At 44.6% G+C, this 276,552-nt stretch overlaps 2 protein-coding genes, 2 long non-coding RNA genes and 1 pseudogene across 11 annotated transcripts; 2 read left to right on the top strand and 3 right to left on the bottom strand.

The window, feature by feature from the left end:
* Window positions 1–703: 703 nt before the first annotated feature.
* Window positions 704–5,325, bottom strand: LOC116269216. Its single transcript, XR_004176673.1, has 2 exons — window positions 1,853–5,325; window positions 704–1,143 (listed from the first exon to the last, which is right to left on the bottom strand). It is a non-coding gene; the product is annotated as an uncharacterized LOC116269216 (long non-coding RNA).
* Window positions 5,326–17,782: 12,457 nt separating this feature from the next.
* On the bottom strand, window positions 17,783–47,014 carry ACKR3 (atypical chemokine receptor 3). 5 transcript variants are annotated; one of them, XM_017947115.3, is made up of 4 exons: window positions 46,895–47,014; window positions 46,212–46,352; window positions 39,300–39,408; window positions 17,783–19,704 (listed from the first exon to the last, which is right to left on the bottom strand). In XM_017947115.3, exon 4 carries the CDS (start codon window positions 19,675–19,677, stop codon window positions 18,589–18,591), a length of 1,089 nt encoding a protein of 362 aa, XP_017802604.1. In that variant the 5' UTR covers window positions 19,678–19,704; window positions 39,300–39,408; window positions 46,212–46,352; window positions 46,895–47,014; the 3' UTR covers window positions 17,783–18,588. The 5 variants fall into 5 exon arrangements, with proteins under 5 accessions (XP_017802604.1, XP_009181663.1, XP_003908176.1 ...); XM_009183399.4 differs by lacking the exons at window positions 39,300–39,408; window positions 46,212–46,352; window positions 46,895–47,014 and adding an exon at window positions 32,178–32,284; XM_003908127.5 differs by lacking the exons at window positions 39,300–39,408; window positions 46,212–46,352; window positions 46,895–47,014 and adding an exon at window positions 32,193–32,248.
* A 45,379-nt stretch (window positions 47,015–92,393) lies between these two features.
* IQCA1 (IQ motif containing with AAA domain 1) lies at window positions 92,394–256,446 on the top strand. Of its 4 annotated transcripts, none has more exons than XM_009183394.3 (19): window positions 92,394–92,666; window positions 102,398–102,722; window positions 106,045–106,164; window positions 111,133–111,324; window positions 112,434–112,505; window positions 133,637–133,842; window positions 158,054–158,138; window positions 174,168–174,293; window positions 190,658–190,733; window positions 198,014–198,120; window positions 198,291–198,383; window positions 201,783–201,847; window positions 204,716–204,798; window positions 213,564–213,671; window positions 216,988–217,187; window positions 235,571–235,657; window positions 241,852–242,029; window positions 248,967–249,205; window positions 255,810–256,446. In XM_009183394.3, exons 1-19 carry the CDS (start codon window positions 92,656–92,658, stop codon window positions 255,936–255,938), a joined length of 2,502 nt encoding a protein of 833 aa, XP_009181658.1. In that variant the 5' UTR covers window positions 92,394–92,655; the 3' UTR covers window positions 255,939–256,446. The 4 variants fall into 4 exon arrangements, with proteins under 4 accessions (XP_009181658.1, XP_003908173.1, XP_021779871.1 ...); XM_003908124.4 differs by having other exon boundaries at window positions 201,780–201,847; XM_021924179.2 differs by lacking the exon at window positions 111,133–111,324 and having other exon boundaries at window positions 201,780–201,847.
* Window positions 181,382–183,937, top strand: LOC108581462 (annotated as a pseudogene).
* Window positions 223,726–245,142, bottom strand: LOC116269215. Its single transcript, XR_004176672.1, has 4 exons — window positions 245,054–245,142; window positions 242,345–242,451; window positions 228,607–228,811; window positions 223,726–225,639 (listed from the first exon to the last, which is right to left on the bottom strand). It is a non-coding gene; the product is annotated as an uncharacterized LOC116269215 (long non-coding RNA).
* Window positions 256,447–276,552: the final 20,106 nt, after the last annotated feature.

The following is a 276,552-nucleotide window of genomic DNA, read 5'->3' as shown; positions in this document are numbered from 1 at the left end:
TTGGTAATACTTCGTTCAGTTACGTATTGCTCTTTGGGGAGGCTGAGGCGGAAGTAGGATCACGAGGTCAGGAGATGAACCATCCTGGCTAACATGGTGGCTCCGTCTCTACTAAAAAATACAAAAAACTAGCCCGGTGGCCGGTGGCGAGCCTGTAGTCCCAGCTACTTTCGGGGAGGCTGAGGCAGGAGAATGGCGTGAACCCAGGAGGCGGAGCTTGCAGTGAGCTGAGATCAGCCACTGCACTCCAACCTGGGGCGGCCAGGCAGACTCCGTCTCAGAAAAAAAAAAAAAAGAATAGCAAAGAATTACAATCTAATGTGCTGCTGTGTGGATGAAGTTGAATCTGCCACATTTGCCAATGGTGAAATTGGGCTTATCAGTGGCTCATTTGATAACCATTCTCTTCCAGCCCTCCAGACATGTAGGGGCCTGTGAGGCACCAGTGCTCATCTGTGTCAAGCACCTGCTACGTTCTCAATCCTCCTTTTACCATAATGTCAAACCGGTAGAGCAAGGCTAAAAACAAAAAAGGCAGACCAGAAAGGAGCCAGGGTAACCCAAGTTAACAGGACAAGTACACCATGCAGTTTAGGAAGGGCTTATAGGACCATCTCCATGAATTTGCAGAGCACCCCTGGAGACAGGTACTTGTATGGGGTCCAAGTTCTAGCAGAGAGAATCAAGTCTCTGAGAAGCCGAGTCACTTGTGCAGAGCAAGAATTTTAATCTAGATATGTCTGGTTCCCAAACCCTGTCACCATCTCTGCACCAGAATGTGCTAGAGAGAGAAGCAGGCTGCAGTCAGCAGACAGAGGAGCTGGCTTCCTGGGGCCAGCAGTCCTTGCTTCCAGAACCAGTCGGTACACTGGGAAGTCAATTCCAGGGAAGTCCAGAATGAGAGTCTGGGCTGAGCGAGATCCTGGCAGTGCAGATCCAAGATGGCAGGATCCACTGAGGATGTGTCCTGAGGTCCACCCTGCAGCCGGGGACATCTGAGAAACAGCTCCCAAAATGGAATGACACACACTTCACTGGGAGCTCAAAGCCAGGACGGACCCCAGTGGTCCTTATCTTCTCAGGCGGGGCAGTTTCTTGGAACTGAATTAAAATCGAAATGGGTCCACTCTGTCTGTATGTTTCCTAATTAAGGGAGGTGTTAACAAAAACAGCCGTCATCTCCCTGCATCCACTCAATTGCTTATTAGATGAAAAAGCCTCATTAATCCTACTATGTTGAAGACATAGGCCCTGTGCTAAAACCTGGAGATACAGGGGGACTGAGGGTACCTCCCCAAGGAAGACTTTTCTTGGAATATAATGGAATGAGCCACCAACCATAGAGAACCCAACAAGACACTGCCGAGTATGCAAATATATGGGCATTTGCTGGATCAAGTAACCAAAAGTAGGTGCTAAATAAAACAGAAGAGCTTATTACAGAAATGACCGTCCTTTAAAGCAAAGCAGTGCTTTGAGATTACAACTACAGCAGGAAGCTCGGCCTCCCCAGTAAAGGATCTTCACAAAGTCCCTCTGGCCTCCCCTAAAAGCAGTACCTCGTTTCAGATATTTCAGGACTTAACACCAAAAACGAGCCACATGGTTTGGTTTTTCCAGCCTTTCTAGACGACTCTATCTTTATCCCAGGGATCCAGCTTCTAAGAATAATTTTCTACCCATAAGGCAATCCATACTATTTTTATGCACTGTCAGGAAAAAAGAATGAATTGCCAGTTTAACAACCTTACAGTAATCTTTTAAGACCAAATCTAGCTATCAGAAAGAAAGGAGGGGAAAAGTGAGTCTCAAAGTTGAAAAGCTGGTGTAATTTGCTCGATCTTAAACCTACCTTCTCATCTTTCCTTCATTTTGAGCGGAACACCAAAGGTTCTATTTCCTACTTTCAGATATCGCTCTTGGTATGCAATCTTATTTGGCCTTTGGATGACTTTTGGCTTTGGAGGATTCTGTAAAATAAATCGATATTTCATCAGGTGTATCTGCTCTTGAAACCAACAACTCAAGGACTGATGCCCAAACCTGTAACTTGAAAAAGGGGGAAGAAAGAAGAAAATTATTTAGTAAATTGGATTTGGATTTCTGGCAGGGCTATGTTTTACTCTTGGCAGCTGGGCTGACTGTCTCAGAATATCCACTGGTTTCCTGACGTGGAGTCTGCATAGACCACTTTCTTTATCTGGAGTCAGCCCGGATGGGGGCAGTGACTTCAGAACCAGCCAGTCTGAGGTTCACATAAGAGACTCCCAATCAGCTGTGTCCAGTGGACCAGTCTGGTGGCATTCCTGGAGCTTCAAAATACCCGGAGCTCAAGCCAAGACTGCCAGGAGCGCCTGCTTTTGTACCAAGAACATAGTCACCTTTTCTTTTTTTTTCTTTCCACTTTGTGGGTCTGATACTACTTTATAAGTAAAAGCCCATAGAGATAATCCTTTCTCTTTCACAGAAAAAAAAAGAAAAAGAAAAGGAAAATCCATACACTATTTACTAGCTCAGTTTTCAGGGCACTGAGCAGGAAACCATTTGACATCGTGGGAGGACTGAATCCAAGGATGTCTCCTGATGAGTGTAATAATTTCGGAATGTATATATCGATGATGGAGTGTGAGACAATTGTTTAATCAGTTTAAATCAATCATGTTTCACAGTGTTTGTTATCACTGCATTAACTCTAAAGGCAGCACAAGGCAATGCAAAGAGCTTAGGGCTTAGAGTTAGAAGCTCTGACTTTTGCTCATTCATTCATTGATTCATTCAACAACTATGCATTGAGTACTTGGCAAAGAGCCGGTGCGCTGCTGAAAACTGGGTGTAGAGGGACAATCTGGTTCCCAGTTCAGGCTCACTCCAGTTGGAGAGAGGTGTGGTAAAAGAAGGCAAGTCAAAGTGCTACACAGCCCAGAGAAACAAATAACTTCTAAGCATCTGCTGGTAAGAATTACCCTACCTTGAGTGCACAAGGTTACCAGGCACTGTGCCATATGCTTTACACACGCTATCTGATTTAATCCTCAAAAAGCCATCCCATGAAGAGGATACCTGACTATCCCCAAATTATTTCAGATATGGAAACCAAAGCTCTGACGTGTGAAATAACTTTTCCAAACTCACACAGGCGGGAGCCAGAACTAAAACCCAGGTTGAGTTGAACCCAAAGCTCGAGCTCTTCACCATTTTTTTGCACATTATTGGTTTCGCTTAAGACCTCCAAGACCGGAGCTTTCTCTCTGCCTCCTGCAGGTACCTTGGTAGTGGAGTGGACAGGTAAAAAATAATGCGCATATGCAAAGCATTCTTAGGAAATTCCTGAGTCTCCCATACAAGGAAATGCTCAGTGAACTAAGAAAGATTTTGAGACCTTTTGACAACCTTGCAACTTAACTTGAAGATGAGACATGATTACTTTAAAGGTAACTTATTCAACTGATTTTCGGATTCTTTTCTGTAGCCAACCTTAACCACCGCAAGATTCCTAAGACCTTAGGATGCCAACCTGGCTCAACTCCTGGGCATTTACGGCAGGGTCTACCTCTCCAGGGTGCTTGTTAGAAACCGTCTCTCGAAGATGCTGTTGACAGTCACTCATTGCAATCAGGCTCCACAAGTGTTGGACACCTCCATTTTTTGCAGGTCCCTCTGTCCTACATAATGGCTTCATCGCATGAGGTTGGAGGCAGCCGAGCTCCACAGTTCACATGGAATTTCCTCCTGCTCTGGCTCGCCTTTGTGGAGCCAGTTGTACAGGCCTAATTGCCTCTCCATTACAAAAAGGTACCTTGTGGATCAGCTGTAATCCATGACCTCAGGCTCTTCCTAAAGTGGTTTTAAATTGGTTCACACACATCTCATATGTCTCCTATGACTTAATTTTTCCATGTTATGTTGAACACATTTCTTGGGATGGGTGGACATGCACTATAATCATTTGCCTGGATACCACCCAAGCCAGGGATAAATACACATTCACAGAAGAAACCATTTCCTCCCCTCTACCCCTGCCACAAAAAAGACTCGCTTATTTAACAGTGCAGGTAAGGTGCCTCTGGAGCAAATGTTTTCTGTTGCACTCAATGCAAGCCACTGTTGTCATGCGACTTTCCCTACAGCCATCTTTCACAACCTTTGAAAGGCAGGCTCCATCAGGGCCTCTCTTGAGATCGTGTTTCCCAAGATGTTCACCCACAGGGTAAGCCTAAGATGGATTTGCACCATTACTGACCTCTCTATTTGGTTTGCCTCTGGGAAGCTCAGACTTAAAAAGAAAAACCAAACTCAACTCTGAGACTTTGTGGAACCTGAGTCCTCATTCTAACCTGAATGATAATCAGAGTCGCCTGGAAAATTTTAAAAAGTGTGCATTGTGGGACCCACCCCGGAGCTCCTACACCAAACTCTCCACGGGTAGACCCTGAGGAATCTCTTTTGTTTCAAAACCTTCCCAGTTGGGTCTCCTTGCTGCCTTGGAAACCCTGCCATTTTCAATATTAGCACAACAGAACGAGCTCTGTGGGCCAGTTGGAATGTTCTACAAGGAAAGGGCTCCATGGTCAAGGAAGCTAAAAGGCTTTATTCCAGGACTCCTCAGAGGTTGAGATGTGCCCACGGTGCATTGGGAATTTCCCACAATGCAATGCAGCATTTCTTACACGTATTTGTCTACAAAGCACTCTTTCTCAGGGAGTGCTGCTAGAAGTTTAACTCAGCCGAAACCCCTTACCCCAAGAACAATCCTAACACTATCACCAGCAGACTGCAAGCAAGTCACCTGCCCCTGCCTCATCTGTTTTTTCTCTGTAAAATAATGTTGACCTGGCTAGGTGTGTTATGCCTGCGCACAGCAAGCCAATCACTCTGGTGATAGGTTTTGCAAGAGAGAAAAGATTTTATTCACAAGGCTACCGTGCAAGGAGATGGGAGAATAAATCTCAAATCTGCCTCCAGGAAAATAGAGTTTAGGGATATTTATGGGATAGAAAGCAGGTGGTCTAAAGTGTGGGGAAAGGTGGCTGGCAGGTAGGAAAGGCGAGGCAATTGGGGCATCTGCACAAGTGGAAACGAGCCACGTGGTTCTTCATACCAGATGTGCAGAAAATGGCCACGGGCACATGATCTGAGGGTGGAGTTCTTGGCCCTCTGCTATCAAAAGGTCACTCTTCCAGCATCCTAGCAGGCCCAGCCGAAGGGCTGGTGGATTCAACTGGCTTGAACTGGACAAGAGCTGCCCCCTAGTTCCTGAAAAGCAACTTTAAACACCTGTTACTGGTCCGAGTGTGGTGGCTGATGCCTGTAATCCCAGCACTTTGGGAGGCCAAGGTGGGTGGATCACCTGAGGTCAGGAGTTCAAGACCAGCCTGGTCAACATGGCAGAACCCCGTCTCTATTAAAAATACAAAAATTAGCTGGGCGTGGTGGCACGCACCTGTAATCCCAGCTACTCAGGAGGGCTGAGGCAGGAGAATCACTTGAACCCGGGAGACGGAGGTTGCAGTGAGCCGAGATCACGTCACAGATGCTATGCCGGCTCTCAGCATCAGAGCCAGGACATCAGGACACAGCAGCACTCCACACATCACTGGCAAAAGTGCAGCAGTTAGCCTTGCAACTCAACAGTGTGTTACCTCCAAAAGGTTGAGTGTCGACTGCTTGACACACGTGTGTGCACATGCACATGCAAACACACACACTAAAAACATACTGAGCACACACACATACATATACACACGCCGTTATACTATCTGCCACCTCCATCTGCTCCTGCTCGCCTGCATCTTGTCACCTGACCTGATCTTGCTGCCGCCCGCCTGTTCTGCTCGCCGCGTCGTGCCTGACCATTCTCGAGACGTCCTGATCCTCCTGTTGCTCGCTTGCGTGCTGGTCATCGCGCCGCCTGGTCTGCCGCCACCGCTGTGCCGCCGCCTGGAATCGCCATGACCTGATGCGCCGCCTCGTCACCGCCTGTCGTCATCCACCAGTCTGCCAGTCATCGCCTGTCTGTCAGCACTTGCTCTTTGCCTCGATCTGCCACCTGACCGCCTCTGCCGATCCGCCCTGATCCGCCATTGACCGCCGCCTTCTTGTCCTGCGTGCATCGTTCGTGTCGTCATGGTCACGCCATCGATCGCCTTGCCGTTCGTGTCGCGCCGCCTGGTCTGCCATCTGCGCGATCCTTGCCCTGGTCAGCATTGATGCCGCCGCTGCGATGGCGGTAACGTCGTGTCAGTATGATGCCGCCAGTCTTGCTCTTATACCGGCGATGCCGCCTCCTTGCCTCGGGATCACCGTGCAGTCTTTCAGATTAACGCCGCCGCCGCAATGCGTGCTTGCCTGGTCTTGCGCCACCCTGACCGCCTGCCGCATTATCCCGTGCGGCAATGTCTTGGCGGTTGATCGTCACCTCCGCCGCCGCCTGCCTGTGTCAATGCCGTGATAACGTCCACCTGATAACCGCATCGGATTCACGCCGGATCACCCTAACCTATTTATACCACACTGTGAACCCCACACCCCATACACACACATATGCATACACCACACAACATACCACATACACATAACACAACACACACACGCACATGTACACACTCCACATGCAACATAACATACAATACACCACGCACACAGATACACAACCATAAGATCGCCCAATATGTCACGCTGTCCTCTCCGGAGCCTGGGTCATTTTTGCCATTGCGTAGTTGCTATTACTAAAGGAAGTGCTTCCTTATCCTTTCTCGCTTTCTCCACTGTGGGTCAGAAACATGATCTTTATGTTTAAAGATGTCACGTGTGCACTACTGGCCACACTCCGGGGTGTTGACTGAGGCTTAACAGCTCGCTTCACAAAGTCGACGAAGCATGAGAGGAGTGTTGACCTTGTGCCGGCTGGCAGGGCAGGGGCACACGGAAGCCATCAGTGCTGCACTTTCCGGAGAACTACTCCAGCCTCGTGTGGTGACTTGGATGGACAAGACGAGGTCGGAGACAAACTGACGAGGAGACATGAGGGGGACGGGATGAAGGCGGCAGCCCCGGTGGTCGATGACAAGGAGAACTGGCCTGCGTGGAGAAGGTGAACCCATGAGGAAATGGCTCCAGCTTCCTGGTAAACACAGACCGACTGCATTGCTTAGCTCCCATCCCCCCTCAGTCGGGGTCTACTCAGGAGACCCCCATTTGAGCAACGAAAGTTTCACACTCAGAATATGACCCTTAACAGCAAATAACCGGCTTCCCTTTCCAAAACCTCACGATCGCAGCAGCAGAGAAAATAACAATCAGCAACTAGAAATACATGTGCAGAGATGTGCGTGTATATTTGCCTTGTCCTCTCACCTTTTGCTTTCCATCATCTTCCAAAACCATAATGAAATCAGAAGGCCAGAGAGGGAGAAACCAACAAGAAACAAACCTATTTGTGCCACAAAACCCAAGATGTAAACACCTACCAACACCCCACTGGGTGAGATTAAAAGCGTTGTGATCTCAAAAACCCTGGTCGGATACGAGACCCTATATCCCATCCTCACTTCAAACAGTCAGAAGCTCGGCCCACCTGCCTGGGCAGAAGACCTAAGTTCAGCCCATGAGGAAAGCAGACTGGAGGCTCTGGGCTTCGGGACACCAGGCACAGGCGATGGGGGGCACACAGCAAAGCCTAAACATCGGGGAACTACGTGAGGGTTACACACTGGATGCTGCGGCTCCTCCAGGCCCCTTCTCAGAATGCCGCGAGTCAGGGTGACACTTCCAGGGACATTGAACGATTTTTCTCGGCAAAAATAGACCAACCTGAGAAGAAGGGCCCTCAGCCACTAACATCCAGGGAGACCCCAGGGGAACATCTGGAGACCTCAGTGAAATTCACTGGTCTCCAAGCTCAGCACAGAGCTTCCAGCCGGGCTTCTACTCCTCATTGTAAAATGTGACTCCATCGCCAAAGATCAGTAGCTATTTGAGAAAAGCCCTAATGTGAAATGCAGAAGCCAGAAGGAGGAAACAGGAAGAGAGAGGAAGAGGGAGAGCCGGGGTGGCCCCGCATGAAGGAAGGCCCTGCATGGGAGGAGGCAGGCTGACAGTGCACACACCTGTGTATGAGTCTGACAATGTGCACACCTGTGTGTAGGGCTGACAGTGCCCACACTTGTATGTAGGGCTGACAATGTGCACTCCTATGTGTAGGGCTGACAGCGCACACATCTACTTGTAGTGGTGACAGTGTGCACACCTATGTGTAGGGGTGACAGCATGCACACCTGTGTATAAGGCTGACAGCGTGCATACTTGTGTGTAGAGCTGACAGTGCACACACCTGTGTGTAGGGCTGACAACATGCACACCTGTGTGTAGGGCTGACAACATGCACACCTGTGTGTAGGGCTGACAATGCACATGCCTATGTGTAGGGTTGACAATGCACACACCTGTGTGTAGGGTTGACAATGCACACACCTGTGTGTAGGGTTGACAGTGCGCACACCTATGCGTCCACCTGGTAATGAACAGAAACGTCCCTGAAGTGGGTTGAATAGTGTCCCCCAAAACAATATGTCCCCTGGAACCTGTGCATGGGGCCTTCACTGGAAAGAGTCCTTGCAGATGTAATTAACTTAAGTATCTCGAGATGAGACCATCCTGGAATTAGGATGGGCCCTAAATCCAATGACAAGTGATCTTAGATGAGAAGAGGAGGTGAAATGAGACAGGCGGAGGCCAAGTGAAGACAGAGGCAGAGATGGGAGTGATGCATCTTCCAACTCAGGCTTGCCGGCCATACCAGAAGCTGGAGGAGGCAAGGAACCCACCACCCTGCAGACCTTCCAGAAGAATCAACCCTGACCACACCTTGACTTCTGGCCCCCAGAAGTGTGAGAGCATGAATCTCGGTTGTAATCCACCCAGTTTGTGGCAATTGGTCACGGCGGCTTTAGGAAGCTAATAGAGTCCTCACACTGTCTGAGCAGGAGGCAGGAGGCAGCAGGCAGCATGCCTGGGCACAGGCTCTAACCCTGACCGGTGGCACTCAGACGCCAGCTCTACTGCTCACAGGCCAGTGCCCTGTGGCCCCTCACCCCCACCCCTGCTTCCTTTCTAAAATGAGTGACCTCATCCTTTGCACTAGCACTGCTTACCTGACTGGGATGGGTTATGGTAGCACACAGTGGCTCTTTCTGTCTCTGGGTTGAATTTTAGGCTGTACGTGAGGGGCCAGGCACAGAGCAAGTGCTCAGTAAATGCTCCTATTTCATTCATTACTTTATCTCTGTAATGCTTGTGTCCCCGCAAAATCCATATGTTGAAGCCCTCACCCCCAGTGTGGCTATATTTGAAGTAGGGCCTCTATGGAAGTAATTAATGTCAATTGAGGACATAAGGATGGGGCCCTGACCCAATAGGATTCGTGTCCTTCTAAGAGAGACACCAGAGAACTCATTCTATCTCCCCCTGCACAAAGAGACCATGTGCATACACAGTGAGATGGCGGCCACCTCAAAGCCAAGACAGGAGGCCTCAGAATGAAACCTACGTCGCTGGCAGCTTGACCTTGGACTTCCCAGCCTCTGGAACGCTGACAGATTTCTGGTGTTTAGGCCTCCCCATCCTCAATATCTTGTTGCAGCAGCTGAGCTGACTGATACACCATCTGAGCTCTGTTCTCCTGGGGCCTCCTTTGACCCTAAGCTGAGGATTTGGGAGTAAGTGTCCCAACCAGGGAGTGGGTGAGGCAGGAGAGGGGAGGGGAGAAATCCAATGGAAGGTGTGATCAAGGGGAGACTCAGAGCACAACGTGCACCCTGAAGCTGGTCCTGCCTTGTGGCACAGGAGCTGGGCTCTTACACAGCCATACTGCCAGGCACTGACTGTGGGACTCCAAAGCATGTCCAACCCTCCTTATGATGAGGGGTCCTAGTACCCAAGTGCTCAGTGCACAGGCCATATGGGGAAGGGCCAGGCAGAGGGCAGAGGATAGAGAGCCCTGGACACCAGGCACCTCTGCCAGTGCCTGGATTGGGTTTTGCATGTAGAGATGACTCTAATTTCTTGGCTTAAAAAATTTGGTGTGGGGGAGGGGACAATACGATGGAGACACTGCGTCTCACTGGCCAGGTGAGACCGTGAGTGATGGAGACGCTGGGTCTGGGCTGGCCATGTAAGACCGTGAGTGATGGAGACACTGGGTCTCGCTGGCCAGGTGAGACTGTGAGCGATGGAGACACTGGGTCTCACTGGCCAGGTGAGACTGTGAGCAATGGAGACACTGCGTCTCGCTGGCCAGGTGAGACCGTGAGCCCAGTGTGAAAATGTGTGCTCCGTCTCCTCTGTGAACCGCCTCAGAGACCAGCACAGGCCACTGCAGTGTGTGCCACCAGGCAGGGACGAGGAGAGGAGCTCAGGCTTACAGAGTTGCCCCTTCCTTCTGGAAACACACGTCCAGTGGTACATTCTACAGCAGGGAAGAGCTGAGTGCCATGTTAGGCTTACAATTTTGCTTCCCCACAAGTTCTATTTACACTAATCCTGTGATTGTCTCAAGAGGCATCCCCGCCTTTGGTGCGGGGGTGGAAATTGCTTGCTGCCCCTGGCATCCGGGTCTCAGCCCAGGCTTGTGCTCGTGAACGGTGCTCCAGAGGGTCACCCACCAGCCATCACACACTCTATGGGCACCGCCTGCAGGGTCTGCCTGGGATCAACGGGTCTTCAAGAACAACCAGAGCTTTCGAAAACCTCCAGGGAAAAAGGGAAACCCATCTGACAGATGTCATTTTTGGCTAAGCAGGATTCCCAGATAGTCATGAACTTGGAGCTGCTTGTTTGGTTGTCAGAGCGGGGAAGACAAGGTCCCAGGCTGCACAGCAAAAGCAGAAGGAGGCTACAGCCATTGACCTGCAGAGCCCAGAGGCCTCTCTGTCCACTTTCCCGACTTCCTGGCCCCAGCCTTCTTTTCTGTCTTCACTGGGAGTGGCCGTGATGACCTTTGATTCCCGCCATCAATAGCTCTTACGGCACAATGATGACAACATCAGTGTTTGTCAACTTCTGAACACCTCTCAGACACCTCCACTTTTCCTTAAGGTGTCTACCCCCAAAAGTGACGGCATCCCAGGAACCGAGGCCTGCCATCCCATACCTCATCCCCGGGGCTTGCCCTCCCAGGTCCTGGCCATCCCTGGGCCAGGATAGGAGGACTCCTTCTTTTCAAGCCTTCCCAATTTCCCCAGTCTAAAGGATCTTTCCAGAATCCTTCTTACCATGTTGCCCCTTAAAGATTTCTCTACGTCTCATTCCCCCTCTCCCTTTCCAGGCTGGGAGCATTTTAGCAGGACAAAAATTACCCTCCAGCCATCTGTGACATTTTTAAGACAAGCACAGAGCAGGGCACACAGTGGTCGCACACTAAAGCTTGTCTATCAGTGAGTGAACGAACGTGTGGATGGATGAATAAATTAACAAGAACGAGTGTGGAATACATCGCAGGGAAAGACATTCACCGTCTGCACAGCTGGGCAACGGACGATTTTTCATTTACACTTTAGGCTCCGCACGAAATTCAAATTCTCATTACACTGTGGCACGAAACACAATTCACACTTTTAACAACGGCCCTGAGAAACGCAACGGTGGGGAAACCTTTAATGCGTTCGTCCTATTGATGAGCCCCTCGCAAAGGAATGAAAAGATTAGCTTCAAACACTTTCATGTGAAAAGCTAAAAGGAAGCAAATCCAGCATGGCACGGCGAAGCCCAAGGCCCTTTCAGACACGCCACTGCCACCGACAGGACATGTTTGCTGCTCGCCCCATGACATGTTGCCGTGCCAACATACATTCTGAGTCACCCAAGCAGATTTAATGCCATCGCCACAATGACTTTCTCTTTGCCTTTTCTTCTGAAAATTGTTAAAGGGAAGATGCCGACCTACCTAGGAAATGATTTTAATCAGTTTAGTTCCGGAAATAACTATGGAAATTCAGATTTTTTCATTCTGCTGCTTCTGAACATTACAGGGTAACAAATGACTGATGAAGCCACCACTTTTTTTCCCCTAACCCGTCAGGAGAAATGACATGATTGTCGGCCGTTCCGAATCCCACATGGAAAGGTCTGAGTGCATAAGCATATGAAAGGCCAACAAAAATGAAGCTTTTGAAAAGTAAGGAAAACTCCAGAATTGGGCATTCCTCTCCCCATGCCATCCAGATAACCACATCCCCCTTCACAGGGGTCCTGCCCCCAGGGCCGCTGATCTCAGAGCTGGAGAAGCCCAGCCCTGTGAAACCTACATAAAGGCCATGAGCACCGCGCCCTACAGCAATAGACAGGTGAACATGAACCCCTCGTAGACTTCAGACAAACCCGGAACGAATGAGGCACACTAGAGGCGTGATAGATTTCAATACTGTGACATAACCAGACAGCATGTGGATTAAGCATTGGGCAATATAAAAATGAATCACGCAGATAACAAAACCAAAAAAGGCTTAGAAAATGGTTAGGAACATTTGTGTGGCCCTATGCAGGTTTCAAACACTTCACTCATTCTTTTTTGCATTCACTCCACTGCCTTGATTCGCATATATGCTCTCTTTTGATCTCTACAACAATCCTTTAATGAAGGTGGAGCAGTAATTTTGAGGGTGAGGAAACTGAGAAGAAATATTTCTGACGCCATGGAGCTAATAAGAAGCAGAACCGAATCTATCACCCTGGTCTCATGCAGTCCTGTCCACAGCTCTGTCCCGCTAACCGTGTTCTTTCTGGAGCTTTTAAGGCAAAATACTTTAAATCTTAAACTAAAATTTAAAACCTCCCAAGGGTACTTAAAATGTCTACTAATGTTTAATTTGTGTGTTCCTATTTCAGGAGTACATCTTTTATGTAAATGGCAAATGCCCCAAATTCCTGTAGTTGAAGCATATTCGGGCACAGTGGAGATGCTGGCATGAATCCACATAGCATGATTGTCTGCGCCGCCCTGGCCTGTTAGGGTTCTGCTGAGTTGAGGGGCAGGAAATGGAGAAGCCACGGCTCTAAGGACTCAGATGTTTTCCCCAGGTGCTCTTTGTACCCTCAGTGAATTCCCCAGGCAGTGAATGGCATCCAGAAAGAAGGCTTGTGTCTTCATGACTGGTTTTATCCTAGGCCAGGGTCTCTCCACCTCCACTCAGTTGACATTTGGGACTCAGTAATTGTGTTAGTCTGTTTTCACACTGCAGATAAAGACGTACCTGAGACTGAGTAATTTATAAAGAAAAACAGGTTTCATGAACGCACAGCTCCACATGTCAGGGGAGGCCTCACAATCATGGTGGAAGGTGAAAGACAAGTCTTACATGGCAGCAGGCAAGAGAGAAGGAGAGCCAAGCGAAAAGGGAAACCCCGTATAAAGCCATCAGAGCTCATGAGACGTATTCACTACCACAAGAACAGTATGGTGGAAACTGCCACCATGATTGGGAGGAGGCTCCAGGAAACGCCATCAAGAAAGCCAAAGCTGCTTTTCTCCCAGCTGCCTCAAGTTGTTTTCCAGCAGGTCCCTCCTACAACACGTGGGAATTATGGGAACTACAGTTCAAGATAAGATTTGGGTGGGGACACAGCCAAGCTGTAGCAGTAAAATTTGGGTGGGGACACAGCCAAGCCATAGCAGTAATTCTCTGTTTGGGGACCATCCTGTGCACCACTGACTGTTCAGCAGCATTCTTGGCCTTGACTCACAAGATGACATGAGCATTCCCCACCCCAAGTTGGGACAGCTAAAATGTCTCTGGACATTGGCAAACGTCTCCTGAAGGTGCAAATTGCCCTGGTTAGAATGAGTGTGCGACAGATGTGCCTCATCTTTTCACTCACCACCCACGGGCAGATATTCTCTTGCCCCATTTCTCTGAAATGCATTGTTTCTTCTCAAGAAAAATGCAAATTATGCCCAGAGAATGTGGTCAGAATGGCTGTTGTTCTCCGATCATGCACTATGTGTGCCCCAGGCACCGTGACATGCATTTTGCAGAGACTGTGTGATCTGATCATCATGATTGCCCTATGAATCAAGTACTATCATCATGCAACATTATAAACAAGGAGGCTAAGTTTAGCAAAGCTAAAACCTGGCCCACATTTCCCAGGATAGAAAACAGTGATGGCTCTTCGGGCTGCACACTTGGCAGAGGCCTGCGACTTAGAGAAAGTGGATCTCGACCCTGTGGCCCAGGCTCTCGCTAGGATGGTCCTAAACACGCATGTGAAAACTGTGTCCAAGAGCACGTGTTGGTCACACAGATGGTAGCAAGTCCAGGTGTATGCACGGGTGTGTGTGCACATCAGAGACTGCATAAGTCGAGCAAACTCTGCTACTCTACCAGAAGAGTTTATGGAAGAGTCAGGCCATCCTCAGCCATCCTCAAGGCAAATGAACCACTGTAAATCTCAACTGCGTTCGAGTGATTTAACGTCCTATCAAACCTCATTCAAACTAATCTTGTTCCATATCAAATGTCAGTGATATCGAGATTGCGGGATCTTAGCAGGCCCTGCGTAAATGCAAACCACCAGGGAGCTTTTCTTGGGAAATCCAAGACTGAGAAACAGGAAGTGAGAAACGTTCTATAGTAGTGGGTCGATCTTTTAAAGCATTTAACCCACCTGAAACCACCACCCCTGAAGGACTAAAATCTCAGTGGCATAAACCCATGCAGAGGTAGCCCTGGCACTTAGGGGCGAAAACCCATACCTCCAGGAGGAAGCTCTGGGAACTCTCTCTGCTGTCTTCCTCAGCCATCCGTCCCATCAGGGCAGATCCACAGCACCCCACGTTTCCCCAGAGTTCTGAGATACCTGTGATGTGACAGATATCTCAGATGTGACATCTCCCAGATCCATTATGTATTTATAGCCAATGTCCTCAGAGTAGAAGTCCAGTAAGGCAGAATTTCCACATTCCTAGTAAAATAGACCATGCCCTGGAGCTGCTGCCTCCTGGAGAGGCCCCAGGAAGCATCCTGCTACAGAAGATTTAAAATGTATTGCTGCTCTGCCAGATCTGACCGCAGATATCACTCGGGTCCCATCCCAGGTTGCTGCGAGACTCTTGGAAGGACCAAAAGCCATCGGCCAGCAAATAGATTGTATTCCTGTGTGCCCAGATTATTTTCCATCTGGCCTTTTGAGCGGCATTATTTTTCTTCTTCACTTGCACGGAACCCAGGGTACAATCAAGGTTAGCAGCTCGTACATTGAACCAGATGGAAAGCATTTAACAATGACTCACCGATGACGGGCTGCCATCCGGGCTGCTGGGGGTGGCCTTCCGCTGCCCACCGCCTGCCATGCCTTGGGCATTTCAACCATGAAACAGGAGCAGAGTATTAGACAGGAATGGAGAAGAAAATGTTCCCCTCTCCCTGGGGTGGGAGAAGGATCCAGGAAGCACCGTCAAGAAAGTCAAAACTGCTTTTCTCCCAACTCTGAGGTCCCACTCTGCCTGGAGCTCCAGACTTCCTTCCTGGGGTCCAAGGTCATGGTGCTAACAGCTTTCTTACCACATCAGGAGGCGGGTGTCTTGGAAGATCTGTCCAGAGAAAAGGACACCAAAGAACGACCCTCCCACGGCAGCACTGCAGGCCCTCTAGTCCCTGGATTTGAGGAGAGCCAGGGGTCTCCTGTCCATCCCTCCTCCCCTCAAGGCCCACCCCATATCCAAACACGGCTCACTATTCTCTCTGCCTCCTCTGCACCACAGTCATAGGGTGGGGCTGAATTTCTTTTTTTCAGTATTAACTCGCCTCCCCTCAGGACACTCTACCCCTTGACCCAGCCTCTGTTATCCCTCCTGGCTCCAGGGAAGGACCCTGCAGTGGAAATCAAAGGAAAGAGATTTTGAGTCCAGATAACTGGGAATAAACCAGCAACTCTTCCAGCCCCAGGCAGGACAAAGAAGGGGATTTCTAGAAGGAAGAGAGAGAACACAGTCACTGGAGCATTTCCGAGATGGAGCCTGCCCCTGCAGACAGCAGACCCCAGGGACGTCGGAGGGTCTGGGACAGCAGGCCACGGTGCCCTGGGCCCTGTGGGAGACGGAAAATCCCCCCAAAGCAGAGGGTGCCGCCTGGTGAGTCCGGGTCTGGTTCAGTGTCACCCTCCCTCCCTGCCCCTCCACTGCAGTGTGGGAGGAGGCAGCTGGGAGAGCCCCGGGCTGCAGAGCAGCAGAAAAACAGAACAGGGCCAAACCAGTCTCACCGTCCAGCGAGGCAAAAACAGCAGCCAGAGCCACAGGAACAGGGGTGGCAGAGGAGCCCTGCAGAAGGCACAGGCAGTGGCCGTCTCAGACATCCAGGTCGACAGACAAGCCTGAAAGACCCCCACCCACCCCAGCACTGTTAGCCCCCGGGAGCCTACTGAAATTCCAGGGTAAGGGGGTGGGAGAGACCGCTGGATGGACTGCGATGGCAGTTCAGCACAGCAATTCAGTTGAATGCCTTTTTACAGTTCCATCTGTTGCACGGCTGAGCGTGTGGATTGCAGTCGATGCCCCCTCCCCCTCCCCACTTTGAATTTACTACTGGAGAAATGTATTTCTGCCTGAACTTGACGCCTAGAAGGCTCACAGCAAACATGTAATCCATTTTTATTGTCAAGGAACACATATTTAGGTCGAGAACTTTCCCAATTTCATGTTGCCATCCTACCTACTCTTATTTTCCCTTCTTCTTGGTATCTTTGCCTCTTTGTATGCTGTTATCCCACTACCTACATTATTGTTATCGAATCAGAATCCCACTGAAGACCACGTGTATGTGCACCTGAGGATGTACATGTGTATCAAGAACATATTTCCAGTAAGTTACAGCCCTAGTTTCAAAACTCTAAGCTGTGAAGCCCTTTGCAGGAAATAGGAGCCCCCTGCAGTGGACTCGGTCTGTGGGCCCCTGGGGACTGCAGAGCTGCCCACTGTGGGTCTGTGGGGCAAGGATTTGCACAGGGTGCTTTCCAACCTAGCAGCAGCCCCCAGGCTCACAGGTCAGATGAGCATCTGGGACTGCCTTTGTGTTGGCAAACAGCTCTCTATGCAGAGAGGTCTTGGCAGAGGTAGAGGTGGTGAGGGCGGTGCTGGGAGCCCAGCCCCTCTCTGAGCCCCTGCCCAGCTGACTCGTCTGTTGAAGTCTCCGCCATTCTTGTGGCTCCAGGTACAGTTAGAGAGGGCCCAGCAGGAACTGGCCATTCTGAGAGCACTCTTTCCAACCACTAGTAAGGACATGCATAAGCTGGGGATTCGCTCTTTGTGGGGCCTCAAGAGGGTAGCTGATTGGCACAGTTTAAATGAAGACTTTGAATAGGAAGTGTTGCCCCTGGAGGTGTTTACCTTAGCAGAGGAGATTTAAGGGGCTTTGCACAGGCCCTGGAAGCACACAGGTGGTGGAGATGAGGACACCAGGCCCGCAACCTGAAACTCTCCTGTCTGGACAGCAAGTGGCACCTTCTCTGTACCAGCCTTCTCTCCATGACCATCTCGCTGGACCCTAGCAATCATCCCCCGCTACCAAACACGTTATTGCGTGAAAATTTAAAAAAAAAAACAACTATGCAGTGTGCTCAAGTGTTTTTCTTTTTATATCATTTCAAACAAGTTAACCTGGTGGCTTTTGCTTTACGGTAGCACTCTTCTTCTAAAATCTTCATTCAGTTGGCCTGTGTGTGCCGCATATATTCATGTATTACTACCACGCATGCTACTCAAGTGCCAAAACACACTTTTAAGACTGAGACTTGATGCATTTTTAGGAAACAAAAATCTTTATTAAAAAAAATAACTTACAAATGGAGAGAACTCTCTGAAATGCGACTGTTCGTTGTGTGCACAGATTTGCAGTCCGGAACAGTTTTTTGTTTTTTTTAAATGTAACTTTACAATACTATTAACGTCACAAACTGCATTACAGAGCAGTTTTTGTTCCATATCCCGTGCCGGTACGAAACACCACACAGATATAAAACTATGGTAAATAAAACATTTCAGCCAAGACTGGCATATATTTATATATTTATATATATTTATATATATATATATAATTTCAAAACAGCTAACAATTAGTGTCATCCTTAGTCAAAACTGAAGTCAAGCTAACCTTAAAACTACAACACTCTGAATATATGTCAGCACTATGCCTCCCAAACAATATTTAAAATATATTTAACTTTCAAATACATTTATAAGGTACACCAATAGTGAGAAAATAAAGTCTGAAAATTTAAATACAAATCACCATATAAAAAATTCAGGAAACACAGAAAATCCTATCTTACAGAAGTCCAGGCAAGCCCGTCCTCAGCTGGCTCTGATGCACAGCACTGCTGTACGACACAGCTCTGCCTGTTGCAAAACTGTCAGCACGTACAGCCAAACGACAGCCGCGTCGTCAAGAGAAAGACAGAATGGATGCGGGGGGCACGTGCTCCCCTCTTCACGTTACTCAAGCATCAAGACCCGAAGCTACTTTGCTTTGCTCTAGAAAACCACAGGGCCCATCACCCTGTTCAAAAACAAGCAACCCCGTCCCAGAGCCTCTCCAGGGCGGATCATTTGGTGCTCTGCTCCAAGGCAGAGTACTCCGTTTCCGAGACTCTGGAGGCATCGATGAGCTTGGTGAGCCCGGTTTTGGCCGAGTATTTGAAGATGAAGGCCTTCATCAGCTCGTACCTGTAGTTGCGATTGATGAAGCTGTAGAGGACAGGGTTAACGCAGCAGTGCACCAGCGACAGGCACTGTGTGACGTGCAGGGCTGTGAAGAGGGCGTGCTCCAGCCGGCAGGTGAAAGGGATGTAGTGCAGGATCGAGAAGATGTCCAGCAGCACCGCCACGTGGTAGGGCAGCCAGCAGACGAGGAAGACCACCACGTAGGAGAAGATGATCTTCCGGCTGCTGTGCTTCTCCTGGTCACCTGATGCCGAGATGGCTCTGGCCAGCAGGAAGTAGAAGACAGCGATGACGGAAAAGGGAACAGCGAAGCCCAAGACCACAGAGACCAGCTCCATGCCGATCAGCCACTCCTTGATGCTGTGCTCAGGGTAGAAGGACCGGCAGTAGGTTTCATTGTTGGACGCAGACGTGACGGTCTTCAGGTAGTAGGTGTCTGGCAGAGACACGCAGAAGGCCAGCAGCCACACCAGGACGCAGACGACACGGCGTACCATCTTCTTCCTGCTGCTGGAGGTGTTGGTGAAGTAGGTGATGGAGAGGTAGCGGTCCACGCTCATGCACGTGAGGAAGAAGATGCTGCCGAAGAGGTTGATGGAGAAGATGAGGTGTGTGACCTTGCACGTGAGCTCCCCCATGGGCCACTGGTTGTGCTGCACGAGGCTGACCACCCAGACTGGGATGGTGAGGACAACCCACAGGTCGGCGATGGCCAGGTTCAGGATGTAGCAGTGCGTGTCGTAGCCTGTGGTCTTGGCCTGGATGTTCACCCAGACCACCACGGAGTTGGCAATCATGCCAATGACGAAGATGAAAATGTAAATGAAGGCGAGTGTGTAGAGCAGGACACTTTTGTTGGGCATGTTGGGGCACATCACCGTGTCCACCACGATGCAGTCGCTGCTGTTGCATGGCCAGCTGATGTCCGAGAAGTTCCCTGGCTCCGAGTAGTCAAAGACATGCAGATCCATCGTGCTGAGGGCGGGCAATCCAATGACCTACGAGAAAACCAAGCAAACAAAAAAGATGGAAGAGAAAAGTCACTTCATTAGGAAAAACTCCAGTTTCAGGCAAAATGCTTTTCCAAGGCCTTGATAGGCTCAGCGGTTTGGGTTTAGCTCTGTAATGTCTTTGCAACGAAGGGAGAAAAAAAAATCCATAATAAAACTCTCCAAAACAATATAAAACATACTCGGAATCTAAATCCACGGGGTTCTCCAAGACAGAAACTGTGTTTGCTTTCTCCATCTTTTCATGGCTATGTTCTCAAGACACCGCCAGTCTGGCTGTGCCCAGGGTGTGAAATCAACACAGTACAGGGGCCAAAGAAACGTCAGGCAGCTGAGCCCCAGCCACCGCGATGCTGATGGCCTGCTCGCTCTCAGCAGGGGACGGTGGAGCCATTTTATCTACGTCCCCAAAGAATGGCAGGGTTGTCTGCTCCTGGCACCGCTGTATTACAAGTGTCCTGCTTTGGTGTCTTAATGAAAGCATTTCAAATCCTCCTCCAAATTTGCATTTAAAATGTGACTCAGCACTCTTTACTTTTCTGCTAAATTCACATGTAAACCTGCGTCTCAGGCAGCCCCAGTGTGCAGTCATAAAGCCTCCGGAAACACAGTGAGCCTACACAAGGTGGCCCACAGCTTAACTGCGCCCCAAACCTGAAGACTCTGGGTTGACAGTGTGGTTTTCAATGAAGGGCAACCAACCAGCTGTCTCTAGCTCTGGGTCAGCACCTGTTTTTCCATTCCTTTATTTGTTCAACTGCTTCAAGAGCAAAGTGTGCCAAGACTCAAAGCACAAAAACCACCAACTGTTGCATTTCAGGAGGGCTGACAATTTTCCCAACTGTTTTCCCTGCTGACCTGAGGTGGGACCAACACTCCGTCACCATTTCACTGCCAGCCAGAATTCAGCCACAGGGTACCACTGTTATCTGGCAGTGATTTCTCCAGACAGACTGACAGCGGCTGTCTTCTACTGTCAGTCCGCCCATGGGAAGGCCCTGAAATCCCTCCAGGCCATGGTCCTGGGTCAGCAATTGGCCCTGCCTGAACCCCACTGTAAAATGAAAACCTCAGCCCAAGGATGCAGTTGACAGTGACATAGTCGGGTGGATGCCCTTCCCCCTCACTTGTCCCAGGTCATGACTGGCCTAGGGTCAAGTCATTATTTACCAAGTTCATTTAAAGTGGATTCCAGGTTACATTTGAGAATTCCCTGGGGGATCAAGGATAATGGTCAGGGATCAATGTCCAGGTAGCTACGCTAGCAGTATGCAAAGCCACAGCTGGGAAGCCGCCCACGCCGAGATCAGACATTCCTGGGTTGGAATTCTGGCTCCTCTATTCATTAGCATTTACCTTAAGAGTTAATCTGTCTGCATCTGCCTCCCCAGGACAGCAGCACCTATCTCACAGATACCCTAAGAAGAAAAGGCCTAATTCAGAGCTTGGCCCTAGCCGATGCTCAGTAAAACGATGCTCAGGAAAACGTCTCCCCCTTCTCCCTCCCTAGCCAAGAAGAAAGAACCCTGGGGATTCTCCCACCTAAGGGGAGCGGTTCTTCCCTTTAGCAAAAAGCAGAACCTGGTTTCATTCTCCTCCCCTTGAAAACTGGCTTTACTGGCTGAGTAATAAATATCCCCGGTGGAGGGAGACTCACAGGCTCACACAGAGACTGGGTTGTTTGATGGGTTTCTCCTTTGGGACAACATGAACAGAATCCCTGAAAAGTGAGAAATTGCGCGGCCTCGGCTCCACAGCCCCATCATTCACAGCAGAGGACCTCGCTTGAACCCCACTTAGCGGAGACTGCTGCAGGCTTCTGGGCACTTCCCTCTGCAGCATGTAAATCACCGTGGGGTCCCCTCCTGGTGACCTAACCTGACTTGGTGGCCTCCACGGCCGACAGAAAGCGCTGGGCCTCCCATGACAGCCGCATCCCCTCCCCACTCTGAAAGCCCTTCATGAAGGGAACCACGCTGGTCCTGCAGCGGGAGGCCTGGTTGTCCTCAGAGTCACCCACTAGGAGGAATCAAGCCCTGTGACCATTGACTTATGACAAGTCCTGATGCCCAAGCATGGGAGGGTGCCCGTGGAGGTGAGCAAGGTCAAGGTCAGGACAGAAACTCAAAGTAGGAGGCTTGGCACACCTGTCCTAAGACGCAGCTCTAGAACTCCAAAAGGACGTAGGCCCAGCAGGGAGCTGAGGAAACCCTGGCCTGCCAGACTGCCCCCAGGGCGGACAGCCAGCCCCAGGCTGTGCCTTGAAGCTACTATCTCCACCTTCCCTTGGCCACCACCCAGAGCTGACGTTCCACTCTCCACCCTGTGATTCCAAGAGACAAGGATGTCACCTTTGCTCTCCCACATGGCTCTACTGCAGCCACCTTTTCCTTTGTGCCATTTGCATCATGGCTTGGTTTCCAAAACACTTTCACCTGTGATCTCATCTGACCCCAGAGTCCCGGGGAGCAGAAGAGCTTGAATGGAGGACGGCCCCACAGCTGGGCAGCAGCAGGGACAGCAGCTGGGTCCAAAGGGCAGCTCGGCTGGTGCCTGGCTTAGGCTCCCTGCTCTGTCCCCACTGGCACAGCCACTCAGCAGAAGCTGCCATAAATCCTGGGGTTTGGGCCATTCACAGGGGCTAGAAAGAAATGACCCTCAGTCTTTGTTCACCAGAACTTGGATCCCGAATCCGCCCCACCTCTCTCCCCCACCATGGTGACAGTCCTCTGGCTCAGGTCTCACTCGGCCTCCAGTGTAGAAACATGTCAGGTGCCGGCTGGCCAGGTGCCTGGCCACTGCTCGGCATGGACGGCCCCTGCGGGAGGCCAGGTCACTCAGTGAGAAGACGCCTGGTTCCCACACCTCCAGTGTGTCCTTCCTTCCAGTTCCTCCATTCTTAGCACAAAACAGACACTCACCCGCTTTGAGCTACCAGCAGCCTTCAGTATTCTCAGAGCCCAGAGTGGGACTGAGAGGTGGAAAAGGGCTCAGAGACCCCCATCCAGTCCTTGGGTTTCTACCTCTGCCTCTTTGGGCAAAGAAAATTTGATTTAGGGGCCACTGGTCCTCTGAGTCAAAAATAGTATTTCTGAGATAGGCACTTCCCCGCTCGGCCGTCCTCCCCTTTCCTTGCTTCTCCCCTCCTGGGTGGCACAGCGGGAAACTTCCAAAGAGGGTGTGGCTGTTGCTACCCAAGGGCTGAATGAGAGAGCAGAAGCTGGAGCTCCTCACTGCCCCACCGATCACCGGCCACCCATCATCAGTCACCGATCCCCGATCACCAATCCTCAATCACTAACCAGCCCAAGGAACAGCAGCCCACACTGGGACTGGCCAGGAAACGAAGTCAGAGCCCCATACCCTGATCACCTGCTTTCCTCTAGGGGCCTGGACCAGCCTCTTCCTTCCCACCACCAAAGGCTCCAGTGGTCAGACAAAGGAAGGAAAGTATAGCGAAAAGGGAGATTAAGCAGACAGTGCAGTCATCAAGTCCTCTGCAAATTTAAATGGGAGCTAAAGAAAACAAACAACAACAACAACAACAAAAAAAAAGTGTCATACAATAGCTCAGCCTTTCGTCATTTCGGTATTTTTCATGCATTAGGTTTCAGAAACAAGGGCTGTCTCCAGAAAACAGATTATTATTTGACAAAGACAATCAATCCCCTTATTCAAAATAGGGAACTGCCACGTAACATGGAATGTGGTCTGCGACAAAGGCTCTGGCCGCCCCAGCCTGCGTGCAGGACGTTTAGGGTGGGCAGGGCCCACTTGCATTGAATACCATTCACTGATGGTGTGCGTCCACCATTGCAGCAAAGAATCTTCCTAAATTACCTGCTTAGACCTTAACAAGTGACACTCTCAGAATCCCTGATAGGAACAAAGGCTTCATAGGGCAAACTATGAAATGTGTACCCAGGGCCCCTGGTTCCCAAAGGCCTGGTGACAAAGCTCCCTGCAAAATCTGAAAGTGGAGAGAGGGAGGGAGGCCTCTAATGAACCCCCAGAGGGCCCTACACAGAAATCACAGGTCCCCTCAAGCAAAAGCAGGGGATTACCTCATCCCATACAGAAAGAGCTGATTGCATTCCGCACAGATCTGGATGGGCCAGCCCTTGGGTCCTTGTATACATTCTTAATGCCTCTCAGCCTGTGCCGGGTCTGCTGACGCTGGGAAGCTGGGACAGCCGATAGCCACAGGGTCTGAAGGAGACATTCCACTTAGACCAGTCACCCTCTGCTGGAATCAACCAGCAATTCCATTCCCGCTTGAGGCCAGGGTCTAAAAACCATTTCTGGGTGTGAATCAAACCTGCCCACTGACTGGGTTTCTATGGCCTCCGTGCCCACGCCGGGGCAGGCAGGGGAATGAGACCCACTTCTGACACTCAGGTTCTAAGGTTTCTGCATAAAAGATTCCAGGGGGAAGGAAGGGGAGGGAGTGCAGAACAAAAGACGTTTCTTTCCAGTTCTGTGATGATACAAATTCACACATTTCTCTCCTCAAAATATTCATGTGTCTCCAAATGTACACAAGATGTTTTTTAAAGCAGTATTTATTTACGAGCAAACACTGGAGACAACATAAATGTCTTTCAACAGAGGCATGACTCAGTAAAGCCTGGGTCTCCGCCATCTGGAATATAATACAGCTGTGAGAGGGAGGCCTCCCTTCATCCACAGGGAGAGTTACGGCATGCTGTTCAGTGAGAGACAATGCGCAGACGCGCACACACACAGCACAATCCCAGCTATGCAGAAAGACACAAAAATTACACTGATGTATTTTTAGATGTAAATACATGTGCACGAAGGCATAGAAAAAGACCTGCAGTAAGTATGAAACTTGGGGCCGGGAGGGTAGGAGGAGGGAACAAAAGGAGACGTGTAGTTTTTACTCTTTAAACTCCTGTGTTATTTGAAATTTGACATCAAGAATTATGTAAATTTTCTTAAAGGGAGGAATGGTCCGCAAACCATCGAGGTTCATGTTCCATTTTCCTGGACCACAGCGACCCAAGGGAGAACGAAAAGCAGTGAACGTCAGCTTTCATTCCCTTTTTCCCAGCGCCTGCTCTGTTTTATCTCATTCATTCCTTCGTACAGGGGTCACCTTTTTAGCGGCCCTGTCGCACGTTGCAGTGACAGGGAGAGAACTTCCCTGTGGCCGGCAGTGGCGAGCACCTGTCCAGCCCTGCATCCCTTCCAGCCTATGGCCGGCAAAGGGACTCCTCTGTCACTCACAGCCCAGATGGGGCTCCTCTTGTCAACTGCAGGACTTTTCCCGGAGATTCACCTCTCGTTTCTGGGATTTTTTATTCATCAACCAAGTATCCTTGACAACGACCGTGCTGCGGCAAGCAGCCTGGGGTATTCAGCTGCATCCAAATGGTCTCCCTGGGCTCACTCTGCAAGCTGAGGGTGAAGCCAGAATTAGAAGCACTCAGGTTTAGAGCCTCCATGGGTGGTGGCTAAGTATGCAATCAGCATGTCCTCACGCTGGTTAGTTCCTTCCAGAGAATGCCACGTGTTCAGGCACCCAGCCAGTGTTCCCCCAAACTCCCTTCCATATGTTTGCAGTCTCCAACCACAGACTCTTCCCCACTGATGCCCTCTGCCCTTCTGATTCTCCCACCTTCTCCTGGCCCCACACCGCACATCTCTATTCTGGAATGTCTTTCGTACCATGACGTTGTTCACGTGTCTTGGCCCCTCCACCTCATTCCTACCAAGCCCCGCAGCCCCCACCAAGTCTTCTGTAACTTTATGTAGCTACAGCTCTACAGCTATACAGCTACAGCTGTACACAGTAGATGCTCAATGAGCCAGCAGTTAATCATGGTCCACCGAGACCAGCGACTGTGGCCAGCAGCGGAGACGGGTGTCCAGGAGAGACTTTTCTGAAATCGTCACCGAGCTGGTGTTGGCGGACTGAGCCTCTTGTTCGAGGAGGCACTGCTCTGGGGCACGTGAGGACAACAGATCAGAAACGTCTCCCCGCAATCCCTGAGACCCTCCCTAGCTAACTGGGAAGGCGCGCAGGCCCATCACGCCCCTTCAGCAGGAAGATGAGGGGTTTCTACTCTGGTGGCTTATGGGGCCTTCAAGGAGGTAGCGGTGATCAAGGATGTTCCAGGAAGGCACAGCCACGGGTGGAGTCACCCAGCCTGGCTGAGGCAAGGACTCTCCACAGAGAGCAGATGGAGGTAAGGGTTGGGCCTTAAAGGGTGGGCAAGGAATGTGGCCTGGGCTTGTCCATGCAGGAACCAGGAAGGTCTAGAGCAAGGCCATGGCTTTGGGGCAGAGGAAGCTTTGAGAATGAAGGTGATACGAGCCTCACAGGCGGCTTTGCAGTGGGGTGCTCTGGTAGCTGGGTGCAGACCAGGCTGCTACACACACGTCACTCCTCTACAGTGGCACAGATAAGATAACCCAGGCCAGGCCTGGGGCCCCAGGACCAGCTCCCAAACGAGGGGCCCTCTGGCCCTCTGGGCCCTGCAGGACCTCTGCCTCCTTCACTGGCTTTCTGCAGTGTGAGACCCGTGTCCTACAAAGGAATTTCATGAAGAAACTCGGTATTGTCCCAGACAAGAGCTGGGACAGTGGCCCTCACTGTTTGCACACCTGGCAACTGAGGCCAGGCCAGGTGAAGAGACTGGGTTATGGCAGGCTTGTGGCTAAGAACAGAGTTCTCTTCCCCTTTCCAGCATCTCCAGGGACTCTCCAGCGGGAGTCATGCTACAAAAGCAAACGCTCTGGTCTCTTTGAGCAGATAACACCTCTTCCACCAGGCTAGCCCCGGCTTACGCTGAGCCTGGAAGTTAGATCAGGAGAATCCACACTACCTCTGAAGAACCATTAGGCAACTGCGCATCACTGAGTGGGGGGTGTGTGTGTGCATGTGTGTGTCTCTGTGTGTTTTTAACCAATGCTACATCACATCTATGGGGAAACCAACCAAGTAACCTAGGGGAGAAACCCACGGAAGCTTCGGCCCAGGCGGACTCTCTGTGACTATCCGCTAGGGCTGATAGCATAATGGAGAGCTGTCTGTCACCTCTGCTGCCAGCAATGGGAAACAGTCTCAACTGCACATTCACTAGTGACCGTGAGTGATCTTATTTTATGCAAGTACGTACCTGCTTTGAATTGCTTGAGAACTCAAAAAACAGTTAACTACAGAAAACTCTACACCCTGATTCAGATACAGTCCACCTCTTCTCAGGGTCCTTAGACATACTTCACATGAACACGTGGGGCATCCTCGTCCACTTTAAGGATTTGGTGGATCAAATAAATCCCACATCCAGAAACCTGATCTGGTCTATTGTGCTCAGCTGCCCGACAGGGAAGCAAAGCTATACCCACAAGAGCAGGTCCAGAGATTCCCACGTCACAAAGGCTGCCGTCTGGGCTGGCCCACTGTAATCAGAGCCCTGATTCCCACCCAGCTTAGGACAAGGACGAGGCAGTGGGAGGTCAGCCAGGCTAGGAGAGCCTCCTCACCCCCCGCCCTCAGCCAGACACAATGGGTTTTCCAGGAGGATGCTGTGCAAACTTAGGCTCTGCATATACAACTGAGGGAGGATGCCCACATATCTGTTATAGCAGGAAGAGCAAATTACGCTTACTATCTGGCTGACCCAGCCTTCAAAACGCAAAGTCCCCCACGCTGCCCTGGGCTTGTTATCTGTCCCTTTGCCGACAGCGGTTCAAGGCCACCTGAGATAGTCTCGGCCCCCCTCTGCTTTTTCAGTGCCTGGAACAAAACGCAGTCTGCTTCCAAAACTACCTGTGGCTCTTTAAAATTGTCACCATAAAATGGTGCAATTCCCTGATCACTTTAATATCGAAGCAATAATGCCTTTTTTTCCCACTTCCAAATTAGTAGATAAAAGCATCAAATATTCCCTGCAGGAAACCATCAAGTATTCAAAATCAAGAACAGCCCCTGCACCCCTCCTTGTCCTGATCTGTCTATTTCTGGCTTGCTCGCTTTTATTTCAACAGAAAATATGTGTCCTGGAGCTTTGTCTTTTCTTTCCTGGACTTTAATAACACTTGACATGACACAATCTTTAGTTTCTTTCTAAATTATACCTACACACATGCAATCCAATTGAAGGCATTTTAATACTGTTCTTGCTTCTAAGAGTAAAACTAAGTTCTTCGGTTGCCTGGTTTAAAGGTACAAATGCCTTCTGGCCCCAAATTCCCCTCATGTTGTACAAAATCACTGAGAAAAATCTAAAGTTTTGCAATCTTTGACGTCTTTTTCTTTCCCCTCGGTTACTCTTAAGGTTTATAGAGTGACTGCCCTTCAGCCTCAGGTTTGAGTAACTTCAACCAATTTCCCTCACATCGACTTGAAAACAGGAGCTCTCTCCTCAAATGATCACACAAAAAGCCACTGTTCCTGATTAAGTAGGGTTTTTTGTTTTGGGGTTTTTTTGTGTGTGTGTGTTTTTTTGTTTTGTTTTGTTTTTTTCATTCAGAAAGCCTATACTTGGCCTGTTCTGGGCCTGATTAAAAATCATAATACCTTCTCAACGCTTCATCGACTTGCAGTTAATACGGAGGAAACACCCCCCCCAAAGTCGTGTGTGTGCTGCACAGGCATGCTGCCTTGGTGATACTTTATGGAACTTTTTTAAAACGACGACTGCAACGTCTGCCCCTTAAAAGAAAAAGGCTGATAGGCAGCAAACTACAGCCATTTCTCCATTTTCCTTTGCTTTCCCACCCCCATCCTGGGCAGCTTCCCCCTCCCCCCAATCTCCTGGAGGTTGTGGCATTAAGCTCTGCAGTTGTATGCACATTCAAGTGTTTATGGCAGAGACTGGGGAAAAAAGAGCAAATTGTTTCCAAGCTAGAGCTCCCATGTGCAACTTTGCTTTAGAAAAAGGCTTTCCATCTGGGGAAAGCTCATATTCTGATGAAAGAAGGACGAGCAGTTTATTCATTTGAAATCTATGGAAAGTTAAAGCACAGAAACCAGCAGCCTCCACTTTCTTTGCTAGGAGTGCCTAGCTGATGTCTACATTTTTCCTGGAATAAATAAAGCGACACTAAAGGCAGCATCTGCCTTTAAAAAAGAAAAGAACAAAGTGACCATGTTGAGACGTTGCAGACTGAAATTTCAGGGGATGTCACTGCACCAAATACGTTCAAAGGGCTGTAAACCAGTTAAGGAAGCTCTCTCCCACTTTTGAAAAACTAAGTAATCCTGTTGTGAGCAAAAGGAAAGAAAGACAGAAAGAGGAAGAGAGAAAGAGAGACAGCCAGTCTGACTTTTACAACTTCTCATTCTCCCTGGAAGTTACAAGTCTTGGCTAACTACCCATTCCTGACCTCACTCCAAAGTTCCCTCAGCCACTCCTTGAATCTTTGCACATGCCAACAAAATTGAACAAAATCCACATTTTACCTGAAGAGTATATTTAAATTGCAAAATAGTAGACTTGTGTGTGTGCTTCCCTCCCCGCCCCCCAACAATTGAAGTTGGACTTAACACCTTCTAAGAGAACAGAACTCAAATTAGATTAGCAAGCGTGCCATCAAGAGAAGAGAAGACCGGGCTATATTTAACATTCACGTTTATAGCTTCCGGACTTACAGACTCTGGTAAATCCCCCAAAGTACTGAATTCAAATACATCTTGGACTCACAAAGATTCTCAGCAGTTTTCTGCTCCATTAAGGATGCCTCTTCATAAAGTGTTCATCGTTCTGGAATTACGTATTTACTGCCAATTTTATCTGTTTCCAAACTGATATACTAGAAGCAAAACAGGTAAACAGGGGGTGCCAAGCTAATCCCCATGCCAAATTGGTCAGGCAGAATGGATAGTCTGTGTTCTTGCAAAGTTCCCCTGCTTACTGGAGCTTAAATAGCCACACAGTAAATAAATACCAGATTCCTAAATACACAAGGAAATTTCCTTCTGCAAGTGAGTTAAGAAAATTGCCCTTTGCTTTCTGAAGCGAAAGGTGAAGCCCTCCGAATTAGCAAAAGCACTTTGCAATGCAGCTATGTACAGCCTGGGTTTTTAGAAACCAGACCCGCAGACTCAAAAGCACCCATCTCAGCGATTTGAAAGAAGTCCTTTGAAAAAGACTCCTTGGCTTAAGAGCAGAAGCCATGCCTTCTTTCCAAGCAGAGCTGCTGCCCCAGCACTGTTTCCTTACCTCTGGGCTGGCTCGGTTGGCTGAGCTCGCTGGCCTTCCTGGCTGTGCTGTGCGCTGGCTCCCTTAGTGCTGAGCAGTTTGCAACAACTGTGAGCTCTGCTGGCTGCAGACTTGCATTATATACACTGCAGAAAAGAGCCTCTCGCCTCTAGATGGCAGCTTTGTAACCCACATCTCTCTCTCCCCCGTGCCACCCCCATCCCACAGGCAGACACACACACACACACAGAACACACCCCTCTTGTAAACCTCACTAGTCTGTTGTTTCCTGCACAAGCGCACTCTTGGGAAACCCCAGCCTTCTTTCATTTGCAAAATCTGATGAAGCCACAAAGTCCGAACCCCACGGGGGAAAACGTCAGCCAAAGAAAAACTGTCAAGAAACTCTAGTGCTTGGCAAAATCATCAAATATTTATCTGGTCTCAGGTATATCTTGAATAATCCCATTAACACCGAGAGTTCCTGCGAATGCCTCTTCGTTCTAGGGAAGACTTTGTTCCCAAGACAAATTACTCTGAACTTCTGAACTTCAGTGTTGATTTGCTAAGCCTGGGTTTTCTTTGCTAATTCCTCCAAAACAGAAGTAACAGTTTTGGTATGACCAATGAGTTGATACCACACCGTATATCCCCAAAGCGGGGAAAAGAGTCTTTATAATAGATTATACCTGAATACTTTTATTTGTAAAGGACTTCAGGTACAAAATCCTTGAGACTCTAATCAAGATAGTATTCTACAGTGTCTGCCCAGTGCCAGACACGCATTAAGAAGATAATAAATGCCTTTCGATAATGTCTTTTTCTGAGATGAGTTTGGCAAACACTTTACTACAATTATTGAAATCTACATTCTTATTTGGAAGCGTATTCCTAAAGTTCCCCCCATGGGAGGAATTCAACCTAAAAATGTGATCTAGGCGATACTCATCTCTAATGCCCCATTTACAAAAATCACCCATATGACAGGGACCCAAAGGCCACCCGCCAGCCCGTCCTCATGTGCAATGCTCTGGCTTTCGTATTGCTTTCTCATCTCCTGGAGTTCTATAAGACCGGCTCAAGTGGAGTGTGTGAAGGCACCAGCTGTATTCACGCCTTCTCCAGAGCTAAAACTTTGAGATTCTTTTTATACTTCTACTAAAAATAACAGCAGACGCTCGGTCCCAGCGCTGAATCTGGGGGACTGGGAGGTCAAAGTCTCACGTGGCTAGAAAGTCTCAGTGTGGAGAAAGCCCTTAACAAAAGAAATATTTTGTTTAGATAAAAGCTTCACATTTTTCTCCCGAACTGGCTGCCCAGCGGGAGGCGAGGCGCACACCTGCTCTCCGGGGGCCTCTGGAGGGGTCGCCCTGGGGCCGGCCTTTCCCAGCCCGAGCGCAGCGTCCCGCCACCGCCTCTGCAGAGCGGCGCAATCACTCTTCGTGTCACATCGGCCCCGAGCACATCTCCAGGCTCCCCAGAGATGCTGGAAAGGAAAACTGCGAGCGGCTACGACTACCCACACCCAAGATCTAGGCAAGACCTCGACCCTCCACAGCATACGCGTCCTGACTTTTTCCGTCCTGTTTCCTTCTTGTGAGGGACCCTGTGTCTGAACCTGCTGGAAATGTACTGGGATCCCCTCTGGACAGAGGCTCGGTTTCCGCTTTCTGTGGCTGTGGCGGTGACTCCGGGGCCTGTCCTTCAGAGAACGCGCTCCGCATTGCAGAGCCGGCGCGCCCGGTGGAAACACAGAGTGGGTGTGAATCTGTTCTGAGCTAAGTGTGCTGTCGCTGGAAGAAAGGCCACATGGACGGGGGACCCCTGACAGGATGCAGTTGCTAACGTTCTCCATTTTCCTTTGCTTTCCCACCCCCATCCTGGGCAGCTTCCCCCTCCCCCCAATCTCCTGGAGGTTGTGGCATTAAGCTCTGCAGTTGTATGCACATTCAAGTGTTTATGGCAGAGACTGGGGAAAAAAGAGCAAATTGTTTCCAAGCTAGAGGAAGGAAAACGCAACGCAGTTTTTTTTGAAAAGGAGAACCCACTTCGTGCGTCCGGGGCCCGCCCTCGCTCCGGGGCAAGAATCCACAAGGCCGCCTTGCAGCAGCCTGCGCCCTGCCCCGCCAGCGCCGGCCCCGCGCCTACCCACGGTCTGAACCCAGCTCCGCACCCACGCACGGCCCCGTGCCCTCCTACAGCCCCACGCCCTGCCCCGCCAGCCCCGGCCCCGCGTCCACCCAGGGCCCGCACCCAGCCCCGCACCCACGCACGGCCCCGCGCCCATACTTGTTCCGCACTCACGCACGGCCGGGCACCCGATCCAGGAGCCTGAGAGGATTCGGGCCCCGGGGTCACCGCCCTCGCCCTTTGACGTTCCCCACCCGTCCCCTAGTTCCGCCGGGCGGGGCTGCGGGAGGCTTCCAGACGGGGAGGGGCGGACAAAGTGCCGGCAAGGAATGGGGCGGGGTGGGTCGGGAACCCTGGGCAGGCTCGCACCCTGGGAGGAGGAGCTGGGTGCTTGGGGCCTGAACTTTGCTGTCTCCTTGGGCCTCCCACTCTGTCCCAGAAAACAGTCCTGGGGGAAAACGAGAGGGTAAGCAAGCAGGGCTTTTTAAGAAAACGAGATTCAATTGCCCTAGGACCTAAAAGGTCTCTTTCAAAGTTTTGAAGAGTGTCCCTGTTTTGGAAGTTTGTGTTTTCAGTGTAAGGGCAGAACTCCACCTCCGTCCTCTAGGGGTCCCGGCTGGGTCCGAGAATTAAATTGACACAAGATAGATGAATAGGAGGAAAGCACACTGCAAGTTTCACGCGGCATGGGAGCCCTCATAAAGAAATGCAGACCCGGACAGGCGCGGTGGCTCACGCCTGTAATCCCAGCACTTTGGGAGGCCGAGGCGGGCGGATCGCGAGGTCACAGGAGTTCGAGACCAGCGGGGTCAACATGGTGAAACCCCATCTCTACTAAAATAAAAAAATTAGCGGGGCGCGGTAGCGCGCGCCTGTAATCCCACCTACTCGGGAGGCAGGAGAATCGCTTGAACCCGGGAGGCGGAGGTTGTAGTGAGCCGAGATTGCTCCATTGCACTCCAGCCTGGGCTACAGAGCGAGACTCTGTCAAAAGAAAAAAAAAGAAAAAAAGAGAGAAAGAAAAAGAAACGAGACTCCGTCAAAAAAGAAAGAAAGAAAGAAAGAAAGACCCGAGCAAAGAAAGAAAGAAAAAGAAAGAAAGAAATTGCACGCCCGAGCAAAGAAGGAAGGAAGGAAGAAAAGAAGGAAGGGAGGGAGGGAGGGCAGACCTGAGCAAGCAGTTGGCGTCCACTACTTAAATACTGGATTGAACAGATAAGAAAAAACTTTGAAAATGTGACTAAAAAGATTAGAGTGACTCTAACGAGGTCTGTGCAGTATTCTTTAGGTGGCAGCTTCTAGTCCGAAGGATAAGGATGCCGTCTTTCCTTCTGCTATGGGGAGAGTGATCTTCCACCTGCTGTTTTTCAAGTGCCTTTCGCTTAAACAGTTACCATGCCAGAATGCATATTTTAACCTTTTTAATAAGGTCCTACATAGTGGTTCCTTTGGGTAGGAATGTGTTTGGTGGCACCTAATAGAAAACTCAGAGAAGGCACGAACAGGACGCTGTCCCTACAGCTGTCCCAGCTGACCCAGAACTCAAAGTTCCTGGATGTTTTGCTACCCCTGAGTGCCTGTTGGAAAAGGGTCAGGAGGGGTTTTCAGCTAAGCTCCTTCCTCCCTCCCTGTCTGTTATCTGCACCTGGGGTTGTGCACCCCACAGGGCAGGCGGTCAGCTCTCTCTGCTCTGGGATCTGCTTTGCCTGTAGATGTGGGACCACCAAGCTTCTTCCTGAAACCGCACCTGACTTAAAAGTGCGAGGATCCTGGTGGGCCAGAGCGGCGGCAGGTAAGGTCTCTGCTGTGGGAGCCCCATTAGGGTAGAGACAGTGCAGTTATGGTGACTGTGATATGACCCCAGAGAGGCTCAACTGCGCCACTGGCCTGAGGACAAGGCGTTCCTCATTCTTGGAGTTGTGACCCTGGGAAGAAGCTTCATTATCTAGTAGCTGGGTATGGCAGGAGTCATTTCAGCTGGGACTGGACCTTCCCCCAGAATAAGAGCAACACCAAGCCCCTTCTGCAGGGCGAGGGCCTAAAAGCAAAGTCAGCCCCTCAACTCAAGGGAATTGGGTTCCTCTGTCCAGACAACCTGGCTTGGAGCCCTGATATATACACACTGTAGGGGTGGGAAGAGTCTACCTCCATCCTCTTAGGGTCCCGTCTGGGTCCAAGAATTTAATCCACATAAGATAGATGAAGAGAAGAAAAACTTAATACAAACTTCACGCAGCACAGGAGCCTCATAAAGAAATGAAGGCCCCAAAGAAGTAGCTGAAGTCAGTTACTTATGTAGTGGATTGGACAGAGAAGAGTTCGTTGTGAAGAAGCCACTAAAGTATGTGGAGAGGCTTAAAAGATGAGAGTTATTTTTAACAAGATCTGTACAGAATTCTCTCAGTTTCAACTTTGACTATATAAAAATGTTGCATCATCTAGGGAGGGCATCTTTCATATAGGAATTTCACCCTCTGCTTTTAAGAAACAGCAGGAAGGTCAAAGTCATCTTGTTGCACCTGCTGTTTTTAAAGTGTCGAACTTAAGTCAATATGCTGGAATCACATATTTTAACCTCTGCAACACCATGTCTCCTCAGATAACAGCCTCTTTGAGTGTTAGGTTCTTATCTTTAATAATTATAATAGAACCTCCTATTCTAACTGGGTGCTTGTCCGGATTAAATGAGAAGGTACACATGAATGGTACCTTGCAACTACCTAGAATGGCTATTTCTCTTCCTCCTCTCTCCTCTGTCCCCAGTCAAATTCCAGTGATACCATACATTTTTAAAGGAATGCAACAGATGTATATCCCAAGGCTTGACAACATTTTTTTGAACTCTCTGATGAAGTTTAGAAAGGTTTAATAGTCATAGGTAAATCTGAGTGTTCACTGTTTTCCCATCTTTCTGTTAAGTATGTTGCCTATCTTCTTTCATTTAATCTTCAGAGCAGCCATAAAGGTGGCACTGTCTTTGTCCCACTTTTGTAATTGAGGAAACTGAGACCCAGAGAGAGTAGGTGACCTTCCTAAGGGTGGCTATGACTGAATGGCAATTGGCATTCCAACCCAAGTGTGCCTGATGCTCTTACCTAGTACCACAGAAAAAAATATATCATTAAAAGAAAAAGAAAAACAATTGTAGAAACCTATAGCAGGGGTGTTAAGTCCTAAGACTGCAGACTTTTTTAAGTCTTAAAAGCAGACCCTAAGTTAAGAGTTCAGGGACAACTAATTTATTAAGGAAGTGCTTTCAGGAAAAAAAAAAAAAAAAAAAAAACTAGGAAGGAAAATAGAAAAGGACAACCAAGGGTATGATTTCTGGCTCAATCCCAGCCTCAGTGTGATCCCCATGGCTCTCTGAGCCTGAATGACACCCTGAGTTTGCCCCTGTTACCAGATAGAAGGTCTTGACTGAGTCATTCAGGTTCTTAGCACATTGAACAAATAATTGAAGAAAATGCACAAAGCAACAAAAGAATGAAGCAACAAAAGCACAAATGTATTAAGCGAAAGTACACTCCACAGAGTGGGAGCAGGATCCATCAGGCGGCTCAAAAGCCCCAGTTGCAATGTTCTTTAGGGTTTTTATTAAACTAGAAGGATTTGGTAACACCCCTAGGTACCGTTTAGAGGCCTCCAATAGAGGCCTCCAACTGGTTACACCTTCTGCGAATGAAGGATTGGCCTGTGACCAATCAGGCTGAAGTGAAGGCTTGGCCTCTGACCAATCAGAGGCATTTCCCGAGAGGGGGTTTTGTAGAGGGAGGGGCCTCTGGCCCCCTGTCACATGGGCATGGAGAGGTGGAGTTTTCCTTTAGGTCCAGTTCCAAGAAGTCAGAGGCTAGTGGGTCTTAGGTTGCCTGTCTCCAGACCCTATTCTTCTGCCTCACCCCAGCTGCTGTCACAGGGGCTGGGGTTTCATACCCCTACATCCTCCAACTACCAGATTAGGGCTGCTGGGTGGTAGGAGGGAGAGTGCAGCCCCTCAGGTACTTCCTGATCACAGCCTGTGTGGGCACAGTGGATCCAGTAACCCACCTACAGACAGTCTCTCGAGGGTTAGTTCCAGTCACAAGCCTGGGCAGTAAACCCACATTAACGGTGAAGGAGGGGCACATCAGAACCTAAGGGGATCCCTGCATCTGGGAGCAGCACCACCAGTATCCACCACACTAGGTGTCTATGGCGTCTATTGTGTCAATTTTCACCAAAGTAAAGGAGTGTTCTCTAATTAATCCTCAGACCACTTTGCTTCTACCTGAGGGCCTTTGCACCTGACATTCCTGCTTCCTGGAATTCTCTTTCTGGCCTGTTATATGGCCACCTGCTTCTCATTTTTTTGATGCAGGCTTAAATATAATGACTTTAGAAAACCTTCTTTCGCCGTGCTAACCAAAGAATGTTCCCATCCTAGTTACTCTCTTGTTATCCTATTTTTTCATGACACTTACTACCATCCAAAGGTATCAGCACACTATCTATCTTCTCCACAACTGGAGTATAAATCCCTAGTGGACAAGAACATTTCTATTCTATTCATTTCTGCATCCCTGTTTCCACACACTGTGCTTGGCGCGTGCCGGACGCTCATAAATATTGACTAAATGAATAAAGTCCGGTGAATGACACTTGTGAATCAGGTTTTTGTCCTCTCCATATTTTGCCCACCTGCTTCATCATGGAAATATGGGAGGAGGGCAGGGGAACAGTATCCAGGGTAAATGTTTTAGGAAAACTTAACACATATACGTTGAAAATTGGAAGTACTTCACACCTAGGAATATGCAGATACACATATGAAACCAATACATATATGAAAAGGCCGGCAACTTCCTTCGTCATTGGGGAAATACAAACTGTAGTCACAATGCCATCCAGCTGCACACCAACCAGAAGGGCTAACATGAAAATTACTGAATGTGAGCAAGGATGTGGAACCAACAGAATTCTCATGCACGAAGGCTTCTCCAGCGCTACATGGTGAGAGACCAGCCTTTCTTTCCTTTTAAATTTCCATTGCAGACCAAAACACATGGTCCCCATTGCATGTGAAGCTCCTCCCACACCCACCTCATAATGCAAGTGTGACAGCATCTAAACTGGTCAATGCACTGCTGGACGAGAAGAGCCTATGTCAAAGCAATATTTGACGTCAAAGCAACACCAAATTTCTATAAAAGTTTCTAAATGCTCACGCTTAATTTCTGGACTTATCTCATTGCAATCTAATAACAAATAGCTCACAGTCCACACTCTGAGGGGCACTGCTGTCCCTGAAGGTAGGAATGTGAATTGGCACATCCACTTTGGCAGTATTCACTAAAGTTGAACATGCTCATACCCTGTGACCCAGAAACTTCACTGCAAGGTACATGCCCAACTTCAGGCTGTATACATTGCACCAGAAGAAATACTCAAAAATGTTTACAGCAAGACTATTTATGAGAGACCCAAACTGAAAATAACTGAACATTACTAGAAAACATTATAGACCAATATCCTTCATAAAGATAGATATAAAAACCCTTTAAAAATAAAAAAGCAAAGCAAATCCAACAATATGTATGATATACTGTGACTAAGTGGAATTTATAACTAAAATGAAAAATAAGTTTAACATTTGAAAATAGTATAACTTGCTAAATTAATAAAATAAAGCATTTGACAAAATTCAAAATCGATTCTTGATAACAACTTGAAGTGCACTAAAAATAGAATGATTTTAATTTGACTTACTTCCCCAATTTGATATTCGATGTGTATGAATTTGACGTAGGCCTCCTATGAATACTTAGAGCCAAAATCATACTCAGTGGTTGAACACTTCACTTCTAAAATTGAGAACAAAGCAAGGATATTCATTTTAACCATTTCCCTTCAACAGTGTACTAGAAGCTCTAGCTAATGCAAAAGGAAGAAGAAAAGAAATAAAAGCCATATGGATTGGAAAGAATGATGTAAAACAACTTTTATTATCAGTTGACAGGATTATTTATGCAGAAAATCCTGATAAGTGTACAAAACAACTTCAAGAACTAATAAGTCAATTTAGAAAAGCCAAAGAATACAAACTCAGTATACAAATGTCAATTGTGTGGCCGGGTACAGTGCTTTGACATAGGCTCTTGTCGTCCAGCAGTGCATTGACCAGTTTAGATGCTGTCACACTTGCATTATGAGGTGGGTGTGGGAGGAGCTTCACATGCAATGGGGACCATGTGTTTTGGTCTGCAATGGAAATTTAAAAGGAAAGAAAGGCTGGTCTCTCACCATGTAGCGCTGGAGAAGCCTTCGTGCATGAGAATTCTGTTGGTTCCACATCCTTGCTCACATTCAGTAATTTTCATGTTAGCCCTTCTGGTTAGTGTGCAGCTGGATGGTATTATACCTGTAATCCCAGCACTTTGGGAGGCCGAGGTGGGTGGATCACCTGAGATCAGAAGTTCGAGACCAGCCTGGCCAACATGGTGAAACTCCATCTCTACTAAAAATACAAAAATTAGCCAGGCATGGTGGCACGCACCTGTAATCCCAGCTACTCAGGAGGCTGAGGCAGGAGAATTGCTTGAACCTAGGAGGTGGAGGTCGCGCCACTGCACTCCAGCCTGGGCGACAGAATGAGACTCCGTCTCAAGAAAAAAAAAAAAAAAAAGTCAATTGTGTTTGTGTATGTCACCTTGAAACACATAAAATTCATAGGAATAGATTTAACAAACGACAGTCATGGCCTCTACACTGAAAACAACAAAAATAGTCCTGAGGGAAATTACAGAAAAATAAAATAAATGGAGAAGGATCTTGTTCACGGATTGGGAGACTCACTTGTGTTGTTATCATTTTCTTTCCATATTCTTCTTTGTTTAGATTTTATTTTAATGTAATAACACTTAAAAGGAGATCTACTCTTTCAACAAATTTTTAAGTGTACAATACATTATTATTGACTAGACATAATGTTACACATTTATACATCAAAACTTTATGCTTACTGATTAGTAACTCCCATCCCCCAAACCCTCACCACTAATGACCATCGTTCCATTCTTTGATTCTATGAGATTCACTATTTTAGATACCCCATATAGATGGAATCATGGAGTATTTGTCTTTCTGTGACAGGCTTCTTTCACTTAGCAAAATGTCAAGTTTCATTCATGTTGTCACATGTATCAGAATTTCCTTCTTTATTAAGACGGGGTAATATTTTGTTGTATGTATATACCACATTTTCTTTATCCATTCATCTGACAAAGGACGTTTAGGCTGTTTCCTTACCTTGGATACTGTGAATAGTGCTGTAATGAACTGGGAAGTGTTTGTATCTCCTCAGGACCCCAGTTTCAAGTCTTTTGGATAAATACCCAGATCTGAAGCTGTAAAACTCCTAGAAGGAAACAAAAGGGAGAAGCTTCAGGACATTGATTTTGGCAATGACATCAGAAGCACAGGCAGCAAAAGACAAAATAAACAACTGAGATTATATCAAACTAAAAACCTGCGCAGCAAAGGAAACCATCAACGGAGTAAAAAGGCAACCTATGGAATGGGGGAAAATATTTGCAAACCATTTATCTGGTGAAGGGTTAATCTCTAAAATATATAAGAAACTCCTACAACTTGACAGGAAAAAAAAAATAGTCTCATTTTAAAATGGGCTAAGGACTTGAATAGACATTTCTCCAAAGAAGACATACCTACGTCCGATCAGTCTATGAAAAAAGATCATTGAACTCAAGACTAATGGCTGAATGTCCCTATTCATCAGGAAAATGTAAACCAAAATCACAGTGAAATATCACCTCACACCTATTAGGATGGTCTTTACAGAAAAAAAGGCAACAAGTGCTGCTGAGGACGTGGAGAAACTGGGACCCTTGCACACTGCTGGCAGGAGTGCAAAATGGTGCAGCCGCTATGGGAAACTGTATGGGGCTCCTCAAAAAAAATTAAAATAGAACTACCAGATGATCCAGCAATCCCACTTCTGGATATTTATTCAAAAGATTTGAAATAAATGTTGTTAATGTCAGTGCTCTCCCAAATTGCTCCATGGATTCAATGTAGTCTTAATCAAAACCCCAGAAGCTTCTTTTTATCAAAATTAGCAAGTTGATTTTAAATTTTATCAAAATGCAAGGGACCTAAAAATAGCTAACACTCTCTTGAAATGGAATGTGTTGAAAGACTCACAGTTTGAGATTTCATGACTTATTATAAAGCTACATTAATGGACCTAGTGTGGTATTGTCACTAGAACAAACAGAGCAAGGAAACAAAATAGAGTCCAAAAACAGACTCACACACTATGGTCAATTGATGTTTGACAAAGACATCATGTGACTATTGAAGGACAGTCGTATTAATCTGTGGTGCCAGAAATCAAATAGTCATCTCTAGAGGTGGGGATAGACTGGAAGGGAATTTTCTGGGGGTGCTGGAAATGTTTTGTGTTCCCACTGGAGGAGTGGTTATGTGGGTATACATATTTATCAAAGGACATCAACTGTACAGTTAAGATCCATGCTTTTCATTAAATTTTACCCCAATTAAAAAAAGCAAGTTGCAGAATGTTCATATAAAGTGACACTATTTCTGTACAGTTCTAAAGCACTCAAAGCAAAGCATGTATTGTTTGTAGAGCTATACAAAAAACCACAGATGGAAGAAAGGCTATGTATCAACTTGAGGACAGAGGTTACCCTGTGGTATAGGGAGAGAGAGGGAAATGAGATAGAGACAGATACATAGGAATATTTTCAACGTCTCTACAATATTTTTATTTTTTAGGCAAAAACATTCACATTTGTTAGACCTTATTGGTGGGTACATAGGTATACTTTATGTTACTTGCTGTTACCTATATTTGAAATTTTTCATTCTCAGCTTTCAGTTTTTAAGAAAAGAAAAAGCCCTGAATAGAAAGTTCTGAGTGAACCATTGCTTTCTCTACTTTCACTTCATTGTAAAGTTTGACACAGAAAAGAATTTTTCTGATCTCTGAGTAAGACCAGGAAACTTTTGCCATGAGAGTATATCAAAGCGCAGAGGGCCTAATGGGCTACTAAGCACATAGGGTCAAACCCAGGTCGCGTTTTTCTGAAAAGTTGGTAACATTCTGAAGTATTGTGATTTCACACTCCTCAAACGTCAATATATAGATTTTAGCTTCAAAACATAAAAATGATTCAGCTTAAAAACATCTAAGTCCTGAAGGGAATTAAAGAATAAATATCTCAGTATATCTACTACAATTATTTGGGTTGATCATGGTTTTAAGATTTACATTTTATATATGCTAATAGTTACATTTTTTTCATTTCCACTTACCTTTGAAAATACGCTAAAGAGCTTAAAACAACGTGAGACAAAATTATTAAGGGAGATCCTTCCTTCCTTTCTATTTTGAAATAACCATAAACTTAGAGAAAAATTTCAAGGTAAATTTTCAAGGTAAAAAGAATCTTTATTCCCTGAACCATTTGAGAGAAGGTTGCTGAACTCATGTCCTGTCACCCTCAAAATACTTAAGTGTGTATTTCCCACAAGTAGGGATATTCTTCCGCTTTATCCCAATGTAACCACAAAATCAGGAAGTTAGCATCCACACTTTCCTTCCTTCGAGTTCCCAGACTCCACTCAAGTTTGGCCAGCTGAGGTAGGAGGTCAGCAGGACTCGTCTCCCAGACCAGATCGAGAACGGGCCAAAACTAGAAAAAGACACAAAAAGCGCCTCTGGTTGTTCTCGCTGCCCATCACCATTAGCCATTCCCGCCAGCGCCATGACAGTTTACCAATGCCATGGCAGTAGCCGGAAGTTACCACCCATTTCCTGGCTATTTCTGAATGACCCGCCCCTTCATTAGCATGTCATTAAAAGTGGATGGAACTATGACTAGCAGCGGCCCATAGGCTACTACTGTCCACGCACTGCCTGTGGGGTAGCCCTGCTCCCCAAGGAGCAGGCACAGAGATGCATCACTGCCGGACTCAATAAAGCTGCCCTTTTCCACCACCAGCTGGCTGTTGAATTCTTTCCCGAGCGAAGCCAAGAACCTGCCCTGCATCACAACTATCCCAAGCTGTCTGTTCTAGAGAAAGACTCCTCAGAATCACGTGGTGCATTTAGTTGCTGGTCTCTTTAGTTTCCTTCAGTCTGGCCCAGTTTCTCAGTCTTCCCTTGACTTTCACAACCTGGACACATCTGAACACAACAGATTGATTATTTTGTAGAACATTCTTCCATTTGGGTCTGTCTGATGGGTCCTTATGATGAGATTCAGGTCTCAGGTTTCTGGCATGCATATCATAGAAGTGAGGGTGTGTTCTCATGGCAACCCATCCGGTGGTCACCAATGCCAATTTGTCCCATGACTGATGATGTTCACTGTGATTGGAACCGGCTGTCAGGCTGTTCCACTTTTTCTCTTTTCTCTAGTTCATTAGTAAGTATTTTGAAGGAAGATTCTTTGACTGTATGCAAATGTCTCATTTTCAAACGTTCAGTTTATTCATCTGTTTATTTCCATCTGTGTGAACTTGTGGTTTACTGTTCTATTTAGTGAGTTATAACCCATTACTCTCAGTATTTAGTTGACAGCTCAGATTATTCCTGATTTGGCCAGTGAGGGCTAGCCTCTGTGTCCTTTCAATATATGGTCATCATTCTTTGAATACTTCCTTGTTTTCTGGCACAAGAAGTCAGTGCAGGCTCATCTTGCACTTTCTTTAAGATTCCCTGGAATCTGCCTTTCCGAGGAGCCTTAGTGGAAAACCATATTTAGAAGCCAAGATCTGGTTGCAAAGTGTGCTCATTGCAACTGGTGTGTTACAACTCCCAGGCGGCTCTCTCAGTGGTGAAAGCCAAGACATCTGTATGTATGCGCGCACGCACACACACACACACACACAGACATACGTTCACATGAAAATATATATGCATATGTCTGTATTAACAGTAATTAGTTCCCACCAGCATCTCTAATTCCAATACATTATACAAAGTTCATTCAAGTTTTCTCCATTTCCATGTTTGTAACTCCCTTCCCCATAGTGAGAGACCTAGCTTCCATTGTCCTCGTTATAATTATTTATTTGCTCAGTCCCATTGGATGTAACTTGATTAGCTTCTTATTGCTGCTGAAACAAATTACCATAATTTTCGTGGCTTAAAACAAGACCAATGGCCAGGCGCAGTGGCTCATGTCTGCAATCTCGGCACTTTGGGAGGCTGAGGCAGGGGGATCACCTGAGGTCAGGAGTTCGAGACCAGCCTTGCCAACATGGCAAAACCCTGTCTCTACTAAAAATACAAAAGTTAGCCAGGGATGGTGGCGGGCACTATGATTCCAGTTACTTGGGAGGCTGAGGCAGGAGAATCGCTCGAACCTCGGGAGGCGGAGGTTGCAGTGAGCCAAGATCACGACATTGTACTCCAGCCTGGGCTACAGAGTGAGACTCTGTCTCAAAAAACAACAACAAAACAACAAATGTATTTTCTTACAATTCTAGACATCCTGGGCTAAAATTAGTGTGCCAGCAGGGCTGCCTTCCTTCTGGAGGCTTTGTGGCCACATCTGCTTTCTTGACATTTTTAGCTACCAGAGGCCACCTGCATTCTGTGGCTTGGGCCCCTCCTTGAATCACTCCAACCTCTGCTTCCATCCTCACACTTCCTACTACTGACTCCCTGCCTCTCTCATGTAAGGGCCCTTGTGAGTACAGTGGCCCCACCTAGATAATTCAGGATAATCTCCCATCTCAAGACCCTGAACTTAACCACACCCCCTTTGCCATATAAGGGAGGATTCACAGGTTCTGGAGCTCAACATGCGGACCTCTCTGGGTGCTCTTATTCAGCCTCCCACAGTAACAGACCTCCCATTTCCGTGGCAAGCCCCACCCTGGCTGCACACAAGCACCCTCTTCTTGCTCAGGCTCCATCTCCTCCATGTTCCTGGTCCCCTGGTGTGGATGTCCTCCTCACCCTGTCTGGGCCCTGATACCCCGACAGGGCGATCTTTCCATGAAAATGCTCCCGTCATCCCACATGGACTCTGACTCCTCACACAGGAGCCCCCACCCTGGACACCCTCCTCACCCCGCTCTGAGCCTCCGTGGCTCCCATGGCAGACTCCCCCCATCTGGCTGCTCTAGGACTGAATTGTTCAGAAAGGAAAGGGAAGACATGGGGAGGAGCAAGATCTTAGTTTCTAAATATGCTGTCCCTAAACATCCTTCACAACAAACTCCCAGTTCTAGCTAAAGTGACATTTGCTTCTACAGAAGCCCTGTGGCAAAGGAGTGAGCCAATGTTTCCAGCTTCTTCTTTTTTTTTTTTTCCTTTAAGGTAAGAAGGCCATGCAGGTTGATATTATTTGTTGGTAATTTCCAGAAACCCAGCTAGAACTGGTTTAAGCAAAAAAGGAGACATCTGCTGGCTCATGGAACCACACGGAGGCAGAGCGAGGGGCGGAGTTGGCCTCAGCAATGACAGGAACCAGGGGCTGTCATGGCATCAGGACATCTTTGTTTTTTTCTCTGCTTCTCTCTCCTCTCAGATGCATCCTCTCAAGCTGGAATCAGAGTTGAAGGCAGCTTTTAGGGCTCATTTCGTCTTAGTTTCATGACCAGGTGTGAAAAGAGACTTATCTTTCCTAGTCCCATTTCTGACACAGATCAGGAGTCACTCCCTAGATCAATCACCATGACCAGCAAAACGAGGTGAGTTATGGATGAAATGGCAAAATATGAAAGGGTCCAATGGTCCTGCTCCATTTTGCACTGTCAGAGTGCAGCTGGAGCAGGTTTTTGAGGGGAGACATTCCCCACCCCTGCAGAGCCCTAGACCTATAGCAGTGTACTCGTGCCCATGATTGGTATAGAGTGAAGATTCTGAATTGTCACAGAGGTACGATGTGTAGTTTACAAGAGACAAAGCAAAAGCAAAGAGAAAGCACAGCAGAAAAATGGCTCATGTATGTATTTGAAGAGCTGTCAGGTGAGACCTCGTTATTTCTAGAAGCAGCATGGCTTCAGTGTGAACAGGAACTTCCTGAGAATCTCAGACAGGAAGTAGAGGCCACCTGCCGCTGTGGATGCCTCAGCATGAGCTTGGCAACCACTTGATTGGCATGTGAGGATTTGAGATTCAAACCCTGAGGATGGGGGATGGAATATAGGACCATTAAAGCCCCTTCCAAACTTGACATTCAGCAAACCCCTACTCTGATGCTTATCGACTCACCGTCTTTTAGCTACAAACTTCCAATCTTGACATTCAGCGAACCCCTACTCTGATGCTTATCGACTCACTGCTTCTCAGCTACAAATGCACCCTTTTTGCCTGTTCCGTGAAAATAAGTGTGGGCCCCTTTAACTATTTCTACTTTGCCAGTTGGCATGATATTAAGCTTGACAGGAGAGGTGCCAGAGAGACACAGCAGGAGGAAGAGTTTGGTTTCATGGTTTGGTGTGTTAGCATCTAGGGCTCCTGCCCTGCTCACACCTTCTCTGATGCCCCGTTCTCCCAGCACATGGCGGCCAGACCCTTCCCTGCACCCCCTGCTATTTGTGGTGGGTGCCTCTAATGAGACACTTCCCCATGAGCAGCTTTCTTGGTGCCCAAGAGGACAGGATTCTGGCACCCAGGGAGTGCTGTAGTGCCCTCTCCAAAGTCTGGACCTCAGCCCTGGGGGCAGGGGCTTCTCCCTGGATGCCCTGTCTCAGCCCTAGGGGTCATGACTGCTCCTATGTCTGCTAATCCCACGTTCCTTAGAGTTCTCTTTACTTCCTTCTAGCCAATCCCTCCTTACTCCAGTCCTCTGTTATAATTAAAAATTCTTTGAATTAAACATTCCCTGTTCAAGTTACTATGGAGTTTCTTTCCCTGACACATCTGCCTTTAGTCTAAACATTTCTTTCTTCCTGAGGCCTTCCTGGATAGCTCTTATTTGGAATTCGTTACTCCCTCTGGATCCTTAGTGATGCTCCACGTTATACATATTTGTGTAAGATGCATGAAGAATTAATAACCCCTCAAAGTGAAGGGACTGTGTCTTACTCACTTATTTTCCCAGAAAGGAGGAAGGGAGAGGGGCGGATATCAGAGCCACCTGGGACTTTTTCCAGTGACACTTTCCTCCATGAGATTGAGCTCTGTGTCCACCCAGGACGCACCCTGAGGCTCACCGTCACTCCTGGTGTACTGTGTCCTTGCGAACCTCTGTCCAGGACCCTCTCCAACTGTGATGTAGACAGCAGGTGGGAAACGATTTTCTGAACAAAGCTCTACACAAACAGATTGTTAAATAACAATGCAAGATACGTTTCCTGAAATGACAGAAACAGAAACAAATAGAGATGAAATATTCAAAACATTATCAAAGAAAACATTTTCATTTTCTAAAGACGTCTGAGACACTCCACTCCCTTTACTGCAGCAGATGCTGACAAACCAAGGGCCTCGCTCCACAAGCCCAGCACTCGCAGTTCGCAGCTGCTCTGAACACGGGCTTGCTGGTGCCCCTCCCGCAGGGCAGGAAGTCCTCCTGAGTTTCAGGGGTTTCAGGGGCTGATCCACATGTGTGCCTTCAGCCATGGCTAGAGAATTGGGAGCTTCCTTTTTGGTTCTCAGACTTTAAGCAGGTGCTTTTGCATCTGTGACTTAACTCACTGACTTTGTGATCCTGTTCCAAGCAACCAGGCCATTTTCCAGCTCAGCCTATGTTCTCCTATGCTGGGAACCTTGGCGATGTGTTTTCCCTGCCTCTGGCCCTTCTTTATTAGTTTTTCCCTGTCCTGCTTTTTTCTGCCTCAAGCAAAATTAAAGCATTGCCTTAAGGGACTGTAAGCATATATCTGCCAAACGGCACCTGTGGTTTTCTTTAGGCGTTGGATATATGATGAGCCAAGATCTTCCATCTGCCCCTCCAGGTCCACTCTCTGCCTTCCTCCACCTGCCGTCTGCCTGGAAGGCTCCTGGGGCCTCTGGCTTCTGGGTGGGATTCACCCGTGGGGGCCTCAGCAGGAGGAGGAGGAGAGAGAGATCACCTGCTCTCCCACCCTCCCCCAGGGTGCACTGCAAAGCAGCCAACCACAGGCAACTCGATCTCCTCCACAACGGTGGAGCCAGGTGTTGCGCGGCCTGGAACGGACACAATTAGGGTGGTCCTGTAAGGAAAAGAACATCACATGATAAACAAAATGCCAGTGTCACTCCAACCACCAAGCATGGGCCAATGTGCAGAAGGAAATAAGAATGGGAAGAGAAATGGAATAACCGGATCCTGGCTAAAATGTGTGACTTCTGCAAATTTCTCACTTTGCTAACATGGACACATCCTGAGACATCTCCTAGCGCCTGGGAAGAGGCCCATACAAGTGACCAGCGTGACGTCTCCTTAACCTTCCTATGACCCTACTTCTCGGCTCTGGGGGCCCCTCCCTCCCTAGGTCCCTCCCTCCCTTGTCCTTTCAGTGGCTACATGCTCTATGTTATTACTCAACTCCAAGTTTCCTACACAGAGGGCATGTCTTTGTAAACATTGCTTTGTAAGCAAATACTTCTAAAATCACCCTGTTCCAACTGCGTCATCATAGGTCATCTGTATTTTCTACCTTTTTAACAATAACAAGCGTTTACCATTTTTTCCAAATAAAAGGATCTCTCTCCCCTCCTCCCACAAAGGAAAGTTGTTTTGAATCACTGCCATGATAGTGATCACCACTACGCCAGAATAAAAAGGAGGGGAGAAAGACTGGGAGGAGGGACACCAAAACCTGAGAAGTGACTTTCTTCAGGTGATGGGGACTTTCTTCAGGTGATGGGGACTGTTGGCAGTTTCCCTTGGTTCTGATTTTACTAATTTCCTCAGATTTTCACCATGTATAATAGAAAGTAATTGAATGACCTTCAGATGCATGATCAGCCCTTCTCTCCCCAGCGTCTGTCCCCTGCGACGCCCTCACATCCACCCGGAGAACACACGGAGAAGTCCTCGCCAGGGTGACTGAGCAGCAAGGTCTCCCTCCCTTTTCACTCTCCTTTCAGGGGCTCACAATGCACATTTCCATCTTAAAAGACCAGCACCATTTTGCTCTGGGAAATCCCCTGGGTCTTCCTTACAAAAATGTAAATACCCTGAATCAGCGTATTGGACGGGAAACTCAGGCAGAAAGTTCCACGGGGGTAGAGACCAGGTTTCAGTTACCCAAATGTTCATTAAATAAGAGAAGAAGCCAGGCCCGGGTGCACAGGAGGGCCCCCAGGCCACGAGGCGGGGAGGGACCAGCAGGCCGACCAGAGCTGAGCCTCTGAGCGGAGGCCGTGGCTACTAGATCTGCCGGGACCAGGGCAGCGCGCTCTCAGAGCCCGGTGGGCCCAGCCCCTCCTAGCCTTTTGTAAGGGGTCCCACATGCAAGGCTCAGAGAACTAAGGGCAAAGGGAGCCAAGCCCATCAAGGTCTTGGAGGTCTAGGCTGAAATATAAATCAGTGCTGGTTCACACTGAAAAGGAGAAGTACGACATTGTTTCCAAACAGTCCAAGGCACATTTTGTTATTTGCAAGTATTCCATTTTGCCTTTTAGAAGCCATTGTTCTACTAGACCTGAGGGGGGGAAGGGGAAGGAGTCTGGACACAGTCCATTTTTACATTGGAGTCAGTGAGTCTGCGAATCAGCTGGTGCCTGGACCCAGTTTTCCCAAAGAGACAATGCACGCTTGGAGATTCAGGTGACAGGATGGTCCCTGATGCCAGCTCACCCACAGCACTGCAGGACTGCTGTGCCCACCCAGTACCTCAGAGTTTCAAGGGGAAATGCTGTGTGAGTCCCTCCTGGGGGCCAGGAGCACACTTTCCTTCCTGCAGCCACAAGGCTGGCCTTAGGGGCAGCCACCTCCAGCTCAAAGCCACCAGTGGGGTCTCCTGAGGCTTGACAAGGGACTCAAATGGCTGCGTGGGAGGGGACATGGGACTTGGGGCATGAAGCCTGAGAACTGGACTTCCTGGCTGTGCCCACATGCGGAGTCCTGAGCACCAGGAAGCTGAGGGAGAAGGAGCACCAAGTTTCCACTTCTGGTGTTCGCCGGGTTCCTCCCAGCCCTGCCCTCAGGAAGTGTGAGATGCAGAGGCAGGGGCTGCAGCTAGTGGAAGAGCCCAGCAGGGCAGGTGTGCCTACAAGGCTGAGGAAGGCAGGGAAACTGAGGCAGAAACTTCCACCGGGAAGAAGGCACTCTCCCCTTAACAAGGACTTACAAACAAGGTGGAGGATTAGTAATATGAAACCAAAAGGAAGGGCCCGGGCTTTCCAGCTGTGGGAAGTAGAAAGGTAAGAGTCATTCTTGCAGCCACCCAGCCGGGGCAGCCGTGTGTGAATGCACATGACGTGGCAAGTGGTTTCATGAACAATAAACACAAGGACGGGATAAGACATGTGTATTGAGTAGCCGCTCTTTAATGGAGACTTTGACTTTGCATTGCTCTTTGAACCCTGGTGACAGCCCTGCAGAGAATTATTAAGACACCCATTTTACCGATGAGGGGCTGAGGCTTGGAGAGGTTTCATGCCTTGTCCAAAGCCTTGCTCAGCTACGAGGTGCCAGGTCAGTCCCCAGCTGACTGAGGGAGACTGGATTCACTTGCCCTCTGAGAGCCCGCATTGCCGGGAGCTAAGTCTCAGGCCTGCTCACCTCTAGCCTCACCCTTGGTGCAGACCACCTGCCTGAAACCAACCAGAGCAATCTCACAAGCCTGGATATCCTTCGAAGGTGCTGCCATCAATCAGCATGTATTTTACTGCCCGATGACGTGAAGAATGTTGACACACCAGCCCTAACTGCACCAATGGAAACTGAAAGGTTTTCTTTTGCCAAGGTGAGCAGCGTGCACACTGGCCTGGCAGATGTGTGTGCAGCCGGGTGCCCTGCCACCCCAACATCTGCCATGCGGACCTCGTCTTGCAAAGCCATCCTGCCACATTACATGCCCAGCGGACCCCAGGGGCAGGCACGAAGAAGGATGTTGTTGAATTCTCCTCACACTGCACCTTTACTGTACAGAATGGCCAGGAAGAGCCCCTCGCATGGCCTTAGGGGTGGAAACAGACTATGCACCAAGCAGGAATCCACACTGCTGTGGTATAGCTGTGGCAATAGGACTGGAGCTGTTGATGAACCTGCATTTAAAGAGCCCTTGTCAAAAGGGCCTGGGGTACCTGGGCAGACAGTACCCCACCCACAGCAGGCAGCCTTAGCATAGGCCCTCACAGTCGGGGATGTCAGAAACACCAGAGAGCTAGAAATTCTCTCTGTCACATTAGAGAAACTGATGACTTGCAAACACTGTTTACCCATCACTCCTCCAGAAATAAATGGATTGAGACATAGTTCACAGCCAATTTTCTTCCGCCAAACCCAAAACAGATAATGTCCACATTCAAAATGCACTTCCCAGGGATGTGCAGGGCTCCACCGTAGTTGCACCTGCCACAGCTATGGAGGGTATGTCCGTGTTGGCTTGTTCCCTTTCACCAATGGGTTGGGTGGACCGCGGACCACACACACGTCTTCCAGCATCAACTATGATCCTACTACCGTTCTCACACCCAGAAGTGCAGCCAAGGGAGGAGGGTGCTGCCCTAATTAACATCTTGCCTCCACTGTTATTTAGTTAAGAATTAAATCGCTTGAAAACCTACTGGCCACATACCTCCCAGGAGACCAGACACACCACTTAGTCAAGAGGCCTCACGGAGACTAATCTTTCAGAGAGACAGACATGCCACCTGGCTGTATGCAGGGACCCAGAGGATGTGAGCCTTCGGGTCATTAAGGAAGAATGCAGGATATCTAGGTTACCCTGCTGGCAGGGACCGGGAACCGATGGAGCCCTCAGCAGGGGTGACTATGCAGGGTTCCACAAAAGGATATGGGCAGGCTTGCAGAGGCCAAGGAGGGACTGTGGAGCAGGCTGGGGCCAGCAAAGGAGGAAGCCGCTCCCTTTCCGCACACTCTCCCCTTGGGTCTGCAGGGTTGGAGCTAGGGCTGGAGGAGAAGACACAGGGAGAGGGCAGGGGCAGAGAGACCTGGACCTGAAAAGTATCTCTGCTCAATTTTATTGGAAATGAGAAGATAAACATATCGGATAAACAAAGTTTACCATGAGTTCTTAGTAACACACTAAAGCAGTCTCAAGTTCCTTCCAAAGTGGACCTAAGGTAATTCAAGTTTTTCATTTAATTTATGCTAATTTTCGACTAAAAGATGCTCAAGTTAAAGTTGTAAGAATAGCTTTAAATATGTGCGCCCTTGTTGCTTGCCATCACGAATGACACTCCAAAATGGCAATATGACCTCTTTAGATGCATGTGCATGAGCTTTTAATAAGCTAGTTGGCAAGAAACTCATCCAGTAAGTATAAATCACAATTAAATAAATACTGAACTGTGCTAATGTGAGTTTTTATTGGCTGTTATGTCAGAGAAGGTCAACATCTGCAACTCTCTTCAAACAATGCTCCATAGTGTCTGCCATTAGAGAGTCACACGGAGCTCTCCTCCAAAGTTGAATGATAACTCTTGCCCGTAAGGTTTACAGTGTCCTCAGTCAGCTGACCTCTTTCTGAATTGGTTTGCTTATGAAAAATGGGGCTGGTGACAAAGCTGAGGAGTCAGATCAAAGACCTCCCTGCAAGATGCCACACCCTCCCGGGGAAGATTAATGGGGGAGATGGTGAAAATCTTACCATCTTAACCTAGGTTCTGGTGGGAGGGAGAAAAAATGTTCCCTGAGAATTCAAAATAACACACCAGACCTTACGTGGGTTTAGGGCCTGATTGCATAACATCTTTGTGGTCCAAAAGTATCTCGGCTAAGAATTCAGTTTAAAGTAGGCCTTCATGCAGTAGCCAGATTGAAACAAACACACATGCTGTCCGGGAGAAGAATTCTCAACCCAGGCCTCAAACCACTCCCTGAATACCACTGATCATGAGATCATAATTAAAAAAATTAAATCATAAAATACACGAAAAAAACAAGATACTATGAGCATTAAGCAGGAGCAACAAACAGCAGAATCAAACCTGCAAAACCACAGTTCTTAAAATTATCAGATACAGACTGCAAAATCAGAATATAGAAAAAAACATAGACATGGGAAATGGGAAGGAGACATGAAAACTAGGAAAGGCCAGTGGGAATGTGGAACATATGTCTAATTGCAATTCCAGAAGGAAAGACTTCAGAGAATGGGATGACACAATCATCTGGGAAAGTGGCTCCTCTGAGTTTTCCAGAATTTTCCAGATGAAAGACACAAATCCTCAGATTCAGGAAGCACAACAAGTCTCAGGCAGAAGGCATTGGAACAGCTAGCACCCAGATACACTGTAAAAAAAAATGCACTAAAGATAACAGGGAAGATCTTAAAAGAAGCCTGGAGAAAAGGCAGACTGCACAAAGAATGCGCAATTCGATTTAAATATTACTTTCAGCTGCAAAAATGGGAGTCAGAAGTCAGTGGATTCATATCTCTAACATGATGAAAGACAACAGCTGTCAACCTAGAATTGTAAGCCCAAGATAATTACCTATTAAGAATGAGTGCAAAAATTTAAAAGACATTTTAACTATCAAAAAATTGAGTTTTCTGCCAGCAAACCTTCCTCAAAGGAACTTCTCAAAAGGTTCCACTCCTTAAAATAGTAAAATGGTCTCAGAAAAAAATGGTCTGATACACAAGAAGGAAAAGTGAGCAAAGAAAATCATCCGCTTGTAGGTAAATCCAAACCAAATTATTCATATATTTATGGAGCCTATTCCTGGTGTATAAGGAATATACATTCTTTGGCAGATAAACCTAGAGATAAATTTGCCTCTCTAAAGAGCATTTCTCATTTAGGATCTGAGCTTCCGTTAAGTGTACTAACATTTTTATACTGTATGAGTTGAAATATGTTAAAAAGCAAGAAGATAAAAATAAGAATAATATTTGTAAACAGTCATTAGCTCTCTATAAAGAGGCTCTGGGCAATTTTTATTTCCTTCTTCACACTGTAATAGGTTTTCTGCAGTTTCTAGAATCATTATTGCTGAGGTCTCACAACCACCTGTCACCATGACAACGTGTGTTTATGGACAGGAGTGATGGATGCCAACTAAGACAGGCGGAATAAGAAGTCCTCACCAACCTCCAACTCTCCAACTCTGGAGCCAATGCCGCTGAAGCCCATCAAGAGAGGATGCACTGTTCAGGGGAAGACAAAAGTCACAGGGCCAATGCCGCATTGATTTACAGTGGGAACAACCACCTCCAAGGCCAGCCACTTTCTCTCCCTGTAGGCAGCTCTTAGACAGAAGTCAAAACACAGTAAGAACACGCTTTCACTGGGGTGGGTTCAGAGCAAAGGGAGTAGGCTAAGTGAGCCTCCTGCTAACTGTCACAGGAAACACAGCCTCCTCGTCCTTCCTGCCGATGGGCTAGATGGCCCAGTCCTCTGGATGAGGCTCCATGTCCCCAGGCACGGTCTGGATGGCACTGCCCACGTGTTTGCCTCTGGTGCTCCACGCACTCTCTGCTGCCCAGGTTCTCCAACCCTCTCTTCCTGTCGTGAGTAAACCTTCAGGCAGGAGGGTGGTCACCTCTGGCAGGCCTGAGCACTCTCTCCACGGTGACTGGATATCTGCTCATCTTGGATGTTACAATTTAAATCTCAGAGCACACTCTGATACCTGGAAATATAATTTATCATTATAACCACCAAAAACTGACAACAAATTTTATTAAATTTATAGTGGAACAATATCTATGTAGTAAAATCACAATGTAGACTAGCCCTGCCCTTGTTTAGAGAGATGAACTCAGAGAGATAGAGGGGGACCTTCACTGACCACTGAAGTCAAGAGGTGTGTGTCAGTGAGTCAGCCCTGAGAAGCCATCCTTCCTGGAGGAGGCCTCAAAGAGGTCCTTTTCCCCCGGGGGCACGCCTGTCATCAAAGTACCCATTTTGCCTACAACGAAGTAAAAAATCATCTTCCTATCACAAATTCAACAAACTTAACTAATTATCTAGCTTCTCCTGGGACCAAGAATTTTTAGAAGGAAAATTCTGGTACGGGAGCAAAACGTCGCGTTGTTGGTGCTTCACAACTCACAAAACGTGGGCCTGTATTTTCTCCAGGAATACATGTAATGAATCTCTGAAAAGGAAGCAAAACTCACTGTGGTGAAAAGATGGCCCCTCCTTTGTAGTCATGCTGAGAAACAGAGAACAGCTGTCCACAACTTCATTTCCTTTCTCGTAGACTTTAAACTTGGGGCTTTTCGCTTCTCATTACACCGTATGTTTTTGGTGTGAAATTCAACAATGATACACTAAACCAGGCAAATAATTTAATAAATAAACATGACTTCTTTTTCTAATAATATAAATTTATTTGGCTTGGAAAACACAGTGAGCTCTCGCCGTAAGAACTATAAAGTATATTCCCAGGGGTTTTATTTTACATCCCCAGATAGAAGAGATTCCGTGTCATATACCATGACGTCTTAGCGTTTCAGAACCAAGTTGTAAAGTGCAGCATTGAACGTTGATTTTGTCAGTCTGCCACAGTTTTATTGACGATTTGATACACTCATTCTTCCCTGGAGCCCTAATATTTTGTGCACCCTTCTTGCCATACCTTGAACGTCATCATCTAAACATTGATGATCTGCCTGTGGCTCGCTGGCTCCCAGACCATGGGGTGTAGCATGTGTCCTTCCCGCAGACATCTGCACAAATGAGGAAGAAACATCAAATAGAAACCTTGAGTTTCTATGTGATGTGGCTTTGAGACGATGAATGAAGCGGAAAGCCTGGGTGTCGTCTTCTTAGGCAGGGTGGCAGGAGGAGGGCTGTGGATCCCAGCAGAGGGGGCAGTTCAGACCTGTGAGTGACCCCACCAGGCACAAACTCTCAAACTCCCCTGGGCAACAGAGCCCCTGGACGTCAGGGCGTTTGTCTCACATCCTTCAGTTGCTAGAAACAGACGCCCTCCCAGCCACATGGAAGCTCCTAAAGACGAAGAAGGCACAGAAAGGACCCGGGGTGTTCCACAGAACGCAAGGACAGCAAAGGGGAACACCCTGAGTGACCATAGTGAACAAGGGTGCCCGGCAGCCCTGAGATATCAGGCTCCTTGGGGGCCACATGCCTTCCCCACCTCTGCTCTGCCCTGGTTGCCAGCCACCATCTGTGCACCAGAGTTCTCCTCTTTGGAGTTATATATATACGTGTGTGTGTATGTGTGTGTGTGTGTTATATAATAACATATACATATTATATAACTATATATTATATATAATAACATATATATAATATATATGTACATAAACCCTTCTCCCAGCAGAAAAAAATTGCACATATCTGTAACCACTATGTCATTGAACAAGCACAATTCAAATCGTGGATATAACAATACAGTAATTTTATTTTGGATCCCATCAACCCTTCAAATTGACACTGGAGGCTGAATCTTCTCCTGCCCTTGAATGAAATTTAGGTCACATTTCATCAGTATTCTGGTCACTTCCAGATAATACAAGTGCCCATCCAAGGTAGTAGTGAAATCATCCAGTGTAGCAACTCCATTAAAATATGCGATGTCACTTGCAGTTACCCGTCCTTGTGGGTCCACGCCTTCGGCAGGCTGGGCACCCACTCTGGAGGGTGAGGGCTTCATCTCTTTACCCATGGTGTATATTTATCCTCCACTCCCCTGGCGGTGGGATTGGGACTCACAACATATCAGTAACTCTCTCCAAAATCTTCTTTTTATCTCCAAACCCTTTTCTATACTCTCAGTGTGGGTAAAGGGTGAGGAGTAAGAAAGCTGCCTGTTTTCTTCACCACCTCCTGCAGAGTGGCCTCAAACTTTGCTTTGGAACATAGCAGTCATTTTCTTGGGGATCCTCTGAAACTGAACAAAATGATCCCACTTTTATATCCTGCTCCATATCATTTCCATGGGTCCACAAAACGTGAGCCCCATCCTCCCAGATGGGTGCCTGCCACTGATCCACATCCCCTGAGCCCAAGAGAGATCCCCAGAGGCAAGAGGGTCTCCTTCTCACCTTCACCTCTCTCTGTCCGAAGCAGCTTCATTTTCCTTGTCTGCTAGAATAACTCTCACGGCCGGGCGCGGTGGCTCAAGCCTGTAATCGCAGCACTTTGGGAGGCCGAGACGGGCGGATCACGAGGTCAGGAGATCGAGGCCATCCTGGCTAACACGGTGAAACCCCGTCTCTACTAAAAAATACAAAAAACTAGCTGGGCGAGGTGGCGGGCGCCTGTAGTCCCAGCCACTCGGGAGGCTGAGGCAGGAGAATGGCGTGAACCCGGGAGGCGGAGCTTGCAGTGAGCTGAGATCCGGCCACTGCACTCCAGCCTGGGCGACAGAGCAAGACTCCGAAAAAAAAAAAAAAAAAAAGAATAACTCTCACTCATTTGCTTTGAAAATATATGTCCAAGTAGCACCTCACCTGCAAAGACTCCCTGATTTCTTCTTAAGTTCGGTAAAGCACTGATTGCACCTAATTGTCATTGCTTTATTTCCCTGTCTTCCACAATGAATTTGTAGTCCCGGAGGGCAAGAGCCACATTTTTTGTAGCCTTGACATTTATCACAGAGCCCACATATAGAATGTATTGTACAAGTAGTAACTAATGGATAACTCAGTGGCCCCCAAACAGAATAGAAACGATGGCATGATGTACTACTACACAAGCTATGGAACACTCTGAGTTTCCCCAAGACACTCTCGGAATGAAGGGGGAACATCCCGTGTTAAGATTCTCACACGTGAGTGGCATCCCAGATTGATGCTACTTTCCTGTTTATAAGAAATGTCATATCCTTTTTCAGTTATATGTAAACTTAATTCAAACTGAAATGCAACTGCTCTTAAAAATACCACAATGCTGTTTAGAACAAATTCTGTACCACTCCTTCCTAACCCAAAACATGTGTAAATAGGATTATAAGTTTCGTGATGCCAATTTGGTTTGATGGTGTAAAAGACCCAAGAGATAGTTCACATGCTGTCAGATAATTACTGAGTCAAAGCTATTTGGAAAATTTTCCAACTTGTTTTTTTAGGCAGTGTGCCTCTACATAAAGAGGGGTAGTAATTTTGAAGACAGGGGGTCCCAGTCTCCTGCAATTGCTGGAGTAAACAAGTGACACAAAGGCAGACACAGATGGGGACATGCAGCCCAGGGCGCCAACCACTGGCCACGCCCTCTCCTAGAGGGACCTCTGGAGACTGCTCTGAGGTTGTTCTTAGCTGGATTCCATCATAATGCTCTACATGATATTGCACATTAATACAGTGTGCCCAGGCAAGTCTGTCTACAGCAAGGAGATGTCAGTCCCTAAAATGACTGCCTCAGTCAGGATGAGCCCTTCCTCATCCCACAGAGCAACAGCACATTATGAAAACTCAACTGCTACCTTGCCTCCCTACCAACAGAAAGGTCATGTCCAGTGATGCACTGGTGTTTAACAATCTGCTCCTTGAGGAGATAAAAGCTCTAATTTGTAGCTCATGCCAATGTCTATAGTGTAAATACTCCCATTTTGGCTGATTGGAAACTACCAACATGATGTCACTAAACACGGACTTGGGAAGAGACAGTGCAATCTGTCTCTTGTTAGGCCTTCAATTTTCATCACCAACAGGTCCATCACCAAGGTGGAGGCACATCTCCCTGCTGTAGACAGACTTGACTGAGCACACCGTATTAATTCGCAATAGCATACAGAGCATGGTGGAATCCAGCTGAATTTGTAGATTGTTTATTTGTTGTTTTAGTTCATTCTCATGCTGCTAATAATGACATACCCAAGACTGGGTAATTTATAAAGAAAAAAAAAGAGGTTTAATGGACTCACAGTTCCACATGGCTGGAGAGGCCTCACAATCATGGCAGAAGGTGAAAGAGAAGCAAAGGCACATCTTACAAGGTGGCAGACAAGAGAGCATGTGCAGGGGAACTCCCATTTATAAAACCATCAGATCCTATGAGACTTATTCACTACCATGAGAACAGTATGGGGTAAACTGCCCCCATGATTCAATTATCTCCACCAGGCCCCACACTTGACATGGGGATTATTACAATTCAAGGTGAGATTTGGGTGAGGACACAGCCAAACCATATCATTTTTATACCCACTCTACAGGTATTAAGCCCCTGCTGTGTACATGGTTCTGTGCTGAGTTAAACAAAACACAGAGCAGTAGATCTGTGCTAGCACACAGGCAACCTGTTACTCTCCATAAAGTACCAGATAAGAAGTACTGACCATTTTGAAATAGAGATTTTCTTTATAATTATATGACTCAATCATTTTGACTTAGATGCACATTTCTGAGAAGGAGAGAAAGAGGTGGAATCCCAGTTCTTAGACAGGGGAATTCTTTAGGAATTTGAACAAGGCTATGGGAATACGTCAGACGAGGGATGTTTCATGAACCACATGTTCTTTGGTATTTAAAAAAGGCTGAAACTGCTGGTATTAACACTTACCACTGGCATTTGTCTGTTGTGGTAACATTTTTGGAGCAAAAGTAGAAAAAGACTAAAAGTTAAGAAATTAGAAATGCAAAGTAAGCTTTATTTTTAAGAACTTTCAACAACTTATACTTTTATAATTTTATGAGGTTATTTCAGAGAGGAAGGGAAAATACATGTTTTCTACAGTGATATCAGATAAGGATAGCCAGTTAATGCTTTTATAGATCAGTCCAGAGACAGGATCAGAAACAGATCCAGGTCACTATAGGTACCAATGTAAAAATATAGAGATGCTAGCAAGGAGCTGTGCAGTAAGATGTCCCCAGTTGTCTTAGCTTGGATTCTGCCAGAAAGTGGAGTAATCTGTTATAGGTATTTGGGTACAAGTAATTTAAGTACTTACTGTAAAGTTACAATAATCATGACTGTGTGCTATTGTGTAAAGACAGACATATAAATTCGTGCAGCAGGATAGACCCTAGAAACAGGCACACACATACATGATCGATAAATTTCCCACAAAGACACCAATGCAATCAATGAGGAAAAGGTGGTCTCTTCAGTAAATGAAGGAAAAATGTGGATAACCATGTGGGGAAAAATGAACCTCAACCCTGACTTTGCACCACACACTAAAATTCATTCCAAATGGATTCTAGATGTAAGTGTAAAAGATTAAATTATACAACTTGTATAAGAAAATAAATGTTTTGTGACCTTGAGGCAGGAAGATTTCTTAGAACATGAAAAGCATTAAACATTAATGAAAAAATAACGACAAATTTGAGTTAATCAAAGTAAAACCCGCTGCTTTTCAAAAGACACCTATAAAAATGAAGATGCAAGTCAGAGACTGGAGAAAGATATCTGCAAAGGGCTGGTGTCCAGAATATAGAAAGAACCCATGTAACTCAATAAGAAGACACACAACCTAACAAAAAATCAGGCAAAAGACAAACACACAATTTATTTTGACACATGAATGGTCATTAAGCAAATGAAAAGATTTTCAACTGAATTATCATCAGAGAAACACAAATTAGAACCACAATTCTTAGACACTATTTTACAATTACTACAATAACTAAATAAAAGCACAGACAATGTCAAGTGTTGGCAAGAATGGGGAACAAGTGGAATACTCACATATCACTGGCCACCGTATAAAATGGTACAGCCATTTTGGAAAACTGTTTTGCAGTTTCCTGTAAAGTTAAACATACACTTACTATATGATACAGCTGGCTGTGTCCCCACCCAAATCTCACCTTGCATTGTAATAATCCTCCTGTGTCAAGGACGGGGCAAGGTGGAGATAGTTAACTCATAGAAGCAGTTTTCCTCATACTGTTCTCATTATAGTGAATAAGTCTCATGAGATCTGATGGTTTTATAAATGGGAGTTTCTGTGAACATGCTCTCTTGCCTGTCGCCATGTAAGACATCCCTTTGCTTCTCCTTTGCCTTCCTCCATGATTGTGAGGCTTCTCCAGCCATGTAGAACTGTGAGTCAGTTAAACCTCTTTCCTTTATAAATTACCCAGTCTCAGAAATGTCTTTATTAGCATCATGAGAGCAGACTAATACAACAGAAGATCCAGGAATTATACTATTAGGTATTTACCCAAGAAAAATGAAACAGGCTGGATGTAGTGGCTCACGCCTGTAATCCCAGCACTTTGGGAGGCCGAGACGGGCGAATCACAAGGTCAGGAGATCGAGACCATCCTGGCTAACCCGGTGAAACCCCGTCTCTACTAAAAAGTACAAAAAACCAGCCGGGCGAGGTGGCGGGCACCTGTAGTCCCAGCTACTCGGGAGGCTGAGGCAGGAGAATGGCGTAAACCCGGGAGGCGGAGCTTGTAGTGAGCTGAGATCTGGCCACTGCACTCCAACCTGGGCAACAGAGCGAGACTCCGTCTCAAAAAAAAAAAAAAAAGAAAAATGAAACAGTGGCTGGATGTAGTGGCTCACGCCTGTAATCCCAGCACTTTGGGAGGCCAAGGTGGGTGGATCACTTGAGGTCAGGAGTTCGAGACCAGCCAGGCCAACATGGTGAAACCCTATCTCTACTAAAAATACAAAAAATTAGCCAGGCATGGTAGTGAACACCTGTAATCCCAGCTACTAGGGAGGCTGAGGCAGGAGAATCACTTGAACCCAAGAGGCAGAGGTTCCAGTGAGCTGAGATCACACCACTGCACTCCGGCCCAGGTGACAGAACGAGACTCTGTCTAAGAAAAAAAAAAAAAGAAAGAAAAGAAAAAATGAAAATAATGTGTACACACACACACACACACACACACACAGAGACACACACACAAACTTGTTCATCAAAACTCATAAAAGTGTTATTCATAATAGACAAGAACTGGAAACAACCCAAAGCCCATCCAGACATGATAATAAACTGTAGTATTTTCTTACAGTAGAATACTACTCAATAATAAAAGGGAACAAGCGGCCGGGCGCGGTGGCTCAAGCCTGTAATCCCAGCACTTTGGGAGGCCGAGATGGGCGGATCACGAGGTCAGGAGATCGAGACCATCCTGGCTAACACGGTGAAACCCCGTCTCTACTAAGAAATACAAAAAATAGCCGGGCGAGGTGGCAGCGCCTGTAGTCCCAGCTACTCGGGAGGCTGAGGCCGGAGAATGGCGTGAACCCGGGAGGCGGAGCTTGCAGTGAGCTGAGATCCGGCCACTGCACTCCAGCCTGGGCGACAGCGCGAGACTCCGTCTCAAAAAAAAAAAAAAAAAAAAAAAAAAAAAAAGGGAACAAACTACAATAGAGGCAGCAACAGGGACGAATCTCAAAATAATATACCAGGTAAAAGAAGCAAGACACAAAAGAAGGCATACTGCATCATTCCAGCTACATGAAGTTCTAGAACCTGAGAGCACAATCTATAGCCCTGACCAGAAAGGTGAGCCAAAACAGTCTGTCCACGCCTACTTTGCCTTGAGCTAGAGTATCCAGGCTTAGCAAATAAAAATACAGGATGCTCAGCTAAGTTTCAATCTCAGGTAAACCGCTCATCATTTCTTAGGATAAGAATGTCCCATGAAATATTGGAAGCATGCATGGCACCTACCTGCATGGAACATACTTGTACTGAAAAACTATTCCTTGTCCATCTGAAATTCAAATTTAATTAGGCAGTCTATATTTTATCTGGCAACCCTGCCTACACTGTAGCTTGCTGTTGGCTTTTTAAGGGCAGGGCAGATATCTACTGATGAAGAGGCCCACTAGACTTGGTCTTACCCCCAGCCACTTCTCAGAAGACAGAAGGCAAGCTCTGCCCCAGACCACCTTAGAACTGCAGCCCCTTTCCATTCTTGGGGCCAGTTTTGCCCTTGATTTCTCCAAGGGACTCCTCAGTAGGAGGTAGGGGTTTCAAGTCTTACTGTCCCTCCAAGGTCAGGGTGGTGGGCTCTCAGATTCTAGAAGAGGGAGGGCACCTGGCTTCCCCTGTGGCCACAGACAGAGCCCAATCTCTGACTCGAATGGATTCTTTTGACCACATTTTTTGTATTTCAAATTGTGAAAATATATCATCACTGTGTTGCTCTTTCATTTTGGCAATTTGTGTCTGTTCTGTTTTTCTTTTCAAGAGACATCTAAAGCTCCTGTTACTTTGCAGAACACACTCAATCACAGTTAATCAAGTCAGGGATTACGGCCACACAAGGTTTTTAGCAAGTTTCCAAGAAGTCAAATACCAGGTGTGATATGTGCTAATATTAACCACCCTACACAAGGAAAGGATCTGGTTTATTTATATTGCTTTGCACACTAGAAAAAAAAAAAGAAAACAAAACGTCTTTGAATCAAGACCTGTTAAGAGTTGTTCTGGGAATTATTTTTAAAAGAACTATTCTTTTTGCAATACCTACTTTCAACATAAACACTTTCTTATTAGGTTATTTTTATTTTTCTAGCCTAGCAACTAAAAAAGGTGTAATCTGCAAGAGCTGATTGCCTAATAGAAGCAGATTTGCTTGCTTGAAAGAGTATGAATACGTATTAGTGAGAGAAAGAAAACTGAATTTGATAAGAACATTAAACCTTTTGGAGAAAATGCAGACAAAAGTAAAGGCCGTGGAAGACAGCACGTGGATGATGAAGCTGGGACACATTTTCTCTCCCTCCAGTTCTTCTCGGAAAATTCCTAATTCTAGCTCATAAATAATAGTAGCAAAAAGGTAAAAACATAAAATTCAAAGCAGCCACACAAAGAAGCAAAATTCTTGGAATTTAAGCCATTCAGAAGGACAGGTTGTCCAGGTCTCATTGTGTACAGAGACATCCAAGGGGCCCTGTACCACTTGCATTTATGCCGGAGTGGCCCAGTGGAGAACTGCCGTTCAAACTTTGGGGTCATGGATTATTGTGACACTAATAAAAATGATGAACCTGCTTCCTAGAGAAAAGCATATGCACCCGTGGGCCCGTACATATACAAGCCATTCAAGAGGTTGAGACACTGCCCCAAGCCTAATTCACGAAGCCTGGGTAACAATCCTTGTGCTAAGCAAAACCAGCCTCCTTACCAGCTTCTGCCTCCTCCTGGCTGCCCCTGGGCTTGATCTTGGCCTCCTCCATTCTCCCTGTAAGCAGGTGGCAGCCATCCCATTGCCGGTCTTCCTAGAATGCAATCAGGATTAGTAGACTACTTGCCACAGTGCTACACAGCCAGATGACACCGTGTTTAACCAAGCAGGCGTGAGAGATTTGGGGCAGGAAACAGGCTGAGCTTCTGCAATGCAGACAGGCAGTGTGGAGCCTCCCAGTACCACTTCCTACAGGGCCCAGCGCAAGGCCCTTGCTCTCTCTGAGTTTCTGTGTCCTCATCTGTAAACGGGAATAATAACAGCGATTGCCACAGGAGCTGCAAGGAGGATGAGATGATATTAAGCATATAAAAGTGCCAGACACTCACTAGGCACCCTAGAACCCTCAAGGGGCCAGCTGTCACAACCGCCAAAGAGTTCACATGCATCCGTGTTTCACTATTAGTTTCACTTCACACCCGCATAGGGATTTACACACCTCAAGGCATTTCCTTTGGAAATTTATTATTGTAATTCACTATTACCTCACAATACCCAGGAGATAGGAAATAAATTATTATTCCCATTTTACAGGTGAGAAGACTAAGTCTCAGATAGATAGGTTAAGTGAGTTGCTTTTCTTGACTCCCACACCTGGCCTTCCCCCAGAACCAGGTCATCTGGCAGAAACCCAAGAATTGAAGGTGACCAACGTTCCCTCCCCTAGATAGAAAGACACGGGTTACCCACAAGCTACCAACCAAGTTCATGAACATCGCAGAAGCCTTTCCTGTTCCCGTCACCACAGAGCCCTCTGCTTGAACTCAACCTCTTGGCTTCTCATCCCACCTTTTACTCCAGCCACTGTGGCAGCAACCAGCTTCCTGCAGGAGGTACCTGTGGGCTCCTTTCCTATGACACCCACATGGTGCGCACACAGCCTGGGAATGACTGTGTGGCGGCCCTGGACCGGGGGAAGGCATGCACTGGATGACGGCTCCTCCTTCTGTTCTCAGGCAGACCGCTCTGAGAGGCAGGTCCCCCCAACTCCTCAGTGCCCCATGAATGGGACCCTGCAGTCCACAGTGGCGCCAGCCTGAGGAGGCACTATGGAAGACCTTGCCCTCCTCCCCACTTCACTCTCTCCAGCCCTGCTCCTGTTCCCTGAGATGAGCTCCCCAAACAAACCCCATCATGCTAGGCCTAATACCTGGGAGGAACCCAGGCTCCAGCAGGAGCCCTTGCTCTTTTCTGTCTCCCTTTCCTCCCACTGCCCTCCCCGCCATCCTCTGCGCCCACCTCCTTCTGCTGGCCCAGCTAGGGGAGACTACGGGACACCAAGCAAAACCTGTGTTTATAAAAGCTGCTGTTACTCAGGACTTAGAAGGTCCCCTACCCCACTGGGGCCTATGGTGAGGTAGAGAATGGGAGGAGCGAGAGGATCAGGAAAAATAACTAATACGTACTAGGCTTAACACCTAGGTGATTAAATGATCTGTACCACAAACCCCCATGACACAAGTGTACCGATGTAACAAACCTGCACATGTACCCCTGAACTTAAAATAAAAGTTTAAAAAAAAGGACTCCCCTCCAAAGGGACTGGATCCCAACATCAAGGTTTCATGACTGATTGCCTGACATCAGCCCTCCCCTTCCTCTAGAAGGCTCCAGATTGAGACCCGGGCTTTCCTCCATCATGGCCAAGCCAACTCTGTGGGGACAGGAGCACTGCTCCTAAACCCCCACCCCAGGGCTTCCGCCTTTCCACCCAAGGGGAGAAGCCAGTGGCCTTCCCCAGCTTCCTTGGGATTCCTCCTTCCATGCATGACCTTGATGTGAGGCCCTGACACTTCAGCCAAGGTAGCCTGGTGCCAGTCTTGACTGGAGTCAGGCCCACAGGTAGTTGATTTACTGGAGACAGTGTCTTCTTAGCAAGTCTCCACTTTCGGTTGATTCTACACCCAGAGCCTCACACACACCCATGCCTGCCTCATCCTGGCCCACGGGTACAACACCAGGCTCGTATCTGCCATGTTTGCATCAAGCACACCACCAAGCTCAGCCTGTGAAACATTAGAAATACAAAGAGTAATTACCACAGCATTCCCTGGCCTGGTTCCAAAAACACTGCATTGCTCCAAATCTGCTCCATCCTAGACCCCCAACCCAATTTCCTGCTGAGGTTTCAACTCTCTTCCTGACCCCTTCAGTGAGTGAGAAAATATGTGAATATGGATCTACAGGACTGGAAACAAGCATCCGCATTTGCTAGAAAGTTTCCTCTTCAGAGCCGGCAGGGCCTGGAATCCTATGGAATTCAGAATAACCAGAAAGGGACAAAACTTCCACTCAAATGAATGAAATTCCCCAAATAATAATGATGGGAAATTGCTTGCCATTTCTCAACAAGCCTTAGTGGGTCCCAAGGAAGGAGGCCATGGGGATGGAACTTCTCAACCCCAACTGTCCCCTGTGAGAGCCCAGCCTGACTTCTTTTTAGTTAGAATCCCAGCTGCATCCCAAGAGGCTGCCCATGTCGTTGCCCACTTTCCGAGCTGGGAAAACTCTAAATTCTAGCCATAGCCCCATACTACATCTCAGTAGTACATCGGAGAATCCTATGCCAGGCCATGAGGGATGAAAGGGAGCCTCAGGAAGGTCACAGAAACACAGATTGTGAAAAAGCCTTTTCTTCACCATCAAATCCTTACATCTGTCTGTCCAACATTTTCCTCTAACCATTCAAGTCCCAGTAGTGGTAAGACCAAGACTCAAGTTCAAGAAGAGACCTCTTTTCCTCCTCTCCATCCGAACCAGTTGAAGAGAAATCCAGGAGAATTAGAACAGAGATGTCTCATTAAAAACAGTTCCAAGATGTTGCCTCAACTTGTTGAGTTGGAAAGGACTCAGCAACAATGTTCTCAGGCAAGTTGACTCCCAGGAAAATGAAGCAAATCATCCACATGAAAAGGTAGAACTCTTTGGAGGTGTTGCCTTTAAAGACCCAGGCCTTATAGTAATTCCACCCAAACACATTTGCCAAGAATTTCCTTCCCACCAGGCAACTCGTTCTCAGGGCTGGAGACATGAAGGGAAGGGACCCCGTGCTTTTCATGTAGGAGACCCACGTGTTTCCCTGAGATCCCAAGGCTGAGTCTTGTATGACAGTGGGACTGAGCAGGATAAAACCAAACACTTATGAACACCAGGGTCTGATGGGTAGCAATGCAAAGGCCCCAAACACCAGAGAGCAGAGCAAGGCCAGCGATTGCTGACACGTCAGCCATAGAAGTTGCAGAGCCAGGAGAGTCAGAGCTGGAGGAACCGAGGGCAGCAGGGGAGGACTGTGAGCCACATCTCCCCACCTGCTCCCTACTGTGGTCCTCCTGCTGTTCCCACACAAAGCCCATCAAAAAGAGGCCTGGCCAGGATGGTGAAGCAGATCGAACCCAGACATCCTTGGTCCAAGAAATGTAAACTTTAAGGTATACTTGGTTAGTGCTACTTTTATAAACTAGGCTATTTTTATACAATTTTTAGCAAATATACTACATAAAGGGGAAATTTTCCGTGATATTTTGGGGAAGGTAACCATCACTGTCCATTGTCATGTAATAAACTACGTTGTCACAAGGTCACTGTACGACTGTTCAGAATTTAGTGCCTTTAAATCTGATCCCCATGGACCACACACCGGAAGATTCCAGTTGGCAGAAGCATGTGATGCCATGAAGCCCAGCAGGACAGGGACAAGGCAGCTGCTTCCTGTAGGGCTGTGTGTCTCCACAGCAAGTGCTCGCCCAACTGGGCTGTCTCTGCTCTTCCACGAGTGGGATGAGATGCATTACAACCTGCAAATGCTCCAGATGGAAAGAGCCTTTGGGCTTCCTCCACCAGATCTTCTGGAAGGGGGGGTCTCAGCAGAAGCAGCTGACTGGGGACAATGATATTTCTTCTAAAAGAAATGGGACATTTTTGTGAATGAGTGTAGGGGTCACACAAAAGGAATTGTCTGATCAGTTAATAGATGTATAAAGTGTCATATGAGTTCCTAGTCAAGTCGTCCTCAGGTAAGACTGGCACTAGATGGAGTAAGTGGTGTTCATGCCCCAAACCTATCAATGGCTTCACTTCACTTAGGCAAAACCAGACCTCAACCTACCCACCATCTCCTCTTCACCTTTAAGGAACAATCAGCAAAGATGTGCTCATCCGTCTATCCACTCATCTATCCATGAATCCACTCATCCACCCACTCACTCATCCATCCACTCATCCATTTATCCATCCATTTATGCAACCTTGCATTTGCTTACCAGATAAGCATTGAGTACTATCTAGGCACAAATCTAGGTGATCACAATTAAGACCAGTCCGTACCATCACAGAACTTACATTACCAAAAGGAAGTAGGCATTAAACAAATCAGAAATATATATGACACAATTTCAGGTAATGAAGTTATAAGAAAGAAAAGTTAGCAAGAGTCGATGGCGGGCATGGGAGAACTATTAAGTAGGGGATAATTATCAGTCCCTGATTATTTGTAATGACTCTACCGCCATATATACAGAGCACACCAGTTCTGAATATCTTCTCTAAGCTGTATCAGACTATTTAAGGTTGACAGGAAGAGATATGCCCATATTACTTTTGTTAATGAGAATCATTCCTAAGTATGTATTGCCAAAATGCCTTTCAAACTTTATTCCAGTTTATAATCTGACCACAACATAGAACTGAGTGGGTCTCCAGATTCCTCACTGACTCCTGGGTGTTACCATTGTTTCCAATCCTTGCAATTTAAAGATCCAAAAAATAACATCTAAAGCAATTTTTTAAAATTTAATTTGCATTTCTTTTATGGCTTACCTATTCATGCCCTCTGCCAATCTCTTGTAGTGTTTTCCACACCCTCTTCTTCCAGCCTTACCCAGGTGCTCAATAAGCCACCCAAACACAGGGGCACCTGCTAGTCACCCATTGGTGTGCTGTGACAGACACCTGCCACTCCCAGACAGCTTTTGTCAGAGGTAGTGCCACAGGGAGCAGCCACAGCCAGCGCTGGGGGAGATGGAAGCTAAAGACTTCAGCTGCCTTGCTCTTTGGTTGGTATAACTCTGGCTCTCTCATCATCGCTCCTCAGTGGGAAGGAGCCCCAGAAGCCACAGTGGAAACCTGCCTGAACCTGCACCCTTTGTTGATTTTTTTTCTTTCCTGTCACATTTTCCCCACCCCCATAGCAGTGCTTTCTGGGAATGTCTCCCAAATACTCGACTTGCACTCAATTTCTTGCCTTAGAGTCTACTTCAGGAACCCAATCTGAGACAGTGTAATGAGGACATTTACTAGATTGGACTCAGGGCCCACAGTTCTTCAACAACCAAGAGAGAAGTGATAAAATACAGCAGCCCAGTTCAGGCACCAATCCCATGCACTGCCAATAAGGAGGGACCATGGACTAATGCCCAAAACGAAATCAGAGGTTGCCTTGTGGACCAACAGGCCAAATACATGGGCACTCTCACCTGCTGTGTGACCCTCTTCACAGGGCTGGCCTCACCCCAGGGTCTACCTTTGTGAAGCTGTATCTAACGCACAGCTGCAGATATCTGCTTACCTCAGATGCAATGCCTTTGGGCACCTGGCCTGTGAGTGACAGTGTAAGAGAGGACCATTTTCCAGGGGATCAAGGCAGTATTTACCTTGAGGTTTCCTAGCCTTTCATATGTAGTACTTAAGCTCCTTGGATCCCATTCGTTACTGTTACGTGGACATAACTTTGGAGGGTTTAGGAAAGTGGGGAGGTGGGAAGAAGAGCCTTTCGACTCCAAAGAAGGAAGACATGATAGTGAGGCAGCACCATAAGAAGCCACATGGGGTCTGAGCGTGCTGACAGGATGACTCCAGGATCTTAGCCTGGGAGGCAGCTGGCTTGTCTATTGCGAATGCTTCCCTAGGCCACCAGAGCTGTGGCACAGACACCTGCTCCCGCAGATGAAGGGAGCACCAAATTGTGCAGTGAGACCTTTTTTTTCATGGTTCTATTGTTTTAAAAAAGTTTGTATACTGGTGGGGAATACACAGGTGAATACAAATGTCAGGTAATTCCACACCCACCACAGCTCTCCCTGGATTTTCTGACAGTTGTGTCTCTCCTCTAAAACTTCCCATTGTCCCTTTCAGCTAGTATGCCCAGATCCATGTCATATTCAGAACCTGTGTAGAGAACTAGGGAAAGGCAAACCCAGTTTTACACAGGCTATTCTCTGACTTACATACATGGAAGATTTGGAGACGTTGTTACCATGTCTCAGAACCTGTTCAGCTCTGACTTTCTGATTGTTTTACTGTTGCTTGAAAATCTGATAGAAATATGTTCATGTTGCCAGTAATCTTCAAAATTAACATATCATGGCTGTATTAGGGCTGACACTACAATTTTTTTGACTGTTCTCCTAATTTTGAATGCCACTTCTTTACTGAAAATAAATTTGTGCAGATAAATGTTTTCTCTCGTGGTAGAAATTCCCAGAAGTAAGTAGAGGTCATAACATTCTAAATCATTTCCCTTGGGGTGAGCAGCAGAGGGTAATTATGTCCTCCGACTGCTGCTGGGAGTTAACATTTTCTCACTTATTTGTTCTAATTCTTGTGAAGATGTTTACTCATAATCTGCCTATTCACATGCTGACTACTTGATGTATTTCGTATCAATCTGTGTGGCTCTTGATGTAATATGAGTATCTTCTCTGGGCATTCTAATGTAACCTTTTCCTAGTTAAGCTATGAGTGCCAGGCCTGCCTGACTTTAGATCCTGAGAGCCATCTACGGATCCATCTCTATGCTGTGCACTACAGAAGAGCATCCTATGAAGCCCTGAAGCAAATCAAATTCATCATTTTTTGGAATGAGCTTAAATGTCTTTGTACGCGCAACAGAGAAATCTTGGAGACAGACCTCCTGGTACTGCTGTCTGTTCCACTATCTTCTTAGATGAGCATTCTGGAGCTTTCTAGAAAAGTTCATTATTGATTTATAGCCCAGTTTTTATTTGCTAATTATATTTTCTCTTATGGAAAAAGAAATAATGATCTACCCATGTTTAACTTGTGGGTTTAATAGTCAGTGTTGACGATCAGTAATTATTCTATATAATAGAAGTCCTATGCTGAAAAGATTCTATTACAAAAAATGAAAGCTAAAAAGTTTTGGGAAATAATAGATGGCAATGTATATATGAAATTTGGTATGAAACAGCATATAAAATAATTATTTCACCTTGTTTAGAAATGATTAGTAGTTTAAACTTGACATGTGACTATTTCGCCTTCATAGAGTCTTGTGTATTTCCTCAGTGAACAATATATTAGAACACATATGGTGTTTTACCTAGCATGTGTTTACTACCTATGAAAAGCAATGGATTGAGAGGTCCAGGGTTTGGCATTTGAAATCTGACAAAAAGCAGAGAGAGAAGGATGGGACAGCACTGAGCTGGGAAGCAGGACAGGACCAGCAGACCCACAGAGAGAGTGAGGTCGCTGGGGAGGCTGGCTCTTTCCGTTTCTGGCAGTGTTTCTGGAACCGTGGCCCTTATGAGGTCTAGCTGATTTTGGATTCTGGATATGTCCTTGAGTCTTCTTAACAAATCTTTTTTTGTGTAAACTCTTTTTGTAAAAAACTCTTTTTGTGTAAGTTAGTTGCATGGATTTCTTTTCCTTTTGCCAAGTGATTCCAGTGGTAACGCACTTTGCAAAACTCTCTCAAATTCTTTCTTGTTCTGAGAGGTTCTAGACTGTAAAAGTCTTGAGGTGAGTCCTGGCTCTGCTACACTAGCTGTGTGACCTTGAGAAAGTTATATGACTTTGTTTTCATATTTATACAATAATAATAAAGCTTGCCTCACTACTATAAAGTCTGAAGGAGAGACAGATATAGATACAGATATAGATATAGATATGAAAGGTGTTTTATAAACAAGAAAATGCTACTGATATGGTTTGGCTATTTCCCCACCCAAATCCCATCTCGAATTGTAATCCCCAAGTGTTGAGGGAGGGACCTGGTTGAGGGAGGGACCTGGTGGGAGGTAAATGGATCACAGGGGCAGCTCCCCCCCATGCCGTTATGATAGTGAGTTCTCATGAGATCTGATGGTTTAAAAGTGGCAGTTTCCCCTGTGCTCTCTCTCTCCTGCCGCCTTGTGAAGAAGGTGCCTGCTTCTCCTTCACCTTCCGCCATGACTGTAAGTTTCCTGAGGCCTCCCCAGCCATACAGAACTGTGAGTCAATTAAACCTCTTTCCTTTATAAATTACCAGTCTCAGGCAGTTCTTTACAGCAGTGTGAAAATGGACTAATACAGCTACATAGAGTCATTTGATGCTATTTTGTTCCCAGAACAACCCCTGCGTGGTTTGTAGGAAAAACGCCATCACAGCTGTTTTCTGGATGAGGACTCTGGAGTTACATGGGGCTGCGAAGCATGGAGATAAGGCCCAGCCAGAGCTGACTCCATTGCTTGGTAGCAGAGTCAGGACTGAAACCCAGGCCCATGAAGGCCCAGGACATTTCTTCTAAAGGGCCCCACTGGTGGGGTCAGAAAGGCAACGTAGACAATGATTATGTCTGAAGTCATTCAGGGCTTTTCTTTCCGGAGAAAACACAACTCAAACAGTAGGTTGTAAGCATGGTCCCAGATTCCCTCATCAGACCTCACCAAGTGGAGACACAAGGCATGCCGGGGCGTTTCAAGCCTTCCTCTCTGGCCAGAGCACCTAGGCGATTCACATTTAATGTAATTATTGATGTCGTGGGATTTGAGCCTGCCATCTTGCTTTTTTCTACTTTCTCTGCCTTCTCTTTGTTCTCACCCTCTCTTCTTAGAGAGGAGCGCAGGTCAAGAGCAGAGTAGGCTCCGAGGTGGAGGTGCCACAGGAAGGTGGCCCTACATCATGGTGGGGGACAGCAAAGGGCTGATGCTCCCTTGGGTTTTTAGGACTCAAAGGAAACGCAGAACCAATCCTTTGTCCTTTGCCACTCAAATGAAATTTGTTTGATAAAGATACATTTTTCACTTTAGTAACAAGAATGGTTTTACTTTTTCAAAAGAGAAATGCAGCAATAACTATAAAGTCAAACGTTTTCATTTGCCATAAGTAGTAAAAGAAAAAGTACCAATCGTCCATCAATTAGTATGGCTTTCAGTCGTTGATAACATAAATCACCAGCTCACTTCCAAGGGCCCAGAAAAACAGAAAAGATGTCCTAGTACTCAGATCTTCTAATTGCATGTGAGGCAAGATCTGTTTATTTATACACAAGAAAGAAAGAAAAAGGGGAGGGAGGGAAACAGCCAGATGAAAGTGATATAAGCCATGTAACTCTTTAAATGATCTGATATTGGCAAATACATGGCTGACTTGAGATAAGCTAGAGAAGTATCCTGTCTACATCGCCAGCCCGGGACAGTGAATCTGGTCCCAAAGAATGAGATTCTAGTATACGGGAAAAAGAGAGGGGGCCCCAGGTTCGGCTTTGCATGGAGGCAGTGTTAACGCTCAGTGTCTCAGGTTTGCAAGCCACTAAACATCTCTTCTTTCTAAGCGAATTTGAGTCAGTTTCTTCCTGCCATTTACAACCTAAAAAAGCAAACAATCCTGCAGGAGTTTAGATGAGGGAGAGCTGGCCATAGACAGGGCTGGTGGGAGAGAAGGGCCGTGGCAAATGTGCAACTCGTCTGGTCTTTGCAGGCCGCACAGGAATGAAGTAACTGAAGGAGTTGCTGTGCAGGAGAGGAGCTTGCTGTTCTCAGCCCCAGAGAGAGCTCACGTAGGCCGCTAGGCAGTAATGTGTGGTTTAGTGAAAGGTCTGAGCTCTGGAAGAGGAAACGGAACTAAATTTTTCTTCTCTAGGAAAAAGGCTCCCATATTGGGAAGGAAAACACGCGGTGGTTCTGGTGCATGTTTTGGTTAATCTTTCACCGAGAAGATAAGGAACAGCCCTCATCTGATAAACAGCTTAAGATTCCAAGTCCTCGACGTTGCTAGAATTCATGTTACAAGTTTAGTCTTAAGTACAGTGTCAAAAAAGCTAACCAAAGGGGAATTTTGAGTCTAAGCTGGGACATGGTTGACAATTGTTATTGAAAGCATGTCTGGTGTGTTTACATTTCAGTAAAAGGTAACCCTCTCTGAGCCTGGAGAATGAGAAAAGCTATCAATAATACCTCTTAACTTGTTACAAGTTCACACCAGGTCAATGTGCCACTAATAATTCCTTCAGCCAGAAGATTTATGTTGCCCCACCACTAGTATTTATTTTACACCATGAGCAATAGCCCTCTTGCCAGCTCTCAGTGAGCCCATGTAAGCAGCCTTGATTTGCTGATGGTACCTTTACCCCACACCCCTCTATTCTGTCAAGAGACTGATGCACCACCTGCAAGCTGGGTTTGCCTGCATTTGTGAAGCTGGCCACCAGGGTCTACTGCAAGTCGCCCTGAAGGCTACTGGTCACTACTGACAATGTTTAAAGCATGCGTGTGTTTAGCACTTTTTATATTTTATAATAAAGGAAAGCAATTCAAAGTAGTGTCTTGTGCCATTATGAAACAAGAACATCTCTAAAACAGGAGAAGCCCTGGAGAGTAGCGCCATTTAGATGATGTTTTCCTGGGCTGACTGCAGGCACTCAAGAGATGCTCAGTGAATGAATCAGGTGAAATCCGCTTACCAGGACCTCAGGACAGCAGCCGCCCCTCCCTACTGCGCCATGACTGTGCTCAGCCTTACGAGAGGTCAAGTCTAGAGTGGATTCGCTTCCTTTATTCATGACACAAAAGGGAATGCAAAAAATGATCAAGGTGCAAACTTTACAGTTGGAAAGTTTGTAAAATGGTGATAAATTGATACGAAGTCCAAAAGAAATTACAGTAGTCCCCCTTTATCCTCAGGGGATATGTTCCAAGACCCCAGAGGATGCCTGAAGCCTCAAATAGTATTGAACCTTATATATGCTGTGTTTTCTCCTGTACATACATACCTATGATAATGTTTATAAATTAGGCACAGTAAGAGACTAACAACAATAACTACTAATACAATAGAACAATTATAACAATATACTATGATACAAGTTATGTGACTGTGGTTTCTCTTTCTTTGTCTCGCTCTCGAATTGTCTTATTGTGCTGTACTCACCCTTCTGCTTCTTGTGATGGTCTGTCTTGATAAAATGCCCACGTGATGAGATGAAGTGAGGCAATGACCTAGGCATTGTGACATAGCATTCAGCTACTACTGACCTTCTGACGATGCAACAGGAGGACCATCTGCTTTGGGTGCCCCTGGATCATCAAGCCGTGACCATGTGGATGGTTGGATGTCAGGAGCAGATGATGTGGATAACTAATGGGTGGGTGGCATCTACGCTGCGGAGACGCTGGATGATTCATGCCACGGGTGGGTCAGCACAAGATTTCGTCATGCTACTCAGAGCAGCATGCAATTTAAGACATAAATTGTTCATTTCTGGAATTTTCCACTTAATATTTTCTGACCATGATTGGCCATGGGTAATTGAAATCACAGAAAGCAAAACCACAGATAAAAGGGGACAACAGTACATGAACAGGTGGGAGGTGTTAAGCACCTAGAGACAGCAAAGGTTCACGAGGAGCTGGCAAGGGGTGGGCTCACTCTGGATGGGGAGAGCCAAGAGGGAGGCAGCTGATGTGGTATACTTTGCTTCACACATATGCATGCACATGCATGTGCACACACACACGCACATACACATCCATGCGCATGAACGCACACACACAAATGCACAGATGCACACACACACACATTCTAATTCCCTTACACTTGCAGAGCAGGGTCCATTCTGCAGAGGCTTTTCACAGGCAGACCTAACCAGCCTTGCAACAACCCCACGTGGGAGAGAGGTTTCACAGAACATCTCCATTCAATAGAGACTGGCCAGCAGGAGACATCACTTCCAAATATATCTATTGTTTTCTTCATTAGCCAAAGTGTTTATTTTAAACCACCTGATTTAACGGCATGTGTCAGGCAGAATGCTAAGATGGTCACCCAGATTCCCACCCCTGTTAGATATGCCTTTAAGCCCTCTCCCCTCGAATGCGGGCAGGACTGTGATCGGCATGAAACACTCACTCCCTTGCTGAGACTTCATTGCAGGGGACTGGAAAGAGGCTCTCCAGCTGGCTTTGGAGGAATGAGCTGCCATGCTGGGAGAGGATCATGTGCCTGGGACCTGAGGGCAGCTTCCAGGAGTGCCACAACTTCAGGGAATTGAGTCCTACCAACAGCCAGAATAGCTTGCAAGAGGACCCAGAGCTCCAGGAGGGAACGTAGCCTGGTCAACACTCTAGTGCAGCCTTGAAAACCTCAGGCAGGGAACCCAGCTAAGTCATGTTCTGGCTTCTGGACAACAGAAACTGAGATACTAAATGGGTGCTGTTTTAAGTCAGTGAGTTTGTAGTAATCAGTCACAAAACAATGAAAAACTAATACAGAGCACATCTTCTATATGGTTTATCTATTTCTCCTTTTTTTTGCCTTCCCCCCTCACTCCCCACATCTGGCTATTTATTTTCTCCATGTGTCTCTGTCTGAATTCTGTATCCGTTACATTGTTTAATAATAATAGAACTTCCATGTCACAGAAAAGAGCAAAAGTGAGCCTCGTTAATCCTAGTTCAGCTCTTTTTTTTAACTCATCCAAGACCTTGAAAGAAGCAGAAATAAAAGTAATCTCGCTCTCACTTCTGGTTCTGTTGAAAACAGAGATTTATTCTTACCAGAGATCCCTGCATTTTTAACAAATAAACCGAAAAGTTTGATTTGGCACATGATTGTCCCAGATCAGCAGAATGGCCAGTGTGTGAGCACAGGGTCAAGACCTTCATGCTGGGATCAGACTGGGAGGACACCAGAACCTTTTTCAGAGTGTGAAGACATTCCGTCAACCATAAGCAGGGGAAACAGAGTCTCCTGATTTGTCTCAGCAATGTGGAGATACCAACAAACGTGCCAGCAGCCCAGGCCTCACCTGGCCAACCCACTCACCTGTCCTCTTCCTTGCATCTCCAGGTCTCTGGGCACTTTTCATTGACTCTTGTTCGTCCTAGTGCTTTTTCAGAGGAATGTGGACGAGGGCCCCATGCCCAGGAGTGGCCTTCTCCAAGAGGAGCCAAAGGTTGGAAGTCTGGATGCTCCAATGTCAAATCTTTCTATATAAGAGGACTAAAACCGAACTCACAGTTCAGGTCACTTCTAGATTTGAAGTAGATAACTGGAAGGTATATTCACAAACAACAACGATAATAAGTATATAGAACATTAAAAAGTTAAATGAAATTACAATTTGACTACATACCATTCGTTTAAATTCTAGACGATTGCAACGATTTCGTAGCATAGTATCTTATGATCCATGGCTTTTCTGAAATGATTTTTAAATTCAATCAGTTACAGTCACAGGAAAGCCATCAGTACTACAAACGGAGGTGCTGCCATTCTTATTAACTTTATGCTACAATTATTGTCTATGTCATTAAATCTAGATGTAGCAAAGACAAAGAAAAGAACAGATGTTTAAAAAATAGTCTGAAGCAGAAAGTGTAAAGAAAGAATTTTTGGCAGAGAAACAACAAGTCCTGTGGAGCCTAAAAGCTAAAAGCAATTACTTATTAAAATAATAATTCTTTCCAGCCCTGATGAATTAAGTGGTACTGGATCAGCCCTCCCATCATAAACAATGATAGAACTGGATCAAATTTGTGAATTGCCTGTTTTTCAGGCATTTTCAGACCTGAGGCAGTGCAGAATCAGAGGGAAGAGAAAAGTAACAGGGATGAGTTGTGGCTTCTGGGAGGAGGTTAAAGAAAGACCCTGGCTCTCCTCCTGTTCCTCCTCTCATGCTCTCTCTTGCCTGCCCACTCAGATGGAGTTCAGCTACCATTCTGTGAGCTGGAGAGGCCTGTGCAGAAAAGAACTAAGGAAAGCCAACGAAGAACTGGATTCCTCAGTCCAATAGCTCACGAGGAATTTAATTCTGCCAACAGCCACTCAGGTAAGCTTGGAAGTAGACGTTTCCCCAGCTGAGCCTTCAGATGACACCACGGCACCTGCTGTCTCCCTGACTGCAGCCTCATGAGGAGAATTCAAGGCAGAGGCACCCCACTAAGCTGTGCTTGGATTCCTGCCCCACAGAAACTCCGAGCTAATAAATGTGTGTTGTTTTAAGTCAGTGGGTTTGGGGATACAAAGTGTTACACAGCAATAGATAACTAATGTAGGAGATAAACAACAAAGAAAACTAATCAAAACAAAGATTGCCCCTTTGAAAGCATTGGTAAAAATGACAAACCCCTAGCAAGATCAATCAATGAAAAAAGAGAAAATATAAATTACCAATATCAGGAATGACAAAGGGAATATCACTATAGATCCTATAGATACTAAAAGAATAATGTGGAATATTATGAACAACTTCATAAGGTAAACCCCACAACTTATATGGAATAATAAAATTACTTGAAAGATATAACTTCTCAAAACTAGAAAGAAATGGAAAATTTGAATAGTGCTGTATCTATTAAAGACATTGAATTCTTAGCCAAAACTTCCCACAAAAAAAAAAAAAAAAAAAAAATTCAAGCCCAATGTTTCTATCAAACATTTAAGGAAGAAAATAACAATATAACAGAAACTCTCAAAAAATACAGGAAAAGGAGCACTTACTAATTTATTTTATGAGGTCCAGATAACCCTGATAACAAAACTTGACAAAGACATTAAAAGAAAGAAAATTACAAACTATAAATGTAGATGCAAAAATCTTCAACAATATCTTAGCATACAAAATTGAGCAGTGGATAATAAGTATAACCCACCAAATGCAGCTTACCCAGATGTGCATACAAAAATCAATGTACTTCACTCCATTAACAGAATAGAGAGAATCATATGATCCTTGCAAAGATGCAGAAAAGCATTCAACAAAATCCAGCAGCATATGGACACCTCACTAGTGACAAAGGTATCACTGCAGAGCAGTGGGGAAAGGATGGCCTGCCTGCCTGCCTGCCTGCCTGCCTTCCTTCCTTCCTTCCTTCCTCCCTCCCTCCCTCCCTTCCTCCCTTCCTTCCTTTCTTCCTTCCTTCCTCCCTTCCTTCCTTTCTCTCTTTCTCTCTTTCTTTCTCTCTCTCTCTCGGTCTCTCTCACTCTCTCCCTCTCTCCCTCCTCCATCCCTCTCTTTCTTTCTCTCTCTCTCTCTTTCATTCTTTCTCTGTCTCTCTCATTCTCTCCCTCCTCCCTCCATCTCTCTCTCTTTCTCTGTTTCTCTCTCTTTTCTTTCAGAAACAGGGTCACGCTCTGTTGCCCAGGCTGGAGTGCAGTAGTGCAATCACAGCTCACTGCAGCCACAACCTCCTAGGCTCAAGCAGTCCTCCTGCCTCAGCCTCCCGAGTAGATGGGACTACAGGTGGTCCAAGATGGTCTTTTTATAAATAGTGCTGGTTGATTTGAATTTTCATATAGAAAAGAGGGAAATTTAATCCATCTACTTCACACACACATTTTTCACAGAAAAATTAATTCTCAATAGATTATATATCTGAATGTGAAAGATAAAACAATGAAGCTTTTAGAACATAACATAGAAGAATTTTTTTTCCCCTTGAAGTAGGTAAAAAATTTCTTAAACAGGACATCAAATAAGCACTAATCTTAAAGAAAATGTTGATGTATTAGATTTCAGTAAAATTAGGAAAATCCATTCATTAGAAGACACCATTTAAAAAGACAAAAGGAAAACCACAGGGTGGGAGGAGATCTTTTCAATAAAAGCATTCAACATAGACTTGTGCCAGAATACATAAATATCTTCTACCAAACATAAGAAAAAGATAAAGGAAATTCAATAAAAGTGGGTCAAAAGATATCCACAGGCACTTCACAAAATATTCAGATGGTCAAAGAGGTATACAGAAAGATTCTCAGTACCATTCTTACCAGAGAAACGCAAATTAAAGCCCCTATGTCTGGATGCCCAACCCCCAGTACCGGTCCGTGACCTATTAGTAACTGGGCCATGAAGCAGGAGGTGAGTGGCAGGTGAGAAAGCAAAGCTGCTCCCCATGGCTCGCATTACCACCCGAGCCCCGCCTTCTGTCACGTCAGCAGCGGCATTAGATTCTCACAGAAGCGCGAATCCTACTGTGAACTGCACGTGAGAAGGAGCCAGGTTGTGTTCTCCTTATGAGAATCTAATGCCTGATGATCTGAGATGGCACAGTCTCATCCCACAACCATCCTCCCACCCCATGGTCCAAGGAAACATTGTTTTCCACGAAACCAGCAGTACCACAAAGGTTGGGGACGGCTGCCCTGTGAGAGAATGATACTACAACTGTAAAAATAAAGAAAAAGATAGAAAATACAAAGGGTTAGGAGGCCTTGGAACCAACCAGAACTCTTATTGGTAAAACTGAAGAAAACATTGGTAAGACAATGTTGGAAAACATTTTTGTCAGTGTCTTCTGAGGCTGAATACGTGTATACCCCATAGTCCAGCAAGGAGTATGTGTGTGCACTGAAAGATATGTATGTGAATGATCTCAGCAGCATTAATCCCAATAACCTAAGCCTGCATGCAACCCAACTGTCCCTCAATAGTGGAATGGATAAATAAGCTGTGATCTGTTCATATGTGGAATACTACACAGCAATGAAAACAAACTACATCTACATGCAAGAACATGAATAAACCTCATGATCAATCATAAGTAGGTTGAAAGGTGCTAGATACAAAAGAATAAAGTGGGCCCTTGAACAACGTGGGTTTTAACTGCATGGGTCCACTTATACGTGGATTTTCTTCCACCTGTACCACCTCTGAGACAGTAAAACCATCTCCTCCTCTTCCTCCTTCTCCTCAGCCTACTCAACATGAAGATGATGAGGATGAAGACTTTGATGAGGATTCCCTTCCATTTAATGAATAGTCAGTATATGTTCTCCTCATGATTTTCTTAATAACATTTTCTTTTTCTCCAGCTTACTTTATTGTAAGGATACATTATACAATACGTACAACAACCAAAATATGAGCTAGTGGACAGTTTGTTATCAGTAAAGCTTCGGGTTAATCGTAGGCTGGTAGCAGTTACATTTTTGCAGAGTCAAAAGTTGCATTCAGATTTCTCACTGCCTCGAGGGTTGGTGCCCTCTTAACCCCTGCATTGTTCAAGGGTCAACTGTACACTATATAATTCCATTCCGATAAAGCTTATATATGAAGTCTTTCTTTACAATGGAAAAATTAACCTTTGGTGTTAGGCAGCATTTGCCTTTGGGAAGGAGGGACAGAATGGGTTTGGAAGGCATCCTCTGGGAGCCTCTGGGATTCTGCTATTCTCACGAGTCTCAATCTGGGTATTTCGTACACGGGTGTTTTCGAATTGTGAAAATGCATTGAGCTGTATGCTAAAGAGTTGCCCATTTTCTGCACTCATACTTCTATAAAAAGTCTTTTTAAAGTTGTAGCTATTTAGTATTTTTACCTGCATTTCATGTCCCAGGACATCTACAAAGTCTGAAACCATTTTCATAGCATGAAAAGTGAAAGTAAACAACTCCCTGAGAATACACTAGGCAGACACATGCCCAGGATGGCTTTAATATGTAAACCTCCACAGCAGCAACAGACTGCACCGGGTCTAGACCAATGTGACGCCTTGGGGGAAGCTGACAGGCAAGGGTTAGCAGCGTTCTGCCTGCAGTGAGGGCTGCTGCTCCTACTACCCTGGGACAGAGCAATGCCTTATCCAAGGAAGTGCTGCACTTCTCAGTAGAAAGAGTGAGCAGGGCAGGGCATGGTGGCTCACGCCTATAATCTCAGCACTTTGGGAGGCCAAGGTGGGTGGATCACTTGAGGTCAGGAGTTCGAGACCTGACTAGCCAGCATGGCGAAACCCTGTCTCTACTAAAAATACAAAAATTAGCAGGGCATGGTGGTGGTTGCCTGTAATCCCAGCTAGTCAGGAGGCTGAGGCATAAGAATGGCTTCAACCTGGGAGGTGGAGGTTGCAGTGAGCCGAGGTTGTGCCACTGCACTCAAGCCTGGGTGACAGAATGAGACTCCACCTTAAAAAAAAGAGTGAGCAGAGGACAAGGAGACAGACATTTGGCAGACAGATGGAGGAAGAAACAAGCCTACAAGAATTCTTACCAGCCTCCTGCTTGATATTTTTTAAACCAAGATTATATTTCTATTAAGTCTGGTGGTATTCTATGATGAATCAGTAGATTAAGTAGACATTTTCTCTGCTCTTAAATTACATCTTGCTGATATAGTCAGAGCCATTGCCAATTCAAGACTTTAAGTATGTCTCATTAATGACTAAGTGTATCACATTTTTAAGAGATGGGGTCTCACTCTGTCACTCAGGTAGTGGCACTGTTATAGCTCACTGCAGCCTCAAACTCCTGGGCTCAAGCTAACTTCTCGCCTCAGCCTCCTGAGTATCTGGGGTTACAGGAGTGCACCACTGTGCCCTAGCTTCACTTTTGTTTTATGAACAACACAGCTGTTATTTGTAATTAGCTTTCTACTCTCGGTACCAAAAACTATTGTTTTGTTATAAGCACTGTGAAAATAAAATAGTAAGAGGCAGGATATGAGAGTCAAATAGCAAACACACACACACACACGCGCACACACACCAGAAATTGGACAGACATATTATTTATTCAAAAGTTTTATCAAAATAAAGGAAACCGTCACTTGAGGTAGGTTTCAGGCTGAATTTATCAATGGCTTGTGGAAATCATGTTCATTTTAATAGACAGCAGGTGTTAAAACAATTGAAAAGTGACCTTCTCTGCATCTGGGTTACAAAAGCTGCCTCAGTGTTTGTGAAAAAAACAGGATAATAATAATTTTAAAAAAAACCAACATCCTGCCTCCAGCTAGTTCCTTTTTCTTTTTTCTCACACTGGGCAGTTTTATTAATAGATAATAGCGGCAGCTCATAAGAAACACACACACACACACATTTACACTCATTTCCCAGTGGAAGTGATGTTTATTTGACGTAAAACGGCTTTGGTGTTTGTGAGATCTATTCTCTTTGGAACTCTATTCAGAAGGTAACATACACATTGCTCATATCCCTTTAAATTAGTTTACTAGCATATTCTCAACAAAATCTATCAACTCAGACTCATTTCCAGTGCAAACTATGCTTTGACATGTTATGGTAATAGACTGGACAGAAGCCAAGATTCACAATCAAACTGTTTGCTGTTTGGAAGGTTGGTGTCAGCTGTTGCAGGAGTTCGTAGTTATTACTGTTCTGAACGCAATGTGCATGTTATGGGCCCTCAATGGAACAACCTGTATGGAGCGGGTCTTTGCCACCTAGGATTTCTGTGAAGCCTAAACTGAGGAATACGGTTAACTGAGATGCTGATTTTGAGCAGCCCTCCAGACTCCCCCAATAGCTTACAGGACTACCGGCCACATAACAGCATGCTGGTTTAAATTTGTGCCAAGTGCGTTACATACATTGTTTATTTAATCCTTATGGCAATCCTCTGAGGGAAGTAGGCCTGTCCCCATTAAATTATAACATGCCATGGACCTTAGGGGTGGCTCAGAATAATTCAAAACTGTAAATGTTAGATCTTGAAGTATTAGGTCAAGGGTCTACCAATGCTTACTTTTAATGATTATGAATTAATGAAACACATTTGATTTAGTTCCAGGTATGTATTCAAATTGAACAAGCTTAGCATTTCATCCATTTCTTTTCATACAGACATAACATTAGACATGAAAAGTGGAATGTTACCGCAGACAGTTTAATATCTGACATTTTAAAATACACCTCTTATGTAGAATGACATTTTATACTTAGAAGCATAGAAAATGTTTCTTACATCTAAGTTTAGAGGAGAAGGCCTTCAAACTCAATGTGAACTTTACACCTTTTCACTTTCATCTCCGCTGACTTCACTCTCTGCAGTTCTGCAGGCCTACCTGAGGAACGTGTTGGAACTGAATCAAAGTCAACCAGAAACTTCCACTTCCCTTTCACTGTGCCTAGAAGTGCCCATCAAATCACGGTAGGATCACAGCAGTCGCTGTTCTCAAACTCCAGGACTCACACTAAGGGACAACTCAAACGACAGGCTTATCACTTATTAAACAGGGAGGTAAACCCACCTTTCAAAGACTCGATTCCTTCAATACAAATTCAGTGAGGACATGAGAAAAATTTCCAACAATGCTACAAACACTGAGTTTTCAGAAAAACACTTCGTGAACAAAATCTCTAGAATATAAAACCTGTGAGTCAAATGATCACCTGGCTACTAAGTACACAAGGTCACACCAGTTTTCTAGCAAAAGGCAACTTAAAAACCATTCAAGGAGTTCCATCACAATGCTTTGAGTGACACAGGGGGTATCACTTTGTAGAGAGAGAGATTTGGGTTCAGAAATGTTACTGGACTTTATTCAAGTCACACTGTTAGAAAACAGAAGAATCAGCCGGGCGCAGTGGCTCACACTTGTAATCCCAGCACTTTGAGAGGCCAAGGTGATGGATCACCTGAGGTCAGTAGTTTGAGACCAGACTAGCCAATATGGTGAAACCCTGTGTCTACTAAAAATACGAAAATTAGCCAGGCATGGTGGCAGGTGCCTGTAATCCCAGCTACTCGGGAGGCTGAGGCAGGAGAATTGGTTGAACCCAGGAGGCAGAGGTTGCAGTCAGCTGAGATGCTGCCATTGCACTCCAGCCTGGGAGACAAAAGGGAAACAGAAAGAAAAGAAAAGAGAAAGAAAGAGAAAGAAGAAAGGAAGGAAGGAGAGAGAGAAAGAAAGAAAGAAAAGAAAAGAAAAGAAAGAAAGAAAGAAAGAAAGAAAGAAAGAAAGAAAGAAAGAAAGAAAGAAAGAAAGAAAGAAAGAAGGAAGGAGAGAGATAGAAAGAAAGAGGAAGGAAGGAAGGAAGGAAAGAAGGAAGGAAGGAAGGAAGGAAGGAAGAAAATGGAACAATCAGGACCAGTTGCTCCAACTGACTACAATTTTACAGTAATCAAATGCCCAGTTTTTGTTTTCTTATGAACAACCAGCTTATAATATGCCTAACTAAACTGTAACTTATTTTTGAGCATCAATAAACTAAGTAAAGTATTAAACGAAAACAAGCAGCATCTGGGCTCTACAGACTCATAAGCATGATCCACACATTGTGAGAGTTTTAGGAAACCTATAATTGGGAAGGAAGGGACACAACGTGACACTGGGTGATCCCCATTGTGCCCTGGCCAATAAACAGAGGCGTGATGCCTTCCTGGCCTTTCTCTGGGGTGTTACAGAAACCTTTTCCAGACTTACCAAAACAGCACTCTGCCAGTTACTCCAGCTGATTCTTTAAAGGCTGAATCACACCACCAAAACTCTCAGGGAAGGGTCTATATGTGGTGTGAGAACACAGAGTATTGGGATTTCTTGGAAAGAAAGAAGGGTGGTGAGTATAAAGAGATGCCAGTGCACATTATATCCCAGAAGAGTGCTTCTAGACCAGGGTTTTAAAAATGACATGCACTTGGCAGAGGAATACATCTTCAAATTCTTTCTTTCCATTTATCCTAAAAATTAGTTTCTGCCTCCCTAATCTGAAACATCTTCCCATATGCTTGTTATCACTTTTGAGCTACCTTCCTGTCTCCTTCACCAAGCTTCAGTAGGCGCCTCTGTACTTAGTCGCTCTAGCTCCTCCATTCTTCAGCCTCCATTCCTTCCCCAGCCTGACCTCCAGCTCTGCTCCTTCGAGCCACCTGCCACTGAAGCCTCAGCTCAGCTCAGAATTCACCCTCTCTGAGTCACACTACAATCCTATGAATTGTGCTTTCTCAATATTTTATACCTTCTCCTCTATTCTTCGTTTCTCGTTCAAAACAGTCTAGGCATCAGTTAGCTTCTCCTTGGTCAATGTTAATGGTCAGTTCATAGCCATTGCCACCCCCCAAGCTGCCAGGAGCCTCAGGCAAGGTCCTCAGTCTGTTGTGCTTAGTTTTTACAGCCTGATCTTTTGGTAGAGTGTATTCCTGTCTTGTCATGCTTCTCTCTCTCAAACATACAATGTGCCATTTTAGCTATTGTAAGTGTGTAATTCAGTGGCATTAACTACATCCACAACGTTGTTGTACAACCATCACCACTATATTTCAAAATTTTTCATTACCCCAAACAAAAACTCTGTACACATGAAGAAATAACTCCCCACTCCCTCCTTCCACCAGCCTGTTAACCTCTAATCCACTTTCTGTCTTTACAAATTTGCCTGTTCTAGACATTGCATATGAAGTGGAATCATACAAAGTGTGTTCCTTTGTGTTTGGTTTCATTTCACTTAGCATAATGCTTTCAGGGTTCATCCACGCTACAGCATGTGTCAGAACTTCATTCTTTTCTACAGCTGACTGTTGTTCTATTTACATATACACCACATTTTGTTTATCTACTCATCTCTACTTCTTGTCTTTGAATTGGTCCCCTGCCTCATGACCCTGTCAATTATCTTGCTCACATAAACCTCCATAGTTTGAGGGTCGCCGTACAATTCAGCCCAAACTTCTCGGCCTGCTATAAAGTCCATGTAACATCTGACCTGAGTCCATCATGACAAGCCTATTCCCAGGTCAAAGACAAATACCGGCTCTCAAACGAACATATCCCTATACTTTTCCTGCCGCTCTGCCTTTGCCATGTTGTTTCCTTCACCTGGCACAGCCTCCCATTTCCTCAGGTCAAAGCCCCACTCACCTTTTATGTAGCTAGCTCCAAACCCACCAGCATAACACCTTCCACTTTCCGAAGGGCAAAGTAGCCCCTCTCTTCTAAACTCCCAAAAGACTTTGCACTGTGACATTTAATCACCTCCTACCTTTATCTCTTCTACTCTACTCCCTGAAGGCTGAATTCCTAGCAAAGGATTCTTTTTCTGTTACACCACATTGAGTATTGTGCTTGGCATAGAATGAGTGTCCATAATATTTGCCTAACTGAATTCATACATATTGAGAACAATGAGAAAAAAATATTTTCCCAGATACCTGGCAGTCTGATTATGAGGCTGTATAAAGACATGTACATTTGACATAAAATAAAACATCAATTGTTCAGGACAAAAACATAGTAATTGTGGAAGAAATAGTGACCAATTTAGAGGAAATTATTGGAAAAGTTAATCAGAATAATGATTTGGACCTTAGATGCCTAGCAAGGTACAGAGAGTGGTTACTAAACAAGTAAGCTTAGGGTTCTCATGTAAGAAGAGAAAATAAGCTTATTATCACTCAGGCTTGGCAGGATGGGACCCTGGAATGGGACTGAGTAGGACAGAGAGACCAGGGTGGATGGAGCAGAGCTCTGGTCCTCCCTGGAATGCCAGGACCTGCTCTTGTCCTTCAAGGAAGGAGCTTCTCCTTGGTGGATGTTAATGGTCAGTTCCATGGCCAGTGCTGTCCCCCAAGCTGCCAGGAGCCTTCCTGGGCAAGGTCTCAGTCTGCTGTGCTTGGTATTTACAGCCTCGTCTTTTGGTACAGTGTACTCCTATCTTGTCATGCTTTAGTCTCACCGTTACTGAGGGAAATGGAAGGGTTGTTAGCGAAGGAGGTTAGGAAGGAGGCTGGGTCCTTTGGTGAGAAGGTGGGAGCAGGAAGCATTGCATGGTCCTCACTTTGACTGGTTAGTGGCTGGCCTGCCACCGTGTGGCAGGAAAAGGCCCTGCTTCCTGTTGCAGCCTGTGTTGTCTTAGGCTGAGGTGTAGACAGATGAGTTGCTTTGGGACACTTTAACCCTGGTTCAGGCCTAGTAAAGAAACAAGTTCCCTGGTTTGACTGAATTGTCATGGCATAATGAAAAAAACTACAGGAGAGAATTGTGTGGTTCTGAGTGACTGATGACTCATTCACTTAAAATAGGTCAGGTTCTGGCCCAGTGAACTTCATGTGATCACAGGAAATACTCCAGACCATTAAAATGATTTGTGAGTTTTTAGAAAAGGAAGCAAAGGTAACAAGCATTATCATCTTGGATTTTCAAAAACAAAGCATGCCAGATCAGCCTACTTGTAAATTTCTATAGTTACTAACATAGTACATAAGGCAATGCTTTAGATAGGATATAGCTGCATATTACTGTGCATTTGACAATCCTTACCACATGGAATTGTTGAGGGCAAGGAGAAATATAAGCCACATGATGATAGCATGGCTGGCAGGTTTAGAACTTGTGGTTTGATGCTAACTTGAGCTCATTTCTGGTGCTGTGCTATGGGGTTCCCGGCTTTGTCATAGAGAACATGTTTATCAATAGCATGGATCATTTGAGGGGTGCCATGGAACTGGATAGGATGGTGAACACACTGAAAAACAGAGGAGACATTCAACAGGAGACACTGTAGGCAGATTTGTGGGGTTAGCGGACTATGGGCGTCATGAGTCAACAGTGTGGCGTGGTCACCCTACAATGGATCTAAGGTGTGGAGACTCAAGGAAGGGCCCCTTTTGCTAGTTGATGAAATGCCTACCACCTCCCACTAGAAGCTTTTGTTTCATTGGTTTATGCTGAAGGATGCTAAGTTGTGTTAACAGCATTACAGAGAGAAGGAGAACTTAAAAATCTTGTAATGCAGAAGAAGCTGAGGGCACTTACCCTGTAACCAAGAGGACTTTGATGAGGGGTGGGGGGTGCAGGTGGACAGGTGGACATGGGCTTAAACTTTTCAAAGACTGCTCCCAAAAAAGAGGGATTGGAGGCCAGACACGGTGGCTCATGCCTGTAATCCCAGCACTTTGGGAGGCCAAAGCGGGTGGATCACCTGAGGTTGGGAGTTTGAGACCAGCCTGACAAACATGGAGAAACCCCATCTCTACTAAAAATACCAAAAAATTAGCCAGGCGTGGTGGCATATGCCTGCAATCCTATCTACTCAGGAGGCTGAGGCAGGAGAATCGCTAGAACTCAGCAGGCGGAGGTCGTGGTGAGCCAAGATTGCGCCATTGCACTCCAGCCTGGGCAACAAGAGCGAGACTCCATCTCACAAAAAAAAAAAAAAAAAAAAAAAGAGGGATTGGATTGTTCTGTTTCTCCCTGGAGCATCAATGTAAAACCAATGAGCAATGGTGAGAGTTTTCCGAAACCAGAATGGGCTTCCTAGAGCATCAGGCGTCCCTCTCACTGCAAGTGTGTTGGCAGAGAAGGGATGCTCAGGAGGTGGCAGGGTACTGGGGACTGGACGCACCTGAAGGAAGCAGATCTGACCACCAACCTGGAACAGCCCTTCCCAGCCTATTATCCCACAAGAAAATGCACATGTGATGATCAAGCCTGTGTTCTCCTGAATGATCCCCTCTCCTCTCCTCCACTCCTGCAAGCAGAATTCTTCCTATCAGAGCCAACTTTTTTCTATTGCATGGTGTTGAGTATTGTGTTTTTCACAGAACAAGCATCAATAAATATTTGCCCAAATGTCACATGTACCAAGAAGACTGAGAAGACTGATTTCCCCAGAGACCTGGCAGTCTGGATCTGAGGCTGTATGAATTATTAAATGCTGAGGATAAAGTAACCTTTTCTACTGTATCCATGTACCTAGGTAGCAATGATTTTTCCTAAAGGATGGGCTGTTATGAAAACCAGTTTTTAGTAACATTTGTCTCACAGAAAACCCATCTTTTTTAGCTGTGTGTGGTGGTGGGTACCTGTAATCCCAGCTACTCAGGAGGCTGAGGCAGGAGAATCACTTGAACCCGGGAAGTGGAGGTTGCAGTGAGCTAAGATTGCACCACTGCACTCTAGCCTGGGCAACAAGAGCAAAACTCCGTCTCAAAAAAAAAAAAAAAAAAAAAAAAAAAAAAAAAAAAAGGTGGGGGGGGGATGAAAATACTACCTATCTCACAAAGTTAATGAGATTTAATAAATGATCTATGTCACGTCCTAAATACTTCCTGACAGAGAACAAGAGGTCAACAAGTGCAGCAATTGGCAAAGCTCATAGGGTATAATCACAGAGAAACTATATTTGTTCTCTTGCAGAATTGAGGGACCTTGTTCCACTGTCTTCTCATATTGAGTATTATGCTAACCCTTTTCACCTAATTTGTATCTTTTGCTTGTATTTCATCATCAAGTAATTTATTTGCTAGAAGAGTTCATGGGTGGCTCATATTGAATGGTGCCTACATACAGCCAATCCTGCCTTCTTCTGTGCTGACAGAGTTCTGATTGGATTCTTTCATCTACCTCTCTACCTCTTAATGCAGGTAAATCCTCATTACTCTAAAAGGGCAATGTGTATCATATTTCCCTGCTGGTTCTTTTTCTATCTTGGGATGTCACAGTGTGAGGATATAAGACCTAGAGCTGCGACAGGCATTTTATGACCACAAAGAAAGTCATTTCGCATGGTTACTATAATAGCTCCAAAAGACGGAAAGATCATTGAAGACTGATCCTTGATGATGTCACTGAGCCACTGAGATCATGAGCCATCACCTCTATTCTTGGTGTTAAGGGAGATTTAAAATCTTATTGTTTAAGCCAGTGCTCACTGGGTTTCTGTTATTTGCATTTGTTAACACATCAATCTGTACATGAGTGCTGTATGTCCTGAGGGCTTTCATATTGGGACTATTAACTTGAATGAGTAGAAATATGCTTGGGTCACACTTTTTCCCAAGAACTTTGTAAATATTGCTTCGTTTTCATCTGACATTGAGATCTGAGGCTAGCCAGATTTCTCCTGCCATTTCTCTTTGAAGTTCAATAATGTATCCAGGACATCTCCTGATGCTGGGTGTTGTATATTAGTTTTCCCCGGAACACAGTGAGAATTTCTGATCTACAGATTTAATTCTTTTATTTCAAAAACATTTCTTGTATCTCTGAAAATAGTCTAATGTTGAAGGTCTTTCTTTCAGGAATATCAACTAACCCTTTTTGTAAATTGCTCAAGTGTCTCTCACTCTTTCCTCTCTACATTTACTGTAAGTGAGTCAGGTTTTCCCTCTAAGTCAGTAATTCAGCTGAATTGTGCCTGGTCTATTTCTTGGTTTTTCTAACCTATTTTCTGTATTGGACTACTTCTGTTTTTCTTTTGGTTTCCTTAGCTGTGTAATCTTCTTTCCTTTTTCATTCTGTCGTTTTATATTTTCTCCCAGTTCTTATTGTATTACCTTAATGTTCTTATTAGCTTATTCTATAACATGGAACACGTGTAAAGATTTTCCTGCTTTGGCAGGGCGCGGTGGCTCACATCTGTAATCCCAGAACTTTGGGAGGCCGAGGCGGGCAGATCTCCTGAGGTCAGGAGTTCGAGACCAGCCTGGCCAACATGGTGAAACCCTGTCTCTACTAAAAATACAAAACTTAGCTAGGCGTGGCGATGGGCACCCGTAATCCCAGCTACTCGGGAGGCTGAGGCAGGAGAATAGATTGAACCCGGGAGGTGGAGGTTGCCGTGAGCTGAGATCACACACTGCACTCCAGCCTGGGTAACAGAAGGAGACTCCGTCTCAAAAAAAAAAAAAACTAAACTAAACAAACAAAACCAAGATTTTTCTGCTTTTATTTATTTGGTTACATTTTCTCCATACTTTCTTTCTTTCACTTGCCTGGCCTATGTTATAATCCTTTCTTCTACTTCTATGAAAGTCTTGGTTTTAGATAGTGGATATGCTGCTTCTTTCTATCTTATTCCTACTTAACACGTGTTGCTCTTTGAAAATGTTCTATTTGTTCAAACATAATGTGGGCGAATCCTCTTTGACTGTCTTTTCACTGTATCTGAGTTCCAGAGCTGAGATACTGCACTTCTCTCTGCTTTTCTGGAGCCTGAGTACACACTGAGGATAAGGGCCGCTCCCCTGAATCCACACAACTTCCGGGCTCTGCTCTCTTGTGAGATTTTGATAAGCTCCTTTGCCACCATCCTCCCACTCTTGTCACGAGTGTGCCCTATTCCTGTGACAAAATGCCCTCTGACTTTGAATCTTTGCCTCAGTTCAATGTAGGGACCTAGAAAATGGCAAACCCTGGTGATTTCTCCTGTCCTTGCTCAGGTCCTGGGGGTGGCAGGGATTAACCTCCACTCAGGATGGTTTTATCTGGCAGGATTTCCCCAGGCGTTTGCTCGTTCTGCTCACCCTTTCATCTCCCTTCTTTTCAGTTTGTGTCTTCTTTGTATCAAAAAGCATTAATGAGATTCTTGGTGTTGTGTCTACTTGGTCTCTTTCCCCGAAGGGCTTTGGGAGAGTGGGATGAGGCTGGACACCATTCTCCACTGCACGCAGCTATTTCAAAGAGCTTTTAAAGTTTACGGTACAAGGTTGTACTTAATTTCTCGTCTGAGAAATAATTTGCTCCATTATTTGAAGGGGGTGCAGAGGGCTGGCTTTTACTACGCTTTCGTGCATTTCATTAGTAATGGTGGGGGAGAGGTTTTTGATCCTGATTATCATTTTTTACCTGGATGTCCGCTCCACGCCTTTGACAGCATTAAACCTGGTGTTCCAATAGGAACTGCAGAGCCTAAAATGTGCAAATAAACCTCAACAGTTACTAAAGGCGAAGAAAGAAGAGCAATGAAAGCCAACACTCAATACCAACTTACGGATAACTGTTGATAACATCCACACTGCATTTTACATTGACAACGCACCCGCGCCTTGGTTCATACTCATTAAGTCTCCGAAGGCGGCGTCTGCGTAAGTCTTGAGTCCCCAGAATCTAAGTCTGCACTTGGCCCAGAATAGGTGCCCAGTAAAGTTCTGAACGAACGACTGTTATATCCACTTCACAGATGGAAAAACTGAAGACCACCATCATTAAGGGCCTTGCCCAAGGCTGCAGAGCTGACGGTGGATGAAAATGGGGCCAGCCGGAAAGCGGGAAGACGGCCTGGAGGACCACGGGCCAGGGACTGGGGCCCGGAGCAGGCTCGCCAGGCGGCCGGCCCCGCGACGGAGGGTTGGAACTCCGACCGGCCACCGCCGCTGCACCCACCCAGGCCTTCCGCGCCGTTCCCGCAGCAACAGGAGGCGGTGGCGCAGGCGCGGAGCGCGCAGGGGACAGGCGGAAGGCAATGCGCAGGCGCGGCGTTCCCGTTGCTAGGGCCGCGTCGCGCCCACCTGGGTGGCCAAAGTGAGGTTCGCGAGTCTCTGGGTCCCGACGGGAAGGAGCGAAGCACCCTCTCTGCGCCTGCGCGCTCAGTGCCTGCGACGCAAACCCGGCCTCACCTTTTCCTGCCCGAAGCGAGAGATTATCGCAGTCCTGGTTTCTCCCTCCAGAAGACCCCCTCCCAGTCCTCTGTAGCTCCTGGTAGTGCCCTGACCCCTGCTGCCACCGTCCTTCAGAGAGCAACGGAAGAGCTTCCCGGAGGGCGAGGAAAAGAGGGAAAGTAGCCAGCAATGTCGAACACGTAAGTGATGGGCTCCCAGCCACAGCCATGGGGTGGGCTTCCCCAAGCCAGAAGGTGGCTTGCTTTCTACTTCTCTTATTTTCTTTTTTCTTTTCTTCTCTCCTCCCCTCGCCTCTAAACTTCCCTCCTCTCTCCCACTTTTTTTCCTTTTAGGAAATTCATATATGCCTCGGGATAGAGTATCTGCTTCTTGTGAGCAAGGAAGATCATACGCGTAGATCTCCCCCTCCCCCACGCATCCCACCACCCCATGGGGATGAGCTCCCGGTCTTCCCTATACCCGCCAAGCCCTTAGAGGCTATTGCTGAGAAGCCATTTTGTCTGGGTTTTTTTTTGTTAATCTTTCACAGTAGTAAATACGTTGCTTTGTGAAAACACCTAGGTCCTGAAATTTAAGTCTAGAAAGATCTTGGGAAAGCGTTATTGTCATTTGCTTTTCACCACCTCAAGTGGCAGTGATACTGAAAGGAGTGTGTGCCTAGCACTGTGTCGTTTACACAGCACTTGCACAAAGGTACCTCATTTGGTCTTCATAAGAATAATTTCAAACAGGTAGTACAGGGCTGACCCTGTGGACACTGTTCTAACTGCTTCACAGCAACCCTGTAATGTACGGGCTGTTGATACTGTTATTTCCATTTTACAAATGAAGGAACTTGGGTATGAAGAGGTGAAGTAGCTCACACAGCAAGTAAACAGTGCCAAGGCAGGCACTGTAGCTCCAGCCTGCACTGTTGCTATTACACTCCCTATTTTTCTAGGCAAGGAAGTAAGAGCAGAGAGGTTAAAGGCTTGCCAGGGTTTGGGAGTGGGGAAGATCAAGAGTTCTGTTTAAGACCTATTGAGTTGGAAGTGCCCATTGGACATGATGTGGAGATGAAATAGCCAGTTAAAATATTCAGATCTTGGGTTCAGGAGCAAGACCCATGCCTGAAATATAAACTTGCTCGCTGTCAGCCTGTGATGGTCTTTGTGAGACATAGAATGAATATTAATAAAGAAGAGGTTTATTATTATCCCAGCCTGGGATCATCCACAGTAAGGCAGGGAGAAGAGGAGACCCAGCAAAGGGATCAAAGACATGATCCGTGAGGAAGAAGCAAGTGAAAGAAGTAATAGTGTTTCCAGGAGAAGTAACTTCTTTCTCCTCCGTCAAGTGCTCCTGAGACAAGTTGGGGTAGAACTGAGAACTGACTGTTGATTTGGCAGTGTGGAGTTCAGCAGTGACCTTGACAGGAGCTGATTCAGTGGTGTGATGGGATAGAAAGACTTACTCAAGTGAATGTAGGAGGGAGAGAAACTGTAGACGGTGAACATAGCTAACTCTTTAAAGGAGTTTTGCTGCAAAGGAAAGGAAATGTGTTGGCAGCTAGAGGCAGAGCACATGGCTCCAAGACAGAAAACGATAGAATGTTTGTGTGTGGAAGGGAATGGCCCAGAATGATATATGAAGAGGAGGGAGAAGTGGGTGACATCGTTGGTAGTGAGAGGACATAGGATCCAAGGGGTACTGGCCTTAGGTGGAGGAACTCAGCACTTAGCAATGGAACAGGTGGGAAGGCAGCGTCAAGATGCTATTCAGTGGTTAGGTGCCCTGGAGGTGGCCTGGAATGATCATGGTAGATGGAAGATGATGGTGACTGAGGGGCAGTGGTGACAGCATCAGATGAAGTGGGATTCAAAGCCAGGGAGTGTTGGGAGGAGGGAATGCAGATGTCTGGAGGTGCAGTGAAAAGAAGGGGTCCCCTTGACCCAGCCCCACAGCCAGAGACAGAGGGCTCTGCGGGGGAACAGGAGCCTCTACTGAGAGGGCTTCCGAGCAGAGCCAGGCCTTCCATAGAGCAAGAAGACGGGGAGTATTCAGGGAAGAAGATAGCAAACTAGTTAAGATTGGAAGATTCAGAAGGTTTTATCATGTGCAAAATTACGCGGAAAGAATTCCCATTTTGCAATATTTTGATTTCCCGCGGACGTGCATAGTATGTCTGAATATGCAAGTGTTTCCCTCCCCAACCCACTCCGTTATAGGAAAACTGCCAAGCTGTAGAATTAACAGTCTGGTCTTTTTAACTGTTATATTCAGTCTTCTCCATCCATAATCCTCCTGACTTCAAAGTCTGTCATATCTCTAAGTCATATGCTCAACTCTGAAACCAATCATATACTTTTAAAAACTGTTAAGTAGTCTTATGGATAAAATACTACCTTCTGTTTGCAAGGTGCATTTAAAATTCCCGGAACACTTTCACACCTGTTATTCCACCTGTATTAGTCTGTTCTCACACTGGAACAGAGGAAAGAGGTTTAATTGACTAGCAGTTCTGCAGGACTGCGAAGTCCTTAGGAAACTTGCAGTCATGATGGAAGGTGAAGTCAAACACGCCCTTCTTCACATGGCAGCAGCAAGGAGAAGTGCAGAGCAAAGCGGGGGGAAAAGCACCTGATAAAACCATCAGATCTTGTGAGAACTCACTATCATGAGAACAGCATGGAGGTAGCTGTCCCTGTAATTCAGTTACCTCCCACTGGGTCCCTCTTACAACACGTGGGGATTATGGGAACTACAATTTAAGATGAGATTTGGGTGGGGACACGGCCACATCATATCACCATCCCACAGTAGTCCCTGGAGGTGTCCAGAGTTGGTCTCATCATCCAGGTTTGCCAGTGGAGGAGGCGTAAGCACGAAGAGGTTGAGTGACCTCCAGGGATGAGCTGCTCAGGACACTGGTTTCTATTTTAAATGTAGAGCGCTTTTACCTTTGAAAACCACCTTGCCATATCCGGGTAAAATAAAGACATATGTCCACGCAGAAACTCATGCAGGAATGCTTCTAGCAGCGTTATTCAGAGCAGCAAAAAAGGTGGAGACGACTCAGGTGTCCATGGGCTGACAAATGGATAAACAGAATATAGTGTATCCGTACAAAGGAAACTTGGCAATGAAAAGAAATGAAGTACGAAGTACGCGACAGTGTGGATGAACTTTGAGGACACCGCACTGAGGGAAAGGAGCTCAGCACTGAAGCCCCCTCTTGTGTGATTCCACTTCTGTGAAATGTACAGAATAGGCAAATAGAGCTGGAAATTAGGTTAGTGGTTGCCAAAGGCGGGGAGGAATGGGGAATGGGGAGTGACTGCTTCACGGGTGTGAGTTTCTTTCCCAGTGATGAAAATGTTCTGGAGTTAGATAATGGTAGTGGTTGCACAACTCTATGCTAAAAACCACTGAATTGTACACTTGAAAAGAGTGAATTCTATGCTGTGTGAATTATCTCACCAATGCTCTTATGAAAAATCATCTTGCTGCCTCTCTTGTCTCATTTGACCTTCATGACTGGGCTCAGGCAGAAGGAGGCTGAAGCTGCAGGGCGAGGAGGTGGGGTGCAAGGCCAGATGGACTGAGCGCAAAGTGGGGGCTCCCCAGGATGGTGTGGCCGAGGCATGGTGTCCAGGTCCCTGGCGGTCTGACGCGTGAGGGGGTGTGGTCCCATGGAGAGGCATCGGGACAGCTGGGGAGCAGGAAGCCAGAAGCAGTTTCCAGGGAAGAGGGTCTGGTGGAAAGAGATGACGCCATGTCTCAGCACTGAGGAAAACAGGTAATGAGGCAGGGATCCGTGTGCTTTCAAAGCTGCCAAACATTTTCCTGTCAGCCAGGAATCTTTGCCTGGTCTCTCCAGACAGGGATCCCCAGACAGACTGCAGATGGGGAAGAAAGAAATTGCGGGACCCAGAAGGCTGAAGCTACCAGGACTGTCTTTGGCCAAAAATTCCAGTTATGGGTCAGCTCTGTGAGGCCCTGGAAAAGTCCTGCTTCTCTGACCTGACTGAAGCCAGTGAGGGCTCTGACCCTGAGCGACTGGGCTCCCCTGGGTGGGAGCCCACAGCAGGTCCAGACATCCAGAAAGTCTGGCTGTGCTCTGCCCCATCAGGTCGGCCGTGGTTTCCCCTGGTGGAAGCAGGAGCCTCTTCAACCCAAGATCTCTTGCTATTGTTGACTTTGCATCTTTGTGGAGTTCAGGTCACCCCACCTGAACTTCACGGAGGCAGCCTCTTTAGGGTATTGTACAAACTTAATGATTGTTGGTGTGGCCAATGTTGGAAGTATAAGATGCCTTTTAACTTTTACTGCCTGTTCCGCTCCCATATTTAAAAATTATTACTAGACTTATTTATAGTCCTTAGTCTATTGTTACTGAATTCTTGGCCATATTAAATCTGTATGTATGTCTCAGGAGTCTTCTGTCTTTAAAGCCTTTCTTTTCTTTTTTTGAGATGGAGTCTCGCACTCTTGCCCAGGCTGGAGTGCAGTGGTGCAGTCTTGGCTCACTGCACCTCCGCCTCCCGGGTTCAAGTGAGTCTCCTGTCTCAGCGTCCCGAGTAGCTGGGATTACAGGTGCACGCCACCATACCCGCTCCTGTCTCAGCGTCCCGAGTAGCTGGGATTACAAGTGCACGCCACCATACCCGGCTAATTTTTGTGTTTTTGGTAGAGACAGGGTTTGCCTCTTTGGACAGGAGCAGATAGTGCCTTCTGCTTGTGCTGATCTGTACACAGCATTCTAGAATTTCCTTTAGCTAGATTTCATGTGGCTCCCACCATGTGAATTCTTAAATATTTAATGTTCTTTATTGGTGCTGTGAATGGGTTTCTTCTTTCATTTTTTTCTCTGCATTAAAGTATTGCAATTTTGCTGTAATTTTTTTTTTTGGCTTGAGTGCAGTGGTGAGATCTTGGCTCACTGCAACCTCTGCCTCCGGGTTCAAGCAATTCTCCTGTCTCAGCCTCCCAAGTAGCTGGGATTATAGGCGACTGCCACCATGCCCGGCTACTTTTTGTATTTTTAGTAGAGATGGGTTTTTATCATGTTGGCCAGGCTGGTCTAGAACTCCTGACCTCAAGTGATCCACCCACTTCAGCCACCCAGTGCTGGCATTACAGCCGTGAGCCACCACGCCCGTCCTTTGCCGTACTAGTTGATGTATTTTTGTTACTGATTTCCTTGGATTTTGCAATCATGCCATTTGTAAGCAATGGTGTTTTAAAAAATGGTTTATATTACTTATGTATCTCCCTTGTCCTTTTTTACTGCTAATTTTGAGGGCATCTTTCTAGCGTTTCTCCACTGAAGGTCCATTGGGTCACTGGTTTTTGGCACTTTGAAGAAGTCGTCATTCTTTTTTTCCTGGTGTGTGGGGACAGCGTTTTTAATCAGGCTTGTGTTGCAAGTTACAATTTACTGAGCATCTTCTTGGTATCTGTGAAACAAGCTGGGGTTTTTACTGGTCCGCTGCTGTCTGGAGTTATGCTTTCCTCTGTGCTGAACTGAAAAGCACTCCCGCAATCACCCCTCCTGGGTTAGAGCAACAATTCTTTTGATCTGGAGCTGTGCTCTGTTTTTTAAGTGGAATTTCAGATCTGAGTTCTAAACAAAATTAGCCTGTAATTTTCCTCTTGAATGTTGTCCTGGCAGGTTTGGGCCCCAAACCCTATTAAGTCCACAAAGCAACTTGAGCATTGCTCTATGTTTTATGCCAACAGTTGTCACACCCGTTAGTATGTTCAGCCCGTGTCTTCACTCAGGCCAGTGAGTGCCTTGGGTTTACTGTCCCTTCTCGGGTCCTGGAAGTCTGGACTTGGAAAACTCACACCGTGCTGAGCTGCAGGTCTTGATCATTGTCCACAGCCAAACCATTTCCTTGATCATCTGTCATCTTTGCTTCTTCCAGCCCCTGCTGCTTGTCTGTTTGAGATGGGGCAAGCAGAATGTCAAAGGGTCTCAGGAGCTTTGAATTGGCATGAGGTTTTGCTTTTGTTGTTGTTGTTCCTGGTCAATGTACTTGTTTATTAGTCACTAATTCTGCCAGGAGTCAATGTGTGTTCTGTGTGATATGGTTTGGATTTGTGTCCCCACCCAACTCTCCTGTCAAATTGTCATCCCCAATGCTGGAGGCAGGGTCTGGTGGGAGGTGATTGGATCATGGGAGTGGATTTCCCCTTTTGTGCCATTCTCGTGATAGTGAGTTATCAGGATAACTGCTTGTTTAAAAGTGTGTGGCACCTCCCTGCCTTCCTCTTGCTCCTGCTCCTGCCGTGTGAGATGCCTGCTCCCACTTTGCCTCCACCGTGAGTAAAAGCTCCCTGAGGCCACCCCAGACACAGATGCTGCCATGCTTCCTGGACAGCCTATGGAACTGTGAGCCAATTAAACCTCTTTTCTTTATAAATTACCCAGTCTCGCCGGGCGTGGTGGCTCACGCCTGTAATCCCAGCACTTTGGGAGGCCGAGGTGGGCAGATCACCTGAGGTCGGGAGTTCAAGACCAGCCTGACCAACATAGAGAAACCCTGTCTCTACTAAAAATACAAAATTAGCTGGGCGTGGTGGTGCATGCCTGCCCAGCTACTCGGGAGGCTGAGGCAGGAGAATCACTTGAGCCTGGGAGGTAAAGGTTCCAATGAGCTGAGATCACGCCATTGCACTCCAGCCTGGGCAACAAGAGCGAAACTCCATCTCTAAATAAATAAATTACCCAGTCTCAGATATTTCTGTATAGCAGTGAGAGAATGGACTAATACACTGTGCCAAGTGGAATTCTAATTTTCTGATAATAACCTTCTTTCTTATAATAAGCTGGTCTGGAAGAGTGCCCTTTCACTAGCAGTATTTTAAATATTGCTGAGTTTTGAGAAATCTGGCATTCGAACATGCTGGGGATGGGATTCTAAAGGCAGAATTCAGTGTCCTGACTCAGTGGGGTGTTGGGGGAAAAAAGAGTTTTGGTTTTTATGCTCAGTCTGTTTGCTTGTGATATAACTACCTCTGTGTCACAGGACCCCTCCTTCCTCATCTACTTTCTCCCTGACAAATGGGAAGCAATGAAGTCAAGTGGTTTAGAGGGTGAACTCTGGAGCCGGACTGCCTACATGTATATCCTGCATTCAAACTATGTGACTTTGGGCAGTAACTTCTCTTTGCCTCAGTGTTCTCATATGTAAACTGCGCTAATAATTATGCCTACCTCATAGGGTTGTTGTGAGCATTACATGAGTTATTACGTGGAAACCACTTAGGACAGTGACTCACAGTATATAAATGTAAGCTATTACCGTCGCCATCGTCATCATCATCATCATCATCATCATCATCATCTGAACCCAAAAATCTTGCAGACATCAAGATATGCTTTTACTTTTTGGCCAGAAAGGTGGAAAAAGCACGTATAATCAGTGCTTCAACAAATGATGCTTAGTGTTTAGGGAAGAATGGAGCATGTTTGAGAAACGGCAGATGGTGAGCCTGGGGCAGAGGGTACCTGGAGGGGATGCTTAATAATGACCTTAGGAATGTAGAAGAGAGATTCCCAGTCAAACAGGGTGGCTAACCATGGGTACTTATCTCCTCTTCCTCCTGAATTGCCTCCAAAATGGCAATAAAGGATTTAAAGCTATGAACTCACAAGGACAAAGAAAACATTTGACAAGAGATACCAAGAAAGTGCAGGAGGCCAGGCACAGTGGCTCACGTCTGTAATCCCAACACTTTGGGAGGCCAGGGCAGGTGGGTCACTTGAGGTCAGGAGTTCGAGACCAGCCTGGCCAGTGTGGTGAAACCTCATCTCTACTAAATTAGCCTGATGTGGTGGCACATGCCTGTAGTCCCAGCTACTCAGGAGGCTGAGGCAGGAGAATTGCTTGAACCCGGGAGGCGGAGGTTGCAGTGAGCCAAGATTATGCCACTGCACTCAGGGCTGGGTGACAGATTGAGACTCTGTCTCAAAAGAAAAAAAAGAAAATGTGGGAAAGGGAGAGCAGGCACGGATGAAAGGGAATGGAGGAAGGGCAAAGAATGTGGGACCTGAAAGCCAGCGGATGGGGCTGGGGTGATCAAAAGCCAGCTGTTTTCCTGGGAAGACAGATGGGGGGCATGGTTCTTCTGGGATGGGGCTGAAATTGGAGGACTGCTTGCAGATCTGTATAGGCCACATTTAGGCTGCCAATCACTTGTACACCCCAGAGAGCAGGTGGCCAAGTCACTAGCCAACTAGGCAGAAGTTGGCACATGCAGCCAACCTGGACTCAGGACGCCAGGCACAGGTAAGCGTGGGAATGAGTGGCTTGGCTGACAGTAAAGAAGAGGTGACCCCCCTTGATCGACTTGCTTCTCCTTCAGGGGATTAGGGCTGCCCCCACCCCACCCCCGTTAGCATAGGGAAAGACCTTACAGAAAGATACTGACATTTTTGGGTTTCTCCTTCATCAGGCATCAGGGCTCTCCACACCCACTTTCTACAGTGAAGCTCCTTCCCAGACACACTGACTTTCCAGTTCACTTTTCAGTCCTGGTTCTTAAACATAAAAGCAGAATCAAAAAATCACCTGAAATTTGGTAAGGGAAGGTGGGAATCTCTACCATGAATGTATTGGCCCTGGCAGAAAAAGTGGGGACACTCATGAGGGCCTAATAAAGAGACCAGTAACAAAGAGGTGGGCATAGTCTAGGGAAACTGGTAAGGGATGGGGCAGTATTCTGGGGCCAACCAGCCACAATAGAGCCACCACCACCCTAAGGCTTTGGTGGAAGGGCACACCTAGCCTTTGTTGCCTCGCCAGGGTGTGGACAAGAGGGTCATACTCCTCTGCTCTCTGGCTTCCTCTCTGTTCAATCCACTAACTCAACTCACTAGAATGAGGGCGGAGAGCCCAGCTGGTGCATTCCATAGAGCTCAGCCTCCCGGGCCACAGTCTGCACCGCACCTCGCTTCTTTCTCTTTTTTTTTTTTTCTTAAGACAGAGTCTCACTCTTTCACCAGGCTGGAGTGCAGCAGCATGATTTTGGCTCACTGCAAACTCCACCTCCCAGGTTCAAGCGATTTCCCTGCCTCAGCCTCCCGAGTAACTGGGACTACAGGCGGGCGCCACTATGCCTGGCTACCTTTTTTTTGTATTTTAGTAGAGACGGGTTGGCCAGGATGGTCTCAATCTCCTGACCTCATGATCCACCCGCCTCGACCTCCCAAAGTGCTGGGATTACAGGCGTGAGCCACCACGCCCGGCCTACACCTCATTTCTTACACTGTACATTATGGTTCTAAGATTCTTAGTGGTTGCCTTTTGCTGTACTTCATTCATTTTTCACTGCTGTGTGATAGTCCATTGGTGAATTTACTACAATGTATTTATCCACTGTCTTATTGGTGGACATTTGTGTTATCTCCAGGTTTTTACCATTATTTAAAACATGCAAGTGATCATTCTTGATGCATATTTACAAGTTTCTCTAGGGTATAGTTATTCATTCATAGGATATGCACACATTCAACTTCTTAAGAAAATGCTGCATTACTTTCCAAAGTGGTTGTTCCAATGTATACTTCACCAGCTGTGTACGTGGACAAATCAGTTAACTATTCTGGATATCAACTCTGTCCTCTTTTAAATGTGTATAATAATAGTGGTGTTATGGGCGAAGTGAGGAAAAACTTCATATCATTTAGACAAAATGCTTTTAAAACTATTTATTTGATGATAATAGTGTTGGTACATATTCAGAAATCACAAGGACATCAGAACAGGATATAAATTGTCTAACAAGCCTTTCTACTACATAACGATATTCTTAGCTCACACTTGATTCGGTGTTATATTTTGCTATATCAGAGGCCCGATGTGTATGTTTTGCCAAGTGATTTTTATTTACTGTGTCATCTAAATTCCTTATCTTCCCTCAGAATGTATAATAAGATGTGGCATCAGACCCAAGAAGCCCTCGGTGCTTTACTCGATAAAGAACCTCAGAAGATGATTGAACCACAAAGAAATCAGGTTTTCATCTTTCAAACGTTGGCCACCTTCTACATAAAGTATGTGCAGATCTTTAGAAACCTGGAGAATGTCTACGACCAGATCGTCCATCCCCAGAAACGAATACTGATCAGGAAAGTCCTGGACGGGGTGATGGGCCGCATCCTGGAGCTGAAGAACGAGATGGTGGAGCTGGAACTCACGGAGTTCCATTATTTCGATGATATCCTGCAGGATCTAAAGCTGGCTCCCGTAAGCACTCTGTTGTTTTCTTATTAGTTGCTTTTTGTTATAAATAGGATATGTAGCCCTGTACCCAGTACCCTACAGACTTCCTGTCCATGTTTACTAGTTGGTGTGTGGAAAATCTAAACATTTCCCTTTAATTACACCATGCTGTCGTGGACAAGGATTGGGTTCCCTTTGTTTCTGGTGCAGGTGCATCTGCACACTTCTTGGCTGTGTTAGGTACTGCAGTGGCTGTGGTCTTACCTGACACCGTGGTGTCTGCACAAGGCTGTTGGAATGCAGTGGGCCAGCCGTTTCATCAGCACCCTTGAAGCACAGACCCTCCCAGCATCCAGTAGCAGCGCCCGCTCCTCTGTTTCCATGGGAATCTCTCTGTAGCCTGTTGGTCACAGGTTCCCTATTGCCAGGTGGATGCATCTCCTCCTTACTTTGGGACAGTGGTGACCCGGGGGAATGTATGGCTTATATGGCAGTGGGCCTCAGACGTCAAAGGAGAGTTCATGTGCTTGCTCTCCCTCCTTCCCTCTGCCTCTCTTCCCCTCCTTCCCTCTCTCTCTGGAGCCCTCCCTGCTGGCACCTGGCAACCACACCCCCCTCCTGCAAGCATTCAGCCCCTGCTGCCCTCTGATGTTCCTGCCGGGCACAGGGCCTCTCTTCTGACTCAGGCTGGCTGGGCTGCCGGGGCCACTGGCCACCTCCCGTCAGTGTCATGGTCCTGGGAGCGCACCTTCATTTTGAAAGGAACATTCCCTTGAAGTAAAATCAAAAGGAGAAAGTCTTTAATTTTCTACATGAGTGTTTCATGTTTCTTCTCCTTGAAAATATTTGGGCTTTTATAAAGGTATCTTTCTTTCTGAGATAGGCTTTCCTCACATTATTATTTATCAGAATGGAATAATGAGAATAACTGAAATGAATGAAGATGTTGACGATTATTCCAAAAGTTTTATGCTTATTGCATTCATCTGTAAGAGCATGGGCTGATCACCAGATTTGATCTGGTGCACTTTACTCACTAAAGTGACAATATGAACAATTTAGGGTAACTGTGAAACAAATAGTTATTAAATCATATTCCTAAATTTAATTAGTGAAGTAATACATGTTCCTAAATTTAATTAGTGAAGTAATACATGTTCCTAAATTTAACTAATGAAGTAATATTACATTTATTAGTTGAGTTTCAAGAACAGGAAGTCACGCCCCTGTTGTTGAGGAATAGTGCATTTAGGGCTGTGTGTGGCAGCCCCTCCACGGCCTTGCCTTTCCTGCCGCATCAGCCAGCCCCTCTGCTCCAGGGACATCATCTTCCTAAAGGCCATGCCACTGTTGCTGTGGGGACGGGGCCAAGCACCAAGAGGAGTGACAAACGAGCAGATAGCATCCAGGAGGCCTTCGTGCAGGGGGCGGTCAACAGTGTTTCCTCGCAGTCGTGGAAATAGTGACTGAACCATGTGCTGTCACTGAATCCCACATGGTTGGGATAGGCTGAAGACACCTTCATTCTTGGCCACATCCCCAGGACTGACAAACACCCAGCTGGGTTCCTGCCCTTGGTTCCATGAGTTCCCCAAATCCTTCCTTAAACTGCCCCTTAGTCCGAAGACTGTTTGTAACCTGCCACGTGGGGAAGCTTTCCTAATGGGCCCACCTCATAGAGAGAAATATGTGTGGGAAAGAGCCTTTCTCTACCACCAGAAGTTTCCTAGATTCCACTCCATAGGGAATGAGAAGCCTCAAGGTTTCAGGGATGGACATGAAACGCATCATGGACGAAGATGGAGCAACTAATATCTTTCTTTGCTTCTCTTCCATTCTCAGTGACTCTGTTTTCTCATCCTCAAAATCCTAAGTATAATATTTTTTTAGATGGAGTTTTGCTGTTGTTGCCCAGGCTGGAGTGCAATGGTGCGACCTCAGCTCACTGCAACCTCCGCCTCCTGGGTTCAAGCAATTCTCCTGCCTCAGCCTCCCAAGTAGCTGGGATTACAGGCGCGTGCCACCACACCCAGCTAATTTTTGTATTTTTAGTAGAGACGGGGTTTCACCATGTTGACCAGGCTGGTCTCGAACTCCTGACCTCAGGTGATCCACCTGCTTCAGCCTCCCCAAGTGCTGGGATTACAGGCATGAGCCACCATGCCTGGCTGGCTAACTATAATTTTGTGGTACCAAATGGACCAGATGGAGCTATAAGACAATGAGGTTTTGTCTTCAAAGTTATAAAAGTACCACACTTGAATGTGCTTATTAATAAATAAAAATCACATTAAATCAAAATGTCATCATTCTTCTCCGACTGCCCTCTCTCCTCAGGCCACACCCACCCACTGGACTCTGCTAGTTCACTCTCCAGTCACCCCCAGCCCTCCATGAACCTCAGAAAGGTTTCGTGTTCAAAAGTCATTGTCACCTCCCAGAAGCCATGGGGATACTGTCCCACCAAGTCCTAAAAATGATACCCTCTTAGGCTTAAACGTTTATTTAGGGGAAGGCCTATCCAAAATTCTCTGGGCTGGAGGGAGGTTATGGGAAGTCACACCTGGAATTGGAAAAAAAATAAGGTAGCCAGTTCTGAAGACAAAGACCTTTGCTTCCCTGTCAAAACAGCCAAGCAGGTCTGACAGAAATTCTAGGATAGTGTTTCTCAGTGGGATTGGCCAAGGGCATACCCTTATCCTTAAAGAGCACTTCTGTACTCCTTTTCACTCAATTTGGACTGGTAAATTTTCATCTGACCCCCTGCTAGTTTGAAATATTTGGTAACATGCACAAATGAAGGATAGAAGTTTTTTATATAAAAACCAGTTTCATAATAAAGCAAACTACTTTTGTAAATAATTTTTGCAATGGGGTAATTTTGGTAAAAATAAAACCAAATTATTAGAGAAAAATGTGACCATTTACATACAAATAGTCGATGGTGCTAATGATAAATTATTAGGTTTAGTTCAGAGATCTCTACAGCTTAATACTCTACTACTCCAATTTGAACCATTATTTTAGGTAAAACGAGGTAATATTGTATTTCTTTAAAGAAATCCATTAAGTAATCATTAGTTAATTGAGGCCTAATTGACATGAACTCCTGATGCTTTTCTGTAATGATTAAAGCAAGGGGCATGGTTATGATTTTCTTTTTGACTTTGTGTCTCTTTAGTGAGTGAATTCTCTTCACTCTGCTGGCCTCATTTTTTTCCTTAAATGAAAATGGGAAGTAAAGCAAGCGTCTTTGATGTGCACATCCTTACTGTATATTTTAAATAAAGTTCGAGTCCTGGAATTGTGACAGAAATGCTCTTTTTTTGTTCTTTCTCTTCTCTAGCAACAATTAGATATTCCCATACCCAAGTATTTTTTGAAGGAGAAGTTGGAAGTAATAAAAGGAAGAGAGAAAATTCTTGCTCAGATATTAGCCGACAGCGGAATAGATACATCTGAAATGGTTTGTATATCATTTTAACAAACATTAATCCATAACCTGTGTAACTTCCTTTTTCTGCTGCTCCTAATTGTGTGAGCAACGCTTAGGTTATTTTCAGTTTAAGGAAAGAATAATCCCTCCCTCCTTGTTATACAGTGCATAAGAAGTTGCATAACTTTTGGACATGCTTTTGGTGATATATAATCATTATTTTTCAAGAGCTTAGAAATCGAGATCAAAATGTATGTTTTGCTACTTGTATCAGTATCTGTTGATTATCAACTCAGTCTAATGTTTCATCTCAAATTCATCTAGCTGAAGCTAGAAGCTAAATGTTATTCACGTAAAATAATTAAGTGCTAACATAACTTACTAGGAACTTGAAAGTTACTACACTTTCTAAAAATGTTGATTGGCCTTTTATAACTGCAGGCTGAGTGGATACGGTTTGGCAGTGTCCCCACCCAAATCTCATCTTGAACTGTAACTCCTGCAATTCCCATGTGTTGTGGGAGGAACCTGGTGGGAGGAAATTGAATCATGGAGGTGTGTCTTTCCTGTGCCATTCTCGTGATAGTGAGTAAATCTCACAAGAGCTGATGGTTTTATAAAGGGGAGTTTCCCTGCACAAACTCTCTTGTCTGCTACCGTATGACATGTGCCTTTCACCTTCTGCCATGATCGTGAGGCCTTCCCAGCCACATAGAACTGTGAGGCCATTAAACCTCTTTTGTAAATTGCCCAGTCTCAGGTAAGTCTTTATCAGCAGTGTGAAAACGGACTAATACATTGAGTGACACTTAGATCATCTTGAATGCACTGTCATTGGGGGAAGAATAATCCATAAAGATCCCTCCTGGGAAGCAAGGAGCAAAATCCGTTTAGTTCTGTGCCCCGATACCTCTTTTGTCCCCAGGATTTTTGCAGCTGCATCTTTTTCCTGTTTCCACAGATGTGTTAGTCCTGACTCTCATGACCACCTCTTGGATTCTTGTAATCATCCACCATGCAGCCTGCTGGTGGGGAGTCTTCTTCCCACCCTTTCCACAGGGCACTGTCCTATCTACCTTCTGGCAGGTCTGCCTATACATTTCACTAACTTACTGCCTCGCCCCTCTGGCTGGCCTTCATGGCCTAAGCAGTAAGGCAGCACTTGTCCATTCAAGCTGGGACACTCCAGGGTGAAAGAGGCACTGTGACTAACTATGCTGAGGCTGCAGCTGCAGGCCAGGATCCCAGGGTAAACCAGCACCTGCAGTCTTTCTACAAATAGCCCTCATTGGGTATTGCCAGCCTGGGTGATGGTGTTAAGGAAGATTCCAAGTGTATGCTGAGGATGGCAAGAGAAAAAAGTGCCCTATGTGCCTGCCTCCGAAGACAGGTGAAATGCATGCCCTGTATTTGCCATCCCAGTGCTGTCTCTTATTTTCCATAGGCATGTTCCATGCTGGATAGAGGACTTGTTCTTCTCCCTTACGTACCTGCTTATCAAAATGGTCCCCATTCTGCAGAGCCTAGCTTGATACACCATCCTTCAGGAAACCTTTCCTGACATACTGGCTTAGTCCATGTTGTGTTGGTGTAACAGAATACCACAGACTGGGTAATTTAAAGACAACAGAAGTTTGTTTTGCTTATGGTTCTGGAGGCTTGGAAGTCCAGTACTGAGGAGTTGCATCTGGTAAGGGTCTTCTTGCAGTGTCATAACATGGCAGAAGGAATCACATAGTAAGAGAGCAGGAAGCGAGGGGGTTAGCTTATCCTTTTAGCAGGAAGCTATTCCCTGGATAACAGTATTAATTCATTTTGAGGAGAGAGGCCTCATGACCTTATCACCTCTTAAAAGTCCCACATCCCAACACCGTTGCACTGGGGACTAAGTTCCTAGCACACGAACTTTGTGGGACACATTTAAACCATAGCAGCCATTGAACTCAAGATGACCTCTCCTTCCTGTGCCCCTGCTCCCAGCTACTGGCCCTTCTTTTACATTATGAATTCCTTGAAGTCCATTCCAAAGCCAACTTACTTGGGGGTCAACTAGCTATCCTTTCACCACTGGGCTCCTGTGTCTGTGCTTTCTGTCCATGCATGAGTCAGGGCGAAGCACTCACACTGCATTTAGTTCCCCCCAAAGGAATCCCTTTGCACCAAGCAGTGATGAGCACTGCAGAATTACTCAAGATTTTGTGTTGGAAAATGGAGAAGGGAGATTACAATGCTCTCACTACAGTGAAATCCTAAAAATTCCTCTTTGCCATTTCTCCTGCTCGCTATTCCTCTTCATTTGTTCTCGGTCACAGCAGTCAGGCTTCTTTGTTCCTTCAGCATCCAGCTTTGGCCAGCTCCTATCACCTCCATTGGGTTAAGCAGTTCATCTCCACCCCAGTCTCATTTCACATGTGCCAGGGGCTCAGAAAACCACAAGGACTTCCTGCTGCTACTTCCCCATGGCCTTTGATGTCTCACAAGACCCCTTTCTTTAAGCTGCTTATATACAATATATACCCCAAGAAGAATATTATATATATATACATACACACAATATATAACCCAAGAAGAATTTTGATGCATGAAAATTATTGTCCATCTTCTACATTAATATCCACTGTGGGCCTCCTTAAATGCTTAAAAATGTTTGACGTGTTGAGTTCCCTACTCAAAATCCCTTAGAATTATTTGATAATGGCCACGACTGTTTTCAGAATGACAGCCCGGAATCTCAAGGAAAGAAGTACAATACTAACTCATGTTTGCTGGGTACCATATGTTAAGTTCATCATCTCATTTAATGCCAGAATGAAACTCATTCTACTCTGACTTGACAAATGCATTATTGAAAATGTGTGCTCACTGCAAATTTGAAGCAGTGAGATCTTACTGAAAACAAAACTCAGAGGGATTGTTATGTGAAAGAGCTTCCTCATAAGCAACCATATTCCTCGTGCCATGTTGAAGGGTAGTGGGTGGCTTAGTGGAAAGAGGGTCAGTCTGTTCAAATTGGCTCCTTCTCTTACCCACGGGACCTTACATAAGTTACCTTACTTCTTTGATCTTCAGTTTTCTTCAGTCTTAAGTGGTCATAGTAATACCGGCCTTGGAGTTTGCTCTTGTGAATATGATGAGCATGCATACAAAAAGCGTCTGACATCTACAGGTTCTCAATATATGTGTACCTTTCCTCTCCTTCTCACTCCTTCCTGTGCCCCCGACCCTGGCCTTGTTACACAGAGGAGGGATCATCCTGGCAGCAGTGGCCCTGGTGACAGCACCCCACTCATGAGGCCTCAGCACCTTCACCTTGTCCTGCTGTGGCAAACATTGCTGCCCTCTGAGGCCTGGAAACAGGCTACACCTATGCTTTGGTGCTTTTCTTTTTAAATGTATTTTTAAATTCTTTTTAGAGACAGAATCTTACTCTGTTGCCCAAGACACAGTGCAGTGCCATGATCATAGCTCATTGCAGCCTCCAGTTTCTGGGGTCAAGTGATCCTCTCGCCCCAGCTTCCCAAGTAGCTGGGACTGCAGGAGTGTCCCACCACACTCCACTAATTAAAAAAAATTCTTTTGTGGAGATGGGGTCTCACCCCTTTGCCTAGCCTGGTCTTAAATTCCTGAACTCAAGTAATCCTCCCACCTCGGCATCCCAAAGTGCTGGGATTACAGGTGTGAGCCACTGTGCCTGGCCTCTTTGGTGCTTTTCTCACTCCAGTGATCTGTCCCTTCTGCTTCCATCCATGCATGGACATCCCCCGAGCCAGGCCACATGAGCCCCTCTTCCCTTGCTGTGGGGCCTCTGGAACAGCACTGGGGCCTCCTGATGAGCCTGCTCAGAGTTCACACAGGCCTCAGCTGCACCCAGAGCTCACAGAAGCCCCAGCATGCACCCAGAGCCCACACAGGCCCCAGCATGCACCCGGAGCTCACACAGGCCTCACCTGCACCCAGAGCCCACACAGGCCCCAGCATGCACCCGGAGCCCGCACAGGCCTCACCTGCACCCAGAACCTGCACAGGCCTCACCTGCACCCAGAGCCCGCACAGGCCTCACCTGCACCCAGAGCCCACACAGGCCCCAGCATGCACCCGGAGCCCGCACAGGCCTCACCTGCACCCGGAGCCCGCACAGGCCTCACCTGCACCCGGAGCCCGCACAGGCCCCGGCATGTACCTGGAGCCCACACAGGCCCCAGCATGCAACCGGAGCCCACCCAGGCCCCAGCATGCACCTGGAACCCACCCAGGCCCCAGCATGCACCTGGAGCCCACACAGGCCCCAGCATGCACCCAGAGCCCTTTGTTCTTGTCCCTCTTTCCTCAAAAAATGGCACAGCCCCTCGCTTAACTTTGTCTCCACATACACCATATGAGATGTCCCAAAACATTTTACTTACCAGCCCTGATTTTTCTGTTTTGCTAGTACTCATCATGTTTGAATGTTTTAAGGTGCAAGTTTATAGACACTGGAAGACTTTTCATATCTAAAATTCAATGCCCCAAAAATGATTTTGTTATCAGTCATATTCACTGGGTCATTCTGTAATTGATTTTAAGATCAGCATTTTACTTCATGTATATTTTAAATTTTAAAAGCTCATATTAGAGGTATATTTTCCATTTCTATGTTTCTCCTCTTAAGTTAATGAAATATTGATAGCAATTTCAAGTTTTACTGAATCAATTTTCTTGGCATTTTTAGTAGAATTTGCTGCCAACCTAAAACATCATGGAGCTAATTAGTATTTTGTGCAGAAGGATAAAGGAAAGTCATGAGGTCCTTAAATTTGGGATCACTGCATGAGTATGGCATGTTATCGAAATATACATCATTCATTGGAAAAATGAACAGTGTTCAGTGGTTCTCACACTTGTCATGAACCGTGGGGACTCTTAGCAGGATTGTGTTTGAAGTAAGCGTGTGATGTGTCCGGGATCAATTGATGTGGTTAACATGTTCAAACATTGGTTTCTCTTAACTGTTGTTTGCAGAAATTCCCTGTAAAGAGTATGCCTTTCGACCAGGCTGTTAAATTAATCCAGATTGCTGAGAGGGCACGGCAAGGTCGCCTAAGGGCGTTATTCATGAAGCAAATCTATCTGCAAGAATACAGAGCAAAGCAATCCAAGACGCTTGGCAAGAAAGTGACAGATACCTGGGCTGCTGCACTCTGCATTCAGAAGGTGCAAACCTAGAGCTCCTGGAGTTGGGGGTACAGGGTGTCTTATACACTAAAGATGCATCCCAACTTCGGGGCTGAGCTTCAAAACTCAAACCCCGAATCCTACCCTTATAGAACTGGATTACATTCCAGAAAGATTTATTAACTTACCCTGGGGAAACCATTACCTAAGCTTGGTCATATTTTCAAATTTTTACTCTAAATAGGTATTAAACTCAGGGCATTTTATTCAAATATTGTTAAAGACCATTGGTAATTGTTGAAATGAATGTTGCTGAAATGCAGTGAGGATATAAATCCTTAATGGATTTTTGGAATACATTCACACACAGATATATAATTACAGAAGGGGGAGCAGGCCTTAATAGCTTCCAGAAACATGCAGCAGCCATCACTAATAACCAGTACATCAGTGTCCCTTCTGGAAGGAATCCGTAAGGTTTCCTTTCCTTATCAGATAAGCACCATGGATTTGTGCCCCATTTTTTTTTTTTTTTTTCAAATAGAGGCTAGGGTTACTTACAGGGAAATGCAGCAGATGGCAATGTGATACAAACTAGCATTAGGTTTCAGAGAAAATAAGTATAAGGACATAAAATTAGGCCAGAAGATGAGGACTCTTTGTCCCTAATTTTCCCTGAATAGGAATAGGAGAAGGTGGTAGGGAAGGATGGATAAAAGACTGATTTCTTTCGGGTTTCTGTGGGAATATTTAAAGTTTTAGCATCTGAGTTAAAAGCTTGAGTTGTACAGTTCTTGGAGGTTACTATATTTCCCCACGTTACTTTGGAAATTTTTCCTTTAAAACCATGAAGTGCCATCCTTAGATCTAGCCTCACGTTCCTCCTACCTAGAAGTTCCTCTTGAAGAAACCAAGGTAAAGGAATCTCACTAATAACAATTATGGGTCAGTTCTATGGTTCATTCTTTTTAATAATTTTTTTGCCTGTGATCACAGAAGAAAAAATATTCTGTCAACACACGCATGGACAACCTAGAGCTTAGGATTAGTTGGCATTTTGAGATGTGCAGTTTATGTAGGAGAAACTGCAAACCATGTTTTCTTTATATTTGTGTGTATTAAACAAGTAACCATTTATTTGTTTTTAGGTTTGGCGACGTTTCCATCAATGTAAGAAAACTGAAAAACTGAGAGAAGAGGAGATGATCTTCCTGGGTATGGTAAGTTTTTTTTAAGAGATAGCATCTGGTTTTCTTAAAGACAGTAGAATATGTGAGACTGTGTCTTCTTTAGAGAGATTTGAGGGAAGAAAGGAAAGAAAAATATATGATTTAATGGAATGGAGTCACCCATATGGTACAGAAACCTGCTCAGGGAGATCTGAAGAGATCAGAGTTATATCCATTTACATATTTCTTTGCAAGATGCAGAATGCTATAGATGTGGAAACAGGCTAGGAACTGTCATAATCTGCTATTCCTGTCTGATGTCAGCAGTGCACACCACTATATTAGTATGGACGGTCATGACAGTAGGTTTGCATTGATACAGCAGGCCTTTTTTTTTTTTTTTTGGTGCTGGTGATTACTGAATCATAGAGTTGGAAAGATGGATTAGTTATCTATTGTCACATAACAATGTTACCACAAACTTAGTAGCTTAAAACACCAATTTGTTGTCTCACAGTTTCTGAGGACCAGGAATCTGGGTACCCCTTAACTAGGTCCTCCGCTCAGGATCTCACAAGGCTGCAGTCAAGGTGTCAGCCAGGGCTGGGGTCTCATCTGAGGATCAACTGTGGAAGGGCCTGCTTCCAAGCTTGTGTGGTTGCTGGCAAGATTCTCTTCCCTGTAGGGCATCAGATCCTGGGCCACAGTTCATGCCAGCTGTTAGCTGGAGGCAGCCCCCAGCTCCATGCCATGTGGGCTTCTCCATATGGCAGCTGCCTTCGTCTAAGCCAGCAGGGAGAGAGGGGCTGCTCAGAATCTTATGCAAATGATCACAGAAGTGGCATCCCATTACCTTCACCCTATCATATTGGTTAGAAGCAAGGTATAGGGGCCACCCACACTCAAGGGGAGGGGATTACATGAGGGAAGAGGACCAGGAGGCGGGGTCACTGGGACCATCTTAGAGTCTGTCTGCTGCTAAAGATTTTTCTGCATGCTTTGCCTCATCGAGTGCATGGCATCTGAGGAAGGCTGACTTGTCCTCTGCCCGAGCCCCTCCTGAAAACAGAACCTCTGCCTCCCACAGGAGCCCATTCTCTTTCATTAAACTGCAGTTGGCCTCCCTGCAGATCCCACTGCCAGGCTGGGCTCTGTCCCCTGCAGTAGCTTGGAATGTGTCCTCTTTCCCTTTCACATGACAATCCCTTTAGCACTTGGAGGCAGCTGTCAAACCATCTGAAGCCAGTTCTTTGCAAAGCTCATTATGACCAGAGAAGGGGACCAGTCAGTCCTAGTGGGGCTTTGTTGACCTGCTCAGTTTTCATTAAAGGACATTGTAATTTTAAAAAGAAAAGAAAGCATGTTTGGGACTTGTTCCAGCATTGACCTAAGGTGTGTTCTGGTGAGCTACTTGGCTTGATACCCGTTATCCAGTGCCCAGGTAAAAATGTCGAAACAGGAACATTGATAAACAATGACTCGGTCTTTGAAAATGCTAATAACATACAGAGCCCTGGTGAGACTAATCAAGAAAAGAAGAAAAGAAAATACAAATGTATGACAAATATGTATATATGTGTATATGTATATTTACAAACACATGACATATATATACACATACATATATATGACATATATGTGGTCATATACACAGTATACAATGACCACAGGCACTAGCAAGTTAAAAACTATTAGGTGATGTCATGAACAATTATGGTCATAAAATAGAAAATATTGAACAGAGAAAACTGTCTAGGGAAGTATGAATAGCAAAACTGACCAAAGGAGAAAAAACCTAAATAAAACAACCATGCAGCAAATGCTGAAAAGATCTTCAAAGTGCCTCTGTTAGTTTGGGTCCTGTGAGAGCAGAGGCCATGGTGGAATTAGGCACGCAAGAGATTTAGTAGGAGAATGTCTGTAAGGAATAAAGGGAGGGCGCTAAAGAAGGCAGGAAGAACCCTCAGATCATGACGCAGATCGGGCGGCTGGGAAGCAGGCACCAAGGAATGAGGGCTGAGAAGGGGGAGTCTCCCCGTGCAGCACAGTGCCCATAAGGAAACTTAAATCGCTTTTAAAAATCCATGCTAACAAAAGAAAAGAGACCCAGTAAGGATGACACTCAGTTTGGGTAAGGACCCAGTGGCAAGTACAATCCCAGGGACTGCCACTGAGGGTTTAATTGCCCACCTTTCTAAGTTCAGTTTGTCTCATTACAAACACACCTTCTTTCCCAGTAGTACCAACCCTTGGAATTTCTTTGCTCAAAAAAAAAAAAAAAAAAAAGCCAAGAATATGAGCAAAGTATACAATATATAGATATTCATATTAGTATAGTTTTAGAATTGTAAGAAATTGGTGCCCAGAAATAGTTAAAATATCCCGTTATGTATCTTTAGAAATGATGTTTTAGAGTTTCTATATATTTTGGGAAATGTAAAATATGAACACCATGATTCTATTTTTTAATGTTTGCTTAGTCTTACATCTTTCTGCAATAAACATGTGTTTTATGTCTAAAAAATTACAGATAAAATGCATGTTCAAAATTATGTCAGAGGGGGAAAAGACATGAATCATGACTTAAGTAATTTGTAGCTTTTAAAATTGTACCTTAATCAAATAATAGTCAATTTGAAATACGTTTTTCCAATTCTATGTACTTAACAAATATATACTTCAGGTAAGACAAAAATCGGGATTCTTTTCTTTTCTGTCTATAACAGTAGACACAGTAGAAATGTCAGAGAATAATGTAAGAAGTAAAACAAATACAACATTTTAACCAATGTGAGGATATGGTTTTCTTTCTAATCTTCTTTGTTTTTAGGTTTCAGTGTTAATTTCTAATACTGCCTTCTTCTTCTCACTTTCAGGGAAAATAAATAAAGTGGTCACCACTATGTGGTTGATACTTTAAATCCTTTTGTTCTGTGATCAACCATAAACCTAACCATTTAAGCCATATTTTAATTAAGTCTTCTTGTATAAATACTCAGCTTTCTTTTGGGGGATTTTAGGATTTAAAATAAATTAAAAGATTTTGCCAGTGGTATTAAGTATAACTAAAATATAATTTAGTTCAATTTTCAGGATATTGCCATGTAATTTTCATCAGTTTTATAATGGCACGTTCTAAATGACAGGGCAAGTTCGTTTAGTTTTAAAATAGTTTACATTTTACTCTGGCCCCTCGTCATGCATTGCTCCACCTGCAGTCGTGGCCTCTCCACATGGCCTTTGTTGTTCGCACATAATTATTTTGCTTGAGGAAAGAATTCAAGTCCATGTTCCAGAAACTTGGAACTGCCTAGTTTCCTAGTGGAGGGGCATGGTCTTACCATATCTGTGTTGGTAAACTCTCAAATTGTGATATCCAAGCTTATGCCCTAAAAAACAGGAAATAACACCAAAAGAGCAGATATGATTTCAAAAATATCTTGATTTTATCACCTACATTCTTGATTTCTGTTTGATCTTTGTGTTTCAAAAATAAGCCAACATTTGTTTTTGGAAATTGGAACCCCTTGGGACTCAGCCCTGTCCTTTACTTTTTAGTTGTTTAGGTGTGCTGTCAGAATCCAATGGGTCAGCAATTTCTGCAAGTTGTTAAAAATTTTTATGATGTAGAAATTCACTGGGTGGAATATTATTCAGCTATAAAAGAGAAGGAAATTCTGACACGTGCTGCAACATGGATTAACCTGAAGGACATTATGCTAAGTGAAATAAGCTAGTCACAAAAAGACAAATACTGTATGGTTTCACCTATATGCACTATCTAAAGTAGTCAAACTCATGAAGGCAGAAAGTAGGTGGTGGTTGCCAGGGCCTGGGGAAGGAGAAAAGGGGAGTTGTTGCTTAATGGATACAGAGTTTCCATTTTCAAGATGAAAAAGTTCTAGACATCTGTTGCACAATAATGTGAATATAGTTAACACTACTTAAAGGCACACTGAAAAGTAGTTAGACTGGTATGTTTTATATTATGTTCTTTTACCACAATTAAATTTGTTTTAAAAAATTCAAGCCAGTGACTGACCCTAATGAGATGGCAACATGTGTGCCATCAGATCAATAATTCCAAATAGCAATTTTAAGGAAACTCAGCCAACTCCAAAATAACACAGGAAAGTGAAATGTATACTGAAATGGTTCTGTATAAATCATGGCTCTTACCTAGTGGTCAAAAATACAAAATAAAAATTACATGAGATTCTACTGTAATTTCGTTGAATCTAAGATATCATCAATTGTAAGAGGCATCATTATTTTTAGTTGCCATTAAGAAAAAAAATGCTGCCAAATAAGCCAAAACACAACCTTGATTGTAATACACATCCATCCCTAATTTCAGATATGCTAAACTATGAAAAATGTGCATCTTAGAATTAGTGAAATGGGGTAAGTGGTGTCTGTCTTATTAGGAGAATATTAACAGTTTTTAAAATTATAATTATTGACAAGGCTGTGATGAGATGCTCATTCTTAACACAAGGAGGTAAATGGACTCAGCCTTTCTGAAAGCCAGTTGGCAAGTTGCCACAGGATGGTTAAGATACTTATATTCTTCATCCTTAAGTTACATTTCTGTCTTCAGATAATCACCAAAAATAGAGATGTGTGTGCATAGCAGTTCCTGACAGTGTTCTTTTTAATAGTGAAAAAATTGGAAATAACTTATTTTAGTATTCTTACAGTATGTGTCTAGTTAAATAATTACAATGTTAAATAATGTATGATGTCCCTGTATAATGTAGTGATATGCCAGCATTAAGAAGTGTGTTTCTGACTAATTTTGACTACATGAAAATGCTCAAGGTAAAAATTCAGGATTTAGAATTATACATGTTATGTGTATAATTCTAAAGTATATAGATTTCAACTGAAGGGTAAAGACTTCAACTAAGTATATACAGACATCCACGCACATACAAAAGAAAGAAAGAAAATATGCCAAGTCTGAATAAAGCTGATGCTTTAATGTGTGAGCTTTGGGATATTTCTTTTTTGTCTGTAATCATCACATTTTCTAAAATAGTCAAATTTTACTTTGTTAATTAGAAAAAAACCACATATTTAAAAGTAAAAGCAGCTCACCAAAATGTCAGAATAGAAGCAGCCTGACTTCACTCCCCCCAACAGAAAATCAAAAACGAATATCCAGCACCAAGATTATCACCATCAATGTCCCATAACTTAAATTTAAGGATGATATGACCTCCAGGGCCACAGAGAAGTAAAAAAAACTCTGAGCCGATAGTAAGAAAATTAGACTTCTATATCCACAGTGCTCCTCCCCACAATCTGCCAGGCACCTCATGTATGGAAAATCTCCCCCAGACTCATGGTTTCTACCCTGGAGAAAGTGAGAGTAAACAAGCAGCTTCCCCATCTTGGGTTCCCTTGCAGGAGAACTATCCCTGCCTCAACCTACAGGAAGCATCATGAGTATCTGTAGGGATAGAAACCTTTTAGGGCAGCCCGAGACAAAGGGAAAGGCAGGACTAGCAACCCCAGCCCACAAAACTCTTCACTGTATCTTGGCCAAAAGAGATGCAAAGTCAGAATGGCTGTTCAGCAGCACCACACTGTAGAAGGCAGGCTCGACAGGTCCCCCAGGCACAAACCACTAGCCAGCCTTCCTGTATAGCAGGGATATCCCCTTTGGGACCTTCCCCATTGGGACAGGCAGCACTCCAAACATTTGCTAGAGCTAATGCAAACCTGGGCTTAAGGTTCCATACAGTACTGAAAAGGAGGCAGTGACCTAGCAATAAAGGAAATTCAACAGGTAAATTGTAAAGAACCCCTAAGCAAACATATGAAAGGGAAACCAAAACAATCCAGACAGAAAAGACTGGAAAAAATAACTAATTCTTTAATGACAAGACATATACCTACACCAACAAGAAATAACAGCCAACAGGAAATGTGACCTCCTCAATGAGACAAAGCAAGAAGCCAGTGACTGACCCTAATGAGATGGCAACATGTGTGCCATCAGATCAATAATTCCAAATAGCAATTTTAAGGAAACTCAGCCAACTCCAAAATAACACAGGAAAGCAATTTTTAAGTTTGTCAGAGAAAGTTAGCAAAGGTATTGAAATAATTTTTAAAAATCAAATCCTGGAACTGGTAAATACATTTGCTAGACAGAAAAATACATTAGAGGTTCTTAACAGCAAAACGGATCAAGCAGAGGAGAGAATCAGCTTGAAGGCAAGCTATTTGAAAATACACAGTCAGAGGAGAAAAATAATGAAAAGGAATGAAGAATACCTACAATATATAGAAAATTGCCTCAGAAGAGCAAATCTAAGAATCATTGGTATTCAAGATAGAGTTGAAAAAGTGTAGAAGCTTATTCAAATAAATAATAACAGAAAATATTTCAAACCTAGAGAAAGACAAAAATATCCAAGTATAGGAAGGTTAGAGATCACCAAACACATTAAACCCAAATAAGACTATCCCAAGGTGTATAATAATGAAACTCTCAAAAGTCAATGACAGCAATGGGAGTCTAAAAGCAACAAGATAAAAGAAGCAAATAATGTATAACGGAGCTCCAGTTTGGTAACAGACTTCTCAAAGGAAACCATACAAGCCAGGAGGTAGTAGAACAACATATTGAAAGTTCTGAAAGAAAAAAAAAAAAAAAAACCTGTCAACCAAGAATACTGCGCTCAACAAAGCTGAACTTCAAACATGAAGAAGAGATAAAGTGTTTCCCAGACAAACAGAATTTGAGGGAATTCATCACTGCCAGTCTCATCTAACAAGAAATACTAAAGGGAGTTCTTCAGTCTGAAAGAAAAAGACACTAACATGCAGAAAGAAAACATTTAAAGATCTAAAAGCCACTGATAAAAGTAAGCATACAGACAAGGCCAAATTACTCTAATACTGTAATTGTGGTGTGTAATCCACTCATATCTCTAGTAAGACTAAAAGACTATCAAAATTAACAATAACTACAGCAGCTTGTTAAGAGACAAGTAATATAAAAAGATGTAAATTGAGACAACAAAAAGTCAAAATATGGGGAGATAAAGTATAGTTGTTTTAGTTTTTTCCTTTATTTCTATGCCTTTCTTTGTGATCAAAGGTAAGTCCTCATGTGTTTAAAATAACTTATATGATTTGTTGTAAGCCTAATGATAACCAGAAAGCAAAAACCTATGATAGATACACTAAAAATAAAAAGCAATTAATTAAAACATATTGCTAGAGAAAATCACCTAAACACAAAGGAAGGGTATAAGAAAGGAAGAGCGGAATTACAAACAACCAGAAAAAAAATGTAAATGGCAGTAGTACATTCTTACCTATCAAAAATAACATTTAATGTAAATGGTCTAAATTCTCCAGTTAAGTGATATAGAGTGGCTGAATGGATTTTAAAAATTAAAAGATCCAACCATATGCTGTGTACAGGAAGCCACTTTCACCTATAAAGACACACATGGACTTAAAGAAAGGAATGGAATAAGATATTCCATGCAAGTGGAAAAAAAGGACAGGAATATGTATGCTTCTGTTAAATAAAATAGACTACAAACTGGCCAGGCGCAGTGACTCGCACCTGTAATCCCAGCACTTTGGGAGGCTGAGGTACGTGGATCATTTGGGGTCAGGAGTTCAAGACCAGCCTAGCCAACATGGTGAAGCCCCGCCTCTACTAAAAATACAAAAATTAGCCAGATGTTGTGGCAGGCACCTGTAGTCCCAGCCACTCGAGAGGACAATCGCTTGAACCTGGGAGGTGGTGGCTGTAGTAAGCCAAGATCGCACCACTGCACTCCAGCCTGGGTGATGGAGCAAGACTCCATCTCAAAAAAAAAAAAAGACTACAAACCAAGGATTGTAAAAAAGAACCCCAAAAGGCTACTATATAATGATAAAGGAGTCAATTCAGCAAGAGAATAATTATATATTAAACCAACACTGGAGCACCCAAATATAAAGCAGACATTAAATCAACCTAAAGGGAGAGATATACTACAATACAATAATAATAGGTGGCTTCAACACCCCATTCTCAGTCGTGGGCAGATCATCCAGAAAGAAAATCAACAAAGAAACATGAGAATTAAGCTACACACTAGACCAAAATGGACCTAACTGACATTTACAGAACATTTTACCCAACTGCTGCAGAATACATATTTTTCTTGTCAGCACACAGAATAGTCTCCAGAATAGGCTATGTGTTAGTCCACAAAACAAATTTTAAAAATTTGAAATCCTATCAAGTATTTTTTCTGATAATGATGGAATAAAACTAGAAATCAATAAGAGAAAACTTGGAAATTACACAAATGTGGAAATTAAACAACATGCTCCTGAATGACCAACAGGTCAATGAAGAAATTAAGAAAAAAATTTTAAAAGTTCCTGAAACAAATGAAAATGGAAACCAACATATGAAAATCTATGGGATATAACAAAAGCAGCACTAAGAGAGATGTTTATAGCAAATAAAGGCCTACGTCAGAAAAACAGAAAGAGCTTAAACAACCTAATAGTGCACCTCAAGGTACTAGAAAAGCAAGGAGAAATCAAACCCAAAATTAGTGAAAGGAAAGAAATTAAGATCAGAGCAGAAATAAATGAAATTGATACTAAAACACATATACACACAAATCAACAAAATGAAAAGTTGAGTTTTTGAAAAGATAACAAAATTGACAGACTTTTAGCTAGACTAGGAGGAAAAAAGAGAGAAGACCAAAATAAAAGAAATCAGAAATTTAAGAAGAGACTTAACAATGATACCACAGAAATACATAGGATCATTAGAAACTATGACAAAAAAAACTGTACATCAACAATTTGGAAAGTCTATAAGAAACAGATAAATTTCTGGACGTGTACAACCTACCAAAATTGAACCATGAAGAAACAGAAAACCTGAACAGACCAGTGATGACTAATGAGATTGAATCAATAATAAAAAGCCTCTCATCAAAGAAAAGCCCAGGACCTGATGGATTCCCTACTAAATTCTATCAAACATTTAAAGAACTAATACCAATACTACTCAAACTATTAAAAAAAAATTAAAGAGAACAAAAGACCAGGTAACACTTGAACCACACAGGTTTGAACTACATGGGCCCACTTATAAGCAGATTTTTCTTCTGCCTCTGCCACCCTTAAGACAGCAAGACCAACCTCTCCTCTTTCTCCTCCTCCTCAGCCTACTCAGTTTGAAGACAATGAGGATGAAAACTTTTATGATGATAGATTTCTACTTAGTAATAAATAATCTTCTCTTCCTTATGATTTTAATAACATTTTCTTTTCTCTCGCTTCAAGAATACAGTATGTAATACATGTAATATATAAAATATGTGTTAATGGACTGTTTATGTTATCAGTAAGGCATCTGGTCAACAAGTTATTAGTAGTTAAGTTTTGGGGAGTCAAATGCTATGTGTAGATTTTTTTGCTGTGTGTGGCACCAGCACTCCTAACTCCCATGTTGTTCAAAAGTCATCTGTACTTTCAAACTCATTCTATAAGGTCTGGCACCAAAGCCAGACATAGACACAACAAAAAAAGAAAACTACCGGCCAACATCCCCAATGAACATAGATGGAGAAATCCTCAACAAAACACTAACAAACCAAACTCAACAATGCTTTAAAAAGATCATTCACAACAACGAGAACACATGGACTTTTAGAACAAAAGACTAAACACATGGACACAGGGAGGGAAACAACACACAGTGGGGCCTGTTGGAGGTGGGGGGCGGGTGGAGGGAGAGCATCAAGAAAAATAGCTAATGCATGTGGGGCTTCATACCTAGGTGATGGGTTGATAGGTGCAGCAAACAACCATGGCACACATTTACCTATGTAACAAACCTGCCCATGCTGCACATGTACCCTGGAAATTACATTTAAAAAAATAGAATCAGGAAAAAAAAAAAGAAAGATCATTCACCATGACCTAGCAGGATTCATCCCAGAGATGCAAGAATGGTTCAACATACACAAATCAATAAACATGAAACATCACATTAACAAAACCAAGAACAAAAACCATGTGATCATTTCAATAGATGCTGAAAAAGCATTCCATAAAATTCAACATCCCTTAAGATAGCAATTCTAAACAAACTGGACACCGAAAGAACATACCTCCCAACAGTAAAGGCAGTATATGACAAACCCACAGCTAACATCATACTGAATGGGGGAAAATTTGAAAGCCTTTCCTCTCAGCTCTGGAGCAGGACAAGGATGCCCACTCTTACAAATTTTATTCAACATAGTACTGGAAGTCCTAGCCAGAGTAATTTGTCAAAAGAGAAAAATCAAAGACATCAAAATTGGAAAGGAAGAAGTCAAATTAGCCTTTTTTGCAGATGATATGATCTTATAGCTAGGAAAACCTAAAGACTCCATCAAAAAACTGGGAGAATTTATAAATGAATTCAGTAAAGTTACAGGAAACAAACTAGCATGCAAAAATCAGTAGCATTTCTATAGCCAACAGTGAAAAAATCTAAAAAGATTCAAAAAAGTAATCCCATTTACAGTACCTACAAAAGATATGAAACACCTAGAAGAGAAATATGAACCAAAGAAGTGAAAGATTTCTACAAGGAAAACTATAAAGCGCTGATGAAAAAATTGAAGAGGACACAAAAAAATGGAATGATATATTCCATGCTCATGGATTGGAAGAATTAATACTGTTAAAATATGAATACTACCCAATAAATTTACAGATTTAGTGCAATCTCTATCAAAATAACAATGATATTCTTCACAAAAATAAATAAAAAAAATTCTAAAATTCCTATAGAACCACAAGAGATGCTGAATAGCCCAAACAATCCTGAGCAAAAAGAACAAAGCTGGAGGTATTACATACACTACCTGACTTCAAAATATACTACAAAACAGTAGTAACCAAAGCAGCATGATACTGGCTTGAAAACAGACACACAGACCAATGGAACAAATTGAAAACCCTGAAATAAATCCATGCATTTACAGCCCATTTATTTTCGACAAAGGCTCCAAGAACCTACATTGGAGAAAGGACAGTCATTTCAATAAATGGTGCTAGGAAAACTGGATAACCATATGCAGAAGATTAAAGCTAGACCCCTATATCTCACCATATGCAAAATCAATCAAAATACATTATTATCAAAAAGACAAAAAATAATGGATTCCGGCAAGAATGTGGAGAAAAAGGAACGCTTGTGCACTGTTGGTGGGAATGCAAATTAGCCACTATGGAAAACAGTATGGAAGTTCCTCAAAAGACTAAAAATACAACTATTAGGCTGATAGAACCATTAACAGTAATGGCAAAAACCACAATTACTTTTTGCACCAACCTAATACCATATGATCCAGCAATCCCACTGTTGAGTGCATATCCCAAAGAAAGGAGACCAATACATCAAAGAGATAACTTCACTTGCATGTCTGTTGCAGCACTATTCACAATAGCCAAGATATGGAATCCACCTAAGTGCCTATTAGCAGATAAGTGAATACAGAAAATGTGGTATGTATATACACAATGGAATATTATTCAGCCATAAAAAGTAGTGAAATCCTGTCATTTGCAGACATGAATGGAAGAGGAGGTCATTATGTTAAGTGAAATAAGCCAGCACAGAAAAACAAAAATCACATATTCTCACTTATACATGGGAGCTAAAAAAGTAGATCATCTGAAGATACAGAGTAGATTGGTGGTTACCAGAGGACTGGAAGGGTAGGTGGGTGAGGGGAGATGAAGAGACATTGATTAATGGGTAGAAAAATACAGTTCTTTAGAAGGAATAAGATCTAGTGTTTGATAGTTCAATAAGGTGAGTATAGTTAACAATAATCAATTGTATATTTCTAAATAGCTAAAAGAGTAGGATTTGAATGTTCTCAGTATAAAGAAAAGATAAATATTTGAGATGATGGATAGTCCAATTACCCTGATTTGATCATTACACATTACATGAATATATCCAGATATCACATATACACTGAAAATATGTACATCTATTATGCATTCATTTTTTAAAATAAAGATATAGTACTACGTTTTACAAAACAAAAAAAGTAATATTAAATGACAGTAGAGTTTCATAAATTTTTCCCCTAAGATCTCCACATTGTATGGTGTATATGGGTAGATGGGTACATGATGATATGTTAGTATTTCTCTGCTCAACACCCATAAGAGACACATGGATATAGAATGTAATTATAAAAAGAATTATTACGTCCAGTTTTCTACTGTAAAAATTAAATTAGAAGTCAAAAGATTTAATCTAATACAATCTAAGTTTAACATGAAATATTACTTTAGAATCAGTTGGGATTCAACAACTTCTATTTAATTAGATTTCCATTTTATTTAATTCAGTCTACATTTACTGAACACCTATACTGTGCCACACACCAGAAACTTAGGCAATGTTCAGTTTGTTCATGCTAAAGTCTTACTAGCTTACACTGATACCATACAAAGATAGAATTACATGTTTTTAACTTTCTTTTAGTGTTATTTTGTAGTTTATATGTACTCAGCTCAAATGAATGAAGTTTGTATTAATTTTTTCTGAATGAAGTTTGGTATAAAGACAATAACGTCTGTTTTGTATTCAATGTGACTTTCTTCAGTTTGCTTTTTTTTTTCTTGAGTATGTCTTCACTTGGCATGACATGTTCTATTGAAATTTTACACCATTAAGAGATATATGGATTCAGTTTTTAAAAGAATGTTATCTTCTGTTCACTGGCTGAAAACCACTTTTAAAAATCCGAAATCTGTTACCCTAAATCTAAGAAATGTTTGCAATTGAATATATTTTCCACTATATCACTGGTTAAGATATTACCTACTCATTTTAAAATTTATTTTTTGTTATTTCATTTTGTTGCACTATACCAATGTAGAAACCATTGACTTATCTGATCTAAACCATATTTGTATCTTTAGGAGAGGTTTGGCATATTTCTAGGAGTGACTATTTAGTAACTGAAACCAAAATTAGAGCAAGAGACATCATCATGCCTTCAATTCCTGACCAAATGTTTCTTTTACCATTGTCCTATAAATTATCTTTTTTTGGATATTGCCATTTTAAATATTTATATTCTAAAATACAAAGAAAAATAAATAGCACTCTAAAATTTATGTGCAGTTATTTTAATTGGCAGAGCCAATGGAGTGGATCAAGTAGAAGGAAACTTAATGATTGTAATACATTTCATTTTGTGGATCCCTTTGAAATAATTTGTCCTACAGTCATGACCATCATATATTTTATGTTACCCTGAAGCTATCAATGTTTGCATTATAATAAAGAACACTGGGGAAACACTTATTAAAGAGGAAGACCTGTCACTTTTAAACGCATCTACTGAATCCTAAAAGCAGCATAAAACCCTGTTCACTTTCCCACTCTAACATGAAGCAAGCTGTATTCTAAATTATTTTTGGCCAATACATTCAATTTCTTTCTTATTAACAGCTAACCTCAAGTACGAGCTTGGGCGCCCAAATGAGCATGGCCCTCTCCCGAGACTCCGTTTGGGAAAGCTCTGTGCATATTGTAACTGCTTTTGTTGCCCTCAGAACATGGGGTTCCTCTTTGGGAATTGCTGTCAAAGCCAAAGTGAGCAAAGAATCTAAATGACTCTTTGATGATCACACTTTCATTTCAAAATGAAATGAAACTATGTAGTCTAGCTTGGTCATGTGTATTATTCATCATATTTGCTGCAGATGATCTTTGATTGTTTTTATTTTTTAAAAAAATTCTCAAAAAATAGATTCGCTGTAATTTGTGGGGTTTTGTTTGACTTTGTTTTTGTTTTGTTACACTTTTTAAATGCAAAAGGGCTGTTCTCTACATGTCCTGGGAAGGAAGCAGCACCTTGGAAACGAGTGTGAGTTTCCAGGCACCAGCTTTGAAGGCCTGCTCCCCTGCATTGAGGGAGAACCAGGCATGGGGTTGGAGGACAGTTGGGAGTGTGCGCTTCCCAGGCAGACAGAGCTAGGCTCAAAGCCCAGCTCTGCAGTGTGCCAATGGAAGGATTTTGAGTGACATACTTACCAGTGAGCCTCAGTTTCTTCTTCTCTAAGGGCAGGAGAGTGCTACCTATTTCACAGAGATGCTGTTAGGAGGCCCTTAGGACAGACTGAAGGAAAATGGTCTGGCCTGGAGCTTGGAATAAGATGTGCCATCATGGAATGCTGGCTGATGTTAATTATCTTGAAAAATTATAGTATGTTGTCACGATATCTGACTGATTCATAGAGTGGAAAACTATCCAGAACTACAACTTTTCATGGAACAAAACACAAAATAATTTCATGCAACAAAAAAAAATTCAAAATAAATAAATTGTTGTGTAAATACATGTGCAACTGAGTTCAAACTATAAAACATCCTGGCCTTTGTCATCATGTACTGCTGAAGTTATGAACTGAAAATGTAGTCTGTTAAAAATATGATCCTGTAAAGCAAAGGGTTTGGAGTAGCCCATAGGGTTTAAACCTCATCTGCGGCTACTGTAGCTAGCTGCAGGGGGGAATTGTGGAGGCAAAAATGGTGCTACCTGTGCACACAGCTTGTGTTTTGGCACCAGCAAAAAGTCTGCAAACACAACAAGCAGTGCGTCCTGTACAACTGTGTCTGCAGGGCCGTCAGACACCTGAGTGGGGAGATTAGAATTTCAAGAAGGACGCCTGGAAGCATCTGTGGTTTCGAAAGGCCACTTCAGGAGGCTTTGCGGAGAAAAAGGAAGTCACCGTTTTCTTTTCTATTACATGGGATTTTGCAGTCTAGTTACTTGGGAGCCTCTGGTTTTGTTTTTAGTTTTTTCTTCGTATTGGGATGCAGTTTTATTCTTGTCTCAGGTCTCCAGATCATCAGAGACTAAATGATGAAAAGAATTCTCTTCCTTACCCCTCTGTTTGTCCCCTGAGCCCAGGACTCCTTTGTCTACATTCTAGGGCAGGACATCTGCCTTTACTTATCTAATACGAGGGCTCATTGCAAAGTGATGTAATGCAGCAATTTAAAGCCGTTAAGGTCAAGAATCCCGGAGCCAACCTACCTGGGTTCAGATTCCAGTTCGACTATTTTCTAGCTGTGTGAACTTGGGCTGGCACCTTGGCCCCTTTGTGCCACAGTTTCTATACATGTAAAATGGAGGCAGTAATAACTCCTAGCTCATAGATTTGTGTTAAGCATTAAAGAAATTGCTATCTGTAAGGCATTTAAACTAGTGTCTGGCAGTAGTAGCATGCAGTAAGCACTACGTAAGTGTTAGCTGTTAATTTTTAAAATAGATTATTAACATGCATTTAGATGCTCACATCATTCATAATTCAAAAATGCTTCTTAAATTGCCATCTTTTACCTACTTAAGTTAGCAAATATCAAAAAAGTTAACGTTACAGTGTTGGCAAGGTATAGAAGCACAGACATTGTCATGCACTTCTTGTGAGGGGAGAGTAAATAGCCCAGCCTCTTTGCAAGGCAGTTCAGCGGTATTGCAATTACAAATGCACATTTTTTGTAAAAGTATGGTCTATAGTACCCATAAATTTTTTTTTAAGTCGGAGGAAACCTATCAGCAAAGAGAGACAGCAAAGCACGGAGAGTAAGAACAGAGACTCCAGAAATAGAAGCCTCAGGCCAAAGCCCTAGCCACTTCCTAGCTGTGTGACCCTGGACAAGTTCCTTGACTTCTTTGTGCCTCAATTTTGTCATATAAAGATGAAGATAATAATGCTACCTAGTAGCATAAGGCTGTGTTGAGAAATAAGGGAGTTGATACTTTTCAACTGCGTAAAATAGTGCCTAGCAAACCATAAATGCCATCAAAGTGTTTATTTTAATATATGTTTAAAGAAAGTAGCACACCACTAATTAATTATAAGCACAACTAGACCTCTTATAACCCAGTTCCTAATAAAGCTATTTTTTTTACATACTAAAAATTTTTTCAGAAATTAGGCTTAACAGGCTAGAACATTTTTTATTCTTTAATAGTTTTGTGCCCACTAAAATTGTTGCATCTCAGATAAAGATTTACCATAACTTTGCTCTGAGCAGAGGGTAAAAGCAAACCATCAGCTCTAGCTATCCGTACTATCTTTCTTCACTTCTCCTGCTGGGCTCATCTTTATGAGTAGGTATATTGTATAAACACAGATACATAAATATAGATATATTACTCTGAAATGAAATGATGAAACAAAATGGCTGATTTTAATAAACTAAAGAACACCTCCCTCTTCGCATGATCTTGAAATGAACCAACTAAGGAGTGGTGCATTCCTCAGCGTGAGGTCTTCCATGTGCAAAATTAGAGCCAGGGCATGCGGCGAGCCCAATGATCTGACCGAACACGCGCCTCTAAGTGCTTCCTAATGAACACTGAGGTGTCCAGGGGCGCCGCAGTGCTCATCAATCTCTGCATTGACGATGGCAAGAAATTTCACAGGATGGTCATTTGCTGGGAATAGATGTCTACCCTGCTCCTTCTTTGCCTTCGGTAACAACAAAGCGCCACAAAGAGCACAATCCAGCGAGACAGCGAGCTGCCCCAGAAAGTTAACAGCATTCAGTCACTTATTTGCAAGTATATTTGCAGCTGATAAATTGAACAGACTTTCATGTGGACAAATGTCCATTTTCTCTTACTAATTTGAAGAAGGATTTTTAAAGACAAAGCCCATCAAACATTAGATAAGCATTTTAAGTTAATGGACCATGTAGTCCTATTTCCCCACAAACTCAGGAGGCATCACATTATGTCCTATTTTTACAGCAACATCAATTATTAATATGTATATTTTTGCTGACAGAGGACCTTGCTATAAATGTAGGTTTCGTTATCCAGTTCTGGGTCATTAACTATGGAAAGCTTGTAAATATAATGGTTTATTCACATGGGAAGCCTTCATTAAGATGCATTATTCTACAGCTGATGTATTTCAATATATAGTATACTATCGTGTTCTCTATCTCCCTTTAATATTTGTAATTTATTTTTAAATGAGTTGCTGTTTATGCAGTGAGTTAACAAATTTGAATTCCACATGACCAAAGTTGCTAAAGAGGAAAAGATGTTTTAGCCCAAAGGAAAAGCTGCTCATTAACATAGGACCTAAATATGTTATAACCTTTAAATTCAAAAGCAACCAGAGAAAGGAGCCACAAATGACCCAAATGTATTTTTGTCAGAGAAAGTCTATATCAAGAAACATGCATGAATACACACATATTAACAGCACAGCGTGGTGTAATAGGAGAAACACAGCACTAAAGGAGCCGGGAAGCCTTATTGCTGGATTCTTCATTAACGTGGAATGACAGGAAAGTCACTGAGTTCTGAACCTCTGTTTCCTCATCTGTTCAGTAGGATAGTCATGTCCTCATTCTTACCTCAAATAATAGATGTGTGGCCAACGTGGTGAAACCCCGTCTCTACTAAAAATACAAAAATTAGCTGGGTGTGGTGGTGCACTCCTGTAGTCCCAGCTACTCAGGAGGCTGAGGCAGGAGAACCACTTGAACCCGGGAGGCAGAGGTTGCAGTGAGCCGAGATCGTGCCACTGCACTCCAGCCTGGGCAACAGAGTGAGACTCTGTCTCACAAAAAAAACATATAAATAAAAATAAAATGAAATGAAAATAGATGTGGACATGAATAAAGAAACGCAGCACAGGAATATGTAAGACAGGAACCATGCCAAGGGGCTATTAGGAAAATCCAGTGACAGCTGAGTGTTTTGTTGCACTCATGGATTGTGGAAGTATTAGGAAGTTTCTTGGACACATCGTATAGGGCTGTTGACAAGACACAAATTAGAATCACTTGCTCATTCATTCATTTGTAGGGATGAAAGGAGAAAAGACTCAGGTAAAATATAGTTTGTCTGTATACGTCTATGAAGGAAATCTACAAATAACGACAGGAACAACATAATTTGGAGAAAAGCTACACCAGATGATACATTATACAGTAGGTAATTGTGACATTATTAATACAAGACTTCAATCAGAGGCAAAAAAAAAAATTTGGGTCATTTATTGCAGAGATCCATTTTAACATCTCCATGAAAACTAAATTAGCCATTGGAGAGATTAAAGTCTCTATATGAATTTATGCTATGCTATATGTCTTACACACTTAAGATGTAAACACTAGGAATGAAAAACATTACCTGGACAATATAAGAACTGGATATTTTAATGATAATATAAAGGAAATTCCTACTGTTCAGTTTTGACACAAATACATAATATAAAGAAAAGTCATGCTTTTGAGCACCTTTATTGAGGCAATTAATGATCATTTGTTTTTAACATTGTTCTTTAAAATGATTCTGTAATTCTCATTCTATATTTGCTTTTATATTACTTTAAAAAGTAATTTTTAGGGTTTTTCTTCTAGCATCATAAAAGTTGTATTTTCTCAGCCAGGCATGGTGGTTCACCCCTGTGATCCCAGCACTTTAGGAGGCAGAGGCGAGTGAGTTGCCTGAGTTTAGGTGTTTAAGACCAGCCTGGGCAACACAGCAAGACCCCATCTCTACAAAAAGTATAAAAAATCACCCAAGTGTGGTGGTGCGCACCTGTACTCCCAGTACTCAGGAGGCTGAGGTGGGAGGATTGCTTGAGCCCAGGAGGCAGAGGTTGCAGTGAGCTGAGATTGTGCCATTGTACTCCAGCCTGGGTGACAAAGAGTGAGACTTTGTCTCCAAAAAAGAAAAGTTGTTTGTTCTTATTTTACTAAACTTAGAAAATTGGCTCAAATTTCCTTAGGATTTTCTAATGCATATATTTACCAAGTATGATATATGTGGTTTCCTGTTCTCTTTTCACTGACTTTATGGGGTGAGTGGACACTGTATTTTAACGACATCTTCATTGTGAAATCCCTCCCACCTCCAGAGGTTCATAGGTATTTCTTTGAGAGTGTGTGTATATGTGTGTGTACATTTGTGTTACATTTAACTAATTCGTTCAAAATTTTAGTTTAAGACATGAATTGAATCTTTAAGATAATGATTTTTTTGAAGTAATTGATTTAAGTTTATAGTTTTGCTAATGTCTCTTATAAACAGGGTCTTGAATTTTGTCATATTCTTGTTTCACAGCTTTCAAAATGGACTTTAACGTTGTTCTCTTACCCTTGGACATTTCTTTACTCCAGAGCTCCCTAGTATTCCTGGATTTCGCCCACTTAGCTATTGGTGCAGCCTGTCCTAATGACAACAATCACAATAGTGTTCACCATAGTGACTACAAAAAATAAGAAAGGAACAAGTATAAAATAAGAAACTATTCTGGGAATATAAGAGCATGCCCAAAATTAAAACAACAACAGTAACCACTCCAAAATTTAAATAATCCAAATGGTATACATAACTGAAAAGCAAATTGGTTCTGGAAGATAAAGCTAAAGAAATCTCCTATCTGCGCTATAACATAGTGATTTTTTTCTCCTATTTGCACTATCACCTAGTGCAAATAGACAAATGGAAAATATAAAAGCTCAGAGTCATGAAAGATCAATCTGGTGGTCTGGCATTTATCTAATGTTTACTGCAGACAAGGAAATGGAGAGAAAGAGATAATAGAAGGAAAACTCGAAGAGTTGAAGGTAATTCTTTATATTGAATAGACCTACCAAAGGAGAATACAATGAATGAAGAAATGCCTACACCTAGATACATTTTAATGAACTTTCAAAACTCTTAAGAGTAAAGCATTATAAATACTTTCAGGGAGGTAAACAGCTTACTTGCAAAGGAACAACAATTCCGTTTGCAAAAATGGAGCTGGAAACTCTACATATTAGAAGTAGAATTCCTCAAAGGAACTACCAAAATGCCATTCAAGTGGGAGGGACCAAATGAAGACATCCTTACAAATGCAAGTCCTTATAATATTTATGGCTGTACATATTCATTCTGAAAGTTACACTCAAGGACATACTTCAGCAAAAGGAAAACTGAATACAAAAAAGAACAAGGGTCATATGGTTTGGATGCTTGTCCCCTCCAAATCTCGTGTTAAAATGTGATTCCTAATGTTGGAGGTGGAGCCTAGTGGGAGGTGATGGATCATGGGGGCAGATCTCTCATGAATGGCTTAGCACCATCTTCTTGGTGATAAGCGAATTCTCTCCGTTCACACAAGATCTGGTTTTTTATATGAATCTGGGACCTCCCCTTCTTTCTCTCTTGCTCCCTTTCACCACGCGAGGCACTGGCTCCCTGTCATCTTCTGCCGTGATTGTAAGTTTCCTGAGGCCTCACCAGAAGCCACGCAGATGCTGGCACCATGCTTCTCGTACAGCCTGCAGAACTATGAGCCAAAATAAACTTATTTTCCTTATAAATTACCCACCCTCCAGTATTCTTTTATAGCAGTGCAAAAATGGACTAATGCAAAGGGTAAACAGAGAAACCAGGACATCTCATAGTTAAATGTAAACACATGTTTTCAAAATTAATTACAGTCTATGATATTATAAAATGAGAGGTTGTGGGAAGAAAAGTGAACACATGCATAGGTCCTATACTTGTTCAAAGAAGCTCTAGATTATGATAAATTCTAGACAGATAGAAATATAGATATTAAGTAACATGTTAAAATTTTAAGATAACCAGTAGAAGATTAAAATAAGATGTATAATTTTTAAACCACTACATGATAAGAATGAATAAAACTAACTCCATAAATCCAGCAGAAGGTAGGAAAGGAAAAAAACAAAACAAAACAAAAAGAAAGTGTGTTAGATAAGAAACTTAAGATAAGAAGATTATCTCCAAATGTTTCTTCTATACAATGAATAAAATTTTTCTTTTCTATAATTCTCAGATTGAGTTTTTTTAATCCAGATCTATGTTGTTGACAAGAGAGAAACCTCAAACATATTGAAGCTGAAAACTTCAAAACAAAAGAACATAAAGCATTACGTCAGGGACTGTGGATTAAATACACTGAGTAAATGTACTCAGTTAGCTTTGCTTCCTCTGGATGCTTGCATTTCTTATTTGCCTTTGCTAGGACACTATGGAAGATATTAACACATTTGTTTAGTTTCTGATATTTTTGCCAGCTCTGTAACTTTTATGACCTCAAACCTTTTTGTTTGTATATATTTTCAGAATCCACCTCCTCTCTTTAATGAAGTCAGTGCTACAGTAATCCAGGCTGAAAAGGTGGACCGTCTGCGGAACGAGGTGCAGATGAAGCATGAAGAGGACTACAGGGAAGCCCTGGTTACCATCAAGAATGACCTAAAGTTGATAGAAGGCCTGGACATCAAGGAGAACCTTCAAGACCAGATCCGGCATTGGTTCATTGAATGCAGGTGAATATGAACTACATCGTGATATGTCCAGTCTGTTCTTTAGTGTCTGAGGTTATTGTATGTTTTTAAGCACAGAAGCATATTGATATAGAGTCATGAGGTTTCTTGGCTTCGTTTTAGAAGCGTGAAGTGCCAAGGCTAAGAATTCAGAAATTCATTTTTTTAAATATGGAAAAACGGCCCACATAGTGCCTCTGTGACCACATGGCTTGGAATATAATGGGTGCATGACATAGCCCCAGGATGGCAGGACTTCACATGCCAGGTCTGTCCGAAAGCCACGGGACCCAGAAACAACCTTCCCTTCTGGCATCTAGCCAGCCTCTCTACTTGTAACAAGCTTGAGATTCTCGATCATGGTCCCTCTCGGTCATAATGCTTTGAGGCAGCTGCTGATTCCTGGGACTTGACACCTGGCCACCAGGTCTCCTTGAAATGATGGTGTGTTATGTGGTTCTTGCATTGCTATGAAGAAATATCTGAGGCCAGATAATTTCTAAGGAAAAGAAGCTTAATTGGCTCAAGGTTCTACAAGCTTTACGGGAAGCATAGTGCTGGTATCTGCTCCTGTTTGCCTTGGGGAGCTTTAACTCAACTTACAGTGGAAGGTGATGCAGGAGGAGGCATGTCAAATGGCAAGAGCAAGAGCAAAAGAGAGAGTGTGGGGTTGGCAGTGGGAGGGTGGTGCCACACACACTTTTAAACAACCAGATCTTGCAAGAACTCCCTCACTATAGCAAGGACAGCACCAAGCCATGAGGGATCTGCCCCCATGACCCAGACACCTCCCACCAGGCCCTACCTCCAACGCTAGGGATCACATTTCAACATGAGATTTGGAGGGGGCATCCAAACTTTATCAAATGGGTAGATAGGTAGTTTTGGGGACAAGGCTCCAAGCGTATTCATATTTAAGGGTGTTCTTTAATGCTCTTAAATGAAACATTAAATGAGTTAAAACTTGTTTACAAAAGATGGTTTTTAAATGGTATTCATCAGAGAATTTTTCTACACAGCAGAACAGTTTGTTGGTAACCTAATTAGAAGAATTTTTTAAACCAATTTTATTTCAAGAAGGGAAGAAAAGAGGGCAGATTGTTATGATAAATCCCAGGAGCCATAGAAGGCAGACTTGGCCATCTGTTTTCTTGATGGGGTATTGCATCATATTACATCAGGTCTCAAGATGTTCTGACGCCAACTGTGGTTAGCTCATCAGGACCAGAGAATTTAAATGTTGGCAGTAGAAAAATCGAACTTTCTCTCAAAAGATTCTGTTGAAAGATATCTGTGGCAGGCAGCCTCTAAGCTGGCCTCCAGTGATCCCTCCCCTGAAGTGTAAGGTATACCTAGTAACTCACTTCCAAAGACAAGGATATGGCTAGAGTGATGGGATATCACCTTCATCCTGCTTGCCTTTCCTGCTCTCTCACTTGCCTTTTCCCTTGCTGGCTCAGAGGAGTCAGCCACCATAGTGTCTGCTGCCCAGTGGAGAGGCCCACATGGCAGGGAGCTGGGGGAGGCTCCCGAGCAACAGCCATTGAGAAGCTGAGGGCCCCCCTCCAGCAGCCTGAGAACTAAATGCTACCCACCAACCACAGGCATAGACTTGGAAGTGAATCCCCTTGACCCAGGTGAGCCATCAGATGAGACCACAGTCCCCACCAGCACTTTGATGACAGCCTTGTGGGAGACCTTGAAGCAGAGGCGCCCAGCTGAGCCACATCTGATTCCCCACCCACATAAACTGTGATGCAATATGTGTTTGTTGTTTCAAGCTGCTAAGGCTTGGAATGACTTGTTATGCAGCAATAGGTGTCTAATACATATCAATTACTTTTACAGTGATTTACAAAAATCTAAAGTACTATAAACTTCTTGTATTAACTTTATGTGGGATCCTAATACACTATGTCCTCAATAATACTTCAGTTTTATACTAAAGTTTCTTCATGAGTGTTTGACATAACAGTGACATGCTTTTGACTGAGAGTTCCATCCTTTCCTACAATACAATTTTAAAAGTGATGACTTTTAAAAATTCAAAATTGATTACATTTGTGAGATTTTCTTTCTATGTCTTATTTATCAGAGATATTTTATAGCAAAATGGGATATTTTGAATGAGGGGGTATTTAAAATGAGGAATTTGATGTTGTGTAAATTCTGTACTGATGATGATAAATGGAGACGGAGGGCTGCTGTTAATTGAGCAGATGGTATCGATGTGCACATAGCCCTCCTTTCTCCATCACTTTCCTCCTTGCTTTCTGGGGATGGTTTCATGAGAGCATATATTTGTCAAAACTTATAAAATTCTATCCTTGAAATATGATCAGTTTATTGTATATCACTCAGGCCTCCATAAAGCTGTTAGAAATATATCACAGTAATAGTAGTATATCAGCAAAAATGCCAATGCTTGTCGTTCTTTAAAATATCATGTTCTGTTATCCAGAATACCAAAACCCAGTTTTCCAGTCACTACCATCGTTCTCAGACTCCCACTCCTGCTCATGGTATAAGACTTGCATCTTCATCAAAAATGGGTCACAGTAAAAAAGACAATAAATAAATAATTTTAAAAAGCAGTGGGGGAGGGAAGACTTGCATTTGCCAATTATAGGTGACTTTGTCTCTTCTGGTTTAAAGTAGTCTCTTTCAGGTTAACTGTCTCTCCTGGGTAAATTTGAAGTCAATTTAAATGTCTCTCTCTCAAGAATCTTGCCCCATTTTTCTTCTCCTTACTGCATCTGACTGTAAAAGGAAATTTCATATCCTTACACTAACAGCTGGCAGCTGGGGAGAGTGCCAGGCACACCATTTCATACCCTGGTGGTTTTTTTGTTTTGTGTTTGTTTGTTTTTGAGACAGTCTCGCTGTGTCACCCCGGCTGGAGTGCAGTGATGTGATCTCAGCTCACTGCAACCTCCGCCACCCAAGTTTAAGTGATTCTTCTGCCTGAGCCTCCCGAGTAGCTGGGATTACAGGTGCACACCACCATACCAGGCTAATTTTGTATTTTTAGTAGAGACAGGGCTTCACCATGTTGGCCAGACTGGTCTCAAACTCCTAACCTCAAGTAATCCACCCGCGTCGGCCTCCCAAAGTGCTGGGATTACAGGCGTGAGCCACCGCACCCAGCCCCTGGTGGGTTTCTACAGCCATGTGGTGTGGCTGTGCTGGTCCGGCCCACCTGGTCTGTTGGGGGCTTCCTTTGCAGCCCGTGGTTTCTGCCACTTGTCCCCAGGCACCGGCCACCCACAGTCCAAGCCTCTTGGGTCTGAGCCCGGCTCTGCTGGCTGCTAGTTCTCCCCCATGAACATAGGTGGTGCCAGGCCCATGTCTCAGGGGCCTATCCATCAGGTCCCCTCCATTTTGCTACCATCGAAAATGCTGCCCAGGTGGGAAGATGAGCACCGCCTCGAAGGTCACAGATTCTCGTCAGCCACTCCGGGGCTTCCGCTGTGGTCTCAACATTCACCCCGCTCTTTGACTGAGGCCCTTACAGGATGGGTCCCAAGGACTCAGGGTCCCCACCCTCACTCCTCTCTTTCGCTTCCTCACCGTGCTGCCCCACTGCTTTGTTGTTCAACTTGAGAATGACTTGTGATGAAAGCCCCCTGACCATTCCCTCCCAGGTTCCTTCCGTCTCCTCCGTGAGCTCTGAGAGCCCCTCCGCTTTGCTCCTCCGAGCAGTTTGACACAATGATTAGGAATGCAAACTGGAGTCATTGCTTCCCGCAAAATAGCTGTGTACACCTGGGCAAGTCACTTAGCTTCTCTGTGTGTAGGTTTCCTCATCTGTGATATGAGAACAAGAATCGTCCCTGTTTCACGGAGTTGTGAACAGATGAAGGGTGCTTAGACCTCTTAAGTGTGGGCCACTGTCATTTCTCCCAGACTATAACCACTGCTCACTCAGATGCCCCCCTCCCATGTAAACTGCAGGTCCCATTAAGACTGTGCCTGCTAGCAGGATGAAACTGGTATATAAATTTCATGAATAAGCAGTGAATGGTGCTTCAAGCCAATGGTATTACAGTTTTTCATTCTTATTCAGTTACATAATTGGGTCTGGAGAAAATATACTTGGGATGATTTTGTGCAGTTGCAATCATGGAAATGCAGGTAGAAAGGCATTGTTTCAAAAGATTTAAGTCTTCTGATTAAATCACGTTGGTTTACACCTAAAACTGTCCTTTCCAGAGCTAACAAGGATTATATGCTGTGTGCTCAGTGTTCATGAATTTCCCTCATCAGGAACTTCCCCCATTTTCTCGTGTGTCAAAGAATAGGTATTCAAAAATATATTTTCTGTAAATGAAATGATTCTTTACTTTCATATAGACAGGGTAAAACCTAATTTATTATTAAGTGGCAAAACCAAGTTGAAAGCACTATGTACAACTGTAACCCCAAATATGCTAAAATATTTATATTTATATATATATATATATATTCACAAACAGATTTAACTTATTAAATCTATGTTTGCAGGCCGGGCACGGTGGCTCACACCTGTAATCCCAATACTTTGAGAGGCTGAGGTGAGCAGATCACCTGAGGTCAGGAGTTTGAGACCAGCCTGGGCCAACATGGTGAAACCCCATCTCTACTAAAAATGCAAAAATTAGCTGGGCTTGGTGGCGGGTGACCGTAATCCCAGCTACTCAGGAGGTTGAGGCGAGAGGATTGCTTGAACCCGGGAGGTGGAGGTTGCAGTGAGCCGAGAATGCACCACTGCACTCCAGCCTGGACAACAGAGCAAGACTCCGCCTCAAAAAATAAATAAATAAAATAAATATATATTTGCAGATGGATGGAAACTTCAGGAAGGATACACCAGAAACTGTCAGCATGGCTACTTCTAGGGGCTAGAGTGGTAGGGTTACTTTTTGTTTCATATTTTTCTCTACTGTTAGAAGTAGAGAAAATAAGTGTTATTTTTATATTTATAATAAAAACCCTCACTAAAACATATATGTAAGGAAAAAGAAAGGCCATCTGTTTGGGTTGATTTTACGTTTTTAAGACACCCTGATTTTAGAAACGTCAATGAATATACCTTAGACACCCGTGGCAATCATCTTTTGACCAAAGGGTAGGGAGACGGGGCTGGCCGTGGATGTGAGTTGCTTCCCCACCTGAGGTCCCAGCAGGGTCATGGGAGACGGAAGCAGCTCTGGATGTCATCCCGGGAGCGCCTTCTCAGTTGTCCCAGGGTTTATGGGCACCTTTGAAGATCCGGCCCTCACTGGCCTGTCCCTTGAGAACACTTTATCCAGTGTCCTTGACCTGACAGTTTGGAGGCCAGTTAGAGTCATCCTCGTGGGTGTGCTGTGCAGACTTCACAAAGATGTAAAAATGCCTCTTTTTGAAGTAATGGAAGGTCAAGAGTGAATTTATTTTCCTTAATTGGATTATACTTATCTGATTGACTTTGATAAAATCCCTTTCGTTGCTTTTTTAAATCAAAGGCAAATAAAAAGCAAATATTGTCTTTTGAAACATGAAACATGGTCAGTCCTCAGGATAAATTCCAATAGGACACACAATGATGGCTCAACAAATTCTTAAAAGCTACAGTTAATATGCACTCCCACGATTCGGAATACTTATGCTTATCTCATTGAATTAGCGCTTATAGTTGCCAAAAGGGGTTCTTTGTTTTTTAATTCAATTTCTACGTTATTGTACATGAAGTTTTTTTCCCCAATGTTGAAAGTAGTGATCACTGTAGAGCATTCACAAGATAGAGCTTAAAGAGGAAAATTGAAATCATCTGTGAGGATGTAGAGATAGCTACCATGAAATTTTTTGATAAATTTCCTTCCAGTCCTTTTCTTTCACATATATATTTTAATTACAGTTTTAGGTATCATTTCTCCAATTTGTAAAAATTTAACATTGACTTTTCCCTTGTCCTTAAAATATTTTTCCAAAGAAAACCATCTTTGTTTTGATGGCCTCACTTTCGATTGCATGGATGCACTAGTTAATTAATTGATTATGATCTTTTTAAATATTTTACCAAATTGATAAAAGAAAAATGGTATCTCAGTCATCTTTTAATTTGTGTGCATTGTATTAATAGGGAGGTTAAAGAATCTTTTGGTTTCTTTGTCACAAGCATTGTAAAATGCCCAGTCATTTATCCGCTTCCCTTTTGGGTGTTTTTTTTCTTTTCTTTAGGTGATCTCTAAAATGTAGTTATATATGTATTACAGATACCAAAGCCTTTTGAATTATTGCAATAATGACTTCCCAGTTTATCATTTGCCTTTTTTTGTTTTTTGAGCCAGAGTCTCACTCTGTTGCCCAGACTGGAGTGCAGTGGTGCAATCTCGGCTCCCTGCAACCTCCACCTCCCAGGTTCAAGAAATTCTCGTGCTTCAGCCTCCCGAGTTGCCAGGATTGCAGGTACCCGCCACCATGCACAGCTAATTTTTGTATTTTTAGTAGAGACGGGGTTTCACCATGTTGGCCAGGCTGGTCTCAAACTCCTGACCTCAGGTGATCCATCTGCCTCAGCCTCCCAAAGTGCTGGGATTACAGTCGTGAGCCACCGCGTCCGGCCTTTTTTTTTTTTAATTTAACTGGCTTATAGGAAAGCCAGAAAGAGAGGGAAAGAAAGCAACAGTGAGAAAAACGATACTGTCCCAGCAGCCCATTGCACGGTTTCTGCCAGCGAATGCCCCCTTGCTGGCTGGGAGCCCCTGAGTATCACTTCTCTGACTCTGTAGGGTCAAATGAGGTGATGCAAATAACATACTTGGGCCCCACAAATTACTTGTTGAGGGTATGCATTTTATGTGTGCATTTTCTGTTTCGAATGAGATTTTCTTCCAATATTTTCCTTGTGATTGGTTGCAGACTTGTATATAGTGTGTGCATCCCTAAGTGAATTCCCACATTAGTTCTTGTAGTTTTTTAGTTAATTCTCTTGGATTTTACGTCCTGCCTCCACGCCGGTGTGTTTTCTCTTGCTTCACACTTAAGCTGTACAGGCCTAGAATTTTCTAGATAGTGTGATAGTTGTGATTATTTTTCTTTGTACTGTATAAACGATTTGAGATAGCTATTTTTGTCAAATATTGCAATTTAAGGAACATGCTTTGGGTTTGGAGGCGCTTCAGTTGTTCATCAAGCAAACACTGATGCCCTCTACTTAAACCTTTGGCCCTATCTCCTCCTCCCAGAGTCACAACTCAAGTGTGGGCTCCTTCCCTGTACCCCGCCCCTGGCCTCCCCTGTAATTAGAACCATTTTGGTGGTTGGACACATTAGGTGTGTATTCAATAATAATAATAATAGAGACTCACAGTTACTGAGCACTCATTCTATAATTCTACATCAGGAATTTGAAGTGCTTTATACTTTAACTGATTTAACCCTTGTATTGGTTTACTGTTGAATTGTAACAAATTACCACAAACTTGGTGGCTTAAAACAATAGAAATTTATTTTCTCCCAGTTCACAGGTTGGGAGACTGACATCAAGGTGCTGGCAGGGCTGTGCTCCCTCCGGAAGCTCCCTTCCTTGCCTCTACCAGCTTCTGGGGGCTTCCAGCATTCCTTGGCTTGTGGTCACATCGCTCTGTTCTGTGCTTCTGTGGTCACGTTACCTCGTTGTCTTCTATGTGCATCTAATCTCCTTCTACCCCTCTCTTATAGGACACTTAAGACTGCATTTAGGACATACCTGACTAATCCACAATCATCTCCCCCTCTCATGAATCTAATCACATCTACAAAACCCCTTTTTTCATATGCAATACCATTTACAGACTCTGGGGATTTGCACTCAGTATCTTTAGGGATCATTATTCAGTGTCTACTACAACTCTCAACAGCTTTATGAGATGAGCGTCATAATCCTGTTCATTCATGAATAGCATTCATAACGAAGGAGGAAATTACAGACGTTTGTATTTGTCCTGACCAGGGCTGTGCAATAGGACTTCGTGCAGTGGTGGAAACGTGCTTGATGTGCACTGTTTGGTGTGGTAGCCTCTGGCCACATGGGGCCACTGAGCACTTGAAAGGTGGCTGGGGTGACTGAGGATCTGAATTTTTAATTTCAGTTCATTTTATTTCATTAAATTTAAGCTTTGATGGCCCCTTGTTGCTAGTGGCTCCCATATTGGACAGAGCAGTCACGGGTACACTTGTTATCAGAAAACATCTTGCTCTGATTGGTTTTTCTCACGGCTTGAACTGCCGTCTAGGTCTCAGGATGTATCAATAAGCTTCACGTTAAAGTATCATAAAGGGGTCTCAGCTGTAACTTCATCCAGCCCCTTGGGGTGATAACAGAGAAGCCTGAAGCCCAGGTGGGCTGCGTGGCCCACAGCCAGCCTTGGGACTGTGGGCTCCTGCCCCTGAAGATGCAGCAGCCTCTCCTCATCTCCCAATGGGCTTCGGAGCCACCTGAGTGGCTGTCATCTCTGGACCCTGGGACTGATTCTAGGCCTCACAGTCTTTCCAAGTGAAAATTCCAAATTGCACTATCATGGAACATTGCCATTTCTCCGCCACCTATGCCTGTTACTTCATTTGTTGAAAATATGCCTGACTTCCAGCTCATTCTTCAGTACAGAGGGAGTAAACACCCACCCTCTACCCTACTCCCATCAGGTGCCAGCTCTGGCACTGGCCGAAGGGCATTGCTAGTCTGATTTTAGCAGATTCCTTTTAATTCACATAAGCTTGAGGAATCTGAAAGTGATGTAAATTAGGTAGCCACATTCCATCTTTTAAGCCAACACATAATCAGTCAGAAGTGGGGTGACCTGGGAAAACTCGGGGGTTTGAGGTTGTCAGGGTCCTCAGCACACGAGCCTGACTGAGGGTGTAGACCAGCCACTGCTTTCAGTCTTGTGATGTGATGGTGTCTTCTGTATCTCTAATCAACAAATGCATTGCAAATGCCACATACATGCAGAGGAGCAGAGGCCCTAGAGCCAGGCTGCCTGGGTTCAAATCCCGGCTCTATCACTTGCAGGCTGTGTGACCTTGAGCCAGTTACTTAACCTTTCTGTGCCTCAATTTCCTCATCTTAAAAAGGAGGTAGGTATAGTAATAGTACCTACCTTATAGGTAGAGTAATATAGATTTGTAACTATAAAGCCCTTAGAACAATATGTGGCACAAGATACACCCTCAGTAATCATGTTAAACCTATAGAAAGTCTATCAGATTCTCAAATAAATGACTTGCAATTTGGATGTTTCCCATATCCATAGTACCCCATGTTTTTATTCTGGAGTCTGGGGCCTTTGTATTCACAGCTGTACACAGCTTCTTTGGCTCCCACAGTCAAAATGCTGCATTGCCAACCTACAAAAGGAGAGACTGGCTGGTGGTGGAGGCGCGGAGAGCAAGGGCTGCCAGTGGTGGGGGTGGGCATGCAGCTGAGGGGATAATAACAGGGCAGACAAACTGAAAAAAAAAAAAGAAAAAAACAGCACGCAGTATGCTTGAGTCTCCAGGGCATGCCTCCAGATCGCCAGCAAATGCTCATTCTTTCTGGAGGAGGTCTTGAAACGCTTCGTTGTTTTTTTTTGTTTTGTTTTTTATTTTTATTTTTTTCATTTTTAAAATTAAGATACAGCTTAAATGCAGTAAAATTCTCCCCTTTCAGTGTACAGTTCTGCGAGTTCAGCTTTGTCGTTCGAAGGCTTGCGGGACCTGGGGAGACCTCCAGATTCCTTGTCTGTCATCTTCCCAGTAGATGCCAGTCGAACTCGAGAGCTAATTCGCAAATAGCGAGAGCGACCATACTCACTGTCCAGAGAGCTTCGGGCAATGGACAGAATGTCACGTCTTCACGTTCCTCCCTCCACTCCAGCCTGATGCTCTCCCTGCTAGTATCTCCGAGCTCTCAGGCCTGCAGCACCTCCCCTCACTAGTCACACCTTTAAAAGCTGGTCCTTTCTCTCAGATGAACTTGCATTTCTCTGCTGCTCCTGCTAGGCAAGGGGACGGCACCAGGTGCTGCCCCAGAAAGTTGTCATGGGAACCCAAGTCTTAGACATGCTCAGTGGCTTTCTCAGGGCTCATGGCTCGTAACAGGTGAAGCTGGAATTAATATTCAGGTTTCTGATTCCCACAACACCAAGTGGGTCTCCTCCTTCTGAGCATGCCAGCACAAATGTCCTCAGCCACGTGTTGCAGAGGAGTGGTAGGTGGTCAGCATTTTGTTTGAAACAGATGGTGGTTGCACAAAGTCACATGGCTCACTAGGTGCCACCTGGGAACCCGGGTCTTTCCTAACTCCTAATTGCCTCTCTCCTACTTCTTAGCATCTTCATGCAGAGCGTAGTGATGGTTCTGTGTAGTTAAAAGGAAAAGAGAAAAAGACAGAGGAGGGGAGAAAGAGAGAAGGAGAAGAATCGCGTGATTTGAGAAAGCTGGCTGTGGCTTGCCCCAATTATTTTATAGATGACAAAGCAGACTCAGAAAAGTCAGGTAACTTGGCTAAAAACCTGCCTAGTTACTGTCAGATTGAGAACTACAATCTGGGTGAGTAAAGACTTTTTGAAACGCGAGCATTGTGTAAAACTGGAATTGTTTCTCAAGAGAAAGTTCAGAATTGTTCTCTCTGAGGACTTCTAAGGACATCAAAGGAAGCCACCTGAAGGTTCACAATAGATATCTTCTGAGGCCCATGGCTGTATGTATTCTTTCCCTTTGTAGTCCGTTTTCTGCATGGAGCGTGAATTACTTTCAGCATGAAAAAAGAGGTTTTAGAAAGACAGAGGGAGACTGATGGTCACATACAGAGAGGTGAGTTAGAGGCTCATTATTTTGAATTCCTTGTGTAATTATATTTTTAGTAAATTCTCAAAAGCAGCTGTGATCTGTAGAGATGTGAACCATGTATAGGTTACTCATATGAGAAGGCAAATAACTTTTTCTACTGTTTGCTTTGGTGGAAAATATATTAGGTTGAATGGAGGAAGAGGTTGGATGAGAACTTAAGGTCCAGGCATTATTCACTGAGGCCTTAGGGACAGGTGCATGCTCACGTGAAATTGCAGGTTTTGATGTCAGTCATCACAGTAAAACAAATTAAGAACATCCAGCAGCTTTAGGCTCTCTTGGTTTATCCAGGCGCCAAGTCATGATGAAAGACAGATTCAGGGCTCTTTGGCAAATGCACTGAATGGATTTTCTCTTTATGGACCTGCTGTTCCAGGTTGCACCCTTGGGTCCCAGTATACCCTCTATTGTGCTTTTCTGTCCATCCCACTGGAATCCAAGTGACAAACGAGATCCCTGCTGCTGCCAATGGGGCATGACCTGAAGAACCCATGGGCTAAGCAGTCACTGCTACCCTCTGCATGCCATCCAGGGCAGAGAATCACTCTAAAGAGGGGAAGGACACCACTAAAAAATTAAAACTGGGCCGGGCACAGTGGCTCACATTTGTAATCCCAGCACTTTGGGAGGCCGAGACAGGTGGATCAGCTGTGGTCAGGAGTTCGAGACCAGCCTGGCCAACATGATGAAACCCCGTCTCTACTAAAAATGTAAAAAATGAGCCAGGCATGGTGGCAGGCACCTGTAATCCCAGCTACTAAGGAGGCTTTGGCAGGAGAATCACTTGAACCCAGGAGACAGAGGTTGCAGTGAGCTGAGATTGCACCACTGCACTCCAACCTCAGAGTGAGACTCTGTCTCAAAAAAAAAAAAAAAAAATTAGAATTGGTGCTATCCTGGGAAAGTGGAGGACCTCAGATCTATTGCATCTCTGCTGCAGTCACTGTAGCTGGGGAAGTAAGAGGACTTGGGAATGTTCTTTACAGTACTTAATGCATCTGCGGCAGAGGACAGAGCTGTTCTTTGGATATAGAGCCATTCGGTTTGTTCTCGCAAGCTCTTAATTTCTGTGTTGTTTGGAGACGTATGTCAACATGTGTGTGCTGCTTTGAGCAGAAACAATCAGGCCTTTGTGTTTTGTAAATATGATAAATATTCATTTAGCACTTGATCACATAAGGCTGGGGAATCTTCAAAGTTTGCCTCTAGACCTTAAAGTTGTGCTTTTCTTCAACTGACTCTTGTTTCTACTTGTAAAGGATTGCTTCTTTTCAAAAGTAGTGCATAAGAAGTGAATTCAAATGTAGATGACCGAACATTTTGCTAACCTGACTTTTCTCCTATGTCTGTTTTCCTAAGCTTTCTGGATTCCTGAGTTAGAAAAGGGAATGACCTGTTCCTCTCAATGAGGAGGGGTTGCTGGGGTTGCTGGGTGAATGATGGCGCAGGTTTTGAATGATGGGTCGGTGAAGAGAAACGGATGACAGTGCCTTTGAACGGGAGAATCTTTCCATCCCTTCCTAAGGTACTCTCTTCTTCCCTGAGTATTCATTTTTCTACACAAGTAAATATTTAAGAAAGGTGAAAATAATGCATGCATCTCATTTTCTGAGTAGAAGAGTAACCAGAACCAAAATAGCCAATTGTGTGCTGAGTAAGATATTGTTCCTTTTAATAAAATTAAAAAAAAAAAAAAGGAGGTTGGATAGGGAGGTTCCTGTAGGATACAAGCCTGAGTAGAATTCAAGATAATACTTTCGAATCAAGAAGGACGCTTCAGTCTTGAGTGATAACTGCTAAGACTATCTCGGTAATAAGTAGACACATCAATGAATAAATCAGATTTTGTAATGTGCTGCTAAGAGGTTGCCTTGCTTCATGTACCACTTTTTCCTCCTCTCCTTTGAGAAATAGTGAGCCCCTCAGTTTCCCAAGGAGGGCCATGGTAATTAAGTCCATGTGCAGTCAGTTGCCTTTATTGAGTGTAAGTGAATTTATAGGCAGCAACTGCCACCTTTGGAGGCTTCTGTGCAGTGGCACAAGCTGCTTTCTTTAGAATGTGGGAAAAATTTATGAGCCTGCTGACATTAATGTAGGTGGCTGGATGACTTGGGGGGGACCGGCTGGAAACCCCTCCATCCACATATTTTTCATACTTGATGAAACACAGATAAATCTCTGTCCTGTGAGTCTGAAATGGTGAGGCCCGTTGAAGCTCAGTGTCGGACCTCAGGGGAAAGATTGATCATTGTAGTAGCTCTGCTTTCTAAATCACTGCAAACTCTAGAGATGGGCATTTTCACATTCGTGCAAGAATTTTTGACAATATGCATAAATTTTTAATAGCCCTTAACTTGACCAAATGCTCCATACCTCACATTTGCTAACTGAAAGATATCAGGCACACATGTTTCTCTTATCCAGCTTTTGCAAATAAAAGAATGTAAAGGCAGATGGCTATATTGAGTGTGTTTCTATTAAGAAAGTAACATTAATCATGGAATAAATTATGTAAAAAATTAACATTGCCCTCCCCAGCATTTGTCACATGTAAATCATAAGAGTTTCCAGAGCTGAAAGGATCTGTGGAAATTGTCTACTAGGCATACATACTTATTTTTAAATAACTAAATGAATAAAGCTAGTTCAATTGCACCATTCTGCAGAGAGGAAAACTAACCAAGTTCCCACCATGATACCATGATTTGCCCACATCACACAGCTAACTAATCAATGGCAGCTGCCCTGGGCTTCTTCCTTTCCAGTAAAATACAATTTTCATGATACATCCACCCTTCCAACTGCTTCTTTATCAGGTGTAAAGCTTTATTTTAAAGTTTCTGGTTGGAGCCTTCAGGCCCACAGCATGGCATCCTTGGCCAGTGGGCTCTACTGGGTTCCCCACCTGTGAGCCTTATCATTTTAAGTTCATACAGAAAAGGCATGTGATAAAATTACTCATCTTATTTTTAAAATTTTTAAATAGAAAAGGTTAATTCACAGCATAATAAAATGTAAGCTCAATAAAGACAGGGATTTTCATGTCCTCTGTTCACTGCCTTTTCCCAGAACAGTATCTGGCATAAAATAGTCTATAGGTATGTTATGAAGGAATGAATGAAAAACCAAGTATTTTTTAAATGAGACAGCTATACTCATATATAAAGTTCTTTTGTTTTATTTTAAACAAGACAGCTGTACTCTTTTTTAATATATTTTTTAAACAAGACAACTTAATGGAGAAATACTATAGGTCTTCCCAGGAAAGGAAAGGACAATGTAGATGACCTTTGCCCCTAATATAATTAGTGCCATAATATAAATTATTGATAATACAAGGACATGAAAAGGAAATAAAAAATGAATATTTTAAAGAAAGTGGCAAAATGTATTTTTAACAATCAATGATGGGCTAAATATGGAAGAAAAGTATAAGAACCTTATGAAAATTGAAGTCTATGAGTGTTAAAAGGAAGAAATGAGAAAAGACTTGAATAAATGGAGAAATGGACTATGTTTCTGGTTAAAGGGAAAGATGATAAATCTGCTCTAGGTAATTTATAGAGAGAACGCAATTTCAATTAAAATCCCAACAGGATTATTTATTGAACTTGAAAACATAATTGTTAAAGTCATTAGGATTAAAATAAAATGAGAACAATAAGGAAGGACAAATGGCACTGGATCTTCAACTTTATTATAAAGAAAAACAAGGTAAATGCATCATACTGATACAAAAGCATAAACATACATCAGACAAAGTGGAGAGCCCAGGAGCTGACAGAAATCGATGGAAATGAGTAATGTACGATAAATGAAGGTTAAAAACGTAGTAAGAATGGAAAATAACAGAGTTGCAATAACTAGATTGCTTTAATTGTTAAAGCCAACAAATAGTAGAAAGCTGAATAGGCCGGGCGCTGTGGCTCATGCCTATAATATCAGCACTTTGAGAGGCTGAGGTGGGCGGGTCACGAGGTCAAGAGATCTAGACCATCCTGACCAACATGGTGAAACCCTATCTCTACTAAAAATACAAAAATTAGCTGGGTGTGGTGGCAGGCACCTGTAGTCCAAGGTACTCGGGAGGCTGAGGCAGGAGAATCGCTTCAACCTGGGAGGTGGAGGTTACAGTGAGCCGAGATCACGCCACTGCCCTGCAGCCTGGCAACAGAGTGAGACTCCTTCTCAAAAAAAAAAAAAAAAAAAAGAAAGAAAGAAAAGAAAAAAGAAAGCCGAATAGAAAATGTAACTCCCCTAAAGACAGGTCACAATTTCCTAACTCTAGAAACGAAAATATTTTCAAAGAAAATTGGACCCATTCCACTGTAAAAATTATAAAGTCAATAATCAAACTCCAAAACTACGACATACAACCAAACATATTTATTATAAACCATTCTATTGTTTTATTTGATTACATAGTTCCTATTTGCTGTAGCAAGGACAGTAATACTGAAATGCATGTTTTTTAAATTAGCAGTCTTCCTCCCTCCAGTCCCATGCCTCCAAGCAAATCCAGGTGGACAGCTTCTCGCCTGTCTCCAAGCACCTGCAAGTGTAAATACACACATAGGGGTTTCTCCTCCTGTCCCTTTTTCGTTCAACCAAAAGCAAAGTGGCAATTCATGTCTCTTCACAACCTGGTCTTTCCTCTTATCATTATTTCAGGAAGTGAGCAGGCTTTGCCCGGTGTGCTTCCATCATCCGACAAAACATCGGCTGGGGAGGGGAGGTGGTTAACATGTAAGGCGTCTTAATTTTCCCTTTTAAAATAATGAGAAATAGGCCTCCAGAGAGTGTTCCCTGCACAGAGCACCTGATTTTCAGAACAGATGCTGCGGGGCTGGCAGAGATGCCTGTAAGCCATGAACTAAACTGACATGAGTGAGTAGAGTAGTAGCGTGCCACAGGTCCAGCCAGGCCAGCAAGGCAGGCACACTGCCTCCGACAGTGCAGAGGAGGTTTCTCTGCCTCAAGGGAGTCCCAGCCTCTGCCTCCAGGCTGTGGGGCTCGGGTGCAAAACCTTCCAGCTACGATAAGGAAATGGCAGCAACACGGCCTGAGTCACTCAGCTTCCAGGCAAACACCCCGTGGACAAAATAAAGTATAGCGGAGGCGGAGGCGAGAGAGCGGGCAGGTCTGGATGGCCCTAGCTTCATGGCAGAGCGGTGCCTTGGGCCAGTGCCTCCTACAGGAGAATGATCCTTTTAAAACAGAAGACATATCATGCCATGTCTCGGCTCACGGTTCCCAGTTCTCTTGCTCAGAATGAAACCAGTGCCCATACGGTTAGGTTCATCTATGTTTCAGTTTACTAGTGTCAGGCCCAGTTTATGTTCGATTAATAACAGCACCCGGCTGGGCATAGTGGCTCATTCCCGTAATCTCAGCACTTTGGGAGGCCGAGGCAGGCGGATCACCTGAGGTCAGGAGTTCGAGACCAGCCTGGCCAACATGGTGAAACCCCATCTCTACTAAAAATGCAAAAATTTGCTAGGCAGGGTGGCAAGCACCTATAATCCCAGGTACTCGGGAGGCTGAGGTAGGAGAATCGTTTGAATCCGGGAGACGGAGGTTGCAGTGAGCCGAGATCGTGCTACTGCACTCCAGCCTGGGTGACAAAGCAAGACTCTGTCTCAGAAAACAGTAAAAAATAAAAAACGAACAGTACCCTCTGTCATTCTTAAAGGTGCCCTGATCTAGACATGAAATTCCATGGCTCCCCCACTTACAACAGTCTGCATGATAGTCTCTGTCCCCACCCCCGGCCTTGTCCCGCCGCCTTACAGCTGCTCTGCTGTCCTGGCTGCACCTTGGGCACTCTGGAGACCCCCTCCTCAGAGCCTGTGCCCTTGACTAAAAAATAATAATAATAAATACAGCCAGGCATGGTCGCTTATGCCTGTAATCCCGGCACTTTGGGAGGCCAAGGTAGGCAGATCACTTGAGCTCAGGAGTTTGAGACCAGCCTTGACAACATGGTGAGACCCCGTATCTACTAAAAATACAAAAATTAGCCAGACGTGGTGGCGGGTGCCTGTAGTCCCAGCTGCTCGGGAGACTGAGGCAGGAGAATCGCCTCTGCACTCCAGCCCAGGCAACAGAGTGAGGGAGACTCTTGTCTCAAAAATAAGTAAATAATTAAAAATACACCAAGTGGCACATTCCTTCACTTGCTTTAAGGTTTTGCTCAAATACCATCATATCAGAGAAGTCCTCCCTAATTATCGTGTATAGTATGTTTTTTGACCAAATAAAGTAATTTCCCTGTTATCTCACAGCCAATGATCTTACTGAGGTGTGTATCTTTGGGATGGAGAAAAAGGAAGGATGTTAAGCTTTTGGGGGATAATTATCTTGGTTTCTCTTTGCAGTTTGTAAAGTGCTTTAATAGATACAGAGATCTTTCCTAATTAAAACAATTTTAACACAAAATCCTCTGCAAAATCATTGTGTTAAATATGCTGCTTTTGTGCATAATAATTATTTAAATTGCAGCTTTCCCTCAATTATACTTCAAATCTTAATTCCAAAGCCACTTGATTATCTGCGAACTTGCATCGTTTTGCTGATTTACAAAGTTGATATGCAGCGTGTGCTACAATGTCATTCCTGAATCCGTTCTCCCTGACCCTCCATCGGCCAGCTCTCATTTGCTCTCAGATTGCTGCAACAGGCAAGGTCCAAGCCGACTCTTTGACTGGGCATGCAAACCACCAGATGGAACCAGCGATGCAGAAAATGGAACTCATCACGTGGTCGCATGAAAAATATAACCTGGACTATCTGTACGAGGACTCTCTCACTTCACCCAAATGTACAGAACAAAACAAGAGGAGAAACAAGAAAGGCAAGAGCACCTGGGAACACAAAGTGTGGGAAGTGGATGCTGATTTGATAAGACCATTGTAAGTTTCTCAGGTATTTCCGAACCATTAGTCAACATTTGGTCACCTACAAGCAAATGCTGGTGCCTTTCTCAGGGACGACACTCCTCTGTAGAAGTGATCCTCTTAAAACATAAGTCCCATCACGTGGCTGATGCTGTCATGGAGGAGATAAGGCAATCTGTAACACAGCGGCCCCTAACCTTTCTGGCACCAGGGACCTTTCTGTCCAGGCCTCTCTCCTCACCATCTCTCAGCATCTTCCCTTCATTTCTTCTTCTCACGAGGACACCAGCCCGATTGGATGGGGCCCTCCTACTCCAGCATGACTGCGCCTCTGCCAGTTCCTTCTGCAATGACCCTGTTTCCAACCCGGTCACATCCCGAGGTAGTGGCAGCTGGGACGTCTGCATGTGACTATGAGGGGGCGGGAGACGCAGCACAGCCCATCATCCCTGGTGAGAGCTGCTTTAATGGAGACAGCGACCGTGAAGAGTTCTTGAAGAGCCAGCCTGGGAAGGAGACAGAGATGAGAGAGTCACTGGAGGAGGCTGGGAGCTCAAGAGGCTGCGAGTTTGTTAAATGAGTGAGACCTGAGCGTCCTGCAGATCTACAGGGGATGAGGCACAGAAGGAGGAGAGGGTCCCCAGGAGCATGAGGTGGGAGACACCAAGGGCCCAAGAGACCCCAGGCCCAGCAGCCACAGTCAGGGGAAGTGGCAAGACGGGTCCAAGGGGGACAAATCGGCTCTTGAAGGTGGTGGCTCCCCTCTCCCCTCTCCCCTCTCCCTGGGACACATGGGCAGACAGTGCCTGCGCCCTGAGGTGTGCGTGACTAGCAGGGCCTGTCCAGGGCCCAGAGCCCAGCGTTTTGTAATTCCAGTTGTTTGAATACTATAGACGCCCACACCATGTGGCAGCCCTAAGCACAGCAGAGGGTTTTCCAGGCATTCGGCCTGTGGGTCCCAGGCACCACGGTTGGTGAACATGTGTGTCCAAGCATCCAGAGGACAGCCTATGCCTCTCCAGGGGCCTGAGACCCCGGGAAAACAAAGACAGGGTAAGTGCCCATTAGGGCAAGAGGGTGGCTCAGAGGAATCAGGTTCCACAAAAAGCAGAGACTTTGGTTTCCACTTGTAACCAAGAGAACTGTCTTCCTGACACCCTGTAATCTGGGTTCCTGAGTTACTCCTGGGGAAGTCCCCAGGTGGGCAGTCACCTGCAGTCAGTGCCTCTGACCCCATCTGTTTACACCAGAAACATCGTGGGAGCCAACTATTTTCTGTTCACTGGTCTGTGATCATCAGCCCTCTCTCCCCTGAAGGTTTTACACCTCATGCAGTGCACTGAGCCCAAAGCACAGAGCACTCATCACCTCGCAGCTTCTTTACAATTAATAGCAGGAGCGGGACTAACTGTGCCTTGACTCTGAGGAGGCTCAGTCGGATGTCAGGATGGGTTCCTGTTTGTGTCACAGGACACAGCTGAAAATGCGGCGAGGGAGAAATACAACAGCCAAGGGGGTAAAGTCTCAGGAATATAAAATAGAACTCATAACTGTCTCTCTTAACATGCTGTAAGTGGCCAAGTCACAGGGAGGGGGCCAAGGAGAGACTCTGTCAGTGCAAAGCCAGGGCACCCTGGGAGTATCACACCAGGGGTCCAACCTCTGTGTGAACAGAGGCCTCCTAGCCACCCACGGAGGGACAGATGGAGTGCAGTGAGCAAGAAAGGGATAGTGCACACCCGTCTGTTTGCACAAGCATTTGTGGGTGTGTCTGTGTATGTGTGATAAAGAGCTCTCAGGCACATTGTCACTTTCTAGACACAAATTTTATATTTTTAATGTGTACCCTACAATAGTTTTTTTTCATTCTTTAAGGATAAGACTAATTAAATTTCAGATTATGACTAATTATATAAACTAACATGTCAAAGGAAAACTAAATATGTTCATCTGTTAAAATATAGCCCAGGCAGAGTGGCTCACGCCTGTAATCCCAGCACTGTGGGAGACTGGGGCAGGCGGATCACCTGAGGTCGGGAGTTTGAGACCAGCCTGGCCAGCATGGCAAAGCCCTATCTCTACTAAAAATTCCAAAAAAAAAAAAAAATTAGTCAAGCGTGGTGGTGCACACCTGTAGTCCCAGCTACTCGGGAGGCTGAGGCATGAGAATCATTTGAACCCAGAAGGCAGAGGTTGCAGTGAGCCAATATTGCACCACCGCACTCCAGCCTGGGTGACAGAGCAAGACTCTGTCTAAAATTAAATAAATGATATATTTAATACTATCTTTACCAAAAGCACCATGATAACATAATATTATTAAATCTTAGTATGACCATCGATGTGTTCCATAATTAAGAATTCCATGTTAGAAATGACATATGTAAATTCTTTTTGCTTTTTCATATGTCACTAAGTTTGTTTTGAGTCCTCAAAAACACTCAAGCTTTACAATACGAAAATAAAATTATGCAGTGGAGTTCCTTGTAAAAGTGGTTATTGAAGGAAAAATGTGATTGGGACTGAAAGAAACAGCGCTATCGTTTTGACTCCTAATGTATTCATGGTTTCTCTCTAAGCCCTGTCCAGGCTGGGCGATGTACGGGTCTGAGGCAGATCATGGTCAGTTTAACAAGGTTTCAGACATGAGTCATGTGGACAAGCACCACCTGGGGCCCAATATCCGCATCGGCCATATGATTGTGGAATGTGAGCTGCGTGAGGGCAACCTCTGCCATCTTTGAATGTCAGATCTCTGTCTCCCATCACTGCATCTAGAATCTAGTTGGGACTAAACAGATATTTGTTGGTTGACTATATGAATGAAAGCTTGGATGGATGGAGGAGTAAGTGAGTGATCCCACCAAAGTAACTCCTGTGTAGAAAAAGAATCAAGTTCTGTTTGGACCCAGAGGGTGGCTCAGTGGCCCAGGGAGTAAGATGACAGTGCAGTGTCAGGAAGTATCCAGAAGTGGATGGGCTGCCTCGGGGGAGTGAGCTCACCATCATGGGAAACATTTAAGCAGTGGCCAAGGGAATGGCTCTCTAAGTCTGTCCCAGTCCCCAGGGCCCCTGGCTCTCAAAGCGTGTCCCAGGACTCCTGGGGGCCTTCAAGACCTGTTCAGGGGATCCGAAAGCCAAACTGCTTTCAAATGAATACCAAGACATTGCTTGCTATTTTTGCTTTCTTGACATTGACACCAATGGTACAATAGTAGCAGGGCAGATCTGCTGACCCAGGAATCAAGCCACCAGCTCCAGCACAAAAGTCACTGTAGACTTCACTGCCATACGCCGCCTTTAAAAATAATTTTATTTAATCTAGGCAATACCATTCAAGACATAGGCATAGGCAAAGATTTCATGTTGAAAACGCCAAAGGTAATTGCAACAAAAGCAAAAATTGACAAATGGGATCTAATTAAACTTAAGAGTTCCTGCACAGCAGAAGAGACTCATCAGAGTGAACAGACAACCTATAGAATGGGAGAAAAAATTTGCGATCTGTATATCTGACAAAGGTCTAATATCCAGAGTCTGCAAGGAACTTAAACAAATATACAAGAAAAAAAAAAAAGAAACATTAAAAAGTGGGCAAAAGACATGAACAGACACTTTTCAAAAAAAAAAAAAATTCTTGTGACCAACAAATATATGAAAAAAGGCTCAACATCACTGATCATTAGAGAAATGCAAATCAAAATCACAATGAGATACCATCTCGCACCAGTCAGAATGGCAATTAAAGAGTCTGGAAACAACAGATGCTGGCAAGGTTGCAGAGAGAAGGGAATGTGGAAAGGAACTGTGGAAGACAGTGTGATGATTCCTTAAAGATCTAGAGGCAGAAATACCCTTTGACCTAGCAGTCCCACTGCTGGGTAGATAGCCAAAGGAGTAAAAATCATTCTGTTATACAGATACCTGCATGCATATGTTCATTGCAGCACCATTCACAATAGCAAATACATGGAATTAACTCAAATGCCCATTGGTAATAGACTGGATAAAGAAAATGTGGTACATATACACCATGGAATATTAAAGGAATGAGGTCATGTCCTTTGCAGGGACATAGATGGAGCTGGAAGCCATTATCCTCAGTAAATTAATGCAGGAACAGAAAACCAAACACTGCATGTTCTCACTTATATGTGGGAGCTGAACAGAGAGAACCCTGTGTCCCCCACAGACACATGGAGGGAAACGACACACATGGAGGGATCGACATAATTGGACACATGGGGAAGGCCTGTTGGGGCAGGCGTGTAGGGGGAGGGAGAGCATCAGGAAGAATAGCTAATGTACTCTGGGCTTAATACTAAGGCGATGGGTGGATCTGTGCAGCAAACCACCAAGGCACACATTTACCTACGTAACAAACCTGCACATCCTGCTCTTGTACCCCAGAACTTAAAATTATTATTTTTCCTTCAACTTTTATTTTATTTGACAATGTTCTTGAGGATGCAATAAAAAATAATATTATTCAGACTTGACCTTTGAAACACATAGCTTTTTAACATTCTACGTGACAAAATCAGCAGTGCTTATAAATCCCTTCTGCTGCACTCCAAAGCGTGAAGATTGTCTCCAAGAAGCACCTGTGAGGTGTTTCAGCCTGAGTTGAACCAGCCACTTCTTAATGGAATGTCATTTGTCCCTTGAGAAAACAACTGACAAACTCTGGACTTTGGGTTTTGGGGAGACTTTCCTCAAAAGTGAATCAGATGAACCTGAAGAAGAATAAACCATCGACAATAGTTGTTGCCAATGGTAAAATTTGAGCTTTCCAGAAAAAAATTATGATTTTAGAAAATTTGTATTCACTCCCATGAGTTGGAGAGGTTCCCATGACTTAGACCTTCCATTATAAGATCTGTGGTATTATTAATGAATGCGATTTTCAATATGATGAAATGTATCAACTGTGGGAAGACCCACATAATTCTGCAAACCATTGTTTTCCAGTGACCAAGACCTGAGGACACAAAATCATGCATGGGTAAAAGGTCTATTCCAGGCACAAGACAGATCCACGGATTTTCATGTGACAGGGAGAGAGAAAGTTTGTTGATATGGGTTCAGATTCCACATCACAGCTAGCCTATAGGAAGCTACTAGTTGTCTAGCTGTGGTGTAGTATCAAAGCAGAATATTCACAGTTAGCTAAAAGGGCTATTAAAATACTTCTTCTTGCTCTGTGTACTCATCCATGTGAGGCCAGATTTTCTTCCTATATTTAAACCAAAACAAAAGATTTCCACAGACTGAATGCAGAAACAGATATAAGCATCCAGGTAGTTGCCATTCAGTCAGACACAAAAGAGACTTGAAAAGATGCAAAACTGTGACACTCTTCTCGCTACTCTTTTCTTTTAGTTTTGGAAAATATACTTATTATCCATAAAATGTTATTTGTGTTAACATATAATGAGCTTACTTTATTTTTAAATTAACTAAAATATATATTTTATAAATTTCTAAGCTTTAATTATTTGTTTATTTCGGAGATAGGATCTTGTTCTGTCACCCAGTCTGGAGTGCAGCGGTGCAGTCATGGCTCACTGCAGCCTCAAACTCCTGGACTCCAGTGATCCTCCCACCTCAGCCTTCCAAAGTGTTGGGATTACAGGTGTGAAACACTGCACCCAGCCAGATTTAATATTTAACACAGTAAATTATCGATAGCTGTAACTTATCTAGCAGCAACTCTTTGGGATCCTCAAAAATTAATAAGAATATAAAGGGCTTCTAAGGCCAAAAGTTTGGGAACCAGTTTCTTAAGAGCCATTTTAAACATGGTGGTCACCTCTAAACCTCAGATTCTGTACTTCTGTGAATTAATGGAACTAACTTGGCAGGTAGTCTTACGTACAATAAATATAACTTTCATGTCAAAGTCAGTTTCTTTTAAGAATACTAACTACCTACCCCTTCTGAAATTCTCAACACTAAATTTCAAAGTCTGCTTTTTTAAAATGTGGTTATGGAAAAATAATACTATTTGGAACCCATAAAACATAGGGCCTCAGACTCAACTAAAACCTAAACCATGGGTGGGTATTTAACACGGTATTACTAACTGTGTAATTTCGACAACTCTGTCCTTCTGTTTAGTTTCAAAATCCTGTGTTTATTCTCAATTTTAAACAGGAAGAAATGATTTGTGCTTCTGTCTTCATTCTTAACTCAAACACAGAGCATCTCAACATTTAAAAAAAAAAGGAAGAAAAAAAGTACAAACTGTTTTAAAGAGAGATGTTTGCATCAGACTAACAATTCTCTAGAGGAAGGAAACCTGCTACTGAATGCCATCAGTACCTTCAGTTTCTTCAAGACACCATGCCCGGCCCTTGATTTACAGGGAACCCTCCACCCTTAATGACCATCACTCATTTAAATGAACATAAGCAAATAAATTAAATGGGGTATATAACAGGAGAGGACTTCATTTCTATTTTAATTTGCTATTTTTTTTCCTGTAGAAATTTAACCGGGACATTTCCTGACTACCCTGACATTGAAGAAGGAGGCTCAGCTATTATTTTTTCTAACAAGACCATACAACAGGTACAAATATGCTTGAGAAATGAAGTGTAAATGTATCAAATGGCATTTCTTTAAATTTTAAAATTAATGATTTTATAGCCTTACTGGGTCTCGTTTATTTTCCTATACATATTTACATGTAAATACTTTTGGGTGTTCATGATTGTATGTACTTTCATGTTTATTCAAAGTGAGTTCTTTTTTTTTTACCCATCTTATCTTTGAAGGAGATGTGATGATGTGTGAAGGTCGTTTTCTTGGTAAATTCTGAGTAGGTTGGCTGCAGGAGCCCTTTGTGTTCTGGTCCCAGCTTCCCTCTCCCTCTCATCTCCATGCCCCACCCCCTCAGCAGGCCCTTGGCTCCAGCAGTCCACTCACCTGTGCTCCTGGCTCATGCCGCTGCTCCTTTGGGTGTGCCATGCTCTTCCTGAGTTCTGGGCGCCTTCCTGCTTAGCTCCTGCTCCCCTGTCAAGACCCAGCTCCTTGTCTTATTAATGTTTTTCGAGTGAAACACCTTTGATCATCTCTGTAGATGCTTCGGTGACATTTGATGAAATTGACATTTAAAACTATTTTTTTTAATGTCTTCATAAACTAGGAATAGGAAAATTCTTCTTAGCTTCATAGTATTTAGCATAGAAACCAAGAGAAGATTTGCATTATACTCAATGACGAGGCATTAGAGGCATTGTCAAAGTGAAAATCAATAAGGACAATTTGTCTTATCTCCTGAGTAAAATTTTCCCCAACTGCCCAAAACCTGGGTGACTAACCCTTCCTCTAAAGCCCTGTGCTATTAACATCACTTATTTGATGTTTACCCTACGCTACTTCACATGGACACCTTTCTTTTAATGCAGGGGGCCTTCAAACATACAGCATTTTATTTGAATTTCTATTAAGCTGGTTCACCATTTACAAGCTTGTATCATAACATTCATGTGCATGCTTTATCTCTTCCTTAGCCTGTCAACTTCTCCAGAGGAAGGACTTTTAATTTGCATATGTAAACATTCAACAAATGTTTGCTGAACAAAAGAACAGAAGGCTTATCTTCTCCATGAGATTATAAACCTTCTAAGGGCAAGAGCCATATTTTAAGATTCTTTAAAATCATAGAAATGAGTGCATAGTAAGTGCTCAATATATATTTCGTTTTTCTTAATAATGATAATATTAATTTTACAGCCAAGAGAACATAGTCTCTAATTTTTTAAATTAAATTAAAAATGTTTTCTTTTTTAAGGAAATAAAATTGTTAGGTTAAATCTGTTGGAAAAAAATGTCAAAATCAAGAAAAGAATAGTTGCTATCAGAACTATTAGTGAATATTTCCTTGGACATTCTAAAAAATGCCAGACAAATAAGAAAAAGGAAAGAAGTGATAAATGTTTTAAAGTGAGAATTTTATCATTGTTTTAAGATCATGTAATTATCTCCCTAGGAAACCCAATACATTTAACAAGAAATTATATTGACAAATTATACAGAATTGAACAGAATTACACTGACAAAATCTCACTGAAGAAGATAAAAGAAGACTTGAATGATATACTGAACAATTACTCATCTGGATAAAAAGACTCAATAATATAAAGTATTATACGCACTTAATACTTTAATTATACACACAAAAGTATAAATACGCACTTTTTATTATTCTATGAAGTTAATGCAATTCCAGTTAAAATCAAAACAAGTTTTTATTGACATAATTATTTTCAAGTATCTGAAGAATGAATGCACGGAAATATCCCAAAAGTTGTTTTTAAAACTGTAATAGGGAACTTTCCATATTGAAATAAAACAAATTATAAACAAATTCCACAATGCTGGAAAATGAATAGACGGATAACAACAAAAATAACAGATAACATTTGTTGGACAAATATTCTGTGCCAAGTACCATGCAAGCACTTTATATAAGTCAACTTATTTAATTCTTCCAAACTACAAAGATAAAAAATTTGGCCAAATTAGTTGTGGAGCTGAGATTCAAACTCAAGGAATCTGACTTTAGAATAGTGTGCTCAGAAACTTAGTCGGGTATATGTATCAGAACTCAGTAGTATACTGATGACATTTCAGATAAATGGGGAAGGACAGACTAATAAATAATACTATTTAGTAATAACTGGCTCACCATTTGGCAAAATCAAGTAGAGCCTTCCTTATTATACAAAACAAATTTCAGATGAATTAAATATTTACATGTAAAAATGTTAAGCCACAAATTACTTAAGAAATTGTTTGAACTGGAGAAAAGTTTCATAAGCATGGCACCCTAGGCAAACACCATGAAGAGACTCTGCCCATATACTTAACTACATAAAACTCAAATAGCAAAATGGCCAAAAAAAAAATCACAAATGAAGTTCAAGTTATATGATAACTGAGGAAAACATTTGCAACATATGTGATAATGGGTATTTTTCATGTATAAATATTTCTCAGAAAATAATAACAAAAATTGGAACATCCCAATAAAAAAGAAGGCAAAGAATATGAACAGGAATTTAACATAAGAAAAAATTTTAAAACTCCCTGACAAATAAATGTATAAAGTAATGTTGCCATATCTCTTTTCACCTGTAGGACTGGTAAAAATTTTAAGTCATTGTAATGACTGGAGTTGGTATGCATGTGGGAAAAAGTCACTCTCATACATTGCTACTGGATATGTAAATTAGCATGACATTTTTAAGGAACATGGATCAAATGAATATCAAAACTTTTCATGTGTATGTGCTTTGGCTCATAAATGCTCTTTGAGGAATTTATACTAAAGAAATAAGAGAAGTTGTCGTAAGTCAGAGGTCAACATCCTTTTTTTGTAAAGGGACAAACAGTAAATATTTTAGGTTGTGGCACATACATTCTCTCCTAGCACTACTCAACTCTGCCAATATGGCATTGATATGCTTAGTCTCTGTGTCCCCACCCAAATCTCATCTCAAATCCCCATATGTCAAGGGAGAGACCTGATGGGGGTGGTTCCCCCAGACTGTTCTTGTGATCGTGAGTTCTCACAAATCTGATGGTTTTATAAGGGGCACTTCCCCCTTTGTGCTCTCTCTCTCTCTGTCTCCTGCCACCACGTAAGACATGCTTGCTTCCCCTTCCGCCATAATTGCAAGTTTCCTGATGCCTCCCCAGCCATGCGGAACTGTGAGTCAATTAAACCCCTTTTCTTTATAAATTACCCAGTCTCAGGCAGTTCTTTATAGCAATGTGAGAATGGACTAATACAGGCATCAGAGAAGCCATAGACAACATGTAAATGATGGGCATGGCTGTGTTCCAGTCACACTTCATTTCAAAAATGGGCAGGCGGCCGGCCAGAGCTGGCCCATGCACCATAATTTGCTGACCCCTGCCATGGATGCTGTTCACGTCTGCCTTGTTTATTGCACTGACAAAGAAGAAAACAGCCTGATGTTCTTTAACAGGGAATTCGTTAAGTAACATAAAGTTCTCTGCAGCAGTAAAAACCAGGCTGTCGCTCAGGGTTTCAGGACTTCAAGGGACCGACCCTGCTGTCGGCCTCCCTTTGTCCCTGTGCTCCCCTCCAAGAGCCCTCAGAGTTAAGCACACAGGAATTGCTCTTCCTTCACTTCTCCATCGGAAACCAACCTCCGCTCCCAAAGGCTGCCTCAGCCCTCCACAGGACTCCTCCCTCCTCCACTGAATTCCATGAGCACTAAATATTGACCCTATTATTTGGCAGTTTGTCAAGCCCTGCCTTGAGTGATTGTCATTTTGATTTGGAGTTGTTTCACTTTTTTTATGTGTTTAGGTGTTGTCCCGCCAGCTAAATTGCCAGGCACAATTTGTGTCTTGGAAGTCCATGGCAAACATCCAGACACATTTTATGTTCAGTTAGAAAGGTAGCGATTATAGGATTAAGAATGTTGGTAGAACATCTAAATTGCCATGAGAAACATTAAAAACTACTAGTCAAAAGAAAATTGAGAATGTCTGGTTAACACATTGAGAGAGAACAGAGGAGACCACAAAGCAGCTTAGCCTTGAAAGACAGATGATTGAAGAGTCAGAACGGCATGGTGATTACAAATCACAGTTCCGCCACACACTAGACCTGCAACCTTAGGCAAGCTTCATCCCCACACCCGCCGATTCAGTTTTCTCATCTGTAAGTGGAGGTTACTGGCAACATTTACCTCCCTGCACTGAGGTAATAATTAAATGAGACAATACATGTGAGATACTTAGAACAGAGCTTGGCACGTTGAAACCCTTCAGAAAATCATCACAGTTGTTACTAATGTTAATAGTAGCAGTAATAGTAGCCATTGTAGCCATAGTATGAAGAGAGTAGACCAAGCATTATTATCATTATAACAGTGTACGTACCAGGTGAAATATATAGTAATAAAACACAAAAATAATACAAATACTTTTTTTGAAATGAGCATAACATTGATACAAAACCCAAAAAGAAAAAATGGAACAACAAAAAAAGACACAGATCTGTCTGCGTTATAAGTATTAACACAAACATTTTAACTAAAGTATTAGCACACTAAAACCAGCACCACATTAAACTAGTAAAACACCACAAGTGGTGATTATTCCAGGATGCAAGAATGGTTTGGGTTAAGGATGTCTGTGAATGCACTGCCTTGTATTAAAAAATCCAAAAGGGAAAACCATAAGTTCCTCACTGTGGAGGTTGCAAGGGCATTTTACAAATTTAACATCCATTCTTGATATTTAAAAATAGAACTCTACAAAAATGGAATAGATGGATACTTGTTGAACATTATAAAATATTTCTTAGTTCAAAACCAAGTGTCATGCTTAACGAAATTCACTAGAAACATTTCCACTAATGAGTGTCAGGAAAAATTCAAGAATAGCCATCATCACTACTATTATTTAACATGGTCCCATAGGAGCTACTAAACAATATATCCCCTTTCTAGTGTTCTAAAGGGGAACGGAAGAGGCAAATGATCACCTTTTGCACATATGTTCAATATTTAGAAAAGCATTGAATAACTAAAGAGCAAAAAAGCAAAGAGAATAAACTAAAAACTACTTTAAATAATATGAGAAGCAAGAGGGGGTGATTACAAAATTAATATGCAGAAAGCAATCGCTGTTGTGAATACAAACAGTAGCTAGCTAGAAAATATAATGTAAGAGACCATTTACAACACCAACAATGCAAAGATAAAATGCCCAGGAATAAGCTTAATGATAAACGTACACTCTACGTGAAGAAAAGCTTACAATACTCCTGAGGGATGTGAAGAAATGGAAAAGCATATCGTGCTCTTAGGTAGGAATGCTCAACACCATACACACCTTGACTCCTAAACATCATCTATAAACATAATATGATCCAAATAAAAATACCAATAGCATTATATTGGGGCATTGGCGGGGAGGACGCAGGGAGGATGACCAAACTAAACTTTAAGTAGAAAGCAAATAACCAAGAATAACCAGTGGAATTTGGAAAATGAAGCATAATGAGGAGGAACTAGCTTTGCCAGGTATGAAAACATATTCTTAGGAGCCCACTGGCACAGACAAAAGGCTGAAAAGGCACATCAATTGAAAAGAACGGAAAATCAAGAAATAGACCCAAATACATATGGAAATTTATAATAAAGACAGCATCTCAAATGTGAAAGGAAAAAAAGGAAATAAATGGTATAAGAAGAGCCAGGTGGTCATCTAAGAAAAAAAAAAATTAAATCCCTAACTCTTTATACTTTACTTTGGAATGATTCCAAGTGGATCAAACACTTACGTATAAAACAAAATAAAAACACAAAAGGACTAGAAGAAGCTAAGAAAGAAATATATCATAACCTTAGAATGGGAAAGATCCTTCTAACTATGGTGCAAACCCAGGAATCATAGCAGAAAAAAATTGATAAATTCAACTACACGCACAAAATTGTTTTAATCCTACATGGAAAAAATGACCCCAAGTAAGGGAAATGACAGATGACACCCTGAGAGAATTTTTTGTGATAAGTATCACAGACAAGAGACCTTTCTTCTAATATATAAGGAACTCCTACAGCTCTATAAGAAAAGATTAATAACCCAATACAAAAATCAGCAAAAGGATATGAATAGACAGTTCTCAGAAAGAGAAAACTCAAATGAATTCGAAACATAATAAAAGATGTTCAACATATGAAAAGATGAACAACCTCACACATGTAAGAGAAATGCAAATTAAAACTACACTGACAGATGAAATTGATCAATTGAATCTCAACAAAATGCAAAACTTTTGCACTTCAAGAGATACCATTAAGAAAATGAAAATACAAGTAACAGACTGGGAGAAGATATTTGCAGAATACCTACCTGCTAAAGAACTTACAGCCAGAAAATACAAAGTACTCTTACACCTCAATAAGAAGACAGTTCAATCAAAACACAGGCAAAAGACTTGAACAGACAATTCACAAAGGAAGATATCTGGATGGCTAGTAAGAACATGAAAAGATGTTCAATGTTATTAGTCATTAGGGTAATGAAAATGTGGATGACGATGTGGAAAAAAGGGAACCCTCATACATTGCTAGTGGGAATATAAAATGTTGCCACTCTGGAAAACATCATGCCAATTTCTTAAAAGTAAAATATAAATTTACCAAAGGACCTAGCAATTCTTCTCTTAGGACTCTAGCCAAAAGAAATGAAAACATATATCCACACAAAAACATTTGTAGATGAATGTTCATAGCAGCATTACTCATAATTGCCAAAAATTTGAAACAACTTAAATGCATATCAACTGGGGAATATGGTAAAATATGGTATATCCATGCAACTTAATATTATTTGGCAATTAAAAAGGAACGCACATCTGATACATGCTACAACGTGAGTGAACTTAAAGCATTATGCCATATTAAAACATTATGCGATGTGAATGAAGCCAGACACGATGGACTATATATTTTATGATTCCATTTATATGAAATGTCTAGAAAAAGGAAACCTGTAGATACAGAAAGTAGATTAGTGCTTGCTTGGTGAGATACTTTTGTTGTGTCCCCACCCAAATCTCATCTTGAATTGTAGTTCCCGTAATGCCCATTTGTTTTGGGTTGGACCTGTTAGGAGGTAATTGAATCATGTAGGCAGTTACCGTCATGCTGTTCTCGTGATAGCGAGTGACTTCTCACAAGATTTGATGGCTCTATAAGGGGCTTTTCCCCCTTTGCTCGACACTTCTCTTTCCTCTTGCCATGTGAAGAAGGACCTGTTTGCTTCCCCTTCCACCATGATTGTGAGTTTCCTGAGGCCTTCCCAGCCATGCGGAACTGTGAGTCAAGTAAACCTCTTTACTTCATAAATTACTCAGTGTTGGGTATTTCTTCATACCAGCATGAGAATGGACTAATACACCTGGGAAGGGGAGAGAAAAGGGATTAGCAATTAATGGAAATGAGAGAATCTTATTGGGGTGATAGAATGTTCTAAAACTGATTTATGGTAGTGGAACACAACTTGATATACTTGCTGAAAAATTATTGAATTGCACACTTGAAATGAGTGCGTATATGATATGCTTCGATAAAATTATATTTTGAGAAAAGAAAACAGGCACCAGGCCAAATTTGACCCTGAGGCCAAAAAAAAGATGGCTGACTTAATAGGCAGTAAAGTGTACTTTTAACTTTGGAAGATTTTGCTCAAGTTGATGAACAGGAGCAAAATAAATTCAATACTGGCTTCTCAAAAAAAACGAAAGCAACTACATTTCTACCCATGTAACTGGCAAACAAGATGCACCATGACAACGAGCATATGGGGAAACAGGCCCTCTCCTATGCTGCTGGCAGAAGGGTAAATTGACACAACCCATGGTGGGAAGTTTAACAGTATTACAAATGTGCGTACACTTGATCCAGCATTTCTACTTTAAGGAATTTATCCTGCAGATATGTTCACCACCTGCAAAATGATATTTGCATGCATTTATTCATGGCAACAATGTTAGTAGTAGCAGATTACTATTAGAAATAACAGCAGATTACTGTTAGAAATAATCTTAATCTTATTTGGTAGGGGAATGACCAAATAAATTGTTACAATACACCTTTAAAAAATGAACCGTGAAGCTCTGTATGTATCACTAAGGAAAGATGGCCAAGATATATTATTAGGTGACAAATGCAGAACAAGAACAGTATTATAATATGCTAACATTTGTATAAAATGACAAGTTGATGTTTGTAATGTGCATTTGTGTGTGTACATGTGTACATCTGTGTGCACTTGGAAGATTTTGCTATAACTGAAGAGTGCAGGTAAAATAAATTTTGTATTGGTTTAAAAAAGAGACAACTTCAATGACATATTACTTTTCACCTATACAATTGGCAAACATAACACAACAATACCAGTGTGCTCTGTGTGCGTGTGTATTATATGTATATTTGCATATATGTGTATAAAGTGTCTTTAGAAGCATATCCAAAGTATTTGGGTTGATTTTTTAGCAAATGTATTATGATCAGCCACACACTGGAAGTCACCACAAACCCCAGTGTCCTGCTTAGCCCCGGACTCCTGTAGACTTCTGCTGAGGAACTCAACAGCCCTCAAGACCACCACACAACCACCTGCAGCTTTCACCACAGAGGACCCCTCAGGGTTTGTTATCATGAACCCCAACAGCATATTCTGCAGAAGTTCCTACAGTTTTCACAGCTGAGGAAACCAGCTGCCTGCACAGAAGCAGTGGACCTCCCTCAGTTTTCACCACTGAGGACACTGCATTTCTTTTCACCTTCACAATCTCCAGGTGCCTGAGTCTCCCGTCCCCCGCTGGAGCTACCCAGAGCAACATGACTGCTCCTGCCACAGTGACCCCAGCCCAGCGACCCACCCAAGTGGCCCTCATGTTCCCTAGGTGCCTAAGTCACCACATCTCCTTGAAATCACCCCAGATACTGCCTCCACAGGTCCTCTGGGCCAGGGACCCAGAGCAGCTACTGCATGTATGCTAGAAAACAACCTTGGAGCCCCCTACCACAGACTCCAACCTCACCACTGCATGCACTCAAGACTAGCTCCTGTAGCCAGACTATTGCAGTAGCTGCTCGCCTGGCCCCCCCAACTAGGTGAGCATAACCAGTTGGCCATGCCCTCCAGCTCCTATCCCCACACTATGCTTGTTCCCAAAGCTGGTCCCTGTAGCTACATGTGCATGCATCACTCCAGCTCAGCCTGAAGTTGGCCATGCACGCAGATGGTGTTGCTGGTCTGCAGCTGGCCTCTGTAATTATGCATATGCCCCACTGCTACATGTGCACCTGCAGCTGGCCCCAGCCACAAAGGACTAAGCAGGTGCCAACATCACAGACTCCAGCTGCCTGAAATGGCAAGACTGAATGCTCCCCCAGATTTGGAGTCACCACATGCCCCAACACTTGGTACCTCACAACACTAGACCCAGTGCTACAGTGCCCCCGGCATGCCTCTGTCCCTCAACCCTGCTGCCCACAGGTGAAGGTCTTTCCTTACCAAAGCCAGTCTATAGAGTCTGGAAGAGGTGACTACTTCTTGAAATTTGCAGACTCATTTATAAGACTACATGAAGAATCAGGGAAACATGATACCACTAACAGAACACAATAAACTTTCACTAACTGACCCTAAAGAATTGGAGATCCATGAATTACATGACAGAGAATTCAAAATAAGTATTCTAAAGAAGCTCAGCAAATTACAAGACAATACAAATAAACTATTTAATGAAATCTTTAATGAAATCAGGAAAATAATACCAGAACAAAATGAAAGAAGGATCTACAAGACAATCAGAAAGTAATAAACAAAGTGGCATCAATAAGTTCTTCCTGTCAGTAATTATCTCAAATATAAATGAATTAAATTCTCCAATCAAAAGACATAGCATGGCTGAATGGATTTTTAAAAAATTATTCAACTATATGCTGCATACAAGAGATTCACTTTACCTTTAAGGACACACATAGAATGAAAGCGAAGGGATAGAAAAAGATATTCCATATAAACTGAATCCAAAAGAAAGCAGGGGTAACTATAATTATGTCAGACAAAATATACTTTAAGTCAAAAACTGTAAAAAGGGCAAGTAAGATCATTATATAATTATAAAGAGATCAGTTCATCAATAGAATGTAACAATTGCAAATGTATGTGTACCAAACATCAGAGCATATAAATATGAAAAACAAATATTAATAGATCTGAAGGGAGAGAGAGATTATAATACAATAATAGTAGGGAATTTCAGTACCTCACTTTCAACAATGAACAGATCATTCAAACATAAAATTAATAAGGAAACAATGAACTTGAACTACACTTTAGACCAAATGGACCTAATAGACATATACAGAACATTTGATCCGATAGCAGCAGAATATACATTCCTTTCAAATGCTCATAGAACATTCCCCAGGACAAATCATAGATTCAGCCACAAAACAAGCCTTAACAAATTTAGGAAGATCAAAATCATATCAAGTATATCTTTTCAGACTGCAATGGTGTGAAACCAGAAACAATAAAAGGAAAAATCTTTGAAATTTAACAGATAGAAATTAACAACATGCTCCTAAAACAACCAACGGATCAAAGAAGAAATTTAAAGGCAAATTTTAAAATATCTTGAAACCAATAAAAATGGAAACACAGCATACTAAAACCTATGAGATGCAACAAAAGCAGTACTAAGAGGAAAATTTCTAGCAATAAAAACAACCTAACATCATGCCTTAAGGAACTAGAAAAAGAAAAACAAACTATTATTAAGTACGAAATTAGCAGAGGAAAGAAATAAAGATTAGAACAAAAATAAATGAAATGGAGCCCCAAAAAAACAACAGAAAAGGTAAACTAAGAGTTGGTTTTGTGAAAGATAAAATTCACAGACTGTTAACTAGACTAGGAAAGAAAAGAGTCAGACAAATAAAATTAAAAATGAAGGAGGAGACATTACAACTGATGCCATAGAAATACAAAAGATCGTGAGACTACTATGAACAATGATATACCAGCAAATTCATTAGCCTAGAAGAAATGGATAAATTCTTATACAACAACAGGACTAATCACAAAAAAATAGAAAATCATAGTGAGTAGAGAAACTGAATCAGTAGTCAAAACCCTTCCAACAAAGAAAGGCCCAGGATAAAATGGCTTCTTGTGTGAATTCTACCAAACATGTAAAGAACCAATACCAATGCTTCTTAAATTCTTCCCAAAAATTGAAGAGAAATAAATACTTCCAAATTCATTTATAAGGCCAGCATAAACCTGATACCAAAACCAGACAAGACACTGAAAGAAAAGTATAAGCCAATATTCATGATGAACATAGATGCAGAAACCCTCAACAAAATACTAGCAAGCCAAATTCAAGAGCACATTAAAAGAATCATTCACCATGATCAAACAGGATTTATCCTTGGGATCCAAGAGTGGTTCAACCTATCCACATCAATCAGTGTAATATACCACATTAACAGAATGAGAGATACAAATCATATGATCATTTTAATAGATGCAGAGAAAATATTTGACAAAATTCAGAACTCTTTCATGATAAAAACTCAACAAATTATGCAGAGAAGGAACTTAACACAATAAAGACTATGAAAACCCCACAGCTAAAATCATACTCAATAGTGAAAAATCTGAGTTTTTCCTCTAAGAGCTGGACAAGATAAAGATGCCCACTCTTGCCACTTTTATTCAACCTAGTACAGAAGTCCAGCCAGAGCAATTAGGCAGGAATAAGAAATAGAAGGCATCCAGATAGGAAGGGAAGAAGTGAAATTGCCTGTTTTTGATCTTGTATGTAGAAAAATCCAGAGGCCAGGCGTGGTGGCTCACGCCTGTAATCCCAACAGTTTGGGAGGCTGAAGTGGGAGGATCACTTAGTACAGGTTTTCGAGAATAGCCTGGGCAACAAAGCAAGACCCTGTCTGTATTAAATTTTTAAATCTTTTTAAAAAGAAAAAAGAAAACCCCAGAGACTCCACTAAGAATACTATTAGAACTGACAAACAAATTTAGTAAAGTTTCAAGATACAAAGTCAACATACAGAAGATCAGTAGCATTTCCATACACTAACAGTGAACTTTCTGAAAAAGAAATCAAGAAAACAATCCCATTTATGGTAACTTTTTTAAATTTAGGTATAAATTTAACCAAGGAGTTGAAGAGTCTGTATATTGAAACCTGCAAAACATTGATGAAATAATTTTAAGAGGACACAAATAAATAGAAAGATATCCTGTACTCATGAATTAGAAGAATTACTGTTGTAAAAATGAGCATATTACCCAAAGTGATCTATAGATTCAATGTAATCACTATCAAAATTTCAGTGACACTTTTTCACAGAAATAGAAAAAAAAATTCGAAAATTTATATGGAACCACAAAACACCTCAAATATCCAGTTAATCTTGGGCTAAAAGAACAAAGCTAGAGACATCACACTTCCTGATTTCCAAATATATGACAAAGCTACAGAAAGCAAAACAGCGTGATACTGGCATAAAAACAGACATAAAGATCAATGGAACAGAAGAGAGAGCCCAGAAATAAACCCACACACTACAGCAAATTGATTTTATCAAAGGTGTCAAGAACACACAATGGAAGAAAGATAAGTCTCTTTGATAAATGGTGTAAGAAAACTGGATATCCTCATGCAGAACAAGGAAATTGAACCCTTATCTCTCACCATATACACAAATCAACTCAAAATGAGTGAAAGCCATGAATAAAAGACCAGAAACTATAAAACTACTGTAAGAAAACATAGGGGAAATCTCCATGACATTGATCTGGGCAGTGATTTTCTGGATATGACCCCTAAAGCACAGGCAAAAAAAGTAAAAGTAGACAAATGGCATTGCACCAAACTAAAAAACTTCTGCACAGCAAGGAAACAAAAGAGAAGAGTCAACCTATGAATTGGGAGAAAATATTTGCAAACCATACATCTGAAAGGCGTTAATATCCAAAGTATACAAAGAATTTAAAGACTGCTATGGCAAGAAAACAACCTAATTTAAAATTGGACAAAGGACGTGAATAGACATTTCTCAAAAGAAAGACATACAAATGGTCAACATGTATACGGAAAAATGCTCAACGCAACAGACATACGCTAATTAAACAATGAGAGATTACCTCACACTTGTTAGGATGGCTGTTATCAAAAAGACAGAAGATAACAAATGTTGGCAAGGATGTGAGAGAAGGGACACTTGTACACTGTTGGTGGGAATGTAAATTAACACAGGCATTATGGAAAACAGCGTGGAAGTTCCTCAAAAAATGAAAAATAGAACTACCATATGATCCAGCAATCCCACTACTGAGTATGTATCCAAAGGAAATGAAATCAGTGCATCAAAGTGATGTCTGCACTTCCATGTTCATTGCAGCGTCGTTCACAATAACCAAGATACGGAAGCAACCTCAGTGTTCTTCAGTGGATGAATGGATAAACATAATGTATTTGTATGTACCCAGTGGAACACTATTCAGCTTTAAAAAAGAAGGAAATTTCTGTCATTTGTGACAACATGCATGAACCTGGAGGACATTATGCTAAGTGAAATAAGCCAGGCACAGAAAGACAAATACTGCATGATCTCACTTATAAATAAAATCTAAAAAAAAAATTTAACTTACAGAAGCAGAGAGTAGAATAATGATTAACAAGGTTGGGAGGGGAAGATCAGGGAATGGAGAGATGCTGGTCAAAGGGTACAGAGTTTGCATTACACAGGAGGAAAAAGTTCTGGAGATGTATTGTCTAGCATGATGACTATAATTAACAATATTATTTTGTATATTTTTTAATTGCTAAGAGAATATATTGTAAATGTTCTCATCACACAAAAAAATGCTAAGAATGTAAGGTGATGGACATGTTAGTTAGCTTGACTTAATCATTCCACAATGTGTACATATATCAAAACGTCATGTTGTGTACTGTAAATATATTAAATTTTTGTCAATTATGCCTTAATAAAAAATAAACATAAAAAGAGAAAGTGGATCTTCTTGGCTGGTTAATAGTATGGGGAGGAAACCTTTCACTGTATATTATGTATTTATGTATAATTACTCTTTCGTAACTTTCGAATTGTGAACCATGAAAATGTAATACTCAAAAATTTAAACTAATAAACTTTAAAAGGAGAGAGATGAAATAAACCATTTAATTGGTAAGACTTTAAAAGGCTTAACTGATAAGGCCACAGTGAAATGTATACTCCACAAATAAGGATTTCATCTTTTTTTCAGCTGCTCATATTTTATATATCAGACTATTTTTTTTAAGTCTTTACATTTCTGAAAGTTTTGCAGTTTCTAAGGTCCAAACAATGTCTGTGTTCCAAGTGCTCCAGTGCAATGAAGAACTGGGCAGCCACACCTTGATTCTGTGAGTCGAGATGAACCTTTGTCTGTTTTGTTTTGTTTTGTTTTGTTTCATTTTTTGAGGCAGGATCTCACTCTGTCGCCCAGGCTGGAGGGCAGTGGCTGGATCATAGCTCACTGCAGCCTCTACCTCCCAGGCTCAGGCAATCCTCCCACCTCAGCCTCCCAGATAGCTGGGAGTACAGGTGTGCAGCACCACGCCTGGCTAATGTTTTGTATTTTTTTGTAGACATGGGGTTTCATCATGTTGCCCGGGCTGGGAAAAGATCATTTTTGCATGGCCAAATATGTGCACAACACATGCTTCACCTCTCTCCTTTTTCCACACTAGGATAAAACAATATTAGCCCTTGTCTCCCCACCCCCAATTTTTTAATTGCTCCATCTTCAAAGGCAACTGCTGTACTTAATTTGGAGTAGGTCATTCCCTTACATTCCTTTGTACTTGGACTACATGTGTATGTACCTGAGACTGGAGTATGGCTTGTTGGTTTCACTCTGTGCATTTTGTACGATGGAGTAAGTTGACATGTATTCTTATGCATCGTGCCTCTTTTCTCCCTGCGTTATGAAATTCACCCTGGTTAGTGCCACCTGAATCCCAGCTCAGCTACTCACTAGCTGTGTGTCCCTGGCTGGGATACTGCACTCTGTGTGCCCCAGTTCTCTCATCCATAAAACGGGGCAACAACAGCAATCCCCGTGCGTCTGGTGTAGCAGCGAAGGAGTCTGTCTCCGGGAGACTCTCAGAAGCATGCCCGGTGGATCCTAAGTGCTATGTACGGAGATGCTGGCTCCATTTTAGAGCTGAGGATACTGAGTCTCAGAGAGCTTATGCAGCTTGTCTTGGCCACATGACGAGTGATGAGCAGAGCCCCGGGGGCCAAACAGGAAGCGTGTCCTGTCATTGTCACCTTTATATCTCCTGGAATTCACAGCTCTCTGTGGCAGTGAGTGCTCAGTGAACACTGTTGTATTGAACTGAATTATATGTTTTTTTTAAACAAATGTATAATAGTTCTGCAGTGGTGCTAATCCTATGTGAACTGGATGCTTTTTAACAAATATTTTATAATTTAGGAGGATAAAAGGTCTTTTGTCACTGTAGGGAATATCAATTAAATCACTGGTGAAAGAAACCAACTCATGAAAATGGAAGTTATTGCAAGAGTGGCTGTTGCCATCAGAGCCTGGCAGGAAACAGTGGCATCCTCCCCCTGGATTTTGATGAGTTGTGGGCAGGGCTGGCACATCCAGCGGTTGCTGAGACGTTGAGGAAGCTGTGGCCTCCCCTAGAGTTTGTGGAACCTCCAAGAGCTGGAGCGGGTGGAATTAGGGAAGGAATTGGGCTCCGAAATGTCCAGACTCTCTCTCCATCTACACTGAGGTTGCTGCCCCCTACTCACGAATCCAGCTAAGGGTAGATGGCAGGCAGGACCCCCACCATACCCCACAAGGGGTCGGCCTGCAGGGTCCAGGGCCAGGCAGAGAGGAGATACTGACCAGCACAAATACTTCCTTCCAGACAGGAAAAACAGTCCTCCTCTCGATAGGGATCTGTGAAAATGCTATGATTATTTTGGTTTTCACTAGGTTATTGAGGATATCATTGCAAACCAAGAAGAAGAAGAAAAAAACGAAAAGAAGAAAAAGAAGAAAAAGGAAAAACAACCTAAGAAAACCAAAAGACAAAAGAAAGGAACCAAGGAAAAAAATAAGGTAAAATATTTGTATAAATTTTAGAAATTTGATTTCATTTTCTTTTTAGTGACTTTTTTGCTTTGGGTCAATGAGATATTTCCAAATCTGTTGGGATTGCAGCCATTTGTTTCCTGGAGAAACCATGTTATCTACCAACAGGTTTTCAATTTTTAAATATTGATCAGCAATCCATTGCCACATTTTCTATAACTTGTAAGTATCAATTAGGATCAATCGTGGTTTCAACACTCAGATACCTCACATGTTGACTCACATATGTGATAGCTTTAAGTTTTCCTTCCTCAGAATAAATTATCCCACTTTTCTTTCCTCAGTGGTAGAGAGAAGTAAAAATACTTAACAAACCACTGGAAAGTCAAAATAACATACTAATTTAACCAAAATGTGTTCATTCACATTTATCATCTAGCACTGACATCTGGATATATTTTAACGGAAGTATTTGTTACTAAAGGAAATCAGAGTTCACACAGTGTCATATTGGGCCCGTCCTTGCCTCGTGTAGGGGGTTTGGAAGTGGAGGTGGGATGAACTTGCCAATAACTGGGGGGGTCTTCATGGTGAAGCCTGCAGGAGAAGTGCACTCTCAGGGCTCATGTGTTCTCAGCAGAAACTCTTTCTATGGGAAACGGATCTCAGGCTTGAAGATGGTCTCATCCTAAAACATAACTGTTTGAAGTAGACTATGTTGCAGTCAGACACCACTTCACGGCTGACCAAAATCCAATCAGAATCAGCTTGAAGAGTGGATCCTTAAAGACATTTATGCAGCCAAGAAACGTATGAAAAGAAGCTCGTTATCACTGGTCATTAGAGAAATGCAAATCAAAACCACAATGCGATACTATCTCACACCAATTAGAATGGTGATGATTAAAGTCTGGAAACAACAGATGCTGGCAAGGCTGTGGAGAAATAGAAACACTTTTACACTGTTGATGAGAGTGTAAATTAGTTCAACCATTGTAGAAGACAGTATGGCGATTCCTCAAGGACCTAGAACCAGAAATACCATTTGACCCAGCAATCCCATTACTGGGTATATACCCAAAGGATTATAAATCATTCTATAAAGACACATGCACACGTATGTTTATTGCAGCACTATTCACAATAGCAAGACTTGGAACGAACCCAAATGCCCATCAATGATAGACTGGATAAAGAAATGTGGCACATATACACCATGGAATACTATGCAGCCATAAAGTGAATGAGTTCATGTGCTTTGCAGGGACATGGATTAAGCTGAAAACTATCATCCTCAGCAAACTAACACAGGAACAGAAAACCAAACACTGCATGTTCTCACTCATAAGTGGGAGTTGAACAATGAGAACACATGGGCACAGAGAGGGGAACATCACACACCAGGGCCTGTTGGGGAGTAGGGGGCAACGGGAGGGAGAGCTTTAGGACAAATATGTAATGCACTCAAGGCTTTAAACCTAGATGATGGGTTGATAGGTGCAACAACCTATGTGACAAGCCTGCACGTTCTGCACATGTATCCCAGAACTTAATATTTTAAAAAAAAAAAAATCATGATCCCGCTGTTACTCCAATCTGCATCAGCTCTCCAGAGTGGATCGGTAGAGGTTATGTGACCCAGCTCTGGCTCAGACAGCCACAGTCATGCTCCTCATGTTCCAAGGATGGTTCTGACCAGCACGCAGACTCGCGAGCTTCTGCGTGGGAGGAGCAGCTCCGAGGGTCTGGCAGACCGTGTCTGGGAACCCTGGTGCCAGGTCACAGTGGGAGAGAAAAGGGACAGCCTGTGCAGTCAAGTAGGACGAGCTACTTGAGCTGAGTCAGAAGTTACGAGCAAGGGAGAAAGGGTAATGGTAAACATAAAATCACAGCACCCAAATCTGGCATAAACTCACAGTATAGGCAATGGTAACAAAAGCCAACATTTTGGCCAGGCATAGTTGCTCACACCTGTAATCCCAGCACTTTGGGAGGCCAAGGCAGGCGGATCACCTGAGGTCAGGAGTTCGAGACCAGCTTGGCCTACATGGTGAAACCCCATCTCTACTAAAAATACATACCTGTAATCCCAGCACTTTGGGAGGCCAAGTTGGGTAGATCACCTGAGGTCAGGAGTTCAAGACCAGCTTGACCAACATGGTGAAACCCCGTCTCTACAAAAATACAAAAATTAGCCAGGCGTGGTGGCAGGTGCCTGTAATCCCAGCTACTCAGGAGGCTGAGGCAGGAGAATCGCTTGAACCTAGGAGGCAGAGGTTGCAGTGAGCCAATAAAGTGCCACTGCACTCCAGCCTGAGTGATAGAGTAAGACTTTCTCTCAAAATATATATATATAAATTTAAAAGTAAATAAATAAATAAAAGCCAACCATGTGTTCAAAGCGCTGGGCATGACTGCGGCTGGCCGGCTGAAGGCAGTCGTTCATTTCACATGCTTGGCTCCTGCACTGTGACCCACAGTGGATCTTCCGTCTGCCTCCATTTGTCTTCATCCCTTTCTTTAACCACGTTCCACTGATGTTCACTGAATGAACAAAAGAAAAGAGACCCCTTACTGCTCATTTGGGGCCCAACCCAATTCACTGGCAGTAGACGCTGAGTTGGGCCCCTCGGATACCCCTTTCGGGACCAAGGCACTCAAGCACCTGGCTCCCCACATGCCAGTGCTGACACTCACAGCTAAATCCCACCCCAGGAATTGCTACAGTCTAAGGGTGCCACTGCAAGCAAGGTTACACCCCTTCTGGGGCAGCCTGCATCCAAGGATAGTCACGTGATAGTACCAAAACCCAGCCCCTCTCCTTGCCTGGACAACTCCGAGGGTTCTCCCAGCTTCTGCTGTTCCCTCTGGGATCAGCTGACAGCTCTCTTGCAATTGCATCACAACTTAGCTTCTCCCTCTGCCCAGGGCTGCTTCCCTCCCTCTCTTCTTTCTGGCTGGTGTTCCCAGTAGACCACCTACATCCATCTCCATCTGAGTGTTTCCAGGGAACCCGATCTGGGAGACCGCCTAGGGCCCTATTGTTCTGTCTGTACCCCAGAAGTTCTAGCTTGTTCTGGAAAAAAAATAAAAGCCCCCTGAATACAGTTAATTTAAAAAATCATACACTTACTCTACAAGATAATTTTGAAGAAGTGCCTAAGAATAAAGAGAATTGGAAGCATTCCAATTTTATTCTAAGAATCTCTTCCTCTAAATATGCACGAGGGAGTTTTATACTTGCAAATTAAAAATTCGCTGTTAGTGAAGCTTGTTCCGTATAAATCTGAAATTACCAGCTACACAATCTGGTCTTTGTTGGGTGAAAGTATTTTATTAACTAGCTATTAAAGAGTCACTTAACGATGAACAGTTTTGAACAAAAAGCAAAGTTTGAGAACATCAGCATTTATGAAATGCTTGCAAATGAAGGGGAAACGCCTTCAGAATCAGAAATGAAATTTTTCATGAAAAATGCAGGTCTGCATAGTGACAATGTGATTATTAAAAGAAGAAAGGGTCATCTCTAATAAACATTGATATATTTAAGTTATGCTGCTATACTTCTTAGAGATCACATTACCTTTTCCAGAGACTTTTTAAAAGTCTTACTCTGGTGTCAACCCTAGAGAACCTCAAACCATTCCTGAGACCAGTTATTCAAATCCTTTTGTGAGAATTGACATTTTGACCTAGAGCAAAAGACACTCTAATTCCTCGTGGTTAGAGGGCACGGGAGAAGACAGAGGAAAGCAGTTCTGTCTAACATGTCTGGTTGCTGGCTTATCCCAGCCCTCGCAGGGCCCAGCTGCATGATTGTTCTTTCAGTATTTTGATAAGACCACATATCAATTGCCAGTTCTAGATGCATAATCAGAAAACTTGGAAAAGACCTTATATTTAAAAACTGATAGGATTATCTGAATATTTCAACTAACCTCTTTAAATGGAAAATAAGTTATTTTCTAAATATCACACAGGTAGAGAGCTAAAAGCTTTGCAAGTCCATGAAATAGTTACAAATTAACATAAATATGAAAAAATCTATTATAAGTGCAAAAAAGTCATGAGAACTGCTGAACGTTTCGGTTGAATTTCACAATGAATCAGTGTTTCTGTGTGAATTTCCGATTTAATGCAGGGCTAGTGGAGTGGGAAAGAGCAGGGTTGTCATGGTGGATCTCTGTAATTGTACACAAGACCATTTTAGAATAAACATCTTGTTATTAGTAATCTTGCATGCATTTGATCTTTTCATCAAGAAACTTGGAGAAACAGTTTAATGTTTAAAAGATGAATGTTTTCATTTCCTCATTTGGATCCATCGGAGCCCCTCCATACTGAGATGCTGAAAGACAGAAGAAAACAGAACAGTCTGGGATGTTCGTCTTCAGCTCGGGGCTAGTGGAAGAGAAAACACAAAAGCACAGTAGTCCTGCCCAGTGGCTCGCACCTGTAATCCCAGCACTTTGGGAGGCTTGGTCAGGAAGATCACTTGAGGCCAGGAGTTGGCACCCAGCCTGGGCAACACAATGAGACCCCATCTGTACTGAAAACAAAAAAAGAAGCACAATAAATACATTCAAATATCAGGTTCTAAAAATTAGTCTGTCATTCATAGGCAAGAAAATGAATCTCTAGGTAAACTTCACACCTTACACAAGTATTAATTCAAAATGGGTCATGGACTTAAACATAAAACTATGAAGCTTTGAGATTAAAAACATAGGAAAAACATCCTCAGAATCTAGAGCTAGGCAAAGAGGTCTTAGACTGGACACCAAAAGCAGGATCCATAAAAGGAAAAATTTATAAATTGGGCCACATCAAAATCAGAAACTGTTGCTTTGTGAAAGATCCAGTGAAGAGGATGAAAAAAAAAAGCTATAGATGGGAGAAAATATTTGCAAACTATCTATCTGACAAAGGATTAGCACCTAGAATATATACAGAACTCTCAAAACAAAAAAGTCTTTCTTTTGAGTCCTCAGTTTTAAATCCAAATTGTTGTGGACTGCAGTTAAGGACTGCTCTGTGGAAAGCACTTTAACAGAAGACAAGGCTAGTGCCAAGAGGAGGACATTTTCTGCAAACTGATAGCCGTCCTGCAAAAGTGCCTTCAATACCAAAGTAATCGCCTTTGTCTCACAGTTGTGTGGACCTCACTTTGGCTTTAGAAACAAAAGTAACAGTAACAGAGCACTATGCAATCATCCTTACAACTCTTTCCTCTGTTATTTTTCAAGCCACGGGTTAGACCATTTGAAACGATTTAAAGTGGTATTGACCTGTCACATGATCACATGAACATTAATGAGTCTTCTCTAAATTCACTGCAGCCTCAAAATGATTTAACTTAGTGCTAAATTCTTCTGGAAAGACCCTTGGACCTTTACAGAGCACAATTCACAATGAAAGCATTTGTTTATCTGCAGTGCCAGCAGACCTAACTCTGACCACAGCTCCTCCTCTCCAATCCCTTGGCCCAGAGAGGTGCTCCACATTGAACGATTAAGCCAACCACATTCTTAGGTTATTTTAGAACATTTCAAACCAAATTTTGCATGACTTTACAAAAATGGACAAGTGAATATCATGTATTTCCAAAGGAAATTATCAGGAATGAGGGCGCCATCGTGGAAGTGTATGTCTGGAGCATCTTCTGTGTCCACTGAAATACAATAAGAGAAGAAGATGGAAAGAAGTGAGGGGTTGGCTTATGGGCAATAGAGATAATAGAGTCCTTAGCCTAGGGAACAGGGGCCCCATGGTTAAACATCCTGCAATTTTATGTAAACTTTCATGGGAAGGAACGTTCTCCTGGGGAAAAGGTGTGTGGGCTTTCTTCATGTTTTCAAGAGGTCCCTTTTATAAAAAGCTCAAAGATCACTGCTTAGAGAAAGGACATATTTGGTTACACAGGCAAAGGGCCAATGGAGGCACTGCATACTCAAAGGAGGGTGATGATCTTAGACACCAGAGTGGCAGGGGAGGCTTCATGGGGGATATGGAATGGCAGGAGACTCTTTCAGGAGCCTATGCTTATAGCCCAAGTCTGCCCACATCTCCCCATCTCCATGGCAACCACCTGACCAAGAGCCATCATTGCCTCTCAGGCTGCAACTGCACCAGCCTCCCAGCCAATGCCCCCACCTCCTCTCCTGCCATTCTACAGCCTGTTCCCCTGCAGCAGCTCGAGTGACCCAAAACTCTGATCGGCATCTCTCACAGCGCTTGGAACTCAAGAGCTATGCAGTAATTATTTCTGAAGAGATGAATAAATGCTCAGATGAAGATCTGCCCTGGAGTGAAAGTACTGGGTATAAAAAGATGAAACAAATGCAACAGACATCGTGAAGGATGCAAGAGATACCAGAAAGGATGACTGGCATGACTGATGGGGTGTGGAAGAAACAGGAGGAGACCAAGGAGTTGAAGTGAACTCCAGGTGTCTTGATTGGAACAGAGGGAAGATTGAGGGCAGACGGACCGGGGCTGGCTTTAGAGCTGTTGAGTCAAACCATTGTCTATGGTTCCACAGCTGGAAGTTCAGGACAGACTCAGGAGAGATAAAGACCAGTGGTGTGGATCAGGACATATCCCTGCTCAGGAAAACTCTAGTTGAAAGTGGGGCATGGATGAGGTGTAGGAAAATTCGTGTGAATGGAGGCTGGAGAATCCGGAATACAGCCACATATTGAGGCAGGAGGAAGAGGTAAAACCAACTGGGGGATGGGAACAGCATGGAAGCCAGGAAGAAATCCAGCACCGTGAACTTCCTATATAGTCTTCCAACTGGGAATTTCTGGAAGGATAAAAGGAAGGTTTTCCTTCTGCCTCCTGAGTCCCTCTGCCATAAGAAGTGAGAACTGGCTGGGCGCAGTGGCTCATGCCTATAATCCAGCACTTTGGGAGGCCATGACAGAAGGATCACTTGAATCCAGAAGTTCGAGACCAGCCTGGGCAACATAGGGAGACCCCCATCCCTACAAACAATTTTTAATAAAATTAGACAGGCATGATGGCGTGTGTCTGTGGTCCCAGCTACTTAGGCAGCTGAGGCAGGAGGATCTCCTGAGCCTGGGAGGTCAAGGTTGCAGTGAGCTATGATTGCACCACCGCACTCTAGCCTGGGCAATAGAGGGAGATTCTTGTCTCAAAAAAAGAAAAAAAAATTAGGCTCTACCAGCGAAATTTGATGGAGTGATGTCTCACAGGAAGTTTTCCACTCCCAGACATGGGTCCCTCGGCTTCCTGCCTCGGAAGTGCACAGGAAGCATCGTGGGAAGGCGAAGAGCTTCCCTAAGGATGACCCTTCCAAGCGGGTCCATCTCGCAGCCTTCCTGGGATACAAGGCTGGCATGACCCACGTCGTGCAAGAAGTCAACAGGCTAGGATCCAACGTGAACAAGAAGGAGGTGGTAGAGGCTGTGACCATTGTGGAGATACCGCCATGGTGACTGTGGGCATTGTGGGCTACGTGGAAACCCCTCAAGCCTCAAGGCCTACTGACCTCCAAGACCATCTTTGCTAAGCACATCAGCAATGAGTGCAAAAAGCACTTCTCTAAGAACTGACATAAATCTAAGAAGAAGGCCTTTACCAATTACTGCAAGAAATGGCAGAATAAGGATAGCAAGAAGCAGCTGGAGCAAGACTTCGGCAGCATGAAGAAGTACTGCCAAGTCATCCACATCACTGCGCACACCCATATGCACCTGCTTCCTCTGCGCTAGAAGAAGGCCCCGCTGATGGAGATCCAGGTGAACAGAGGCACCGTGGCCAAGAAGCTGGACTGGGACCAGGAGAGGCTAGAGTAGCAGGTACCTGTGAACCAAGTGTTTGGGCAGGATGAGATGATTGACGTCTTCAAGGTGACCAAGGGCAAAGACTACAAAGGGGTCACAAGTCATTGGCATGCCAAGAAGCTACCCTGCAAGACCCAAAGAGGCCTGCGCAAGGTGGCCTGGATTGGGGCATGGCATCCTGCCTGTGTGGACCTTCTCTGTGGCATGCGCTGGGCAGAAAGGCTACCATCACCACACTACAAGAAGATCGATCTGTATGATCGGCCAGGGCTACCTTATCAAGGACGACAAACTGATCAAGAACAGTGCCTCCGCTGACCATGACCTGACTGACAAGAGCATCAACTCTCTGGGTGACTTTGTCCCATAAGGTGAAGTGACCAGTGACTTTGTCATGCTGAAGGAATGTGTGGTGGGAACCAAGAAGTGAGTGCTCACCCTTCACAAGTCTTTGCTGGCTCAGACCAAATGGTGGGCTCTGGAGAAGACTGACCTTAAATTTATTGACACCACTGCCAAGTTTGGCCATGGCTGCTCCCAGACCATGTAAGAGAAGAAAATATTCATGGAAAGTATTCATGAAACCACTCAAGAAAGACCAAATTGCAATAGAAGATGGAGCTTAATGCCAGGAACAGATTTTGCAGCTGGTGGGGTCTCAATAAAAGTTATTTTCCACTGCAAAAAAAATGAGGAGTGAAAACTAAGGCTGTGATGGAGGCAATCAGGAGGTTCTTTAGAGAGGGAGGATCACAGGGAGTAAATGATGTAGCAGAGGTGAGAAGAAAGTGTGGTCAGGGCACTCCAGAGAAACAAAACCAATAGGAGAGCGATATATAAAAAAATACATGTGGCCTGTGTGTGTGTGTGTGTGTGTGTGTATGTGTGCATGTGTGTGTGTATATATCTCCTCTGTGTCCTTTTATATTTATAGAGAGAAAGATTCATTCATTAAGGTATTGGTTCCTTCGGTTATGGAGCCTGCGAAGTCCCACCATCTGCCATCTGCAAAAAGGGGCCCCAGGAGAGCTGGTGGTAGAGTTCAAAGGCCAGAGAGCTGAGGGCCCGTGTTGTAGACTCCAGCCCAAGTCTGAGGACTGGAGAGCTGGAGAGCCAGTAACCAGCTGGAGGCTTGCATGGCCCATGTGAGAAATGTGGTTTATTTCTTAGTACCATACTCATAACCAAGAAGATCTTTCTGATAAAAATTAACACAGATACCATCAAAGAAACTTGAGACAAATGTATTTAGGACATAGTTACATGTTTTTAGACTTCCCACTGTAGATTCTCTCCTATCTCTTGTATTTCTTTTGTATTTCAGAGTAGCACTCTGCAGCCCTCAAAGCCATGAGGAACGTTGATTCCCTAGTGCTGACGGAAATGCACGAGCAGAAAAGTAAAACGACAAGCTAAATGCAAGCTCAAAAATAGTGGAGATGCTTGATCTGTTTTTCAAGTTTAGTTGCATAAGCTATCACGTTGTTCGGTGCATGTTAATTTTTAAATATAGTTTTCAGCCATTATAGTTTCTGGGTTGGTTTTCACTTCTGAATCTAGAGAAAGGGATAATTATTTCACTCTCAGATCAGTGGGAAATTGTCAGCCTCTTCAAAATGCCTGGTGGACCTCTCCCCCACCCCAGGATACAGACCCAGAGGGGAGGAGCAGGTAATCTGAAAGCCGCGGAGTGATCCCTTCGACATTTGAACTTGTATGTTAACGGATGTATGCCAAAATGTATACCTTCATTTCGAAAAATCTAACAGTTGCAGCCCTATTTGAATTTTTCCACAGCCCTACCAGTGTGAGATGTTAGCCATCCCTCAACAACCTACTTCAGATGCACATACTTGCCAATAGGAAATTATAACAGTAGTTAACATTTGGAGAGGGCAAGAAGAGGGAGCGTGGTTTATCTCTGACTGCCCTCCTAATTTCACAAAGACAAATACAGAGGATAAGATATTTGATAACACAGAATGTCCCATTGACTCTCAGTAAGAAACTTTAGAAACGTTCTCCATGCAGCATTTATCTGAGTTGTGTGAGGGACAAAGTTCATACAGTAACTGGAAACTTACAAAAAATGGTCAGTTTCCATAAGCCAGCTTTTTAAATATGCTCTAGTCCCCCCTTATTCTCAGTTTCACTTTTTGCAGTTCCAGTTACCCGTGGTCAAGTGTGACCCATAAGTATTAAATGGAAAATTCCTGAGTTTTGAATCGTGCACCATTCTTCGCAGTGTTAATGAAGTCTTGCACCATCCTGTCCCATCACATCATGGATGTGAATCATCCCTTTGTCCAGCATGTTCATGCCGTATACACTACCTGCCTGTTTCTATATAGGAAAAAGTATAGTATATGTAGGGTTTGGTACGATCCGAGGCTTCAGGTGTGCACTGGGTCTTGGAACATATCCTCCTTGGAGAAAGGGGGACTACTATCATCTAAATCAAATCAAGAGGCCTCCATAAGTTTCTTTTTACTTAACAACTCCTTTGTCCTGAGTGATTTATAACTGATTGGGCCATAAAAAGAAAGTGAGAAGCCGATGAGAAAGCAACTGTCTGCTCTAAAGGAAGCTTTCTGTGCGGTTGAGCGTCTTAGCAGTACCCAGAGACCGGGCAGGTCAAGTCTCAGTGCTGCTGACTGCGATATTTGAGGAGCTCCAGAGAAAGCAAGGCCCAGAAGACTGGAGCCATGGAAATGGCTCAGTTTGCAAAAAAGGGAAGAAAGTTGGATGGGACAAACCACAGATCATGGCATGCTGGTATGGCCAAGCAAAGAAAGCAGACACTACAGTGACTCAACTCTGAGGTCGGTGTGCAGGTGAGAACACACTTCTCCTCCCGTCTGTTCATTACTTGTTCAGCCAGCAAGCCTGGAAAGCAATGGAGATGGAAAATGGCGGAGGCGTGAATAAACGCTCCCCTCCCGCAGCGTGCGGTCACTTAGGTGGCCAAATGTAAGAAATTGACGTTTCTTAGGTGCCATGGTCTGAATATGTGTTCCCCCACCTACGAAAAATTCAGACATTGAAAGCTAATCACCAGTGTGATGGTGTTGGGAGGTGGGGCCTCTGAGGGTGATTAGGTCCTGAGGGCAGAACCCTTGTGATTGAGATGAGTGCCTTTATGAAGGAGACCAAAGAGAGCTGCCTTGCCCTTTCCGCAGAGTGAAGACAGGGCTAGAAGGCACAGTCTCTGAAGCAGAGAGCAGCCCCCACCAGACACAGAATCTGCACCTTAATCTAGGACTTGCCAGTTTCTGGAACTGTGAAAAATACATTTCTTTTGTTTATAAGCCACTTAGTGTATAATATTTTCTTATAGCAGCCCGAGCTGATCAAGTCATTAGGAATAAACACCTAAAAACCATTAGTATAATTTCAAGGCAGGAGAAATCTGTCTACATGGTATATGCATTTAGGTAGGAGGACTTTGTCATCTCGGACTCATGGTGTGCTGGGAATGTCCAGACAGCGGCATAACTGCAGGCCACCTTCGCATGCCGCAAAGGCCAAGGAGGTCACCGGCCATGGCTCCACCCATGACCATTAAACCAGCACCGTTGCTTGACTGGGAGCCTGGGTAGCTAGAACAGTCCACAGGAGATGGCCAGCAGGGCGAACAATCTGGAAATCTCTTTTGAGCGATGGGGATAGGAGTCAGGAAGGCTTCATCTGGAGCAGACTTAGGGCATGAAAGGGTGCAGACTCCTGAGGCTCCAGGAACTGGGCCTCAGCTGATGGAAGGACAACTTCAATGGCCTTAAGTCTAGCTGCCTGGGGTGGTTTTAAGAAAAAACGACTCCCAATGTCCACACACCTTAGAAGAGATTCTTACTTAATTGAGCATAATTGGTCTAGGGCAGAGCTGGGCATTAGATTTTTTTTTTTTTTTTTTTAGCTCTCCATTGGGTTAAGTCAGAAGAGTTGTCTGACAGTGGAGTGGGCCACCCGCCCTGTGTAGAGGAAGAGAATGTCAGAACTCAGGTCATGGCTGGCCTTCCTCACCTCAGGAAGTGGGCCAGAGTGTGCAAGGCCAGCCACAGTGGTGGGATGGGATCTGGGAAGGTGACCCCTGGTTTCTACTGGGGGAAACGTGTATGTGACAGTTACAGGAAAGCCCTAGACCTGGGAACCAGCCAGTAGAAGGCATCGGGGGAAGAGAGGCTGTGGTGTGGTGCAGTCGGGCCCCTGAGGCATAGTGAGCAAGGATCGGGGACAGGAGGACTCAAGGATCTCAAAGGCAGGCCCCGTGCAGCTCTAGCAACCTAGTGAGTCCCACCCTTAGTAGCTGCTCAGGAAAGGTTCACAGGTAAACAGATAGGCTCATGCACCTTCATTTGTAAAAATCAAGATAAGGCCACAATGAACAGAAAAGCAAACAAAATGAAGTTCAGCCCCACCAACTAAAGAAATATAATTTTTCAAAAATACCATGTTACGCCTATTCATCCAGCAAAACTTTTAAGTCAAAATATGATTCTGCTATAGCAGATATACATCACATATGCATGCATACTAGCCTCCTTCCCACCCCTCAAACCCCCATTCCAGCCAGAGTGATGTCTCAAGGGGCCAATCCCTTCACACCAGGCTCCTGGGTAGCTGCCCTGCTTGTAAGCCAACTCCAAGCTCCCTGAAAAGCACAGCTCACGGTCCTTTCAAGGGCCATCCTCTTTCTCTGTCTCGCCATCTCTGTCTCCCTGTCTCTCCTTTCCTCCCCACTTCTCTTCTCTCCCTCTCTCTCTCCCCACACGCCAGCCTCATGTCTGCCCAGCCCCGCGCAGTCCCCACGGCTGCTGAACCTCCTTCAGCCATCCCTGTGAGACACAACCTCCCCATCTGGACTTGACACATGCTGTTCCTTCTGCTGGACACACTTTGCCGCACCTCAGTCTCCTTCCCTGGAGCCCTCCGCCTCACCCTTCTCCTCTTCCTCCCCTTCGTCCATCCCTAAGAGCACAGCCTCACCAGTGTAGGGGCTCCCAGAGACCAAACATAGAACAATCTGAGTATCCAAAACAAAAATGGCAATAATAGACAATAACACTGACGAAAAAGTAATAAAGATGTGTGACTCCTTAGTGATACCTGGAAAGAGAGAGAGACAGATGATAAATACTATCTCTGAGAATAAATATACTAATGAAAGTGATTCTAAATTTCTTTTTCGTTCATGGATTCTCCCTCTTTCCTCCCAGGCCTTGCTTTATCCACTACTGGTCTTTTTCTTGCTGCTCTGCAGGCTTTTCTCTAATGCCCGGGCCTCTTGGGAGCCAGGAACGGGGCGTAGCTAACCCAAACCTTGAGTTCTAGGTGGGACTTCTTACCAGAGAGCTTTGATTTAGTGTGAGCTCTGGAAGGTCGGTGAGCTGTGTCATAGGCTTTGGGCCTCCTGGTGTTTCCGGGTCCGGGTTCTCTCCCTGGTTCCCTGCTGGCTGCAGCTCCCCCTGCCTGGCTTATGGGCTGCAGTTCCAGGCAAGCCTGCCATGTCCTCACCTCCGCATGAAGTGAGAGTCCCCTCTGCAGCACCCTGGGCCTCCCCTGAAGCGCTTGTGATCCCGTTTCACATGTCTTCCCTGCTTCCTGGTGACCTGAGCAAATGCAAAGCTGGAAGACACAGTGGACTCAAAACAAAATACAAAGCTGAAAAATGCAAAGCTGAAAAGAGACACGGCGGATTCGCAGGGGGACAGACCACAGATGAGAGTCAGGAGGGGCAGGAGGTGTGGCCTTTGAGTGAGCTGGTAACCATGGTCTCAGGGGGCCGTGAAAAGCCCCTGGGAACACTTGAGCCAGCAGGTGACTTGATCAGAGCTGCAGTTGCCTCAGAAAGTAGCTGAGGCAGCCAAGTGTGCCTTGGCTCCGGGTGTAACCCAGCACTGTCTCGGGAGGGAGAGCCGCTGCCAGCCCTGGGCTGGGGAGGATTCGAGGAAGCCCTGGCTTTCCCAGGCACCTGGGGCATGCGCTGGGGGGAGTCCGATGGCTCCACACCCGGCCTCTTTTATTCCGATGGTTGTGTTTTATTCTCATGTGTATCAGGAAACCAATGTATCCACTATGGTTTCACTTTAGCAATAGAGAGTGCCTCTTTAAAGAACGTAAGTGAGTCTTTAAAGAAACGATGGTTCTATTGGTCAGGGATTCTCAGATCTGGCAAAAATCACGATGAGGGATGCAGTGAAGTAGCATGACAGTGAAGACATTTTCATCAACCCCAAGGAGACCCCGTACCCATTAAGCAGTCCCTCCCCTTCCCCCCTCTCTGCCCCACCCCTACCCCCTGGCCACCATTGATCCGCTTTCTGCCCGAGTTTGTCTGTTTTCATATAAATGAGATTATACACCGTGAGGCCTTTTGGGTCTGGCTTCACACTCTCAGCCTAGGTCTTCACGCTTCCTCTGCGCCGTAGCCTGTGTCTGTCTTCATGTTTGTGTTCGCTCCTTTCTGTGGGTGAGTTCAACGTTTCATTGTGTGGAAATACCACATTGTGTTTACCCATTTATCCATGGATTGAGCCTATACTTTTCCTATTCTTGTTTCATTCAGCCAATGTCGCACACAGGCCAAGCGGCCAGGCCACAGGGCTGACGGGGTCGTTCCTGCCTGCTGTGTCTGGTGGGAAAAGCAGGCTGTTCTGAGGAAATGACAAGCCTGCAACAAGGGCAGGAAGGCCATCAGAGAGGATTTCAGGAGGACGGGAGGTCTGTTCAGAGTCTGAATTCATCAGAAAGCATAGGAGAAGGGTGGCCGTCCAGGCGGATGGAACAGCAGGGAAAGAGTATGGCAGGTGCAGGGGGGTGGCCTTGTCAGCATCTCTGCAGTGATGGTGGAGGCAGGAGGTGGCAAGGACAAAGGCCGCAGAGGGGGGCGGGGGCATTCCTGGGGCACCACACCTGTGGGGGTGGTGTGTGGTCTGCTGAGGGGCTTGGACTGTATCCTGTGGGGGACGGCACCTCCCAGGAGCTCCAAGACAGATACCTCTGTGGGGCTTTCAAGGAAGGAAGTCGTGAGGCCAGGTCTGCTGCAGACCCCTTCCAGCAGGAGAGAAGAGAGTGACCCTGCGTTAGCCAACCTTGGAGCAAGGGGCCAGGGCAGTGGGACTGGAGGCGGAAGCAGAGAGACCCCAGGAAAGCCTCCGCGGCAGAACAGTGGGGTTTGGTGATTGCTTGGCCTTGGGGAGAGAGAGGAGAAATGCCTCTGGATCTGATGCATGGATACTACACAACCACGAGGGCCTGCGTCCCAGAGCCCAACCCTGGAGCCCAGAAACGGAAGGGCCCATCAGGTGCCAGAGTCAGGGCGTGCTCGGGAAGCAGCCCAGGGGAGGCATGCCCACGTCACCCAACTGCTGCCCTTCCTCCCACTGCATAGAGAGTACTGAGCCTGCTTCAGGAACCCGAGGACAGAACAGAGCCAGCGTTGTTCCTTTCACCCTCTCTAAGGGTAGCAATAGCCATGATAGTGGTCATCGGAAACATGGCTGTTCAGGCAGTGTCAACATTATTGCAGAGAAACACCACATGAGGGTTTGCAGGGCCTAGCTCTCACTATTAGGCACAGGTGAACCCTGGCGGCAGAGGGGCAGAGTGGGTGTTGTGCTGGGGCTCAGAGCAGAGCTGCGGCCTGGGCTGACGGCAGGTAGCACTGCAGTCTCCAGTCTTGGTGCACAGGGTTGGCGGCAGGAGCCAGGGATGGTGGCCTGGCTCTCTCTGCTGTGGGGGGCCCAGGGTAGGGAAACTAGCTAGATCCTGGCTCCAGGAAGGAAGCAGGGCCCCAGAGTCAGGCTGCGGCTCGCGATGGCTTCCAGGCTCAAGGACGAGGCAGGTAGCGAGAGGAAGGAACAGCCCAGGTGCTGGAACTGGCAAGCAGCACAGCTCAGCAAAGGATGGGGAGTAGCTCCAAGGGCTGGTTACAGGAACAGAAGGAGGGAGGTAGATGAACTCAGGCTGGGAAATCAGCCTTCAGAGCGAGGAAGGAGTGACAGCATGAGAAGACAGGACCAGGCTGGGTGTGGTGGCTCAGGCCTATAATCCCAACACTGTGGGAGGCTGAGGGGGGCAGATTGTCTGAGCTTAGGAGTTCAAGACCAGCCTGGGCAACATGGCAAAACCCCGCCGCTACAAAAAAATTTAAAAATTAGCCAGGTGTGGTGGTGCACACCTGCAGTCCCAGCTACTGGGGAGGCTGAGGCAGGAGGATCGCTTAAGCCCTGTCTCCAGAAAAAAAAAAAAAAGAAAAAGAAGTTTTTTAATCAAAAAAGAAGACAGGATCAAACTCGGGGCATGGGGTACCCCAGGGGAGGCCACTGAGAAGGGAAAGCTGATATCAACAGGGGACGCTTTGGTGAGCCTGGACCACCCACGCCTGCTCAGTGGACACAGCACTCCATACTCAGACGGGCCAGAGGGGCACTGCCCCGGGGGACCAGGACTGGGTCATACTCAGATGGGCCAGAGGGGCACTGCCCCGGGGGACCAGCATGAACCCTGGTCACGGTCATCACAGCGTCTGCGCCTTTTGCTGTCCGGTCTTGCCTGTGATTAACAAAACTATTCTGCTTTGAACAGGAAGAAGATGAAAAATGGAAAATGTCACCAAGTCTTTTTCTCCCTGCGATGAAGGAAGGATGTAACGCATACAAAGGTAAGTTTAGGAGAACATGCATGGTCACTGAGACAGCAGTACGTGCTGGGAACCCCGTCAGGGGAGGCTGCTGCATGCTACTCACAACCGAGACGTTCTGCCTGTCTCTATTTTAAATTTCCTGGCCAGGCTAAGTGGCTCGCACCTGTAATCCCAGCACTTTGGGAGGCCGAGGCGGGCAGATCACGTGAGGTCAGGAGTTCAAGACCAGCCTGGCCAACATGGTGAAACCCCGTCTCTTCAAAAATACAAAAATTAGCTGGGCATAACAGCAGGCGTCTGTAATCCCAGCTACTCGGGAGGCTGAACCAGGAGAATCGATTGAACCCAGGAGGCGAAGCTTGCAGTCAGCCAATATCGCGCCATTGGACTCCAGCCTGGGCGACAGAGCGAGACTCTGTCTCAAAAAAAAAAAAAAAAAAAAAAATTCCTTTTGGTGGCCTGATGCATACAATTAGTTAAAAGGCAAGACACATTTAGGATGAGAAGATAGTCAAGACCCCCATCCTGTTTTTGAACCCTTAAGACTTCAGCTGAATGTTTTCATGCTAGTGGCAGGGAAGAAAGATATTTTTAGATTAATTAAGAAAATTGATACTGTATGTACAGTAAAATGTCTTAATCCTATTAGACTAAGACATGTGCCTGAATTCTGACACACGATTTTTTTGTCAGTTGCTCAGCCTGATGAGTATAGCTGTCATCTGGCTGGATATGCAAATGTAGGAACTGGTCTTTCAGATATTTGCATTTTAATTTCCTAGAACTATTACCCAACTCCTGTGGTTCTACTGTGCCCTCAGGATAAATCCAAACACAGCGACCTGCCAAGATGACCTCGGTCATTAGTGCTAGTATGGAAGTTTCTGAAAGATGCAATCTGGATATGAAGTGGAATCTTTCCAAATGGCAGTCATTCGTGGCCTCCTTCCCAGCCTTGGTCTTCTCTGGATATTATCAACTTAATAGTTGTATTTTTAAATTGACTCCGGGCTTTCACCTTAATAATTGCACCTCATCCTAAGCAACAATATGAATGTGGCCATAGGTTTGACATGCTAGTGACATAAGATAAAAATGTCTGCATGCCACTGAAAATTCTCTTACATACCATGCATGGGCACCCCACCGCATGAGATGCTGAACTGAAGTGGAACCCTGGGGGGCACGATGACGTTGGCAGGATTTGGCAACTGAATCCATTTTCATTGGGAAGAAAGGAGGTCAAAAGGGAAAACTAACATTTATTAAGTACCTAAGACATGCAAGGCTTGGAGTTTTTCCATGCCCATCTCATTTAATCTTCACAACAACTGGGAGAGGTAAATGTTGCTCTCCTCGTGTGGGCAGGTACTGGTAGAAGCCCTGCTGTCATCCAAGCTTAAGAATCCATCACCTACTTAACGGTGCAGAGCAGTCACTATCAAAAACACCTTTTCACTTGCATGTTCCTTCAACAAACAGTCAGCATCTCCAGGGTGTCAGGTGCAGTGCTGGCCCGGAGATATAAAGGTAACACCTGCCAACAACAAGCTTATATGTTGGGGGTTATAGTGGTGGGATCGGGTGGGGATAGTGGCATAAACTGGGTAGTTTCTGTAAGTTAGGATGACAGTAACAACATCCAGTGGGACCTGCTGGGAGTTGCCATCATCCACACGGTGGGGCCAGGGGCCTGGCTAGGGTGCCACTGGCATCAGGTGTGTGTCTACAGCAACAATGCCATCTAAGACTCTGCTTTGCACATCATTCTTTGGTCTTTACTGCCACCCTCACTGGCTTGTTACTGCATGTATCTATAACTCCCATGCCTCCAAACACTCCAGGTAACATACTAATTCGTTTTCTTCTGGAGAGCACCTTTGTGGAGCCCTCCCTCTCAGCTGCGATCCTGGAGCCTTACTTGGCCTTTGCTGACATCTTGCCTCTCCCTCATTTTGGTGGAGCTCATTCTCTAGGATGTCCCAAGAAGGGATTCGCAGAGGGGAGTTTTGGCTGCCATGGGCATCTGAAAGCTGTCCTGCACTCACACTCAGACAGCAGGTGCCCCGGGATGTGGAAAGCAGGGCTCCCTTCTCTTCTGATACAGCTAAGACACGGGCACAGGAAGGAAGGAGCTGGAGAGCAGAAGCCTGCTGTCCCGTGGCAGGAAGTCAGGGGCCCGTGTCTGAGACTGATAAATCAAGAAGTAACGTATGAGCATGTTCTATAGACACTAGGAAAAGAACACAGAAACTACCCGAAATAGCTTCCATGAAACCAGATCACTGCACACGCCCCTGTGGCCGCTGCGCTTCCTCCAGCAGGCCAGGCACGCTCCACCTCTGGCCCTTATGCTTTCTGTTCCTCTGGCTCAGAATGCTTGTCCGTTTGGGCCTCGGTGCCAGTGAGACCTTCTTTAAGGGCCCTTGTGGAGTGACAGTCCCCCTCTGCCCGTGCCCACCCTTTGCCCACTTGGGTGTGAGTGTGTGTTCACAGACGTTTCTCACGGTGCCATGCCAAGTCCTTGAGGGCAGGGCCTTCCATTATCCACCTGCTCTGAGAGCAGTGCCTGGCCCATAATCGGGCTCAATAAAGTCAAAATGTAATAACTGCATTTGTCCTGTGTATTTTTAATGAATAAATGAATATAGGAAAGAATGCCATTGGAAAATGTAATTGGCAGGTAGACAGAGTGGGACAGGTTTTTCATTATCATCTGTTTAATATTCTGACTTTGTTTAAAACAATGTGTATCATTCTGATACAAGCAAAAATTAATTTGGGAGAAATCTAATGTCCCCATGGGAAGCCGACTCTTGCAACCTGCTGACCGGCCCAAAAGCTCTGAAAACTGTCCACGCCTTTTGTGTAATATCTGTTTCCATTAAGACTGAAAAAGCAAGCAGCGTCCCTCCTGGAAGCAAACCCGCAGTGTCATTTTCCTGGTCGGATGGTGTGGCGTTGGACTTGTTATCTGCCAGGTCTTTAGTAACTTCAAGGAATTAAATGTCTTCCTCTTCGAATTCTTTTCTTAAAAAATCAAAGGTTTTCCTCTTCAAATAAAACATTAGCATTTTAATCACTAAGATTAGCCCCCCGCCCCGGCGCCCCTCTTTCATTGCCCCCCCACGTGTGAAACTGCCTTGGCCTCGCTTTTCACATTCTCGGGATAAAAGCTCTTTCTCCGCTCTAGGAGAGAGTGGGGCAGTCGTTGCCCTTTGAGGGCCGTGAATAGCTTCCTGCATTTATAAATGTCCATGAAATTCTTGAAGGGATTGAAAAGTGCCCTGCGCAAAAGTGTCATGAGAAAAGCAAAGTTTCAGTAGAAAACTCAATCCATTTAAACGATCTAGAGGGGAAATGGGCAAAACGGCTCCGCGGTGTTTTATTTTAAATATAGTTGCGACTCCAGAATGAGAATGTGTTCCACCGTACAACTGTTTCTACATAAGTAATTGTGTCATGGTTTCCCTTCTGTGAGAGATTCTGCCTTCCTTTTATTATGAAATACGTTATTTCCTGATTTTAGTGAATCTAGTGAAAAAGAAAAGTAGCTTCCCGTAACTAACAAAGCTGTTCTGTTTAAAATGCCCTGATGTAACAGATAGGTGCTGCTATTGGAGAAGATTTAGAAATCCCACAAGGGGGATTGTTATTAGTAAACAGCACGTTATGACACATTTAAACCTTTTCTAGAATTTTCGAGGAAGAATGCTTACAATTTTAGACACATAAAAGGAAGCATTGATTCCTTTTCCTACATTTTATCACTACGTGTTATTCCTACATTTTGAAGTTTTTCACAGTTTAAGCTTATGTACATTTCAGAAAATTTACTAGAAAAGAGCAATTCGCTTCAAATGCAGGAGTTGTAAACCCTCTGGGCCTTTGGAGTACACGCATCATACAAGCTAACCACAAAATCTAAGGGAGTGCAGGGCGAAGAATGAACTTCCACCTATTAGTGACATGAAGTCTCTCTTCCACCAATGGGATGCTTTAGACAATGTATGCAATACTTGTTTTCTACACCCTGGCTCTCAGGCTGGCTGTCACTGGGAAGGATTATGGTAACGAGAGAAGTTCAGCCCAGGCCCCCTCCTGTAGGCCCACTCCAGCTCATCAACCTTTTTCGCCTCTTCTCCCCTCCTGTTGTCACACCTGTTTTGGGCTGGCCACCTGCCCTATGTGAATGATGACACCCCTTGAACTTCAGCCTCACCTCTGCAGTCACCTTCAGAGTCCCATCCGAGCCCCCTTCCCACCCCCAGCTCTGTGCCCCCAATCCCTGGGCCACCTCTTATGAGACTGCCCTGTCAGGAAGTACACCTACGTGCATTGGTACCGTGAAAAATTTGCCACCTTTGTGATTTATTTTTTGTCTGTTTGTAAGCCCACATTAAAAGAAATCTGCATCATTTTCTGCATTTTCAAAAACCTGCCCAACTGACCTTGCATCACCACAGGCTGGTCCTCCATATCTCTGTGGCAGAGACGGTGCTCAAACAGCAATACACAGAGCCCTGCCCTTCAGTTTGCTGGTAGGAGGTAGGCTGGTCAAGAGCTCTTGCTGGGTCCTGCTGGACCCCCCACCACCCACCCCGCTCAGATACCTGCTGAGCCATCCGTGCTGCAGTCTGTCCGGAAGTCAGGTGGACCTGCCTCTGCCGTGTGTGGCGAACAACCCCTTCTGCCCAGAAAGTGCTGTGGTCACCTCTGGTGTCAGCATCTGCAGCTTGTGAACCCGACCCGCTCTTTTTTTTTTTTTTTTTTCTTTTTGAGACGGAGTCTCGCTCTGTTGCCCACGCTGGAGTCTCAGCTCACTGCGACCTCTGCCTCCTGGATTCAAGCAATTCTCCTGCCTCAGCCTCCTGAGTAGCTGGGATTTCAGGCACGTGCCACCACACCTGGCTAATTTTTGTATTTTTAGTTGAGACGGGGTTTCGCCATGTTGGTCAGGCTGATCTCGAACTCCTGACCTCGTGATCTGCCCACCTCGGCCTCCCAAAGTGCTGGGATTACAGGCATGAGCCACTGCGCCCAGCCCGACCCACTCTTTTTGAAAACTGGAGCTGCGTTTCCATGTCCTGTCTTCCTGCAGGTGTCCTGTCCTGAGGGTCCTGACTCTGACCACTAAAGGCACAGGCACTGGCCCCAGGGCCCCAATTGCTCTTTGCTGGCACGCACCTGCTTTGGGGCATAGCTGTTTCTGGTGTAGCTGCTGTCCTGTGTGATCCTCTCCCTCCAGGAAGTAGAGAGTGTCAATGAGGTAGGCTAAGACCCTGTGAGATGCTCTGCTTCCTGGGGGATGGCAGCAACTATTTGGGGCTAAACTGGAACTGTATATATTTATTTATATATAAATATTTATTAAAAATAAATTATTCATATAACTTTATTTTATTCCATTTACCATCACCATATCGGCGTGAGGAAGGGGTTATTTTCATTTCTCAGAAAGGGGAATGGGCTCTGCAAAGGCTGTCCCCTGCTAAGGTCACCAACTGGTAGGTGGTAGGGCAGAGGTTCCACCTGGCCGCAAACAGTGGCCCTTGCACCAAGCTGTGCTGCCCCGGGCAGGTGGCAGGTGGCCAAAAACCTCGGGACAATTGTCCTGCCTATTTGCCAGTTCTGAGTTTGCATCAGAATCTCCCCAGTCTCTCTCTCCACCTCTCCTGAGAGTCTAGATTTTCCTGGGTCTCACAGCATCTCATCCCTACCCCTTTCCTTGTTCATCCCTTTGGCCAGTTCCTGGTCCCTCTGTGGTTTGTTCAGAGACTCAACCTCTCCTTCCCATTCGTTTACCCACATGATTCTCTGGGGAAGCTTCTCTATGCTAGGTCTTCACATTTGATGGCTCTGGGTCTCCAGCAGCCAGACTTGTTCTTCTGTCTGTGACTATGGCTTTCCTCCCAATGTAGAGTTAGAGCGCCACCCTCTCCCTTCTTGGTCAGTGGGTCATGCCATGCTTGTCAGGGAGGCCATGCTGAGAAGCCTCCTTCATTCATTCACCACCCCACCTGCCTTGCCTCGGAGGCCTGCGGCCTCTGCCGTCTTCACAAGGGGTAGCCCTTGTCCCCCAAAGGTTGGGAGCCTCTGTCTGTGCCCCGAGTCCTCAGCTACCTTCCCAGGTTAAAGGTCATCACAGCGCTAAAGGCAGGTCCCACTGAAGTGGCCAGACTGGTTGGCGGTTGTCAGCTTCACCAATTCCAGCAAATTTCCTTTACGTTCTCGGCATAGATTCCAGAAAGACGTCTCCTTCCCCAAATGACAAGTCTTGGCTTCCCACAGGAGACCTCTTCCAAGTCCCACGTCGAGGATCCAGCTGTTCCACACCTCAGCATACATTTGGAACCTCCCTTCTGAGAAAGGAGCTCTATTTCCATTTATTTTAGTGATGGGAAATTATCCTTATTTTGTCTAGGGTCATGTTTCTCTAGGTCCACCCTCCTAACCACCAGGAGGAGGCAAAAGGGAAACGTTAAATATGTGTGATTTCAAAAACATCCAAAAAGTAATTCGGAAATTTAGCTGTTGAATTAGGGAGAAATACCGAGTACTTGTGTGTTTAATGTTGTCTGTTTTATAATAGGGGCAAGGGATAATTCCTGGAGGGTTCAACAGGCAACAAAATCGTATTTTAGTGAATCATTTGAAGAAAAAAAAATGAGATAAAACATTATAAAAGGGGTCACCTATGATTGTATAATCCCACCATTAACATATTGTTCTTACATGATTATAATAATACAGTAGAATACAATTGTATCACACTTAAAAAATATTGAGTAAAACAAGGCCGGGCGCGGTAGCTCACACCTGTAATCACAGCACTTTGGGAGGCCGAGGCGGGTGGATCACGAGGTCAGGAGATCGAGACCATCCTGGCGAACACGGTGAAACCCCATCTCTACTAAAAATACAAAAAAAATTAACTGGGCATGGTGGCGGGCACCTGTAGTCCCAGCTACTCGGGAGACTGAGGCAGGAGAATGGCATGAACCCAGGAGGCGGAGCTTGCAGTGAGCCGAGATCGCACCACTGCACTCCAGCCTGGGGGACAGAGCAAGACTCCGTCTCAAAAAAAAAAAAATATTTTTACATCTGCAGTTTTTTTTCTTTGTTTGGTGTATTTACAAGCACATATATGAATGTCATCTGTCCAGCTTATTTTACTCAAACTTTTATCCTATGCAATAGCATATAAAGTGAGGCTTATGTTTATATTGCAATAACTGTTTTCACTAACCTACATCTTTTTAAAATTTTTTCTTTTTCTTTACCCTTCTGGAGTATAGAGATCTGGATGAATAAAGATGAGTCTTGGAATTTCTCTCAGGACTTTGATCCAGAACTGATCAAAGAGGAGAAACGGAAAGAATTAGAGTCAGAGATCAGGGTACAGGTACAGCTATGTTTATGGTGTAGTAATAGCAAATCATTTACTTCAACCATTCTGCTTCTTTACAATTTCCTATTAATGACCTACCCCATAATTTAAGGGATTTTTAAACTTCACAAACAAAACACAAGACATGCAAAGTGACTTAAAAGTATTGTTTTGTATTCTCCTAGGTTGATGAGTTGATGAGACAGGAACTAAAAAACTTAAAGCTAGCTGTGGACAGAGAACGGGAGCATCCAGCAAAAGTAGGAAAGAAGAAGAAGGTGAGTGGGGAAGGACCCTGCAGAGGGGTGAGGTGGAGCCGATTCAGTCATGAAAAGCAGCCCCTGCCATTCTGTGGCATGTCCAGGAGGGCTGCCTGTTGCCAGGACACCTCACGGGGAAACATGCCTGCCTTTGGTAAATTTAATTGGTCCACCATTTAACCTTTGGGCCTGCGGATTCATAAATAGGATAAACCCAACCATCTGAGAGTAACATCTCCCAAGCCCTGGTCGGTTGCAGATTCATATTACCCAAGCCCCACTGATAGAAAGAGAACTATCAAAAGAGCCAAAGCATATTCCCCAAATGGTCTCCCATCTGTTCCTGTACATAGAGCTATAAGGGAGGCCAATGGTAATGAGTAGGATTTTGTGAGTGGGGGAATCATAGGGAAAGGAATTGGATGAATTGAAGTGTAAGTTGCCACCAATCCATCTCACAGTGCTTTAGAGTAGCTAGTTAGATCAGAGTATTTTAAGTTCTTTTAGTTTGACCCCTACTTCTACCTTCATTCCAGAGACAGCCCTGTCATTGGGGCCAGATACCCAGAGTAGAGAGCGGAGAGTTCTCCTCCCTGCCAGTGCTGGCGTGAGCACAGGCAGCCTTTGCTTGTATGGCAGCTTTCTCCACGTTCCATGACTGAGCCACTTTTCCTGTGATTCACACATTTTCTCTTAGAGCCTCCCACAAACCCTGGGTGAGCCTTGCTTCTGTGGCAGCTCTCTCCACTTTTGCTAGATCAGGGGCAATGTGGTGATAGCAAGTCATTTACTTGCAACCATTGTGCTTCTTTAGTTTTGCGGGTCCATCCACAAAAATCAGTGTTGGGCCTGTCTTTGGACCCCAGAACCAGAAAAGAATCAAAATGTAGCACTACAAAGACGATCATTACAGTTCACAAGAGCAACTTGTAATCTGGTGAGAGGCTGCACACCCGGGTGGAGCACAGAACCATCAAAATAGAAGATACACTGAAAATGAGCAAGAATGTAAGCCCTTCCTTTCAAAAATTACTTCAGATGTATATAGATAAACTCACCAATCATAAGATATAGAGTCACTGAACGGATTTTAAAAATTCAACTATATGCTATATACATGTAATTTACTTTAGATTTAGGGACACATAGGCTGAAAGTGAAGGGATGGAAAAAAGATATCTCATGCAAATAATAAGCAAAAGAGAGAAGAAATGGCTATACTTATATCAGACAAAATAGACTTCAAATCAAAAACTGTCACAAGAGACCAAACAGATCATTAACTAATGATAAAAGGGTCAATTCAATAGGAAGATATAACAAGTATAAATAAATATACACCTTTAATCAAAGCACCTAAATATGTGAAGCAAATATTAACATATCTGAAGGGAGAAATAGACAGCAATACAATAATAGTAGGAGACCTCACTATCCCATTCTCAGTAATGAATATATCATCCAGACAGAAAATCAATAAGAAAACAGCAGACTTGAATAGTACTAGGAACCAAATAGTCCTAACAGTTATTCTACCCAGCAGCACCAGAGCACACATTCTTCTCTAGTATACACAGAATATTCTCCAGGATGTATTACATGCTAAGTCACAAAACAAATCTTAATAAGTATAAGAATATTAAAAACATTCCAGGTAACTTACAACTGCAATGAAATGAAGCTAGAAAACAATAACAAAAATAATACAGAAAAATTCACAAATACGCAGAAATTAAACCACACACTCTCAAACAACCATTGGGTCAAAGAAAAAAATTTGAAGGGATATTAGAAAGTATATCGAAACAAAAATGAAAGCACAACGACCAAAAATTATAGGATGTAGCAAAGGCAATACTAAGAGGGAAGTTTTTCACCATAAATGCCTACATTAAAAAAGAACAATCTCAAATAACCAACATACCGCAAGGAACTAGAACAAGAGGGGAATATTAAACCCAAAGCTAGCACAAGAAAGGAAATAGCAAAGATTAGAGCAGAAATCCATGAAATAGAGAATCGATAGTAGGAAAAAATGATAAAACTAAGAGTTGGTTTTCTGAAAGGATTTTAAAAATTGACAAACTCTATGCTAGACTAAGAAAAAAGAGATGAGATTTAAGTAAATTCAGAAATAGAACAGAGGAAATTACAACCAATGTCAAAGAAACAAAAAAGATCATAAGAGACTATTATGAATAATTAGATGCTAATAAGTTGGACAACCTAGAAGAAATGGATACATTCTTAGAAATATACAACCTACAAGACCAAATCTAGAAATAGAAAGCCTCAACAAATCAATAACAAAGAGATTAAATCAGTACTCCAAAACCTTCCTGGGATCCTGGAAAACAAAAGGACATTAGGGAACAATTAGTGGAAACCTAATAAACTTTGAGTTTTTGTTGATAATATTGTGCCAATGTTGGTTTCTTAGTTGTGACAAATGTCCCATAGTGTGTAAAATGTTAATATGGAAAATTATGTGAGAGAGATACAGGACCTTTCTGTACTACTTTTGTAATTTTTCTGTAAATCTAAAACTGCTATACAATTAAAAGGTTTTGTTTGCAGATGACATTATTTTCTTGTGGAAAATCCCAAGGAATCTACCAACTCCAAATCAACTTATATCAGCAAGGGTGCAGGATATAAGATAAGCATGCAGAAATCAATTGTATTTCTATCTATCGTCAATGAATACATAGACACAAAAGTTAAAATGGAATGTGCTTTTAAATCACTCAAAAAATGAAATACATATGTGTAAATCTAACAAAACAGATATACAACTTGTATGTTAAAACTGCACAATGCCAGTGAAAGAAATCAAAGCAGATCTGAATAGACAGACATACCATATTCATGAATTGGAAGACTCAACATAGTAAAAATGTCCATTAGGATATTTTTATAGGATAGGATTAATGCAATTCTATCAAAATACCAGAAATATAATTTGTAGGCATAGACAAGTTTATTCTAAAATTGCAAAAGCAATTCAAAGGAGGAAAGATAACTTTTGAATAAGTAGTGCCAGAGTAACTGGACATCTATAAGCAAAAAGAAATGAACCTCAACCTAAGTCACAGCACTTTCATCCTTTGTGGGACACCAAGCCAGAGCCCAGAAAGCCACAATGCTCTTCCCTCTTTGGAATTTGGCCCCGTGTAAATTCCACAGTGGGGATCTCACGTCTATCCACACAAGGACACACCTACATAAGCAACTTGGGATGGGATCTTCCAGGACAGTCCCTGCGTCCATGAAAACACTGCGGTTCCATGTTCACGCCGCCACAGTTAACTTTCCATCTCCCACCACCCCCAGAAAACAACGTGCTTAGCTAATTTCTAGGACTTATTTGCTTGCCTGTTTTGACTAAATTGGTTATTTCCTTTTTTTCCAAAGAAGAAAGGAAAGAAAGGCAAAAAGAAAGAGAAAAAGACAAAGAAGGATAAAGATCTGACAGCGGACAGGTGAGGAATGGACTCCTTGTGTTGTGAGGCATGTGAGAAGAGGGTGCCCCAGAGAAGAGCACAGGAAACCCCAAGGGCACCCCCTCTGTGGTGCCACGCCCTCTTCATCCTCCACAGTCCTGTCCCTACAAATCCCAGACTGGAAAGATGCCTGGGTGGCCCAGAAGGCAAACCTGGACCCCCATGACTTCTGACTTCATAACTTTTTTTTTTTTTAAGTTTTAAAATTCATGGAAGGGGTGTTGTTTAAATTTTGTGTTTAAGAAATAACAGCCTGGTGAAGCTTTTGAGGAAATATGGAGACTCTGAGTACCCACAGGGCAGGAATCTGTCCAAGCGCCTCTGCTGGGGCCCTTGCTCCTGCCGCGGAAGGAATGAGAGCAGTGAGGCCCAGTCTCAGGAAGGGCTGTGTCCTTTCTCGGAGCTTCATGGGCCCAGCTTCAGTGCAGGACGAATGAATTCAGTGTTCATTTTTAACTTGAAGTGGCCTGAAAGTGCTTTAACATTGAAAATAAATAGTACCTAGGTTTTCAAATATTATCAAGGAATTTAATTAAAATCCCTAATAAATAATGTGGGAAATAATTTTGAATGTATATTTTTCTTCCCATGGGTCTTATTAATGGGTCAACACCTGTCGCTCCCCTGTTGGGGGTTCCCTCCCCTCCCTTGGTCATGTCACTCTTCTGTTTGGGCGTTCCCTCCCCTCTCCCTTGGTCCTGTCACTCCCCTGTTTGGGGGTTCCCTCCCCTCTCCCTTGGTCCTGTCACTCTTCTGTTTGGGGGTTCCCTCCCCTTGGTCCTGTCGCTACCCTGTTTGGGGGTTCCTGCTTCTCCCTGTGTCCCAGCATTACTCTCCCAAACTGTTCGAGAGAAGCTCTGTGAGAGAGAAAGCCCTGCCTAGAGCTCTCTGAGGGGGAAGAGGAGGCCAGAGCACCCAGAGGGGCACCGGGCGTCTGTAGCCTCCAGGGAGGCCAGAACACTGCCGTGGCCCTGGCAAGCAGCCCCTGGAAACACAGTCACGGGGAGTGTGGGTTTCTGCTCTCTAGAGAAATGGCTCTCACAGGACATCCATAGAGGGAGAGGGTTGCAGGTTTCTCCACTCAAGTCTCCACTGTTTGAGAAGCAGTTCCAGGTCAAGAAGCTGTGGCTGGAGGCTGCCTAAGAGGCAACTGGTCAAGTGTTTTGAGTGTCAGGTGCCCCTGTTCCTGGGGAGACACACATCTGTCCATGTGCAAACACTGGCACCTCCTGGGACAGATTTGGGGGGCAGAGGGGCCTCAGAGTCCCATCCCTTGAGGAAGGTGCAGCCCATGCTCACACACAATGCCACGGTGTCTTCTACTAGCTTTTTTTTTTTTTTTTTCTGAGATGGAGTCTCACTCTGTCGCCTAGGCTGGAGTGCAGTTGTGCCATCTCAGCTCACTGCAACCTCCGCCTCTGGTGTTCAAGTGATTCTCCTGCCTCAGCCTCCTGAGTAGCTGGGATTACAGTTGCCCACCACCAGGCCCAGCTAATTTTTTTGTATTTTTAGTAGAGACGGGGTTTCACCATGTTGGCCAGGCTGGTCTCAAACTCCTGACTTCAAATGATCGGCCCCCCCAGCCTCCCAAAGTGCTAGGATTACAGGTGTGAGCCACCATGCCTGGCCTCGGACTTTCTTAATATCGTTTGTTCTGATTATGTTAGAGAATCTTCTTCAAATTTATGTTAATATTTTATGCCTGTGTTAAGTGTTTATGTTAAATAAGTATTCAAGTTAAAACACTGCAGTTGATACCTTCTTGATATATATGGGTCAAATATTGCTATCCCAAATTCCGCTAAATTAAATCTTTGTTAACTTTCAGCAGAGGGCATACTACTTTAAACATGTTTGATGGAATACAACTCCAGTCATCCAAAGACTGGGGTCATTGGATTAGCATTTCCCCTAATAGTATTTGGCTTGAATCTAGCTGATATTCTCGGGTATCTTTTAATCACACTAACTTGGGTCACAGGACAGTCAGAAGAACTGTCTAAATAAAGTTGTATTTACAGTTCTCAACTTAGAGAAAGACCAGAGTGGGATGGAAGAATAAAGAAGAGGAAAAGACAAAACATCTCAAAGGATTATACTGAATAATATTGGAATTTAGCCTATCTAATTTATGCAAGCCAAACCCAGCGCGTATCACTGGGAGTTTCATCCGTTACGTGGGATAGATACTATGTCCATTTTTTTCTCAATTAGTATAAATTACCAATGTGCTGGCTATATGCCCAAGGTCCTTTTAGAGAAGTGGTTTTGACATCTGTAAACACTCCATAAAGTATAACACCCTCCTAAAAAATCATCACCCTCATAGCTTTAGACGTTTGATCTTCCATATAAGAATTATCTTCAGTCTCATCCTTTGTTCTTTGTAGATGTTTCTTTCAAACAATTGTGCAATTGGGTTAAAAGGAAACATAAATTTCACAAAGGATTAATGACGTACTACAGCTTGCAGATGCTAGCCGAATATATAATTATAGGTCCATTGCGTTACTATTATTGGGTAATTTCTAATTCATATTTGTGCCATCATGAAGACTGATGGAAGGGCAGACTGCAGGAGTTATAGCTGGTCCCAGATGCCCAAAGATATCATTCTTATTAATGGGAAACATCAGATACACACATGGATGAGTGAAAGTATTGTTTTTAAAAAGCCTAATTTATCCCCAAATTGTAGAAACACTTCAAAACTCCTTTTATTTGCATATGAACAAATGTACTTGGAAATAGATCTGGTTTAAGTTCTCCACATATGTGATCATTAACAGAAATACTGCTGATTTCTGTGTGTGTGACTCTGGAACAGACACTCTGCTTTCTCCCCAGGACCATCGAGTCTCTGTATAAGGAACTGGTGGAAGAAGGATTACTGATCCAGGCTCTGAAAGTCAACCTCTCTGATTACATTGGTGAGTACACAAAGAATAATGCATGTGTGTGTCACGTGTCACCTCTTGTGTTTTGAAATCCCAGCAGCCAGAAATATGTTTTATTTACATTTTTGTTCAAGCCAAAACCTGGCCCATGGTGGCTCCTGGTAAATGTTGGATTGAATTGATTCAAATAACCTAAGAGGATGCTGTGAACTAACAGATTCTCTTAATAAAATGGTTGCAGCTCTCTCCCCTAAGGTAATAGAAGCAGGTTTTTAACCTACTAGCAAGGTTCCTCGATGCATTCTTTCTGGCATAATCTGATTTAAGGAGATGGGGAATTGTTTATGATTTCACATGTAAAAAATGCACCTGGGGCAGCACCTAAGGCTTCCACAACACACTCTTTACTGCAGGAATTATTTCCAAAAGATACCTTCCAATAGAGACACAAATATTGGGGAGGAATGAGGTGGGGACATTTGTTATCACAGCCTCACCTAATGGTTTTCTCTGAATTTTTAAAAAACATGATGATGACCTGAAAACACACTTAAATCTTAAAATTCCTCATAACTGTACCACCCTAATGCAGTTATTAGTTTTACTTTTATGAAGAAATTACCCCAATGGATGACAACATTCTCCTACATAACCACAGAAGGAAAATCACTCAGAAAATCAAACAATAATGCAATACTGTTACCTAATATACAGTGAACTTTCAGCTTTCCCAATTGTCCTGATAATGTCCTGTATACATACTTGTCTTTCTGCATCCAAAATCCAGCCAAGGATGGTGCGAGTGGTTGTTGTGTCTCTTCCGTCTCCCATAATTCCTTCCTTCTGGAACAGTTTCCCAGCCTTCCTCCATCTTTCACAACACTGGCATTTTTGAAGAGTCTGAGCTGTTCACAGATTGTCCCTCAATTGAATGTGCGTCGTGGTTTCCTCATTATTTGATTCAGGGTAAACATTTGAGAGGAAAACGATGGTGTGTCCCTGTCAGTGTTTCCCACTGGGGGCACCTAATGCCACTTTGTCCCATCGGTGACGATGTTAAGTTTAATCTTGTGGCTTAGGCACTGTTCCCTGAATTTCTCCACTGTAAAGCATCATCTTTCCCTTTATAATTAATGAACAATGAATCCAAGGGGTGATATTTTGAGGCTGTGGAGATTCTGTTCCCAGCATCCTTTCAGGCAAGCGTTTTAGCACCCACTGACAATTTTTATCTGCATCAGTTATTGCCGTAGCAGTTGTAAAGTGGAGATTTTTCTCTTTCTATCATTCCTTCTACATTGAATAGATGTCATTCTTCTGTAAGGAAGTGTGTAGTCTTTTAAAATTGTGTTATCAGTGTAGACACATGGATTCTTTTTTTATTCAATGTATTATCTATATCTATCATTATCCATCCTGATATTTACATTGACCCAATTTTGGTCTGTGAGAGCAAGAAGGCTGGCATTCTCCTTTGATCAAAGGATGGTTATTTTAATCCCTTTTTGAGACAGCCTTGTTTTCTTCTTGAGGACTTGAAGGAGCCCTCACATTTCCTAATAGCATAAGAATTTTGCCAGAATATATATTGAGATATGTTTTGGGTTTCTATTTATTTTACTTTCTGTGTTTCTTCTTCAGGTGCTGGAGAATTTTCTCCTGTGCCTTGATTCTGTTTTGTTAATTCTGTTGATATTTTTAAATGGCTATTTTTAACAGAACCTTCTCTTATTTATGGTTTGGATTTGTGAACAAAAGATCCTAGTGCCTCGTACAATGCCTGGCACATGGTAGATTCCCATTACCTATGTGTGGACTGACTTCTCAACTAATTATTAGTTTCTTATCCCTTCTGAACTTTTTCAATGATCTGTCAATTTTCAGGAAGCATCTTTAAGATGCCTAAGGTCAAAGTGGATGGAGTCAGCCATTTAAGAGTGACTCTGATATGCTTTAGATCTGTGTGCCCACCAAACCTCATGTAGAATTATAATCCCCAGTGTTGGAGACAGGGCCTTGTGGGAGGGGAGTGGATCATGGGGACAGTTTCTCATGAACGGTTTAGTACCATCCTCCTTGATACTTTCTTCGCAGTAGTGAGTTCTCACCAGATCTGGTCATTTAAAAGTGTGTAGCAGTCTGGACACAGTGGCTTACGCCTATAATCCAGCACTTTGGGAGGCCGAGGTGGGCGGATCACCTGAGGTCAGGAGTTTGAGACCAGCCTGACCAACATGGAGAAACCTCATCTCTACTAAAAAAAAAAAAAAAAAAAAGCCGGGAGTAGTGGCACTCTTCTGTAATCCCAGCTACTCGGGAGGCTGAGGAAGGAGAATCGCTTGAACCTGGGAGGTGGAGGTTGTGGTGAGCCGAGATCACGCCATTGCACTCCAGCCTGGGCAACAAGAGCGAAACACCATCTCAAAAAACAATAATAATAATTAAAAAAATAAAACTAAAAGTGTGTAGCACCTCCCCCTTTTCTCTCTCTTGCTGTAGTTCCCACCATGTGAGACATCTTGCTCCCTCTTTGCCTTGTGTCATGATTGTAAGTTTCCTGAGGCCTCCCCAGAAGCTGAGCAGATGCCAGCATCATGCTTCCTGTATACTCTACGGAACCATGAGCGAATTAAACCTCTTTTAATTATAAATTACCCAGTCTTGGGTATTTCTTTATAGCAATTCAAGAACAAATTCATACAGACTCTAAGTGAAAATGACTCAATCTAACCAAAGTAGTCAAATGTCCACCAAAATCTGGCACACTTTGACCTTGTCCATATTTTCATTTTTTCCCAGTTAAGGTCCTTAGCCTGAAAGATGGCAGTGTATCTTCCTAAATCCCCACATCATAAAATAGAGGAACTAGAAAACAAGACCAAAACCCCCCAGGCAACACTTGCACCACAACTAAATGACAAATTTTCCTCATTGAGCCCCAAAGGACAAACTTTAGAGACACCAAAGGACCTGAGAATAGGAGACCCCAAAATAACCAGAGAGCAATGGGCCAGGTAATGTGCAGTGGGCCAGGTAAGAATCAAAGCTGAAACTAGGAGGGGTTTTGCCCACCTCAGTAGCAGATGAGTGCAAAGGACCCGAATAAGAAACTGTGAAGGGGCTGGGACAGTGACTCACCCCAGTGCCTTCCTCCACAGGGCCCATACTACGAAGAAACTCTTGGGAGTGAAATCAAAATTGAACAGGATGGGAAAAGTAAAGTTGAAACGTAGAGAAGACCCAGAAGAAATTAGGGAAGGGGACCAGAGCCAGAACGTCTCAGAAAGCAAACCACCACATTTTTAGCATCTATAAAGATGACAGAGGAGGGAGCTCTGTGAAACTGGAAGAGCTATCCTGCGCCACACTTCCTTCTAAAAGTGTTGGACTATTCGCTCATATAAATTTGAGCAATGGAAAAGTTCAAGGTCAAAGCCCATGCAAAATTATCGTAAGAAAAAAAGAATAAGAAAACATTAACATCCCAAAACAGCATCTCCACAAAGCAGGTCTATACTGAAACCTACTATTGCAAAACAATATACATTCAGAGACTAGGTGCGGTGGTTCATGCCTATGATCCCAGCACTTTGGTAGACTGAGGTGGGCGGATCATTTAAGGTCAGGAGTTCCAGACCAGCCTGGCCAACATGGAGGAACACCGTCTCTACAAAAATTACAAAAATTAGCCAGGTGTGATGGCACACACCTGTAATCCCAGCTACTTGGGAGGTTGAGGCAGGAGAATCGCTTGAAGCCAGGGAGGTTGCAGTGAGCCAAGGTTGTGCCAATGCACTCCAGCCTAGGGGTCAGAGCAGGACTCCATCTCAAAAAAAAAAAAAAAAAAGTTAATATACATTAAAAAATTATAGAAGACGTGTGAGAACAGCATAAAATAGAATAAGTAAAACCCAGAAATGAGATGAGAAATCTCAATAAATATAAATAAAGGGAAAAATGTTATAGAAAAAAAACAAATTATAATGAATACAAGAGCAAATAAAAATAATAAATAATGCTTTAGAAATAAAAGGCAAAAAGACAAATTTTTAAAGCAAAATTAGAAATGAAGGATATTAAAAGAATTCAAAAGAGCATATCAAATATTGATGACAGACAAAGAAAATCCAACATACACCGATAATACGAGTCCCTAAAGAAGAAAATCAAAGCAAAGGAATCGAAAAAATACAAAGAATTTCGGCTGGCCACAGTGGCTCCCACCTGTAATCTCAGCACTCTGGGAGGCTGAGGCAGGAGGATCTCTTGAGACCAGGTGTTTTAGATCAGCCTATGCTAGCAACATAGCAAGACCCTTTTTCTACAAAAAAATAACAAATAAAAGCTAGCTGGGCATGGTGGCACGCACCTGTAGTCCCAGCTACTTAGCAGGCTGAGGCAGGAGGAGCGCTTGAGCCTAGGAATTCGAGGTTGCAGTGAGTCAAGATCACACCACTGCACTCCAGCCTGGGTGAAAGAGCAGGACCTTGTCTCAAATTGCAATTTTATAAATATATACAATTTTAATTCATGAAAATTTCTTTTAGGCCTTTTCCTGTTTAGAAAAAGAAAGCGCAGCTCGCTGGTAATGCTCATTTAACTTCATGTGAACATGCTGTTTAAGGCTGAAGCAAATCTGACTGATTTTCAACGTGAAAATAAAATGTAGAAACTGTTCTTGGAGTTATTTCTAAACAGAACTAATATCAGAATCATCTGAATCATCAGAATTGTCTATTTCGGAGAAAATCAGATTCATCAAATGAATCTTCAGCCAACAACCATTGGAAAACAATGCCAAGATCATGCCTAGGAATGCTACGTTTCTTAGCATTTGATATTTTCAGCCATCAAGAATTACTATATTTTCTAAATGGAAACACCACTACTGAAAACAGAACGCTATAAATAGAATGATGTCTTTTGTTTCTGAAGTCAGTATACTAGAGCTATGCGAAAATAATAATAAAAACGAGATGCTTCGTGGCAAAGTTTTCTTGGGGTAAGTGCTGCAGCCAAAAGCATCTCTGGTGAGTCTTCTCAGGGCAAACAGGAAAAGGGTTTAAATGTTTAAAAAACATTAAAACCACATAATGAAAGACCACACTGTCTATCTGAGAATATTGACTCAGATTGATCAAGAAGACAGTCTATTGAAAGTGCCTTTGGGCATCTATGTAAAAGAGATCACAGGACTTGGAAAGGAAAGAACATTAGATTATCGTCAGACTTTTCCACAGCCATGCTTTACACCAGAAGTAAATGGAATAGCATATATAAGATGCTCCAGGAAAGGAAGCAGGATTCTAGGATTTTGTACCCAGTCAGGTTTATTTTCAAGTACATAGGACACAAACTGATAAACATACAAGAACTCAGCGATTTTCCCCCTGAGCCCTTCCTGAAGAATCTGCTAAGAATGACCTACTGACAATCAAAAATGGCACGAGAGACCTTGGCACGAGGATTGGTAGTGAGCATCCTCCATGTACCCATAAAACCAATAGAAGGTGAGGGCTTCAGGAGAGAGTACGGTGCCTAACAGCGGTGTGCGCTGCCAACATGGCATTGCAGACTTTCTGCCTTAGGGGGACTGGGCTCTTGCACAGCTGGGAGCTTCTTCCTGATCTCATAAACTTGGGGAGCTTGGGAATGGCCCCCTGCCTCTGGAAAGCACATTGCTCTCAACACCCAGCTAAGTCATGCCTCGTCATCTTGTCTAAGAAGAGAATTAACAAGATGAGGACCCAGGCACCCTCACTCACCCTTGGGTTCCCTGGTTTCGAATTTATTATCTTGTTTCCTTTTTAACACCTTGACAGCAGAGGCATGGCCCAGAGGGTTCCTCTGTTGCCCATTCCGTTGCTCCAGAGGTCTGTGCTACAAAGCCTCAGTGCTCAGAGCCCTTTATTTCTTCCTGCTTCTAGAGAAGGAGAGAGGGTAGATGTGGGCTGTTCCTCCCTAGCCCTTCATCCAGGCAGGGCAGGAGCAGGGATCCCCAGACACAGAACGTGGTTTCCCCAATGGATGTCTCCACCAGGCCAGGAATGCACTACACAGATCCACCATGCTCAGCCACTGGACACAGAGTTGCTTTTTATAGTCTTGAGATTTGTAATCCCACTCTTTCCTCAACACCACTGAACTCCCAACAGTCATTAGAATCACAGCAGATGAGAGCTACAGGAGACTGAAGGGGAGGAACGGACCCAGAGGATGCGAAGCCTGCATTGCAGAGCTCGGGAGGACCCCTTCCTCCAGGTCCAGCTCTCAGCTCCCACAGCCCACCCCCACCACCCAACCCACTGCTTGCTGCACCCTTGCATGGCCACCCTGCTCCAAAACTGGCCCTGTGCCCAGCAGCAAGCACCTGCCACAATCGAGAAATAGCAATTTCCTTATTTTCTTTAAATCACCTTAATTTAGCTTCACAACCCCTATACTAACAAGGTGATTTAAACTGTCCTTCTTACCAGTCCCCACCCCTGCCCCTAGATATCGTCAAGGCCCCAGTTCCCAGGTAGCACCAGGCTGCAGAGATATTCTGGGGGCTGGTGCCCATGAAGACCCCCTAGACCTCCAGGGCCTAGGGGCTGGATGCCCGCTGCTCAGGGGCCACTGACCAGTCTCTCCTCCCAGGCTCAAGGAATCTCTCCTTCCTCTCGTCCTTCTGAGGCTGCCTCCCTCCAGGATGCCAGGCCTTTCCTTACTCTTTCTGTGCCTCAGTTTCCACTACTATGGGATGAGGTCATTACAGCGAATGCCTCACTAAATCGCTGTAAACATTAAGCGAGTTGCTGGATGGAGCACCCCAGGCTGCACCTGCACGACATTCAGCTGCTCCCAGCTGGCGTGTGGTCGGCAATCTTTGGTGATTCTTGGTGTAAAACCATCACCTCCCTCTCTGCTTTTTTCTTCACATGGTGCTCTGCCTCTGTGCATGTCTGTCTCTGTGTCCGAATTCCTCCTTTTTTATAAGGACACCAGTCCTGTTGGATTTAGGGTCCACTCTAATGACCTCATCTTAATGAAATCTATCTGCAACAACCCTATTTCCAAATAAGGTCGTGTTCTGAGATGCTGGGGATTAGGACTTCCACATAGAATTGCAAGGGGATTCGATTCCACCTGTCATGCAGCCCCTGTTTGGTTTTCTGCCCCTTGTTCTGGGTTTCCTGGCATTGTCATGCCCTCTATCCCAAACGCCTTTTCATCTGCCACTTTCTTCTTCCCTCCCCTGTGGAAGATCTGATGTCTGTGCAGGGAATCCTGAACTCTCCAAGCTCCGAATGCATGGATGGGAAGGGGCATGGCTTGTACGCGGGGCTACTGCAGACACAGGAACGTGCTTTCAGTGCGAGTCTCAGAACTTGGCAGGCAGCCCAGGCTACTTGTGTCCTTGCCTCTGTTAGAACCAACACCCACTAATTCAACTGAATGTAATTTGTTTAAACAAAATCTGTTAGGTTCTAGAAAATATGGTGCGTCTGGAGATTAATACGGGTTTAGATAAGCAGGAAAATTGGGGTCACTTTCCTGTCACCTTTAATGTCGTGTTTACTGGCAATGAGCGCTGGATTTAACGGTTGTTACAGGATCTCTTTCTGTTCTAGTGGAGGCTAAATTAACCACTCTTCTATTTATTACCTGCTCATTAAAAAGTGTGGTATCTGAAGCCGTAATAGATGCTTTCATTATCGCTCATTCTCCCAACCAATACCCATTGTCCTTGCCAAGGACTTTTTTTATGTGGAGGCTCTGAAAGGCTGCCCCCCACCTCACAACAAAACAGCAGTCACTGTCTGAATTTTAACTCTGATTTCCTTAGCATTTGAAAATGCTTAAAAGCTTGGGATATTTTCAGTGTTTCCTACACACATCAATGTGCATATTGTACTTGCCGTACACGTGTAGCATCCGAAGCTCTGCAGGACCAGGACTTGCTATAGAAAGAAAGCATCAGGGAAAAAAATCCAGACACGATGATTCATTCATTGAATATTTTTACTCCAGATTCAGATACAAATCAAGAGAGAATCATATGAACCTATAAAGGTCCATCCTCATGACAAATGGAGACAGCCAAACTAATTTTCTTGGTGACCTTATCTAAATTAGTTAGAAAATAACACTTCAGATTTATGACTAGTTACAATTAAGCCCTTTGATATCTTCTAATTGAACCCGTAAAGATTTATTTCTAGATTATTCCTTTGGTAATCTCTTAAAAATATAAAAATGTAAATGAATATTACCCTCAAAAGGAGATGTTTCTATTTATCCTAAATTAGACTCATACCCTTCCTTTCAAATGACTGCATTTTACACTCAGATTTACACTGCTCCAATACAAATTCTACATTTTTTGTAGAATTTGATCTTAAATAACTTATTTTTAAAGTTTGCACAAATGTTATACATAATCTCTTGGAATGTAAATAAAGCAAAGCCCCCTCTATTTCAGCCTTTTTTGTGTGTCCTTCTTTTTAGCACTTTGCCCCATTTCACGTAACTCAATATTCAAATGTTGTTTTAGGAAGTATTAGGAGGTTAATATAATAGTCAACATAATTCCCAGTTTACTCTAGCTAGTAGAGCAGGGCTTTCTTGCCTGGATAGTTTTTCTTCAAACCTTTGTCTGAGAAAAGAGGTGTTCTTCATAATGACTCTCCTAATAGGATTCTGTTTGTTCTGAAATGTTAAATTTGTATTCTCTGATCGTTTTTGCAGACCAAAATTATGCAGCTCAGACCAGCGCTGTTTTCCATTTCTTTTTCCTCTGTTTCTTTTCTCTCCAGGTGAGTACAGCTACCTGGGGACTACTCTTCGCCAGGTATCCATAGAACCCATGCCCTCCCTCCTGGATGTCAGACAGCTCATCACGTTGTACGGAATCTGGCCATTAGGTAAAGACTCGGCGTGCGCGGATGTGCCTTTTCCAAAGCAGCTTGCACCACTTGCTAGTTTGGACGGTGTGTTCCTGTCTGTCAGCAAAAGTGCCCTGCAGCTTAACTTTTCCTTCTGAGAATTCTGAGTGGGCACAGTTTCATTTTGACAGTGTGCCCACGAGCACACAGAGTACTACCAGGGGGAGCACTTCTGCACCCTCTCTGTGTGCCTGCTTAGCAGTGCTGGGCTGAAGGACATACGGGCAGTGAGCTGGGGAGATAACAGGCAAAGCAAGTACCTGCAATTACGATTAATCGAATTAGAGAACGGGCTAGGGCTACCACTTGCCTTTTACCCACAGGCTCCTACTACTAGGTCCTAAACAGAGGCAGCCTTTCAGGAGTCAGTGCAAGTGTATTTCATGGATCTAAAGGATCACCTTTAAGGCCCTGCCAGTTTTCACCGAAGTCTACTCTCACTGCTAAATGAGGTTCAATTGTGACTTTTTTCAGACAGACACACTAGAGCTCTGTGGTGTGCAAGTGATGCAGGAAAGATGGGCTCTCCGTAACACAGATATCTGCGGCTCACGTTCGCTTTTTTCTTTTTTTTTTTTTTTAATGGCTTTGATATGTGTATGACCTGAATCACCTGGGGCAGGGACGGCAACTGCAGCCAGGAGTTTCAGTTCTGACAACAACTCTCAAATAGAAGTCACATTCTGTGTGTTTAATTTGCTTTACAATGAGATGGGGGTAGTTCAAACCCTTAGTGTTCCACTTTGACTTCAGAACTTAAGCCTATTGGCAAGAAATAGTTAATTCCTCTTCTAAATTAATGTCAGAAGTAGTAAATGGAATTTACTACTATAAATGGAATTTGCGATTAATATATATGTGTGTGTGTGTGTGTGTGTTTATATATATATATATATATTTTTTTTTTTTAATGGTGGCCACTGCCCAGACTAAAAACCCGGCCACTCAGCAGAGGACCTTGAGAACGTCTCGTGGCCGCTTACATACCTGGCCAGGAGACACCGGCTGCAGCCCAGGGCTGGGTCTTAGACTCTGAAACCACCTTGGTAGGGAAGAGGAAGCCCAGGAAGTATCTGGTCAGCATCCACCTACCCTCCTAGAGGTCTCGCTGCCACACAGAGATCATGGAGAATGAAGGGAGGAGGCGTGCTCCCAGAGCAGAAACCATGTCCGCTGTTTCATCGCCTGCCAGACGCCTCCAGGTGGATGTGGTCCAGCTTTTACTGATTCATCAGCAGTTCCAAGATGCAGAGGCACTTCCTTGGAGTCACAGGGCTAGGAAGGGGCTAAACTGGGTTGAGGACACAGAACACTGGCCTCCTTGTTATCTCTTAATCCTCGGAAAGTTGAACAGGGCTCAAGTGCGAAAACTGGAACCATACTGTGTCTCTTGGTAGCTCTACAAGAGGGGCAGGAAGAGCTGTGGACACTGGCACATGTGTGTCCTGCCAGCTCCTGGGCCCTCTGCCCACCTTTGCTCTCCCTGAGGTCAGCCAGGCCCCAGTTGAAGAGGCCTCCCTGGGACCACCCTTTTCACGTCTCTGGGTGACCTTGGTGACCACCTCCTTTCTCTGGAAGGCCACTGCCTGTGTCACTGCCACACACACTCCCAGGCCCACTCACCCGCCCCTGCTCCTCTGCCTCCTGCCACCCCCTCCCAACCCAAGACTCTGTCCTCAGCACTGTTCTCTCCTCCCTCCCCCGCTCCCAGAAACCTCTCCTGGCCCCCTGGCTTCAGCCAGCAACCCTGGCACCTGCCGTCCCACACCACCTTTCAGGGCCCCTGACCGCTGGCTCCTCACCCCTCCCTGTGCCAGCCTGGCTTCCCGGCCCCACGTGAAGCCTGCCCACACACCTCCTCACTGCATGCTACCGTTCTGCCCGTTCCTCAGAGGCCAGCCCAGGTGCCCCCTCCTCCTGGAAGTCCAGCCGGAGTTCCCCGCGGGGAGCAGTTTCTTCTCTGAGCTCCCTGTGGCTCTCCTGGACCTTCACACCGCTTGCCTCCCGTTCTCATTATGGCAACTCAGGTTCAGCTCCGCCCCTGGCCTGAACTGTCCACAGCAAATCCTGAGTCTTTTCTACATTTGTGTCACTCCCCGCCACAGCCCCCACTCCCACGGGCCCCGCCCTAGCTCCCAACCAGGGCCAGCACAGAGCAGCCTTTGATACCCAGGTGTCCAGTGCAGGGCACATGAATGGCATCTCTCTCCTGTTGTGGAAAACAGCCTCTGCTTTATCCCGTTAGATTGCTGCAGCCCCTACTAACCACAAAAAAAGCACACTCATTGAATTACATTTTGAAGAGAATTTGCTCAAAACCATTTTCTGAGTTGATGTGGAGAATGGTAGGTAACCATAAGAATGACATGTCTAATCATCACTTAAAGTTTCTGTATCTTTTCAATATACAAAAAAAAAGAAAAGCATAATCATTTTATTGGCATTTACAGATTATCAAAAAGAGCCCATTAAGTGACAGAACGCAAACTAACATGATAATAAATGATTTGATCGCAGCACTTTCCAGAATTTAATCCCATTCACTTTTCAGTTGCTTTGTGCCCAGTACCTGCTCTGCTTGTGTTCTCTGCAGTGGAGAAGACCCACACCCGAGGCCCCTTCTGGGCACTAAGGAAATTGACAGTGGTGGAGAACACAGGGCATGAACCTCCGAATGACTCTAATCATCCAAGTCACTTTATTACCAAGTGTCAGGTTAACTCTGCCGCTCCTGACAGCTAGAAACCAGGGCAGGAGAAAGAAGTTCAGGCTACTGCTGCCTGGATCTCCGTCTTCCCTTTATCTCACAAGAATCACTAAATGGTAGGCAAGAGGGTTGCAAGGAAATAAACACTTAGTCAACCTTATCATCTGTGTCTCCACATTCCTCTTCCCAAGCTTGCAAAGAATTTAATGCTGCTGCTGACAAGCAGAGAAAGCACTCAAAAAAAAAAAAGAAAAAAAAAAAAAAAACAGCCAAAGGTAAGCTATTGCAGGAATGCTCTTTAAAAATTATGATGTTAGGGGAAATACTGATGTGGAGAGGGGGAGAAGAAGGGTATTAAGGACCCACAGAGACCCTATGGCTCCACCACGAGCCCTGACATACAAATTAAAAGTGTCACGGAGCCGGCTGGGATGGAGGCGTGTCTCTGGTTTGAAATGCTTTCGACACCTTTATCACTGTTGCAGAAAGTGGGGTCACATGATGCAGTTTTGACCTTGAGTTATCCTAGTTGAAGAACCACTGATTTTCTTGGCAGAACATTAGCACCTTTGCCTCTGCCTTTTTTAGGTTCTGCAGCAGTGCATGAGAAAGCTCCCTTGGTGAAATCGCTGCTGTTAGCCGGGCCGTCTGGGGTAGGGAAGAAAATGCTGGTCCATGCCATCTGCACCGAAACGGGAGCCAACCTCTTCAACTTGTCATCCTCTAACATTGCTGGGAAATACCCTGGCAAAAATGGCCTCCAAATGATGCTGCATGCAGTCTTCAAGGTATTGATTATATTTCTTGGTTTCCAACTCTCCTCCCTTTCAAATTACATTTCTAAACCCTGCAGACAATTTCTGTTGGCAGACAAGCATGACTCTCTTACATTTCCTCATTGTCTACCCCCGCAAATTACTTCATTATTGCATATGGCCAAACACACACAATTAGAAACAACTTCTTTCTTTCCGTAAGCACCCTACTGTGCCGTCCTGATCACTCTCCCTCTGCCACAGGAACCCTTCCGGAAATGCTTTCATGTCTCATTGAAAATGCTTTCATGTCTCATTGAAAATTAAACCCACAATTGCTTTGTTTGGCCCACCTCACTTTAATAATTGGCATCAGGTAGAGATATTTGCATTATTTGGATTCTTCCTTACATGACATGAGTTACCAAGGTATGGCACCTTCTGTGCTTCTGTGCACTCCTCACACAGGTGTGATGGAGAAGCCTGCAGGCACCTAAGCCAACCAGAGTAATGTAGAGACGCAGTGATATCACAGGATCTGAGCAGCTCTGTGATCTTAGCTAAGCTGCTAGCTTCCCTGGGTCTCCATTTTATCATCACAAAATGAATGTGTTTAAAAGAACTTTGATACAGAATATTTTTCATTTAATACAAAGGCTTTACAAAATTTAATTTCTACTTGCTTGAGAACCTCCAGGTTAGCCTTATGCTATTCGTTTCAGTTAACTGCCATGCCAGCGTTTACTGTATCAAAACCTACTTGGTGGCCAACACTGTCCCATATTGGAGGCCAGGTGTTGGCTCTGTGTCTGCTTTCTGAGGGGCTGTAAAGCGTGAGAGATGCTCCGCAACGAGGCGGTTTACAGGAATGATAAATGGACAGGAACATCTCCTCCTTAGTGTCATGCTAATACACTAAGAATACAAAAAAGCTAGCCGGGCGCGGTAGCGGGCGCCTGTAGTCCCAGCTACTTTGGGAGGCTGAGGCGGGAGAATGGCGTGAACCCGGGGGGCGGAGCTTGCAGTGAGCCGAGATCGCGCCACTGCACTCCAGCCTGGGAGACACAGTGAGACTCCGTCCCCAATCAAAAAAAAAAAAAAAAAAAAAAAAAAGAAACAAGGGAGCGACAGTAGTAGGATTTCTTCCCTTAGCCACATGGTCCCTCCCACTGCAGCGACTCAGGACATGCCACTCTCCTTTTTTCTCGTGCTTGTAAGGAAGGAGTTCAGAGAGGAATCTGTGGAGTATACAATGTGTAACCACCATTTTCATGCACATATGATCATTGTACAACTTTTTTTTTGAAATTTATATTCAAGTCATTTACCTATAGTTGATGCTTGAACAACACAGGGTTTGGGGCACTAATCCCCTGTGCAGTTGAAAATCCACATAGAGCTTTTGACTCCCTAAAAATCTAATTACCAATAGCCTACTGTTGACTGGAAGCCTTCCCGATAACAGAAACAGTTGAATACCACATACTTTGTATGGTGTATGTATTATACACTGTATTCTTATAATCAACTGCAGCAAAGAAAATGTTATTAAGAATACCATAGAGAAGAAAAAATCTATTTACTCTTCATTAAGTGGAAGTGGATCATCATAAAGGTCTTCATCTATGTCTTGTTCACATTGAGGAGGCTGAGGAGAAGGAGGACGAAGAGGAGGAGTTGGCCTTGCTGTCTTAAGGGTGGCAGAGGTAGAAGAAAATCTACGTATACATGCACAGTTCAAACGAGTGTTGTTTAAGGATCAACTATACCTTTCATTTAGTTATTGGTTTCTTTGGTTCATTTCATTGTTTAGGTTAATTTCATATTTTTTAGTATTTCAAAATTTCTGAGAATTTGGAGGAGCTCTCCAACTATATGCATTTCTATATTTCTCCCTGTAGTACTGTCAGTGGCTTCACATATGTTGAAGCACTGTTATGAGATACATCCATGTTTAGGACTGTTATGTCTTCCTTCCTGGTATTATTTTATCATTATGAAATGACCGTTTTTGTCCTGGAAATACTCCATGTCTTGAAATCTACCTGGTCTGATACTAATGGAGCCACATCAGCTTTCTTATGCTGAGGGTATATGGTATATTTTTATGCTGTTTTATTTCCAATATGTCTATGTCTTTATAGTTAAAGTGCATTTCTTATGGATAGCACACAGTTGGGTTTGCTTTCTTATTCAATCCGACAACATATGTCATTTCACTGGAGCATTTGCTCTGTTTATTTTAAATGCAATTACTTAAATGATTGAGTTAGGTCTACCATTTTCCTATTTGTTCTCCATGTGTTCCATTCCTCTTTCGTTCAACTTCTCTTTTCCTGCCTTCTTTTTGGTCTTTTTTAATTTTGTTTTTCAGTGGTGGCCTACGGATTACTGTAGTCATTCTTAACTTATCACAGTCTATGTAGAATTAATATGGTATTTTACATAAAATATGAGAATCTTGTGACAACATAATCCACTTGTTATCTCTGTCCTTCATTTTCTTATTATACATTTTACATCTATAAATGTTATATATACCACAATAGAATGCTATTTTGCATTTCAGTCATTTGTATTTTTAAAAAATTAAGAGAGAAGAAATACAGTATTTTATACATCTCCATGTATTTGCCATTTTTAGTACTCTGTTTGTTTCTGTCAAGTTAAGTTTTCAACTGGTATCATTTCCCTTTCAGCTAAAGAACTTCCTTTAGCATTTATTTTAGTGTAGGTCTGCTGGCAACAAATTTTCGTGGCCTCTATTTTATTTATCTTAAAATATTTTTACATTGCCTCCATTTTTGAAGGATATTTTTGCTGGATATAGAATTCTGGGTTGACCTTTTTTTCAGCACTTTTAAGACATTATTCCATTGTCTTCTGGCCTTCTTTGTTTCTTATGAAAAGTTAGCAAATTTTTGAATTATTTATCTCCTGTGTGTAATGTGTAGATAAATAATTCTATCTCCTGTGCAATCTCCTGTGTCATTATTCTCTGAATGGTTATAAGATTTTCTCTTTGTTTTGATTTTCATCAGTTTGACTATGATGTGTCTAGGCATTCGTGTTTGGTTTTTGTTGTTGTTGTTGTTGTTGTTGTTGTTGTATTTATACTGCTTGTAGCTCACTGTGTTCATTGAATCTGTAAACATATGTTTTAAATCAAATTTAGAAACTTTGGGCGATTATTTTCTCCAGTTTGTATTTACTGCATTCTCTGTCTCCTGTCTTTCTGAGGCTCTAATTATATACACATTTGACTGCTTGATATTGCTCCACAAGTCACTACGGTTCTGTTCTTTCTAGTTCCCACACTGGATATTAATCTGTATTCAAATTTACTTACCCTTTCTTCTACCATCTCTAATCTGCTATTCAGCCCATCTTGTGGCTTATTTTTTATTTCTGATCTTCTTATCTTTTGCTTTTCATTTCTAGCACTTACATTTGCTTATTACTCGTTTTCATTTCTCTGCATAGTTTTCATCCGCCCGTTTCATACAACCATCTTTTTCCTTCAAGTCTTTGAACTTAATTGCCTTAGAGCCCTTATGTGCTCATTTCAAAATCGGGGTCATAATGGGGCTTATTTCTGTTTGACTGCTTTTCCCTTGACCATGTGTCACATTTCTCTGGTTTTTCATCTGATTGATAATTCTTACTGTATATTAGACATTGTGGATGGTGCGTTGTGGAGCCTCTGAAGCAAGCGGGGCTCTGTTCTAGCGGGCAGTTAAATTACTGGCTGATCAGCTTGAACTTGCAGAGGCTTCGTTTTCCATTTTGTTAATATGGGTCTGTTTTGACTTTGTCTGTGGTCCAAAACAAATCTCTTCGTCCTGGAATATGGTCTTTACTCCAAGGTTTCAATGGAAAGCCTGTTTACCAAGCTCCTCTGACTTGGCAGTAGCTGAGGAATGTGCTCCGTTCTTTTAGTTTTTCATCTATTGCTTTTCACTGAGCTTCTTAGACTCTTCCCCCACGCAAGCACACATCTAAAATTAGCCAATGATTTGAAGGTGAGCTGGAATTTGAAGCCAGGCAACCTGACTTGTGGCCTCCATGTGCTTAACTACCAGTAAGCACTAAGTTCTTCAGAGGAAAGGTAAAATGAACCCATCCTCTTGCCCAAAAGAACACCTAAATTTGTTCATTCTAAACATCAAATTTTGTTGACATTTGACATTGTCAAGTAACAGACAGAAGCACATAAATATAAAAATATTAGTGTTTTGTGAGCATCCACATATCCCAGACTGTTCCATACATCACTATGTATTAAGTCATTCAGTCCTTACAACAACTCTATGAGGTAGGCATTATCATTATACCCATTTTTCTGATAAGAAAACTGAGGCACAAGTCATTTTAGTAATTTTCTTGGTTGCAGTGCAATGATAGGATCTCACACAGCCTGGCTCCAGAGCCTCCAAGTTTCAAAACTGCATTATACGGCCAAGTGGGGCTGAGTTAAGTATCCGTTTTCCGACCCACCAAACAGTTTAGTAGTTCCTGGTGTGAATCTAGGACAGAGCAAGGATGTGATCTTTCTGTTCTCACTCTAGGAAAGTCTTTGTTCCTGCTGCTGAGAGATTTTGTCTTGATGCCAGATAAGTGATCTTTGCATCTGTTAGAATGATCACAGACTGACATTGTGTGGACCGCAAAATGCTGGGTGTCAAATTATTAAAATGTGGAGCACCACATTCACCCACCTGGGCCACTTCATGTCAGAGTGCCTGACACACACCTCATTAAGCTTCACCTTTCTTGTGTATATAACTGATTAATGAAAGACCCAGAGGTTTCAGGAGTGGGAGCCATTCAATTAAAAATTGTGTGCAGTGAGGCCACCGTGTCCCAGTGTGACTGACAGAGCAGCTATCTGCATTGCAAAGAAGTATTTGCTTTTCATTAACCACAGGCAAGTGGGACAGGACGCTTGCGCTGGTACGTTGGCGGCAGGAAGCTGGAGTGCCTGATTGTGCCGTGTGAGCCGCAGAACACGGGCCGTGGCTCGAGGGCAGCAGAATATGGTTCGTGGCATTTGCGGGAGAAGGTGAAATAACAGAAGGGCCTGATTCCTCATGGAGTCTTCCTAGAGAGAAGTCCTGTTACCAAGTTAATCTCGAGATGCTAAATCAGGAAACTACTGGGAAATACGCGTCATTTCTCACTTCAGGCAGGTCGTATTCGCCTCACTCACAGCACCGTGGAAGCACGCAGGGAAAATGAGTCTCTGATTTGTTGCACAACCGTAAATTCAAATCCATTTTGTGATCATTGCGTTTGGAGGATTTCTTTATTTTACACACAGTAACTAATAGAATAATGAGTGAGGGGTGAGGGGAAGTGTTTCCTTTTTAAGAAATGCGTTTACAAGTAAATGACTATTATTTCAGATTCCCTATACTACTAAAGCTATACATAGAAAAGAATATACTTATCTTGGAAATATAAGGAATATTTGTCTAACCAATTAATAAATATTTGACAAATGATGAACATGCAATAAGCATTTCACAGGTAAAAGAATTTATAAGGCAGGGCTGTTGCCCATCACCCACCCCAGGTACCAGTCTCCTTGAGTCTGTATAACAGTAAATCAGGGCACAGAGGAGCGGGAATGGCTTTTTCTGACCTCTGCCCTGGAGTCAGGCACACGCTAAGGCGTTTTACACATACTTTCTCTTTTAATTGCATCAAAGCTCTCATGAGGTAGGAATTAACATCCCCATTTTACAGATGAGAAAACTGACACTCAGAGTGCTGAATTTCAACAAAAATGCAAAAGAACCAGAGGACTGACCTCTGGATTTCAGTCCAGGTTGGGCCCCAAGACCATCGCATGGCCCCCCAGCTGGCCTCTGGGGAAGTCTCGGCTCCGCGTGCCCCTCCCTGTGGGAGGCTGTGCCTTCCACAAAACACAGGGATAAGGCTCTTCCTGGGCCAGCGAGTCTGCTGGGAGTATCCCAGTGTGAGACGGTGAAGCAACTGAAGGCCATTCTGCTTCTTCCTGCATCCCCCTTGCCAGTGAGACTGCCCCCCACCCTCCAGACCTCTCATTAGAGAGGCAAGGGGAGGCCAGGGCAGGGCGCAGGGTAGGAGGCTGGACCAGAGGACGCTTCAGCAGCCCCCTTGGTCCTGGGCAAGGGTCCTCTCTGCCCCCGGAGGTTCGTATGTTCTGCTTTCCTGCCCTCTGCTTGGCGACCTGGCGCCTGAGGGCTGAGTTAGAGTGAGGACCTGGGAGAATGGGGCCGAGGCAGTGTCCGCTGTAGAACACGTGGCTCACAGGGGTCTGCAGCATCTGGACAAAAGGGACCCTCAATGCCCTTGTGCCCCTGTACCACCCACCCAGCTCAGTACCACCACCCGGCTCCTCGGTGGGCTCACAGCCAGCAGCCTATGGCAGCACACCAAGGGCTCTCGCCCAGATGTGGTGTGTGGTGGTGTGGACGGCGAGTCTAGGTGTCCGCAGGGGCGCCTGGCCAGTTTCTGTAGCTCGTAGAAGGAATGTTCCTCATAGAAGACTTCTCTTCCTGATTAATAACCCAGACAAAGACATTGCTGCTATTTGTGGATGATTGTATTTAAAAAACACACACACACAGATGTACAATTAGTGTAATAAATATGTTAGTCTCATTTTACAAGGTGGATATCAGTAAGGATAATGCAAGGCCTACACCTGGCCACCAAAACAGGGCTGATCAAAAAGGAGGGGGAGAGGAAAGAGAGGAGCAAGGACAGGGGGAAAGGGACGCAGGATTTAGCGACTCCGGTGCAGCCTCAGGTGTGGACATGGTGGGAGGCCAGTGCCCTGAGTCTTGAGCGGGTCATCCATGAAGAGGCCAGACTCCTCTTCCACTGTGTGCGGAGGCAGCTGCAGGCTGAGGAGGGGCGTGCACATAGGCTTCAGAACCTTTTGTTCTTTACATAGACTTTATTTTTCAGAGCAGCTTTCAGTTCCTGGCGAAAGGGAGGAGAAGGTGCAGACAGCTCCCACATAACCTGTTCCCACATAGGCAGGGCCTCCCCACTCTCCACGCCCCACCGTGGGCCACACCCACCATGTGCTACAGTAAGGAACCCAGAGCGACACCTCACTAGCGCCCAGAGTCCGTCAAAACCCGCTGTCGGTGGGGGTGCAGGCCTCTGTACGGCCAGTGAGGCCTCTGCCGTTGTTTCCACTGCTTGGAACATCGGCGTCAGTCCTGGGAGGCCACGTCAAACCAGACACCGGGGACGGGCCCAGGGTGGGGAGGGAGACCTAGACCCCCACACATAGGAAACGTCTCGGAATTCAGACACATGCACCCGCAAAGAAAGAAGGAGAAAAAAGAACACGAAAGAAAGGCCCTAGGCCACGGTGGGCCATGTAGCCGGGTCCAGCGGTGTCAGAGGCTGCCATGGGAAGGGGACTCCCAGGAGGAAGGAAACGAGGGCCAGGCTTCTCCAGGACCCGGGATACACATCCCACTCCACCTGTCCAGTGACGACAGGGAGCACCCCACGAGGGGAGCGTCAGGCTGTGGAGGCCCCGGGCGCTGTGTCAGTCCGGTGTGGAGACACAGTCTGCAGGCTGTCAATCACCAAAACCACAGCGTGGCATCCGCAGGTGTTCTGTAGCGGGGACGATGCCGGACCAGGGCTTGATGCCACAAGCATTCAAAATGTTTAGGCAACCCGGAAACACTCGGGGTGGGGGCGATGGAGGTGCCTTGGGAAGTTGAGAATGGCTTTGCACACAGGCTTCTCCAAGCTGGCCAGAGTCCGTGCCACCTGGCGAGAATTCATTGGCCCGGTGTGGTGGGCAGAGGGCTGGGGAGGAGACGGGGCTTCAAGAGTTAAGTTCAGGTGGTTTGTAAGCCTGACGCCCCCCACCATCCAACACCTTCCCCTTGAACACAGTCTGGAGAAGCAGTAATTGCATCGACATGTTCCTGTTACTAGCACCAGCCTGCCCCCGACACACACAAACACACACACGCACACGAACACACGCACACTAACACACACATGCACACTAACACACGCACACTAACACTCACACAGGTGCACACTAACATGCACGCACACGCACGCACACTAACACACATGCACACTAACACGCACACTAACATACACGCACACGTGCGCACACTAACACGCACACATGTGCACACTGACACATGCTCATATGCACTAACATGCACACGCACATGTACACACACTCATACACACTCTCACATACACTGACACACACATTGACCACATATACACACACATACATGCATGTCCTGTCCTAGTTACTCTGCCCAGTCTTTCCTGTGAGCCGCTGCATCCCAGCTCCTCTCTGGTTCTTTGCTCTGCCTCAGTTTACCTCCCATCCCACCCAGGGTCAGCCCAGCCAGGCTTCTCTTTGTAGTATACCTCTGCCCTTCTTTTGATGATCATTTATGGTTTATGTCCAGCTAATTGCAGTGAGGACTTGAAGTAACCTCTGCAAGTACATAAAAGGTATTACAAGGAAATAGAAACTTAAAATATAATTTTTCAATAGTGGAAATGCAGGCCAAAGTGTCATATGAACTATTTAAACAGAATCCAAGTGACCACAGTATGGGAAAGTGAACCCTCTCCCCCTGCAAATAGGCCTCACTCCCCCGTACCCTCCCTAACCCCGCAGCACCTCACTCAGCGTCACCCATTCAGACACAGGCAGCTGCACCCTCTACAGGCAGGGACCATGTCTCCCAACTCCCAGACACCCCTGCCTCCTACCACAGAGCTCTCAGATGCACCGTAAATACGTGTGGGATGAATGAATGAGTGAATGAGTTTCAGCTGAGACACAGCAGCTGAAAAAAACAAGTAGCTGTTTTATTCCTGCAGTTCTCCTTGGCAAGCAAAATAGGATTCTTTCAGAGAGAACCTCCAAAATGTCCAGGGGTCATCTGGGCAGAGCATCTTCATAAGTCATGCGTGCCGAAACACAAACAGGTTTTAATTGTTGAGCCATTATCCCCTGAGAATCTAATTCTGATGGTGAAGGTTTGACAGTGTTTCTTTGGAAAATACAAAAGATCAGTCCCATAAAATGCATGTGGATGGAGAGGTCTTTAGTTCTTTGCTAGAACTTGCTAGCATTTGAAAAAGCACACGGTGGCGATTTGTCTTTATTTCATAATTGACACAAAACAAAAACCCTCTAGTGATATTTGATAGGAGCGAAGAGCCCTCTACTGGCAGGCGAAGGGAACTATCCAACAGAACTCTGGAAAGTTCAATTATGAATTAATTAATGTAATTGTCCATGACCTCAAACTATCTGTGGGTAATTTCAATGAAGCCTTTTCATAGCTAAATGAAAATTAGAAAAGCAAAGGATACCATTTTTCATTAGCAAATTGGCAGAGAGTTTTTTATTATTAATCCTTGTTGAGGAGAAGAGTGTGGAAAGCCAGAGCCCTCATTTATTCCTGGGGACAGTGTAAACAGATGGAACCCCAGGAGGGCACTGCGACAGCACGCGCAAAAACGACACGCACAGAACGTCCGGGCGCCTCCACCTGGAAGCCTCTCCTGGCAGTCATTCTAAGGAAATTCTCAGCCAGGTGCCCTAAATAAATACTATTTGGAGTAGTAAAAGATGGAAACCATCTATACATTCAAAAACAGGGGATTAATTAGAACCCTAATCCTGGTGCTTCCTGTTAAAATTGATAATGGAGAAATAACTTTCATATGACATGAACAAAGCAGCCCATAAAGCAGTATGTGTTGAACAAGATCCCATTTTCGTAAAGGATCTGTAAGGACAGGAAATGTTCGACAGTTGATTCTAGGTGGAGGGAGAAAAGGTGTTGTTTCTGCCGTTCTGTATATTCTGAGATTTTTACTAAAGAACACTGCTTTTACGCAAAGTGTAAGAGCAGATCTTATTCCCAGCAGAGGTGCCTGCAAACATTTCTTGTGTGGCCTGCACACTTTCTGCAGCAGCAGCCACCCTGCCCTCTGGTGTCTGTGGTGCAAGGAAGATGAGCCCTTCTCCTCCCAGTCCATCCTCCTGCATTCTGTCCCTAGCCCATGCTATCCCCAAACATTTCCTGGGCACTGACTACCCCAGTGCCACATCCTCCCCAGGCTTACTGTCTGCCCATCTTTCTGCAGGAGCTCTCCCTGTCACCTGGCTCTGTTCCCTCCACTCCCTGCCAAGGCCACCAGTGACCTCCTCATTACCAAACTCTCTGGCCAGCACAGGCCACCGTTGGCCGCCCCCCCACCCCCCGCTTGTTGGCCCCCTGGTTTCGAGGCTGGCTATCCCTCCAGACCCGTCCCTTCTCTCCACAGCTGCTGCCCCTTGGCAGCCCAGACCTCCTCCTCTATCATCGTCTTCCCTGTGTGGCCCTGGGCTCTCTGCCACCCTCTCCTGGCCTCATCCACTGTCCCCCTTTACTCGGGAATTCCTTCCATCCACTCGAGGCGTCCACTGCCGGTGGTTTGCTGTGGCCTTGGAGGCCTTTCCGGCCCTTGCCTCTCTCCTCCTCTCTGGCCCCAGCAGCTCTCCCTGCCTGCCCCGCTCTGCGGGGGCTCATGGCAGCCGACACTGACCTCATTACCATCCTCTGCACATCTAGCATCGAGCCCCCTCCCGCAACCCACAACCCACTGTTATCGAGTCTGGCCAGTCCTGCCCTCCCCATCCCGCCCTGCCTATCCCCCGCTGCAGGCTCTCATCTTCTCCCTGCAGCAGCCCCGCAGCACCTCCCTGCCTGGGCCTTGTCCTCACTGTGCCACCGCCCACACCTGCCTGCTCCCTGAGGCCGGCACAGCTCCCACCACGTCCTCCTCTACACACTCCCCAGAGGGATTTTTCTGTAACATAAAAAGGATCAAAGTTCTTGATTTAAGTCTTTTCCATGCCTTCCACAGCCTCTAGGATACAAGCAACCTCTGTAGCGTGGCCACGCACTTTTCTGACCCCTTCCAGAAGTGCCAGGCACTCCCCGTGTGCCCCAAGTGAGGACACCTCACCCTGTGCCCTGGCTCCTGGCCCGAGCAGGGCGCTTCCCCCCACTTCAGACCATCTGATCTTCTGGAGACCTTGGAAGGCCTGTCTGCTTTAACCGCTATCTGTGGTCTCCATTCCTAGTTCCCCCCACCTGCCCACTTCTCCCCCTTTCTGTCGTTGGTGGCCCTCACTGACATCCTGATTTCCTTGGAACACCCTCAATCTCAGGTCTGCTCTCTCCTACCACAGGTGGGCTCCTGGAGGTCAGGGACCCTGCATTATTACTCTTTGTGACCTTGGCACCTAGCACAGTGCCTGGCACATCAAAGCTCTTCTGTAAACGTCTTATAAAGGAAGAAATGAAAGAACAGCCTTCATTCTACATTCAGGGCCAAACTTAGCAAAACCTTTCTTCCCCATGGCAGTCTTTCACGCATTTGAAAACAGCAAACTTACCTGCCTCCAGTCTTCTCTTCTCCAAGAGAAGCAACCTCTGTCCCTTTCATCCCTCCTGGACAAAGCAGCTTCCACTTGACACTGCCTCAGTTTCCATGCCTGTCTTCTCTGTGGTCAGACCTGAACATGGTCACCAGGGGTCCCGCGACCAGCAGCCCCCCTCAGCTTCCCCAGGGGAAGGTCAGGAAAGCCAGAGATCCGAGCTCTGGAAGGCAAGACAGTGATGGCTTTAGGATTCTTCCTGCTAGGATGAAAGATGGTAGCGGATGATACAGGTCAAGGGTAGAGAAACACTTTAGAATAGGCATCCCATCTCCCCTGGCAATGTGGTGGCCATGCAAGGCCTTGTGGGTGCTGGGCAGACCCAGATCCCACTCCCACCTCCAGCACTTACCAGTTGCTGAGCCAGCACGTGACTCACCCCTCACCTGGCTCTGCCTCAGCAGCCTCATCTGTGAAAGGGCAGAGCCACGGGGTGTGGTTGGCACTCATGGAGCATGTATCCAGCGAGGATGGAAATGGTGTCCTGGACGCCAGAGCACTTGGCAAACAAACGTTAGTTGTACTGTTATCTTCATCCGAGAACACTCTTGGAAAGCGTTTTCTGTTTTGTTTGGTAATAATTGAGCCCTTCCAAACCACATCACTCCAGAGTGCCCCGTACAACCTGTGTGTCCCCAAAGCTGGTGAACTAGGGAAAGGAATTCCTTCACAGGTGTGTGTTAAAAATACAGGAAGCATGGAATTCCCCCATTAGTTCTGAAGGAGCTCCAACTTAAAGGAACAATCACTGACGTCACAGTCAACGGTGCCGCCGTTTTCAAAACAACTGATTTAGAATCAGATGCTGGAAACCAGATTGTGAGTCTCAAAATCATTCCAAGTTAGTACGATTCCTGTTTCAAGGCTGCGCAGCTTCGTTTGTTAAGAGCAGAAAGAGAAAAGTTAATGCTGAAATTCTTGGTATTCACATCTGCAATTCCCATCTGGGTTGAGAAAATAGAGGTCCCAATAGGAACTATGGAAAACCCATTGCTTGCCACGTGGACATCGTGCGAAGTAATCCACAGCAGCCACGAGTGCAGTCAGCTAAGACGAGAGACGGTTGTTTTTGTTTTTGTTTTTAACTTTTATTTCAGGGGTATGTGTGCAGGTTTGTTACACAGGTAAACTTGTGTCACAGGGGTTTGTTGTATAGATTATTTCATCACCCAGGCATTAAGCCCAGTACCCAGTAATGATTTTTTCCACTCCTTTTCCTCCTCCAAACCTTCACCCTCAAGGAGGCCCCAGGGCCTGTTGTTCCCTTCTTTGTGTCCATGTGTTCGCACTGTTTAGCTCCCACTTATAAGTGAGAATAAGTGGTATTTGGTTTTCTGTTCCTGCATTAGCTTGCTAAGGATAAAGGCCTCCAGCTCTATCCATGTTCTTGCAAAAGACATGGTCTTGTTCTTTTTTTATGGCTGTATAGTATTCCGTGGTGCATATGCACCACATTTTCTTTATCCAATCTGAAGAGACAGTTGTTGATGTGAAGATGATTTCTCCATTGATTTCAATTCTAAAACTAAGATTCTTAAGAGGTACTGAAAAAAATAAGGTCTTGTCTTTGTTATTACAAATTATCTTTTCTCTAAGAAGTGTAAACCTTTTTACAGACAACGCCTCATGTTCTTATTTACTTTTGGGCTGAAAGTAGGGAAGCTTCTGACTTAAACTCAAAATAGCTGTAAGGGAACAATGGCCCCTTGGAACTTGCCCCCTCCTCGCTCTTCAGCTCCGTCCCTTGGCAGCAGTGCCCAGGCCATGTTGGAAGGAAATTGGGGGCTTGCACCAAGGAGCTGAGAGAATGGAAGACTTGGAGTTGAAAGGGATTAGGAAGTGCCATGCATAGACTGTGGGGTTGTTAGGCGTGGGGAATGAGACAAGGGTGGATACCCAGGCCTCTGGCTTGGGTAGGAGCAGAGTCACACAGGGAACCGGCAGGAGGCAGGATGGAGGGAGGGAAGGCGGCCTCCTGAGGCTTCCCATTCCATGTGGGAATGGAACCTCCGGCCTGGAGCTCTGGATGTGCATTTGGGTGTGGTCAGCACGTAGACACCAACTGAAGCTACCAGAGTGGATGAGATTAGCCCTCAAGGTGGTATTGAGAGAGTGCAGAGAAACCAGGGCAGGGTCTTTGGGCACCTGTGCCTAAGTCAGCGCATAATAGACATCTCTGCTTCCGGGTGGGGCTTCCTGACCATGGCTGCTCTTCAGCATCATCTGGGGAGCTTTAAAAACTGCGGACGCCGACGACACCCCAGTCACACCAGAATCTCCAGGACTGGGACCTGGAGGTCGTATTTTCCAAAGCTCGCCGGGTGATCCCAGTGAGAAGCACTGAACTGTCAGTGGAAGAAAGAGGCTTTGTACTCTGTCCTTTGTACAGCTCGTACTCTGTCCCTCCTCTCTTACCTGCTACTGTGAGACTCCGCGCACAGGGATCTCTTTTCTCCAACTTTCAAGCACGTGTTGTTGTCAACACCACCTGGTGCTGTTGCCCCTGACTGGGTGCACTTCCCGGTTGGAGTGACCCTGTTCAGACAGGACGCATCCCGTTCCTCTTCCTGCCCTTGCTACTCTAGTGGAGGGTATGGTGCCTAGCCAGGATCAGTATAGATCAGTTCAGTGTACAGCATCGAGCTCCATTTCCAAAGGCCCTTGAGCACGCCCTGCATTTTCTCCTGGATTTCCCTCCTGCTGCGACTTTCTCCTGCACACTGACCAGAACTCAGAGGCCCCTTCGAATCTACATTTTCTGCAAAAGCTTTCTTTGTAGAAGCACAGAATGTTTAAGCTGGAGAATCACGTAATACTTTGCTGTGATCTACCAGAGAGCTGATTTTATTAAGCTTTTTTTTAAAAAATCAAAGATGAAGAGAGAAGAGAGAGTTCCTTTTTCCTGTAGCATTTTGTCTGTTTCATTGATGAAAGCTTGGGGGCAAAGCACCCGGCTTGGTGTTTCTCCTCATCAGCTAGTCTTCTCGGCTAGGCTTTGAAATAGACTCGCTTCTCGAGTCCACTGGCAGGTGCTATAGGTAATAACCTATGCATTGATTTGAGATTTGAGATTTTGATTTTTTTAAATTTTTTTATTTTTTGCCGTAAGTTATTGGGGTACAGGTGGTATTTGGTTACACGAGTAAGTTCTTTAGTGGTGATTTATGAGATTTTGGTGCACCCATCACCTGAGCAGTATACACTGTACCCTCTTTGTAGTCTTTTATCCCTCACCCCCCTCCCACTCCTCCCCACAGATTCCCAAAGTCCATTGTGTCATTCTTAGGCCTTCGCGTCCTAGTGAGAATATATGATGTTTAGTTTTCCATTCCTGAGTTATTTCACTTAGAATAATAATCTCCAGCCTCATCCAGGTCATTGCAAATGCTGTTAATTCATTTCTTTTTTATGGCTGAGTAGTATTCCATCGCATATACATACCACAGTTTTTTATCCACTCATTGACTGATGGGCATTTGGGTTGGTTCCACAATTTTGCAATTGTGAATTGTGCTGCATGTGCAAGTATAAACATCCATGTGCAAGTATCATTTTCATATCTTTTCCTCTGGGTAGATACAGTAGTGGGATTGCCGGATCAAATGGTAGTTCTACTTTTACTTCTTTATAGAATCTCCACACTGTTTTCCACAGTGGCTGTACGAGTTTACATTCCCATCAGCAGTGTAAAAATGTTCCCTGATCATGCCAAAAAATGAAATCCTAGTGGCAAGGCCAAAATAAAATGCCCACAAATGCAGGGCACCCCTACATTCAGCAGAAAGAAGGGTAGGAGGTCTGGTGCTCTAGGTTGCAGTCAGCCAAGATCGCACCCCTGCACTCCAGCCTGAGTTTGATATGTTGGCGTGCTTCTGGGGTCTTGCGTCCCTTCTCCCCTGATTCTTCCCTTGGGGTGTGCTGTCCGCATGCACAGTGGCCTGCCAGCACTTAGGAGGGAACATACACGGTGTATTTACTGGTATCTGACGTAGAAGTGATGGCCCATGAAGGAAGAGGGCGAGGCCTCTGGGATTTAAAGATGAGGGTTTGGGTTTTGTTAGCAGCAAAACGTATCCAAGTCATGCGGCACCAAAGTATGTTAGCAGTGGCAAGTCCACACAGACCTGCAGCAACCTCAGTTCTCGCCTCCTCAGAAGAAAGAATTGGACCAAGGAGGCAGAAGGAGAGACCAGGCTCGGCAAGTTTGAGAGCAGGAGTGGAAGTTTATTAGAAAGCTTTAGAGCAGGAAGGAAAGGCAGGAAGGGATACTTGGAAGAGTGCAGGGTGGGTGACTTGAAAGACAGGTGCACTGGCCGGGCGCGGTGGCTCACGCCTGGAATCCCAGCACTTTGGGAGGCCGAGGCGGACGGACCACTTGAGGTCACAAGTTCAAGACCAGCCTGGCCAAAGTGGTGAAACCCCCGTCTCTTACTAAATATACAAAAACTAGCCAGGCGTGGTGGCACGCCCCTGTAAACCCAGCTACTCGGAAGGCTGAGGCAGGAGAATCGCTTGAGCCCGGGAGGCAGAGGTTGCAGTCAGCCAAGATCGCGCCACTGCCCTCCAGCCTGGGTTTTATAGGTTGGCGTGCTTCTGGGGTCTTTCGCCCCTTCTCCCCTGATTCTTCCCTTGGGGTGTGCTATCCGCATGCACAGGGGCCGGGAGGGAGCATGCGCAGTGTGTTTACTGGAGTTGTGCACATGCTCACTTGAGACGTTCTTCCCTTACCAGTCGAATGTCCCTGAAGGGTCCTAGACCACTTAAACTCCACCATTTTGCCTCTTAATGCGCATGCTTGAACCCACTGGCCCAACCCCTGAGATCTTATTGGGAAGCTGCTGATTGCCAGCTTCCGGTGTTTCTGTTTATCAGGAGACTGCCTTTCGCTAGCGCAGGCTGTGACCAATGATTATTATAGAGACAGTAAACAACCTCCTGCCCATCATGGGATGGTCACCTGACATTGCTGGTGTGTGTATGTATTGGAAGGAGCCCTCTCCTGCCCTGCTCATGCCCGACTAGCTCCCCACTGTAACATGACCACCTACTCGTCTCTGGGGCCTCAGTTCTCAGCTCCGAAGCAGAGGTCCTAGGGCTGGCCCCTCACAGTGGTGGTGAGAGTAGATGAGGGAACCCATGGAGGCTGCCTTAGGTGCCAGCACAGAGTCCAGCCCCCAGCCTGGCCTCCAGTCCTGCTGCTGCCACACTGGACCTGTGTGACCAGGGCCGTCACTTAACGTCTGCAAGCCTCGGTTTCCTCGTCTGCAAACAGGGATGATACCAGTGGTTCCTGCTTCGTAGGGTTCAGATGAGATGAGCAGGTTATTCCACATGTGCGAAGGCCTCCAGGAGGAGGCAGCGCCAGGTGTGTGCTGGCTCTGGCCATGTGTGATGCTGGGCACATGGGTGGCTGATGCCTGGCACACGTCTGCCAGCTCACTCACTGCAGTTATCACACCACACCGGCTCAGGGATCAGGATTAACATTTGGGATTCTGAGTTCCTAAATTCTGTGACTCTGGGTCTGCAAAACAACACCTGCCAAATGGCGTTTGTGGCTGGCACTCTTTTCTCTCTGAATGTCCGTGTGTGCTGGGGCCTGGGAATGCAGCCGGCCCAGGCGTTGGGCCAGCGCAAGGATCCAGTTCAATCAGTGCCCACTTCTGCCTTTGAAGGTGCATAATCTGCTTTATAGCCCCGACTTGCCACTTCATACATAATGACGGGGAGGCAGACACAGTGGAGTGTCCCTAGTGATTTTCCCATCACTCATTGAATGACTGTCTTGGTTTAAAATCATGCCTGCTGCCTTAATGATGTTTTAAGAAATATAAAAATAGGAGTACATAACGCTGTATTCACCACGGCTTTTATCTGTCACAATTTCGCACAAAGCACAAATTGTTGCAAAAATACCTGAACTTCGCTATCATGGGGGTGCTTTGAAGAGATTGTTAGGTGTACAGCAATTATTCATGGGCCCACGGTAAGTCCCATCCCAGCTCTGTCGCGAGGCCCTGCTTGTCCAGAGGGGCTCGGAGCCGCCTTTCAGGGGGAGCCTGGGCCACAAAGGCACAGCCAAACAGAGATGAACAAATAGCCTCGTGGGGGCCCGAGTGCTGAAACGGGTTTTTCTCATGGTAAGCAAACTTGAATAAACCTGGGAACGGCCAGAGGCGGTAATTAAAACTCGTGGCCCAGTTCTCCATTCATTTTCAGCAGAAAACTGGGGGTTTCTTTCAAGCCAAACTGAGAGGATGTTGGGGTCCTAGAGCAGAATGTTTGTCCTCAAGCTTGTCCTGCCTGTCAGAACAGGACTGAGAGAGGAGGGGGTTAGGGGAGGGAGGGGGACTTCTGCTGCTGTGAAGGAGGGGACGTGGTGGGGCAGGTTTCGAGCTGCAGAACATTCCTGTGCCTGTGCAGCACAGCTGAGGAGCCGGACAGGGAGCGTCTCGCCCTGCTCCTGGGAGAGCAGATGCACACCTGAGAGGGAAGTGCATTTACAACCAGCGCTCTGCACACCCCAGAGGGAAGCAGGTTTGCAGCCAGGGCTCTGCACACCCCAGAAGGAAGTGCATTTACAACCAGGGCTCCGCATACCCCAGAGGGAAGTACATTTACAACCAGGGCTCCGCACACCCCAGAGGGAAGTGCATTTACAACCAGGGCTCTATATACCTGAGAGGGAAGCATGTTTACAACCAGGGCTCTGTACACCTGAGAGTAAAGGCCATTTACAACCAGGGCTCTGCACACCACAGAGGGAAGCACATTTACAAGCAGGACCCTGCACACCTGAGAGGGAAGCACATTTACAAGCAGGGCTCTGCACACCTGAGAGGGAAGTGCATTTACAAGCAGGGCCCTGCACACCTGAGAGGGAAGTGCATTTACAAGCAGGGCCCTGCCTTTTCCTCTACAGGTGGCTCGACAGCTCCAGCCCTCCGTGGTGTGGATTGAAGACACAGAAAAAACCTTCTACAAAAAAGTTCCCAATGCAGAAAAGACGGTGAGGACTTTCTCATGCCTTACTTTGGCCTTTTCTTTCCTCCAAAGGAGGCCCTTACCAGGGCCTACCTCTACTTTTCGAGAAGGCCTTGCCTTTTCAAGCAAGTAAGGAAACACAGAGGCTCTCTGTAGTGGTGTCTGTCTGTCTGTCCTCTCTGTATTTGAGAGGGTTCTGTGGTCTGACTTTATGAGGCATAGTTTGGAAGGAAAGGAAAGAAAGCGTGGAAGAAAGGGGAGAGGGATTTTCCACCCAAACATACGATTCAGAGGTAACGAACAATTTAGAGAACTCTGCTCAGTTAAAGCAAATGGCACACATAGGAGTTATTATTAGGATTTCCTATTGTTCATCATAATAAATAGCAAAAGACCCAAAATTTATGAACAAAGACCCTCAACAGAACTGCTAAGTGCACAGCATTCGGGGCCGCCAGGGAGTCCTGTTTCAATTGCTTCCTTCCTTCTTTTCTCTCCTTTCAATGGTCCCCCCGACCCGCCACTTCCCCCCACAAATCACCAGCAAATTTCCCACAAGTTAAAAAAAAAATGTGCAGATACACGAGATTGTTATTCCACATCAATTTGCACCAAAGCAAATAGTGGTTAACTGTGAATTTCTGATTAAATTCATAAGGATTTTAATCACTTTTGATCCTTATGTATTATACATCACTTTTCGCAGGTAGAGATGATTTGGATAAAGAGTGGAAGCTCAATCTTTTCTTCCCCAAATGAGCCTTGATTGCCCTGTCATTTCAGAAAGTGTTCAGAGAACTCATTTATTATTTAATCTGGGATTCTAGTAGTTCGCTCCCTCTGCTGGCGAAGTTGCTGCATTGCATAAAAACTTGAAAAGGTCCACAAGTAGTTATGCAAAATGGATGGCAGGAATGATGGGGCTCTCCACCAGGTCCCACGTCTAAGAGAAATGCAGGGCAGTGTTTCGTCCCAGGTGTCACACACCTGGAGTTATCAGAAACCTGGCTCATTCATGGGCAGGGGCTATTCCCTCTCCCGCCACACATCAGCCTGGGGAATGGAAGACACTGGCCTGGAACTCACGCCAGCCATGCACAGCATTCACACAGCTGGCTGTGTGTCCTTAAACAGGTAACTTAACCTCTCTGAGCCTCCGCTTCCTTTACTATTAAATGAAAGCATTTTAGCCTGCGCGGACTCCGAGTTCATGCAGCCCCCTGCATTCTCCCACAGTGCCCTGGGCTTGCCATCAGTGCTTGCGGCTGTCTGCTCACTGCACGTCTGAGTCTCGGAGAGCAAAGGGAATGGGAATGTTCCTCCTGAGAGAGCCAGAGGAGCACTGGGGAAGGAGCGCTGAGAGGGGGCCTTTGAGAGAAAGCTGGAGGCAGGGAATGAAATATAGGCCCTGTAGACACCCTCGCATAAAGGGAGTGGATGTGAGGGGAAGGAGGCCCGCTGAGGAGGGAACAGAAAGCCATGAAGCAGCAGCCGAGCCTGCAGAACTCTGCCCTGAATCAGCCCTTTTGCTGCTGACACAGAGCGAACCTCTCAGCACCGTCCCTGATTCGCGCAAACCCTGCCCATGCCTCGCTTTGTCCCTGTAGGAAATGAAGGCCACTGGAGGCATGGTCTTTGTTGTGGACGAATTGGACGTTTTCTCGGTTCCCTTCCCATTAGAGGAGTCCGTCGTCTGTTGGGGAGGTCAACTGCACTGAGGACCAGGAGTCACATCCTGGGATAAATCCTAGGGGACTGCAAGCCAAAGGGCACCCCAGCTTCCTGAGCATCTGCAAGGCCGACCAGGGGACCTGAGCCACCCCAGACTCAGAGCTGCAAGAGGCATGAACACCATCCTCCACCCCCCACCCCCAGTATTTCCACCCCTGGCTCCAGTGCTGCAGCAGGAGAGGGGCGGGGGAGGAAACCATTGCTTGTGCATGCCCAGCTTTACACGGAACTCCAGCTCCACTCAGCCTGCACCGTGCAGTGATAGCATTGCGGGGCCTGCCCTCAGGGAGCAGGGCTGCAGAGTTCCTGCTGCCTTCCCGCGTCTCCAGGGCCATGACTGGGCCAGTCCTGCTGTCCTTCCCAGCCTCCCAGCCTCTGAGACTCTGTCTCATCCAAGATCCTCAGCCACCAGGGCCCCAGGTAGCCATGAGCACTGGAAGTCCACATTCTGAAGGTGACCAAAAGCCAAGGGCAGCAGAGGCATCCACAGGCAAGAGGAGCCCAGGAGGCACTGTAACTGGCTCCTCATTGCATCACTCAGCCACCTAGGGAGCCCAGTGTCCTTCCTCCCACCTGCCCCGGCCTCTGTCCCAAAGACTGCCCTGATCCCAAGGGCACAGAGGCACAGAGAAGAACATCCAGGAGGCTGGCACTCCACCAGCTACAGCCGCCATACAGGCAGCAGGGCCGACCTTGCCCTGGGGTTAAGGGACTCCGGGAAATCCCCTTGAAAATCCACAGTGACTGAAGGCACCCTCCAGCACCTCTGCCTTTGGGGTGAGGCCCCTCCCACAGTCAGAGGCAGGAAGTTCACCCGGGGATGGGGCGAAGACCAGTGACGCCTCCCGAGCATGGAAGCCAAACTTCGCGGGTGCAGGGACACTGCTGCGGACAGGAAAAGGGGGACCCCGGTGGTGGTGGGGGACGTCGATTGAACACCTCCTCTTTCCCAAGCACAATACATATGTCAGGGAAACTCCCAGCAACCCTGAGAGAAAGGCATTGTTTTCTCTGTGTCACAAAAGAGAACAAAGGCTCCCAGAAGGCACACAGCTGCTCAGGGCTCATGCTGGGATTCAGAAACAAGGTTGCCAGAATGCAGAGGCCAGGACCTTCTCCCGCCCATGCACAGCACGGACTGGAAGACACCGAGGGCAAACCACCAGCTTCGCCTTCTGCCCATACGGTCAGCCCTCCTGGTGCACCTAAACCACACCGCATCCCTGCGGCCCTCTCAGCCCTGGGGCTGCTCTAAACATCATCCCAAAACCTGCCTTTGGGGCTCTCTTGTCTTAGAACCAAATGGGCACTACTCTGGAATTCTCTGTCCTCCTGCCCACACTCCTGTTCCCCTCTCACTGTCCTCAGCAACCTTTGAGAGAAGCCCTCACACCTCTAGAATTTCAGCAAAGTGCAAACTCCAAGTAGCCCCCCCCCAACCCCTGCCACTTTTACAAACACACCCCTGCCCCCGGCAGACACCTGGACCAGGCCCGCTCCCTTTCTCCTCCTCCTAGAAGGAGAGCAGTGTCTCCTCCCATCTGCGCCTCGAGTGCACTCAGTCAGTTGTTTGTGTCTGAGGCGAAGGCGGTAAAGAATGAGGCGCACAGGGTGCTCCTGCATTTTCTGCCCCATTACCCTTTGTTACTTCATCTAGCAAGCGCCTCCCTGACATCACGATAGTGCCTCCACCAAGGAATTGCTGCTTTCTGGGGGCTGGCTGTGGCGGTTGTTTTGTGGAGCTAACTGCAGAATAGCAAATTGAAATTGCTGCGTGGATGCTAGCCACTAGTTTGAAATTGCCCAAAGAAATACAGTTGTGAGGGACTGGCAGGCCCCGCAGTAGGGGCGGCGGTTTTGGAGGTGGCCAGGTGACTGTGGGGTGGTTTGCTGGCATGATTGATGAGTGCACAGGTCTCGTGCATAATGGACAGCTCTGCACTGGAACAGGGGTGGTCTGAGTGTAGGGGAACTACCAATTGAATGACACACCCATTTCTGTCCCCTCTTCATGGGACTGCACCTCACCGTCAGCAAGGATGTCACTCTGGACGTTGCCCAGGATCAATGTTTGTTATCCAAATAGGCGGATTCATTTCAAACGTCCCTGCCATTTCAGGACACAAAGGTAGCAGTATCATGTCCTGCCTCAGAAAGGGCAGGGATCACACTGCCGTCACCATGGCAACTGGGTTGCTGAGGATGGGCACAGACCATGCAGGTGTGTCTCTAGCCCCATGGATTCTCAGTCTCCAGCCTCACCAGGACCCTCAGATCAGTCCTACTTCCATTGTTCTTTGGGCAGCTCACATGTGCACCCCACATGCCCAGTCACTGCCACCACCTGCTTTGTTCCTTAAAGGCGAGTCTCACCCCTCAACCCACCACCATCAGCTTGCTGCCCCCACCACTCTATAGAAATTGTTCTCACAAAGTTCTTAGGGCTGGGCACGGTGGCTCACACTTGTAATCCCAGCACTTTGGGAGACCGAGGCAGGCAGATCACTTAAGGTCAGAAGTTCGAGACTAGCCTGGCCAACAAGGCAAAACCTTGTCTCTACTAAAAATACAAAAATGAGCCGGGCATGGGTGGTGCGTACCTGCAATCCCAGCTACTCAGGAGGCACAAGAATCACTTGAACCCGGGAGGTGGTGATTGCAATGAGCAGAGATTGTGCAACTGCACTCCAGCCTGGATGACACGCGAGACTCTGTCTCAAAAATAAAAGAAATTATTCTCACAAAGTTCTTTGACATGAGAAGTGCAAGACTTTTCTGAAAACTACAACAACATTGTTGAAAAATATAAAGGAAGCGTAAATAAATGGAAAGACATTTGTATTCATTGGTTGAAAGACTTAATCTTGTTAAGATGGTAATAATTCCCAAACTGGCCTACATATTCAATGCAATTCCCATGAAATAGCTGGCTTATTTGCAGAAATTGGTAACTGATCCTAAAATTCATCCAGAAATTCAAGAGATCCAGCCAAAACATTCTTCAAAAGAAAAATTAAGTTGGGGGATTCACATGTCCCAATTTCATTTTCCAACTTACCACAGACCTACAACAATCAAGACAGTATGGTACTGGCCTAAGAAGAGACATAGATCAGTGGATCACAATCAAGAATCCAGTAATAAAGCCTTATATTACAGTTCATTTTGACAAAGGTGCAAAGACAATTCAATGCAGAAAGAATAATCTTTTCAATAAGTGGTGCTGGGACTATTGGATTGCTACCTGCAAAAGAAAGAGTTGGACCCTTACCTCACACCATATACAAAAATCAACCCATAATGTATCAAAGACCTAAAAATAAGGGCTAAAACTAGAACAATCTTAAAAGAAAATATAGGCATAAATTTTGTGACCTTAGATTAGGCAGTGGTTCCTTAGATATGACACCAAAAGCACAGGCCACAAAAGAAAAACTGCACCTCATCAAAATTAAAAACTTTTTTGCTGCAAAGGACATCCTCAAGAAAGTGAAAAGACAACCCACAGAACAGGAGAAAATGTTTGCAAACCATGTAATATTGAGGGTTTTCTATCTATTAATAGAACCTACAAAGAACCCTTACAACTCAATAATAAAAAAGACAAATAACCCAACTTTTAAAGTGGGCCAACAATCTAAATACACATTTTTCCAAATAAGATACACAAATGACCAATAAGCACATGAAAAGATGCAGGAACATCATTAGCCATCAGCCAAATGGGAGCAAAAATGGCCTCGACTGTGCTTGGGAAGTCTCTGCAGAGGCTCTCACCATGGCCCCTGGTGTGCTCCTCCTTCCCAGGCTTCCTTTTGCTGTCTGCACTGGGGGCGAGGTTCATTGGCGGCCAGGCTGTTGCCCATGGCAACATGGTCAGATCTGACTCCCACGGGCTGGAAGTCGTCCTCCCTGGGGTGCTGAACAGCCAGCCTGTCCTCGTTCGTTCCTCTCCCTCATTAGTGCTGAGATTATACTAAAATAATTCAGGTTCAAACTATTTCCCAACTGCTTCAGAGAGATAAGTTTCACAATCTTATGTAACCAGGTATTTTTCAGACATGAGATGCAGGAGCTGGGCTCTTCATTGTTTCAGCAATCGGCAAAGGAAGTCTTGTGTCCAGCTTCCAAACAACTCAGGAAAATGGGAGCACCACAGCTCATTACAAGTCCCAGTGAGCTTCCTTCCATTTGTAAATCAGCCACCACTTCCCATTCCTAGGGTCAAGGTGCTTCCTTCCTTCCCACCCTCTAAATCTGGACACCAGAGGTTGAGGAAAGGAAACACTGACAATTAAAATCCACTGGGTCATGCTAGGAAGCACATTCCAAGACCCATCCCAGGATAAACCTTAAGAAATTGTGTTTGTCAAAGCTTTGCAATCACTTTAACAAACGATGCTGCAACACATTCTAAGTAAATTTTCTTTCATTTTTTCATTCTTTTTTTCTGTATGTGGACCCATTTTTTTTCTCTCTCTCTCCCAGAATGAACCTAAACGCCTGAAAAGACACCTTCCCCAAATCCTGAAACTCCTGAAACCAGATGACCGGATTCTGATTGTGGGGACCACACGGCGTCCCTTCGATGCTGAACTCCAATCTTTCTGCAGAGTTTACCAGAAAATTATTTTGGTGCCTAGACCAGACTATGCTTCCAGATACGGCAAGTACCCCCAGCGCCTTCCCATGCATGGTAGCTGAGGCTGGGCTGTCCGCTGTGTGCTTGCCAGGTGGGTGGCCCTTGGACCCAGTGTGCCCCAGATGAGGGGAGCCTGCACCCGGTGGGGTGAGTGCACCTGCATCCAACACAGAGCACATGCTGCAGATGTAAACCACTAGGCCACATTCTGTTCTTAGCTTATTTCTCTCTACCCAAGACAAAAGGAAACTGGACGAGGATTATGATTTCTGGCCCTGACAGTGACAAAAGCCTTGTGGGTACTGATTCTTCTTGGGACAGGTAGATAGGATCACTCACCTTGCACCCATGGTGATGGTGTTTTCCTCATAGAGCGTAGTGTCTTTTCACCGGGTTAGGTTTTTTTTTTTTCTTCCAGTCTCAAAGTCCAGTTGCATGATGATTTACTTAAAATGAACATTAAAATACAAGGAGAGCTTACTTTTTCAATTCTTTCTCCTTAAATAGATTCAAAATCCACTACTTTTGAAACATGTTTTTTAATGGGAATGACACAAAAAAAGGGCCCCTGGGAGGCAAAGCAGTGGAGTGGGGAGGAGCCTGGGTTGGGGCTCTCCGGACGCCTGGCTCAGAATCCTGGTTCTGCCCCTGCATAGCTGGGTGACCCTGACAAGTCGGTCACCTTCTGAGCCTCCATCTTCTCATCTGTGAAGCAGGAGAACGGTTCACGCCACAGGGCTGCTGTGACACTCACGAGGTGTTAGCAGAGCACCTGGCCCCATGTGGCCCCCAGAGAGAAAGGGTGTTGGCAGCAGTGGTGGTGGAGGTAGAGGAAGAGAAGAGGGTGGCGTGGGCTGGGCAGGAGGAGGGAATGGCGAATGGCAAGGGAAGCTGAGGAGAGTACTGGCGGCCGTTCTGTTATCTAGTGCTGTGTGAAGGCTCAAACAGCACATTATTCCACTGTGTGCTTCCAACGGTTGTCTGGGCAGAGCTGGGGCGTTCTCCTTAATGTACCTCATGACATGAGAGTCACATGAAAGTTGAGGCTCCTTCGTCTGGAGACTGGGCAGTGTGGATACCCAGGATCACTCGCGCATGTGACTGGAGTTGCTGCTGCCATCATGGGCACTGAGCGGGACCTATGTCGACCGGACAGGCTGCACCTGGCCCAGTGCAGCTTCTCACACCCGGCAGCTGGGTCCCACGAGGAGTTATCTCATGAGCACATGTTTCAAGAAGTTGGGGCAGTAGCTGAAAGGATTCTTGTGACCCAGCCTCACAAGCCACAGAGTGACCATCTCCACCCTCTGCTGGTCAAGAGGAAGGCACAGGGCCAGCCTAGATTCCAGGGCGGCCGGGGACACATGGGTGTGAATGCACAGGGGTGGCTCGTGGCGGGGCCACCGTAACACTGCACTGGTGGGAGAGCGGTGAGGACTTGGAGGTGAGATGGCGATGGCGCTGTCAGTGTTAGAGATGGTGGAGGGGGTTGGCCGGAGGTGACAGCATGTGCTAATGGAGACAGAAGTGCTTGCTGGCAGTAGGGGTGGAGGCAGTGTGGGATGACGCTGAGGAGGCAGAGATGGGGTGGCTGTGTGGGTGGCTCTGGGGAGGGTGTTGGGAATGGTGGCAAAGGTCACATTTGACACTGGAGATGAGGACAGTCAGTGGCAGGAGCAGTCGAGGTGCTGGTGGCAGTGGTGGTGGCCGTGGTGGCAGTGGCGGTGGCCATGGTGGCAGTGGCGGTGGCCGTGGTGGCAGTGGCGGTGGCCGTGGTGGCAGTGGCGGTGGCCATGGTGGCAGTGGTGGTGGCCGTGGTGGCAGTGGCGGTGGTGGTCAGCATGAATGATAGTAATACAGTGATTAGGTCAGACTTGGTTTCTGTTCTTCCTTCTTCAATCACATGAGCACTGCAAAGCAGAGGGCACGTATGGTCCTCTCTGGCTGTTCATAAGTTGCTGCTCAATTTTCTTTGCTAAAAGAACAACCCCCTACTCTCCACATGCTATAAACGACTAGCTTCTTAGCCACTGTGTTTGCAACATGTGCTTATTTCCATCTTGATAAATGGTGATCCTGGCTTTTTTTTTTTTTTTTTTTTTTTTTTTTGAGACGGAGTCTTGCTCTGTCGCCCAGACTGAAGTGCCGTGGCGCGATCTCGGCTCACTGCAAGCTCCGCCTCCTGGGTTCACACCATTCTCCTGCCTCAGCCTCCCAGTTAGCTGGGACTACAGGTGCCTGCCACCACGCCCAGCTAATTTTTTTTGTATTCTTAGTAGAGACGGGGTTTCATCGTGTTAGCCAGGATGGCCTTGATCTGTTGACCTCGTGATCTGCCCGCCTCAGCCTCCCCAAGTGCTGGGATTACAGGCATAAGCCACTGTGCCTGGCCGATAAATTGTGATCCTGGCTTTCTAAATCAATGTTATACACAAAATACAGGAAGACTTTAGGCCCAGCTATTTCTGCATCCGTCTAGTGCCTTCTTCATCTTTTAGGGCCTCAAAACGCCTCCGCCACGAACCCTTTGCACCCAGCCAGCATCAAAAGAAGCAAGGGAAGACAGGATGGAGGAGTCACAGGAGATCTTAAGGACTAGACCCAGAAGAGGCCAACGTTTCCTCCAGGCAGATCACATTGGCCAGAATGAAAAATATGGATGAAGGGGGTAGGGCTGTCTAGCCAAGAAAGAAGACAGCGCGAGACGGGCGGGCACACAGTCTCGCCGCAGCCCACACAGCCGATGCCGGGGGTTCCACGCCCCTGGCCTTAGCAGGGCTACCCCTCTCTCCTCTCATGCACTCTTCTTTTTTTCTTCCTTTTTTGTATTGTGTCTATATTTTAAGCTATGTTAATGGAATAAGGTGGGGTGTTATTAATTCAAAGGGGCTGGAGCATTATTCTGGACTCTGAACAGAATGGTTTTTATTGTTTGACAAAACTATAGGCCCTTTAAAAATGAAGCTATTGATGGATGGCTGGCAATTTTGTTCTTTTGATAAAACACCACGCATCCTTTAGGATTCAAATCACACTACAGATTCCTACCTGAATCTCCTCACAGCATCGTGATGGGAGAGGAAGGAGAGAAAGCGTCCCTCCACCTATGGGCAGATGATAAAGCTGCGCCAGACACTGCTCTCAGGCCCTGGGTTCTGTCCACTGAAGCACATGCTCCTCAATATTTCTGTCTTGGGGAGTGATGTGTTCAGGCCACCATTCTGGCTGACATCATTGCCCCTCGTCCAGCATTTCCTCCAGTGACCTTGAAGTTTTCATAGCCACAGTGGCTGGGACATCTGTCTTAGAGAAAGACTGTTCTTATCTTTGTGGCGATCAAAAGTGGTCTCTTCCAGTCCATAAAGCAAGGGCTGCCAATCCGTAGCATGGACGGCGGCTTGGCCATCTCTCCACCCGCAATGGAGCTCGAAGGTGTGCGACAGTCCCCACGGCCCCACTCCTCAAATTCCTCCAGGCCATGTGGGGACAGACAGTGCTGAGAAGTGAAGGGCGGATCTGTGGAGGAAACACAGCCCTCAGGTTCACCAAACGTCATTCAATCTCTCCTTTTTTCCCCCAAACCAAGCTGTCTGCAAAGAAAATCCACCCCCCAGGCTGATGGATGCCCTGTCTGGTCCCCAGAAATCCCTTCGGGCTTCCTTTTCTCCACATTCCCAGTGCCCTCCTCCTCTTGCCTCTCTCTGGGGTCAATTTCGCTAATAACCCAATTCATCACAGGCCCACCCGGACCCAGTGTCTGGTCAGATGGGTCCAGGATCTGTCTTTAGCCTTTTCTGCAATTCCAGGCTTCAGAGGGTCAGAAGCTCACCCACATCACATTATTCACCTCTCAGGCGTTTGGAAAACCCCCAAATAAAAATGAATGTTCAGAGACTGCGTCATCTCGAGCGCCAGCCAAGACAGAATCCACTGGGAATGTCGACAGCAGATGAAGGGGAGCCAAAGGCCAGATGCTTTCATCCAAAGAAGGGAAAGAGAATGTAGATTGGTCTGAAGATGTGAGGAGCCTTTTGCATCCAAGAGACCAAAGCAAAATTCAGCACTCGGCCTGGAGAGCCCCTCCACTGCCCTCAACACTCTGGGGCCCCTAGCCTCGGTCCTCACCAACACAGCCTTCACCACACCCCAAGACTGCAGTGCATCTGTGCTCCCCACTGCATTCCTAGACCAGAGACCCCACAGCCTCTGGGGCTCCCATGCTCACTGCCAGCTCCAGTCTCCACCCAGCCCACCGTGCTGTGCCTCCCGCCACACCTGACACCACCGTGGGCCCCAGAGCAGCTATTTAAGGGCCAAGAACCCATGAGTGGGTGGTTGTGTAAAAGCAATAGAAGCGATTCTTTGAAAGACCAACAGCTCAAGTTCATCAGCTGCAGGAAGGAAGCCAAGCCTGGTTTTGCATCCCCTTCTCTGGGTCTTCAGATGAGCGGGCAGGTGGGCAGGTCCCACCACAGCTGGGACTGCTTCACAGATCTCTCTTGCTGCAACTCCAGTAAAAATGGTGATCTATGGAGAGCAACCAAGGAGTCATGTATTGAGAGGAATCTTGACCAAAACTCTCCGTGAATACCAGGTATCCTACACTTTAAATGGGCAGCAGCGGGTTTACATGTCCCTCTGGCCCTTGTTGGTCTCACTGCAGGTCTCCAAAGCCTTGATGCCTAGTCGTCCACAGCTTGGAGGAACTGACAGGCCCCACGGTACAGTTCACCGTTTCCCAGTACAGTAACTGTACTCCATTACTAATGCATCTCTACTCATCAAGTGATCACTCCTGCAAAAAGGTTGGATGATTTGGGCAGAAAACTTCCAAGATTGTGACTGTTGTGACCTCACAGAGAAGCCAGGGAGAGAGTTATTGGTTGCCAGGGAGCACGTGGCCCTCACCCTTTCCCACTGATGGTTCCCTTTGGCACCACAGGTAGGAATTTTGCTCCTGCTAGCCCAGAACTGAGTCCGCAAGCGTGCAACCCAGCCTGGGATGTCGACTTCAGCTTTTGGGGCCTTACCTGTGACTCTCCCATAAATCATGTTCCCTTCTCAGCTTCCAGAGTCACCACTCAGACCCGCTGGTACTTTGTTTAGATGTTATAAATGTGACGAGCAGACACGCCGGATCTCAAGTGAAGATGTGGGCTAGGTGTTGTTGTTGATCATTTTTACCGTGGGTTATGTTTTCTTATCTCTAACTCTGCAACAGTTATATTTGGATAAGGATAGTCTTCACCTGCTGCCATCCATCCCTACACAAACAGGCTTTGAAACACTCTGTAGCTTATTTTGTGTTGTCTTTTGTAGTTGATGTTTTAATGAGGGTTAGGAAACTTCAGTGCAAGATGGAATGAACAATCATTGTTACTGTAATAACAACAGTAACGTAGCTACAGAAAGTCAAGTCCCCACCACATGCCGGGCTGCTGCACTTCCGAGTGCTTTATAAACACTGTTGGGCTTGTTTTTCACAGCAGCACTGAGAAGTCAATCCTTCTACGCCTGTTTTACAGATAAGACTAGTTTGGGGCTCAAACTCAAAGAAACCCACCAAGGAAGGAGCAGAGTAGATTGGGGATCTGATGATCCTTTAGGCCAGTTTGGAGTCCTTGTGGCCCTCCTTGGTTTCACTGCAGGTCTCCAAACCCTGGATGCCTGAGCCTCCACAGCTCAGAGAAACTGGCAGGCCCCGAGGTACAGTTCACCCTTTCCCAGCAGCTCAGCTCACCCACAGGGCCAAGGACCCCCCAAAAGAGGACAGTGGGAGTGAACTGCTGGAATAGCTCACAGCCCAAAAGCCAGATTCTCCAGCATGGTTCATAGCTACATTATAAGCCATTGTATTCCTTTACAGTAAGTAGACCTTTTCCTTTTATCAGCCATTTTTGGATCAACATACTTGTATGATGTAGTCATTTAACAGACTCAGAATTAACCCCTTACCAGGCCTGACAATGCTCAGATCAGGTAGTCATTGACATTTTTTAAAAATGGTTTCAAGTGTTCCTCAAGTAAACTCAAAATGGTTTAGAGATATTTGACCAGATTATCCCAGTGCTGAGACTGACAGATGCTCTTGTAAACACCCTTCACCCTTCTCCACTGTCTGGATATAATTAAATAAGTTACAGCAAGTCTCCTTTACTTCCCTTGTGTTCCCTTTACAGAATAGAGGTAATTCTCCAAATACAGAATGATTTTAAGGATTGTACAGGAGTTCATTCCATCTCTAAAGTTAAGCACCCAGAATTATTTCATAATTCATTTTCACAGCACCCCTGTGTTCAGATTGAAATATCTCATTTACTCCAGGTCCCACAAACCAGAGAACACCCAGGCCCTCATCTGAAGGACTCTAGTCAACCAGTGCGTGTTTACAGTCGCTGAGGGGGAAAGAATAAGGGTCAAATTGCTCTATTTAATACAATGTGTAATACAGTGTCTTCCACTGAAAGGGAACTGACCCTGGCAGTAGCTGATGAAAATTGGAATCTGCATTCTGATTCCAGATGTAAAAATAATGTGAGATATTAACTTTACATCTAAAAAAATAAGTTAAACTCCTTATCCAAATTACTTGGGAAATACAATATTCTGATGAGAAGAGATGCCATTATACACCCTATGAAAATTTCAAATGTTGAAAGATTGTCAACATCTTTACAGGTACCACATTAAAACTATACTGCTGGTGTTTTTCCTTGTTAATTTGCAGGGCACTTGTAGATCTGTAGACCTCAGGGTCATTGATGTGTATGGCTTATGGTTGAAAATTCTCTAGAGGAAAGCATTTAGTTACTTGGCTTTGGTTCATTTGAGTTACAAATAAGTCAGAGTAGACTTCTATGTATTCCTTTCTTGATGAGATGCAACTTTCAACCGAGAGGGAAACTGGCACTGATTTCTCAGTGGTAACCCTTGTTCTCTGTGTCTTTTCTGGATACAACAGTTCTGTGGAAACAAATCATTGAACGCAATGGAGGAGTCCTCACCAGTGCCTTGAATGTCAGCTGCCTGGCGAAGGTCACTGACGGCTTCACCCAAGGACATATAGTCAAAGTGGTTAAAGCTGTGCTCACAGATCAGAGAATCCGGCGGCAAATTCATAAACCTCTCACTGCAGTTGAGTTTATTACCGCAATAACCAGCATGGATCCGGTGTACAAAGAGGAAGAAGAGAGCTTTAAGGTAAATGGAACACCCTGATGACCAAATCTTAGCAGCAAACACTCCTCACACTGCCTCCTCCCTCTGGAGTTCCATGGGTTTCATGAATTAGCACTCTGCCATATACAATGACATTTGGAAACCTAAAATTTTGGATGACAAAATCTTTGGGGTTTTGGCATTAAAGCATGTGTCTTCCAAATTTCAGGAAAATCATGGTGTGTGGCCTTATATATTAACAGCCAAATTGCAGAATTGAGTAGCAACTTCAAAACCATTGGATTCACATAGGCACATATACTTATTTTGGTTTTTAATTCCTATTTGGTATTATGGAATAAGTTTTGCATAGAGAAATCATTCCCCAAATAGGATAGTTCAAGCCAGTGCTGTTTGGGGCCCATAATTGTCATGGAACACTTTGTTTTTTAGTTTCAGTTCATTTGCAATAGGAAGCCACAAGATAACTCATCAAAATTTAGTTTCCGATGTTTGAATACATTCTGACCTATTCGCAGAAATTTCTGGATCTGAAGGAAACTTTGAGAATTATTTCTTCCAACACCCTCTCTTATAGGAGGAGTGCCCAGGCCAGTGGGCACTCCTCAAACTCTGCTTGCTCTCCTTTAAGCCAAAATAAATACAGTGGTGTTGTCTTTCTGAAGGAAGTTTTCCCTGGCCAACTCCAAAGGTAAGAGACGATTATATGCATCAATTGAAGGCCACCACAGTATTGGCTGTGCAGTCACCAGAAGGGGCATTGAAATTCTCATCTGAGCCCATCTCTGGGAGCCTGCTTCACATCAGGAAAATCTCTCTCTGCGACACATCACTTCTCCAGCAAATCTAAAACTATGATTCCTTCCTGGTTTGCCCCTAATTCTTCAGTGAAGCATTAGAAAGGTGACAAATAGTTACAATAATGATTTCAGCAATAATGGTCTAGCACAGGAGTTGGCAATCTTTTTCCATAAAGGTCCAGATAGTAAGTATTTTAGGCTTTGAGAGCCATGCAGTCTCTATCACAGGTATTCAGTTGTGCATCAGAGTACAAAAGCATCCATACACAATACAGAAATGAATGTGTATGGCTGGGTTCCAATAAAACTTTATTTGCAAAAACAGACAACAGGCCAAATTTGGCCCATCGGCCATATTTTGCTGACCCCTGCTCTAGCAAGGCTGAAAAAAAGATTTAACTCTAGCTGAGTGTTTACCAAGCATTTGAATTATTAACATATTCTCATTAACTGTTTAAACCTGTTCATAATTGCTGATATTATCCTCTTCAAATGATACATCATATTCTTTTCCGAAATTCCCAATTTTTTTCTCCTTTCTAAAATACTAATTTTCCTCCTTATTTTGAGAAGTTAGATGATAGGGTATGGAAGCCTATCCTTTCTCATGGCTGAGCCTTTAACTTTCCAAACTAATCTCTAGAAGTTTTTCTATCTATAGGTACTTCAGGTAGATCATACTATTCAAGAAAAGGAATTACTACCCTTTTATGACCTGGGATGAGAATGCATATGCTTCACACATCCATTCTTGGTGTATTTGTTTGCTCTATTCATTTTCAAAAGAAACTGCATCATTTTCCCACCATTCCCCTTTCCACCCAATCCCTTTGTGCTTCCATTACAGCACCAGTGCTTGGCCCTGTGCCTGGCCCCAAGTAGATGCTTAATAAATTTGTTTAGGGACACGTTAATTAAACACATGGATAGATGGAATGACACCCTCACACTCTCCTGAATAATGTGATACCATTGCTGTGGTTCCTGCTAATGAGGCAAACCCTGAGAAATTTCCCCTCGTTGTGCTTCTGACAACGTTATCTCAGATGAAGACCCTGCAGATTCTCCAAGCACATTCTACCCTGCTCCACAGACATGATGGCGAGAATATGTATGAAAACGATGATAGTAAGTCTAATAATGTTAGCTAACACTTATTGACTACTTATTATATGCCAGCCACTGTACTGACTCATTTAGACTCGTAACACCCTGTTTTGCACACGAGGAAACTGAGATATGGAAAGTCATGGTAGACTGGATAATGGCCCCTCAAGGACGTCTGCATCCTCGTCCCTGGAACCTGAAAATAAGTGAGGTTCCACGGCAGAGGGATCCTCATCCCTGGAACCTGAAAATAAGTGAGGTTCCACAGCAGAGGCAGTATAAGGCTGCAGATGGAGTAAGCCTGCTAGTCAGCTGACCTGAAGATAGATTATCCTGAATTACCCTGGCGAGTCCAGTGTAATCATGAAAAGCAGAAGAGGGAGTTGGAAGAGAGAACCAGAGAGAGCAGTCTGAGAAGGCATGTTGGTACTCCAGGCAGCCCAGCGTTGCTATCCAAAGGTGGAGCAGGGGCCACAAGCCAGAAAAGCAGGTGATTTCTGAGAGCTGCAAAAGGCAAGGGAAAGATTCTCACCTGGAGCCTCCAGAAAGGGACACGGCACTGCAGACACCTCGATTGTCACCCAGTGAGGCCCGTTCCCGGTTTCTGACCTACAACCCTGTGAAATCATAAATGTGTGGTTTTAAGCCACCATGTTTCTGGAAATTTGCTGCAGCAGCAATAAAATAAACAATACAAAAGGCAAGTAAAGTAACAACTAGAAAGTAGCAGAGCTGAAATTCATACCTTTCCCAAAGCCAACTTCATTAACTATATTCTATACTGGGTCTCGGTAAATTAGGAGTTCATCGCCTTAAGTACATGGCCACGTCACCTTATGTTAAAAACAGAGCCAAGGCGAAGAGGAGGAGGAGGGAATCCCCCAGTGCCACTAACAGAGAGGTACATCTCAAAGACAAGAACAACTACATGAGCTAATGCATGGGTAGCCTAGGGGTGTATAAGATCCAAACAGTAAGGCAAGGGGAGGCCTGTGAGAGACAGAACGCTGGAACTGCACGAAGCTGGGACACTTTATAGATTGCCATGAGGAAGTATCAAGGAACTTGTGATCTTCTCCAGGATCTAGGTGGGGAATAAAAGTGGCCCATAAGAAATCAAAATCCAAGCTACACCATGCACATCAAATTTCCAAATCTGTACTACCTCCATAGTCCCAGAATCTCAAGTTGAAATATTAATATAATTTTTAAAAATGATATGGTATCATTAAAACCCCTGAAGTCACATCAAAAGCAAAATTAAAAACCACTCTGTATGGAAATTTAGCCAAGTCAGGGTACATAGGATTCCTACAGGAAATACCAGCCTTGCTGAAGATGAGTTCATAATAAAAAATTATGAGCCACAAGCAATAATCTACCCCAAGGACAGTCAGCAAATGCAAATAACAGAATAGCACTACCAAGAATCTGAGATAAAAGGACATTCCGAAAGAGACTACAAAATAAGTATGTTTAAATTAAAGACCAGAAACATTAGGGAGGAAAAACAGGCAAATTTGAAAAAGAACCAAATAGAACTTTTGATAGTGAAAAAATATATATAGTCATTAAAATTAAAAACTCAGTGAATCGAGGCAGGCAGATCACCTGAGGTCGGAAGTTCAAGACCAGCCTGACCAACATGGAGAAACTCCGTCTCTACTGAAAATACAAAATGAGCCGGGCGTGGTGGCACATGCCTGTAATCCCAGCTACTTGGGAGGCTGAGGCAGTAGAATCGCTTGGACCCAGGAGGCGGAGGTTGCAGCGAGCCGAGATCGTGCCATTGCGCTCCAGCCTGGGCAACAAGAGCAAAACTCTGTCTCAAAAATATATAAATAAATAAATAAATCAGTGAATAAATATCTGTGGATTTGACAAAACTAAAGAGAAAAAACAAAAGAACTGAAAAAGGGAGCAAAGAAAATTGCCTAGAATGCAGCATAGAGAAAAATAAAGGATAGAAATCAAAGAGAGTTTAAGAGTTGGCTGAACATGGTGGCTCATGCCTGTCATCCCAGCACTTTGGGAGGCCAAGGCAGATCGCTTGAGGTCAGGAGTTCGAGACCAACCTGGCCAACATGGCAAAACCCTGTCTCTACTAAAAATACAAAAATTAGCCAGGCGTGGTGGTACACACGTGTAGTCCCAGGCTGAGGCAGGAGAATCCTTGAACCTGGGAGATGGAGGTTGCAGTGAACCAAGATCGTGCCATTGCACTCCAGCCTGGGTGACAGAACAAGACTCTGTCTCAAAAACAAAAACAAAAAGAACGGTTTGTGAAAGATAAAATAATGCCTGCTTCTTTTATGACTGGATCTTTGATATCCCTAATATCACCAGGAAGCATTAAGGAAAGCATCAATCAAAACATCATTATAAGACTTGGTTCTGTATATGAGTTTAGAGGATCTTACAGAAGCAACTGTAGGACTGCTATGGAGGAAAGAATAAGGAGAGAGAGACAGAGCCCAAAACAAAACTTCGCACTCTAAATGAATCTTGGCCAGGCATGGTGGCTCACGCCTGTAATCCCAGCACTTTGGGAGGCCAAGGCAGGTGGATCACTTGAGGTCATGAGTTCGAGACCAGCCTGAACAACATGGCAAAACCCCATCTCTACTAAAAATACAAAAATTAGCCAGGTGCGGTGATGCGTGCCCGAGCCAGACGCCATAAAACACACACACACACACACACACACACACAAAATCTGAAAATCAAAATTCGAAAACATTTTAGGAAATCTAGTGCTAAATACAATCTGACAAAATATTTAAATTAATACAATTAATATGTTCAAAAAAATAAATGAGAGTATGACTTCCATTAGAAATGTACAGAACATTTTGGGGGAAAAAATGAAATGAGAAGAGATAATTATGAAAAAATGTCACAGAAAGAAAGCTTAGAGAGTCAGAAACTGAGGTCTGAATTGCAGAGAAAAAGAAAGCTTAGAAATTTAAAATATGGTAATCAGTATAAAGTGGCAAAGGAAATGAAAGAGGTATGAACTCTAAACTAAACATGGTCAAAGAGCAATCTGTGGACCGGAAGATGGTCCTGGGGAGCACCCCCTGGTAGTCAGTACAGAAAAACAATAAGGTAAAATCCATAAAAGTATAAAGATCCATCAAAGGTGGGTTGAAGACGCTGACCTTCATTAATGGAAGTTCTAGAAGAAAAGAATACAATAAGTGTCAGAGGAACAACTGTTTAAAGACATTATTACTGAGAATTTTCCTGAATTAAAGATAGATTGAAAATAAACTCCAAGTGAAATAATTTATTAACTAATAAACTCCTAGTAACCAGCAGAACAAATCAAATAAATCTATACCTAGATATATTATTGGCAACTTAAGAACAAGATTAAAAGCCAGTCTTAAAAGCTACCAGATTACCTACCAAGAAACAATTGGGAAATCAGACATCTCTTTAACAACCATAGGTGCCAGAAGATAGCGAAATAATATCTACAAAGTGCTAAGGAAAAACAACTGTCTGCCTAATATTTGTATCCAGCTAAACTGGCATACAAGAGACAGGAGAAAAGAGACATTTTAAGACATATGAAGCCGGGCACCATGGCTCACGCTTGTAATCCCTACACTTGGGGAGGCTGAGGCAGGCAGATCACTTGATGTCAGCAGTTCGAGACCAGCCTGGCCAACATGGTGAAACCCTGTCTCTACTAAAAATACAAAAATTAGCCAGGCGTGTTGGCGCACGCCTGTAATCCCAGCTACTCAGGAGGCTGAGGCAGGGGAATCACTTGAATGAGGGAGGCAGAGGTTGCAGTGAGCTGAGATCGCACCCTTGCACCCTAGCCTCGGCGACAGAGCGAGACTCAGTCTCAGGAAGAAAAAAAAAAAAAAAACAGATGTACAAAGACTGAGAGAATTTCCCACTTACAGCACTTCAGAGAGCAATTTAGCCATATCAAGTAAAATGGAAGATGTTCATTCCCTACAACCCCAGGAGTTCTATTTCTATCTCTGTGCCCTAAAGAAGTTCTCTCACATAGGTACAAGGAGATGTGTAAAAATTGTGAACTTCAGCATTCTTCATAATAACCAAAAATTCAGATGTCATATATCCATTACTAGAACAATTGATAAATAACACGTAATATAATCCTGCAATGAAATATTGCTATTATAAAGTTTATAAACCCAAATGTTTCTTAGGTTTCAAATAAAATGCAAAGGTTGAGAAAAATGCCATTGTGGGGCCAGTTACAATCACTAAGTTCTTGGTTGGTATTTGGGCTTCATTATTTCTACCGTGGTTTCAACAGCACCTCCCCCGGAGTAGTTGAATGACCGTCCATTGTTCATTGAACATGCCCACATGTGAACCATGAGCACCCTTCACATTCCCGAGAAAACCCAACCCCAGGACACAGTAGGATGCCCGGAAAATAGGCGACTTTGTTGAGAAGGATTGCTGGTTAGATTTAGCCTGTGATTCTCTGAAATTGTTAACTCCCTGAGTTAACAAATTATGCAGAAATACAGGTTGAAGTTTCAAATCATGCAGAAAAACAGGCTGGAAAACCCACTGAGAAAGAGGTTGTATTAAGCATACCTTAAATGCCCAAAGTACAATGGCTGCTTGCCCCTTCCTGCTTAGCAGGCTTTTCTTTATTTTTAAGAGTATTGCGGTGAATTGGTATCATTCTGACCTTTTCCGAAACTTTTATTGTATTTCAGAACTGGTATGCCAAAACCCCTCTGGGTAAAAAACGAGCCTTGGCGATAACAGGAGGCAGCACAGAAAAGGCAAAGGACAAAGGGAAAAGGAAAGAAAAGAAAGAGAAAAAGGCAAAAAAGAAAAAGTAATGCCTTTCTGAAGAACCATGCTTGAGTCTCTCTGGGATGGAGAGGACCCCAACTCGCCAATGAAAAGATTCACCATTGCCCGCCTGAGGAAGCCCTTAGGGGAAGGAACTTAGCAGTTTGCAGGTGAGCTGATGCCGCAAACCTGCTAACCACTGCGTGTGCTGTTACGCCTTTCCCAGGCTGGACACCTAGCTGGGTGTTCATCACAACTTTCCATAGCTTTAATCCACGCCAAGTTTGTATATAACTGAAATTCACTCTTGACGCCCTCCACAGTCTTTCCAAGTTGGACTCTTCCTGTCATCAGTACTAGCTGTCAAATTTAAAATGTGACAGTTAAAGAATATTCTGGTTTGACAATTAGTAAGCAATGAGTGTATCATCAGTACACTAGCTTTTTATTAATGGATGTACACTGTATAGTATCTTGCATCTATTTTAATAAATTAATTCTTTGCTCTAGTAATAGATTTTATATAATGAAATAAAGCTGTTGTCCTTGAACTGACTCGGTAATTTGGTTGCTGGAACTAAAACAGGATCTTACAAATGAACTGTTTCAACATCCTAATTTTGAAGTTGAGATAGCTGAAGTCCAGGTCCCACTGCTAATATTGGGGCCTGGACATCATCAGCCCCGCCTAGTCCTCGTTGGAAGGACTGAAAACTTGTCAGGCCAATGACTGGATGAAAAACCATGGCATAAAAATGGGGTAAATGCAGAGAAGAGAAAGCCTATATGAAGAAATAAAACAGGGTAAACAAGAAAAAGATTAAAGAGTTGGGAAAGCTCAAAAGAGAAATTTAAATTGTGTGAGGATGTGAAAGGTTATTGGTGGAAGATAGCAAGTAACCCACTTCTAAATTGTGGTAAGAACACAATCAGAGGAAGTAGACTTCAACTGAGATGGGATGGATTTAACTTGAATTTTAAGAATACCCTGTCTGACAGTTTGGGGTTAGACCACAGAAATTCATAAAATCTCACACTGCATAGACCACGTCAGGCATCCAAGTTTTACCAGGATTCCCAGTGACTTGGATCATCAATGACCAAGAAGGTTCATGGTTCCCAGGTGTCTTCTGACCACCAGCACACCCCCTAGCCTGTGTCTGTACACAGCAGACTGACACAAATTGGGACAGACAGAGACAGTCACAGGCTGATGTGCCCTGGACAGTTCCGCACTCCCCATGAAGTCATCCTCCTCCTGAGTGTCCTCTTGAACAAACTGCTGCCTTCAGGGTGCCCTCCACTGATTTGCCTTCTCATTACCAAAGGTGCCCCAATTTCCACAGACTACCCTTACCCACTTCAGACTATGTCTAGCCAAAGCCCAGGGTGGGCTGAGAAACGGCAGACTCCCCGACCCTAACATCCCAGAGTGATTTCACATTCATGTCTCCAAGATGGTTCTGCCAAGATCCTTTCACATGTCATGAGACCCCACTTATGGCCCAAGAAGAGAACATCAGGGCTCTAGGATTTGATGTCCATTGCAAAGTAACGAGATCTGCACCGCAAAGAAATGAAACGTATGAGGGTAAAAGTAAACCATTTTTTAAAATACCATTTCACTTGATCTTAGTTTCATGACAAGCACGCTTTTTCAGAACTCATAAAAACCTGTGCAGGTACCATTTAATAAACAATAATGGAGTGATGGAAACTTGATACATATGCTTTAGAGCACCATCCAATAGAACTTTCTGCAATGATGGAAAGTTCTAGATCTGTGATCTCCCAGTAGGAGTCACACTAATCTACCAGGCTACTAAGCACTCAAAATGTGACTGGTGCAACTGAAGAACTGAATTTTTAATTTTATTCAATGTTCATTTCCATTTAAATAGCCACACGTGGCTGGTGTGACTGGTGTATTGGGCAGGATGGCATCAGAGTAACTTAAGTTTAAAAATTGGTAAAGATATCTAAATATCCTTTCTACATGCTCACTTCCTTTTTCCCAGCACACTAACATGGAGATGTGATTTCCAGGGCCTCACTCAGCCTTTTCCCAAAGGATGGCTTCCTGCCCTGCCCAATGCTAGGTTTGTGCTCTACTTCCACAATGTAAGAATTAAAGAAAGAGGAAAGAAACATGAAAAGCAGCTCAACAGTCAAAGACAGGTTGATTTTGGAGAATAAACCTGAGTGGGGCTTCTGGCTGAGTTAGGTCAGAGGCATTCTCTCTTACAGACCAAGAGTATTTCAAGGTTTAGGGCAGGAGAGCTTATCACAGGCTTGGAATGTTTCTGTGTCTTTTTGTCCCGCTTATCTGGGAGGGAGAGTTGTGTGTCTGTTCCCATACATCTTCTGCAGCTGCAGGCATACCCACCGAGTCTGCTTTTAGCTTCCCTATCTTAGTGCTAAGGGAAAGGAATGTACCTAAAGGGAAAGGAATGTACTTATTAGGGTCCATTGTTTTACTGGGTCCCGTTGTATGAGTGTAAAGTTTGTTGGTTACCCAAGAGACTTTCCCCCCACCCTCTGTGCCCGAGCTGTCTTATATGGGTGTTACTCTCTACTCTTTCTGGCTGCTTGCAGTTAGAAGAGAAGTGATATCCTAGAAATGCAAGAGGCTAGAAAGGGAACTGAACTGTCTGAGATGTCGGTGCTCCTGCCCTGTCACACGTGGGGCCATGAGCTCTGTCTGAAATCTTGGCTAGTGTCAGCCAGCCCCGCCTCTCAGCCAAAGATGCACACACTTTTCTGCTGCCCATGGATCAGAGGACCCTTTGTCTGTCACTGCAAAGTCCACCAGAGCCAACACGCCATAGCTCAGCACATGCTGGTATTGACATCACAGCCTGCTGCTTTGTATGTGAGTGGATGTGGAGAGGGGGTGTAGATACGCTTAGATACACTCACACACATACTCATATTCTGCATGTTTTACACAAATGGTAACATGCCATTAGAACATATATGCTGTTAAAGCTTCTTGCTGTTTTTGCTTAATTCTGTAACTTGAATATTGTTCTATATCAGCACATACAGACGGCCCTCATTTTGTATTCTCTCCATACTACCCCACTTTATAGATACACCATCATTTATTTAATCAGTCCACTCTGACAGATATTTAGATTATTTCCACCCTTCTGCTAGTCCATACTTGCTATAATAAGTGCCTTTACATAGTCTTCATGGGTGTATACCAAAAAAAAAAATTATGTAGGATTAATTCCTAGAAGGAAAATTACTGGGCCAAATTACCTCTGAGTCTTTCATTTGGGTAGCTATTGACAGACTGTCCTGTAAAGAGGCACTGGTCACACCAACTCTGCAGGCAGAGGATGACCTACTCCTTGTCATCCACGGAGTAGGTCAACAAACTGTGAGCCTATTCACCATCCATGCTGAAAACCCAGAGTCCTCCTGGAAGGTTAGACCGCCATGCCCTGGAACTCCCACTTTTATCTCACAGGGAGAGGAAGCACGGCAGCCCTGTGGGAGGAAATGGGAGGAAGGCGATGGCGGGGCTGGACCGGCGGAGGGACCGGCGGAGGGACCTGAGGACTCCTCAGACCTCTGCTAAGGCCTCAGCTGCCCTGGGCCATTATGTGACAATTAGCTCCTCTTGAGCACGTTCTGAAGTGGAGGGGACAGTAATTAATACCATTAACCCTCATTAAGGGAGCATTCTGCGGGATGGAATCTGATTAAAGTGCAATTTGAGCTCTCAGGTGGCTCTGCATTTAGGAATAAGTAGGTCCCAGGTCCACAACCAATGCCAGGGCATGCTGAAAAGATGCTCCTGAGACGGAGACTGTCGGAGCTTCACCAAACAGCTTCAGAGACAGCAAATGGAAAACGCCCTGATGCTGAAGAATCTATGTTTGAGACCCTTTTAAAACACATAGCCACATTTAATACAAAGGCCGTAATTGTGGTAGGTGGTCACAGGGCTGTTTCACAGGAGTGACATGATTTTTAGCCTCTAATGATACTATGGAACCCAAGCCATGGCGTAAGTGGCTTGTCCTGTCCTTGAAAGTCTTAAGACTTGAATTGGAGAGAAGCATGCAGTCATGCTAAACGAACCCAAGGAGACAAAGCCTGTGGGTTGTAAACCAAGCTGGCAGCCGCCCAAGCAACGGGATGTGGGAAAGCAAAAGGACATTGGCCCAAAATGTGTGTGTGAAGGCACCTGAAACCTCCACCACTAGAATCATTCATTCGTCAATGCAGGGTCGCCCCCCTAACAATTCTGCTGCGTTCAAATTCACAGTTGCAGCACAGCAGTGGTTTTTTGGCTCATGCCACCGAGCACTCTCTGTGTGCTGTGCACAGTGCTAGGGGCTGAGGATGCAGGAGTGAGCTGCTTTGCAGTCTAAGGGGGAAGGACACATTAAGAAAATGGACATACAAATAAATGTGCAAGGCCAGATCCATGCAATGAACATGAGGAAGAGAAAACCCTGCCTAGGCTGAGGGATCAGGAGTTTCATCCCAGGACACAGGGATGAAAAGGCTTCATCCCTGCAAGAACCCTTTTCTGATGGAGAATCTGAGAGTTCGTGACGAAGTGGCAGGTCTCTCTGATTCTTTGGCTCTTCTTAACGGCTGCACCTACCGCCTATATAATCACCCAAGATAGTGTGTTCAAGGTCCCTGGCACAGAGGTACAATCAGTAAGTGTTTATTGCTTTATAGATATTCAGTGAGTTTCTCACGTTGAGCTTTGGGGAGGCAACTGGGAACCCAGGAGTGCGGGGTAGGTTCTGGCCTCTCCACTGCATACTGGTTTTGTTGTCAGGTGACTGTCAGAGTTCCCAAGGCCACTAATCCAGTTCCTCAATGTGGCAAACAAACACAGTACCTTTTTTTGGTCAAGAGATTAAGCATCCTAGAAATGTAGTCTCTTCAGTCAACTCTAGTGGTTTACAGCAAGGTTCTGACTGACCCTAACTCAGGCTTCATCCCAGCTGCATCCTGGGCAGAGCCTGGATCAGTCCCAGCTCAGCACACAGCGTCCTCCCTGGATGTGCATTTCATCTTTGCCTCCCTGGGCTCTCGTGAGGAGTAAACTGAGCTGTGTACCCGGCACAATGCCTGGCACGAGGGCACATTCTCAGTGAACACCGCCTGCTGTTCAATTATTGCTGAGTGCCCAAAGCAGACCCCGCCCAGCAGAACAGGTGCCACAGGGGCGGGCTCTACCTTCCTGGAATGGAAGTGCAGGCTGCGATGAAGAAGGAGGAGGGGCATGGCAGAAGGGTCCTGTGAGAAGCCCCTGGGGCCCCAAGAAAGCTGGGGCCCTTCTCCAGGTCCTCCCACCACCCTTCTCATTTCACTCCGCTCTCTTTCTCCTGCTGGGGCAGATTTGGGGGTGCCCTGCACGTCTGTCCACCACCTCTTGAATATCCCTGGCTCCACCTCTGGAGCCCTTGGCCAGCCTGGCGCCCACCATTCCTCAGGCCTCGCTCCCTACCCGTCTGGAAAGGAAGATGAGCCGGGTGCTGTCAAGAGGATTGTGGCTTTATGGGAAACTCGCTGGGCTGGGCTAATTTCACAGACCTTCTGAGTGACCTTGGGTCAGTCTGGCCGCACACATCCATACACATGTACAGCATATACACATGCATGCACACACACAGGGCATTCATATACACCACACACTATGCACATGTACACATGTGATCTGTACACACTACACACAGAAACACATGCACACATACAAACTATATACACAAACCACATGCAGTACATACATACACATGTGTACATGTACACACACACAACAGACACGGACCACTCCCTACACACACACTTATATACATATATACATATACAGGCACAAAAACACACATACACATGCATATACACATCCCACACGTGCAGACACATCACCCCGCACATGCACGTGTTCACACACATGCATGCACACATAGGCATGCGTGCAGTCCCACAGCCGCCATTATTTCCTCGGTGGGCTCATTGCAGATGCTGGTGGCCTGCACACACACCCCTGGGCCTCAAGCCTCTTCCCAGGGCTGCAGCAGGGACAGGAGCAGCAGAACGGGGAGGCCTCGCAGGTGCTGGGATGTGTTTACTGTTTACACCGAGCGCACCGGGAAAGCAGCTTCCTGCTCCCCGTGGGAGTCAGAGGAGCCCCCAGCTGCGGCAGGAAAGGCTGACGCAGACACCGTGGCTCCCAGCTGCATGGTGGGTCCAAGGAGGGCGGGTGGGGGGCCCTGCTGCACCCAAGGAGAGCGGCGTGGACCGGCAACAGGCCAGAAGCGCTGCGCCACTTTACAAGCTAATGAACTTTCCAGGACACAGCGCGGCTCCCCTGCACCGCACCGTGAGACCGTGTCTGCCTGGGAGGAGCAGGATGGAGACTGAATGAGGGGTGATCTGGGACCCTCCCAGGGGACCCCAGGAAGCCATACTTATTTCTTCATCAATAAAAGACCTGGAGTGATCCCCATAAAGAGGCTTCTAGCTCTGAGTTCCTCTTGTTCTTCAGATAGAGGCACTCCACATGCCAGGGGACGTGAGTTTTGGAGGGGCAAATACTTCAACCGTAGCACTCATTGTGCCTGGAAACGCCACTGCTGACTCCTTATTTTGAAATAAATCTTTCTAGTCGTCTTTTAGAAAAATGTAAGTATCCGTGAGAGGGGTGTAAACGTGTATGCTTTTGTTGAATTATGACACAAGCACAGAAAAGGGCTCCACCGACATGTAAAGTGGAGATGCTCCCAGCTCCCGAGAAGCCCTTCTCCTGATCACTGCCCTCTCCATTTGCAAAGGCAACTATTGTCCTGATTCCCAGCATCCTAGGTTACTTTTAGCGGGGTTTGAACTTTATGTACATGGAAGTAAAGAGTGTGTATTCGTTTCTGTCCGGCTTCTTCTAGCCAATGTTACGCTTGTGAGACTCCTGCAGCCTTGCACACAGCCGCAGTTCGTCCACTTCCATCACTGCGTAGTGTCTCCTTGTAGATGCCACACTTAGGCTTCTTATTTTACTGTTAATTAAAGCCTCTTTTTTTTTTTTTTTGAGATGGAATCTCACTCTGTCGCCAGGCTGAAGTGCAGTGGCGCGATCTCAGCTCACTGCAATCTGTCTCCCGGGTTCAAGCGATTCCCCTGCCTCAGCCTCCTGAGTAGCTGGGACTACAAGTGTGCACCACCATGACCGGTTAATCTTTTGTATTTTAGTAGAGACGGGGTTTCACCATGTTGACCAGGATGATCTCAATCTCCTGACCTTGTGATCCACCTGCCTCAGCCTCCCAAAGTGCTGGGATTACAGGCATGAGCCATAGTGCCCAGCCGAGTGCCCATCATTTTTCTTCAGTTTGGGGCTATTATGAATGATGCTGCTGTGGACATGTGTATCTGTCTCTCTACACACATGTGCACACATTACTGTTTGTATATGCCTGGGAAGACAACTGCTCACCCCAGAGCATCATCACATGTGGTCGCAGTGCCACCAAGTTTACTGAGGTGACTGCTCCAATTTCCCTGCCACCAGCGATGCATGCAAACTCCCACTACTCCACATCCTCCCAACGTGGTGTGGTCAGCCATTTTCATTGTCCCCACTCTGGAGTGTGTGGTATCACACAATGGCTTTAATTTCCTCTTTCCTAATGACTACTGGGTTGCACATCTTTTCATATGAGTAGTGATCATTTGAATATTACCGTGCTTTTAAATAAAACCCCTGCTATTTTTCCATTGGGTTGTCTATTTCTTTCTTATTAATTTTATACTTTTAGTGAGAAGCTGTTTGCAGGTGCACGGTTGGGAATATTGTCTCCCACTCTTTAGCTTCCATCTCACTGTCATAATGGTGTCTTTTAATGAAAGTTCTTGCGGTGGCTCACACCTGTAATCCCAGCACTTTGGGAGGCCAAGGCAGGTGGATCACCTGCGGTCAGGAGTTTGAGACCAGCCTGACCAACATGGTGAAACCCCATCTCTACTAAAAATACAAAAATTATCTGGACGTGATGGTGGGTGCCTGTATCCCAGCTACTCCAGAGGCTGAGGCAGGAGAATCACTTGAACCCAGAAGGCAGAAGTTGCAGTGAGCCAAGATCGCACCATTGCACTCCATCCGGGGCGACAGAGTGAGAGTCCATCTCAAAAAAAAAAAAAAAAAAAAAAAGAGAGAGAGAGAGAAAAAAGAAAATGAATTCTTAATGTTAAGGTAATTTGGCTTATCAACTTTGTCTTTGTGGTTACAGTTTTTTTGTGTCCTATGTAAGAGTTCTTTGCCTGCCTCAAGATTATGACACTACTGTTGCTAATAGCTTTCAGAAGCTTTTATTTTAAGTTCCGGGTACATGTGCAGGATGTGCAGGTTTGCTACATAGGTAAATGTGTGCCATGGTGGTTTGCGGCACCTATCAACCCATTACTTAGGTATTAAGCCCAGCATGCACTCCCTCTTTTCCCTAATGCTCTCCCCAAACCCACCGTCCTCCAACAGGCCCCAGTGTGTGTTGCGTGTGTCCGTGTTCTCAGCATTCAGCTCCCACTTATAAGTGAGAATATGCAGTGTTTGATTTTCTGTTCCTGCATTAGTTTGTTGAGGATAATGGCTTCCAGCTTCATCCACGTCCCCACAAAGGACATGATCTTGTTCCTTTTTATGGCTACGTGGTATTCCGTGGTGTATATGTACCATATTTTCTTTATCCAGTCTATTACTGATGGGCATTTGGGTTGAGTCCATGTCTTTGCTATTGTGAATGGTGCTGCAATGAACATACACATGCATGTATCTTTATAATAGAATGATTCATGTTCCTTTGGGTATATACCCAGTAATGGGATTGCTGAGTCAAATGGTATTTCCGGTTCTAAATCTTTGAGGAATTGCCACAGTGTCTTCCACAATGGTTGAACTGATTCACATTCCCACCAACGGTGTGAAAACGTTCCTATTTCTCCCCTTTTCAGAAGCTTTATTGTTCCACTTATCACATTTATATCTGCCAGTTTGCCTGGAATTGATTTTTGTTCATGGTTCAAGTTTTATTTCATAGCCATATGAATATGTGATTGACCCAAAGACCCAGCACCATTTATTGAAAAGACTGTTCTTTTCCCACAGCTTTTCAGTGCCCTCTATCATTGAAAACAAGTATTTAAAAACAACAACAATGAAAACAAGTGTTTATGTAGACAGTGATTTGCTTATGAATCCTCTATTCTGAGCTACTGCATCTATCATTCTGCCAATATCACATTGACTTGAGCAATGTAGCTTTACAATAATGGTTTGCATCCACAGAGTAAGTCATCCCACTTCTTTTTCTCCAAAGTATCTTAGATATGCTTGACATTTTGCACTTCTAAAGGAATTTATAATCAGCTTAGGCATTTCCACCAAAAAACTAGTATTTTAATGTAAATTATATTGATCAGTTTGAGAAGAACAGACATCTTTACATTATTGAGTTTTCCAGTCCATGAAAGTGATATTTCCCAGCATTTGTTTAGCCATTAAATTTTCTTAATGATGTTTTGTAATTTTCTGTCTACATATCTTACACATCTTTCCTTAGATTCACTTTGAGGTATTTGATAATTTTCCATTATAAATTACATTTTGAAGTTTTCCTTTATACCTGTTTGTTGCTGGTATATAGAAATAAAATTGACTTTTTGAATTGGTTGTATGTCTAGCAACAAGCCAAACTTATTATCTAATTTTAATTATTTTTAGATTCTATGGTGTTTTTTAAACATCCATAGGCATATTGCCTTTGGAAAATGACAGTTTTATTTATTTGTTTGCAATTCTCATAGCTTTTTGTTTCTCTTGCTTTATTGCACTGGCTTGGCCATTTAGTTATGATGTTGACTAGAAGTGACCATAGAAGACATCCTTGTTTCAGACCTCAGCAGGAAAATGTTCAACATTTTATCAGTTAGTACAAAGTTTTGAAACTATACTTTATCACATTTTGTGTGCTAACAATGTTTACATGTATGGATGTGGACTTGTAGCAGATACTCTTTCTGTCTCAATGAAGATGATCATGTGACTTTCTCCTTTTGTTACCATGGTTGATTTTACTGAATGATTTTTAATTGAGTTTTCAGTGAGATAATTATTGATTCACATGCTTAAATAATACAGAGAGATCCTGCATAGGTTATACCCAGTCTCCCCCATTGGTAACATTTTGCATAATTATAGTATAATATCACTGATAAAATATACCAATTTTATTCAGATTTCTACAGTCTTCCTTGTACTCATTTGTGTGTGTATATATGTATGTATTAAGTTTTATCATCTTTTCAGGTTTGTGTATCCATGAGCACAGCCAAGATACAGAAGAACAATTCCAACCCCACAAGGATCCCTCATGCTGCCCGGTTCTAACCACATCTACTTCCCTCCTACTCCTCTTCCCTTAACCCTTGGCAACCAAGAATCCATCCTCCATTTCTAAAATTGCATCATATTAAAAATGTTATATAAATGGAATAAACAGTTCGATACCTCCTAGGATTGGCTTTGTTCACTCAGCATAATTCCATGGGAATAAGTCCCATGTTGTTGCATGTATTAAAGGTTCATGGCTTTTTATTGTTTGATAGTATTTTATGGTATGGATTCATCACAGTTTTTTTAACCATTCACTTGTTGAAGGACATCTGGGCTCATTCCAAGTTTTAGCTGTTACAAATAAAGTTGCTATGAGGATTTCTGTACAGGTTTTTGTGTGAATATGTTTTTCAGTGAAAAATTGAGATAAGGGCCCAAGAGTGCAATTGCTGGTTCTATGTATGTTTAGCTTTATAAGAAACTGTCAAGACTGTCAAACCGTCTTCCATAATGGTAGTACCATTTTACATTCCCAGCTGCAACATATGAATGATCCAATTTCTTCACATCCTCATCAGCATTTGGTATTGTCACAATTTTTTACCTGATATATATGTAATAATTGATTGATTGATAATGGTTAAACCAGTGTTGCATTTTCAAGTACAAAGTTATGTTTATAGTGTATTTTTTTCATATATCATTTTATCTTCTTTAGTAATATTTGGCTTAAAATATTAGAATATTTGCATCTATGTTCTTAAATGAGACTTGTTTTATAACTTTATTCTCTTGTAATATTTTTGTTAGGTCTTTATATCAAGACCTCATAAAATCAGTAGCAAAATATTCTTTCTTTCTGTTCTTTGCAAGAATTTCTGTAAGATTAGTATTATATTTTCTTAAAGGTTTAGTAGCATTCATGAGTAAATCCATCTGTATAGAAAGGATTTTAATTTCTTAATGAATTTAAGACTATTCAGATTTTCTATTTCTTCTAGTGTCAGTTTTGGTAAGTTGTGTTTTTTAAGGAAGTTGTCTATTTCATCTAGATTTTCAAATTTATCAGCATAAAGTTTTTCACTATATGTTCTTCTTAGCTTTAATATCTGTAAGACCTGAAATAATATCCTATTTTTAATTCTTTGATGTTAGTTATTTGTGCCTTTTCTCTTTTTTCCCTCAATCAGTTTCATCAGGGCTTTATCTTTCCTTTAAAAATAAAAATTCAGAGAGCCAATTTTTTAATTTGATGGCTGTCTTTATTATAATTTTTTTACTTTATTAATTTCTACTCTTATCTCTATCATTTCTTTCCTTCTATTTCTTGGGATTTAACTGCTGCTACTTTTCTTAACTTCTTGAGGATAGTTAACTCATTAATTTTTACTCTTTTTTCTTTTCACTATATAGATTTAGACCTATACAATTTTTTCGGAAAATCTATCTCTTGATAGGTACTAAGATTTTCCTTAATCTCCAAGTATGAAATATAGTTATCATTATGCATTTTAGGCTATACTTCTGTGCATATAGAATTAGAGGGGCATATATCGAAATCAGTCATGGGAATGCTTATTTTCTTTGTCACTTTACAGGCTTTTTCTATGTAATACATACTACATTTGCGATTAGAATACTATATATATATATATATTTAAGAACTATGATGTACACATGTAAATTAAAAGAAACTAGATCACAATTAAAAAATGGAGGTTTGGGCCACTATAATGCTCTGTGTGAAGGCATGGTAGACGGAAATGGCTTTGAAAGTTCCATAAATTGAGTAACTGTGGAAAAGCAGATTCAGTGGTGTCTCAGTTTGATGTTAATTTTAATTTTTGTACTAAATCCTTATCTCTATATGTCCTTAGGGAGCACATCTGGAATCTTAGGATAGGTTTTTGTAAAGTGAACCTGTTGAATAATGGAAAATGTGAGTTTTAAGGAATCAATTAATGATTTAAAATATTATAGAAAACAATACAAAAGCTTGTATCTACTTAGCTGAACAATGGCCTGGAAAGTGAAGAGACACATCACCTTAATATACCTGTAGAATGAAAACACTAGAGGAGAAGAAATAGGAGGAAAAGGGGTTGCACAGTTTCATCCTTTGCAAACCTCACATGCATCCCCTACTAGCAGCCGCTGCTCTCTCCGGCCTGGCTTAGCATCCTGTCACACTCCAAAGCCTAGGATTGCATGTCCAAGCATGAGCTTGTCTCAAAGAGGAGACCCACTGAGACAAAAGTGAGCCCCAGTAACCGCCCCAACACACACACACACACACACACACATGCACCCCTATCCAGCTGGCCAAGCCCACAGTGTTGCCTGTCCTGGCTGGTCCCCTTTGTGCTCTGCACTACCTCTGCTCTGAACCTAGTACCCCAATATCTGCTTCACTGGGACCACCCTCTGCTACCACAGCAACCATCAGACCTCCAGGATCCTAAGAAAACAGGAATATTGGATGCAGAGCAAGGTCAGTTCTGGCCATGTCTGGAGAAATGTGACTGGAATGAGACAGAGAAGGTGAAGGACAAGGTTCGCTCTTGATAAGACACAGGAGCAAGGCCCCACTGTGAACCTCTTCCCTGGGATCGGGAGAAACTGGTAGACACAGGACTGCCAGCAGATTCCCGAGCTCACAGGGAGCTTGAGCTCTGTCCCCTGCCTCCGACCCTGTGCAGTGAGCACCACCACCTGCTACCTCCAACACAACCCACCCAGGTGTGGCGCTTGCCCTGCCAGCCAGGCTCCCATGTGCGTGGGGCTCAGAGGGGTGGAGAGATCTCATTGTGTGGCAGTGAGGCCTGGGTGGAAGCTGATACCAGCTGGAAACCGATGCCTCCCCACAGCACACACCTGGGGGCTGTGCAGAGAACTGCACTTGGCCAAGGGACCCCTAAGGCTCCCTGAGCACAGTGTGTCGTCCCAGAAGGTGAGATTGGTTGATGCTTGACTCAAGCAGCCAGAGCAGGCATGATAGCTCCCTCTTGAAAGATAGATTTTACTCCAAGTGGAAACTAATTGATTCTCCCTCAGCAACTTTCCCAATTGGCTAGAATTCTAAAACTGACAGATCGGCGAATGGGGAAGTTACTTTTATATAAAACAGTGAGCCATAGACTTCAGAGTGTTCTCTAAGGGAAATTTAATTATATCCTCCCCAACAAGACATCCAAAATACCCTCGCCTAGCTTTTGTGTGTGTATTTATATGAGGCACAATGCCCACGTCCTGTGACATTAGTATTTCTCTTCACATCACTGGAAATCTGAGTACTTTGGAACTGGTTGGAGCAAATTATAATGCACCCAGCCAGGGCCTTTTGTTACGCAGCCCTTCGACGGTGGTGCCTGCCTGGCCCTCTGAAAGCCCAGGGACCACTGGAGTTCATTTGAGAACACTCTACCCCAAGTTGGTTGTGCAAATTATTTCTGCTCTATGCAGAGTCTTTTTATTTTCCTCATGACATCGAGTGACTTTGAATCTTGCATAATACATACTCACACATACACAGGGGAAAGGATTAAGGCACAACCAGGATTAAATAATGCTGATAATAACGAGCTGATGAAACCGGAACCGTCGAGGTTTCCTGTATGTCTCTGGGGCATGGCAGTGCCATGTCCAGTTGGGGAGGAACTTCTGGACTGCCAGGACTGGGTTTCTTCTGCAGATGTTTCGGTGTTGTCCTCCAAATGCTTAGCATCTGGATTTGGGATACCTTGGGCCGTGGTGAAGCCAGCTCCTGCCTTTTCTCCTGAGTCCAGGAAAGGGAGGAGTGAAGATCTTTCCAGGGTCAACCAAGGCAAAGGGGGCAACCAGACAGCAAAGGATGCCCACTGCTGCTTCATGGGCCTGTCCTCCTAGGCTTAGCAGTGACCTTGCTGGTGGCCAGGCTGCCCTACACCCTTTGCTTTGTGAGGAAGGTGGACCCAGCCTCTCCTGCACCCATCACTGATCAAACTGTGGGCAGGCACGGGTGCACGGGCAGCACCAGAGAGCTTGCCGGCCCTGCGGGGATTTCCACTAGCTCTTCTCACCAGCATTGGTCCTCCGGTGGCCAAGGGTGCCCAAGCAGAGATGCCGGTCACTCAGCTCAAGGCCTCCCTCCTTGGTGAGGCTGGAAACACCCCTCTGTCCTCCAGGAGTACAGTGAGAGCTGGATGAGGAGATGGACCGTTGGGCACCTGCCCAGGGGTCCAGTTGAAAGGGACACCAACACAACACTGGGGTCACAGTGCCCTCAAGTGGAGACTTGCAGGCACCGCTCTCCATCAATTCCAGATTAAGAACATGCTCTAGGATGACCCATGTGTGTGAGAAATCTCTTATTCTAAATATAAAGATGGAGACGTGGCATTTTGTGGATGAGTATATTTATTTGCTAACAGGAAATAAGCTATTCGCCATCTCCAATAAGTAAATGTTGGACAAATATTTAAAGAATGTCAAGAATGTCTGTTTTGAGCCTGCTAGGGGGACCTCCACACGTCCTCCTGCCCCTGCCTTCCCACCCACTCTGCAAATGCTCACAGGCAATGGCCACCTGTGAGTAAACGGGATGTCTCTTCCTTGGGACCCTGGAACCTCTCGGGAGGGGTTGGCCTTGGTGGAAAGGGAAGGAAGGGTGATTAGGGCTGAAAGAAACACTCATTTAATGAACATTTTCACTGGGCCGATTTTGTGCAAGGCCCCAGTAGCTATCGACCTTGTGATGCACGGTGTGGTTCTGAAGTGTGGACTGACAGGGCTGGACTTGGGCCAGGGCACAGTGCAGACTCAGGGAGTGCCTGGAGCAGGGAGCCACCACGAGGGAGTTCTCAGCCACTGTGCGGCTGCTTATGTCCTGTAGGAAACGCACAGTGCAGGTAACACGTGTATTCTGATGCCTCTCTTGTGGGTCTCACCTGGTCATCAAGCCACCAGCCTTCTCTCTTGGCTTCTCATCACCTGCCAGGTGCTGCCCAGAAAGGAAGAGAAAGACTTTGGCTTAAAGGTGGACGCCAGAGGTCCCAACAGCTGGAGGCTCCCGCTCACAGCTCCCCTGTAGCAGAAGCACTTGTTCCTTCATTGTGGTTGTTGTTTCATTGCTTTGAGTTTTATTTTAACTGTTGGATAATAATTGTGCATATTTATGGGGTACAGTGTGGTGGTCTGAGACCTGCCCTCCTGTGTTCATTGCAGCACTGTTTACAATAGTCAAGGTGTAGAATCAACCCAAGCGTCCATCTACGGAGGGATGGATTAAAAGAATGTGGTATATACACAGCCAGAATACTATTCCACCGTAAAACTCAATGAATTCCTTTGCAACAATGTGGATGAGCCTAGAGGATGCCATGTTAAGTGGAATTAGCCAAGCACAGAAGGACAAATGCTGCATGTTCCTTCTGGATGGAAGGCAGAGCTCCCACACTGGCCACAGAGGGCTCACTATCACACAGCAGTGCTAGCGTAAGCTGCCACAGCTGCCCACCTGGGCCGCTCACAACTGTGCCACAAGAATCCCCACGCAGAGATCTCTGTGTATTGCTGCATCTGGGTCTGCTGGGTAGGTTCCCAAAAGTGGCACAGCTACGTGGAGGCTCACACACGCAGAAGATGGTGAAGAATAAAAGTCATAGACCAGGGGACACAGCCTCCTGCCAGCCCATCTCCTCGATGATGGACACCCCCAGCAGAGGATGCCTGTCAATCATTCCTGCCATCAGAGGAACTGCCCAAAGGCAGGTGTGTTCCACACTGAGAGAAGCAAGGCCTGGTTGGAGACATTTCCTGAATTGTCAATGTCTGTAAATGCCTTCAGAGGAACCCAGACACTGGCTGGTTCCACCCTCTCCCAGGTCACTTTTCAGTTGGCAGAGCAAGCACAGCACAATGTCTGTATCACTGCAAACACATGAGGACGTCTGCATCACTGCAAGCGCACAAGGACACCTGTGTCACTGCAAGTGCACCATGATGCCTGTCACTGCAAGCATACCACGATGCCTGCGTCACTGCAAGCACACAAGGATGCCTGTGTCACTGCAAGCACATGGCAATGCCTGAGTCACTGCAAGCACACCACGATGCCTGCGTCACTGCAAGCACACCACGATGCCTGTGTCACTGCAAGCACACCACGATGCCTGCATCACTGCAAGCATGCAAGGATGCCTGTGTCACTGCAAGCACACGGCAATGCCTGAGTCACTGCAAGCACACCACGATGCCTGTCACTGCAAGCACACAAGGATGCCTGCATCACTGCAAGCACATGAGGACACCTGTGTCACTGCAAGTGCACCACGATGCCTGTCACTGCAAGCACACAAGGGGCATCTGTGTCACTGCAAGCGCACCATGATGCCTGTTACTGCAAGCACATGAGGATGCCTGTGTCACTGCAAGCACATGAGGACACCTGTGTCACTGCAAGCACACCACAATGCCTGTCACTGCAAGCACATGAGGACGCCTGTGTCACTGCAAGCACACTACGATGCTTGTGCCCCCACAGCATATGAGGACACCTGTGTCATTGTGCATTTAAAAGGCCCCAGGACCTCCCAGCCACACCAGACGCAAAAGGGAAGAAGAAAGCAGCAGGGAAGTTATTGTCAGGGAAAAGCTGAAATGAACTCCAAATACATTGAGAGTAGGGAAAATGCTTCCATTAGATTTTAATTCCACGCCCTCATCACTGGTGGGATGAACATTTCTGAAAGGCAGCTCCATAGAATGTTGCTGAAAGAGTCTGGCATCCTCACACCCCCTGCCTTAGATGATCCTAGAGGACATCCCTGCCACCACCCTTTGGACCACTGTTAGGATGCTGAGCTGGGCTGCAGGAAAACACCAGAATTCAATCAAAAATGGGCAATGGGGAGAGGGCCTTCTAACTGCAAGGGGGCCAGGAAGTTGCTGTCTTGACAAGTCACTGTGAGGCTTAAAAATAAGCTTTAAAAATAGCATTTTAAAGGGAGTGGCTCAAATAGCCCTGGCTCAGGGACAGGGATCTGCAGGCACTGGCCTCTGCCATCTCCCTCCTCGCGGCCTCCCCTCTCCTTTGGATGGTGTTTTTGCAGGCTCCACCTCCCACGTGCCTCTAAGCCTGGGGCACTGTCTCAGGAGCCAGGGGGTCTGCTTGAGATGCGTGCTCTGTACGGGTTCTTCTCCTGCCGGATGTGGAAGAGGCAAGTCCTGAGCACCGACAATCCACGAATTGACGAATCCACCGGAAAGTGTCCGCCCTGAATCTCAAAAACCCTAGGGACAGGACTGCTTAGTGTGGGCAGTACTGTGTGCATGGGATGGAAAGACTCATGTGAGGAGGAAGGACCTGACTCTGAGGACAAACCTCTCTGATGGTCAAGTGAAGACTCCATCCCACAATCACCCCGCCCCATCCCTCCTAACATTTCCCTCACTTTATTACAGGACGGGGCTGCAATGGTGTAAGAAGCGGGGGCAGAACGGGAGAGGATTATACAGTGGGACAGAGATAACCTCTTTGAGCCTCTGTGATAATTTATACACAGGATAATATTAGCAAGTTAAGGCTGCAAGAGCCAATGTCTGAAGAGGTGTGATATTAACCAGACAGGCTTCGTATTTGAGTGAATGTGGAAGAAATGCTTAGGAATGGAAAATTTGACATCGACCCTTCTTCTCTCCTTATTAGAATGAGGGATCTGACATGCCTTCCCCAAAGCTAAATAAATGTGTGTTTGTCCACGACTTTATCTTTGTCTTGGCCAGTTATATTAGAATATGACAGTTATTTTGACCTTACCAAACCGCCATCCCCGCCATATCCAGGGCATGCACACACACTTGAGTTGACATATCTGATTTGGTTTCACTGTGGGGTGGGGTGACATGTCTGATTGGAAATGTGACATCCTAATGACTTCCATTGACTGTGGAAAGACGTGCAAGGGCCCCTTGAACAAAATGGAGTTTCCAAGTCCTCCTCCTGTTGCCTGGGTGAGTCCCTGTGGAATGGAGATTGTCGGGGTGATAAGAGGAGCTGGATCAGGAGAGGAAGGCTGATGTGAATATATTGGGGCCAATAAAATCTTCTTGAAAGCTGGTTTCTTGGATACAAGTTGAGGACATGACACCGCTATCATCCAGGGTGTCCTGCTGGCATTATTAGGCCAATAAACCTCCTAAGATTCTCTCTCCCCGCACTTTACCCCAGGAGCCCAGCACCTGACAGCCGTGAGGGGGAGGAGCGCTGGCAGGGACGGCATGATGTGGCCTCACGTGGCGACCGCCCAGAGAGCTCTCGGACAGCTGCAGGTCAATAAAACATCCTCAGACCCTGCCCACTGGACCCCGTCTCTGTCCAGGGCCCCTAGGATTGCAGGGCAGACACAGCTGGTAAGTGGGGACAGGAAGGCTCACTGCACAAAAGAGATGCCTGTTAACTAGAAAGAGTTCACAGGGGGCCCCTGCAGATGTCATCAGGAGACACCACGAAGAGAGAGCAGTGAATCGCGCATGTCGCCTGGAAGCAAAAATGATGGAAGATCCGGACTGGGCTTAAAGAAACTGACTAGGGCCCCAGTGCATGGGAGGGCACCTGGCAGAACGCGAGGCACTGGTTGCCTGAGAGATGTTGGCCTGCAGCTCCAGGATCCCGTATGTGCCATGCCGCACCCTCCCCCTGAGCAGCGCCTCTTGGTGTTGGATGTGCTTTTGACTTTCCTGGGGCTCATGTTAATATGCAGATTATGTATCAGTGGGTCAAGGTAGGACCCCAAGATACTGCATTTCTAACAAGTCTTCGGGTGATATTGATGCTGCAGGTCCCCATAAACGCTCTTAGAAATACAGGATCACGTCCTCCAGCCCAGACCTACTGTGTCAGAATGTGCTGTTTATGACATCCCCAGGTGACTCTCAAATGCACATTAAGATTTCAGAAGTTCTGTTTAGACACCCAGTCTTATTCACTGAAAATCAGAAAGAGGAGAAACTGAAGAAGCTTGTGGGCGTTCTTGCCACCAGACAAACAGCCAGAGGCCCCTTACGAATGGACCATGCCTGGGAACAGCTAGGACGTAATATATAAGCTGCCGACTGAATTGCCTTTCCATGGCTTGATAGCTGCTATGGTTTGAATGTGTCCCCCCTAAAATTCAGGGGTTGCCAGGGTGATAGTATTAAGAAGTGGGGCCTTTAAGAGGTGATTAGGCCATGGGGACTCCTCTCACACGAACAGGATTAGCTGCCCCTATAAAAGCACGTGGCAAAGGGAGTCTGTCTCACCTGCCCTTCCACCTTCCACCATGAGAGGACACAGCCAGAAGGCCCTCACCAGACACCAGATGTCAGAGCCTTGATCTTGGACTTCCTGGCCTCCGGAACTGTGGGAAATACATTTCTATTCTTTATAAATTACCCAGTCTCAGGTATTCTGTTGTAGCAGCACAGAACAGACTAAGACATTCACCATTCATCTGGTGGAGTCTACACCACAATGGATTTGTACCCTGACAGCTGAAACACCAAGGCTCCATAGGGTCCCTGAGTTTGCTCATTTCAAGTGTACTGAGTCACTGGTGCTCAGGCATTTGCTAAAGTGAGGACAGTAACTGGAACCTAATGGAGCTGGATCAGATATGGTGGCTGAGAGGCAACTGGGTTCTACAAAGCTCAGCAGCACTTGCCATTTAAAATCCATTCCCGGCCAGGAGCAGTGGCTCACGCCTGTAATCCCAGCACTTTGGGAAGCCAAGGCAGGTGGATCACCTGAGGTCAGGAGTTCAAGACCAGCCTGACCAATATGGAGAAACCTCATTTCTCCTGAAAATATGAAATTAGCCAGGTGTGGTGGTGCATGCTTGTAATCCCAGCTACTCAGGAGGCTGAGGCAGGAGAATCACTTGAACTCAGGAGGCGGAGGTTGTGGTGAGCTGAGATCACGCCATTGCACTCCAGCCTAGGCAACAAGAGTAAAACTCCATCTCAAAATAAATAAATAAATAAATAATAAAATAAAATAAAATAAAGTAAAATCCATTTCCCAGTCAGCAGGACCTGGAGGAAGCTGGTATTCCGCTCAGGAAAACTGTCTTGCAAAGACAACACTCAGAATGCCAGGGTCTTCCCAGCAGTCAACACCCTGGCTCTCACTTTGCCTATAGCAATACATGCCAACTTTAGTGCTCATTATCCAAGAACTTTTTAAAAATCTTCTATAAAATGCGGTATAATAAACCAATTTCCTTAAAGCAGGAGCCTGTGAATTTTATCTTTGGAATACCCTCCTCCTTACTGCTTCCTCAGCAAAT

This window comes from Papio anubis, chromosome 10 (assembly GCF_008728515.1).
Source record: "Papio anubis isolate 15944 chromosome 10, Panubis1.0, whole genome shotgun sequence".
In the NCBI taxonomy this organism is placed as follows: Eukaryota; Metazoa; Chordata; class Mammalia; order Primates; family Cercopithecidae; genus Papio; species Papio anubis.
The sequence above is the reverse complement of the archived record's forward strand: the minus strand, read 5'-3'. Positions and strand labels throughout refer to the sequence as shown.

What these genes read in the sequence shown, in the direction of transcription:
- ACKR3 (XM_017947115.3), bottom strand. Translation starts at nt 19,677, where the DNA reads ATGGATCTGCATGTCTTTGACTACTCGGAGCCAGGGAACTTCTCGGAC.
- IQCA1 (XM_003908124.4), top strand. An exon ending in CTGCACTCTGCATTCAGAAG is followed by an intron (nt 111,325 to 112,433) that starts GTGCAAACCTAG and finishes ATTTGTTTTTAG; the next exon opens with GTTTGGCGACGTTTCCATCA. An exon ending in AAAGATCTGACAGCGGACAG is followed by an intron (nt 201,848 to 204,715) that starts GTGAGGAATGGA and finishes CTTTCTCCCCAG; the next exon opens with GACCATCGAGTCTCTGTATA.